At 41.8% G+C, this 288,358-nt stretch overlaps 3 protein-coding genes, 1 long non-coding RNA gene, 3 other non-coding genes and 1 pseudogene across 13 annotated transcripts; 3 read left to right on the top strand and 5 right to left on the bottom strand.

The window, feature by feature from the left end:
* Positions 1-77,544: 77,544 nt before the first annotated feature.
* LOC136749052 (dynein axonemal heavy chain 3-like) lies at positions 77,545-169,637 on the top strand (annotated as a pseudogene).
* LOC136750458 (dynein axonemal heavy chain 3-like) lies at positions 169,615-172,588 on the top strand. Its single transcript, XM_066705573.1, has 6 exons — positions 169,615-169,696; positions 169,988-170,170; positions 170,436-170,528; positions 170,818-171,233; positions 171,541-171,651; positions 172,243-172,588. The coding sequence occupies exons 2-4, from the start codon at positions 170,018-170,020 to the stop codon at positions 171,094-171,096; spliced, it is 525 nt and encodes a 174-aa protein (XP_066561670.1). The 5' UTR covers positions 169,615-169,696; positions 169,988-170,017; the 3' UTR covers positions 171,097-171,233; positions 171,541-171,651; positions 172,243-172,588.
* A 17,632-nt stretch (positions 172,589-190,220) lies between these two features.
* Positions 190,221-197,553, top strand: LOC136750611 (uncharacterized). Of its 2 annotated transcripts, XR_010816915.1 has the most exons (5): positions 190,236-190,327; positions 193,007-193,058; positions 194,753-194,808; positions 196,903-196,995; positions 197,101-197,553. It is a non-coding gene; the product is annotated as an uncharacterized LOC136750611 (long non-coding RNA). The 2 variants fall into 2 exon arrangements; XR_010816914.1 differs by lacking the exon at positions 193,007-193,058 and having other exon boundaries at positions 190,221-190,327.
* A 17,334-nt stretch (positions 197,554-214,887) lies between these two features.
* On the bottom strand, positions 214,888-224,724 carry slc25a3b (solute carrier family 25 member 3b). Of its 3 annotated transcripts, none has more exons than XM_066705570.1 (8): positions 224,590-224,724; positions 224,097-224,257; positions 222,827-222,957; positions 220,412-220,591; positions 219,853-220,034; positions 218,904-219,076; positions 217,083-217,193; positions 214,888-215,921 (listed from the first exon to the last, which is right to left on the bottom strand). In XM_066705570.1, the coding sequence occupies exons 2-8, from the start codon at positions 224,239-224,241 to the stop codon at positions 215,761-215,763; spliced, it is 1,083 nt and encodes a 360-aa protein (XP_066561667.1). In that variant the 5' UTR covers positions 224,242-224,257; positions 224,590-224,724; the 3' UTR covers positions 214,888-215,760. The 3 variants fall into 3 exon arrangements, with proteins under 3 accessions (XP_066561667.1, XP_066561668.1, XP_066561669.1); XM_066705571.1 differs by having other exon boundaries at positions 222,827-222,954; XM_066705572.1 differs by lacking the exon at positions 222,827-222,957 and adding an exon at positions 221,313-221,437 and having other exon boundaries at positions 224,590-224,723.
* Positions 216,110-216,389, bottom strand: LOC136750633 (small nucleolar RNA SNORA53). Its single transcript, XR_010816925.1, has one exon. It is a non-coding gene; the product is annotated as a small nucleolar RNA SNORA53 (small nucleolar RNA).
* LOC136750632 (small nucleolar RNA SNORA53) lies at positions 219,154-219,414 on the bottom strand. The gene has a single exon (XR_010816924.1). It is a non-coding gene; the product is annotated as a small nucleolar RNA SNORA53 (small nucleolar RNA).
* Positions 224,725-227,127: 2,403 nt separating the features above from the next.
* On the bottom strand, positions 227,128-260,231 carry LOC136750456 (lamina-associated polypeptide 2). Of its 4 annotated transcripts, XM_066705566.1 has the most exons (8): positions 259,614-260,231; positions 242,646-242,763; positions 240,221-240,403; positions 239,708-239,805; positions 233,398-233,499; positions 232,413-232,502; positions 230,955-231,061; positions 227,128-230,386 (listed from the first exon to the last, which is right to left on the bottom strand). In XM_066705566.1, the coding sequence occupies exons 1-8, from the start codon at positions 259,851-259,853 to the stop codon at positions 229,963-229,965; spliced, it is 1,362 nt and encodes a 453-aa protein (XP_066561663.1). In that variant the 5' UTR covers positions 259,854-260,231; the 3' UTR covers positions 227,128-229,962. The 4 variants fall into 4 exon arrangements, with proteins under 4 accessions (XP_066561663.1, XP_066561664.1, XP_066561665.1 ...); XM_066705567.1 differs by lacking the exon at positions 232,413-232,502 and having other exon boundaries at positions 230,955-231,058; positions 259,614-260,230; XM_066705568.1 differs by lacking the exons at positions 232,413-232,502; positions 233,398-233,499 and having other exon boundaries at positions 259,614-260,230.
* A 1,564-nt stretch (positions 260,232-261,795) lies between these two features.
* On the bottom strand, positions 261,796-261,867 carry trnaw-cca (transfer RNA tryptophan (anticodon CCA)). The gene has a single exon. It is a non-coding gene; the product is annotated as a tRNA-Trp (tRNA).
* Positions 261,868-288,358: the final 26,491 nt, after the last annotated feature.

The raw sequence follows: 288,358 nt of genomic DNA, 5'->3' as shown, positions 1-288,358 counted from the left end.
TAAGCAGGAGCTGTACCATACAGCTAAATGGGGAGTCCATTTTCTACATTCGGATCGTTCTCTCTGTTTGGGTCTGTTTACTTGTTTGCTTGTTTCTTTGGTTGGTTGGTTGGTCGGTCTGGTTGGGTGGTAGTTTGTTGCGAGCTGATTTGTCACTCTCTCACTCTGGGTGAGGAGCTTCATTAAAAAGCAACAACGGCCTCGCAGCAGCAGAGCTGTGTGCAGGCGGGAGGGGAAACCTCCCCTTCTGAGCTGTGATGTCAGACTCTGCAGCTGAGTGCCACACTCCAGCTCTTATCCGCCAAGAGAAGGTTTGTACAGTTTTGCCTTAGAGAAGGGGAGACCAGGATGCAGGTGTGTATCAGAGATGTTGTTCTTTCCTGATTAATTAATGTATTGATTTATGTATCTATTTATTGTATCATTTATGTATGCATTTGTCTATTTAACATACCACATCTTTATTGAATTTATGTTCATCCTGATGTGCAATATGTGCCGTCTTATTTTGGGTCACCCTAAGATGAATTGGAGGATATATATTTTTTGGGTTGGGTTACACACTAGTCTTATGCTTTCTTTTGAATGAGCGTTTTTTTTGCTTGGATGTCGATGTCTGTAGTGTCTCATTCCTCATAGACCACCCAGTGCCCAAGGGAACGAGTGTAACGGATCGCTCAGAGGGATCCATTGTGTCTGAGAAGACTGAAGAAAGTTTTAAGATCAATCATTAGTTCTGTGGCTTGGAGGCTTTATTGTTTTCTGTTCTTGGTGAAGAAAAGTGAGAGTTGCAGTGATTTAGTTTTTAACAAATATGCCCAAATTAATTGAAGGCATTATTTTACAGGCACGTTTAAAGTTTTTTTTTCTTTTGGGGGGTGGGCAGATATGGGAGGAAAGTCACAACAGTACAGTCCCACAAAAAGTAACAGGAAGGAGAACAAAAGCATAGAAGGAGACAAAGAATATAGACTTGAATACACTGCGCCTGCACAGAATGGGAATCGGTTTTGCAGAGACCTTTTTTAAAAGATCCTTGGGAGTTGACCAGTGTGTATCCAGTGTACTTGTGTGTGTGTGTGTGTGTGTGTGTGTGTGTGTGTGTGTGTGTGTGTGTGTGTGTGTGTGTGTGTGTGTGTTGTGTGTGTGTGTGTGTTGGTCTGAATTCCTTGGTCACCTTCCTGGGAGGGAGTTCTGTGAGTGTGATGCTCCGTGTGTCTTAGACAGACCCTGGCAGCTGCAGGCTTTGTTCTTCTTTCCTCGCTCAAGATAGAGACAGGGATTCTGGAGCAGGCAAAAGGAAAAGGCGCTTTGGTGATTTGTATAGTTGCAGAGCACACAATACATTCAACCCTGCTGCACTGAGGGGGGGATATAATTAAGGACATTATTGTTTGTTTGTTTTTAAGAAAAAGTGTACAAAGCAGTGTCAGAACTGTAAGTCTAAAGGCTTCCTTATAATCTACACACCTGATGCAACGGCACACACCACAATGCACACAGTTAAACAGGCATCCCTGAAAAGCATGTTGCAGAAATGAACTACCATCAATAAAAACAGTATACCATTTTTTTATAATCAGTGTACTAAAGCAATGCAATCCTTGCTTCTGAAAGTTTATTATTATTATTATTATTATTATTATTATTATTATTATTATTATTACTTGTTTCTGGAATAACAGCACTGCCCAAATAAAGCTGGGCTGCATTGCTGGACATTGCAACAGCTTCCCATACAGTCACTTGAAATGGAAGAACTGTAACAATATGTCACCTGCCACTGCATACACACTTTAGTGTAGTGGAGGAAAGGCCAATATCAAAGTGAACATGTCATTTTACCCTTCAGATTAAAGGGGTTAAATTGATCGCTGAGAATATTGTTTAGGAAAACAAGGGTTTGAGGACAGAAAAAAATATTTTAATTGGGAATGAAAAAATTGCTAAAACTGTGCCACAATTTTCAGTGCCTTATTTAGTCCTAAGTAGAGAAAGGAAATACATATATAATACAGAAGATCCTTTTCCTTAAGTTTTTTTATTGTTACTTTATGTGTGTATTCAGTCTTGCAGAAATTACACAGTAGCTTTTAGGAAATATGCAGCAACACAGCTAACTTTGTATTGCACTAATTACCATCTGATCTTTAAGTGCAAATGATGTTGAGTTGAGATAATAACTGCATTATTCTTCTTCATAAAATAAAATAATTTGTAAACAAGTACAGGAACAACAAAAACAACAATAATAATAAGTATACATTATGTATAATACAGCATCTACAAACATATTAAATGTAGTATTATGTTTTTAATCCTACACAATTATTAGTGTTAAGCATAGATACTGTGAGGTATGCACTTGGAATTTATCAAGAAGTATTCTGAGACCAGACAGAAATTCTTATACATGGGAGTCTTGGAAAGCTGTTAAATCACTTTAAACCACAGCTGGAAATTATAACAGTGCCCTCAAAACACAGGGCAGTAAACCCGAATATTGCCTTAATGAATTAAATAGTTTCAGTCCGGGGCTGTGATATAAATAGTGCACATAAACATTCAAAGAAAAACAGTAATGTAAATAAATAATGCATTGATACCAAATGAGAAGTGCATATTGTAATGTATTGTTGGATTAGCAGTATGAGGCTGTGTGTTTCAGGTAAACTGTGCTTAGGTCAGTGGTTTGGATTCAAGGCTTGTCTTCTTAAAGCCTTGAATCCAAAGCTGGAAGTGTTTGTGTTCTCAGACAGACTCACAGCTATCCGTGAAGAGCAAGTACCTATTTTTATTTAATCGAATAAATGAGGGAGTGAAATGTTCAGCTCATTCTAAACCATCTTAACTCTGCCAGATTTGACGTTTAGATAATCATAGTTGAATGATGATAATAATAATAATAATAATAATAATAATAATAATAATATAATGTATAATTGTGAAAGTGACATTGACCTTTTAGTTCATTAAATGTATCTGCAGTTGTCATAATTCTGTATGCATTGATCATCACATAGCATATCGTATATACAGCTCTGGAGAAAATTAAGAGACCACTTAACATTGATTTCTGAACTTGGAGTGGTTTCTTATTTTTTTAATAATAATAATAATAATATGTATTATTATTATTATTATTATTATTATTATTATTATTATAAAAAGGCTAATAACATAGTTTAGGGTACACAAAATGCTACAGAGCGGCAGTTGATTAGCTGCAGAATTACCAATGTAATTAGTTGTGGCCAGGTAATGATTTTATCCCCGCCGGTCTGTGTTTGATTGGAGTATGAGCCGGAGCCTGTCTCTACACCACAACACACCACACCATGCCTTCCATTTCCGACATAACTCCTGGCAGCTTTTATAATTGTGTCATGGTTTACTCGATGGTCCCAACACAGTCCCGTCTTCATACAGGTGCTCCTCTCTGTCTTTGGAGACTCCCTTTTGTGGCTCTGGAGGAAGCAGTGTGTGGTTCAGATCCAGTGTGTGAAAGGGCCAAATATGGGGCTGTCCCCCAGGACCCAGCAGCCCATGTTGAACAATTATTTATTTTTTTAACACATAGGGTGCACAGTGACATAAATCCCACAATCCATCTAGGCTATGAAAAAGGTTGGTTTTAATCAAATGGACTTGAATGATTAGGTGCTATTTAAATCTATACTACAAGTGCCTCAGAGAGCACTGGGAATATAGCCTGAGGAGGGACAGCTCTTGTGGGGTTGACCTCAGTGCAGTAGCAGCTTCCATGGGTTTGTGTTTCTGTGAAGCATTTCTTGAGAGAATTAATCTCTAAGAGGTTTTAGTTTAATTTACGGAATAATTCAAACAAAGAACTGTTTTAGTATCTATGTTCTAGACATCGATACTAGGACATCTGGTGTCTGCCACAGTTGCATGAATGTCTTTTGTGTTTGTTTTTTTAAGTTGTAGTGTATTGTTATTATGTGTATGTTTAGGCACTTCAGGATTTGCTAAGGCTGTCTGGCAGATCACTGTTAAGGGAAAAGGGAACACAATTGTGTGAGTCATTAGACATCATCATATTGTCAAACAATATGCATTTTTATGATATCATGATATTATTCTCACATTATTAAGAATTGTTTTTGGACTCCAAATAAACGCCTACTAATTATTATTATTATTATTATTATTATTATTATTATTATTATTATTATTATTATTATTATTATTAGTAGTAGTAGTAGTAGAAGTAGTAGTATTTTTTTATTATTATTATTATTTTTTATTTTTTATTTTATTTTATTTTTTCTTGGCAGACGCCCTTATCCAGGCCGACTTACAACATAAGTGCAATACAAAATATAGTACAATACAAAATAATAGGAATCTATATTCCAGAAAGAAATCAACCCCATTTTCTTTATTGGGTTTGACTCCTGCTGAATGTTCATGTTATTAGCAGGTTATCTCCAGAAAGTGGCTGATCCATTGTGATTTTGTGGAGAAAGATGGAGAAAGATAAAGAAGGAATTATATTTGGTGTAAACATATGTATTCTGGTGTATTAGAACAAAAAAAAATGTCCTGTTAGTGTAGATTTGAGGGTGGAGTATACAGACAATTTTATGAGCCACTAATGAAGATTAACACTTGAATTCAGGGATCCAGTGCAAGTTATTATACATGTGTTATAACAATGTTATGAATTATGCAAGGACCGTTAGAACATAGTTTAAGTAATAGCAGTTTTATAAACCCATTATAAACCCAAGTATTTACTGTAATATATAATACATAATTGTTATCTGTTACAATTGATAGTTGAATTCTATTAGGAATTACATGTGTGATGTAAATATAAATTAGACCATTTTGAAATTACTATCCATTATAGGTAATTATAATCCTGTTATTAATTGTATTTTTATAATTTGTTATACATAATATTATATTGTTAAAGATTTATTACATTTAGCAAAACATGTTTTGTGCATTGTAATGCTGTAATCTAGTTTCTAATATCAGACATTGTTATGTTGTCAATTGTTTAATAACATACATTTGGACTATTTTAAAAGCCTTTCATCAGGTGATTGAAGAAAGCTGTTAGCTGTGTGGGCCACAGTGTTAGCAGATGCGGGATTTTCAGACTGACAGTTTAGCCCCTCTTTTCAATCTGAGACTTTGTGATGGAGCTGACCAACAATATCAATAAACACACTTAGTTCAGTGGACTCACTTAACAAAAACTAAAGTGTAAACGGCAGGAGTGGCAGGATAATGACTGTACTCTGCCTGGACTAACCAGCTCTCTACGGTACTTCCCTCATCAGAATTTGATACATAAAATATGACAGTCATTAGAATTAGATGTTATTGTTATGATAATAATACATTATTATTATTATTATTATTATTATTATTATTATTATTATTATTATTGTTTCAGTTGCATTCTGCACATTCCATTTTCAGTACTTATTGAATATAAAATATCCTTCTAGTACAACTGGGCATTGTTAATGATCCTACATGTACATCTAATTTGAATGTGTTGTGTTTATGTGTCTGTGTGCTCCTTTGTACTTGTGCCAGATCAATAAGATCAGCTGTTTATGGCTGATCCTCTGTGTTTTCTTGCTGTCTCTGAAATATGTGCCGCTGATGGGTTTTTCACTGCAGATGAGACCCAACCTATCTTTCTGTGGTACAGTGTCAGACAGATCAGTCTCAGGGTCAGTGTTAAAGCTGGAATCAAGCTGCTGTCTGTGATTGCAGATTCCTGCTGGAGTTTATTTATTTATTTATTTATTTATTTATTTATTTATTTATTTATTTATTTATATATGTATGTATGTATGTATTTCATTGCATTTCACTATTTGTTTTTCTATAATTCCAAACACTGTAATTTCAAAGCTGTGAATGAAGGCTTGTTGAACCCAAAGATAACAATGGTAAAACCACAGTAAAACCAATTAAAAAATGCCAAAATCCTATTGCAAATTTTCTAATCAATAAACTTTTGGAAACCAAAGAAGCAGTGCAGCATTGGCTATAGACATTATAACTTTCCTTCTTTTCCTTATGTGACAAGTGCAACTGAACCAAATGATCCCATCTACATTACAGTACTGGAAAGTATTGCCTGTCCATCATTAACCACTGTTCATCACACTGGTGACAGCTACTGCATCCAGCAACTAACTGGGCTTGCTGAGGGCTGTCACAGGCTTAGTAGTAGTATAATAAATTTAGATTTATTAAATGCAGTTGTTGTAAAAGATCTTATTATCATCCTGGCAGTTTGTCAACCAGGGAATGGTGGATGAACCACAGAATTCGTTATAGAAATTATAGGAGGGTATATTGCAAAATCTTCCAAAGTTATGTGGTCATACTCAAAGTTCCCTTCAAATGAATTTGCCTAAATAATTATGACCTGGACTCCACCGCAGGTCCCAACAATGTTTTAGTCTGTTGTTCCTTCTGTTTTAAAAGTATTCAAGAGTGAACTTTGGCTAAGTTTCAACTTCCTTGCACACAGCAGCAGCAACATCCCCATAACATGATGCTGCCACCACCATTGCACTAGGGATGGTGTTCTTCTAAAAGTTCAATTTTAGTTTAATCAGGACACAAAACATTTTGCCACATGGCTACAGAATCTCCTGAGTGTTTCCTTGCATACATCAAACGGGATTCAAGATGGACTTTCTTGATTACCACAAAGGCTAGATTTGTGGAGTGCTTGGGAAATGCACACTTTAACCAGCTTTGGCCATACAAGTATTTTCCAAAGTTGCCATTGGCCTCTTGGTAGGCTCTCTGCTCAGTCTCCTTCTTTCTATGTCATCCGGTTTACAAAGCTATATCTGCATGGTGAGAGACAGGCTGGCACTCCCCGGAAGGAGGTGATTTACTGATAGCAGCAGCTGACACACTGCTGCTCGATTACTGGATCCCCCCTTGATAAAACAGGGAAGCAATCTGCTTCCTGTTGTGGAGAGGCAGGGAGGAGAGCCTGGGAGTTGGAGAGTGTATTGTGAGAGAGAGAACAGTGAATGAAAGTAGAATGGTAACAGGACTTTGTTTATGGATTTGGCTATTCTTTGGGATTTTTGACTTGTACTGGTTGCTGTTCATTGTGTCCATGTTTGCAGTAGTCAGGTGTTTAGGGTAGGGACCTATTGATATGTGTCTAGTTCAATCTTGAAATGAGCTAGGGTTTTGTTTACATTTTCTACATATATTATTATAAATTCATATAAGCATCCGGAGCCTAAAAAATAAATGAAAACATAAACTTTGTGTTCTGCACTCTACAAAACAAACTATGGACAAGAAAAATATAGACATTTTTTTCACATTGACTTTGATACCAGTTTCTGTCTGCCTCTAAGATCGCCGTGTCAAATAATTCTTCCCATTGCTAGCCTTCAGCTGAGTGTGTGATAGCAAGCCTGTTATAAATCACAGAGCAGTTGTGCTAATCTCAGTGATAACTGTCTGCCACGGCCGCCTAAAAGAGACAGCTGAGCTCCAATGAAAACCCATTTCCACACATTATTAGGTCAATCAGACAATCATGATTTATTATAGAAATATATCCCTCATAAAAAGGCTTGCACGTCCTTTGGAAATAACTTAGAAAATTTTATAATTTAGCAAATGATATTCTGAATTGAGTTAAATAGCACTGGAGAGACTGCAATAAAATGAACCATACACACATACATACACACACTCATATGCTAAAGGCATAGATTAGAAACTAGCAAATTCACAACATAGAATTGTTTTGCCCAAGGCAACTGGTGCCTATATTGCTTTATGGGAAACTAAAGCACAGGCTATAAAGGCACCTCGGTGGCTAGATGTGCTAAGCTTATAGAGACGTACCCCAAGAGACTTGCAGCTGTAATTGCTGCAAAAGGTGTCTCTACAATGTGTTGACTTTGGTGGGGTGAATAGTTATGCACGCTCAAGTTTTCAGTTTTTTTGTCATATTTCTTGCTTGTTTCAGAATAAAAAATATTTTGCTTCTTCAAAGTGGTAGGCATGTTGTGTAAATCAAATGATACAAACCCCAAAACAATCAATTTTAATTCCAGGCTGTAAGGCAACAAAATAGGAAAAATGCCAAGGGGGGTGAATACTTTCACAAGGCACTGTACCAGACTTTTGTTTTATTAAAGCAGGGAGAATGGTGATGCATCTTCTGAAAGAGAAAACAGTCCAGACACATGTATTTGTGTGTGTGTGTATATATATATATATATATATATATATATATATACATATATATACAGTGAGGGAAAAAAGTATTTGATCCCCTGCTGATTTTGTACGTTTGCCCACTGACAAAGAAATGATCAGTCTATAATTTTAATGGTAGGTGTATTTTAACAGTGAGAGACAGAATAACAACAACAAAATCCAGAAAAACACATTTCAAAAAAGTTAAAAATTGATTTGCATGTTAATGAGGGAAATTAGTATTTGACCCTTTCGACTTAGTACTTGGTGGCAAAACCCTTGCTGGCAATCAAAGAGGTCAGATGTTTCTTGTAGTTGGCCACCAGGTTTTCACACATCTCAGGAGGGATTTTGTCCCACTCCTCTTTGCAGATCCTCTCCAAGTCATTAAGGTTTCGAGGCTGACGTTTGGCAACTCGAACCTTCAGCTCCCTCCACAGATTTTCTATGGGATTAAGGTCTGGAGACTGGCTAGGCCACTCCAGGACCTTAATGTGCTTCTTCTTGAGCCACTCTTTTGTTGCCTTGGCTGTGTGTTTTGGCTCATTGTCATGCTGGAATACCCATCCATGACCCATTTTTAATGCCCTGGCTGAGGGAAGGAGGTTCTCACCCAAGATTTGACGGTACATGGCCCCGTCCATCGTCCCTTTGATGCGGTGCAGTTGTCCTGTCCCCTTAGCAGAAAAATACCCTCAAAGCATAATGTTTCCACCTCCATGTTTGACGGTGGGGATGGTGTTCTTGGCGTCATTCCTCCTCCTCCAAACACGGCGAATTGAGATTTTGCCAAAGAGCTCGATTCTGGTCTCATCTGACCACAACACTTTCACCCAGTTCTCCTCTGAATCATTCAGATGTTGGCAAACTTCAGACGGGCCTGTACATGTGCTTTCTTGAGCAGGGGACCTTGCGGGCGCTGCAGGATTTCAGTCCTTCACGGCGTAGTGTGTTACCAATTGTTTTCTTGGTGACTATGGTCCCAGCTGCCTTGAGATCATTAACAAGATCCTCCTGTGTAGTTCTGGGCTGATTCCTCACCGTTCTCATGATCATTGAAACTCCACGAGGTGAGATCTTGCATGGAGCCCCAGACCAAGGGAGACTGACAGTTATTTTGTGTTTCTTCCATTTGCGAATAATCGCACCAACTGTTGTCACCTTCTCACCAAGCTGCTTGGCGATGGTCTTGTAGCCCATTCCAGCCTTGTGTAGGTCTACAATCTTGTCCCTGACATCCTTGGACAGCTCTTTGGTCTTGGCCGTGTTGGAGAGTTTGGAATCTGATTGATTGATTGCTTCTGTGGACAGGTGTCTTTTATACAGGTAACGAGCTGAGATTAGGAGCACTCCCTTTAAGAGAGTGCTCCTAATCTCAGCTCGTTACCTGTATAAAAGACACCTGGGAGCCAGAAATCTTGCTGATTGATAGGGGATCAAATACTTATTTCCCTCATTAACATGCAAATCAATTTATAACTTTTTTGAAATGCGTTTTTCTGGATTTTTTTGCTGTTATTCTGTCTCTCACTGTTAAGCCACAAATATCCTACACTATCTAAGTTTTCAAGAATAATATGGTGTGCATGTGTGTGGGGAGGGGGGCACAGGGTGGGGGCAGTATGTGCCCATCTTCCCACGCCTAATATTTCTGTAAAGGAAACGATAGCGCTTCAGGCAATTGTACGCGTGTGTCTCCTTGTGTGCGCGTGGGTGACTGTGTGTCTGGGATCAACGGGAAACAGCTGCTCATTTTCTTTTTCATATTTGATGTTGCATTACTAAGTCTTCTGTGCAATCTGCATGCTCTGTAAATGGATCCCAGAAGAATGAAGTAACCTGTGGTGGTACTTCAGTGCAATTCATTATATATAGTCTTTCTAGAAAGAAAATTTGAATGAAATACATTATTGGTTGTTTGTTTATTTTGCAGAGGTTTTTTATGTACCGTATGAATGTATGTATTTATTTTTTTACACAATTTCATTATAAGCAATAGCATTTCTAATTACAGGTGTACGGTCCTTGTTTCTTTTCTTTTTTCTTTTTTTTTCTGTTGTTGCTTGGTACTGGGCTGCAGTCTCCCTCTGTGTTATCCCTAGTAACAGGCTGTGAAACAAGTAACAAGTGTGCAGATGGGGAGCCTACTTCTCAGTGGATTGTGTGTTACAGGTTGATACAGATCCTAAATACAAAGCTTAGGGGGTTTTCATCTCATAACTGACAATATGGGATGAGCAGCTACTTTCATATCAAAGGACAAAATGAAAACACCATGCCAACCAAATTTTTTGCATCAGACATTTTACCAATTCATTTGCATGTATGTGGTTGTGTGTGTGTTCAAGGAAGGATGGACAGCAGCTCCCATCTAAAAACAGTCCACATTCACCAATGTCACAAAAAATATACTTCATTTATTGGCGTAAACGTGAACATCATGATGCTACCACATTTGACTTATTTATTTATTTATTTATTTATTTATTTATTTCAATACTTGACTGGTACTATATATAAAATAATACAAAAAGACTTAGGAGAAGGAGAAATATATCATAGATATATTTGTGTAAATAGGATCAATCCATATACCAGTGACAGCTGGAATTTCTCATGCAGTGCATCCAGAATGTGTCTAACGAAACAGCAGCTGCCACACAGTCAAAATTCAGTCATGTTAAAAAGCAGATCCTCTGTGGTGCAAAGCTGAATGAAACAATACTTTAGGGGTAACAGAGTAATATCTGTAGAGGCTGCACATTGTCAGTTATCTGACTGAGCCTCTTTTGGATGCATCCTATTTCTGAAGCATATGCAGAGCAGAGGGAGAGAGTGGGTGCTGTTTGTTGACTGCAGTAAACACTTGGCACTCATTTTCATAAATCATCTTAAACAATCTGAGACTATTAATAACCCCAGCAGATCTTTAAGTGCCTTCTCTCTCTCTCTCTCTCTCTCTCTCTGTGTCTGTGTCTCTGGGTCTTCTCCAGAATCTTCCCCAGTCTACCATTATTCAGGGTAACTCTCCTGTGTCTGTCTGCCCTATCTGTCTGTCAACAGCCAAAACCTGAGGTTGAATGGGTTCACATCAGGGAAGCAGTCTTTTGCCATAGCATGATGTAATTTGTGTGAATTAGTCCAATATGGTGTATTTTAGTGCTATAGGATAGTTTATTGTAGTGTACTGTAGTGCTTGCTAGTGTGGTGAAGTGCAGTGTAATTCAGTGTAGAGTAGTGCAGTCTAGCAGGGTTGGTATTCATTTGTGAGGCTGAGTAGGATCAGGAACTCTGATGTGTACCTGAGAAAGTGAATCAAACTTGAGGGTGGTCTGAGCATACACACCATGTGTATGCTCAGACCACCCTCAAGTTTGATTCACTTTCTCAGGTACACATCAGAGTTCCTGATCCTACTCAGCCTCACAAATGAATACCAACCCTGCTAGACTTATAACCCTTATAATCCTTTAGGTGAGTGTATGTATATATATATATATATATATATATACACTCACCTAAAGGATTATAAGGAACACCATACTAATACTGTGTTTGACCCCCTTTCACCTTCAGAACTGCCTTAATTCTACGTGGCATTGATTCAACAAGGTGCTGAAAGCATTCTTTAGAAATGTTGGCCTATATTGATAGGATAGCATCTTGCAGTTGATGGAGATTTGTGGGATGCACATCCAGGGCAGGAAGCTCCCGTTCCACCACATCCCAAAGATGTTCTATTGGGTTGAGATCTGGTGACTGTGGGGGCCAGTTTAGTACAGTGAACTCATTGTCATGTTCAAGAAACCAATTTGAAATGATACGACCTTTGTGACATGGTGCATTATCCTGCTGGAAGTAGCCATCAGAGGATGGGTACATGGTGGTCATAAAGGGATGGACATGGTCAGAAACAATGCTCAGGTAGGCCGTGGCATTTAAACGATGCCCAATTGGCACTAAGGGGCCTAAAGTGTGCCAAGAAAACATCCCCCACATCATTACACCACCACCACCAGCCTGCACAGTGGTAACAAGGCATGATGGATCCATGTTCTCATTCTGTTTACGCCAAATTCTGACTCTACCATCTGAATGTCTCAACTGAAATCGAGACTCATCAGACCAGGCAACATTTTTCCAGTCTTCAACTGTCCAATTTTGGTGAGCTTGTGCAAATTGTAGCCTCTTTTTCCTATTTGTAGTGGAGATGAGTGGTACCCGGTGGGGTCTTCTGCTGTTGTAGCCCATCCGCCTCAAGGTTGTACATGTTGTGGCTTCACAAATGCTTTGCTGCATGACTCGGTTGTAACAAGTGGTTATTTCAGTCAAAGTTGCTCTTCTATCAGCTTGAATCAGTCGGCCCATTCTCCTCTGACCTCTAGCATCAACAAGGCATTTTCGCCCACAGGACTGCCGCATACTGGATGTTTTTCCCTTTTCACACCATTCTTTGTAAACCCTAGAAATGGTTGTGCATGAAAATCCCAGTAACTGAGCAGATTGTGAAATACTCAGACCGGCCCGTCTGGCACCAACAACCATGCCACGCTCAAAATTGCTTAAATCACCTTTCTTTCCCATTCAGACATTCAGTTTGGAGTTCAGGAGATTGTCTTGACCAGGACCACACCCCTAAATGCATTGAAGCAACTGCCATGTGATTGGTTGGTTAGATAATTGCATTAATGAGAAATTGAACAGGTGTTCCTCATAATCCTTTAGGTGAGTGTATATATATATATATATATATATATATATATATATATATATATATACACACATATATATCACATGCATGTTGAGCATCTAAGATCAACCCTTTTGCCTTCCTCAGTGTCTTCAAAATTGAAATAATGATAGAAATCCTGTGTGGAATGTAGTCTTGATGGCCACACACACACGATAACACTTTTTTTTCACAATTTTATAACAGTTATAATAACTTACACACTGTGTTGTACTATACTGTGAACATCTATTAAAAATGCTGCTAGGACAGTACATCACAGCCCTCTTGTAAATCATATTTTTATTTTCAATGCACAGAAAATTGGAAGAGATTGCCAGTCTAGGGATTACATTGCCCACATTTGTTTGGAAAGAGTTTTTAAAGTCCCTGGAATAGTGGGAAAGCTTGTGGTAGCCTGTTTTGATGTATATTGTATGCAGAATTATAAATAAGTTAATCTATTTATAGCCAAAAGTGCTTGTCTTTCGATAATGTCTAACACCTGTCCTCCAGGCCGTTCTCTTGCAGATGATAATACCTTGAAAATGCAACGCATGGCAAAAAACAGCAGTTATCAGAATGAGAGACATCTCAGCCATGCAGAACAAGGCCCAGATCCCAAAGACTGATGTGCCTCTAATTAACATCTCACCACTCTCATTAGTGCCACACTATCATTTACACCTTTTTACCTGTTCTTCTTTTTTATTTGTATTCATTTGTTTGCTGCTGAGTGCTTACAGCTGCATTTGGTCTCCAGACTTAGCTCTTTGTATGAAAATCTTTTACCTAATAGTGTGGGCAGGGAGCGGTGTGGTTCTGGTGGTGATGAGGGGTATTTTCAAATAAAAGTTTGCAACAGGCACACATTTAGGTAAAACAACAACAATATGATGCTCTTTATTATTATCATTATATTTTTATAATTGTTATTATTGTATTTTGTGTCACTCTTGGTTGCACTTGGGCATTGTTATTCTATACTGGCATTCAAATGACAGTAATGTGCTTTTCATGCTCATCTCCAGTGAAGAAAAAAAAACACCTGCAATAACTTAGCAGCTAATTAACTGATGAACTGACTGACTGATTGACTGTGAAAACGGCAGGGCTGAGTGTGTTGGGATATCAGTAGGGCAGTGATGGGAAGCCCCCTGGCTGTGCGTGAGTCACAGAGCAGAGCCACGGACAGACTGAGGTGTCTGTATTCTATAGCTTTTATCAGTGCAGAACCTTAGACAACAGACAATTGCAAATGCATTCTTGGCAGCCCACTGTCTGATGTACTGAGCTCCGCATTCCCAGAATGGAATTGAGTCTGACAGTGTTCATAACAGAAAAAGAAAAATCAGATCTTGACTAAAGGAAAAAATATCAGAACAAAGGGGGATACTGCAGCTACAATGAAAATCTATACACAAAAAATACAGACAGACTTTCTCTCCCTCCCACTATACATCTCTCTCTCCCTCTCTCCTTCTCCCTCTCCTTTTCCTTTTCTCACATTCTCTTGATCCCTCTCTCTCACTTTTTGTACAAGGTGTGCACAGAGACACAATTACAATGGGCACATTTGACTCTGTAATAAACTGTATACAATACAAATGGCACAAACATCAAAGTCTATCACTAGTATGCTAGTTCTGTCTGGTGCATCGTGCAAGGTCAAAGACCCTTATATTCTTATAACACAAAGGAATAGGGGTTTTACCCAGTTTTTACACTGTTACACAGTCTGAGAGTGGTAATTGAGAGTACTCTTTGAGTGTATTGGGTAATGCCAGTTTTTCTATCATAATGGACTTGCCACATAAGAACATAAGAACATAAGAAAGTTTACAAACGAGAGGAGGCCGTTTGACACATCGTGCTCATTTGGTGTCCATTAATAACTGAGTGATTCAAGGATCCCATCCAGTCTGACTTTAAATGTTCCCAAATTTTCAGCTTCTACCACATTGCTGGGGAGTTTGTTCCAGAGTTTGTTTTCTGTTTTGATTGCCTTGAAGACCAATTTCCATTTGTGTCCCCGGGTCCGTGTGTCCTGCAGATCTGAAAAAGATCCTCTGGTTTGTTGTGGTCGATGCCTTTCATGATTTTGAAGACTTGAATCAAGTCCCCACGTAGTCTCCTCTGTTCCATGGTGAAAAGGTTCAGTTCCCTCAGTATGTCCAAGTAGGGTATTATTAGGCTTATTAGGCTTAAAGTATTATTAGGCTTCCAGGTCCAGGATGCCTGGAAGTAGAGGTCTTCACGGGTCCACCTGAACCCGAGGACCAGGGATCCGACCCGGGTCCATATTTTAAACGGTCAGCCGTGTCCAGGTCGGGTCCCATTCTTGTACTTCGGGTCCCGGGTCTGGTTAACATTGTGTGTAATACCCGAGTGACGCGAGGACTTTACCAATTGACGATTGGCTCTTTTATTTAGAAGGCGGGACTTATTCCGCCATATCGGTGTTTGACAGATGACGTAAACCGAAGTGCATTATTGGCGTCGGCGCGATTTTTGAGATATCGTGGTTGGAGTTTGTTCGCTTTGTATCTAAAATCTATGGCAGACACGTCTCAGCACAGATGACAGCAGATTAGTAATGCTAATGTCAGCGACCGTGGCACTGAACGAGCAGTCGTTATTATAGTTCAAAAGGGCAAACAGTGGAAGTTATCATATTATGCGAGATACAAAAAAAACTGCAAAGCTGCAAAGTCGCGTTTGTCCTCCGCCACCGTGGAGCTGAAATAATGAGTGGATTATACATGCGCTTTCAATCAGCAAGAGAGGAGCAACATGGATGTTATTATACCAACTTTCTTGGCAAGGAGGATGCATTGTATGCGTCACGGTCAGGTACAGGAGAGAAGCTACTAACGTTACATTAGGTAAGACACAAAGTTTTATTTTCACAACTTGTAAATTAACTTGTTATTAGCGATTAGCTGTGGGACCTGTGCCCATCGGGTTCAATCGGGTCTGTGTGTCCCGGCCGGGTCCGGGTCCAAACTTTCAAATAATAGACGGGTAGCACATTTACGGGTCTCTTCGGGTTCGGGAACAGATTTTTGGACCTGTGAAGATCTCTCCTCTGAACTGCCTCTAGAGCAGCGATATCTTTCTTGAAGTGTGGAGCCCAGAACTGTCCACAGTATCCAGATGAGCTCTAACTAGTGCATTGTACAGTCTTACCATCACTGCCCTTGTTCTCAATTCGACACTTTTGACAATATACCCTAACATCCTGTTTGCCTTTTTTATTGCTTCCCCACATTGTTTGGATGGAGAAAGTGAGGAGTCCACATAGACTCCTAGATCTTTCTCATGCGTTACTTCATCAAGATCTGTACCTCCCATATTGTAATTATAGTGGACATTGCTACCTGCATGTAATACCTTGCACTTGTCCACATTGAATTTCATCTGCTAGCTGTCGGTCCACAACTGAATATTATCCAAGTCCCTTTGAATAAACTGTGCTGCCAAGATTGTATCTGCTGAGCCACCTATTTTAGTATCATCTGCAAATTTGACAAGTTTGCTAACTATCCTACTGTCCAGATCATTAATATAGATTAGAAAAAAGCAAAGGCCCTAGTACTGATCCATGTGGAACTCTACTAACAACCACACTCCAGTTAGAAGTGACTCCTCTAATCAACACCCTCTGTTTCCTATACATCAACCAGTTCACAATCCATCTACTTAAATTACCCTGAATGCCTACAGCTTCCAATTTGAGGATCAGTCTGTAGGCATTCAGGGTAATGTAAGTAGATGGATTATTGTATAAGCAAAAAACACAAGGGCTTTACTCTCTCCAGTTCTCCATCACTCCATTTTAAAGGCTTTTTTCTTGGTATCTGAAGCCATTTAAATGTACACAGCAACAGTTAGTGTGTATTTATTTGTGCAAAATTTACAGCGGCAGAGTGGGGTATAAGAGAGATCACGTTATTATATATTTTTTCCTTCTTTTTACAATTTTATTTCCATTTCAGTTGAGGCAGAGCTGAAGCAGCAGACAGATAAGATCGATCTACTCATCATTAATGATCCTTAATCATGACTTTATGTCTGAGCCAAATGCACACACATATGTACACACTCATAGACACTTGCACACACACCTGAAATTACATATGCATACAAGCACATGCTCAAACACACACATGCACACGCACACATACACACACAGAAGCTCACGCACACTCTGTCCTGCTTCATTCTTCCCCTGAAACAATGATGTAAACAGAGGTATTGCAGCAGCCACTGCTGTAAAGAGAGCTAATGAATTAAACATCCCAAACAGTCATTTTAAACCATTTTCACTGACAAAAGCAAATCACAGCAAATAGAGATGGCTGGCAGGCATATTTGCAACTCATGTATGTGTGTGCGTGTGTGTGTGTGTGTATGTGTGTGTTACAGGGCATTGCTTGTGATGTGGTATTATGCAATATGTAGAAATATTCATATCAAGAGAGTTCACTAAGTTATCTCGTAATAAAGTATTAGAAATATATTAAGATATTTATACATGTATATATTTGAACGATATATTGAGGAAGAGAGATTTGCAATAGGACTGTGGTTTAGTACAATGATGGATGAATCTGACCTTTGCTGGATAAGGTGTCTCTCCCCTAATGAATCACAAGTGTTCTGTGTTTGGTAGAATGTAGTAAAAAATGTTTTTTTTTTTTTTTTTTTTTGGGGGGTTCTTACTTACAGATGTCACATGCTTACTTGTCTTGCAGAGAGGTGCTTGGTGGGGGGGGTGGGGGGTGTTGTGAAACTAACAATATAGAAGCCAGCAGCACTCACAGTGAAGGCATTCACACCTAAGGTTTGATCTAGGGGGCATCAGATGTAGCTACTACACCACAACTATTTATCAGATATTAAAGATTGCACAGGACAGCTGGACTGGGTTGCATACTTACAAATTCACAGCAACGACAACCACATCCAAGGGAAAAACTAAAGGGCATTAAAGGATTGTAGGGCATTTTTCACTTCAAAATAACGACAATATTTTGTACACAAACATAGAATATCAATAAGCTGTATTTTGTTGTTGTCTCTGCAGGCCTAGTGTTTGACCGCACAGCCCACAACGATGCTACAAGAGCTGCCCTGTCTGTCTGCTTCCCCCCTGCCTGCACCTCCACTCATGGACTATCCCGCCCTACCTCCCCCTCCCCGGAGCACGTGCCCAGGTACAATAATAAACACACCTTGGATAAACCAAGCATAGCAAAGGTACATTGAACCCTGAGAAAACCACTGCAAACCTATAAAAAAACACAGTAAAACTAATGGTACATGTATCATGTTAGATTTGCATGAGGGTTTTTTTATATTAAAAAGTGAAGGTTTACTTGTAATTGACAGCAATAATTTGACAGTTATCTCTGCCTTTAAAGCAAATAAGATACATCCATCTTCAATAACTGTTATATCTAGTGCAGAGTCACAGTGAGCTGGAGTCTAACCCAGCATGTACATGTTGCAAGACAGGATATACCCTGCACACACACACATACCACACACAATTACAGGGGAATTTGGAGTAGCCAATCAACCTAAATAACATGTCTTGTGTGTGAAGAAACTAGAGCACCCTGTGAAAACTCACATGGCCAGGGGAAGAACATTAAAACTGTATACAGGCAGACATTCAAGGCCAGATCCAAACCTGGGTCCTTTACAAATATACCAATAAATAAATAGATTATTGTAAGAGTCTGGTCAATGGCATTGATCTTCCTTTTCTCTACTGCCACATAGGCATATGTCCAGACTCAGCATTCAGTCTGACACAGAGGTCTCACCAGAATATTGACAGAAAAGTGCACTGTCATTTCATGTTCTTTGATTTTTGCTCAGCATGCATCATCTCTTAATTGTAGCTAAAAGCATTAATTAAATCCGTTCCAGAATTAAAATGGTTTGCCTAATTAACATCATCATGTTTTATTTTTAATGTATGTATATTTTAAGTATAAAAACATTTGTTAGAATTCCAACAGAAACTCTTAAAGCAAACCCTGTTCTCTTTTTTGGCGGGGGGGTGTGGTGGGAGGGGTTGTTGACTGTGGAGCTGTGTGTGTTGATTTGCTGTGAGGGCTGTGTCTGAATGGGTCTTTATGTGAAAATGCAGAGATGTGTAGGCATGCAACATGTTTTTTTGTTTGTTTTTGTTTTAGTTTTTTTTCACTTGCCAGAATGTCAATCAATCATTCAATTTATGTATAATGTATAATTTATTCCATCAATGTATCCGCCAGTCGGTCAATCAGTTGTTTTCTTAATGTGTGGGGGAGTCCCATTTCAAAACTATTTCCACCCAGGCTAAAATTACACATGCTACGTATGCTATAAAATACAAGAGAAAAGCAAAACTGACAGATAAGGATCTAGGATGAATCGAATTGAAGTATTTGTAAATTTATATATATTCATATGAGTTCAATTAATACTGAAAGCAACAAGTCAGAGATTTTATTTGGGGGTTTCAATGTTACAGCTGAAATCAGGGATACAGTAAGGGTTAGAGTTGATATGAAGGTTACACTAAGGATTAGTGTCAGGACTAAGATTTAGGATTAGGGTAAGGGTTAGTGTTATGGCATATTTTTTTGGCTTGGGAAGCTACAGTAGGAGATGCTGGACAGTTGTCCTAGAATCAGGAGGTTCTGTGCAGAAGCAGCTCCGTGGATATTCTTATGTGCTGTTCAGTCACTGTCTGGGGGGGTGGCAATGTGTTGGCAGCAACAGGATTGGTAGGCTCTGAAGTAGACAGTGAGCTGTCATATTATGATTGGTTGGCTGCCTTACTGACTGAGAAAACAATAGTCACCTGTATGCAACTCTGAGGAGCTGGCACAGTCAGACAGTGTGAACAAGATCAGAGAGAGAGAGTTTGTGTGTAAGATATAGATAGAGAGAGATGGAGTGGGTAAAAAAAAGGGTAGGAGATGTATCGATAAAGAAAGCAAGAGACAAAGAGACATAGTACATAGGAGAGAGAGATAGGGTGGGAGAGATGGAAATGGGTCTGGGAAGTGTTTATGTATCAAAGAATGATGGCGGATTGTTTAATTCTCCTGTCTGTCCCTCCCTCCCACCTCCCTCTCTCACACATTTGGTTGGATTACTACAACTACTGCTATTCCCACACTTCTCTGGAATCATTTGGCCACAGTCCAGGGAGTCTCAATGGAGATCTCACCTTGTTACCTGCCTCCTCCCCTTTCCTCTCTCCTCTCTCTCCCTCTCTCCCTGTCCTCTGTCCCTGCTTATGCGGATAATACTGTAACTCTGTATCGAGGTGGTTTGTGTTTAGTCCGTGTGATAGAATTATGCAGCTGTTTACTGAGCAGTTCACTTCTCAATGGCTTCACTGCAGTGAATGAGAGAAAGAGAGAGAGGGAGAGAGACTTAGAGGGGGTGATAGAGAAAGGAAATAGAGAGAGAGAAATATGAGAGAGAGAACAAAGGGGGGATATATAGTGAAAAAGCATGAGAAAGTGAATTATAGAGGGGAGGGAGACAGAAAGAGAGAGGGAGTGAGATAGCTAAATACAGAAGACCACAAAGGGAAACAACAGAAGAAGACAGTTGAAGATGAAGATGTGCACACTGTCTCATTTAGGGGTAAGGAACTGCTTTTCCTAGTAGATATAAAATAAAGCAGTATGCTGTGTCCATAGGCAGGGCGAGTAAGGTTTCACTGCTTGTAGGGTGGACAAGGGCCAGAGATTAAGTATTTACAAGTTGCCACAGACAGACACAGGAGAGTACAGGTGAGAGGCAGCCACCTTGTTGTTTGACCAGTTTCAGACCAGTCTTAGCATTCCTCATTTTGTTTTAAGTTTGCCTTAATTGAAGTTAGCATTATCTGTAGTTTGCCTTAATTGAAGTCAATTCAGTTCAGCTGCTGAGTTGGTGAAAGTAAATAGGTTGTTGAACGGTGATTTAGTCAAGGACTAGCAGGAATTCTGTTCCAGGAGGAGCCAGGTGGGGCCAGTTAGGTGTGAATTGGGGGCAGGTAGACAAAAGCTACTTAAAGCAGCTGTTGAGAAAGAGCTGCACTGTTTCTCGGTCACAAAAGTTAAGCAGTTTACTAGTGATCGGGAACAAAGAGACCAAAAAAACAAAAACAAAAAAAAGCTGTAAGATTTAGAAGGATGTGGCCACCACAGTGTCAGGTTTGCAGAATGATTGCCTTCCTGGATGAACTCATCCAATAAGATTACATTTGTGAACGTTGTCAGCATGTTGAAATCCTAGAGATCAAGGTGCGTGATCTTGAGGCTCAGCTTGTTGATCTGCGCTGTGATATAGAAGAATTGGTCAATCAGCCCATGAGAGAGATGGTGTGCATGCCAAAACCTAGGAGAGTTGAGACCTTAGAGCAGGACAGCGTAGAGAACTGCTGGGTTACAGTAGGTCGTAAGCCCAGAAAAGGGCGTGCACAACCCCTAGAGACATCCCAAGAGCTAGAAATACCCAACAGGTTCCAACTGCTGGACACCGAATTGGACAGTGACAGCTCAGAGGGTGATGGGAGGGCAGTTGAGCACCAGAGCTCCATGGTGCCCACTCCCCCCCAGAAGAGGGAGGTAGTTATAGGAGGAGATTCAGTCCTTAGAGGCGTAGATCACACAGTGTGCTCTAGTGATAAGGCAGGGCTCACAAAATCGCTAGCCCGACGGCTATAGTGTTTTCCAGTCGGACTACCAAAATGCATCACTGGCCTGCCCGACGGGCTGTCTGAAATAGTGTAATCAAATTCCTCCCTTGATTCACGTTATTCTCTCTTGACTTGTCTTGTTATTTTAAGGAACAATACGATCGCGGAAGTTTTTGCAGATTTGTCCGCAGTGAAGTTGAGCTTCAAACCGTGTATCGACTGCGCAGCGGTGCGCAATGAAGTCTGGCATCGGGCCAATTTCCGTCTTTGCTAAAAGTCGGCGGCCAGAGCGAAGAGGAAGTGCAGTGCAGGGGTGGACGGGGTTTTCTCCGGTACGAGCGGGGGGTGCTGACGGTGTTTTTTCTGGTAAGAGCGCGGGGGGAGGGGATGGGACGGGGTTTTCTCCGGTAACAGCGGAGGGGGGGGGGGGGGGGCAGACCGAGTCGGCTCGCGGGCCGCATATTGGGTGGCCCAGGAATACGCAGTGCAATTTGTCCTGAATCTCCATGCTGGAGCTCTTGTTTTAAGAGAAATACATGAATAAAAAACGAAGCCCCACTTTCACGTGGATGCCTCACTTTGCGTGTCAGAATGTCTGAATCCATGTGCAACACACACACTACCATATATTCTGCTATATGAACAGCATAACATAATTAGAGCACCATTTACTTGCCTCACAAAACTCTGGTATTATTATTATTATATTGAATTTATTGCCACACTTTAATATGTGAATTATTCCATCAGAAAATGAACACATTTAGCGTTGTCAGGCTTTTATTTGTGCTTAATGGATAAAACAACAGCTGCGCACTCGGGATTATGTCGCAAGGATCTCAATGTGAGACCAAAACCGAGTGCAGCGTTAATATCACTGTCTCTTACGATTATAACTCACTATTAAATCAATCGTACATGACCAAACATCAATATCCCCAATATATGTAAAAATACTTCTAGTTAAGACCTCATGTAAAACATTATCTTGTTCTCCCTTGTTTTTATGCCCCTTCTACTGGTAACGTAAACACGCCGTGCTGACGCTCATGTGTCTGGCGTTGCGCTGCAGGAGACATTTGTTCCGCCAGGCGGCACTGAAAATTTTGGTCGTTCCACTTCTTTAAGGCAAAAGTCTCCGTGAACCACTGTGATTGGACCCATACACTGCCACTTCATTTAACCCTGCACTGGTACCATGAAGAAAGTTACATTGACATTGGGGTGGGGTCACAGAGACCCCATGGTACCACAGCAGGAAAGTAGAGGGTTTCACCAAAATGGGTGTGTTGGTGCTAGATAAATGGTTCAGTAGAAATACAAATTAATCACATTCATTCCCTTTACCTCATGTTTTCAAAAGGTAAATCACTCAGCACCAAGCAGACACTCACATGATAGATTAATAGAAATTTCAGTTCAGTTAGAACCAGATGCACATTTGTATTGATGATTCTAATTTGATTATTTTAAATCTGATTGTCGATATTTGTGTTTTGAAAAAGTTTTTGATTGATGTTTGGACTCCTAACCAATTTTCTACATTAAAAAAAAAAATATTTTTTTTTTATTTGGGCTATTAAAATTCCTTTTGGGCTACCAAAATCTGAAGAGTGACTGCCCGAAGGGCTACCAGAGATTTTGAAATTTTGCGATCCCTGTAAGGAGACCCGCATGGTATTTTGTCTGGCTGGTGCTCAAGTTGTAGATCTCCCTAAACTAGTAGACGGGCTACCGGCCAAAGCCGGGCGGAATCCACTGGTCATGGTCCACATTGGAACCAATGACATAGGAAAAGGTAGGGCAGAGGTTCTGCAAGACAAATTTAAAGAGTTAGGAACAAAACTAAGAGCAGAACCTCCACAGTTGTTTTCTCTGAAATACTTCCGGTACCACGTGCATGGCCAGGGAGACAAGCTGAGATTAGAAAGTTTAACATGTGGTTGAAATCTTGGTGTAGGGACGAGGGTTTTAAGTTTATGGAGCATAAACTTTTTTATTTTTTATTTCTTCTGGGATAGATGGGATCTGTACAAACCAGACAGTCTACATCTAAACAGAAGGGGGGCTAATGCATTGGGAGAGTGTATGTGCAGAGTAATTGAGTAATTGAAACTAGGGACCAGGGGGGCAGGGAGCTCTGACAATGGGAGATGTTCCACTAAGGAAAGAGAACCTAGGGAAAACTGCTAGTAGGAAAATCCTGAAATGTTTGTACCTCAATGCCAGGAGTATAAGGAACAAGATGTTAGACCTAGAAGCCACAGTACTGGCGTGTGACTATGATGTTGTAGGAGTGACAGAAACATGGCTTACAGAAAACGATGGGGATGACTACAAGTTGAAAGGATACACACAGTTTAGGAGGGACAGGCAAAATCAAAGGGGGGGTGGGGTAGCATTATATGTCAAAAATGACATTGAGGCAGAAGAACTCAAATTAGATCCCAGTAACGAAACAGAATCTATGTGGGTTAAACTTTTGAATAAAAGATCCAGAGGATTAGTGGTAGGAGTGTGTTACAGACCACCCAACTCAGATATTTAGCAAGATGTTGCATTGTACAGTGTAATCAGGACTGCGTGTAGCAAGGATGTGGCTGTTATAATGGGGGATTTCAATTTCCCAAACATAGACAGGGAAAGCCCAGTTGGGCCTGCAGAAGCAGAAATAGAAATGGTTGAGATGGTAAATGACTGCTTTCTAACTCAATTAGTCAGGGAACCAACCAGGGAGAGAGCATGCATTGACTTTGATATTTTCAAATGACCAAGATAGAATCAGAGGGACACTAGTTAGAGATCAAAATATGGTTAGCTTTGAGGCATTCTTTCAAAAAACAAGGACCAAGTCTAAAACAATGGTCTACAATTTTTTGAAAAGCAAATCTTGAAGGTATTAGGCGGCACTTAGAAGAGTTAAACTGGAGCACACTGGATACAGATTCAGTTGAAAATGGATGGTTATATTTTAAGAATATACTAATTGAAGCTCAGGAGAAATTTGTACAAGATCTTGAGGACCAAAAAGCATTGGCCAAAATGGTTTAATAGAAGTATGCAAAAAAATATCAAGCGAAAGAAAATGTTGTATAGCACATACAAAAGGGATGGAGACGAAACACAATACAAAGAATATGTTGAGCTGCAAAGAGATCTTAAGAAAGGGATCAGGAAAGCAAAGAGGGAAATAGAAATAAATATAGCTCTTGGAGCTAAAACTAATGCCAAGAGCTTTTTTCAATACTACAACAGAAAGAGGTCAATAAAGGATGAAGTGAAACAGCCAAAGGGCAAAAATGGAAGTATCTTGGAAAATGAACAAGATGTGGCAAATGTTCTAAATGAGTATTTCACAGAGGTTTTTACACAAGAAAAAACAGATAACATGCCACAGGTTAACAATCAGTCCAATCAAATTCTAAGAGAGATCAGGATAAATGAGGAGGAGGTACTAAAGGGACTAGCAGAATTGAAAACAAACAAATCACCTGGGCCAGATGGTATATTTCCAACTGTACTTAAAGAAATTAGGGAAATTATTTATAGGCCACTAACTCAAATATTCCAAAAGACACTTAGAACAGGGGATGTGCCCACTGACTGGAAGACAGCAAATGTCATACCAATCCACAAGAAAGGGAACAAAACTGACCCAGGAAATTACAGACCTATCAGTCTCACCTGCATCACCTATACAATGTTGGAAAAAATTATTAGACAGAAAATAGAGGAGCATCTTAATGAAAGCCATATTCTTGGAGATAGTCAGCAATGGGTTTAGATGAGGCAGATCATGTCTTACTAATTTATTAGAATTTTTGAACATGCAACTGCAGCTGTAGATCATGTGAAAGCATATGATATGATATACTTAGATTTTCAAAAAGCTTTTGATAGGGTTCCACACCAAAGACTGATCCTCAAATTGGAAGCTGTAGGCATTCAGGGTAATGTAAGTAGATGGATTGTGAACTGGTTGATGTATAGGAAACAGAGGGTGTTGATTAGAGGAGTTGCTTCTAACTGGAGTGAGGTTGTTAGTGGAGTTCCACATGGATCAGTACTAGAGCCTTTGCTTTTTCTAATCTATATTAATGATCTGGACTCTGGGATAGTTAGCAAACTTGTCAAATTTGCAGATGATACTAAAATAGGTGGCTCAGCAGATACAATCTCGGCAGCACAGGCTATTCAAAGGGACTTAGATAATATTCAGTTGTGGGCCGACAAAAGTGTAGAATTTAAAACAAGGGAAGTAATGTTAAGACTGTACAATGCGCTAGTTAGACCTCATCTGGATACTGTGTACAGTTCTGAGCAACACACTTCAAGAAGGATATCGCTGCTCTAGAAGCAGTTCAGAGGAGAGCAACCAGACTTATTCCAGGTCTGAAGGGAATGTCCTACTTGGACAGACTGAGGGAACTGAACCTTTTCACCCTGGAACAGAGGAGACTACGTGGGGACTTGATTCAAGTCTTCAAAATCATGAAAGGCATTGACCACAACAAACCAGAGGAGCTTTTTCAGATCTGCAGGACACACGGACCCGGGGACACAAATGGAAATTGGGCTTCAAGGCAATCAAAACTGAAAACAAACTCTGGAACAAACTCCATCATTTAAAATCAGACTGGATAGGATCCTTGGATCACTCAGTTATTAATGGACACCAAATGAGCACGATGGGTTGAATGTCCTCCTCTCATTTGTAAACTTTCTTATGTTCTTATGCTGGTATCTGTTTGGTTGCATTACCAGATTACTACAAAAGCTGTTATAGCTGGCAATGTAATGACTAGTGTTGAAATTTGACTCGTGTTTAACTTATTTTATTCTGTTTCTCTGTTATTATTGTAATTGTTGTTAAAGGGGTCATGAACTGCCTTTTTTAATTTTGTACTGTTCTCTGAGGTCCACTTATAATGTTATCAAGATTTTTACATCAAAAAACATCATAATTTAGAAGTAATAGGCTATTTTCTGTCCTGTTTTGACCCCCCTCATCAGAATAGGTGTGGTGGATTGTAAACTCGGAAGTAAACGCCCGCTGGTATGATTGGCTAACAGTTTTGCATATTTAAAAATGTTCAACTCCCCCGTCAGTACACGTGTGGAATTGTTTTGAAAACTGCGTGTATGTTTGACAGCCTACATCCTTCAGAGATGGACGCTGCTGTGATTTAGGTTAAAAATGCATAAATACTCAGTACATATCAAAAGATCTGTAATAACAGACAAAGCAATAGTGACCACATAATAAAAACAGTTACTCACACTTGTGTAGTGCGACATTACTGTCGGATCCAATATAGTTGGCACAGCATCCTCTTTTAGTTTCAATCTTTCTGAAAATCCTGCGTCGAATTGTTTGTAAACGAATCTGCGGTAAAATGAAGTGAACAAAGGACCAAGTTCTTTCTGGAACTTCATTGAAAATAAAGTTCATCCACTCTTCCCTAATGTTGGGATCAGAATGAAGGCAATGCAAAGACTGTGTTTCCACAACTTGTTCCACACCAACATTCCACACTATTATGTAATAAAGTGGCACATTCCACATCCTGTCGTTTTTGCAGATTGGCTTCAATATAAGCTGTTTTTAGACTAACGAGAAAGTTTTGAGTTCTGAAGCTTACAGGATGTTTTTATAGTACAATGACCTCTTATATGTCAAAACATCAAGGGAATTTTGATTTCTCAGTTCATGACCCCTTTAATATCAATTATAATGACACAGTAATCTTAAACACATAGTGAAACAAGTGTGCACATTCGAACAAAACCACACAATCTCTGAATCTCAGACACACCTCTACACACACACTCAAGTTTGCACACACCACAGCCCTTCCCTAACAATGCAATGAATTATATGAGTCTCCCTGACTGGGCAAGGTTACACAGTAATTAGAGGGATCGCAAGTGCTGGAAGCAGCAACACAATTGTCTGGCAGAGATTCAGCTCCCCCGTCCCCATTGCGCCCCATCTCTACCCTGATACTAACATGATTTAGGGCTCTTAAACTAATAGTCCCGTCTTGTTTACTCATAATACGCTTCATATATATTTAAACTAGTTATAACCTAGTTGTAGCAATAAATGGAATGGCCACAAAGTTGACCAGGTAGCTAAAACGTGTCCCTCTTCACTACTGCTTTGACACATTCCTAATAATTTATTTTTAATTTTTAATTGTGAATGTTTTATAAGAGGGACACTTTTTAGCTACCTGCTCAACTTTGTGGCCATTCCATTTATTACTACAACTAGGTTATAACTAGTTTATAATGCATTACATGGTATATATTGGTTCTCATTTAAACATGTATAATTCATGTATAAAAAGCGCTGATTGGCTGAGCAGGATATTCTGAGAGCCATGGCCAAGCGCTCAGTGCTGGAGGACCGGTGTGCGATGTGTGTCTGTGTGTTACTCCTTTTGTCTCTCTCTCCCTCTCCCACGCATCTTCGCTTGCTCCACCTCGTTGTCCCCCTTTTCCTCATTCACTGATTCTGCCTCCTTTTCTCACACTCTCCGTCTCCCTCTATCTTTCTCTCTATTTTACTGTTTCTCATACATTCTTTTCTCTCCCTGCATCTGTCCCTTCAAGCCAAGCCTAACTTATTATCAATTCTCTCTTTCCCTCCATCTCTTATGATCCCCTCTCTCCTTTTGGCTTGTTAATGCTTTCTTTTCACTCCAGCCTTGTCTCTCTGTATCTCTGTCAGCTTCATTAGTACATAGCATTGTGATCCCTGGTTCTGCGCTCCCCTACTAAGGCTGTGTCCCCCGATCAGTGTACTGTGCAAGGGTATGTGGCTTAGCTATGCTACAGCCAAGTTTAGTTTATCTGAGCTGGGATTTAGTGGCTGCCCTCCTCGTGTTAGTGGCCTGACTTGGCTGGCATCTCAGTGCCTTTCAGGGGGGATCTGCATAATTGTAATTAGCTGCAGTGCCTGGGGGCCATGATGCACCATGGTTAAGAAGAGGAAAGTTGAGACCCGAGCTGCAGTTTTTTTTTGGCATGTTAATGGTTAGAGTCCAGGGCCTTTGTTAAGTAGTGTGGTGTTTAGAGTGCTGAGCTACAATGTGTTTAGTAGCTCTGTTAGAATCAAACCCTCTGCTTTTCAAATAGTCAGTCTCTAGACTCTCATAGGCCAGCTGTGCTGTTACCATTAGAGAAAGGCTTTGAGTACAGAACAGCTGAGCTGTGTGAAGCCAGATTTACTTATTGTTTTCGATTGTTTCTAAAAGCTTATTCTGTAACTCTGCCCGCCTTCAATGCGCAAACAACAGAAAGCAAATAACAACATGGTTGTGACTCTCGGGTGGCTGCAGTAAACCTGATTGAAGCAGCTTTGATGGTTTGACGCATTAAATTCCCATCACATCGTACAATTTAAGTTTGATTCTGCAGGAGTGTGCATCTGTTATGTGTGTGTTGGTGGGGTAACCCCCCACAACATTTTTTTTGGTCAGTGTTAGTAATGCATGTATCTGAATGTATGCATATATTTTGTACACTGTATGAGTTGCATGTTAATTCATATGCACAAACCTTAACTACCTCTCTCTTTATAACACTCTTTCTCTCTCTATACATCTCTTTTGTTGTTGTTCTCAGCACTGGGAAACTGTTACATCACCCAGCCTCATAGACGGCCATTTCCCTAGTGTCTTGGGGAGAGATTAGTGTTTTTTTATATATTAATAATTAATATTAATAATTTTACCATCCTCCCAGTGTAATAGTGGTGACCATGACAGAGCTGAGGCTCTATCATTCCTGCTGTGTGTGTTGTCTGTGTGAATGCACCAGCACAGTGAATACGTATAATCACACACACTATTATAAGGAGGCATTACATTTGATTGCATCTGCTTCTGATATGTTAGGCTCTAACATCAGTCATCTTTCATTCTCTACTCAAACTGAGAACCTGTAGTTTTTTCCCCCATCTCTATAATGGTTTCATTTTCTTTGGATCTGATGACACAGCATTACTCTGTGAAGGAGAAGTGTCCGCTGCTACAATTTCAGTCTGCCTTAGTTTCATAATACCACAGGCATGTTACAGCTTCCATCTTGCAAGACCCAAAGTGCAAACTGATATTAGTTTATTGTTTTGCTTTGCTAGTGTCATTAGGCACAAAGTCAGTAATTTATTACATTAATCACCCATGTAGTCAGTTCAAATTAAATATAGATTTGTGCATTTTGATTTGAACAGACTGATTTAGATTTACAGACTGAACAGACTGACGTTTTTTCCTGTGCATTGTCATTCTGAGCTGGGAGAGTAATCCTTCTGTATTCTGCTGTTATATGTGTGTGTCAGGAGGTGGAGGAGGTCTACACCTTGGCCATGAGGAAATCCATCCTGGACTATACTTTTGGACCAAGAGGAACAGGAGCTTTTTGGTGTCCCTCTGAATCACAGGGTTAGCAAAGTATACTCCCAGAGCACAGCAGTGTAATCCATTAACACATTTAATGAGCTGCAGGATCTTGTCTATAAGCCAACAACATGGAGAGAGATAGTATAGAATGCCAAGATACTGAACGTGAACTGCGAGTCACTTTCCATACAGCAATTGGCCAAAACACAACATACGAAATGTAAAAGGTCCCCCACCATTTTCTTCTGCATTTGATATCTCCACTTTTAAAAGAATGGACATTTTTAATATCATGGAGATTGTTTGTTCTGGGAACAATCATAGTTTTTATTGATTGTTTTTTTATTTTCAATTACATTACTTTTTTGTATTCCTGGTTTATAAATACATGATTTAAGCTATACCAGGGATACCTTATAGGCAAAAAAATGCATGCGAAAATGTATCATCTCTCTCTCTCCTCTCCCTTGCCCTCCTTCTCCCACACTCTCAGTCCTCTAGCAGTGTGTCTTGGGGGGTGTTTCCCTGGCATGAGCGAGTGCAAAGAGCCTGTATGCACCTACAGCGGACACTGTTCATCACCCACCCTGTCATGGCCCGGCTGCTTCACTGCTTCCACACCCAGTAAGGCCCTTGATAACAGCCATTGACTCACAGACACGACCTCACCCACACTGACACCCAGAGACTCTTCTTCCTTGCTTCTCCAAATTTGTCACCGTGAAATTGTACCACAATAAATTGGTACAGTAATGTAACAATGTTTCCATAGTTACCCTGTAAATGTTGTGTCTGCTGATTTCATTACGGCCCTGTTTGTCATCTGCTTACCTGAATGATCTGTTTAATAGCTGAAAACAACTGACAAGTTTGAAATAAAACAATCATTAATTCAATTAAATGTTCAATTCAGAGTTCAGTTGAAATGAAAAGCATTAGACACAGAGCTCGCCCAGGACCAAGGCAGACTGTGCTATATTGTAGACTTCTGCAAGGATCCCATTTCACAGTACATGTAATTTTTCAGGCTTTTCAAGCAATTTTGAGAAAAACGGCTTAATATAGATAAAGTACTGCCTTGCTTTAGCTATAATATATTTGTATCCATTAACATGAAGAAAACTTTATAAAACACTCAACTTTGAAAAGAACAATATTCAAATCAAAATAAATGTACAAAATATATTTATGCATTTCCTTTCTGAACCTTATTAATCTCCCAGATGTGTTGTCAGTGTACTGCAAGGAAAATAAATAAATGTACATTACTGTGCAAAGGTTTTAGGCAGGTGTGAAACAATGGTGTACAGTAAGAATGCTTTCAAAAATAGACATGTTAATAGATTATATTTATCAATTAACAAAATGCAAAGTGAATGAACAGAAGAAAAATCTACTTCAAATCAATATTTGGTGTGACCACCCTTTGCCTTCAAAATAGCACTATAGTAAATAATACATAACAGATACTGTATGTATTCAATTCAGTAGCTACATAAATAAAACCTGATCACTTACTGTCTCGTTTGACTTAGATCGAATACTTCTTAATGTTTTACACAGTTCCAAAACAGCCTTTAATTAAATCATACAGTTAGCCAAGGCAGTTGTAGTCTTTTCAACTCTTTAATCTCAGACCTTTTTTTCGATAAGTTTGGCTACATGGTTGTGATTAAGCAGGCTTCCTATAGAAACTATAGAACTACCAGCATCGGCTTGTTGACATGGGGTGCATTCACGTTGTGCAGAGTTTTTTCATTCTGCAGGAATCTGACCATTGACTCAATGAATGCTCAGACATTCGTCTGATTTGTGTGACTTCAGAGCTATAAATACAAACACACTTCTTAGCATAACAATACTAAATACTGAAACAAAAATAGCCCACAAAGTTACAAAATAAATGAAAAAATGCCAAATGTATTTTCTGGTATAATAGACTATGATGATTCTAACTTAAAATGAAACTCATTGAACGGCCACAATGAGATTCGAACATAATGCAGAGGCTATACGGCAGCACCACACAGACAGGCTTCAGAATTGCTACATTAAAATAAAAGGCGATATTAACAATACATTATTTTTAGTAATTTGTTGCAAGTTACAATTGCGTGGTTTGCGTGTTGGGAAACCACGCCACTGCCGAATGGGAAGACTGTACCAGCGCTGTCACGAAGCCAATTTCCATCCATGGCAAGCAAGCCGCCTGCAGTACCTGAGTGCCCAGCGTAGGGCGCACCTGGACTGCAACATGCAGGAGGTAGAACCTTGTGAAGTTTGACTACTGGAGCAGCGTTACACAGGTCCTCCAGTGAGGCACCATGAAAAAGAGCCCACGACATGGCCTGTCCCCCTTGTGGAGTGTGCTCTGGCACGAAAACCATTGCATTTTCAAAAATGGGAGATGGATCACATCCATCACGTAGTGAGGCAGTCGTTGTTTTGTCACTGCCCACCATCTGGTGGTAGACCAATAGCAGGGGATGGGTTGTTGGTGGAATTACTCCAGGATGTTAGGTAGATTGATGTGGAAAGCCGACACAACCTTGAGTAGGAAGACCGGGTTTGTCCTCAGTGTGACCCTATCGTTGCTTCAAGAGAAGATCAGACAGGCTTTATCCACAGACAAGGCATGAATCACTGAGTCTCCTTGGTGAAGTTATTGCTAAAAGGAAGGAAATCTTAGCAAGAGAAAGCAGAGCTCCATTGTGGAAACGGGCTCAAAGGGAGTTCTGCTAAGCCCCTGAAGGATCAGATCAGGTTTGGATGTCACAGGAGTCCGTCCACTTGTCAGGGTTCCATACTGAGCATCTGCGCTAATGTAGCGAACCATAATTGTCTCGGCCACTGGGGGGCAATCAGGAGGAAGTGGCAGTGGAGGGAAGACGTATAGCAATTCCCGAGGCCACGGGTGAGCAAGGCGTCCACACCAGGGGACCCCTCCTGCTTTCAGCACAGGGGCACCGAGTCATTGCCTCAGTAACAAGAGGTCGACTCAAGCTCATCCCAGCGTCTCCCAGATCTACTCAATCTCCATTCCAAGCTCCCAGAGAGAGGAGAACCAAAGCTCTGTTGGACACACATTAGTGATGGGCAGTCCGATTCTTTTTAGAGACTCGATTCATTTGATTCAGTTCAGTTTGGTGAATCGATTCATTTTTACTCATACATATTTCTTTTTTGTGCACTAAGCAAGAGGGAATTTGGAACCAGCATGGCACATACGGTCTTCAGTTTCATAGCACTCAAGGACTCATCAGGACGAACGAATCCGCCAGACTGAAAGTCAGAGAGTCATTGAACGAGATTCGATAGGCGGGTCTCCGGCTCCAGAGAGAGACGCTGCTGCTCACAGTGAATCAAAAGGGCCGATTCAATGCGGACACTGATCCGATTCCCATCGTTCACCAAAATGATTCATTCAGAAAGAATTAATCGTTCGCGAACTGCACATCATTAACACACATCTCTGATTGTGTGCATTTTAGCATCTCTAAGTGTCTTTGAGTGTCTCTGCATCACTCTGTGTGCATCAAATGTCTCTGATTGTCTCTGTGTATCTCCGTGTGTCTATGTTTATCCTTCTTTGCCTAAATGCGTCTCTGAGATCCTACTGTTTCTCTGTGTATGTGACTCAGACCCAAAGGAGGAGGAAGATGTCTCACTTCTTCCGGTCTGTGTCCACTCTGATGTCCAGGCTGCTACAAGGGCTACTGGTGCGCTCTCTGGAGGAGCTGGCCACCTGGATGGAGCGGTATGGCAAGGGCAATAGGTTTGAGGGCAGATATCAGCTCTCCCATCTGACACTGCCCACCCAACTACAGCCCATTGTCATCTTTTTGGTGAGTGTGTTCTCTTGTTTGACTGGCCATTCTGCATTGTTGACTGGTCCTCAGGGGGTACTGCTGCCCTACATACACATAAACATACACATAAAGTCAAAACAACAACAATTAAATTATTATTGAAAAAATATATATATCAAAGAAAATAAATAAATTGAGCAAGACAAACCTGAACAAGATACAACCTGAGAAAATTATAAAACAAAACTACAATTAGCCTAGCTACACTGTAACATTGAATTTGTCAGTGGAGTGGAATCTTTACCTTTTCGCAGGTCTCCCTTTCTTATTTCATGAGGTTTCACGTATATAATATTAGCCATGTATGTGTTGGTTTAGTTTGATCGACCTGCATTGGTACAGTAGTTAGCGAGCGTGTCGGTCCTTGTAATATATGTCTAAAATTGTTGAGATTTTATTCGGTCATAACAATAATAAGAATAAGAATAAAAACTCAATAATGTTATCAGTTATCAGTATTTTACAGATAAGGCTGGTTTATATGGGATTGCTGCAACATCTTGACAGACAGAACTCTTACCCTATAAAATTGCAAGCTCTCAAAATGTATCAGACCCTCGATTGGCCGCGGCAGTGGCAGCAAATCAAAGGAAAATCTGCGGGGCAACCAAGCAACAAATAATCTATGGCCACTACTTCTGCCCTTTTAAAATGGTTTAGTGTATCTCAGCAACCATAATGCAACCTTGAATGCTGAAACGTAGAAACAGGTTCAAAGATGCAGATTATGTTTTACAATAAATTAAATGTATATACAATAAGTTACTAAATTATAGAATAATGTGATTTTCATTGGCAAAACTCTCTCTCTCAGACCCAGCACTGTTATTTACAATGTACATGCCAAAGGGTTAATTGTTTGTTTGTTTGATTGCTTGTTATTGACTGGAAACAGAATCTTTGTCATTTGCCAACACCAACGTGTTACTGTTTGCCTTTGATGAGATGCATCAAAGTTAATAGTTTAATGGAATAATACAGAAGACTGTGTTTTCTTTGAGAGTGAAACAGCCCCATTATAGAACACAAAATCCAGCTCCTTGCCAGAGCATTCAACAAAGGACCAGGATCACATCAGACACTGACAACCCAAAGCCTTGTCCCCAGATTGTAATCACTTAATTGAACTATTTATTTGGATAATAAGTAAAAATTAATCACCAGGTATTTCTCAAGTGCTAACTGAAAGATGCATCTTAAAATTACAGGAATCTGGTCTTAGAGGAGTGGAGTTTCCCAACCCTGTTTCAGATTCCCTGCGTGGTTCCCAGTATTCTTATTTCTTTTCATTTTAATTATTGATTTGTGCTGTTATAGATTACTGACTAATCTGTTCTGAGAACTAACAGGGAGTTGGTCAGGTTGGAACATTTCAGGGAAATGAGAGAAATCAAAATATTTTTGATTGTCTTGCCTCATTTCCCCTTTGTCTCTGTGAGAAGAGTCAGAGGCAGACCGAAGCGAAGTGTGGGGGCTTTCTCCTTCTCCACCAAGTCTCAAGAGAGGACGGGGAACCAGGCAGAGCTAAAAGCTTTTGATTGACAAGCCCCAGCTTCCCATTCTTCAGAATAGATTAATATTTGAGCGGTGTCAGACACTATCTCTTTGACGGCGGCTTGAATGCGTGTTGGATTAAATAACACATTGGCAGCAGTTATAGCCTAGGTGCCTGGGAGATTGATGTGGAAGCATTTGTAGAAGGAAAAAATAAAAAGAAGAAGAAAGAAAAAGAAAGATAGAAACATTCCAGAACATGCAGAAGCGCCTCACAATTACAGTCCAGTTTAGTCTGCAGCCACAGATAGCGAGATGGGTGGGGCTGGGGGTTAGTCATTCACTCTGAAATTAGTGTTCAGGACCTGTGCCATTGTTAACAAGCAGAGTTAAAATATTATATTCACATACATATAATACCCGATAAGCCACAGCAACAGGACCTGTGTATATCAAGCCTAAGGTGCAAAAAAGCAGTCCATTCTTCATTATTACATTGCCTGTCTCAGTCTGTTTTTATTTTTCCGGCTTCTTGATCTGTGTTCTATAGTTTGGGCAGGCTTGGCACAGTGTGAGGCAGGATGAGATTTGGAAATGGATGACTGCACCAAGATGATGAGACCAGCCCCCACCCCACCAGCCCTAACTAAACCAGCCCCCCCACACACACACCCCAGCCGTTGACAGCATGCGCTTTTCCCCATTAGGTGGAAAGCAATCTGCTGGCAAGGTGCATTTGGGCGAGAGACATCAATTTGCCACGTTTAATGCGCTCGCGCCCCCAGAAGACATATTGATTATTTCTTCCCCGCAAAGTGACAAATACCATTTTCTGTGCCGTAATGGAGATGGATTACGATTTTATGAGAGGCTGAGAAAAAAGATGCTTTACGATTTTCGAGGGGAGAGAGAAGGGGGCGCAAGAAGGGGGTTGATAAGAAGTGCAGGGCTCCCCCACTACTCTCCCATTGTCTCCCTGGCCCCCTCCGATGAGGTCCGGAGAGAATGAAAACATAGCTAATAGAGAGATGAAGGGATCCATCTGCAGCCCCTGACAGGCTGCGGGATGCTGGTCTCGTGGCTGACAGCAGTAATGAAAACGAGATGTCTGCTCATTAAGCACAATACTTGGGAGACTTTTCCACTTAATGTGTCTGCCGCAGTTTACAGCAGCAACAGCAGCAGCAACAGCATTCACAGTGGAATTAGTAATACATCTCCTTTAAGTATTAGACTGATGTTTTTTTTGTTTGTTTCAATGCTTCTGGCTCTGGATGGACAGCAGTGCAAACTGAAGACCACTAGTCAGTCTGCCAAACTATACACCATGCTCTGATCATGCCTTATGCAAGATTACCTTGGTACATTTAATGCTGGATTTTTGGGTGTGTTTTTTATATATATTTTTTAACTGTGGTTTAATAAACTGAATTAGGAATAAAACCATTGTGTACTATAGTTAGTATTACTTAGAAATATGAATTATGGTATAGCATGGTATTCCCATGCTCCAATATGTTAAAAAACAGAGAAGGCATGGTGAATCCATATGAAACAACTGTAAAACTATGATACAACCACAATAAATTCATGTTAAAAATGGAAAAATTGAAAAATTGTACTTTCCCCTAGTAAGGGGAATTTCACATGGTACTAACGGAATCACTCACTGAATCAGCAGGAGATTCTGTCCTGGTCCCTCACTTGGACACCATGCAGAATTAGAAAGTGCCAGTGAGAACCTTCAAAGGGAAGGAGACCTCCAAATTACTTCACCCTTATGACCTGCTCTTCAGGCACCATCATGTACCACCATCATCATCTTCCACAGTGCAGACAGGACCTTAGATTTATGTATGATCTGAGAGTTAGCACCTTTGACAGGCTTTGTGCCAAAATAGTTTTGAAATCTAACTTAAAAAGTATTACAATGAGGCCAACAACACTGAAGTAAATGCCCCTGTTGAGCGAGTGCTTCTCAGACCAGGATAACTGACACAAGGCAAGATAGGTATTCAGTGTGAAAAGAGCCTGCGGCTGGAGCTGCGGTTGTAGGGGGATTGCTTATGAGAGCAGTGGGAGTGGGAGGTGGCAGGGGACACAGCTTGAGACAACAGGACAAGGCGATCTGTCAGCATTTGTTGTAGAAACACAGCCCTCAATCAGAAGAAGGCTCCTTCATCAGCGTGCTCCCTGGAGAGACTCATTAGCCTTGGCTCTGCAAGAGGTCCCTAAATTGGCTCCTCTGGAGGAGAACAGATTGACTGCATTTCTCCAACATTGATCAAGGAGTCCGTCTGCCGGGACCTTGTGTGGCTTCCAGCTGTATTTCTGAGTGTTACAAAGTGGGTTTCTTTGCACAATCCCTGCACTGGCAAAAATCCTGCACTCTCTAATGATTTCTCCATCTCTTGTTCTATCTTGCTTGTTACTAGGCCCTTTGGACACTGTTGGAATTAACTGGCCCCTTATGATCTCCCACAGGAAGAGTTGCAGCCTGTCAATCTCAGGGCTCCTGAATCCTCTTGACTGATTGACATTGTTAATGCACTCTTGTTAGTACAAGAGTGCTGTACCAATCAAGCCTGGCCAACCATTCTTGGTCAAAATCCTAGAACAGTTGTTGTAATGGCAGGGGTGTGTTTAACTCGAAAAGTTGCTCAGTCAAAACTTAATCTATATTAATGATCTAGACTCTGGGATAGTTAGCAAACTTGTCAAATTTGCAGCTGATGCTAAAATAGGTTGCTCAGCAGATACAATCTCAGCAGCAAAGTTTATTCAAACGGACTTGGATAATATTCAGTTGTGGGCTAACACCTGGCAGATGAAATTCAATGTGGACAAGTGCAAGGTATTACATGCAGGTGATAAAAATTTCCACTATAGTTACACTATGGGAGGAATAAACCTGGAAGAAGTAATGCATGAGAAAGACCTTGGAGTCTATGTGGACTACTTATTTTCCCCATCTGAACAATGTGGAGAAGCAATTAAAAAGGCAAACAAAATGCTAGGGTATGTTGTCAAAAGTGTAGAATTTAAAACAAGGGAAGTAATGTTAAGACTGTAGAAAGCACTAGTTAGACCTTATCTGGATACTGTGTACTGTTCTGGGCACCACACTTCAAGAATGAAATCGCTTCTGTAGAGGCAGTTCAGAGGTGAACAACCAGACTTCCAGGTTTGAAAGTAATGTCATACTCAGAAACTGAAACTTTTCACCCTGTAACAGAGAAGACTATGAGGGAACCTGATTCAAGTCTTCAAAATTATGAAAGTCATTGACCACATCAAACCAGAGGAGCTTTTCCAGATCTGCAGGGACACACAGATCAGGGGACACAAATAGAAATTGGGCTTCAAGGCATTCAAGCCAGAAAACAGGAGACACTTCTTGTGAACATTTTGGAACATTATATCCATGGATCACTTAGTTATTAATGGACACCAAATGAGCACGATGGGTCAAATGACCTCCTCTCGTTAGTAAACTTTATGTTCTTATGTTCTTAAAACCAGAATCTACCAATAAACTTTAAATAACTTAGCAGAGCAGGATATAACTGTAAAAAATGAAGTGAGTCTTGTCACACTACGGCTGGCTGAGCAAGCAGGAACAGGACGACAAAGACGAATGTGAACCCAAGTGCAGTTTTAATGGAGAATATAAACAAAACAAGAAAATTTAAACAAAGACTGGACCAACTGACCAACTGACCAACTGACCAACTGACCAACTGACCAACTGACCAACATAAAGAATCAACAATCAATACCTCACAAAGAACTGGAGAACAAGAGGGCTATAAATACACAGACTAGGAGAACAAGGAAGCAAGACAATAAAACATGAACCAATAACAAGACTCAACTAATAACAAGATAACCAAGTGAACCAATGAGAAAACAGAACTAATAACAAGACTAAGGAACACAAACCAATGAGAACTGAACACATGGAAACATGGCAGGGACAGGACATCACAAGATAGGAACAAGGAACTTAGACTAGAAATACAAAACATAAACAAAAGCATATGATATATGACTTTTATCATTTCCATTACATTTAGAATACACATTTCGATGAAGATTGTATGTGCAAGTAAAATAACCAGATACAAGATTTTTTTTTAATAATACCAAGCAGATATTTATATAAACCAATAAGTGTATGACCACAAATAAAAAGTGTCTATAAAGTGAAATATATTAGAAGTACATTATGTACTTGAAATAAATTAAGTATTCAAAATAAAATACTAAATGTAAATACTATAGATACTAGTACAAAGGCATTTCTTATTATTATATACTGTGCATACAGAATATTATGTTATTGTTTATGTACTCCAGATTGGGATTGTTCTTCTGTTTGTAGACAAGAATAATGTAACGGTAATCTGATTTTGAACCCCTTGGTATGTTTTTATTTTATTTCAATAACCCCATTTTGCTTGTCCTTTAAGGTGCACTTTAATTTAAGTTGGATAACTATTTTTTCTCTGTAACCAAAGTGGTGATTGTACTGTACGTACTGTGGTGAATTTATGGAAGTCCATGGCAACATTAATTTAAGAATGGAACTTGGCTATTGGTGAGTGTCAACTGAGACACTGCAGATAATCCATACAATGCAAAAACTGTTTTATAGCCAGTATGTTTTTTTATTATGATCCAGCCTGTACTAACTGTTCTAGTTCCAAGATTAAATGCTATTGTCTCTCTCTCTTTCTGTAATCTTTCTGTAAACTCCCAGCACAGTTGCAAAGTTGACTTTTGTAAACATTTTTTTAATTATTATTATTATTATTCTTAACACAACACTTTCTTTTCAAATCCAGTCCTCTTCCAAGTCATCCTCTGTCCCAAACTCACAACCCCCCCCCCCCCCCCCCCAAACATATCCTTATTCTGAGCCCCTGTTATTGGATTCCTGGGCCCTTAATTCCATGGTTATGATTGTAATGTGTTCAGTTATTGAACTGCTCCTTTCCCTGGAGTCTTGTTGATAGGTTTGCCTGGCTTTTTTAAGACCACTTAATTGAACACAAAGAAATATGTTAGCCGTGAGATCCCAGAGCTGTGCTCCTTGGTAATTAATAGCAAAAAGGGTTGGAGAGTCCAGAGTACACATTTTGCACATCCACATTTTGTATTTATTTTATCTGCATGCCTTGTAAACAGAAGATGCATTTTTGCAATTAAACTTGAAAGACTTGCCATTAGTTCTAGTCAAGTTCAATCATTGTTTTTGAACCTGTAGCTTTTAATGAGCCTTCTTACTGAGAATCATGTGCAAAGAAAGTCAAGCAGTTCAAGGCCACTGTGCTGGGGTTTACAAAACAGTGACTGTGTACTTGCTGTACCTGCAGAGGAACTTTACACTTTAGTCAATTAAATAAAGAAAAATGTATTTACTTTACTTTAGTTTCTTAGATGAAAGACTTCAGATTCAAGTAGGGCATCAAGAAGAGTGTAAAGATGCCCACATTTAAGAGACTTGGAACCTTAGAGCCTCACGATCTTTCCTTCCCTGTCCTGTTCTTGTGATTCCCACTACCATTGCCACTGTAGCGTTTAACAGAATCATCTATAATTATCCATCTTCAAACACAAGCCTCTCTGGTGATTTGGAAAATGAAATAGAAATTCCTGCCTGTTTCCTTGGGGAGAAGCCGGCTGTCCCTGCTGAACCATGCCTCATTATCGGCATTGTCCCTATCACGTCCACTGGTTGCTGCCAGGCCCCCAGACCGCAGGAGAAGGATGCCAAGCTGATTGGAACAGGCTTATTAGTAGTGATTTCATATTCTTTACTGTGGTTTATTTGCGATCTGCGGGTGAGATAACGCCATGGTTTTCTCATGCTATAGTAATGACAGGGAAGGCATATTGAAACTATCTAAAGCATTGTAAAAATATGATAGAACCACAATAAACCGTGGTACAATTTCAAGAATCCTATTTAAACTTTAGAGTTACTGGGTACACTGTAGTTTTGTGAAGTTGGCAATCCCTGGTGCTGCATTATTGCAATTGTGCAGCTCTCCTTAGTTGGTCTTCGTTCCTTTTGTTAAGGCTGTTCTCCAGCTGGGCTAGAGTGTGCCTTGGTCCTCTCTGCTGTCAGTTTTAGCAGTTTTATTAGCAGGAATGCCGAGGCAGCTTGGTAAATGGTAGCCTTATACAGGATATTTCACTATGTTTCACTGTTGCAGTGATGGAGATGAACTCTGTCTCATTGACTTGTCTCTCCCTCTTGCATCTCCTTCAACCATTATTGCTCTGAACCCATGCAATAGGAGAGCAAAGGGAGAAAGAAAAGGTGAGGGAGGAGGATAGTATCAACATCTTTGTGATCACCATTATAAAAATATTTGTTATTACTTTGCACTTTTGTCATTGCTTTTTACTGCTAACTGTGAACTGCAGTCTGTTTATACTGCCATGTCTGTCCCCACCCTGAGTGATGCTGTCAGTGTCCATGACTTTTCAGGAGGTGTGCGGGCAGCATGAAGCACTATCCATCTCTCCCTCAGAGGAGGAGCTGAGCAGGACTCTGTGCCGAGTGGTGGATAGCCTGGTCTCCAGTGTTCAGCTCTTCCCTCGCCTGGAGAATCAGCTATTTCAGGTAAATACTTTTGAAGTGCATGAGGTATGTGTTATTCCTGAATAATTAATAAACAAAACCATTAATAATTAGCAGATATGATTTTAAATTGTGACACCTTTACTTGCTATGTTTTTTAATGTAAGCAATAGTCTTTATTTTAAAATATTAATTGGTTGGTTAATATTGAGTAGTATGCACACAAACTATACAAATGCACGATGTTCCACTCAAGAGAAAGGCATCATGATTTTAATCCTCTTCAACTGCTGATGTACAGTCATTTGTTTGTGTTTTTTTGTCATGTTTTAGTTTTTCTGTCAATAAAGTACTTGGGCACCTTATCAGAACTGTGCACAATTCGTTTAAGTCTATAATTCGGTCTTATCTGTGGAGCATGGAAGGAGGGAACTAACACCTTCCTCTGTGCTCGTTAATTATGCTCATCACTAAATGAGATTAAATCGAAATAGAAAAGAAAAAAACAAAAGAATGACTGAAGTCAATTTCTGCTGCCACACTTCAGTAAGCACAGAGCATGGTAAAACTTGTATTGTTGACACATATACACACAGAAAACGGAAGTGGGTGGATATAGGGGGGGTGTGGTGTAAAGATCCCAAGATTGTTTGCTTGTCTGTTATGAGACGGTATTGATTAAGTCCGGCAGAGCTGCATAGCTTGCTAAAGAACTGTAATATGACCGTGGGAGCAGATGCCCCAATGAGCTCTGGCTGGAGGAAGAGGAGGATAGTGTGTGTGTTTGGAAATGTGGGGGAGTTAGACAGGTTGCTGGGTGGGGGAACTAGGTGTTTCCTGAGAGGTCAGAGGTAGAAAGTGAATGCATCTCTCTCTGCATTTCTGAAGAAGCTGGGCAGCACACAACCTCTATCAGAGTATAGTTTCCTTAGACATGACAGCAAGATACATTGCAGGTGCCCTGGCAACACTGTTTAAATCCAAGGGGGTTTTGTTTAGTGGTTATGACTGGACGAAAAGCTATTCTAATTCACATCAGATAGAAAATAAATGAAAAATGACATACTAGATATGTGAAAAAAGCTTGCTTTCCCTTGTAAGAGTATTATAAACAAAACTAAATAAACCAAAAGCATAATCTATCTCCAGTTTCCCAATCAGTCAAAGTCTGTTTTTAATTAAATTGTGTATTTGATGCTCTGAGTTTGTCTCGATTCCTGTTGTTTCTTTTTATAGCTTTGTATATTCAAAGCCGAGATCTGAGACAGCCTGTAGGAATTTGCTGATGTTGGTCTGAGACACTTAGCTGAAAGAACATAATTGCACATAGAATACTGAAGCATGTCATCCTCTGCTTCCTGCAGTACAATACACCTGTACTGCAGAGGGAATGCAGGAGCAACAGTGTTTATTAAGCCAGGCTATGGATAACATGTGGATTCCAGCTACAGAACTGGCAGTTTTTATTTTTTCTCTTTTTATTGTTTAGGGATCATATCACCTCTTAATTTGGCAGCACTAACCTAAAAATGTCAAATTACCACCAGAGGTGCCACAAGCTGCCTTCTGAATTGTCTTTTATTTATTTAGGTTTTGTTTTTTCCTCAACTGTCATCCCACGATTGAAGACGATGCTACTTTAAAGAGATTAATGTGTAAATCTCTTGATTATTTACTTTCCTAATGCTACTTTCTTATGACCAAATTAATTATTACTAACAATTACTTGGGAAATCTTGCTGTTAAGTGGATAAAGAAAACAAAAATAGACATTACATTAAATTGGCCAAAGAAATTGTTTTGTAATCCTTGGAATCAATTAATAAAGCAAGAAAAACAGCCCTAATATCCTTCTAGTGAGATTATCAGTTTACACCTTCCCATGGTGTAGAAAGGAAAAAATGACTTTGGACTTCTTGATATTGTTTAGGCACAGCAGAACTGGGGCTGTGAAAGTGTCTTGTTTCATGTTGTGTACATTGCAAACCCAGGACCTAGGAGACAGGAGGTGTTGAACTAGCAAACTCCAGCAGTAAAGAATAGAAAGAAAGAAAGAGATAAAATAAGAGCAACATAAAGAAGTAGAAAGAGAGAAAGATAGGGCGAGCAGAAGACAGTGAGAGAAAGCTCCTTCTGTATGCCGTGGAGAGAATCCTTGACTGGAGGTGGGGGGGGGGGTGGCAGAGGTTGGAGGTATAAATTAAATTCCTGTAAAAGACACAAATCAGAGACTCTTTTTTTATCGCATTTCCCTTTGTAGCGGGAGAGAAAGCCTGACAAGCGAGTGTATTTTGTTGCCGAGACAGCGGAGTTCAGAGGGCTGGCAAGGAGCTAAAGGCTTTGGCAAGCAGTGATTGAAGTGCTGGGGCGGGTTTGTGTCGGGGGCCTTTTCCTTCTCGGGGACAAACGGGCATTGGAATCCTCTAAATCAACCTGTCCAAGCAGCAGAGGCTGTGTAACAGGAGCTGATAAGCTCCCTCTTGGTTAAACAATTGTTTTTTTTTTTTTCCTCTCTCCACTCTGCAGGCTGTAGATAAGGTGGAGGCCAAGTTTATCAGTGCAATGGAGACAGGGGATGAAGTGGTGGTGTCCGTGAAGACCAGGCTAGTGGCTGTGGTGAAAAAGAACAGTTGGGGGCCACAAAGGTGAGATTGGGAAGACGGGGGAGGTGTGGGTTCATTTATGGTTTTAACTTTTTCATTTAAGTCTCTTAAATGCAATTTTAACTTGGCATATTTATCCTTTGTTTTTTGCACTTCACGCAATGTTTTGTTTTACTGTTTTTTTCTAATAGTTTTTTACTATTTTTCTGCACAGAATAAAATCACAGTGAAACCAAAGTAAACAAGAATTATATTGTTGAAGCTATGAAAAACACAAAACAAACATAAGAGTCAGCGGTCCTCAGTATGACTCTTTCAATTAGATGCCAGTTGATGCCATGAACAGGATTTAGAGCCATTTATCTAAATTTGAAAAAATATATAATACAAAATACAGGACTCAAATACTCAAATACTTTTCTTCAAATGAAACCTTGGCTCGTGTAGATATAAGGTTTATATTTGTATTATAAGTAATTGTGAAAAATATAAGAAATTAAAACAAATTATTTTAAAAATGCAAAACTTACCATTTTAACAGCTGTCATTACAAACTCACGCTAGTGGCGCTCTCAAAAGAGGTGCATTTGTTTACTGCATCCAGAAAAATGGCTGCACCCATAGAATTTTTCAGTTGCTTTTCAATTATGTATTATTGGTAATGGGTTGTAATAATTGCCACAAGGCGATTGTATATTTTATTTTATATGCCGTTCCTTTATCTAGTAACATGTGGTGACCCACAGTTCACCATTTTATGTCCTGAATTATTTTAATGAAGATTAGGTGGGATAAAAAAGCAATATTGGGGTTTGTCATCCCCACTTTTTGAAATCAGTTTGGAGCTGAAATTTAAAGCACACTTATTTTTTTATTTTTGTTTTTAGGTCATCTATAAAAACTGAAGCAATGAGCCAGGCTGCTACAATTTGCATTACAATCCCTAACCTGCACTTATTCCTGACTGACAGACAATAGGCATTAGCTTACCAACCTTATTAAAGCATTGTCCCAACCCTAGTGAACTATGACCCCTTTCACACTTGAGCTTTAGACCGGCCCATGGAAAGCGTCAGCGTGTGACGCAATGTAAACCCCGCCCTCAAAGATACGTGTCTGGGTCAGAGAGACGCGGAATAAACACAGAATAAACACGGACACCAAGACAGCTCACACACTGCAGGACACACGGTTTTGTCTCTGTATTGTTTGAATGTCATATCGATCTATAGCCTTAAATGTACTGTTACATTTCGCCACCTCATATATTTATATATATATATATTTTAAAAGTAATGAGTTATAATGTAAACAGTTCAAACTACTCGGTCGATTAAAATAAAAGTGTGTAGCTGGTAAACTTGCTATTGTTTATTCTTGTACTAAGTATGTTTGAAGTCTGAAATTTAACAGTATGCATTTTACACATGGAAATTGCATTGTGAAATTTGAACGGGACCATAACTTTATAATTATCCGAATTTTGCATTAAAACTATATAAGTTTAACCGAAGCAGGTTTCAAATCAGTGCATTTTAATACGAGACCAGCTATTTACTATGCAATCCGCAATGCGATTATATTGAGCTGAGCAGTACAATCACAAATGCCAGCGTTAGAGGTGACAACTGGGACGATGCAGAAATGAAAGCGCTGTTTACAATGTGGATGAAGATGCAGTTAAAACAGAAACCGCAGAAGTGCGCAGCGCTGCTGTGTGATATCACTAGACGCATCACAGAGGCTGCTTTCCATGCAGACGATTGCATACTAATGCACACGATTTCTTGTGATTTAATGTGGATGTCCTAATAAAGGTGCTTCGCTTTCGGGTGAATTGTATAACAGCACTTTTAGACTTGCAGAACCGAAGATAGACATTTGAAAAGGGAAATATATGAATTAGATTTCCCATTGAACCAGCACATTTTTAATTATTTTAGAAAGCTTCGGCTGCAAAGGGTTCAGATTACTTTCAAATAAAATATAGAACCGAACAATAGCCAATCGATATTAATAAGTGATTATAAATACATCGCATACACCTGTAAGCAGAGCTAATGTCCTGCGTCACTGGTTTGTTTGAGCAGATTTGTTTATTCCCGGCATGCATTTCGTTTAGGCCGGCTTTTCGCCCGCTTATGTGACGCACTTAGGCTCCTAAACCTGCAAGTGTGAACAGGGTGTCTGAAAAAAGCCGGACTAAATTTGAGGCGCCCAGGGCCGGCCTAATAAGTGTGAACGGGGTCCAAGTGGGTTTATTTTCAGATTTCACTTAAATACAGGTGACAGGTTGAAGATGAATAAATGCATAGGACAAGGTGTGTGTGCTGCAAATACATGCAAATGAATACACAAACAAAATCCCAGAGCAGAATATTAAGAAGCATCAATTATTTACTGATTTTAAATGAGAGGGCTTCTTGGCTCCCTGGTGGTTCCTGCATCTCATGAATCATGGTTTAGAATCCTGCACATAGCTCTCAGTGTCTGGTTTTGTTGTGGAATTTTCCCAGGCCCTACAGGCATGGGGTGGCTGGACTGATCCAACCCTCATAAAAGTTTACAGCAGTGCACCACAGTAAAACTGCAGTACATTGTAGGAAAAGAAAGTAAAATCATGAATGTATGGTGAGGTATAGAAAATGCACAACAACAAAAAACCTGGAAAAAACACAGCAAAGACAAGTACATGCATGGTAAAACAATACTGACCAAATCACTATGCAAATAAACAGGTAAAACATTATTCTTGGTTCAAGGCACACAGACCCCTGCAACCAACCATCATACAAAGCCTTACATCTGTAACTGAACTGTATTGATTTATTTTTTAGATTAGAGGTTCCACTGCCTGCCTGACAGCACACATCTCAGAGCAGACTTAATGTCTGGCTCTCTGTGTTCTGACAAAGAGTGCAGGAATCCAAGAACATTTGTCTGTTATAGGACATTATATAAAATAAGAAAAACATTGAGATTTAACTTATTTATATATATATATATATATATATATATATATATATATATATATATATATACATACACACTCACCTAAAGGATTATTAGGAACACCAATCCAATCCAAACACTAATACTGTGTTTGACCCCCTTTCGCCTTCAGAACTGCCTTAATTCTACGTGGCATTGATTCAACAAGGTGCTGAAAGCATTCTTTAGAAATGTTGGCCCATATTGATAGGATAGCATCTTGCAGTTGATGGAGATTTGTGGGATGCACATCCAGGGCACGAAGCTCCCGTTCCACCACATCCCAAAGATGTTCTATTGGGTTGAGATCTGGTGACTGTGGGGGCCAGTTTAGTACAGTGAACTCATTGTCATGTTCAAGAAACCAATTTGAAATGATACGACCTTTGTGACATGGTGCATTATCCTGCTGGAAGTAGCCATCAGAGGATGGGTACATGGTGGTCATAAAGGGATGGACATGGTCAGAAACAATGCTCAGGTAGGCCGTGGCATTTAAACGATGCCCAATTGGCACTAAGGGGCCTAAAGTGTGCCAAGAAAACATCCCCCACACCATTACATCACCACCACCAGCCTGCACAGTGGTAACAAGGCATGATGGATCCATGTTCTCATTCTGTTTACGCCAAATTCTGACTGAATGTCTCAACAGAAATCGAGACTCATCAGACCAGGCAACATTTTTCCAGTCTTCAACGGTCCAATTTTGGTGAGCTTGTGCAAATTGTAGCCTCTTTTTCCTATTTGTAGTGGAGATGAGTGGTACCCGGTGAGGTCTTCTGCTGTTGTAGCCCATCCGCCTCAAGGTTGTACGTGTTGTGGCTTCACAAATGCTTTGCTGCATACCTCGGTTGTAACGAGTGGTTATTTCAGTCAAAGTTGCTCTTCTATCAGCTTGAATCAGTCGGCCCATTCTCCTCTGACCTCTAGCATCAACAAGGCATTTTCGCCCACAGGACTGCCACATACTGGATGTTTTTCCCTTTTCACACCATTCTTTGTAAACCCTAGAAATGGTTGTGCGTGAAAATCCCAGTAACTGAGCAGATTGTGAAATACTCAGACCGGCCTGTCTGGCACCAACAACCATGCCACGCTCAAAATTGCTTAAATCACCTTTCTTTCCCATTCAGACATTCAGTTTGGAGTTCAGGAGATTGTCTTGACCAGGACCACACCCCTAAATGCATTGAAGCAACTGCCATGTGATTGGTTGGTTAGATAATTGCATTAATGAGAAATTGAACAGGTGTTCCTAATAATCCTTTAGGTGAGTGTATATATATATATATATATATGTACTGCACAAACTATAATAATTCCCATTAATAATCATATCCCCAAACGTTCTGTCCCACCCCCCAACACAACTGAAAAATACACATCTCTTCATTCAACATAACAGTTCCAGGTCGCTATAAATATACACTCACCTAAAGGATTATTAGGAACACCATACTAATACTGTGTTTGACCCCCTTTCGCCTTCAGAACTGCCTTAATTCTACGTGGCATTGATTCAACAAGGTGCTGAAAGCATTCTTTAGAAATGTTGGCCCATATTGATAGGAGAGCATCTTGCAGTTGATGGAGATTTGTGGGATGCACATCCAGGGCACGAAGCTCCCGTTCCACCACATCCCAAAGATGCTCTATTGGGTTGAGATCTGGTGACTGCGGGGGCCAGTTTAGTACAGTGAATTCATTGTCATGTTCAAGAAACCAATTTGAAATGATTCGACCTTTGTGACATGGTGCATTATCCTGCTGGAAGTAGCCATCAGAGGATGGGTACATGGTGGTCATAAAGGGATGGACATGGTCAGAAACAATGCTCAGGTAGGCCGTGGCATTTAAACGATGCCCAATTGGCACTAAGGGGCCTAAAGTGTGCCAAGAAAACATCCCCCACACCATTACACCACCACCACCAGCCTGCACAGTGGTAACAAGGCATGATGGATCCATGTTCTCATTCTGTTTACGCCAAATTCTGACTCTACCATCTGAATGTCTCAACAGAAATCGAGACTCATCAGACCAGGCAACATTTTTCCAGTCTTCAACTGTCCAATTTTGGTGAGCTTGTGCAAATTGTAGCCTCTTTTTCCTATTTGTAGTGGAGATGAGTGGTACCCGGTGGGGTCTTCTGCTGTTGTAGCCCATCCGCCTCAAGGTTGTACGTGTTGTGGCTTCACAAATGCTTTGGTGCATACCTCGGTTGTAACGAGTGGTTATTTCAGTCAAAGTTGCTCTTCTATCAGCTTGAATCAGTCGGCCCATTCTCCTCTGACCTCTAGCATCAACAAGGCATTTTCACCCACAGGACTGCCGCATACTGGATGTTTTTCCCTTTTCACACCATTCTTTGTAAACCCTAGAAATGGTTGTGTGTGAAAATCCCAGTAACTGAGCAGATTGTGAAATACTCAGACCGGCCCGTCTGGCACCAACAACCATGCCACGCTCAAAATTGCTTAAATCACCTTTCTTTCCCATTCAGACATTCAGTTTGGAGTTCAGGAGATTGTCTTGACCAGGACCACACCCCTAAATGCATTGAAGCAACTGCCATGTGATTGGTTGGTTAGATAATTGCATTAATGAGAAATTGAACAGGTGTTCCTAATAATCCTTTAGGTGAGTGTATAAATATTAAAAATGTATATAAAATAAACCAACAAACCAATAAATGAAGCTAAAAATATTCTTACAGTATTTTGGAAAAACCTAGCGCTATTCTTTAAAGGAATCTCTTAATCTGGGAAGTTTATTATACAATAATATTACAAATATTATACAATATTTTATGACATTGGACTATTTTAATATTTTTTTTTAGGAAGGCTGAACTCTCCACTTCATGACATGCAGGTATGTTATGAAATATGGCAAGCCAAATTATCATTTAGAGATATCTTTAATTAATTTAAAGATATCTTCAAATAATTCCAGATATGATTTCCTCTGTATTTGGAGATATCTCTAAATCATTCAGAGATATCTTCAAATAATTCCAGATATGACTTCCTGTTTATGTGGAGATATCTCTAAATCATTCCAAGATATCTGCAAATTACTTCCTGTTCATTTAGAGATATCTCTAAATCATTCTGAGATATCTTCAAATCACTTCCTGTATGTAGCCCAAGATTATCACTTCCTGTTAACTTGTTTATTAAGTTCTATCTAACTGAATGTGATAATCACTTCCCGTAAAATACAGTGGCTCTCAAAAGTATTCAACCCCTTTGGACTTTTCCATATTTCATTGTGTTACAACATGAAATCAGAATGGATTTAATCAGTAGTTTTTGCCACTGATCAACACAGAACATGTCCATAATATCAAAGTGAAAAATGTAACCTGGAAATTGTTGTAAATTAATTACAAATACAAAACAAAAAATACTTGAATGCATAAGTTATCACCCCCTTTGCTATGATACACCTGATTGAGCTGTGGTGAATTAAGCTCTAAGATTGAGCTCTGTGCAATTAAGGTGTATCACATGATTTCATGTTAAATACACCTGTCTCTGTCCCACAGTTGGTTAGTACAATTCCTAACAAAAACTACATCATGAAGATGAAGGAACCAAGAAGCACCAACCAGGGTTAAGATATATAAGAACAATTCCTGTTTCTGTGCGCAGTCATGTATGTGCACATCAGCGTCATGTGTGCGCATGCGCACTGAGTTCCCCCTGCGCTGTCCAGAGCGAGTTTTGAATTTTTCTTAATTTGCTTAACTTTTCTTTGTGTATTATTTAGACTTAAAAAAAATAGTGTATAGGTTTTCTACAAATATATATTTTTTTGTAATTATGTAAATTAGACAAAATAAACATAGAAGTACTAGAATACGACAGAATAAGTCTTTATTTTTCAGACATGCACAGCAATAAGCACAAACGCAACCGAGACGGAATAATAAGAATAACTGTTGCATATGTGTATTCAATTGATCATTGTACACGAAATACAGTCAATAAACATTGATTTAATTAGAATTAAATTACTAGAAAGATAGATGGATAGAATATGCTTTTTCAGACTAGCAAAGCAGAACAACCGCAACAAAACGAGAAAGAGACACTGCTACTTTCGCAGCTATAAATACTTTGCATTAATATCTGCTGGTCTCTGCTTTTATAAATAAATATAAATAAATAAACAAATAAATACATAAATAAAGGACATGTTGATGGTTTAGTATTCGTATTCAATTATTATAATGTGTAATTCCATTTAAAAGAATAAAAAGCAGAGACCAGCAGATATTAATGCAAAGTATTTATAGCTGAGGGAGATTCCATAACATAAAGACCGTCACCGTTTACTAGGTTAAGGATATAGGAACTTATACTTGGTTGTTTTGAAGAGAATAAACATGATGATGTTTTAACAGTAAGTGAGCATACTGAAGATACATGGATTGACTCATATAACTTTGTTTTGCTCTATTTTACATTTGCTTGTTGAATGTACATGGAAGTTCAATAAAGAAAAGTATTGATGTCGTTTTTTATGTTTTGTATATTTAAAACAATTGTCACTAAAGCTTTAATTCAAACTGAAGTTACTGTGTATTGGTGTTCACTAATTTTGACAGATTGCAAGATTGATTTATATTGATTTAATATCAACCTGATTTAAGCCAGGTAACAACACAATGCCAAGTGTACATGAAGGCTCTCATGAAACATTTTTGGTGTTACAGCATAATAACATCTATTAGTGTGGTGAAATTATAATTTCATGTGCTTAGTTCAGTGCAGAAAATTGTGCATTTTAGATGAGAAGGTTTAGTTTACCAAGGCTGCGAGGTGCTGGGAAATCTTTGTACTTGAAAAGTGCTTGAATTTGACTTTTGAAAAGCTGTACGAACCCTGCCAGAAGGCATGTGGGAGACTTTGAGACCAAGTGGAGGAAGATTCTATGGTCTGATGAGACCAAAATAGAGCTTATTGGCCTCAATGCTAAGTGCTTCGTTTGGTGCAAGCGCACATCATCCTGAGAACACCATCCCTACTGTGAAGCATGGTGGTGGCAGCATCTTGCTATGGGGATGCTTCTCTGCATAAAGATACTTGAGAGAAGATTAATCTTCCAGCAGGACAATGACTCCAAACATACAGCCAACGCCACACTGGAGTGGCTTAAAAACAAAAAGGTCAGTGTCCTGTAGTGGCCCAGTCAAAGCCCGGACCTCAATCGAATTGAGAAAATATGGAAGGAGTTGAAAATTGCTGTTCACCAAAGATCCCCAACCAACTTAATGGAGCTTGAGCAATTTTGCGAAGAAGAATGGGCATAAATTGCTGTGTCCAGATATGCAAAGCTGTTAGAGACTTATCCAGATAGACTCATGGCTGTAATTGCTGCCAAAGGTGCCTCTACCAAATATTGACTGAAGGGGGTGATTACTTATGCATTCCAGTATTTTTTGTTTTGTATTTGTAATTAATTTAGAACAATTTACAGATTATATTTTTCATTTTGACATTATGGACATTTTCTGTGTTGGTCAGTGGCAAAAACTCCTGAATAAATGCATTCTGCTTTCATGTTGTAACACAATGAAATGTGGAAAAGTCCAAGGAGGGTGAATACTTTTGAGAGCCACTGTACATGAGTGTTGTTTAAATAATTAATTTAATCCATTTTGGAATAAGGCTGTAACATAACAAAATGTGGAAAATTTGAATACTTTCCGGATGCACTGTATAAGAACTGTATGAAATGGTTCAGTAACTTGAATGTAGATGTATCCTGGAAGCTGATCTGCTTCAGAGAAACATATGCTTTGCAAAGGCCATTCTGCCCTTTTGTTTTCTGTGTCAGAGTGTGTGTGTGTGTGTGTGTCTGCATTTGACAGTACATGTGCGAGTATATGGCACCCATGCTCTACAGATTCTCTGCACCTGTAGTATAAGACTCTCTGTTTGGATGCCACTTGCTTTGCTATAATGTGGCCCACATCTCTGAGAAAAAATAAACTCCTCTCTCTCTCTCTCTTTTTTTCAGATCAGCAGTTTTATTGGCATGACAGTGAATTGTTTTGCCAAAGCATTTACACACAGCATATGCATCAGACATGTCTGTCTGGTATCTGAGTGAAGATAATAACCTTGTAAAAGTGTGTGTACAAAATAGGAAAACAAAACCTAACCCACATAAGGTCACTGACTACTATACTGGCTTTTAGTTCCCTGACTAGGCTTGAGCCAGTTTTTGATTTCCTGAGTAAATCCAGCAAAGATAAAAAAATGAGGTGGTGGTACCAGAAAAAAAGGTCGGATATCATTGGGTGTTCAGTGTCCAGTCCGGGACATAATCACAATGTGGGTTATCTTGTCGAGAACAGTGCCCAAAGGGGGAGAGGTTAAACCTGTTTCCATGGTACCTCATACAATTATTATTATTGTAATTATTTGCATCGTGACTTTTACTGACCATGTCCTTGAGTTCCAGCTACACCTCAGTCTCAAGCTTCACCATGTGATAAATATTACTATATCCAGGAGATAGAGATGGTGGCACACCTGTTAGTTTCTGAAATGTGCCACGGATTGCGTGCCAATGGTCGTTCACTGGCAGTCAAGGTGCTAGCTCGCCACCAACTGTGGCTCTCGCAGTCGAGGCGTGTGCCCATCTCCCCGGGCTTCACCTTTGGCCTGGCAGTCGGGGCAATGCTGGACCACTCCATCCAGGCAAGAGAGCACTCCAGGCAGCTGTCACAGGTTTACCCTGATGCCATGCCTATGGTCCAGCCCTGAAGGCAGGAATCCTGGGGTAGGCAGCGCATTCCCAAACAGCTGACCCGCCCCTGCAGTAATCTCCGCCACCAGATTGCCGAACGCCATGGTACATGCCAGGCAGAAGACTGGCAACCTGCCAGAGAACACTGTCCAAAGGTGCTTGGGAGATCAGACTCTCGGCAAAAAGGAATTAGTAGTCCACGCAGGGCTTTATATACGAAACAGGAAACAGGAAGGGCTGTTTGTATGTCTATCCTTTAGATAGCTTTGATAGTCAAGTGTTTTGTATGAGGTACCATGGAAACTGGCTTAATCCCCCCTCTTTGGACATTCGCAACCCATAATTCTCATACGAATGTGATCGGATTCCAGATATTCTTGTTGTGGTCTCTCTCTCTCTCTCTCTCTCTCTTTCTCACTCTCACTCTTTATATACACTGATCAGCCATAACATTATGACCACCTGCCTAATATTGTGTAGGTCCCCCTTTTGCTGCCAAAACAGCCCTGACCTGTCGAGGCATGGACTCCACTAGACCTCTGAAGGTGTGCTGTGGTATCTGGCACCAAGACGTTAGCAGCAGATCCTATAAGTCCTGTAAGTTGCGATGTGGGGCCTCCATGGATCGGACTTGTTTGTCCAGCACATCCCACAGATGCTCGATTGGATTGAGATCTGGGGAATTTGGAATTTGAAGTCAACACCTTGAACTCGTGATTCATCAGACCAGGCCACCTTCTTCCATTGCTCCGTGGTCCAGTTCTGATGCTCACGTGCCCATTGTAGGCGCTTTCGGCAGTGGACAGGGGTCAGCATGGGCACCCTGACTTTTCTGCGGCTACGCAGCCCCATACGCAACAAACTGCAATGCACTGTGTGTTCTGACACCTTTCTATCAGAACCAGCATTAACTTTTTCAGCAATTTAAGCTACAGTAGCTTGTCTGTTGGATCGGACCACACAGGCCAGCCTTTGCTCCCCACGTGCATCAATGAGCCTTGGCCGCCCATGACCCTGTCGCTGGTTCACCGCTTTTCCTTCCTTGGACCACTTTTGATAGGTACTGACCACTGCAGACCGGGAACACCCCACAAGAGCTGCAGTTTTGGAGATGCTCTGACCCAGTCATCTAGCCATCACAATTTGGCCCTTGTCAAAGTCACTCAGATCCTTACGCTTGGTCATTTTTCCTGCTTCTAACACATCAATTTTGAGTACAAAATGTTCACTTGCTGCCGAATATATCCCACCCACTGGTCATAATGTTATGGCTGATCAGTGTATATTGGCTTTGATGACCAACAGATGCATGTACTTATTCTGGTTGCCATGGCTGCCAGTGGTGTGCGTTCTCGTCAGTGGGGCTGTAGGCAGGTAAATGGGGAAAGTGTATCTGACGAACATACCATCTTCATGTACACCCTGCAGAGTGTCACCTAAACCCCTCCTTTCTTCTATAATTATAGCCCACTTTTCTCTATATATAAGTAATGAACAGAATCCCAGTATTTTGTTTAACTATATCCTTCCCTTCCACTGTTAAACACCCCTGTATCCTCCCTTTGGTGTGCACAAATATCTACCCTCTCTCTTTCTCCTTCTCTCTTGCTCTCTCTCAGCATGGTAGGAATAATATCAGCCTGTGTCGATGTTGGGGATCTGCTTTGTAAAACTCTGTGCTGCAACTCATTAGGCAGGAGAGAGGAGTGATGTCGTAGCGATGCTGACCTTGAGTCTCGACCAAGGGAGGAGGGAAGGGGGGGTGAAGTGACCATGCATGGCCTGCTCCTCCAAAATGCGCTGCAGGCCAAAAATAGCAGCCAAAGCAATTATGGGCAAATATGAGTAATCCGCACCTTCGTAATTGGCCTGATAATTCTTCCCTGATAATTCTCCTGGCTTCCCGATGCCCCCCTCCCTCCCATCCCTCTGTCCCTCAATCCCTTCATCCCTTCCATCCCTCCATTTTTAATTGCTTTTTTTTTGCTTTTGCTTTTTTCTTTCTCCACTATCACTGCCTCTAGCCAGAGTGCTGAGAGTTCTAAGAGTGAGGTAGATGAGGTCACAGCCCGCTCATCATTAAGCAAAGGAAGTTTATTTTTATTTAAAGGAGTTTATTTTTATTTTTTAATGAGCAGCAGTAAAAATAAATCATTTCGAAAATATCTTGTGCCTAGACAGCTGAGAGGATACTGTTTTCTGGGTTTGCAACATTAATCCAGAGTGAAAAGGGACTGTAAAGGCATATTTGTAGACACAGACATCATAAGGTGCCCTGAATCAGATTGGATAACATATCGTCTGGAGATAAAAGTAAACCCTAATGACCTGTACCTGAAGAAAATATACTATGGTAAATGTAGATGGCCTGGTGTTGCACTATCTACAACCATATCTGTCACATTCCCTTGGTTTCATTGCTCTGTCCTCTATATTTTTTTTTATTTTTTTGTGAGTTGTTATGGTACACAGAGGAAAACAATGATTTACAAATGTTTATAAAGGGTTGTGTGGTTTTTCTCTCTTGAAAATGTTCACCACTGCAGATCATGGTTTTGTCACAGAGACACTGCAGCAGGAACAGAATAACTAACACAGGCTAGCATAGCAATAAGCAGAAGACAAAATGAAAAAAGAAAAAGAAAAGACATGGTGCGAAATAACCCCAAAACATCTACCATATTGCACCTTTCCGGTGAGGAGAAACAACTGGTGAAAATCAAAGGTTTGTGCTTCAACAAGAAAATAAATAAAAAATAAACTTCTTAAAGTGTTCAACAACTGTACCAAATACGTGGCATTAATTCAGTTCAGACTAGAAAAGGAGGCATCTGCTTCTCACCTTCTGTCATTGTAATGGATGCATTTCATCTCTGTTTAAGGAATAATTAATTTCTGTCTGTTTAGTCCCACATATGGTCGGCTTGCTGGATCCCCAAGGGAGGAGAGACATACACAGTTGAGCTGCAGAGCACATTATTCAACAGTCCTGTGGGGAGTCATGATTGGATATTGAAACCCACTCTAAATGCAAGCCCAGGGGCACCTTTTGCACATAGTATTGAAATAGGATTCTGGGTGGAACAAGAATGTGAAGCAAAAGAAAAAACTTTAAACATTGTTATCCTTGATATACAATTTCAGCTGTCTATCAAATGTCAAGATTGGTGGTCCCTGCATAGTTAATTGAGGGTCAATGGATGAAATGTCACTGGCAGGCCGTAATAAAATGATGCCCCCCCCCAATTAAAAATGATTAAATAAATATGATGTTGTGAAACATCAGCCTTCTGCTTGATTGCACAAAAACATGAGATGACTGCAGTGTTAGTGCCTGTTCTGTTTAGTCCTCAGCGTTGTGCAGCACATGCACTCACTCAAACTCACTTCACTTATTAAAAAGTTATTTAGTTAGTTATCTATCTCTGTCGGTGTCCATTGTGTCGATGTAATTCCATTTCTCCATGGCTGAGCTGCCTTTGGCTCCTTCAGCTCTGCTCCAGGGAGGCCTGTGGGCGTCGGGCTGTGACTGGCAGCCCCCTACTCCCTGCCTCATTTGAAAGATAGTGTGTATCAGTGTATGAAGGAATTCACATCTTATCCCTCTTATATCAAAGAGATTTTCACTCTCTCACTTCACATCACAATCTTTTCTCAAAAAAATGTTTTTAATCTTCTTATTTATTTTTTATATCACCACTGGCTCCAGGGAGAACATTTTTAGAAATATGGAGTTGCTGCAGCATCCTTTTGTATGCCTCACAGCCAAGCAATACTGAGCTTTGTTAGAAGTTATTTTTGAAGTTATGTCAAACCCTTTCATGAATTAGAATATCTGACTGATACAAAAATATTATTGAATTGCCTAGTATGCCATCTGGTTATCTAATGGCAGCCTAATCTAAAACTGCATTTTGAATACATTGGACAGCAATGCTATATGTCCTCGAATACCTTAAGTTTAATGTTATAAATCTGTACAATTGTTGCCTTTGGGTCTTGAAATCCTTGTAGGTGTATTCCATGTTTTTGTCTGCTGCAAAAAAATCCTAATACTATTATATATACACTACATATATATGTTCAAATGTGTTTAGAATAGTGTATTTTTTTTTTCTTTCATCAGTTTTCAATAACTCACTCACAAAGGGGTTAATAACCTGTCTGCCTGTATGTGTGTTTCTCTGTCTGTATGTATGCAGGTACCAGGAGGTGTACCATCCCTTCCTGAGCCTTCTGTCTGCACACACTGAGAGCCAACTGTATCAGTTCATGGCACAGGAGCCCAGCCTGCACAGATGTACTGAGCAGATCCAGAAACTTTGGAATGGGCACAGACCTGGTAGGCTTGCCTATCCACCTGCCCATGGAGCTGTTGCTGCTGGACTGCACATACGTCAACCAGGTGAGTCACACAGACACTGTCCAGCTCTCACCTGCAACACCATTTATTTAATATGTAATTTTTCTAATTTTTATCTTTTCCCAAAATCCATGTCAGAAAACCAAATACTGATGTAATAAAGTGGTGTAGGTGATAAGGACTGCTCTGTCAACACTGCAATATCACAGTTCATAATAAAGATTCTGAATGTTATTTAGGTGTTAGGCTAATTAATTTGATATAACGGAATAAATACTATTTTGTTTAAGACTTTTAAAATTAATGAAAATATGGACAATCCAAATTTAGAAAATGTCTTATGGTTACATATAGATTTTTAGAGTATTGTTTTGATTATTATTAGTCATAATTTTCTCTAATTTAGCTAAATTGTGTAATTAAATTAAGTGTTAAAATTGAATTTACATTTTGGTCTGGCTAGGTCACTTTAAAAACAATGGAAGAGTATTACAGATAAAGATTGGAATGGTCTTAAGTTTATATTATGTAACATTAGGGTACCACAATTTGCAATAAAGTTAAAGATTATTATTTGTCCCTGTATGAAGTGACGTTTTCCATTTTTAATGTAGGTAGGTAATCTATTGATGTAATACGATTTGGCACACTTACTTAATAAACTATTTTGTGGCACCACAATCTTTGTTTGATTCTATCTTGAAGTTACTTAATTGAAACAAATGGGAGGTTGATTCTTATGCATTTTGTCATAATTTTTCAAAGATTCGGTGGTATACCATTTCATGACTGAAGTCACATCAATGTGCCATGACACACATTGCCATTGAGAGCACTTGTGGGGAGAAAAGGGAAACCCCAGCTGCTGTACTATTTATACAGCTCAGTGTTTTTTTTAGTACCCAGCAAGAGAACCAGCTCTTTATGTGTCTACAAGGCCTCCGATATTGGAAGTTGTCTTGTGTGGGATAAACACACACATATATATATATAATTCTGAAAATGTTTCTGTATAAAAATAACATCAAAACCAAGTTGACAGGACTTAACTCTTTGCAAATTTTCACTTACACCACCGCATTAGTGTTTCTATTATTTACTTAATGGTTCCTTTGGGGTGCAATAGGAGTGCATCTGTTTTAAAGTCACAAATTTGTAACCCCCCGCAAACGCCCATGCCTGTGTGGTTAATGCCAGACTGATGATCCATATTGCTCAAAGGAGCGTGCCAGGCAGATACCAGACAGCTCATCTGTGTCTATTCCCCCAGGTTTGACCTTCCGACACCCCTGAGCCAGTGAACAACACAGGGGAGGGAGTTTTATTCTGCACACACTTGTACATATGGTGTGATGTTCCAAAGGAGAAAAAAGTAATTGGATGGTTGCAAAACATTTTCTAAAACCTAATCCAGGGTAATACGTGTAAAAAAAAAAACTTTCAAACTATTTATTTGAAAATGTTTCATGTGTCCATTCCGCATGGCTTTAAAAAAGAAAAATGTTGTAATCAAATTATGTATTTATTGTTCCAGAATAATACTCCTGAATGCCAGCAATGCCACACTGTTAGTTGTATTTTATTTTGTTCTTTTTTCTCCTTATATTTGATCCATCCATCCATTTTAAAAACCACTTATCCATGTGGGTCACAGGGGACACCAGAGCTAATCCCAGCAGGCATAGGGCGCAAGGCAGGAACACACCTAGGATGGGACACCAGTCCATTGCTGGGCACACAGGGCAATTTAGTGTGGCCAATTAACCTAACCTGCATGTCTTTGGACGGTGGGAGGAAACCGGAGTACCCAGGGGAAACCCACGCGGACACAGGGAGAACATGCAAACTCCACGCAGACAGGCACCCTGAGCTGACACTTGAACCCAGGACCCCTAGAGCTATGGGGCAGCAGCGCTAACCACTGCGCCACCATGCTGCCCCCTTATTGTTTATATAAAAGCAAATAAACAACCTTGTTTTTACATGGCAGAATACATGGTTGAATTGATCACTTCAGGTGTTTTATGAGAATCTCTCTGATCAAACCTAACTTCTTTGCATTGCTCGAAAAAGTGGGAGAAAAATGGGTGTACAATTATCCATCATGCCACTGTCTTGCTGTTTGTCTTTCCACTGTTGTTTCCTGGTTTCTATGCTGTGAAAGATTAGAGTGTCTTTTCGAGTCTGCTGTGATTTGTTATACTGTTTAACTATCCCTCTCCCCACATACCGGACCGACTGCATTAATCCATGAGGAACAGTGATGGATGGTTAACCTTTATTCTAGAACTTTATAATGATTTTCTACAGCCCGCAAATCAGCTTCTTGAAAATCCTCACAAAAAGAAAGAGAGAGAAAAAGGAACAAATTGTGCTAACGGCTTTGAGGAACCTTGACTTTTCACAGAGTTCATTTTTTAATCAAACTCTCCAGCTGTACATTGGATCCAAAGAGCACCCGCAGGCTTTGCAAGAGCTGGAGTCCTTTTGTCTCTTTCTCTCTCTCTCTCTGTCTCCTCCCTCCTCTCTCTCTTTCTCTCCTCCCACTTGATTGTGCACACTTTCTTGCTTTCTCTCCCTTCCCCCCTTTCTCCAACCCTCTCCTTCCACTCCTCTTTTTATTTATCTTCCTTGTCCCCCTCTCCCCTCCTTTCTCTTAATCTGTCTCTCCCTTTCAGCTAGACTGGCAGTAATGATATGGTTATGCAGGTGTATCAGTCTTGTCAGGCAGCAGGTGAGAGATGAGCGGTGTAGCTCCTCTGATGACCTATTTGCTCCCAGAAAGACACTCACACTCGTCTCCTAGATTACAAATCAGACAGGCCCCTTATCCTCCACCACAAGACTTCTTGCTCTGCTCTTTATCTATCTATTAGCCTGCTTCCTTCACTGCTTCCCCTGTGACACTGCTCTCTTATTGTGTATCTCTGAAGAGTACTGTGTCTCTCCTTCTGAGTCATCTTGAATACCTTCTTGTTCTAAATGTTGACCAAATATATATTTTAACCATTATCCTATATATGCTCAGAACACTGTGACAGTGAACTTTCCTCTCCTGAGAGGAATCCTTAATTTGCGAATGTCAGACTCCATGCAAATCAGAATTGTGTTTCATGTTTCTCCTTCATTTGTATTAAAGTTGATATAGCTGTTTATCTAAATAACCATACTAGTCTTTTCTCTTTCACTATTTATTAATTTATTCACCTTGTTGGCAGATGGTGCAAGGGGCCACAGCGATTACAAAGAAAACAATCTCTCTTCCTCTCCTCTTACCCTCTCTCCTGGCCTCTCTCTCCTTCGAGCACCTGCTCTCCCTCTTTCATCATCTAGAGGGAGGTAGGGAGAAAGCGAGATCTCCTTACCTCACCCTCTCTCCTTCCCTCTCTCCCTCTCTCAGTGCCTGCTGCAGCGTACACGGGTGTTGTCTGGTCTAATTGTGAAAGCTGTGTTCACCTCCTCGGAGCACTTCTGCCAAGCTGTGTGCAAACGATATGAGGACATTGTCGCCAGGGTGACAGAGGTCACTACCACGACTGCATCCCTTGTGGAGCTACAAGTATATGTGGAGGGGCTATGGAGCGGGGAGCTGCTAGATCTGCAAGTAAGACCCTCCTCTCCCACATTCACACACACACACATACCCCTGTGAATTAAATATTTCCAACAAGTCTTTATTAGGCTAAGCCTGGACATCCTGGCTTAGATTATACCAAAACATCACTAAGGCACTATTTAGGCAGTAGCATGAGGAAACTAATAACCAGAATGTTTCCAAAGTATGCCTCTGTCTTGAGGAACAAATCCAATTAAATACAAATCTTACAGCTACCTTATAAACCAAGTTTTAAATACCCTATCTTACTTACACCACAGTTTCCTTGTTTGTTGCCATTTATTAAAATATGCGCTGTGGGTAAAAACTGGTTCTTACATATGCTCTCTCCAATCCATTATTGTTTCCATTTTACATGTTTTTTCTTCATGAAATTGTACAGGGCCTGTTATAGATCATGGAAAAATGCTTTGCTCTCTGGCTCTCTCAATTAGCTCACATTAGTGGGGAGATGAACATGTTTAGGGGAATGTTCTCTTACCCTCTGTCATTTTGGATGGATCACCTGTCCTGTTTTTAATGAACATTGGTTTCTCTTTTTCTCTCTCTCTTTTGCTTTCTCCTCTGTTTTGAATAGAATACCTCAATAGAACATTCTCCTGTGGCAGCCTGCTCCGCATTTATGCAGACAGCTGGGCCACCAGTGTAATACAGGTCAAGGCTCAATCCAATTTAAAAGAGAAAAGAAAAATTAAAAATTGATCAAGGTTTTTTTCCTCATCATTGGACAGATGATTTTGCTCTAGCGCTGCATTTCAATGAGGGCTGGAGTGGAGGGAGAGAGTTGTGCAATGTGAATGTCAATCAGGGCAGAGCCTGCATTCAGGAGAGTGGGGACTGGAGTGGACTGCCAATTCAGCTGGGCACCTTGTCAAGAATTGGGTAAACTTTCTATAGGCATTTTTAACATAGTTTTACAATGATTTTATCATAGCTTTGCAGTGTGCCTATGGATTCAACATGTATTCCCTGTGTTTTACAACACTGGACCATGGGAATACCATGACATACTATGATAAATAGTATGATAAAAATACACTATTATTTATCCATGGGTTAGTGTAGTAGACGTATTAAAGGCATGTTGAGTCCATAGGAAACCTTTATAAAAGTATTGTACAAACCACAGTAAAACCATGTTATAAGTGGTACATTTACCAAGGTATATTGAGCTAGGCTATAAAGGTCAGAATAGTTTTGTAGTTTGGAAGTTCAGGAGGAAGAGACTTGTAATAGACCCCACTTGTAATCTCACCTGACTATTTTTGATCCAGATAGTATGTAAGATCACCCACTAGCCTCCAATGTTCACTGCTTGCATTCCTGCAGCACTACATCAGCCAGCCTTCTGTATTACCCCTTTGGATTTCTATCCAGGGGTTTTACACAGCCATGATGTCAGTAATCTGCTATGCTGTTTTAGGGTGTACATGCTGCTAACTTGTGCTATGTTGTAAATATTGTCTACCTCTAACCCTGTAACCCTAGTAATTGGTATTTGAATCTGGCAGGATGTCTCTCCATACCACCAGAGGAATAATCTCAGCTGTGCAAGACTACCTGCTATAGCTGGTGTGAACTAGTGTTTTGTGAAACATTTCGATGTAGCACACTAGCAGCTTAGTAGTATGGGTCTTCGTGCTAACATATTGAGGAGGGCATCAAAGCACATATATATTGTCTGCACTTACCGATCAGTTTCCTGACTGAACACGTTTTTAGAAGTCTAAGCTTTGATGCTTAAGTGGCTGTTACAGATGTGCGCCCAGATTTGTAATAGTGTAACTAAATACCGCAATCATTCCACTTTCATAACCCAAACCCACAGGCCCGTGTTCTGCTATGTTATGTAATGTTAGGTTGTCTATGCAATCCTGGTAATCCAAAAAAATAAAATAGACAATGGGACACTGCTGCATGCAACTGGAAGTGCTGAAAACTCATAACAAACCTCCAGATAGACTTCTGTGTGTTTTTGCTCAGATGAGCCTTGCCCCTTATCACTGCTCATCTAGACAGTACAGTTTACACTTCCTTCTTTGCCATAGCCACATAGGCCTTCAAGTAACCTCGCAAGTTTGGGAGCTATTTTCTTTTTCCATATACCCATGATTGCATGCACAACCTAATGTTGTCTTTCAAGTTTTAATAGCTTGCTAAGGGACTATGGTAAAATGTGTACCCAAGCTGTCATAAGTGTAGCGTAAGGTACACTTATAATTTTCAGTTAAAGAAGTGAATTTAAGTATCACCTTATCAAGAATCCTAGAATCTTATAGAACTAAATTTCTGCAATAATTGGACACAGACACCAATTCCAAAGATATAAATTCTCAAATTTATTAAAAACAAAGATAAAATGTAGCACCACACCAGTTATACAAAAAGGGAAAAACTAATTAAAATTCACTCATGATCAACAAATCAAAGACAAATCACTTCCATGACCAAATCAAAGACCATGGAATCGCATATGATAACACACAAAACATTACACAAAATAACAAACACATTGACTACAATACCGGTTAGTAAGACGAAGGTGAGTCTCTCATTAGTATTGTTAGTCGGACATTAAATAACTAATGCAGGTTAGTATTTAAATCAAATAACTTCTCGTTACATATACCAGTCTCATTTACATTTGGGTGCCAAGAAGTAGGGCTGAACAATTAATCCAAATTGAATCGCAATCGCGATTTGAAACATTGCGATTAGCTAATCACAAGGGCTGCGATGTGGATGCGATATGAAAAATATGCAGCGAGTGTCCCAGAGCAAAAGCATGACTGCGCTATTTGTGTGGCATCTTACTAACCAATAGAGTGAGCGCACCTCTGTTCTGCCCAATCAGCGCTGCCCAGCCACCTTTAAAAAACACACAGCAAAGCGCGGTGCAGTGGGATTATGGCGTCTGCAGAGTCAGAGCGATTATTAGGCGAATTAATACCAAAGAAAAACAGCACTTCATTAATATGGGATTATTTCGGTTTCGAAGTGACCGACACCGAACAGAAGAAGGTCATTTGCAAGAGCTGTCATGGAATTGTTGCCACAACACGTGGGAATACAACAAACCTCCACCAGCACTTGAAAAAGCAACACAGGCCGCTATTTGAGGAGCGCGTTGCTAAAAGTCGACAAAGTCGAGAGGAATTGACACATGTGCGACATGACCCCACAACAGCAGACTTGTGGTCGAGCAGGACGAGCGACCGTGTCTGAGTCTCACTGTGCACTTTATCAATGAAGACCCGCTGTCTGCAAACGGCAACTTCCCAGTAGACCCCACGGGACACAATATTGCCCATGGACTAAGGGAGTGTTTATGCTTATTTATTATCTTTAAGTGTTGCTTTTGTCTTTTAGATGTTATTGATTGAATATAATCACTTTGAGACGAATTGTTTGTATAACTTAATTACCTACTTTATGATTTATATTTCACTTATTGTTGATTGCATTGCTTTCTGTGAAGCACTCTGCTCTTGTTAAAAAAATGTATACAAGTTTTTAATTATTATTGTTGTTAATTACATTAAGTCTGGCAAATGCAAAACTGTGCCATCCCCCCCAACCCCCCCCTTACCGGCGAAAACACCGTCAGCTCGCGACTATTAGCTCAGATCAAAATTGCCCCGAGGCCACACCCAGTTGCCGACCCCTGTACTAGACTATAAGGCAGTGGAGGGTCTACAGTTAAAGGCATGTTGTTCTCTAATTTAGAGTGTGTGCTGCACACTATTGAGAATATCTGAGCTGAAGCTTGACTTTACAAAATTAAATTGCAAATCAAATCGCAATCGCAATATCTCTCAGAAAAATCTCAATTAGATATTTTCCCCAAATCGTCCAGCCCTACCGAGAAAGATTATATAATTTCTTGCTACCACAATTCTCCCTAATTGATTGCTGTTCAATGATTAAGGATAGGCAGGGCCACCTATAATCTAGTGTCTATTAACGTGTGTCAATTTCAGACTAATCGGTTAAACAGGAATGAGAAGATATTTCTCGGCGTTGACATATTTTATTTCTAAAATTGTCAAACAAAACAGTTTAATGCAGCACTCATTTCTATTTAAGAAAATACTAAATGATATTACACATTCTAAAGTTTATGACTCACAGAATAACATTTCTAATTGATTTCTCAAATGTCATGAATAATAAACTCCAAACTGTTAAACTTATCTGAACTTCGTCGCAGACAGGCCTCTCTGGCTTCGGGCTCAAATAAAACACACGGAACGAGGTCCGTCTGGTTTGGAACAAAGGCAGTCCGGTTCGGCTTTGTCCAATAACTTCCACTTCAGTCGATGCACCTGGAAGTTGGGGGTTTCGCGAAAGTAGAGTCTTTTCCAAACAGATTTTCCACTGGTTTGAAGGCTCCAAGGTTGTGCACAGGATGTCTTTGTAAGCAGGGTTTCCACCGTAGTTACTTGAAGACAAAGTCTTTGAGGAAAGCAGGGCCCTGTTCGTTTCCAAGGGTCAAGTTTCTTAAGACGCAATAGCTATTTAAATGACTGAACACTTCTGTATCACAGTCGACTTAGTCAATTGTCCAGCTCTATTCACTCCACTGATCAGGTGGGCACAGGCAGGCATGCACAAGTTCTAAAGTTCTTTACTTAATAAAGTTATTTAAAGAATTCTTCGTACGGCTCAATCTACTTCTCCCAGTTCAACTCTTCTGTTGCTGGCAAAGACTGGTTTCCGGTTCCGTTTCTGGCGACAGAGCTACAGGTTGAGCTGTGGAAGCGAGTTACTGGTTCAGGTGACAGAGAGGGAAAGAGATGCCGTGCGCTAGCTTTTATGCCCTCAGATCATAGGTGATTGGTTCTTGAGTGTGCAAGGTTGGATTTGTGCCAACCCCCCAGTCTCCTACTGGAGGAGGCTCGATTCATGCCTGATGCCAATCCATGCCATCTTTTGGAAATGCCAGTTGGCCTGGGTTCGTAGCTCTGCTTCGGGATTTTGGCTCTCGCCTGCTTCAAAGGGTTTTTATTACCTCCAGGCCCTATTCCCTAGACATTTCACAGCAGGGATTCCAAGCCATTTGGCCCATTCTCGGTGCCATCCTCCCAAGACTTTGATGTAGAACAGTTCATGTGCCGATGAGCTCAGGAAATCTGATAACTTTGAGGTCTTCTTTAGATCAACGCTTCAGCTAAGGGCTCTGAATGCTCTTATCAAAATACAACCCCCCTTAACGCTACATAAGGAAGGACAATCAACAAAGTCCCTGGGAATTCCAACAGGATACAGGGTTAAGTTCTTTGTTCAGACATGTGGAAACATAACTGAAGACTCTGTATTGGAATGATGAAGAAAGTGTTTTATATGAACTATATAATATTTTATATTGATATTAGAAATAATGACATTTGTGCAGACTTGGCAAATTGGATTTATTAGTAAAAAGCCCAACAAAGCAGTTAACGATACACCCTTTCTTAAATTCTCTCACCGCTTCTGTTTTTGTATGATAAGAGAAATGGCCCACGAATGTATCGCCCATGGGTTTGTCCGAATGTATTGCCCATGGGTTTGTCCGTTTGTAGATTTCCTGTTTCTCCTCTCAAAGCTAAAGATGTTACCTCATTGTTAAGAAAACCACAAGATTGTACAGTTTGTATGCTGTAACAGGACCAGACATCTGCCTCCATGATGGCCTCCTCCCTCGGGAAGGGCAGCTTACAAACTTTGCAGTGCTTGCATCTTTTGAAGCTTTTGATTGGCTGAATGGCAACCACATTCTACGTCATCTTCCTATAAAGCTTCACTCATGTTTGTAAACATTAAGTTCTCACTGAAGGAATCCCTGACGTGGTGCTTCCAAGCTGGCTTGATTAAAGTTCTATTTTCTTTATCTCAACGATTTTTCAAGTTATTTCCGAGACGGGTTCTACAACAACCATTGGTACGAGTATTACAAACTCATAGAGGAAGCCCTCACATTCAAAATAGTAGCCACTACAGCAGTCCTCCCTCTCAGCTGCAAAACCCCTAGCTGCAATTACGCTGGGACAGGATTCCATAGCTAACAGTGGCTTGCGACAAGAGATCCACAAGGGAGCCTGCCATGGATCCCCGCAAAGCAGCAGGACGAGGGTTGGGAACCACAGCCTCCAAGGTCACCAAGGCCACCGAGGAGTGACCAGAAGCACTCCTCTCCATCCTGACTTTCTCCAGCTGGAAGAAGAGGCACTGGGGGAAAGGCATACAGTAGACCTCATGGGCCAATGCTTTAACCCACAATGGTCCATCTGGTTCTTGGATAGAGAACCATAGTGGGCAATGAGTGGACTCTCTTGATGAGAAGAAAGACCTTCTGCAAAGAATGTCCTCCACCTTGATGGTTAGCCCCAGGAAGTAAACCGCTTCGATCAAGGACAGATGAGGCTGGGCCTGATGGCATATCAGGGCAAGGGTCATCCCAAGGGTCAGACTGGAAGGACTCCACTATTCAACTACCTTCCAGCAGGTCAGAGTGACAAGCACCTGGAGAACATGACAATATTGTGAGTGCAATGCTAGTGTGGTAAACCAGGCCTGAAGAGATCTCATCCAGAGGGGTTGCTAATATGCCCAGCAGTCTCTGACACGTTCTCAGACTTACCCTGTCTCTCAACCTGAAGAAGGAGAGACGGGACTGGATCACTGCAACTCTTTCTGGGGAAAGGGACAATTTCATGGGCACTCACTACAGACCCAAAAATTAAGCCGGCTTTTCTCCCAAATGGCACTGAGTACTAACTTGTGGAGATGGTCGAGGACCAGCACCATATGAATCACTAAGCGCAAATGAGCCAATCGTCCAGATAGACATGGATCCCTTGCAGCTGAGAAAGTGCAAGGAGCAAGTGACAGGCTGAACAGAAGGACACAGAACTCAAACGTTTGTACTCAAAGGGCAAATACTTTCAATGCATTGGAACTATTGGAATTTAGAAATATGCATGCTTTTAGATCCAACGATTTGAAAAAAATATCTGGTCTGACAGATTGAACTATGGAGTGATGTGTGAGCATCTTGAAACACAACACCCTTATGTTGTATGTTGGAGTACAAGCCCTCACACATTGAGGAAAGGATTGGCTCGTGGAGAGTATGCATGGTAAGTGGTCCCAAAACGTCTATACGGAATGATGAGCGCTGACAGTTGTCCTTCACAGATGTCAGGTGTGTGTGTGTGGGAGGGGACGTTAGGACTATCATTGCAAGGAATAATCGTTTTTATATCATTTAGAGCACCCAGCTGTCATTAGTGCAAGTTGAACAATTCGCATGGGGGAGAACATGTGGGTAGACTGCTGTGAAACATCAGGGACCATGCGCTGTTTTTGAAGGAAGCATGGGAAAGAGGTAGGGCAGAGGCTATAAGTAACCAGGGGGTGCAGACAGTCCTTGCTGGGGAAAATGTGCAGATGATCACATGCAACAGGTGGCAAAGACTGGCATAGGTACACTTGTGCTGAGACTGCTCCCTGGCTCTCAGGGAGTACTTCAGCTTTTCCTCAACCACAGTGTCGAAAGTAAAACCCAGTGTGATAGGGGTGTAGAGAAATTGAACCAAAGTGAGCAAAAGCTGTCGTGAGTTGACCACAGACCAGAGTGGGAAAAAATAAAATAAAATAGAAAAAACACTCAAATAGTAAAAATAGTAAAATAAACCGTGAAAGGGACAGTTGACAGCTTTCTGGTCCCCTAAAGACAGTGCCAAGTGATTTTAGCAAAAGAGTTTTGGATGGAGGTAAAATAGCAATGCAATGCAAAGCAGTACTCACAAGCGTCTTCCCAGGGAGTGAATGATGGTCTGTGCACTATGTAGTTGAGCAGTGACAAGGGGGGGGGCTCATATGAGTGTTAAGAGTTTTCAGTATTTTCCAGTGCCTGCAGCAGTGACCCATAACCCCTTTGGGAGCTATTTTTGACTTGAAAGACATCAGCATATACCCTTTTTTTTGGCTTGTGAAAGAAAACTATTTTAATATACTGAGCATCAGCAAGGTCTGTATTCCCCCTTCTTGTTCTCTCAAGTTAAACTGTCTATGTACATGTGTTGGTAGTTTATGCTCCCTGCTGCCTACAGATTTGAAAGTGAGTATCCCCCCACTTCTCGCTTTTAAATATCTCATGGCAAGGTGAAACAAGGCAAGACAGGGAGGCTGTTGTACTAGACCAGAATCTCTCCAGCAGAGTCAGCCAAGACTGGATCGACGCATTGTAATAACCCCGCAGCCAGCAGCTGTGTTCACTGTGAGGATCTGGAGACTGGGAACGGTCAGCCAGCCAACAGGGCACTGCCACTGCCAGGAGATTCAATGGGGGTTCATGTTGGGAGCAGGATGAGGGAGACTCTTCTCTCTGCTAGTTTATTTAATGTTTAAAACATATTTAGTCTATTTATGTATTTATTTTGTACTGTTGAAACTGCCAGACTGATATAATTTGGGTACTGAGGTTTCCTCCCTAGAGAGGCAACAAGATCAATGTGTGTGTGCAGGTGTGTATGCATGTGTGCTTGTGTGTTTGTCTGTGTGCTTGTTTCCATTTGTGGATTTTGTGTGCATGTGAATGTCTGTGTGTGTATTCTTTAATTGACACATGTAGCACAGATTGAAGTGTCAAACTCATAGGCAGGCTGCAATCCCTTCTGGTTGTCATTCCCACCAGAGATACTACATTACTAAATAGATTTCCTTATCTTCACAGTTTGTCTTACTTAAGGATCTCTATACTTCTACTATGGGAGCAGTGTTAAAATAACCAAATTAACATCAATTATGTAATTTGATTAATTCTTAGAGAGCCAAGTAAGTTGGAATAAAATCTAGACACACCGTGACCCCTGGAATGGAGTTCTGATCTCTCTGTAGTAAGACAGTACTTTACTACACTGTATTGTGCGTATCAAATGGAATTACACTGTAATTGCATGTAGTGTTGATAACTATATATCAATGGTGCCACAGCCATCCGTACAACAACTCATCTGCAGTTCTAATTGAAACACAACCTTCTACAGAAAGTCCAAAGGGAAGTCCAGTCTGGGACATGACTGGAGTTTTGTGCAGAACGCAGAAAGGGGGTGGAGGGAGGGGGGGAGTCGTTGCTTGTTCTCCGCTGTAAATCACAAAATGCCTTAAAATCAGGGGGCTCCAATCCTTGTGCTAGAGGTGTCTATGTCCACCAGGTTTTTCCAATTCTCTGTAATTCACTCACACTCTCTAAATTGGTTTTGTCCAACTAGTCCAACGATTGTTAGTGTAGAACTGTAAATAATGGCTGTGTATGTTTGTGCTTCTCTGCATACATTGATACATAAATACATTAATTTATTAAATGTGTGTGCAGGGAAAGCTGGACCTTGCTGCTGCTGAGAACCTGCTGTTCCTATTGGAGTGGGGCTGCCTGAGCAGAGAGCAGCTGATCCTATATGGGAACACCTTCTCCTGGCCACACAGGGTCACTCCCAGACAGCACAATAGGTATGATTGGGCCTCTCTGGGCCTGTTCGTGTGCATTGCAGTATCTATCTGTTTGGTCCTCTGTGTCTGTCTGTCTCTGTCTCTCTCTCTATCTGTTTGACTTGGTCTTGTTTGGCTCTCCTTGAGTCTCTGTCTGTCTGTATCACTCAGAGTCTCTCTGTGATCTGCACTCATGCCCACTGTTCTACAGCCCTCCTTACGTAGGGGGGGTGGGGGGGTGGAGAGAAAAAAGAAAAAACTCAGGCTTTGTCCTTTTAATTGAACCTTTGTGTGGAAGAGGAAGCCAGTAGGAATGAAGCAAGAGGATAAAACTTGCCCATTAATGCAATGCCTGAATGACAAGTGTGCTCTCATTCAGAGGGATTAGCAATAACCTGTGGGGGGGGACTTCTTGGGCAGTGGGGGGGAGCAAGGACAATGAACTCCAGCCCTCATTTTCCATTCACTCTAGTTTTGACAGACCCCTTCCTTGATTGGATTTAGTTTGATTTTATTGTAATGAACAGGAATGTAGCTGTGCTTCTAAACAGGGGGTCAAGGAGATAACCTAGCCATGCAGAGACCCCTTAACAGCTTTCCCCTTTTGTCTTGCATGAGAAACAGGCAGAAAAGTGCTTTCCTTCGCGCTCTCTCTCTCTTGCGCTATTACAGACACGCTGGCTGTTTTTACAGCAGGGGGATTAAGAGGTGATTGGGCCTTTGTTGGCATGATTAACCTCACAGGAGTTAACAGACTGTGCGGAGATGATTCCTACCAATTTTGAGTGGTGTTTGGAGAAGGAGATCAGTCTCCATAGGGCTGTGTATGATTAACCCTTTGTAAGCTTCACTGAATTTCACAACTGATGTTTTTCTTGGTTTTGTTTAGTTGGTGGATCACATAGGGTATTTCAGATAAAATGCAATGCTGGCATAAAACAACAAACAGTAAATAAATAAAACAAACTAAACAACCCCAAAATGATCAGTCACAGATCCTTCATATGGAATTACTGAAAATGTAGATACACACCTGTTTTTTACCTACTATATTTAATCATAATTGTGTGTGCTCTGGGAGTCACCTGTCTATCTGAATGGTTGCCAGTGCACACTTCACAACCTATCTTCTATCTTCTACCTTTTCCTCACTTCCCATCCCTCTTGTTCCCTCACTCATGCTTTCTCTACCTTTTCTCACTGTCTGTTCCTCTTTACCATCCCTTACTCTCTTTCTCCCTCATTCACCATCCCTCTCTTTCTTCCTATCTCCATCCCTTTCCTTCCCTCCTTCCTCTCTCCAGTGAGCTGCGGTTACAGCGGCTGTGCAGAAGCTGCGTGAGCGGCAGGGGGTACTGGTGAGGAGGCTGGCAGAGACAGAGGTGCAGGTCTAAGGGTTCTAACACAGGGATAGGATGGCAGAGGCACAGCACTATGTGACATCATGAAGACCATCAACAGCTTTGTACAAGAGGTACAAAAACAGCCAACCAACCAATGTGTCAGTTTGTCAGTGTGTTAGCCTGATTTTGTGACTAGCCAGTCAGCCAGGCTGTATACCAGTCAATCCATTTGCTGCTCAGCCCAAATTGCATTTTTGGGTCAATGTTTAAAGGCAAAGGAAATGAGTCACATTTTGCAGCTAAGATCTGGTCAGATTTCTTTCTGGTTCAGATTTTGTCCTTAACATCAAACACAAAGCCATGTTGACACTCTCCCTATGTTTCAGATTTCTTGCATGAAACCTTTATTTCTGCTCTTGATTGAAGTTTTGAGAAGAGAGCACCCCCTCTCAGAGGTTACATGCTTTCAGAGTAACACTGTCAGGGAGAGAGGAAGGAGAGTGTAAAGAGACGCCTCACAGGAAATCTTTAAAGCACTATGTGACTCAGGTATCGATCTGTCTGGCTTGACCGCAATCTCCTCATCAGAACAGCTGAGGAGGAGACTGACTGACCGCCCCCTTCCAGTCAGCCTTGCACTGAAGTCAGGAGATAAGGGGCTCCTGATATTGGGTGTACCTGAGGGTGGATTTGACACAGAGACAAGCATAGTACGCAGAGCACACACACACATTAGCAATAATAACCAAACCTTTTGCATTACATTATGTTCTGTGCCTTTCAAAGAAAGAAATACAGGAAATGCTCTCTTCTGTTTCCTTCCCAGTTTGCTTTAATTTCTCTGCACCCCTTTTCCAATCCATTTTTAAGCCAGGAGGGTTTAACATTAAAGACCAACCTTTAGCTTGAAAACAAAACAGAAAGTAATAATTTTCCTTTACTGACGTGTCCTTCTGCTGCTTTTGAAAGACAGTTAAATGCACAGCAAAAAGTGTTTAACCTCACTTTCTGATTTTCTCACCTCTCTGATTACTGATTACTGATTAATGCTAATCTCGCTTTCTGTTTTTCTCTCCCTGCCTAATTAATCTCTCTATCCCTGTCTGCCTACCTCTGTGTATCTCTCCACATCTATCTCCTATCTGCTGCTTTTGTCTGATCTTAACCTCTACCTCTGTGCTCTTCATCTTTTCCTAATTCTCTCCCCCCTATCTACACCCCCTTACCTAGAAGCAAATTCACCAGGAAGAGGATCTACTAGAGATGGGCTTGCTCAGTCCCTACTCTGAGATCACCGAGCTGCAGCGTGCCATGGAGCCCTATGACCACCTGTGGAGGGCAGCACTGAATTTCACCTCACAGAACCAACGTTGGCTCACCGAGCCCCTCACACTCATAAACGCACAGGAAGTGCAGGAGCAGGTGAGGGATCACGTCCTTCCACTGCCTCCTTTACTTATCAAATGTGATATTCCTAATGTTTCGATTTTCTTAAAAATATTTATGTCATATTAATTCATTGGTGAAACATTTTTTTTTTTTTTATGAGACAATAAATATTTCCCAGTTTGTCCAAAAGTATACAAGCCTAATGAAGTAGCAAATCACTACATTTATTGAATTTGTTTTATTTATTTTGAAGAGAAGAATCTTGCACATCCTGGTTCATTGCTGCATCAACCAGCAATGCAATGCATGCTGAACCTTGTTATATTAAGCTAAAGAGCCATAACACAGGGATAACATGGAAGCAAACCTCTGAGCATAAAAGGGAACAGACAAACACACAGCAGTATAATGCAGGGCCTTAGGCAGATGATGAGGCATAATTAATTATACCACAGCTGCAGTGCAGATAAACAAGGCATGTATGACAGCCGTTGGGGCTCTTTAAGAAACCAGCTGTTTGCCAGAACTTCCCCTGAGCATCTCCCCAGGTTTGCATCTTTCTCACTCTCTCTTTCTCTCATAGTGCAGGGACGAAAGAGGCTTTTTGTTTCTTTGCTGCTTCTCTCTGCTTCTCTAAGTCTGGGGGAAAGTCGCCAATTTCTGAAAAACTGCATGTGGAGCTGGGTTTGCTAATACATGTATTAATGAGATACACCTCTGGAAAAAAAAAAAATACAACAGAGATGGAGAGAAACAGAAAAAAAACAGCAGGGTTCTTTCGCTACGCAGCAGAGGCTCAGCATCCATAAAAATCAGCCAAGAGGCCAAAAAATTAACACGGGAATGTGGGTTTAATATTTGTTTGAATAGGAAAATTGCTAATGAACTGGTGCGCCTCGGTGTCCTTAGTGTGACATTGATCATGGTGCAGAGAGCGTGCATATTTATTAGACCCAGCTTGTCTCCCCTCCAGACAGACAACACACAGTGGTGGAATCAGGGGCGATGGAATTTGGAGTTAACAGTGCAGTGACAATGCCTCCCCCTGCTGCCTATCTCTCCTCAGCTGAGAAAAATCAGTTTGGACAGAGAGCTTAAGTTTCTTATAGGTGTTGGAACTGTTTAGATTCGATCGTCCTACAGTGGTTCTCAACCCTGGACCTGGAGGATCCTCTACCCTGCTGGTTTTTGTTCCACCCAAGCTCTCAATTACTTAATTGAACCGGAAACTGATAAAAAGTTGGTTCCTTAATAATATAATACATTCCTTATACATTTGTATAGTTATACAACCTCTACTGTTTAAAATTATTATTTTAGAACAACCAGCAGGGTAGAGGGTCCTCCAGGATCAGGGTTGAGAACCATTGACGTATACCTACAGATGTGCTAAAAATTGTTGGTACCCCTCCACAAGAAACGAAGAATGCACAATTTCCTCTGAAATAAATTGAAACTGACAAAAGTAATTGGCATCCACCTTTGCTTTTGATTTTATTTTTCAACATAATATTGTAAATAATAAAACAAATGAAAATGGCATGGACAAAAATGATGGGACCCTCAACCTAATATTTTGTTGCATATTTTGTTTGAGGCAATCACTGCAATCAAACGTTTTCTGTAGCTCTCAATGAGACTTCTGCACCTGTTAACAGGTAGTTTGGCCCACTCTTCCTGAGCATACTGCTCCAGCTGTCTCAGGTTTGCTGGGTGCCTTCTCCAGACTGCAAGTTTTAGCTTTTTCCATAGATATTCAATAGGATTCATATCAGGACTCATAGAAGGCCACTTCAGAACAGTCCAATATTTTGTTTTTATCCATTCTTGGGTGCTTTTAGCTGTGTGTTTTGGGTCATTATCCTGTTGGAGGACCCATGACCTGTGACTGAGACAGAGCTTTCTGACACTGGGCAGTACGTTTCGCTTCAGAATGCCTTGATAGTCTTGAGATTTCATTGTGCCCTGCACAGATTCAAGGCACCCTGTGCCAGATGCAGCAAAGCAGCCCCAAAACATAACCAAGCCTCCTCCATGTTTCACTGTAGGTATGGTGTTCTTTTCTTTGAAAGCTTCATTTTTTTGTCTGCGAACATAGAGCTGATGTGACTTGCCAAAAATCTCCAGTTTTGACTCATCTGTCCAGAGTACATTCTCCCAGAAGGATTGTGGCTTGTCAATATCCAGTCTGGCTTTTTTATGTTTTTCTTTCAAAAGTGGAGTACTCCTGGGTCTTCTTCCATGGAGGCCACTTTCGTTCAAAAAGGGATGGATGGTCAGAAACTGTTCTGAAAGGTTCAGCTTGTATCTCTTTGGCAGTTGTCCTTGGTTCTTTTTCTGCAATTCGCACAATCCTTCTGTTCAATCTGGGGTCCATTTTCCTCTTGCCCAAGGAGGTTGGCTACACTTTCATGGACCTTGAACTTCTTAATAATATTTGCAACTGTTGTCACAGGAACATCAAGCTGCTTGGAGATGGTCTTGTAGCCTTTACCTTTACCAAACTAGTCTATTATTTTCTTTCTGATCTCCTCAGACAACTCTCTCCTTTACTTTCTCTGGTCCATGTTCAGTGTGGCGCACACAATGATACCAAATGGCACAGTGACTACTGTCCTCCATTTAAATAGACTGAATGACTGATTACAAGATTGGAGACGTGTGATACAGCTTCTTTGCTTTATTCTATGACATACCAAAGGCATGCAAGTATACATGATGCAATAGCTTTTAATTTCATCACTTGAATGAATGAAGCATTATTTCAATGAGCTGTAAGGGTACAAACAAATTTGAGCACGTCTGTACATAACCTTTAAGAACCCAGTGTAACTTACATCTCACAGTCATGGGTTAATATATGACTCTGACTCTATATGAATTGACTCTGCTGTGTTCTTTCCCTCTGCAAAGGGAAGAAAAGGATTAAAACAAAATCAGAGCTGTTTGGATAAAATTGGTCCAATATGGATCTGTTTGCTATGCAGGTGCACCACTCCCTACCCCCCCCCCCCCTCCCCCACTACCCTTCAATTTTCAGTGAAGGACATAATGCCTCTAACCAGAGCAACGGAAGTTGGGACTGCAAACCTGCAAACAGGATAGTTTGATATTATTGTTGTTGAATTGTATCGTGTGGAGCAGACTGACTGATTGATCAACACCGTCTGCCTATCCTAACATAGTTACGTTCCTGGAAATCACCATGTTAAGTGAAATTGAGTTATTGGAAACACATATTCCCATTGAAACCCATGTAAATGTCCAGGTTATGTTCATGGAATATCAAACAAGTAAATAATACCAACACAATTTCATATAAAACACCAAAATATATTGCTCACTTTTTACAAATAAAATTATTTTTCGCAGACCTCTGAATATCTCAGCACTAAAGTTGAAAAATAAAATAAAAACTCAATACATGCAGACACCGGTCATAATGTCTTTTAAACTAGAGATCCAAACCTTTCAAAAGTCGTATTCGCTATTGTACGTCCTTCCTAGCCTGAGCTACAGCATTGCATTGCGACACTTCTCAGTTTAAAGGGCTCCTGTGCATGTTTTTTTGTATTTATTACTCAATAAGCTGAGGGGGAGTTACAACCAATAAAATAAAATTGTTTAGTCCAATGATTGATGAGTGTGCTTCCCTGACTGAAGCTGACGGTCAACAAATCCCAGCCAATCGGATTCGATAGGATGTGTGGGATTAGATGCTGCAAATAATGCTGAGACAGGAAGCTGTCTGGATATTCAGATTTCTCTTGCTACAATCAAATTGAGCTATCATGTCTAATTTAACACACAAAATAATTGATGTCCTGCTTTTCTGGTATTTAGAATCACTGTTAGCATGCTTAGGAGCCATGATAATTATATTTCACTTTATGATTAAGGCAACATAAAGAGATCAATATATGCCCTGAAGATACTTCTGGCAAAAGCCAAAACAAACTAGATGAAGATAACAGTCTCTGCGCTACTGGGAGTTGTGTATGAATCGTGTTATCATGAAATGGGTGCACATTATTGGGATAATGGGTAGTAAAGTATAAACCACGTTATGGCAAAAATGCATTGTTTGAAACTGAATTATTCAAGGACTACCTGTACATGGTACCCTTCTCTAAAAATGCCCTGTTTGACATGTTACTTCAATTCATTAGTACCAGGAGGACCTTTGACACATTTGGAATTGGAATTAGGATTATAAAGTATTTTAGTTTTTTTAATAATCAAATGATTGATTGATTGATTGGCTGGTTGACTGGTAAGTGTCTACGTGTGCTCTTCACTTGCTTAGCCAATAACTGTACCTCTGGTGTAATCCCCAGGTGCAGGAGCTGTGGAGAACCAGCTACAAGCTAACCAAGGAGCTACTTTCCCCTGAGCTGCATGGGCTGCATAAGGTCGCCACCTCCATCAAGACTCAACTAGACAAGTTCCGCATCCACTTGCCCCTGATCAGTGCTCCGGGCATCAAGCAGCGACACCGGGATCTCATGAGCCAGACGGTGAGAAGGGGTTGTTGGAGGGAGAAACAAGATTCTACAGTAAGAGTTTAGGTACTGTAGGTAGTTTAAAGCACAATGAGCGTTTAGGGACTGTAGTGTAGGTCATGCACAATGATAGTTTAGTAACTTTCAGGGAATAGGGAAAAAATAGGGAAAGCATAGAAAGAGTGAAAATACTGTAGAGTAGGAAAAGCAGTGTGAGTTGAGTACAGTCGTAATACAACAGCAATAATAAATAATAATAGCAATCAACCATAAAAAAACCTTCTTCTGGAAGATCTAGAACTCAGCCATTCATTAGCTTCTCTGTATGCAATGTCCTTGCTTCTGCAACTGAACTGCATGACACAGGCTTAAAAGGGCAGTTCGGCTCTTTTCAAACAAGTAGACATTTTTGTTGTTGGTGTTATATATATATTTTTGGCACAGTTTAATGACCTTGTGCTGGAGATTGTTTTTAACATATGAGAGAGGCTGGCCACTGATCCCAATGTCCTTCCCTCCTGCTCTGAAAGGACATGCATGGGGAGCAATTTGTAGTCTTGTTTGCTGTGAACCGTGCAGGGACTCTTCGTCAGTTTATTCACCTTGACCTTCAGCTGCTGTGCAGTGCCGTTGGAGCAGCACTAAACTGCAATTAGGGCCTGATTACACAGTCTGGTTGCACGGGAGCATCATGGACACACACTCTGCCACTGTCACCCAGAACCTGAAGACAAGCTGAGAGAGAGGAGGCAGGAAGGAAAGAAAAAGAATCATAAAATGCCATGTTAAAATGACCAACCATTTCTCATAAAAAAAATAAAACACACATCCTGCATGCAAAAACATGCAACATTTTTTAGCACTCTAAAATAAATAAACAAATAAGTTGGATATTGCACATATAGAAATTTTTTACTGACTAGGCTATTCATAATGATGTATTATTCCAGATATATGCACAATCTGGTCTTGTTTACTGACCATTAATTAATCAGAAATAGTACATGTTTTTTTTTCTTTCAGTTCACTAAAAGGTGTTAATGGTATAGTTGCAACAGCTGTGCCCACTCTGTGGATTGCATTATTTTAAGATTACCAGATGGCTAACATTTATTAGTCATTCAAGCTGTTTCTTTTGCAAGTTTTTTTTTCCACCTTCTTCTTCTTCTTTTGATTTATGTTTTTCCACTTTTCCATGTTTATCTCTAAGTTTCAAACTGCTTCATAGAAATCCATGGCAAATGTTTACACCGCACTTTGATATTCCGAACCGTACAGTAAGACTCTGCCGGCTGTAGGATAATGTGAAGGTGTGACTCTCACTTTGCTGCAGTGTAACTAGCCATTTCAGTTCTGTACAGACCTTCACATTCGCAGTGTTTCATACAATTGCTATGGAATCTTTAATATTTTAGAAACACTAGTAATCATTAATAAATGTTGGTAAATATTTTTAAAAAGCAGTTAGGAATCATAATTCCATTTATAAATTATCAATAAACCTTTATAATATATGATTTATAAAACACTATTTTGTTTCAAATCTTTATTGATAATTTATAAATTGAATTATTAATGTTTCCTAACTCTTTTAAAAACTATTTTGCCATAATTTATTAATGACACCAGAATATAAAATGACCAATAATTTTGGTGATTTTGATTTTCCTTGCCCTGCTTATACCTTCTATAATAACTATAGCAAAAGAGAAGCGCCAAGGACCAAACCAAGAAAAGAAAAACGTTAATGTGAAATGATGGTTACAATTACTTAGTATTAACTGTGTATTATGCTGCACTTGTTAATTAGGAGTTATTGTAGTTTTTTAAAGGTGTTTTATTAGTCTGTACATACTGTATAATAGTGACCGTATGTGACCACACAAGACAAGAGTTTTGAATTGCCTAACCGCATGACCAGTTTGATCGATCGCAAAAAAATATATTTATTTGAGTGTCTTAGTATGCAGTTTTTCACTGTGCCACTGAGCAAACTATATGACCTAATAACTGCAAAGCCTGGTCTTAAATGTAAAATTTGCATTTTAATATCCAAGATACAGCATACATATACATGTCTTTGAAACTCAAAGTTGTGCATTACACGGGACCAGATAAGTAGATATTTATACCACAAAACTAGGACAACTGGACAAATAAATGTTATATTTAACCCTTAAGAACCCAGTGTATTATCCCAATTTACCAATGTTCTGTATGTAACACAAATGTCATGCTGCTTACCTTTTTACATACAGAAGTGACCTGAGCTGCAACTGAAATGTCCATCACAGATCTCAATACCCAGAGTATGTTATGCAGCACTGGTTTGTTGTTATTGGTGAATTTAAGTGTAACTGGTTCATAGCAAATATCTTATTCTGTGATCCAGATGGCATTTGAAAAGAGAACAAGTGGTTGCAGCTACTCTCTGTTCTGTGTATGAACCCTTAGGTGTTTGTAACTAGATACGTGTATGTGTTGTGGACACTGATTCACTAAGATGTTTCAAACAAGAGCTAACTTAAGTGTTAGGATCAATAAGCTACTGACAACACAGCCAATAAGATGGGCAAGTTACCTCTTCTCCCTCTGTGTGTCTCTTTCTATCTCTCTCCCTCTCTCAAGTTTCAAGTTTAAAGATTAAATGTTTAATTGGCATCACAAACATAACAAGTATTGCCAAGGTGACAATAGAATACAAATGAATACATTCAGAAGACAGATTCTCTCTCATTTGTAAATCCGGGACTTGTTTGGTGATGATCCTATTAAATTGCAGTAAACTTTCATTAGGTGTAGTTTCAGGGCTGTGCAGTATACTGCAGCCCTTCCCTAGCCCTTCTGCACTTTAACTATGGAGTGAAATAGCTATCAAAATTTCACTCCAAATGTAACAGAGCCAGGAGAAGGCCAGGCCAACTTATTTCTGCCACCCTTTAACATGGGCTGGGCATCAAAAACATCAAACCAAATAATCTTTCAATTAACTTAAGCAGGCATAGGGAATTTATATAAAATTCAAATCTTTTCACAGCTTAATTTTTTTCCAACTTTCTCTCTCTCTTTCTCTTGCTCTCTTTCTTCTCTCCTTTTAATGTAATAAAATGCCCATTAGCATGGGGAGAACTGTCTGCTGCAAATCCCTTTTATTTTTTTTATATGATGGGTTTTTAATGAACAGCACAGGAGCGTGAGCAAAGGCAGCTGCGGGTGAACGAACTGCCAAATTCAATCAGATCTTCCCTGGCTGTGATCTGAAATCAATGCCTTTATTAGCGGCTTTGAAATGTTACCTCAATATGATCAGATCAGGACTGAGCAGTTAGGGCCCAGACAGAGGGATGGGAAGCGGTAGGGAAGAGAGTGGGGAAGGTTGCTTTTTGGGGTTGGATGGTGGGTGGTGGGATGCCAACAATAAACTTAACTCTTCATGGGATATAGTGATCAATGCAGCAGCCTTTTCTGTTCTAATTACTCTGCTTAACCACACTTTCATTAGGAGAAGAAAAAAAATCGATTTCAGAAGACTTAAGGACTAAATTAACAAAGCATTTAGTACATTGCTAAAGGTTTTTCTAATTTGTTTTACATATTTTGTTTTACTTTCTTACTTACTAAGAAAGTAAAAATCTGCCAATTGATGATGATCATAATCATGATCATGTCTGTACATGATGTGAAACCCTAACTGATGTAGGACACTTGACTACTCCTTCTGTTAGCCCATTTGGTGGGGCTCTCAGCACATTTTCCACCATCTCTAGAATGTTCTTCTCAATCCGGCTCATCAAAAGGTCTGGGTAACTGCAATCTTTCTCCATTGTCTCTTTCAGTCTTTCAGATGACTGGTTTTAATTGAAATTCCATTTTATTTTTGCAGTCTTAACTAAGGCTAGGGAGTTCCTACAGTCAGTCAACCCTCCATTCTTAATGTACACTCCTTTTCTTTTTCCAGTGCAGCAGACCATAGAACGTGACATTGCTGTACAGTATACACCACTGGAATATTTCAAACTGCCTTCCATAGAAGCTGGGAGTGGTTTTTGCACCGTGATGAGAAGTTCTCTGCTGCAGCCCACAGCAATGACAGATTCAGCAGGAAGTGAGGATCGTTTTCCCTTTCTGACACATCAGACCACATTTGCTAGCTTCTGTTTTACCTTCCTACAGTGCCTAGCCAACATTGTCACTTAATGTTGAATCATACTAGAGTTCCTACAGGTATATATTTTACTGTTTTTTATTGGCACAGTTTGCATTGCACAAGACCATATACACATCTGGTAGACAGCAGAATGTACACTTAGTGCCCTAAACCACAAAGACCTACTGGGATCTTGTTCCTTTTGACTGGCACAACGGTGGTGCATGCCGTCAGTACTGTACAGCAGTCCAGCAGTTTATTTTAATGATTGTTGAACAGCCAGGACTGAAACCAGGGCACCATGGACAGTAGTGGTAGTGGTTAGGGCTCTGGACTCTGGAGCAAGGGGTTGTGGGTTCAATTCTTAGGTGGGGATACTGCTATTGTACCCTTCAGCAAGGTACTTTACCTATATTGCTCCAGTAAAATGCCCAGCTGTATAAATGGGTCAATGTAAAAACATAGTGTGATAGCTTGTAACAATTCTAATGGAAAATGGTGTCTGCTAAGAAATGTAATAATAAGGGCAGGTTCTCTCTATGGCTGCTAAAGATTAGGTTTGGGTTTGTGGTCAGTTCATCTAGACACAGATTGCAGCTGTATAGTGAGAGTCACTCCTTCCACTGTACTGAACTGCAGATAAGTGTGCAAAGCCAAAGAGGACCATAGTACCGATGGTTTATTTTTCTTTATGTGAACTCTTACTCTAAAGCAGGATTGATTTGCTCCCTGACTGAGCAGACCCACTGTCACAGCTGCCATGCATTCCTGGATCACAAAAACATGAAGGGCAGTAAAAGAAAGAGAGGACACTGGTACACTGGTCAAAGCAGGGCTTTATGTTGGGCTGTAGCCCTTACTGTATTCCCTGTTCATGTACAGTATTTTGACAAGTAAGGCTATACTCATAAGTAGTTAGTACTCATAATATACTACTCATAAAAGCATATTTATAGAGTTTAAATGCAATTTTCATTTCCAAGGTTTTCACGCCCTCTATGTTACTTTTCATACTGAGTTATTAAAATCAGATTGCTTGCGGAAGAGATGCACAAAAGGCAGGACGATTCAGTGATTCAGATTATTCGCAACACACTGAACAGCACTCAGCTTGCTGACAGCTCCTGATGCTCTATTAGAAACACATCGTTAGGATTGCAATGCACTGGTGAAAATTAAAAAGGTGCTCTAGAACTCCAGGGTTGACATTCACGATTGCAACAGAATGGCCATTCGGACTCGAACAAATAATCCTGGTATTTCAGACAAGACTGACAGTGTACCAAGAGGTGCTAATGAGGGGGCTTGTTGGACATGGGCATTGCAATGCCTGTGTGTCTGTCTCTCTCTTCAGGAAAGGGATTTTGATGATGGAGAGGGAAGGAGATACTTCATGAAACACTTGTTCAGAGGAAAAAGCCCCCTTCTTTCATTAAAGTCTAATTATTTTGCCTCAAATTTATCATTTGGAGGTTCTCCTTGGAATGCCTTGGCCATGATCACACACAGTCACCTCAACACACCTCTACCTCTCTCTACCCAAATGACACCTAAATCAAATTTGCATTGCTAATGCTATCCTGTGCTTTGTGTCTCAGGGCAGTTGGGGGTAACCTTGCCCCCCCGGGAGGCTGTGACACTGGGCGAGCTGCTAGGACAGGGGCTGGAGCACAATTTGGAGGCCCTGAGCGAAATGGGTGCAAGAGCAGGGCGGAAGCTGGCACTGGAAGAGGATCTGGTTGCCATAGAAAGGAAGTGGCAACCCCTCCACCTCACATTGGTACCATACCGAAACAGGGGCGGTGAGACCAGTGGGATCAGCCTACTTGCAGCTGTCAATGACATACAGGTGATATGCTCATGCCAACACACATACAGTTTTAAACACACTCACTCAACACACTCACTTGAATACACTCACTATTCACTCCAGCACACACAACCTTTTTATAAACACACATTCAATCACTCACTCCAACTATTTGTTTGTTTGTCTGTCTGTACCCATCGATTGACCTCTGTGTCTGGGTGTCTGTCTGTATCTGTCTAACTCCCCAGGTGCTACTGGAGGACCAGCTAGTGAAGACCAACGCGATGAAGATCTCTCCATTAATCAAACCCTTCCTCAGTCAGGTCCTAAAATGGGAGAGCCAGCTGGTATGTACAACACAGCACCCTCTCTCCATCATCTGACCTTCTGTCTATTTCTGTCTCTCTCTGTTTGATCTCTCTCTTTGACTTCTTCTTCCCAAATGCAGCTGTCTGACCTCACCTCAACTCTCCTTTCTCCCCCAACTTCACAGCACCCCTATTCTGTGTTTTTCTCTCGCCAAGTTGTCTGCATTTTGACTACCCTCTCTCTCTCTCTCACCCTTAGAGGTTGATACAAGAGGTTCTGGACTGCTGGTGCAGGTGCAAGCTGGCTGGCTATATCTGGAACCCATTTTCAGCTCCCCTGACATCCTTGAGCAGATGCCCAGCCAAGGACAGCTCTTCATGGCCATGGACAGCACCTGGTAACTCCCCGGCTCCTACCTTCTTGCCCAGCTCTCCAACTTTGCGAGGAGCATGGGGTCCTGAGGCCAGCTGCATAAAAGTAGCAAATAACCTAAGATTTCCCAGTTACAACAGGACATTTAAAACTTCAGCTGTGACAGCTGGCCACTGCTTGTGGAAAACTAATAAGTAGATTTTATAGTAATACTTAGCTAACTTATAGAAATTAGTGAGTCCAGTTATGTTCATTCAAAATAATAATAATAATAAATATATAGTAGACATTCATGCATAATGGTCAATACAATAATAATAATTGAACAAAATTATTATCCACATGAACTCTCTGTCTCTGTACCTCTGTTTGTCTCTGTCTCTTTATCGTTCTCTTTACCAATGAAGGGGGGTTGAATTAAATGTCACCCTTGTGTGCCATACTGAAATTGTTTTCTCAGCTGCTGGCAGGCTCGGTGGTTGAGATTTGATTTTATTTGTTTTGTGTTTTTTTCTTTTAAATTGAGCTCACCGCCTGCTGAAAGCATATTATTACACTTGTTAAAAAAGCTTATTTTCATACACTGCTAGGTGAATTGTTTCTTTCATGCATATAAGTCAAAGCTGTTGTATACCTCAGAGGTGCTGTGTATGCGTGCATGTGCGTGTGCGTGTGCGTGTTTCAGGATTTGAAGGTGAGCTATGGGGGAGTGGTCATGTACACCAACATGGTCTCAAAGCTTTGCAATTATGCATAAGGCTGGGGGTAATGGAAGATGTTTTTCATGTCTGTACGTATGTGTGTACTTTGGTCTGTTTTTTAAGGCAGGGTACTGGATGTCCAGAGAGAAGGTTATACTCGTGATGCCAAGAGTCTCACAGTTGTGAATGAGTTACCCATGCTAACCCCCCCCCAGGAGGCAGTTTACGCAGGAGCCTGAGCAAACAGGCAGTGTGCTGGTGCTGCTCTCCCAGTGCCCCCTGTTGGACACGCTGTGCCAGGCCCAGGCCACACTGGAGCACATTCACAGGGTTCACAGGGGGCTGAATGATTACCTGGAGAAGGTGAGACATATTAACAATGACAGTACTGATCATAATTGCTCATGTTTATGAACCACCAACATATTTCGATATCTGATCATTCTTCTGGTATTTAAATTGAAACCATGAATTTTTAAGTTGTCTGGAAACTGTTTCAACATGAGAAACTGGTAGAGAGTACAACAATCCGAAGTTAAAAATACCTGGAGTCTGGAGTTTGTCTGCCATTTATTTCCAGTTCCATTACTTTACAAGCTTTAAGACACATAACATTACAACATATAAGGATAAGGGCCCTGGATAAGGGTGTCTGCCAAGAAGTAAATAATAATAATAATAATAATAATATCAATACACTTCCCTCCCTCTCTCCTCTTAGGTTTTTCTTTCTGTCCAATGAGGAGCTGCTGGAGATCCTGTCCGAGACCCGGGACCCACATCGTGTAGAGCCCCACCTTCACAAGATCTTTCAGGGCATTGCACAGCTGGGCTTCTCACTGCCTGGCTCATCCCTAATCACTCACCTCGAGTCCCCTGAGGGAGAATGGGTGGAGCTGGCATCCCACATCGTGCCTGCTGAGTCCCGCGGGCTAGTGGAGAGGTGGCTGCAACAGGTATGATGGGCTGTATTCCCATTTCAGTTCCCAGTTATCTTCTGGCTCTTAGAAATGTGAAGAGTACCTGCAGATCCCATAGTGCTACTATTAGCTGACTCCTGACCTTGTCTCTGTCACTGTCACTGTCACTACTGACTTTTCCTTGTTGAAACTCACCCCCTGGCCCTCAGACTATTTATTTTCATTAAAAAGCTCCCTGGCTGGTGTGCTTGATTTCACTTCGCTAACAGTAATTAATGTCTAAACCCCTTTTTCAACAGGGTTTTTCTTCCACAGCAATATAATAATTGACCTTGACGTTGCAAGGTGTGCTTCGCTGCCTTTGGGACCCAGCGCTTCTGTGTCTAGGTGCGCCCCGGTGCATTGAACCTGGTACTATCTCTATGTGTATGTGGGTTCAGCACATCTGGTGTCATCAGAGACTGCAGTGCCTGCACTCTGGCCAACCTGAATCGCCCCTGAGTTGCTGGTTACAGGCTTTACAGTGCTGGTAGACACCTTGCACCACAGGCAATGCAATGGTAGCTGCGCAACACCAGCTGTGGCTATCCCAGGCCAGACGCCCCCCAGAGACAGATAGGGTGCATTGTTTTGACATTCGAGGTGTGGCCGCATCGTGGGCCCTGTTCCATGGTGCCCTACTTTTGTACAGTGGGGAGCTGGACTTTGCCGCACACCTTCGATTGATTCTACACTGCCTCTGCCCCCATGCCAATTTTTAAACAAGGTTATGTTGTGTGTTTTTTTTCCCCCAGTCGAGCTGGTCTTCCCCCCTGTACTTCAATCCAATGTCAGTGGTTGAGTCTTGCTCAAGCCCTGGTCATTTAATCTGTCTCTGAGCTGTTGGTAAAGCACATCCTTGTAGTCTGTGGCCTCAGATCTGACATTGAACCGAGACTGATTGAGTCAAATCAAGTACCAACAAATGTACAATGCTTTAGTCTTCAGAATATATTGGTCTTGGTTCTTCACAGTAGTGTTCGGCCCCTGGCCTCTCCCATACCTTGGCTGTTATACTGATAAAGTTGCCCTATCTGGTTGTGGCCTTGCAGCAGTCTCCTTATCTCAATCTGGGCTTTCTGTTTGGTGTAGCAACACTGTTCCCTGTGTAAACATGTGGAAATGTACAGACCATGATGACGGTCTCCCACTAACTTACACTGATTATCTATTTTTCATCCACTTCCCTGTCTCTGTCTCTGTCTATCTCTGTCTTGCTCTTCAACTCTTCTTTTCTGTGTGTTCCTGTTCTTGCTACCACCCACTTCCTCCTCTCCATCTCCCTGGCTGTAACAGGTAAGTGATTGGAGAGGACAGGATAGGGCAAGGCAGGGCAGGGGGCCAGTCTGAGGGGACTGAACTATTTGGGAAGGTTGAGGCTTCCCTCAGCTTCTCACCCACACCAAACACACCAGCACCATCAATTCTCCTGCTGTGTCCTATGGCTTTTTATTCCTACGTGATGGTAGTCTGGACTCATGTAGGGGTAGAAGCCACGAAACACACGGAGAGAGGTCTACTGGGGGTGGGGCAGCCATACATTTGATTGGATGGTTCTGTTGATGTACCACTGAGCCTTGAATGGAGTGCATCTCTCTGGCTTTGTTTTTGTTCTTCTTTCAGAAAGACTTATTTCTTATTTACTGGAGATGTATGCTCATTATTTTGTGTGATCAATGTAATGATTTAGGGAGATAATTAAAGCCTGTGCAGTTTAGTAGCTATGAATCATCTGCCTCTTTTTCCTCTCTCTTTCTCTCCTCTCTCTATCTCTCTCTCCTCTTTGACACAATTTTCTTCTTTTCATCTGAACAAACTTTATAATTTTACATTAAAAATATATATAATTTGAGTTTGACATTATTAGTGAAACCTTTTTTACACAAGATGAAAAAATGCTTTGACAGTTGTCCAGTCAGTCTGCTATATTTCTAAAACTACTGTTGTTTCCCTGGTTGCATCTGCTCTGGTCTTTAATGCTCAGTAACAACAATAAAGCTTGCTTTGCTCTCCCAGCTCTCTGTCTCTTTACTCTGCTGTCTCTGTGACTGACCCACAGGTATATATATATATATATATATATATATATATATATATATATATATATATATATACCAGGCATACATACAACAAACAGCAAATACAGCAAACGGGTGTTGTGCTCACAAGTGATACAGCAAACTACTCACACTGCCCTTTGCTTGTATTGCTTGTAAATGAAACCGAAAACCTTTCTTTTGTCTTCAATGTATCCTTCCGAATCCACTTTGAATCTAGCTAGACTGGAGTTTTCCCTTTAGCGGCTTGTAAACCTCAAAATATTTATTTCATGGGCTTAAAAACCACACACAGTTGTACAGCATTATAAGTGTCTTTAACAACTAGTGAGATTGAGTGGACACCGAGCGATTACGCCGCAAATAAAAATCTGCACCATTAAATGGAGAAAATATTGATCATCGATCAAATCATTAGTTGATTAATAGACCTGATTAATCGAGGCATCCCTAATAATAATTGATAGGCAAGATATATTATCTTCAGTAGGCCTAGTTCTTTTCCAGGGCCATACAGCGTATACATGTGCGTTTTTAGATATAATAATAATAATGTAAATCTCCTGCTCTTACAATTATTACTATTTATTTCTTGACAGACGTCCTTATCCAGGCGACAAAATACTTATGCATGTAGGAATTATTTGTGTGCATGTTTCTTTATGAGACGAAGTCAACAGCTGTAAAATAATGACATTGTTTATTTTCTTTTGAAGTGCCCAAGTAAGCAGCCATTAACGAGAGTGAAACATTGTAACGAACACAATGGGAAATTAATACGAACACCAAGAGAACTCATTCACCACACCTTTACTGTTTATTCCAACCAGTTAAGTCTGGTCGTTAGGATTGTTTATAAAGTAACATTAATAAATCATACTATTATATCGTCATCGTGCTCGTCTGGTGTCCAGTAACTGGTGTCCTATCCAGTCTGATTTTAAATGTTCCCGAATTGCCACATCGCTGGGGAGTTTGTACAGATTGTGAAAACTCTCTGTGTGAAGAAGTGTCTCCTGTTTTCTGTCTTGAAGCCCAATTTCCATTTTTGTCCCCGGGTGCATGTGTCCCTGCTGATCTGGAAAAGCTCCTCTGGTTTGATGTGGTCAATGCCCTTCATGATTTTGAAGACTTGGATCAAGTCCCCACGTAGTCTCTGTTCCAGTGTGAAAAGGTTAATTTCATATATAATTATATATTTTAATCAAATTGATTGTTCAATTATGTAATTTAGCTAATATGGAAGAACAAAATTGAAGACTGAGGGGATCCCCAATTTCAACTGTGCTTAAAACGACTAAACTGGACTAGTTTCTTTGTATTTCGGGATACATACAAAATTAGGTTTTATCATGGACAGATGTCTAGGAGTTGCTGCTCCATCAAATACCAGAATGTCCCGATTATTAAACTGAAATTGTGAAATATATTATAAACCAATTGTAGCCTGTAGACATATTGTATGTTTCTAGGTCATTCGCGCAGTGTGATTCCAGAAGTTGAAGGAGGGAGCCTAAAGTGCGACATCACTAAACTTGGCCATTAAACTACATGTCTGTTTTTAGATTATTATCGTACATTGTGTACAACAATATGCATATTTTACAATTATAATTGTCAGTCGGAGGGAGTTTGGGGGTGCAACCGTCAAGCGGAAGGTGGTTAAACTGGCAATGACATCTCAAACTGTGGGGTGATGTCCCACTCCGATTTCATTCATTAAACTATTAAACTATCTAACTTGTGGATTTATTCTCTTCTATATGTAACGGGGCTCATTCGGTATATAATGAGCAAGTTACAAAGTGACGTAACCCCTCAGTAAAAGTAGTACAGTGTTAAGCCCCCCGCATTGGGGGGACCCTGTGTTTCGTTGTAGAGGCCTGAACACCGCACTGCGCTGGGGCCGCGGCGGGGCGGAGCTCGGACAGGCGCCGGCAGTGTGCGGCTCGAATCCCAGCCGCGGAGCTGCGACCTCAGCCGGCTATAAAGACAAGCAGGACGCAGATTGATTATTAGCTTCAGATATTTTAAAATACAAAATAATAATAATAAGCCACACACAGTTACTAGTGTCTTCCCTTTTTTAAAGATTTTTAAACAATTACTCAAACTACCTTTTGAGTGTGGAGGAGATTAACGTTTTTATAAAATGATAATAATAATATAAAAAATATATACTTCCTTAACAGAATAGCAGAAGGACACAGAACCGTTGTGTTAAATACTGTTCACATAGGACTTCCGTATGCGTGTGTGTGTCTCTAAACCCGAAGCTGATATGGCTGCCCGGCTCCTGAGCGAAATGCGGCCTGAGAGCAGTGAGGACCCGCATCAAAGCAGATTCGCTACACGCTGCATTAGTGGATGCTTTAAAGGGTCAAATAGTAAATGTTTTTTAGTACATGTTTAAAAGCCATACAGTAATATTAGAAGAGTTAAATCGTAGTATGGTGTCTGGTGCAGTGCCTGTCTGAAAATCACAACCGATATATATATTTTTGAACCGATATATTTTTAAGAAAAAAAAAAAACATAATTCTAGGAATATGTACATTGATTTGCGTAAATATGTGTCCATATTGGTTCAGAAACATATTGACTTAGTTAAATTGATTGGATTGTATCTATTAACATAGTTTTAAATATATATATATATACATTGGTTCAGAAATATACATTGGTTCAGAAATATACATCGGTTCAGATATATATACATCGGTTCAGGAATATATAGATCGGTTCAGAAATATATACATTGGTTCAGAAATATATATTGGTTCATGTTGGTTCAGATATATATAGATCGGTTCAGAAATATATACATTGGTTAAGAAAAATATATTGGTTCAGACATTGGTTCAGATATATATAAATCTGTTCATAAATTTATGTATCGGTTTATAAATATATGGGTCATTCTACGGGAATGGGACAAATTGCAGTCCCCACCTCAAATTTGTATTTAAAAACATAATGTATTTAATATTTTGTCATATGCAATATACACCTATTTCATAGCTGCTATCATTAAAAATGATAAAATATCCATTGTATTTTTGATGCAATTTTGGCCATTGGACAATGTCCACTGTCCCCACGTCCAACTCCTGTACTACTTTATCCAAAAAAAAAAAAAAATTGGGGTAACTCTGAAATATGTAAATATAATTTTAATAAATAATGTTTTATTATTTACAATGTTAAAGTTTTTTTTAAAACATATTAATACATATATTTTAAAAAGTGTGCCAATTCCTGTCCCTAGTTTTATATGTCACTATCGTAACAAACAGTGTTTTGCCCCCTAGTTCAAACATATATTAGGTCATACCCCTTGATCATGTGATCATAAGAAGAGGTTGCATCATTTTCCAACTTGAGCACATGGTGAGTAGATCTCTTTCAAACACTTGTTTTAAAAATTACTTCAAATGTCTGAAAATCATGAGTTAGGTTTATTATCCGTCATTACCGTACATGCTTTAACATAATAAGTACATGTATTTTAAAATAAATTAATGTAAATGTAAATTAGTTTATAATTTCTGTCTTCAAAATAAAGAGATCAGGATGTGTATGCCTACATTTTTTATACAATCCTAAAAATGCTTAAAATTGTCATTACCGTAACAGTCATTACCGTAACAACTTGTTTTGTTTCGATAATGACCAAACTGTTACGGAAGTGACACCAGAAGTTATTTATAGTAAACGATTTAAAATATTTACCAGTTAAACACATACTACCCAGATGGATTCTGTGCCTCAGTGTAAAGCACTTTTATTTTAGATTTTCATTTAATAAAAACAGAAAAAATATTATTTTTTTAGTTTATCATGATTATGAATAATGCTAATGCTTTTAAATGTGTTTATATTTTAGAGTAACAAAGAAAGAGAGAAAGAAAGGCCACAAAGTAGTGCTGACAGAGTTAGACATTTCAGGGAAAAACTAACACACGAATCACAAAAATACCAAGAATCCGGCAGGAAAGGGAAAGAAATGCTAGAAGAAAAAGAGAGGGCAAACTGAAAAGTGTAAATTAAATGTCAAACAGTGAACAGCGAAGCCAACGCAAAAGGTGGAAGGTTAATCAAAAGAGACACAGACAGGCAGTAAAAAATAGGCAAGAAATTGAGAAGTTTTGTTCAGCAACAACACCCCCAAGCACACCAAGTGATAGTGACAGAAACTCCTTCTTGATCCACACTATTACACTTCTTGTCAGGTTTAAAGAAAAAAAAGCAACTCTTGTAAAAAGTATTGAGAACAACAAGAAATAATAATAATAAAAATATGAAATGTTTTACTGACTGCATTTGGCACAGAAATGATGCTACATGTTATAAGTTAAGAACATGAATTTGTAAGTTAGAGTATGACGCATTAATTTAGCCTGACACTATTTTGTTTGGTGGTTCAATTACTTTAAAGATAGAAAGCAGTAATTGTTATGATTGCATGTTCTGAAGTACAAATATTCAGAAGCTTTGCAGTGTTATTTGTCTTTTAAATAATGTTTTAAATCACATTTTAAATCTTTAAGTGTCATTACCGTAACAAGCTGTCCTTACCTTTACTATAGTGTCATCACCGTAACAAAGGCTATCTTAACAAATACAACTGCAGCTGCAGTATCAGGGGTGAGGGTTATACTGTCAAGGGGTTCAGAGATTCATGTCTGAAATAATAAAGACGTTTGGTATGTTTTTTTCACTGCTAACTGATTTTACAATAAAACTTGCAAATACATTTATATTTTAAAAGTCAATAAAAACTAAAAATCTTTTTATTTTTCTAAATATGAATTATTATTTTGTATTAATATGTAATATTATAATATTTAATCAATATGGTGTGTATTTTTCTTTATACATACATTTAATTAGTGTTTAAATGTCAAATGCATAAGTTTAACAAAATAAAAATCCCCAAATATATAAAAATACTAAAATTTCAGCTCGGCCAAGTACATTTCCATACAGATGAGATCTTGAAATACTTCATTCAGATTGTTTCAATGAAAAAAAATAACATCAATTTAAAAAATATTTGGAACTCCAATGTGTCCCATTCCCGTAAAATGACCCATATATATTGGTAGGAATAGATTGGTTCAGAAATATATTATGTGGAATCCATTTTACCCATATATATAACTGAACCAATGTATATTTCTGCAAACCAATAATTATTTCCTGAACGGCACCCCATAACTTCCAAGTACTATAGTCAAATGCACCATGAAAGACAGCTGGAAATATAATAAATTCCTAGCATGTCTGTCAACAAGCTTTTTACTACATTAAAATAATTTAGTTTTGACACTACCTACTAGCTATATAGACATGGAAAATAATTTACTTTTCTGTATTAAAAAATATATATGTTAACACTGCTGCTAAATACTCGCTTTCTATATGGAAAATGGGTGTCCTAGAAATCCGAGCAATTTATAGTAATGTACCATTAAAACTTCATGCAGTATTTTACTGTGAAGAATACAGTAATCTGTGGGTGAATTTACAGCAATTCTTAGTGTCTGTGTGTGTGTACATATGGTATATTACAGAAAAGGCAAATCTTGTTTGAAGGCAAAACTGCTCCAAAAACATGAACATGTTATATACACATTACGTGACAACTGCTAAGAATGACATCAACATGAAAGCAAATATACATGCTTAAAATCGGTGGGAGTCATCATCAGCTTTGAAGAAAAGATTTCCTGAGTTAGCATTGTTAGTACCAACCTCCCTCGACTCAGTATTTCAATCCAGTTTCCCTTAAGTTTGAGCAACAGCCATAGCTTGACTATTAAGAAGAGCTTGTCCCCAGTCAGTCAGATTAGATCAAGCAGCAGTTTATTCCCCGTCTCTCTGACTCAGACACGCATCTCTGAGGGCGGGGCTTAAGTTGCGTCACACGCCCAGGGCCCGGCGCGTCACATATACATTTAGGCCGGCATTAGGCCGGGTCGAAAGATTTAGGCTGGGTCGAAAAGCGGTACTAGTTTTGACCCGGCCCAGGAGAGTGGAGAGGAGGCAGAGTTAGTCTTCTGGCACTGGAGGATGCCAGATGCCAAAGATGTGGGAGAATGTGTGCATGGGAGAGTGCATGTGTGTGAAAGCCTCTATGTGGGTGTGTCTAAATTTCACATACACATCCCACAATTAAGTGACCTCCTGTATAATTCACAGCCTGACTGAAATGGGATTACAGTCATTTTCTTTTTATTTATTTTTTATTCAAATAAAATGCAATTAAAAAAGCAGAAAAACAGTCTTTACACTGTTTGTTATGCAAATCTTGAGACTTAAAATGTGTTGCACAGAGTTGAGTTTTCACCCATTATCAGGGGCTAATATATGGGAACTATTTGGGAGATTGTGTGTGTGTGTGTGTGTGTGCGCGTGTGTGTACGATAGTAAATATCAGTTTGTGGTCCGTAAGCTTTATCTGAAAGCTTTAGTTGGAGAATGGCCATAACTGTCCTTCATTATTAGTGGGATGTATTTAAATTAGCCATTAGTCACTGCACTTTTTCCACCTTAATTATACTTTCCACTGCCACGGCTGGATTGACATTCTTGAGGTTGCTGGCTGAAGTCCAAGTTAATCGGATTCTAATTCACCTGGGAGGTTTGCAGGACCTTAATTTTGCATAAACAGTGCTGTCCAGGGCTGCACTTACAGAGTCATTAACAGCACTGTGTAAAGTGAAGTTTTATGTGGAAATCAATGTACTGGAGGAGTGAAAGGTTAATGCCCTTGTTAAATGAAGTGTTGACCACTCCCACATGCAGGAGGGGGGTTACTGATGGAGTGTAATGTTCCTATTCAGTCCCCTTTATTACCGTCTGCATATTTAAATCTAATTTGTCTACAGTGGGACTAATGCCTGTCAGTGACCTTCTTGCTCAACATGCTGCTTCAGTTCAACACAAGCTTATTTTTCTTTTTTTTAATGACATCTGATACCTGATATTTTATTAAACTTTCTCCCTGAGGTGGTAGATTGTAATTTGAGCTTCACAAGCACACAGCCACACATACACAAACACACACAGACAATATCAAGTCACTGAATTGAACTCTCTCTGTAGGCACGTAATCTTCTGAAGGTCTGAAATCAATTCAAGTGCCTATCTTTAATGGACAAGCTGCTCCTGCCAGATCACAGCAAAGCCTATGTAGATGACGGGTTTGACCAGGGAGAAATGGATGGAAATCAAAAGTTGGATGGGTTCTGCTGGTGTACAGCAATCTTTGAGTGAAACCACAGATTCTTAATTGGATTGAGGTCTGGGCTTTGACTAGGCCATTCCAAGACATTTAAATGTTTCCCCTTAAACCACTCGAGTGTTGCTTTAGTGGTATGCTTAAGGTCATTGTCCTGCTGGAAGGTGAACCTCCGTCCCAGTCTCAAATCTCTGGAAGACTGAAACAGGTTTCCCTCAAGAATTTCCCTGTATTTAGCGCCATTCATCATTCCTTCAATTCTGACCAGTTTCCCAGTCCCTGCTGATGAAAAACATCCCCACAGCATGATGCTGCCACCACCATGCTTCACTGTGGGGATGGTGTTCTCGGGGTGATGAGAGGTGTTGGGTTTGCGCCAGACATAGCATTTTCCTTGATGGCCAAAAAGCTAAATTTTAATCTCATCTGACCAGAGTACCTTCTTTAGGTTTGGGGAGTCTCCCACATGGCTTTTGGTGCACAGAAAATGTGTTTGTTTATTTTTTCTGGCCACTCTTCCCTAAAGCCCAGCTCTGTGGAGTGTACGGCTTAAAGCGGTCCTATGGACACATACTCCAATCTCCGCTGTGGAGCTTTGCAGCTCCATCAGGGTTATATTTGGTCTCTTTGTTGCCTCTCTGATTAATGCCCTGATTGTTGTGGTGCCATATTCTTTCAATTTTTTAATAATGGATTTAATGGTGCTCTGTGGGATGTTCAAAGTTTCGGATAATTTTTTTTTAACCTAACACTGATCTGTACCTCTCTACAACTTTGTCCCTGATCTGTTTGGAGAGCTCCTTGGTCTTCATGGTGCCACTTGCTTTGTGGTGCTCAGTGGTGTTTCAGACTCTGGGACCTTTCAGAACAGGTGTATATATACTGAGATCATGTGACAGATCATGTGACACTTAGATTGCACACAGGTGGACTTTATTTAACTAATTATGTGACTTCTGAAGGTGATTGGTTGCACCAGATCTTATTTAAGGGCTTCATAGCAAAGGGGGTGAATAAATATGCACACACTACTTTTCCATTTTTAATTTTTTAATTTTAAGTTTTTTTTTTTTCATTTCACTTCACCAATTTGGACTATTTTGTGTATGTCCATTACATGAAATCCAAATAATAATCAATTTCAATTACAGGTTGTAATGCAACAAAATTGGAAAAAAACTCCAAGGGGGATGAATACTTTTGCAAGGCAAGTGTAAGTATATCTTAAGCTGGGGAAATTCCACCCTGGTAATATTCCACAGTTTAAAGTCTTCTCCTCAAATGTTCTTGGGTATTGTCCTAATTCACAGGAGGTAAACGAAGATGGCTGAGGGAGGGGAGTCTCTAGTATCAATAGGATAACAAAAGATTGGTGAGGAGACAGTTTGCTTACCACTGTTGTTTCAATAGCATATCAAAAGCTATTGATACAGATAAGTAAGGAGACAGCCTATTTAGCACGCTGTTGGCTATTCTGGTGAGTGGGGTGGTCAGTCTGGAAGGTGGAGTTGGACAGGGGTTCAACTAATAAAGCTGACTTGTCCATCAAGGCTTTGTATCAGTTTTGCCTTGCTGTATCCAGTATACCTGTATACTGTACTCTATATTCTGGACTCACACTTAACCAGTTACTTCTACAGGAGGTTCCATTTTATTTACACAGATAATCTAACCCAAACTCCGGTCACAATTAGTTTTTAAGGGTTAGACTAGGGTTAGGTTCTGTTTTGGGCTAGGGTTTTTTCTTGTTCATATGTGCAGATCTGTTCTCTGTATTTGTCCACCTTCTACCAGCTGTTGAACAGCGAGGTTGAATATTTTTGGAATTTATTCTTTCTTTTTCTTCACTCTCTGTATTTCTTTCTCTAATGGTATTCCAAAAATCTGTTGCGTCTCTTTGAACCACTCTTACTCAATCCTGAATTATACCTTTGAATCTAGGATCCGTGTCATTCTCCGATTCCCCGCTAGCCCCCCAGACCCCTAGCCCCCCTGACTCTCTCACCCTCTTTCAGCATCTCCCCAGCGTTCCTGCACCTAGCCCGGTGCCTCTAGTCTTGGCCTGTCGGCAATGATGAGCACCAAGACACTGATGAAAGGCAGTGGTGGCGCCAGCAGTGTCACCGCAAGTGTCTTCTCTCTCTCCGATGTGCAACAGCTGTCTGATTCATTTACTCTCTTGCCTGCTTACTCACCAGCTTGCAGGCATTTATTATCAAAGTGACTCAACCAGTTTCGGTCAAAACCCATCAAATCTGTTGCAAAAAAGAAAAGGAATAAACTACACTGGATTTCAAAAGCAAAAGTCCATCAGACAGAGAGAGCGAGAGGGATAAAGAGAGAGACTGACAGTCTTTCTCCTTTGATTGTAATCATTATTTAACATGATACCATTTGTTATTGCATGTAACAGAGCACAGAGCATATATATACACCGATCAGCCATAACATTATGACCACCTGCCTAATATTGTGTCAATCCCCCTTTTGCCACCAAAACAGCACTGACCCGTCGAGGCATGGACTCCACTACACCTCTGAAGGTGTGCTGTGGTATCTGGCACCAAGGCGTTAGCAGCAGATCCTTTAAGTCCTGTAAGTTGCGAGGTGGGGCCTCCATGGATTGGACTTGTTTGTCCAGCACATCCCACAGATGCTCGATTGGATTGAGATCTCGGGAATTTGGAGGCCAAGTCAAAACCTTGAACTCGTGATTCATCAGACCAGGCCACCTTCTTCCATTACTCTGTGGTCCAGTTCTGATGCTCACGAGCCCATTGTAGGCGCTTTCGGCAGTGGACAGGGGTCAGCATGGGCACCCTGACTGGTCTGCGGCTACGCAGCCCCATACGCAACAAACTGCGATGCACTGTGTGTTCTGACACCTTTCTATCAGAACCAGCATTCACTTTTTCAGCAATTTGAGCTACAGTAGCTCGTCTGTTGGATCGGACCACACAGGCCAGCCTTCACTCCCCACGTGCATCAATGAGCCTTAGCCACCCATGACCCTGTCGCCGGTTCACCGCTTTTCCTTCCTTGGACCACTTTTGATAGGTACTGACCACTGCAGACCGGGAACACCCCACAAGAGCTGCAGTTTTGGAGATGCTCTGACCCAGTCGTCAAGCCATCACAATTTGGCCCTTGTCAAAGTCGCTCAGATCCTTACGCTTGCCCATTTTTCCTGCTTCTGACACATCAACTTTGAGGACAAAAAGTTCACTTGCTGCCTAATATATCCCACCCACTGACAGGTGCCATGATAACGAGATTATCAGTGTTATTCACTTCACCTGTCAGTGGTTATAATGTTATGGCTGATCGGATATATATATGGTATAATCAGGTTTCGCCTGCAGTTCGTATAAATAATTCTGCTGCTGTCCTGTTGTGTGTTTAGTGTGCTGAAGATCTGTGGTGGCCTGAATGAGCCCATCCCCATCCACAGGGGCATCAGACATGGCTATATGCTATATGCCCTGTATTGAGCACCTGCTGCACAGGCTGAGGCAGCGGCTGGCCAGGCTGGCCATCCCTTGTCATCCTGAGCAGGCATTCAGGGTGTTGGCTTACACTGATGACCTGACTTTCTGTGTGTCCAGCCAGCGAGACATCTGGTGGGGGTGTGGGAGTGCCACTCTTGCTCTCTAGCAGTTTCATGTTGGTCCTGCTTAGGGCCGGCGTGATCCAGCTGAGAGATTTTGGGGATTTTAACAGGGGTCTGTGGGTTGAGGAAGACAGCCTGGCTGCCAGGCTGGGTGTGTGGTCACTGAGGGTCATAGCCAGTCTTCTCTAGGCTGTGCAGAACGTCCTTTCTAATGTCCCAGGCCCTCACACAGCACTGCTGGCCCCAGGACCCCGACTCTCTCAGTCCCCCCAGATCCTCGGTTTGCTTTCTGTCGCCTCACAGCTGGTGTAATGTATGTGTCTCCACAACCCAGTGCCAGGAGCTCTGTCAGCTCAGTGTGAGGGAGCAGCACCATCAGCAGCTGCAGCCCCTCCCCAACACCGCCTACACCCACTATGGTCAGAGAGAGCTGCTGTTTCACTGCTACTGCCATTGACCTAGACTACAGCCGCTGTTCACAGTGTTGGAGGGGCTGTTCACACAGCTTGGTCTCCACTTCTCTAGCACTGTATTTATTTTAGGAGTGCAGTACAGGCAGTGCCACAGACATGTTTTTCAATGAGCAAACTTTCTAACGGGAAGAGTCAGGCTAGCCATCTTGAACAGTAGGAGAAGCCAGACTGAGTGTGTGCAGTAGCAGTGTGCGCTCCCTGATCAGGTCTGTCGTGCACTCCAGGGTGTGACTGGAGTCCTGACACTACAGCTTGACATGAGACCTGGACTCGTTTCTGCAGATATGGGGAGTCGGGAGACCCTCTGTGCCACTGACCACTGACCACACCAACAAACTGCTTTCATTCATTTGAATTTTGAATGGTAGCGCAAGTGTAATGTGTTTTTCAGTGATGTTTTTAAGGTTGGAAATGGCTTTGATACAGCTTGTGTTTTGGTGTTTTTAGTGTAGTTTGAAGGGGGTAATGTTTTGTTGTGTTTTAATGTGCAGAAAAATTGTATAGTTATTTTTTGTGTATACATTTGTAATATATCTCTCTTTCTTTCTCTCACTGCATGAATTTTAATTAAATCAAATTCAGACTCTGTCTCTCTTTAAATTAAATTAAAACTCTCTCCCTTCACCTCTCTCTTTCTCTCTCTCTCTCTGTCAGGTTGAGAGGGGGATGCAGCAGTCCCAGCGTGTCTCAGCGTGCCCCTCTGGCCCAAGGGCCCAGTGGGTGCTGCATTGGCCCAGCCAGGTTGTTCTGACAGCCAGCCTGTCCACTGGAATTCAGAGGTGAACCAGGTTTGTAACTCCCACATCCATCTCTCTTTCTGTTTGTCTTTCTTTCAGTTTATTTGTCTGTTTGTCTGTCTGTTTGATTCATTCAGTGTTTTGTAAAATAAAAAAAGAACAGTTGGAAAATCCAGATAATAATAATAATAATAATAATAATAATAACAACCTGGTTTTGTAATATCACAGCCTGTATCGTAATATACATAATCCAACATTGTAATAAAGCCATAGGAAACACCTACATTCATGAAATGTTACTAGTGAGTAATCACATCTGTTCCTCTGTGTCTCAGGCTCTGTGCCAATACTCTAGGCTGCAGAATTGTCTGGACAGGAGTGGCCAGCAGCTTGAGGAGCTGGTGGGGATGGTCAGGGGCCAGTGCAGCGAGCTGGACAGGACCACACTGGGCACACTCATCACTGGAGGTGCATGGTGAGATTTACCCACTCACCCACACAGACACTCTCACCTTCACCAACAGACAGACACACAGAAAGTCACTCAGAAAGAGACACACTCACCTAGCAGGACAGACAGACACCCACAAAGACATGAACACTCACAGACAAAAGATACAACCACATGAAGACAGAGACAGACTGTACTGAGTTGATTGGCTCACTGATTGATTGATTGATTGATTGATCACCAGATCAATTGGTTTGGTTGGTTGACACTATGTGTCATTGTCCTTGTTTATCTCTAATGTTTACAGTTCGGGACGTGGTGGCCCAGCTCCTGGTCAGAGGGGTGTGCAATACCAGTGATTTCCAGTGGGTAGCACAGCTGCGGTACTATTGGGAGGAAGAGCTGGTGGTGGTGAAGATGATCATGGCATAGGTTGCCTACGGTTATGAGTATCTAGGCAACACTAGCCGCCTGGTGATCACTCCACTGACAGAGCGCTGCTACAGGTCAGAGGGCATTTCCATTTCTTGAGCTGTCCAGTATTGTGTAATAGAGTTGTAATAGCATTATCAGGCTTTGTAATAGTCAAGCTCTATATTGTAATAGCACAGTCCAACATTATGATAGCTTAATACAGTATTATAATAGTAGAGTGCAACACTATAATAATGTAGACTTGAGATGCAATGAACACTCTTCCCCCTCTTTTCCCTCCCTTTCCCTTCCCTCCCTCCTCCCCCTCACTCTCAGGACTTTCATGGGGGCTCTGCAGCTCAGTGTCGGGGGTGCTTCAGAGGGCCCAGCCGGTACAGGCAAGACAGAGACCTGCAAGGATCTGGCCAAGGCTGTGGCCAAGGAGGTACAATAACCTGGACTCCCAGCTGACTCACTACTGACACCTCACTAGTAGAGCTACTGGTCAGACTATTTAAAGGGGGAGGAGATAGAGAAAAAGGAAGAGGGATTGGGGAAGAGAGGTGGAGAGAGGGATGAATTAGTTTGTTGTTATGAAATATGTGAGGCTAGAGAACAGAACTCCATTCTATAATGAGAGGGAGAGAAAAGAAAAGGAAGTGAAGGGAAGGGAAAAAGCAGAGACATAGAAAAGAAAGATGATGTGTCTTATATATGTCGTGTGTGATATGCGTTGTTCTTTGTGCCCTGCAGTGTGTGGTGTTTACTGCTCAAATGGGCTGGACAGTCAGGCCATAGGCCAATTCCTCAGGGGTCTGGCACGGTCCGGGGTGTGGGCCTGCTTCGACAACTTCAACCGCATTGATCTTGAGGTACCTCTCTCTCCCTCCATGTTTCTCCCCTTCTTTCTGTCTCACCCACTATGCCACTAAGCCACTATGTCTTCCTTTCTCTCTCCCTTCCTTTCGCCACCCTCCTCTTGGTCTGAAGTAGATCTCGAAAATCAAAATTCCCAACTGCCCCAGAGGCCCCAATATAAATCACATATCTGGTTTTGAGACCCAGTCTGACTGTCATGTTCCCACCTACCAGTGTTAATTTTGGCAGCTATTTTAGATTTAGTTTTAGTCTTACTCTTTTGACTAAAATGCTTATCAGTTTTAGTCACATTTTAGTCATTCCATCTTTCATTAGTTTTACTTAATATTAGTCAACAAAACTCCTGACATTTTAGTCAATGTAATTTTAGTCACATTTTAGTCCATGTATTTAATTTTTACTTCATCACCATTATGCGTTATGTTTGATGCAAGATGTTTACATCAATTAGTGGATGGATGCAAAACATAAACATATTGATTGACTTAATTTTAAATTTATTTGAAATTAATTCACAAACCGCTATTGTAAACTTCATGGTCACATATTACTGTAATTCTTTTTTTTTTTTTAGTTTGGAGTCTCTCTTGAAACTTGTTGTATGAAGAATAGAGTACCAGAACAGTATGGATGTAATGATGCAGAGGACAGCTGAGGTGGACCCAAATGCATGCTCTCCTATAGAGGAAGCACAGCTAACAATACAAAGGGGATATCCAAGAGACGAGGTTTAAAGACAGTCTGAAACAGGCAATCCAAAGAGGTGGTCAAAAAGCAAAGGCAGGAGGTCAGGAACACAGGAAAGTCACTAGCCAGCAGTAATGCTTAGATATGCAACAATTAATAAGACAAGACTTAGCAGAGATTGAAGGACAAACAGGGGTTTAAGTGCAGGGTAGAGTGGAGACAGTGGAGCTGGTTGGGAGAGGTAGAACCAATGAGTGTAGAGGGTATTTGGGTCAAGTGCACATGGTATGTAGGAATGTTAATTGGATGATTGCAGGGTTAGTATTCAGGGGATGATGACCTCTGGTGGTGAACAGGGGAATTGTGGCTGACAGGTGTGACAATGGAAGCATATAGTGGACTTTATTCAAATGCAAATGTATCCCACAGCTGCATTTTCATTTTCCATGTATGCACACATTATTTAGGTAAAAATGCAAATATAATCATGCCATTTGAATTAAAATATTCTAGTACACAGACATGCTGACAATATTAACATTTCAAATGGCTTTTGCTTTAACATTTCATTTTCAAAGTCTTCCCCCGCTGATACACAAAAGATTGGATATTTAAAGTGATATTAAAAGCATAAGCATATTGATAAACTCTGTAGCCAAGCATGAATTGTGCTTCATGCTGTAAGCGCATAACGTGGCTTACTGTACTTATAAGTTAACCATTTAGATCCTAACTTATAAGACCCACACTTACCAATCCTATATATGAAAGAACAGGTGTATAACTTCACACAATCTGTATCAACTTCACGTTATACCTAATACAGTAAACCACACCAAGCGTGTTCAATGTTTAGCGAAACACACGATTGTGTGCAATCTGGTCACATTCTGTTGCCAAGATTTCCGCGGTTCTACGCAGATCAGCAGAATCCAACCAATCCCATTGGTGGAACAGCGCAGATCTGCGCAGAACTACGATTGACGTAGGGTCATGGGCGACAGGGTCTTGAGCAACAGGGTCATAGGCGGCCAAGGTTCATTGATGCACGAGTTGAGCGAAGGCTGACCCGCGTGGTCCAATCCAACAGACGAGCTACTGTAGCTCAAATTGCTGAAAAAGTTAATGCTGGTTCTGATAGAAAGGTGTCAGAACACACAGTGCATCGCAGTTTGTTGCGTATGGGGCTGCGTAGCCGCAGAAAAGTCAGGGTGCCCATGCTGACCACTGTCCACTGCCGAAAGCGCCTACAATGGGCACGTGAGCATCAGAACTGGACCACGGAGCAATGGAGGAAGGTGGCCTGGTCTGATGAATCACAAGTTCAAGGTGTTGACTTGGCCTCCAAATTCCCCAGATCTCAATCCAATCGAGCATCTGTGGGATGTGCTGGACAAACAAGTCCGATCCATGGAGGCCCCACCTCGCAACTTACAGGACTTAAAGGATCTGCTGCTAACGTCTTGGTGCCAGATACCACAGCACACCTTCAGAGGTCTAGTGGAGTCCATGTCACGATGGGTCAGGGCTGTTTTGGTGGCAAAAGGGGGACCTACCCAATATTAGGCAGGTGGTCGTAGCAGCCAAATGTATTAATATTTTATTTACAGCTGGACAGTGTTTCAGGCTATGGTTTTGTGTGAAGGACAATCTTCAGAGACAATCAGTAGGTAGGCAATCACAATTAAGTTAATGTGTGCCCATTAATGAATAAATAATAAATTAATGAATAAATAAATAAATCTGGGTTTCCCTCTAAAACATTAAGGACTGGTTTAATAAATGCGTCCATAAACACCATGACTGAGACGTGCACACTTCAGTTAAATTATAACCTGCTATATTGTATACTATATATTGTATACTATACTGGATGAATAATCATGAAACGTGTGTATTTTGTTTAAACTGTAACTTGCCCTGGTTAAGGACGTCTGATAAGTAAATTATAAATAATACGGCAAGAAGTATTGTTTGCAGTTACAAATCTGTAGTAAGAGTAATAAATTAAGGGAGTCACGCTGTGCCATTTAAAATATATACTAGCAGAAATTATGACGATAATAATAACAATACATATTTGCTATTTAGTATTATTGTTGCACATGGAAACTTATTCTTATGGGAACATGCTTGTCTGAATATAATGTTGTCTATACACGTTTAGCTCTTCCTAATATCTCTTAACAGAACCGTGTATTTATCACGCTGTTTACAATCATGTAAAGCACAAAGAATAAAATAGACACAAAGTTCTCTCCATGTCAGGCTGTATCGCTCATAGTGTTGTTCTCTGTCTCTGTTTTTAACACAAACACAAACCAAACCCACAGCCGCTGCTCCTCCCATAAGAGGGACGGACTTCACAACGGCCTGGTTTTGCAAGAAAAGCACGGCATGGCACGGCATGGCACTGCGCGGACGATTAAGCTAGTGGAACCGAGGCATTAATGAACAATGTACTACAGCGGGGCACTGAAGAACTCAAGCGCCCTCCGCTGGAGGACAACAGCAGCTGTCCCCTTGTATGCTCCATGGCATACACAACCAGAGTGGGCCACAGACCTGCTGACCAAGGAACTATATACACAGCAAGGCAGCAAAACTCAAGCACCATCAGCTGGAAACGGCAGCAGTGAGCTCTGTGCTGCACAGGTCAGACGGAGCCACAGTCCTGCTGTTTAACACATTTATATATACAGAGCGGGGTACAGGCCAGACACATGCACCACAGCGACACAATGCATAATGAACGAACTATGTACAGGGTGGCCTCGTAAGGCAACGTGCCTGTAGGCCACATGACAGACCCTGGGAACACATCGACAGGGCTGTCAGTAAATCCCGGAGCAGCTCGTTCACGGGTGCTCGACTGGAAGGCATAGTCTGGTGGAAGGGAAGACACGGTTCACTAGCTCCCCCAGGATGCACTTAACAGGGGCAGACTGGGAGAGGAAAAATGCAGGAGCCAGAGCCCATAGTGCGTTTCAAATAGCACCTGAGGGCCCGCACAGGGCAGAGCAGGTGAAGCTGACTCTCTTGCTCTGAATCGAAGGCAGGAGGATGAAAAGCCATCAACTCAATAGGTCTGTTGATATGGAATAGAGACAGCACTTTCGGGAGGAACGTAGGGTTAGGCCGTAGCGTGACCCTGGAGCCATCTCCCGCAAAATGGACACACGATGGTTGTACAGACAGGGCGTGTAACTCGCTTACGATTTTTGCAGATGTAATTGCCAGCAAAAACGCAGTCTTAAGTGACACCAGCTTCAGCTCAGCTGAGTTCAGTGACTCAAGTGGGGCTTGGAAAAGTGCGTCCAGCACTACATCAAGACGCCATGCGGGCAGTGAAGGGGTGCGAGGAGGCCGCAGCCGTCGAGCTCCCTTTAAAAACTACACAGCCAGGAAATGAGACCCAGGGGGCTCGCCATCAATCCAGACATGACATGTGGAGATGGCTGCCAGATACACTTTGAGCGTGGAAGGGGACTTGCCCTGGTCCAACAGCTCTTGTAAAATCTGTAATATGATTCAAATGGGACAGTGAATTGGGACGTGACCAATGGCTTGGCACCAGGTGCTAAACGTCTGCCAGTGGTAGGAATACTGCGACCTCTTAGAGGGAGCTCTCACCGACTGAATAGTGGCTACTACCGCGTTTGACAGACCGCTGTATTAGTTATTTTGATAGCTGTGTAAGGGAGTGCTCCTAATCTCAGCTCGTTACCTGTATAAAAGATACCTGTCCACAGAAGCAATCAATCAATCAAATTCCAAACTCTCCACTATGGCCAAGAACAAAGAGCTGTCCAAGGATGTCAGGGACAAGATTGTAGACCTACACAAGGCTGGAATGGGCTACAAGACCATCGCCAAGCAGCTTGGTGAGAAGGTGACAACAGTTGGTGCGATTATTCGCAAATGGAAGAAACACAAAATAACTGTCAGTCTCCCTCGGTCTGGGGCTCCATGCAAGATCTCACCTCGTGGAGTTTCAATGATCATGAGAACGGCTCAAGAAAGCACATGTACAGGCCCGTCTGAAGTTTGCCAATGAATATCTGAATGATTCAGAGGAGAACTGGGTGAAATTGTTGTGGTCAGATGAGACCAAAATCAAGCTCTTTGGCATCAACTCAACTTGCCATGTTTGGAGGAGGAGGAATGCACACCATCCCCACCGTCAAACATGGAGGTGGAAACATTATGCTTTGGGGGTGTTTTTCTGCTAAGGGGACAGGACAACTGCACCGCATCAAAGGGATGATGGACGGGGCCATGTACGTCAGCCTCGAAACCTTAATGACTTGGAGAGGATCTGCAAAGAGGAGTGGACAAAATCCCTCCTGAGATGTGTGCAAATCTGGTGGCCAACTACAAGAAACGTCTGACCTCTGTGATTGCCAACAAGGGTTTTGCCACCAAGTACTAAGTCGAAGGGGTCAAATACTTATTTCCCTCATTAACATGCAAATCAATTTATAACTTTTTTGAAATGCGTTTTTCTGGATTTTTTTGTTGTTATTCTGTCTCTCACTGTTAAAATACACCCACCATTAAAATTATAGACTGATCATTTCTTTGTCAGTGGGCTACCGTACTAAATCAGCAGGGGATCAAATACTTTTTTCCCCCCACTGTATAATCAGATGTATTTAAGATATTTGCCCATCCTTTTTTCATTATGATGCTCTGATTCTCTATTCTCTAATAAATTAAGAATGTTTTTACTACATCGATGATTGTAGACTGTTTATAGATGGGAGCTGCTGTCCATATTTTCCTTGAATGTTCTTCCACTTGAGTATAATCCATTTCCTATATTCTCCCTGAGACAAGGCACCCCACATGTAAAGTTTATTAATACTGTTGTAGCGCCAGCAACTTTATAACTTAAATATACCTACAGTATGTGTATGCTCTATGGCTCTATGATAAGTGAAAGCACTCATGGTTACATATACTCATGTGGAGATGAGGGTGGCGAATTGTGTCTGTGTGTACAGTGCAGCATTAATGTCCAAATGTCCATGGACACTCTGCATGCTACTAACTACATTTCCTGTGTATGTATGTATTGCCATTCAGTCCAAAAAAGACTGTTAGGAACCTGTTCTGGTGCAGCACACATAAAATCATATATAAAGTTATGCGCGGAGTTAATGCCATGCTTTTCAACGCATTATTTTGCACATCGCAAACCTGTTTTTTGCGTGGTGCACAGCTACGAATATAGCAGGAATCACGCATAATTTCAGCCACTCCCCCCATTTTGCGCCTTGCATACACAGTGGCGGTTCTAGAGTGTGTGGGGGCCCTAAGCAAAATAATTCTTGACGGTGTTTTCTACTGTGAGAGCGGGAGGGGGTGCGGTGGGTGCTGACGGTGATTTCCCTTAGGGGGCCCCCCCCAGCTCGGGGCGATAGGCAATTGCCTGGGATGCCTCCCCCCTTGCGACGGGGGTGAACGGCACAGAATGGATTTCGCCAAAGAAAAACGGGGTTTTAAATATGGCACATAATGTACATTTATGCCCGATAGCCATTTGCGCTGTACAAACCCCACGAATATCAATCCCGTGGATTTTTAAATTTGGGGTTAGGGTTGAGTTTTTACCGGGTGTAGATATTTGTGGGCATAACTTGAAGTTTTGGCTTGGGATTCTGTGTGTTATTATAGCCTAAAATGGTGTAGGTAACCTATTTGTGTTTTAGTACATTGTATGGCGTTTCTGTCAGCGCTGTGTTCTCTCTCCCTGTGTCTTCAGGTGTTGTCGGTGGTAGCCCAGCAGATCCAGATGATTCAGCATGCAGTGAGCCAGGCCATGGCCTCCTTCCTTTTCAACGATACGATTCTGGAGCTGGACCACAGCTGCTGTGTCTTCATCACAATGAACACAGGCTATGCTGGCTGCTGCCAACTGCCGGACAACCTCAAGGTGAGTCATAGTGGAGAAGGAAATGTTTTGTAATCCAGCAGAAGTGTCCACAAAATATATTAAAATATGCTTTGAATATATAAACAAAAATAATTCTAAATATATGAGTGTTTATATTCAAATATATTTCAGTAACAAGTCCATGTACTTATATAGGTAAAATGTATCCATAAAATACGTTTGCTGAAATATGTTTGGGCAAGCATGTTGGCTGCCACTGTAGATTGCACATGTTTTTCATAACTTTGGAGTAGCAAGCTACTTTTATTTTAGTATAGCTTTTAATGTTGGGGAGCTACTTTTTTTTCATTAAAAAAAGCTGAAGATCTTACTCCTTCTAACACCCCTTTTTTGTGCAACAGATAAAATAAAGCTTTTATGGGGGAAGGGGTTAAAATAACTGAGCTGACCTGACATTGCTGGGCTGTGTAGTACAGCTCAGAAGCTAAATGCTAGTAATTGGCCATTGAAAATCAAAGCGGTTATTTTGATAAGCACACAAGTTTATTTTAGCTATGAAAATAAACATTGCAGAGAAAGGTCTTCTCAACTGATTTAACTCTACACTAAATGATTAAGTTAGGCCAATATATTATCCAGACTTAAGCTATTAAAATGCAGAAAACATATTGCATAAACCATATAAGCACATTACTGTATTAGATTTTGCAGGTTTTGTGCGAAATTAGAAGTGCACAAAATGCATTACACTCACCCAAAGGATTATTAGGAACACCTGTTCAATTTCTCATTAATGCAATTTTCTAATCAACCAATCACATGGCAGTTGCTTCAATGCATTTAGGGGTGTGGTCCTGGTCAAGACAATCTCCTGAACTCCAAACTGAATGTCTGAATGGGAAAGAAAGGTGATTTAAGCAATTTTGAGCGTGGCATGGTTGTTGGTGCCAGACGGGCCGGTCTGAGTATTTCACAATCTGCTCAGTTACTGGGATTTTCACGCACAACCATTTCTAGGGTTTACAAAGAATGGTGTGAAAAGGGAAAAACATCCAGTATGCGGCAGTCCTGTGGGCGAAAATACCTTGTTGATGCTAGAGGTCAGAGGAGAATGGGCCGACTGATTCAAGCTGATAGAAGAGCAACTTTGACTGAAATAACCACTCGTTACAACCGAGGTATGCAGCAAAGCATTTGTGAAGCCACAACACGTACACCCTTGAGGCGGATGGGCTACAACAGCAGAAGACCCCACCGGGTGCCACTCATCTCCACTACAAATAGGAAAAAGAGGCTACAATTTGCACAAGCTCACCAAAATTGGACCGTTGAAGACTGGAAAAATGTTGCCTGGTCTGATGAGTCTCGATTTCTGTTGAGACATTCAGATGGTAGAGTCAGAATTTGGCGTAAACAGAATGAGAACATGGATCCATCATGCCTTGTTACCACTGTGCAGGCTGCTGGTGGTGGTGTAATGGTGTGGGGGATGTTTTCTTGGCACACTTTAGGCCCCTTAGTGCCAATTGGGCATCGTTTAAATGCCACGGCCTACCTGAGCATTGTTTCTGACCATGTCCATCCCTTTATGACCACCATGTACCCATCCTCTGATGGCTACTTCCAGCAGGATAATGCACCATGTCACAAAGGTCGAATCATTTCAAATTGGTTTCTTGAACATGACAATGAGTTCACTGTACTAAACTGGCCCCCACAGTCACCAGATCTCAACCCAATAGAGCATCTTTGGGATGTGGTGGAACGGGAGCTTCGTGCCCTGGATGTGCATCCCACAAATCTCCATCAACTGCAAGATGCTATCCTATCAATATGGGCCAACATTTCTAAAGAATGCTTTCAGCACCTTGTTGAATCAATGCCACGTAGAATTAAGGCAGTTCTGAAGGCGAAAGGGGGTCAAACACAGTATTAGTATGGTGAGTGTATATTGGGATTGAGTTGCTGTCTGGAAAGCGTGTCAAAATCCACTATTTTGGTACCTGTTTTATTAATACAGGTGCTGCAAGTAGCCTACATTAATCTTTTTACCCTCATTATCTTTTCATTATACTCCTCCCTGCCATCCTATACCAACTTAGTAATAATAAAATACTGGTTCATTTAACATTAATCAAAAAAGGTACTAGGATAATTTGAAAACAATAGTAGACTACAGTAAGTGACAGTCTAATGGGCTGAATGGGCCAATAAAGACCTGGGAATGACATCAGGACTTGTAGTCAAATCTTGTCCATAATAAAGTGCAAATATACGTTTGTATAACTATGAACACTTATTACTGTCAGTTAAGTATGAATTTAAAACATAAAAATCACATTTTATTCAAAGGCTCAATAATAATGCATTTATGGTAATCTTTTCAGTTTGGATCAATTTAACTCTAACTTTAAACAATAGTACTGCATACTATTATTTACATAATTATATCCAAATTAATTTGATTGACAGGTGTGCTAGAACAAATACTTGATATTTGAACAAAAGTACCAGGGGCTGCCCTTTCCTATCCTACGTCAGACAAACAGTGTCTTCAGGGATAGAATATTAGTCAGATACCCTGCAATGCATGCAATTCTTTGTGTGAAGGATTACCTGTAATTGAATGTTACACTGTTTTCTGTTTGATTTTTTCTTTTTAATTCATATGTATATATTCAAAAATTAAAAGTAGCTTTAGTTTTAGCTAACTACTTGTTTTCCAAAGTAGCTTATAGTGTAGCTAGCTACTTTTTCAGGAGTATATTGAAGCTTTAGCTATCTACTTTTTTAATGTAGGTTTCCCAACACTGTATCTTGTGTGTGTGTTCAGGTGTCTGAACATTGCATGTATGTATGTGTATGTGTGACCAGGCATGTGGCATGTGTGCTGTTCCGCACAGTGGCGATGACAGTACCAGACTACGTCCTGATTGCCGAGATATCTCTCTACGCCATGGGCTTTGTGCACACCCGTTACCTGGCCAACAAGATTGTGGCCACTTACAGACTGGGCTCCGAACAGGTATAGCCAACCCACCCATATGTAGCGTACTGGATGTCCGTTGGAAGGTCAGACGATAGCATGGCGGCCTCTGTCTCTGCCTCCCTCCCTTTCTCTGTCTCTCTCTCATGCCTTTATCTATATCCATCTCTATCCCCCTTCCCTCTTTCTCTCTCTCTCTCTCTCTCTCGCTCTCTCTCCCTCTCTCTCTCTCTCTCTCTCTCTCTCTCTGTCTTTCTGTGGATACAGTTTGGCCTCTAACTCCATCTACCTCTCTCTCTGTGTTTCTCTAATGGGATCTTCTCTAAGAGTGAACAAACAACAGCTCCCCCCTCCTCTCTATGTCTTTCTTACTCTCTTACTATTTCTCTAAAACTTTCCTTTTTTCCTTCCCACCCACCACATCCCTTATAAATGAATGTCCTTGATTTTGTTTTAAATGTATTACTATTATATTATTATCACTGTCAAAACAAAAGTGGCAAAATCCTTCGCACAGTGCATTGCAAGTCCTGTGTCAATAAATTAAGCAAGTTTACAAAGAGTTGGCATGGACGTTTCTGACTCAGCACACATCTCCTACACACCACCACATTACTGCTGAGGATTAAAAATTAAATTATTGTTGAATTCCCCTATCACAAAAAAACAAACAAGGGTTACATCCGCAGAGTGAAAGAAAATCACAGGTAAAAAATACTGTGATGCAAACTGACAGCACACGCCAATGCAATTTCTCAGGTATCTGTGCAGAGATTTTTCTACTTTTGCCAGAGTTGCCTGTGGGTTGTTTGATTTTAGTCACTGTTTCCCAGCCTCCTACTGATTAACACATCACCCTGCTCGATGCTATCGAATACGATCTAATTAAGAAAGAAAGTCGTTAACCTTTACTGGATAGCTCCCCTCAGGTGTCCAGCTATGATAATAAGTGCAGGCGAGGAGCAGAAAGTAAACTAATGTTCTCAGCCGTGGTGATCTCAACAGCTTTCTTCCTCTTCACAATCATCACGCCAAGTTGATTAAAACCAATTAATTTGAGCTTCTGAAGTCAACCAACCAACCAACCAAGCAAACTGTGTGCCCGGTCTCTGATTAGATTCTGGTCTTCAGACTCCATAGGGCCCACTTGGTCAGAGATTGGCTGTGATTAAAAAAATAAAAAAATAAAAATACTGTTAATACATAGCTCTAATTAGGAGAATATAATAAGAAAATATTAGTTGCATTCACCTTAATTGCATTCACATGCAAGCATAATTTAATTGTGTCCTGCTACCCAATCGGTGACTGTTTGAAACCTATTTTTCCCATAAGACAAAACTCTTAGACAGTGTTATACTAGTTTTTTAAAGCAGAGTTCAGTATGTATGAGGTGCCTTAGCTGTCAGCCTTAGCTCTTGTCATGATAAATCTGATGTCTGTGGGAATATAAAGTGTGTTCCACGGTTGGGGTCAATTCAATTTAAATTGAAATGCATGGACTAATTCCAACTGAAATCTTATGATTTTTCGAATTGATCAATTCCAAATTGAATGCTTAATGATTCTTGTGATTTTCCAATGATTTAGACAATACAGATAATGCAAATGCCTCTCAGGTCACTTCCTTCCTTTCCTGTTCTGCTAGCACGTGAGGAATTTATATGACTTGAATCTCAGACAATGCGTTCCTCATCCACCTAATAGACCTCATACAAGACAGTGTCCTAGCCTTGTACTTTCGTTGGAAAGGACCTATCACAAGGACCGTCTCAATTACGCAATTACCCACTGTCCTACAACTAAATATATAAGGACCTACCTCAGTCTCTGTGTTTGTTCACCCGATCCTCACAATCCTACATGCATTGAATCTCCTAGTAGAAGAAAATGTTATGCAATTGAGGCGAGTGGGGGCCGCCCCTGTATCTCCCAGAAACAAAGGCATATTATTAGGCTTCCATGCACGAAGTGAAAACTTAGAGGCGAAACTGTGAAATGCTACAAAAATCTTCTTCTCCAAAACCAACGGACACATGCATATGCCACTTCATACACATGCATACCTTATGCCCCACTATTACGCTTGTTCATCAGAAGTTCCCCGGGCACACGCTTTGTCCGCCATGTAGCATTCTCTGATTCCAGATTTGGTGCCTTGTAATCCATGCCACTTATACCCACTGTGCCACAAATTGGTATGCATGACACTAGTACACAGTACTACCAAGGTTGTCAAAGGCGAGTTGCCCCAGTGAAAAACATGGGTGCTGTGGGCCAATGAAAAAAACGTATGCGTCGCTTCAGACAAGTATCACATTACCTCTACACTGGAATGCAGTACACACATGAAACTCAGCACCTATGTCTATGTCTGTGCATTGAACATAAAACCTGATAATTAAGATTGTGAGGTACACGGTTAAACCGCAATGTTGGATTTAACATGTGTCCGCGTGCAAAAATGACAACAGCTAGTACTCCGGAACCCTAAAGCCCAATGTCCTGAAACATTGCATGTATTACATAGACACTGCATTCTATCACATCTGCAAGAGACAAGTGACTGTGTTCAACAACATGGCAGCCACAAGAAAATGACTGTGCACAAATGCAAAATACACATATTAACAAAAGCATGATATTGACCCCAGAATAACCTATCAGCAAAATTCAAAAACTCGCCAAATTCTGTTACATTATGTCACTTATGACAGCAAATATCTTCAGAACTATAGCCTAATGAACTTAAATTGTCAGTGATTAAACTAGAAGAAAGATCTGTCAAAGTTGATGAAGCCAAGTTGATAGGACACAAATTCTTGCTGCTGTACACCAACCAAGATTCCTTTCGTAGACCTCTACCTCCATCATCATCATGTGGCCAAACTTGAATGACACAAGATTGAAAATTTCACATATATGATAGAATAAAGTGAAAAATACAATGGTACCTTACATCATTGTTCCAAGCAATGAGGAAATTGAAATTAAAGTCCACTGACTTAGAATACATACTTCAAATGAAAAAAATGAAATCCGCAAATCTATACTACCTTGGATTGAAATTGAAAATTACACATTTAATAACACATGCATTTAAACTACAAATGCCTACTCTTTCTGGCGTTTTTTTCAAAAGCCTATAAAACCCAAACTGCTTGACGAAAACTCATGAAACTTCATACAGTGATAGATGGCTATGTAGTTCTATGCCAAATGCAATATGGAGGCCATATGTCACATGGTCTGGTGGCCATAGTGGCTTAAGTGACACATTTTGGAAAATCTACAAAAATCTTCTTCTCCAAAACCGCAGACGGGACAGATGTGAAACTTGGTGTGTGAAGTTATGTTATGGCCTATATTTAGATTTGTTCAAGACAAGTCGATAAGTCACATGGTTTGGCAGCCATATTGGATTGGCCAAGAATCTTCAAAGATCTTCTTCTCCGAAACGGTTGGTCCGATTAATACAAAATTTTCTACACGTGACCTTGGCTAGCTCCTCTATCAGATTTGTTCAAAGCAAGTTGATTGAAGAAACAAGATGGCCGCCATGAGCCAATCAAATTTCAGAGATGGTCAAGTTGGAAATAAATGCATATGGTGCAGTATGGAAGTATGTTAGAATGTATTGGACTGTTTAATACTTGACAGGATTGATCCCATGTGCAATATGGTGGTCACTGGTCATTATTATTATTATTATTATTATACTTATTTTTTCTTTTCCTCCACCAGAATATGTTCAAATGCCTATAACTTTTGAACTGATGTCTAAAAAGTCACCAAACTTGGCATGGATGTGGGAGTCTATAGCATGGTCACTCGACCACAAAATGTCGGCATCATGTAACATGGTTTGGCAGCCATCTTGATTGTAGTCCAAACAAGAAATGTCAATTTTCAAACATTGTTTTCTCTGGAACGGTAAAGAGTTGAGATATGAGACTTACAGAACATACTGCGCTTATGTTAGTACTTGATTTGGCTATTTCCGAAAATGTATAAGTCACACCATTTTCAATTATGCTGAAAACACTTCAGCCTCGATTTCTCATAAACCCTTAAACTGGCTGATGTGTGCTTTGGTATGCAGTATCTTTGGACTGTGTTCTATACATATTCTTAATGAAAAGTTCCTACATAAAAAAACATGGCAGTAATGATCAAAAGATTTTGTAATGCAAGGTATTCAAATAAATACATGAACATGAACAGTGGTACAACAGCAATGACGTTGCTGAATCTGTAGTGGTGGGTTATTGCTTTCAAATGAAAGTAATTTCAAACTGAGATCACAACGAGTGCGTGACTTGTTTATATCATGTTACCGATGCAACACGGGGGGCACGACTTCGTCCTCTTCTCTCTCAGTGAAATCGTAACTTATGGTGACATATTATATACTGATATGTGCAGAATCGCTTGGACTTTGCTGTAGGATTGAAAGGGTGAATATGAGACGTGTACTGTGCGAGCTACACCCGAAAAAACTGACCTACTCGGTCTTTGGCATGTATATCGTAACAAGAGACTCAGTCACAGTCACTTGCATCAGGATTATAATGTAAAGTATTAGTTTAAACACAGACATTTCTACATGCAGATACAAATACTGTCACCTGAGATTTGTTTATAGTGAGGGATTGTTTAAGCTGTAGAGAAACCGGGAAGACAAGCGAGAGAGAAATCGAAAGTGAAACTAAAAATATAACGTGATTAACAACACACGAATACATGTTATTACAATAATATATTAAGATGAACAGTGGTCAAACGGCAATGAAACTGCTCAATCTGTAGCGTTGGGTTGTTGCTTTCAATTGAAAGTCATTTCAAACTGAGATCGAGTGCCACCACGAGTGAATGACTTTCTGTTTAATGTTAACGATGCAACACGGGGGGCACGACCTTGTCCTCTTCTCTCTCTGTGAAATCCTAACTAATGGTGACATCTTATATACTGAACCGTGCAGAAACGCTGGCTCTATGCAGTGGATTTGAAAGGGTGAACATAAGACGTTTACTGTGCGATCTACACTCGAAAAAACGGACCTACTGATTGAGGCGCGTAATATTAATAATTGGAGATATGTGCCCCTTAATGAAAAACATTGCATTTACAAACTGTATTTATGTATAACGTGCACATCGGTAATCAATGTGACAACCAAATGAAACAGAAAGTTAGCAGCTAAATGAGGTTAAATGATATCTGTGAATTGAAAAGCTGCAGCAGTTCTAAGCTATACAAGTTTTTAAATTGATGTACACAAACGAGACTTAAACAAGAATAAAGTGTTTACTAATTTATTATGATACCAGAGCTATTTATATTATAACTCATTTAATTAAAAATGATACAGAAATCAAATCAGGGTAGTTGATTTTTTTAGATTAATACTGGCTTGAACTTTAACATATTTGACCACATGAGGGGGAACTTGACCATGAAAAACGATTTTGTCAAAATGTGCCTTCATCTGATTTATATGATTAGGAGTCTGAAACCATACATTTCTTGACTGGAATCACCTGGAAGCCTCATTATTATAATTTCTCTGCCGTTATTTTCAAAAGCTTATACAAACAATACACTTCATACAGTGATACACAGCTGTGTAGAGTGATGCCATATGTAATATGGACTCCATATGTCACATGGGCTGGTGGCCAGATTGGTTAAGTGACACATTTTGGACAATTTTCAAACGTCTTCTTCTCTGAAACCACAGGTACGATTGATGTGGTATTTTGTACACATGCCCTTGGTTAGATCCTCCATCAGATGTGTTAAAGCCAATATGATTGATGAAACTAGATGGTTGACATGAGCCAATCAAATTTCAGCAATGTTTAAATTGCATAAGGTGTCATAAAGAGCAGGTTTGAAGTACTTTATAAGGTGTTAGAAGGAATGGTACTGTGTAGATGTGTACTTGGCCCCCTGCATTGCTGCTTGCAGCTATATTTATTATTATTTATTTATTTATTTATTTATTTATTTATTTTTATTATTTATTATTATTATTATTATTTTTATTTATTGATTGATTTATTGATTGGCAGACGCCCTTATCCAAGGCGACATACAAAATATAAGTGCAATACAGAGTTCAAAAATACAGTTCACTACAAGTCAAAACATTACAAATTCAAATTTACATAATACAGTGAAATTCAAAGCATAATACACGTTCCAGTTTACACAAGTGAATACAATATGAGGTCTTACATCCTGGATTGTAAAAGCTGAGTGCAGACAAGATGTTAGGTCATAGATGAAGGCAACGGGAAAGGGAGTATAGGGGAAATCAAAATAATACAAGTACTAGTAACGCAAGGCAAGAAGTATGATAAAACATTGTAATGTGCTATCTTACAGGAGAGTAAATTAAAGTACTGTCTGAAAAGATGTGTTTTGAGTAAGGAGGAAGGAGGTCAAGGACTCTACTGTTTTGACTTGGGAAGTGGGAAGTGGGAAGGTCGTTCCACCACTTAGGGACCAGGGATGAGAAGGAGCGGGCTCTGGAGGAAGGGGAGTGAAGAGGAGGCAGACTTAGTCTTCTAAGGGGAGACAAGGGTCTGAAGGTAGCTTGGTGCAATGTGGTAAGTGAGGGTCAATGTCTTGAACTGAATGCGTGCCGGTATTGGGAGCCAGTGGAGGGATCGGAGCAGTGGAGTAGCCTGTGCGAATCGGGGCAGAGAGAATACCAGACGAGCTGCAGAGTTCTGGATGAGCTTGAGCGGCGTGTAGTAGTTGCAGGCAGGCTGGCCAGGAGGGGGGTGCAGTTGTCCAGGCGGGAGAGGACCAGTGACTGGACGAGCAGCTGAGTCGAGTAGTTGGTAAGGAAGGGTCTGATTCAGTGTATGTTGCTTAGGAAGAATCTGCAGGTGCGTGTCAGCGTGGCTTCTTAGCAGAAGCAGAAGGAGAGAGTGTTGTCGATTCCAAGGGGATTGAGATGGAGAGATCACCAGAAGGTGAGGAAGAGTGGGGGGAAAAACAGGAGATCTGATTTGGAGATGTTGAGCTTGAGGTGATGCGAGTGCATCCAGGTGGAGATAGCAGACAAGCAGGAAGAGATACGAAGGGGGATGAGAGGGTCAGAAGACGGAAAAAACAGGAAGATCTGGGCATCATCTGCATAGATGTGGTAGGAGAAATCCAGGTAGTGAGTGTAGAGAGAGAACAGGAGGGGGCCCAGGACGGAGCCTTGGGGTACGCCTGTAAGGAGAGGTTGGGGGGTGGATGAGGAACCTCGCTAGGTCACTTGATAGGTCTGGTCATTGAGGTAGGAGGAAAACCAGGTGAGAGCAGTTCCAGAGATACCAAGGTCAGCGAGGCAGGAGAGGAGGATGGAGTGTCAAATGCTGCAGAGAGATCAAGGAGGATGAGAATTGAGGAGAGGGAGGCTGCCCGAGCACAGCTGAGGGAGTCATTGACTGCCAGGAGAGCAGTCTCAGTGGAATGAGCTGTGCGGAAGCTGGATTGCAGAGGATCCAGGAGTGAGTGAAGGGAAAGAAATGCAGAGAGCTGACAGTGGACAGCACACTCGAGGGTCTTTGAGAAGAAGGGGAGTAGGGAAACAGGGCGGTAGTTCTGATGAGAGGTGGGGTCCAGGGTAGGTTCTTGAGGGGTGGGATGACAGCAGCTTGTTTAAATGCAGAGGGGACAGATGGGAAAACAGTCAATGGAAGGTAAGAGTGAGAGCAGTGGAGGCAAGAGTGGAGGGGGAGATGGAGCAGAGATTACGGCGGAAGATGACAGAGGGAGTGGGTGGGGTGGGGAGTGAGGGGAGAGAAAGGGAGAAGGAGATGAAGTGGTGGTCCAAGATGTCCATGGGTGTCACGGAGAGTGTCGAAGGGGAGCAGCCTCTAGAGAAGATGAGGTCTAGCTGGCGGCCTGCCCTGTGAGTGGTGGGAGATGGGGAGAGAGAGAAGTTAAAGGAGTGAAGGAGAGGAAGAAATCTGGCACAGTGGGAGGGATTGGAGATGTGGATGTTGAAGTCTCCCAGGAGGATGGTAGGTGAGGACCGTGAGGGGAGGGAGGAGAGAAGGAAGTCGAGTTCATCCAGGAAGGAGGTGAGTGGGCCGGGGGAACGGTAGAGAACTAGAAGAAAGAGGTGAGAGGGAGAGGTGAGTTCCACTGTGTGGAATTCAAAGCTGTTAGTCATAATAGAGGAGAGAATGGGGGACAGAGAAGAAGAGAGAAGGGGAGAGCAGGAGCCCTGTTCCTCCACACCACCCCGGTAAGATGGGGGGAGTGGGACAGGACAAACAGAGAGGATAGGGCGGCTGGGGTGGTTGAGTTTTCAGGGGAGATCCATGTCTCGGTGAGAGCGAGGAAATCCATAGAGTGGTGGGAGGCGAAGGCGGAGATGAAGTTGGCCTTGTTGGAAGCTGAGTGGCAGTTCCACAGGCCTCCAGAGAGTGGAGTAGAGGGGAGGGAGGAGGAGGGGAGAGGCAGGGAGATGAGGTTAGAGGGATTAGGGAAGCAATGACGTGCAGGTGCATGCCGAGAGGAAGGAGAGAGCAGGACTGGAATCGTAAAGATCGTCATGGCTTCTTGCTGTTGCTGTGTGGTGTCTACTCGCAGTCTTCTCCTCACCGGAGTCCCACAGCTAAAGTCCCTGCCCTTTGTAAGCGTGGCCCTTCAGAAGGGGGGCACTGAGGCTGCTGGCGCAGAGGTCCAGGGGGCTGTTAAATACTCCACCTGTAGCTAAGTAAGACCATACACACCTGCGTTGCGTTGAATGACACAAGGCTATCGTGATGGCACCATCCCTTCCAGGCAAGACTGCTAATAGTAAAGCACAGCACACAGCTCGGCAAAACCTATAGAGGAGAGACAGAAAGGCATTGTGGGGGCTGTAGTCTTTCAGCTTCAGTCTTCAAAGAATATATGTATGAATTATATGTGTGTGTGTGTGTGTGTGTGTATAAAACCAACTGTTCTGCAAAAACCAAGACAGCAATTGAAATTCTAAAATCATACAATATTACCTGTAATTGGATTTACCTATAGAATAAACTCACAACCTGTAGGCAGAAAGTATAATAATAATAATAATAATAATAATAATAATAATAATAATAATAATAATAATATTATTATTATTATTATTATGTAGTTAATGATCCTACTTTGCATATTTTACATATCATTGTCCCACAGTGTTTGTTTGTGTAACTGAGTTGTCACCTGAGGATGTGGGGGGGTGGGAGGACATATCACAGAGTGGGGGGGCGAATTCTCCATGACAGGGGTTTGAGGGGGCATGTGTAGACGAATCAGCGGCAGCTTTACAATGGACTCTGGAAGGGGCCCATTTGCAACCATCCAACTCAACTGAATAGTACAGAGTGGAAGAGCTCCATTGTGCTGATAATCTAGATTTCGTACAAATGAACTATATACACCACGGTGGCGCAGGAATTAATTAATGCGCCACCCATGGAACACAGGAACAGTTGACACGTGCTGGTTAGACCAGCTAACATTAGCTCTACTGTGTTGACAAATTAACTATATACACAGCGGACATGAGAGCCTGCTCACGTGCTTACCACCTGAGGGCAGTAGCAGCGGACACTTGCTCTATGGCACATGGGCCACAGACCTGCTGACCAAGGAACTATGTACACAGCGAGGCAGCAAAACTCGAGCACTGGGAACAGCGGCAGTGAGCTCCATTCCACACATTTTCAGAACGGAGCCACAGTCCTGCTGTTTAACACATATATATACAGAGCGGGGGACAGGCCAGACGCACGCACCACTGCAACACAATGCATAATGAACTAACTATATACAGGGCAGCCTCGTAAGGTAACGTACTTGTAGGCCACATGACAGACACTGGGAACACATCTACAGGGCTGTCAGCAAGTCCAGGAGCAGCTTACGTGGGTGTTCGACTGGAAGGCATAGCCTGGTGGAAGGGAAGACACGGTTCAAATAGCTCCATCAGGATGCACTTAACAGGGGCAGACTGGGAGAGGAAAGGCAGGAGCCAGAGCCCATAGGCTACTGGGGCTCAACTGCAGCCAACACCGGGTTCCCAATGGAAGGGATAAGTCCCGTCACGTCCAACATGTATAACCGGGCAAATGTAAGTGACGAGGCCCAAGCTGCAGCCGCACAAATGTCTGCCAAGGGGGCGCCTTGAAAAAGGGCCCATGATGTGGCAACGCCTCGAGTCGAGTGGGCCACCAGGTGTTCAGGCACTGGGGTTCCAGTGGACTCATAGGCCATGGTATCAGTGTCCACAATCCAATGCGAGAGGCGCTGCTTTGAAAGCGCCTGGCCCTGTGTCCGCACTCCATAAGACACAAACAATTGGTCTGTGCGCCGAATGTCCTCTGTGCATTCCAAATAGTACCTGAGGGCCCGCACAGGGCAGAGCAGGTGAAGCCCACTCTCTTGTTTTGAGGGACTTGAAAATGTAATTGATAGAACTAAAACTTGACAATATAGAGAGTTAGAAACTCTAGGTAACATTTGAAACATTTTCACATTCCTCAAAGCCATCACACCCCAATACAAATTATGTAGGAAACAAGGCAGAGGAATGGCAAAGATTGCTTTGATTCGAATTTCAATTTTATTACCCCAAACCAGACCAATCAGAAGTCTGGAAGGAAAGAGATTAGAATCTCTGTCTCAAATTTATAAAAAACGAAAGTTAAAACTAGCAATTTGGAGTGGCACAATTGGGAGTGGTACAATTTGGAGTGGAGTAGGACAACCTGGGACAAGAAACCGGAAATGAAATCCAGGAAGACTGAACAGAACCAGAACCAGAACTTCTCCACCATGAACATGAAAGCTCAAGTCGAAGCAATCTGCCAGCCCTCCCTGCTTTCGACCGTCTGCATAACTGAATCTCAGTAAAAGGGACACCCTGACATGAGCTCTCAGTCTGAAGAGGGCGAGACATGTGCATATTGAGATAACTCTCTCTGGCGCCAGTGTGGCGAGCATGGCAACGGAATTGAAGCGCAGTCCGAGGAACTGTGCCTGCTGAGTTGGCATTATGCAGCGCTTCTCTCGATTGACCTGGCCCAATTCGGAGAGGCAGCCTAGAATCAGGTTCGTGTGGCTCTGAACCTGCTTCCTCAAGTGAGAACAAACCAGCCAGTCATCTAGATAGTTGAGGACCCCCTGGCAACGCCCCTGGCAACACCACGACGTCCATGCACTTGGAAAAAGTGACAGGCCGAAGGGGAGAACAGCAAACTTTAACGCTTGGCCCTCAAAGGTGAAGTGGAGAAACTTCCTGTGCGCCTGCGTAATGGGGATATGAAAGTACGCATGAGAGCGGCAGCCATCTTGTTGTTTGACTAGTTTCAGACCAGTCTTATGTAATTAGGGTAATGTAAGTAGATGGATTATGAACTGGTTGATGTATAGGAAACAGAGGGTGTCGATTAGAGGAGTTGCTTCTAACAGGAGTGAGGTTGTTAGTGGAGTTCCACAGGGATCAGTACTAGGGCCTTTGCTTTTTCTAATCTATATTAATGATCTGGACTCTGGGATAGTTAGCAAACTTGTCAAATTTGCAGATGATACTAAAATAGGTGGCTCAGCAGATACAATCGCGGCAGCACAGGTTATTCAAAGGGACTTAGATAACATTCAGTTGTGGGCCGACACCTGGCAGATGAAATTCAATGTGGACAAGTGCAAGGTAATACACGCAGGTAACACAAATGTCCACTATAATTACACTGTGGGAGGAATAGAACTAGATGAAGTATCGCATGAGAAAGACCTAGGAGTCTACGTGGACTCCCCACTTTCTCCATCCAAACAGTGTGGTGAAGCAATAAAAAAGGCAAACAGAATGCTAGGGTATATTGTCAAAAGTGTAGAATTTAAAACAAGGGAAGTAATGTTAAGACTGTACAATGCGCTAGTTAGACCTCATCTGGAATATTGTGTACAGTTCTTGGCACCACACTTCAAGAAGGATATTGCTGCTTTAGAGGCAGTTCAGAGGAGAGCAACCAGACTTATTCCAGGTCTGAAGGGAATGTCCTACTCGGAGAGACTGAGGGAACTGAACCTTTTCACCCTGGAACAGAGGAGACTACGTGGGGACTTGATCCAAGTCTTCAAAATCATGAAGGGCATCGACCACATCAAACCAGAGGAGCTTTTCCAGATCAGCAGGGACACACGCACCCGGGGACACAAATGGAAATTGGGCTACAAGGCATTCAAAATGGAAAACAAGAGACTAGAGAAAACAAGAGAGTAGTCACAATCTGGAACAAACTCCCCAGCGATGTGGTAGAAGCTGAAAGTTTGGGAACATTTAAAAATAGGCTGGATAGGATCCTTGGATCACTTAGATATTAATGGACACCAAACGAGCACGATGGGTCGAATGGCCTCCTCTCGTTTGTAAACTTTCTTATGTTCTGGGGGCTCTGCCAGGTGGGCCAAATACAGGTTCAGCAGGCTCTCAGTGTTTGTGAGGCGGGTCACTTGGGCTCCAGCCTCATACGCCCACCGGAGCAGCCTCTCCGTCACATGACACTGCCTATTGGGACAGGCCAGGTCGTGTGGCTCAACGGGCAGCAGAGGTAGGGAAACCATCCCGGCTGTGGTGGAGTTTACCCGGGGGAAACTTACCAAGCCTGCTTCCGCCGCACCCTGGGTCCTGGCATAAGCCTCCCCTGTCCTAACTAGGGCGGGAGCTGTTGCTGGATGGGATGTTGGCCACCCCTGATCTAATGCCTCTTTGTGGAGAGAACAGCCTTTCGTAAAATCCTTAAAAATACAGAACCACGATTTGCCATGCCCAACAGAAAACGTCTTAGCCAGACATTAATCCCACAACTTGCCACAACTGTTAGAGATCAATTAACTGTTGAGATCCAGATTCCCCTAAATATATATCTAACAACTGATCAATGGTATGTGAAGTCCTTCATTGACATTACAGGTCATTACATCAAGGACTAAACTTTAAACAGTTGCATGTTGTACTTTGCAATCAAGGGCAAGGCAAAGACATGGTCGTGGTCACAGGCAAACAAAGTCAAAGAGGAAGGTCCAAAGTCGTGGTTGTGAGGTCAGGCAAGGAATCGAGGAAACAAGGCAATGCTCAAGGTACAGGGAGTAATGCTCAGAGATGTAGTTGAAAACTGACAAAACTTCACAATGAGAGACAGTGAGGGGTTTATATGTGGAACAGAAAACCAGGTTGGGATGTGCAGGGTGAATGGGAGCAGAGGGTGATTGCGGAAGTGCACATGGGTGTCAGGAATGTTGATTGAATGAAGGGAGCTGGGAGAGGTGACTGGGAAGGAAGGGTAATGGCCACATCTAGTGGAGAACTGGGGATGTGTTTTGAACTGTGACAGCCACCAACATGGTGAAAGCCTTCACCATATTCCCACTCCCACAAAGGGCTAACTATGAAGATGAAGACCAGGATGATAATTTGGAGGTTGTGCCTTTGAATGATAAACTGGATTACTTTCCACCTGAGTGCAGTTCATGCTTTGCTCATACTCTTCAGCTGTTTGTGTGTGGAGCTCTGGAGCAGGCTGGGTCATTTAGGCAAGTTCTTTCAAAGGTGTCCAGAATACTGTCCAGATGATGCATGCAAACTTACAGGTACTGATTTGAAAAACATTGGAGAGCCATGTGAAACTCTGGAACTTTTTGAGGATGACACTGAAATGGTCCAGGATTATTGGGTGGTAACTTCAAGTTATGTTATTTAATGTGTTTAAGGTCTTCAGCATGTCATTGAAAACAACAAAATGGTAGAAACCATGAAGCTTGCCCTAGAGAAATGGTTTTCAAAGTATGAAGCAATTGAATGCTTACAGTTGGCCGCATGCCTGGACCCATGCTTTAAAATGGATGGATGTTCCAGTAAGTGTAGAGCATGAGGGAACCCCTCTCCACATGGCCACCTGTCTTCTAAGTAGATCTCCAGACATTCCCACAACCCTTCCACCTAAGTCGCAGTCCAAGCTTTTCACCTACATGACTGACCATTCAAGTGGAAGATGCATGAGTATTGCCAATTCTTATGCTCAGCCTATCTCAACCTATCTGAGAGAGCTGTGCATCCCAGAAGACTCTTATCCCTTAGCTTACTGGAATGAAAAAGACAAGGGACCCAATTCAATCAAATTAGGGATGTAATATATGTAATTACATGTAATTGCTAATATAATTGATTGAATTTAAAGGGAAAAAGTATTTCATTGGCATTGAATGTGTGAAATTGACCCCAAAGCTGGTGTGTACTGAGCAATAATGTTGCACATAGTATTATGCACACTATACTGCACCACAGTGGATATATATATATACATATACATACACTCACCTAAAGGATTATTAGGAACACCATACTAATACTGTGTTTGACCCCCTTTCGCCTTCAGAACTGCCTTAATTCTACGTGGCATTGATTCAACAAGGTGCTGAAAGCATTCTTTAGAAATGTTGGCCCATATTGATAGGATAGCATCTTGCAGTTGATGGAGATTTGTGGGATGCACATCCAGGGCACGAAGCTCCCGTTCCACCACATCCCAAAGATGCTCTATTGGGTTGAGATCTGGTGACTGTGGGGGCCAGTTTAGTACAGTGAACTCATTGTCATGTTCAAGAAACCAATTTGAAATGATTCGACCTTTGTGACATGGTGCATTATCCTGCTGGAAGTAGCCATCAGAGGATGGGTACATGGTGGTCATAAAGGGATGGACATGGTCAGAAACAATGCTCAGGTAGGCCGTGGCATTTAAACGATGCCCAATTGGCACTAAGGGGCCTAAAGTGTGCCAAGAAAACATCCCCCACACCATTACACCACCACCAGCAGCCTGCACAGTGGTAACAAGGCATGATGGATCCATGTTCTCATTCTGTTTACGCCAAATTCTGACTCTACCATCTGAATGTCTCAACAGAAATCGAGACTCATCAGACCAGGCAACATTTTTCCAGTCTTCAACGGTCCAATTTTGGTGAGCTTGTGCAAATTGTAGCCTCTTTTTCCTATTTGTAATGGAGATGAGTGGCACCCGGTGGGGTCTTCTGCTGTTGTAGCCCATCCGCCTCAAGGTTGTACGTGTTGTGGCTTCACAAATGCTTTGCTGCATACCTCGGTTGTAACGAGTGGTTATTTCAGTCAAAGTTGCTCTTCTATCAGCTTGAATCAGTCGGCCCATTCTCCTCTGACCTCTAGCATCAACAAGGCATTTTTGCCCACAGGACTGCCGCATACTGGATGTTTTTCCCTTTTCACACCATTCTTTGTAAACCCTAGAAATGGTTGTGCGTGAAAATCCCAGTAACTGAGCAGATTGTGAAATACTCAGACCGGCCCGTCTGGCACCAACAACCATGCCACGCTCAAAATTGCTTAAATCACCTTTCTTTCCCATTCAGACATTCAGTTTGGAGTTCAGGAGATTGTCTTGACCAGGACCACACCCCTAAATGCATTGAAGCAACTGCCATGTGATTGGTTGGTTAGATAATTGCATTAATGAGAAATTGAACAGGTGTTCCTAATAATCCTTTAGGTGAGTGTATATTGCACACACTTAGAAATTAAATTTGCATTAAATATTATGTTTTTTGTGTGATTAATCTATGTATGTGACTGATTATAAATAAATAAATGAGCAAGAAAAAAGGAGTAATAATTGATGTGTGGGTGCTTCTACAGACTGACCTATAGAAGATGAAAAACTTAAAAGCAATTCCATAACATTCCTGCAACTGCAAATTAGCAGCTGGCTGTTAAAAAAAAAAATCTCATAATGATGATTCTTTTTTTTTTTTTTTTTTTGGAGTCACTAATGATTAATTAAGCCCTGAAAGATAATTGCCTGCTGTGTTTAACTGCATCTCCGAGATTTCTAATGGACAGTAATGGGCATCCTTCCTGCCTTCTGACGTTTTTCTGAGTGTGTTTCTCAGAAGCTGCTGCAGTTCTTGGGAGAGGCTCTGTGTTGGTCACTGTTTTGGACAGCCACATGACAATCTTCCTCAACTCTCCCTCTTTCTCTACCTGTCTTTCTCCCTCACTACCACCACCATGCTTTTCTAAATGTCCCCTTTCCCTCCTCCCCTTTCTCTGTTCATCTCTTTTTTTCCACCTCAGCTCTCTTCTCAGCACCACTATGACTATGGGATGCATGCAGTGAAATCTGTCCTGACAGCTGCTGGGAACCTGAAAGTCAGAAAGCCAAGTGAGCGCGAGGACATTTTACTATTGCGCTCCATCACTGACGTCAACCTACCAAAGGTAAATGACAACATTTACTTCCCAACCTGCTACAGTATTGTATTGGTTAGTAGATTGAGGCATTGCTTAATAATTGATTAATTAGTTTAATTGAGTAATCCAGTCTCTTTCTTTCCACCTCCACCCTCCAGTTTGTGTCACAGGACATCACTCTGTTCCGCAATTTTATTCGGGACCTGTTCCCTGACGTGCCATGCCCCCCACCTGACCCTGACCATGTCCTGCTAGAGAGTGCAGTCCAGGAGGTGGCTGGATGCCTCGGCCTAAAGGTCACCCCTGCATTCACCCACAATGTCATCCAGGTCAGCCCTGCCCCCCTCTACCTCACCTCAACTCCTGAGGGTATAAAAGCAATATGAATTGCATGCTTTTACACTAACAATACACACAGACATTTGCAAGTTAAGACATCTCTTCTACAGTCAGAAATACACCCTTCCCACAACCTATTCACTAGCATCACATCTAGGAAACATATGTGACAATATACTGACTTTACATGCATACAACTGCACTCTCTCCCTCCATCTCTCTCCCTCTCTGTCAGATCTATGAGCTGATGAAGGTGCATTACGGGTTCATGCTAGTGGGAGGCCCTGGGTGGGGGAGTCCTCTGCCCTACGTGTGCTGGCAGGGGTGCTAGGATGGCTGGCAGAGCGGGAGCTTCTGGGAGAGAGAGCTGGCGTCAATGTCTTAATCCTCAACCCCAAGTCTGTCTCCATGACAACACTGTACGGCCGCTTTGAGCCATCATCACGGGAGTGGAGCAATGGTCAGTGCTGGAAAGCAGACAATACACGTACACACAGTGCACCCACACTGCATGCACATACACATAAACTGCATACTCACAACCTACAATGTAAATATACACTACACACACACACACACTGAACACACATACTCTGTGCATTCCCACTGCTATGTCTCATCTCTATCTACCTCTCCATCCATGTACCCTCTCTCTCTCTCTCTTCTGCTTCACCCTCCCTCCCTGATTGTTCTGCTGCACTGTAATTCCTCCAGCAGATCCAGTGCTTACATCTCATCTTCTTTGTTAATCTGCTGTTTTGTTGTATGAAAGAAGAGAAGGGAGACAGGTGTGGGTTTCGAGTCTACAGATTAATAGAGATAGGAGGAGTGGGGGGGTGTACAGGTCTGAGCTATGCTGCAGGGCCACAGACGCCAGCTATGTGATTGAGTCTGTGCCAGCACCTGCGCCTATGGATAGGTCGGTGTGTCCAGACTCCATTATGAAGCCCTTGTATTTCATCAGACACCTGAAAATATATAAATAAACTACAGACTCAAGGGGGAATCTAACAGGGTTAAACTTTGAATGATGTGAGATGGGTATTGATTTTTTTCTCTCTGGCAGCTTGACATTTCAACAGATGGCTGGTGACCTATCCTCGGGCCTTGCTGCAATTCAATGGGATTTTATTAGGAGGAGAGAATGGGGGAGGCAAGAACCTGACTTAGTCAGATCTGCCCTCCCAAGAGAAATAGAGGGATAGAGAGAAGGAATGAGAGAGAGAGAGGGAGTGGCACAGAGAGGCAGAGAGAGACTCAGAGAGATGGCACAGTGATAAAAAGGATTGCCCTTACGCCTCCCAGTAATAAGATGTCTGTAAGTCAATCTTCTTTTTATCACTTCTTTTATGATACCACATTTCTTTTTTCATATTTTTTCTTCTTTCTAACCCCCATTTCTCTCTCTCTCTCTCTCTATATATATATATATATATATATATAATTCTTTAATAATGCAGTACATTCCCACGAAAAAAAGTCAATCAAGTCATGTCAGACAAAGACACACACAGAGACCACACTCTTCCAGTCTCCTAGAAGAGAAATGATTGGGGAGGGAGTTGGGGGGGTGAGTTGTAATCCAGCAGTCAATTTGCCACGATGGAGAGGAGGAGGGGAGAGAGAGACAGCAGCCGCACCATTGCTGTGATATATACGTGTCAGTGTGGGATCGATGTCCAGGGCTGTGTTGCTGATGCTGTTATTGGAGTCGCAGCTTGGTCACAGAGCCATTCTCTTGCAACTGATTGCATTTTGAGATCCGCAAAGGCTTTAAATCCCCCCTCCTCCCTCTGTTACTGCCGTTATTTATGATTTTCTTTACCTATGTCTCTGTCAGCCTGTTGTTTTATCGTTTTATTTATATTAATGGGTAGAACAGTGGTGGTTCTTCTGGGACTCTTGTGATAAGGACAGGGTACTTTTTACAGATGATGTTCATTATTATTCTAACGCTTTCGAGCATTTGTGGGTACAGAGTAGGTGCAGACTCCAGTTAAAAGGCAAAAACAGCTCTTTCTTTAAATTCTTGGCTCATGTGTTCTTCAAAGAACAGCAGTGAACTAACACTAAGAGAGACACAGACGGGGAGGTAACATGTAATCATCACAGTATAACACCAAGTTAATTAAACTTCAGGGATATCAATCTGTCCAGTTAGGAAGCCTAAGCAATTGTGAATCAATGTCACCTGTTTTGGTGCAAATGAAAGTGACAACAGGTGCACTGGAGAGGCAACAGCAAGACAACCCCCTAAAAGGGAATGGTTTTGCAGGTGGTGGCCACAGACAATTGCTCTCTCCTTATCCTTCCTGACTGATTCTTCTCTAGGTTTGTGTTTTGCTAGTGTCCTTGTCACTACTGGTAGCATGAGGCGGTACCTGCAGCCCATTTAGGTTGCACAGGTAGTCCAGCTCCTCCAGGATGGCACATCCATACGTGCCGTCGCAAGAAGGTTTGCTGTGTCTCCCATTACAGTCTCAAGAGCATGGAGGAGATACCAAGAGACAGGCCGTTACATGAGGAGAGCTGAACAGGGCCGTAGAAGGGCATCAAGCCAGCAGCAGGACCGGTATCTGCTCCTTTGTGCAAGGAGGAACAGGAGGAGCACTGCCAGAGTCCTACAAAATGACGTCCAGCGGGCTACTGGTGTACATGTTTCTGACCAAACTGTCAGAAACAGACTCCATGAGGGTGGCATGAGGGCCTGACGTCCTCTAGTGGGACCTGTGCTCACAGCCCAGCACCATGCAGCTCGATTGGCATTCGCCAGAGAACACCAGAATTGGCAGGTCTGCCATTGGCGCCCCATGAGCAGGTTCACACTGAGCACATGTCTGGAGATGCCGTTGTGAACATAATGCTGCCTGCAACATCATCTAGCATGACCGGTTTGGCAGTGGGTCAGTGATGGTCTGGGGAGGCATATCCTTGGAGGGTCGCACAGACCTCCACGTGCTAGCCAACGGTACCCTGACTGCTGTTAGGTACCGGGATGAAATCCTCAGACCCATCGTCAGACCTTACGCTTGTGCAGTGGGCCCTGCGTTCCTCCTGGTACAGGACAATGCCCAGCCTCATGTGGCCAGAGTGTATAGGTAGTTCCTGGATGACAAAGCAATGATGCCATTGACTGGCCCTCACGTTCCCCAGACCTGAATCCAATTGAGAACCTTTGGGGTGTTATGTATTGGTGCATCTGATGCCGCCAAGTAGCACCACAGACTGTCCTGGAGCTCACTGATGCCGTGTTCCAGGTCTGGGAGGAAATCCCCCAGGACACTATCCACTGTCTCATCAGGAGCATGCCCAGATGTTGTCGGGAGTGCATACAGGCACGTGGGGGCCATACACACTACTGAGTCACATTATGAGTTGCCGTGATAAAATTCACGCAAGTTAGAACAGCCTGTGATTCAATTGTTTACTTTGGTGCGAGTTTGAATCCAACCCTCAATCAGTTGGTGATTTTGGTTTCCATTGAACATTGTTACGTCATTTTGTTCTCAACGAATTACACAATATACAGTAAAGATTTTGATCTTTAATATATTTCGTTCATCGAGATCCAATGTGTGATTTAAGTGTTCCCTTAATTTTTTTGAGCAGTGTACATTTAACCAAAGCAGGTTTCCATGCAAATCAATGCATTTTAAAAGGAGACCAGCCATTTACTGTCCAATCCAAAATGCTATTTTATTGAGTTGAGCAGTACAATTACAAATGCCGGCTTTGGAGGTAATAACTGTGACGATGCAGAAATTAAAGCACTGTTTACAATGTGGATGGAAGATAAAGTTAAAAAACAAACCGAAGGAAGTGTACAAGCGCTGCTGTCTAAGATGATATAACTGCAAAAGTGATCACAGAAGGCTTCTTTCGATTGGTATTAATCAGTTGCCCGACCAAGTTAAAAGGAAAATAAAAATGCAAAGATCAGACTTTAAAAATGACAACAAACGCAGTGGAGTCCAGAGAAACGGTTGCACGTTTTTCAGAGGAACTCGGAAGAAATACAGAGCAGCAGCTTGGATTGAATGGGACACATCAACCTGCAAGCAGACAGCACCGAAGAGACAGACACTTTTGAAGTACTACTACTGTAATATATTATATGTACTGTGTGTGTGTGTGTATGTATGTATGTAATAGACATTTTCAGATTATAAATCTCAATAGGCTATTGATAACTAATGCATACGATTTGTAATTTAATGTAGATGCCCTACTAAATGTGCTTCACTTTCAGGTGAATTGTATAACAGCACTTTTAGACTTGCAGAACCAAAGATAGACATTTGAAAACAGAAATATATCAATTTGATTCCCCATTGAACCAGCACATTTTTAATTATATTAGAAATCTTCGGCTGCAAAGGTTAAGATTATCCCATGGTTTCTCCTACCACTTTTACGCTGATGATGCCCAGATCTTCCTGTCTTTTCCATCTTCTGACCCTCTCATCCCCTCACGCATCTCTTCCTGCTTGTCTGCCATTTCTGCCTGGATGCACTCGCACCACCTCAAGCTCAACCTCTCCAAATCAGATCTCCTCTTTTTCCCCCACTCTTCCTCACCTTCTGCTGACCTCCCCATCTCGATCCCCTTGGAATCCACCACACTCTCTCCTTCTTCTTCCGCTAAAAATCTAGGAGTCACCCTCGATCCTGCGCTCTCCTACTCCCAGCACATCACCACGCTGACGCACACCTGCAGATTCTTCCTGAGCAACATACGCCGGATCCGTCCCTTCCTCACCAAATACTCAACTCAGCTACTCGTCCAGTCACTGGTCCTCTCCCGCCTGGACTACTGCAACTCCCTCCTGGCCGGCCTGCCTGCATCTACTACCCGCCCACTCTGTGACTCGTCTGGTATTCTCTCTGCCACGATTCGCACACGCTACTCCACTGCTCCGCTCCCTCCACTGGCTCCTGATAGCGGCACGCATTCAGTTCAAGACTTTGACCCTCACCTACCGCTGTCTCGACCACACTGCACCAAGCTACCTTCAGTCACTCGTCTCTCCATACATCCCCTCCAGACCACTGCGCTCCTCCAGTGCCAGAAGGCTAACTCTGCCTCCTCTCCACTCTCCTTCCTCCAGAGCTGCTCCTTCTCATCCCTGGCCCCTAAGTGGTGGAACGACCTGCCCACCGAAGTCAAAACAGCAGAGTCCTTGACCTCATTCCGGCGCTTACTCAAGACGCATCTCTTCCGACAGCACTTGTAATATTAGTCCTCTATCCCTGCTAGATAGCACTTCAGCTTATTATGCTCCTCACGTTCTTGATTGTTGTCCTCCTTGCTCCCTTTCCCATAGCCCTCGTCTGTAACCCTACATCTTGACAGCACTTAGCTTTCACCGTCCAGGATGTAGGAAGTCTCTTACTGTACTTGTGTAAATTGTAAATTGGAATTTGTAAAATGTATTATTTTGAATTGCTATGTTTTAGCTAAGTTGAATTTGTAATGATTGATGCCTTGTAATTCTCTGTATTTTTGCACTTATGTTGTAAGTCGCCCTGGATAAGGGCGTCTGCCAAGAAATAAAAATAATAAGATTAATAATAATAATAATATAGAACCGATCAATAGCACATTTTATTTATATATATATATATGTATATATATATATATATAAATACATTATTTATAAATTATAGATTATAAATACAATTGGTTTGATTGGTGGAGTGCTGCAGAGATGGTTGTTCTTCTGGAAGGTTCTCCTCTCTCCACAGAGACACGCTGGAGCTCTGTCAGAGTGACCATCGGGTTCTTGGTCACCTTCCTGACTAAGGCCCTTCTCCCCCGATCGCTCAGTTTGGCCGGGCGGCCAGCTCTAGGAAGAGTCTTGGTGGTTCCAAGCTTCTTCCATTTACGGATGATGGAGGCCACTGTGCTCATTGGGACCTTCAATGCTGCAGAATTTTTTCTGTACCCTTCCCCAGATCTGTGCCTCGATACAATCCTGTCTCGGAGGTCTACAGACAATTCCTTGGACTTCATGGCTTGGTTTGTGCTCTGACACGCACTGTTAACTGTGGGACCTTATACAGACAGGTGTGTGCCTTTCCAAATCATGTCCAATCAACTGAATTTACCACAGGTGGACTCCAATCAAGTTGTGGAAACATCTCAAGGATGATCAGTGGAAACAGGATGCACCTGAGCTCAATTTTGAGTGTCATGGCAAAGGCTGTGAATAAGTACATGTGCTTTTTTATTTTTATTTTTTTAAATAAATTTGCAAAGATTTCAAACAAACTTTTTTCACGTTGTCATTATGGGGTATTGTTTGTCGAATTTTGGGGAAAATAATTAATTTAATCCATTTTGGAATAAGGCTGTAACATAACAAAATGTGGAAAAAGTGAAGCGCTGTGAATACTTTCCGGATGCACTGTATCTCTTTGTCATGACTTTGTGTCTCTGTGCATACATGTCCAGGGGTCCTTTCAGCTGTGTTTCGGGAGCAAGTGCTGTGGCAGGGCGCTGGGACACAGAGTGGGTGGAGAACTTGAACACTGTGCTGGATGACAACAAGAAGGTCAAACACACAGGGACATGGGAGAGAGAAGGAGGGGGGAAAGGAGAGAAGAAGTGAGGGAGTGGGTAGAAGAGAGGAAGGGAGGGTGAAATGGAGGAAGGGGGAGGGAGAAAGAGTGTCTTTGTCAGTGTTATTGTTTCATAGCAACAGTTTGTCAATGTCAGTGTCAAAGTTGATGTCAATGTTAGTTTAAGTGTCGGAGTGTCAGGTATCAGGTGAGTGATGCCATGTCTGTCATTGTGCCCTGCAGCTATGCCTGAGGAGTGGAGAAACCATCACCATGAGCCCCCGGCAGAGCGTCATCTTCGAGGTGCAGGACCTAGAGCACACCTCTCCTGCTACCTTCAGCAGGTCAGGGCTAGGGCTGTACAGGCACACTCAGGGGTCAGGGGTCAGAGGCTGGACTGGCAAACCTAGGGGTAAGGGATTAGCAACTCCAGGTCTCAAGGGCTGCAGGGTCCTCTAAATTCTAGTTCCAGTATTATTAACTGGCTGCACAGCTGATACAGACTACCTGAAATACTGACTGATCTATACATTTCCTTAGTGACTGCCTGATACACAAACTGATTGACTTCCTGCCTTCCTGACTGCTTGACTAACTGACTTCCTGACTGACTGACTGACAAGTGCTGTCTGTCTGTGTTCTGCTTCTCCCTCCCAGGTGTGGGATGATCTACATGGATCCCAGAGCAATGGGCTGGCAGCCCCTGGTGCAGTCCTGGCTGGAAAGTCATCTGCCACCTTCCTTCTCCAGAGAGCAGACACACCTGGTACAGGTAACGTGTCTCATGTTTTACCATGATTTAACCATGACTATACAACAGTCAGGTTTTATAAGGATTTGTCTGACTTTGGAGGAATTAAGTGAACTAAAAGCGCTGAACCATTCTGGCTCTCCTTGCTTGACTGATTCTGTGGTCTTTGTAAACTTGGATACGCACCCATTAATGACATTAGAAGAAAGCTGTATTGATTAGTTTATCAGGTTAATTGATTGTTGTTCCTGCCTCTTTGTGCTTCTGTGAATGGCTGCATGTGTCTGTCAGATGCTGCTGCAGTGGCTGTATTTTGGCTGCCTGCCTGGATTTTGTGGAGAGGACCTGCAAGGCTGTGATTCAGACATCCCCCCTGCATCTCACCAGTGCCCTGCTCACCCTTTACCACTGTCTACTCACTGATGCCAGGTAACACACTCAGATAATCCCTCACCCTCACTCGCACTAACATTTACGTACAAAATCACTCACAGTGGATATGGTCCTCCTGCCCTGACTCTGACCTTGGCCCTGGTCTTGGCTCTGCTGACCTTCATGCCAACACTTCCCACCACACTGATGTCACCTACAGCACATACTGCAGCCCTGCCAGCCTGCTGTCACACAGAAGCCCAATCAATGAGACTCTTCTGTAGATGAGCCTTGCCTACACTGTGTGTAATCTCTCCTCTTTTTTATTTCTGTTGCTATCTTCCCCTCTCTCAGTCTTTGTATTCTCTTCTCTCTTTCTCCCACTCTTTCTCTCTCTCTCATCACTCTCTCTGCATGTCTCCTAGAGACAACCAAAGTAAATTGCCTGCTCTGTTTAGAGTTTTCATACTGCATTACAATAGCAATGTAATGGGAGCCATAGTGTGTTCCTCCTGGGCTGTGGGGGAACCATGGTGGGCTGACTGGCTGGCTGTGTAGGCATTTTGCTTGTCATTTCTTAATTATTTCAGATGTTTCTAGATACATCTCAGCTTCCAGCTGGCAGGTTAGACAGGAGTGAATGAGTCTGAGCTTTTAAGAGAGCAGCCAATGTCACATTGTTTAAAGTACTTGATGAGCTGCCTCAGATTTTTTTTTCTTCTCACCCCTCCCAATCTCTTTTTCTCTTATCAGTCTTTACCTCACTTCTACAAACCACAAAGACACACACCTTCACCCTGATACACATGAACACACTCTCAAACTCACACCGACACAGAAATACTCATACTGTTACATACACCCACGCACGCTCGCTCACTCACTCACTCACACACTTCTGATATCACTGTCTTTTTAGCCCAGTGATCCTATTTAACAGATGGAAGTGTCTGTGGGACAGCAGTGTGTTTCCAAGGGGAGGGGAAGGAGCCTCAGCCCAGTGAGTCAGGGGGAGCGAGGCAGAGGCAGGGGGAGGACTAGACCCCCCTCATCATTACCGGCGCCCTGTTCTCTACAGTGTGGGGCCTGGGGGGGGCCCTGGACACCCCCTCCAAACAGAGGAACCCTTTATTAGAACACTGTACTTCTGTTAGGATAAGTTGCCCTTTGTAAAGGTTTACTGTAGTGTACTATGTTAACACCTCAGTAAAAGGGGAGCTATAGACACTATAGAGACTCGTCAGAGCATCTTCCCCGAGAGGAGGACAGATCAGTTGAAATGTATTTAATAATAATAATTATGATAATAATAATAATAATAATAATAATAATAATAATAATAATAATATAAAAAAACTATCATAATTATCTTTATATTAAGATGTGCCTTTTATGTCCCAACAAACACTTTACAGTAAAACACAAATAAATATAAATAAGGTAAAATAATATTTAACAGTTAAAAAGTGTGCAAAGCTGAGTTTTCATACAATATTTAAAAAGTGCTAACAGTGATTCTATGTTCTCCAAATATAAAGGTGTATTTTCCCTGCAGGTTCGGTCAGTTTTTCCATATGCTGTGTGAGGGGGATCCTGCCCATCCTGCACCTAGCCAGCCCAGGAAGCTGAGTGTGTTTGACTGTGTCTTCCTGCAGCAGCCACATACAGGCTGGCGCTTCTGGAGGGACCTGGTCTCTCCCACCACTCTCCTCAACTGCTCCACGGTGAGACAGCCGGAACTGAGTCACACCTAAATAGACACAATCACACATTCAACTACACGAACACCCATCCACCCATCAGGCAGTCAGGCAGTTAACTAGTCAGCCTGCCTCTCACTGCGTATTTAGTTTTCAGATAAAGCTTCCTCTAAAGCATAATGTGTGCCCAGTTCATGTCATTATCCTATTATTATTATTATTATTATTATTATTATTATTATTATTATTATTATTATTATTTATTTATTAGCAAAACGCCCTTATCCAGGGCAACTTATAAAATATAAGCGCATAATACAAATTCCATACAAATTCAAAGCATAACACATTTTATAAATTCCAATTTGCACAAGTGTATACAATATATGAGGTTTTACATCCTGGATTGTAAAAGCTGATGAGTGCAGACAAGATGTTAGGTTACAGTCAAGGGCCAAGTACTATGATAAAACGTCGTATAAGTGTTATCTTACAGGAGAGTAAATGACAAAATTACAAGTACTTTCTGAAAAGATGTGTTTTGAATAAGGAGGAAGGAGATCAAGGACTCTGCTGTTTTGACTTCAGTGGGCAGGTCGTTCCACCACTTAGGGGCCAGGGATGAGAAGGAGCGGCTCTGGAGGAAGGAGAGTGCAGAGGAGGCAAAGTTAGTCTTTTGGCACTGGAAGACCGCAGTGGTCTGGAGGGGATGTATGGGGAGACGAGAGACTGAAGGTAGCTTGGTGCAGTATGATCGAGACAGCAGTAGGTGAGGGTCAGTGTCTTGAACTGAATGCATGCCGGTATCGGGAGCCAGTGGAGGGAGCAGAGCAGTGGAGTAGTGTGTGCGAATCGTGGCAGAGAGAATACCAGACGAGCCGCAGAGTTCTGGATGAGCTGGAGCGGGTGGGTAGTAGTTGCAGGCAGGCCAGCCAGGAGGGAGTTGCAGTATAATTTGATATAATTATTTTTGTTTACAGTTCTATACATTTTGCTTTTGATTGTTTTATTTTTGATTTCAACATAATTTTTTTCTCAACTTAATTTTTCTCGTTTACGATACATTTTATTTTGAATTTGTTACTTGTGGTGTTAATTTGAGCCCATACACTGTCTTCAACAGACTGTTTTGTGTATTTGAATGGCTGGTTGAGAGACTCTGTGTTGCAATGTAGGCTCTTAGTAGATTAGTACAGTATTTGCATACTCCTCTCCATTCTGTCTAAAATTCCCACCTGGCAGCAGAGATCCCATAGTACTTTGTCATTTACTGTGTTTGTGTATTTGTGCCTATGTGTGGTTTCCTTTGGCCCAGCTCTGGGGGAAGACGGACGACAGGATGTTTCATGTACAGGTGAGGAATGTCTTTAATATCTCACTTTATATTTATTACTTCTGGACAGTGCTGATTCACCACCTACACTTAATTAGCATGTTGTATTAATATAAAATCTGTGTTATAAGCTCTAAGCTTTCAGTTCTGACTCACCATCAGCTGAGTGATACAGTGGTGGTCACCAAGGAGACAGTGGTCCAGAGCTTCTTCATGGAACAGCTGGTCCTGGGGGGCACTCCCCTGCTGCTGGTGGGTCCCCCTGGCATGGGCAAGACCACCCGGGACTTCCTCCGCCAACTGCCCCCTCACTCGTTCCACCCCTGGCAGCTCTCCCTCTGTGCCCAGACCACTGCCCAAGGAGCACAGGACACCCTGCTACTGGGGCTCGACAGGTAGTGACACATACACTGACAAACACACACAGTGCCAACTGTCCACTCACAGACTGCAAACGCTCCACTTACCCACTGTAAACTCTCTAATCACCCACTGACCAAAAATTCTAATGACCCACTGAAAATTCTCCAGTCACATAATCTGACCTCCTTCTCCCTCTCTCCTTTTCTCTTTCTTCTCTCTATGTATCCCTCTCTCAGGCTGAGGAAGGGTGTGTATGGTGCCCCCCCCCGGGAAGCGAGTGGTAGTGTTTGTGGATGACCTGAGCTTGCCAACTCCAGATAGAGGGGGAGCCCAGCCTCCACTGGAGCTCCTGAGACAGTGTGTGGAGCAACACTACTGCTTCCATAGGTGAATGTATAGCACCAGTACTGATTCCTGAGATCAGTCTCTGAGCAGAACAGCTTCCTGTGGTCACTTCAAGTTGGGTTTCCCTAGGTCAATATATTTCACCAATACTGCTTCCTGACGTAAGCCTGTTGGTAGATAAACACAATGTCATGCAAGGTTAATCATATACCTGAGATACAACTGTCTGTCGCTGTATTAATACCTGTGCTGCCATTATCTGTACTATGCCTGTAGTAAGTCTGTCTTGTGATTGCGTGCCCCTGCAGTAAGGAAGCCAGCAAACTGCAGATCCAGGATGTGACGTTTATGTCAGCAATGGTTCCCCCCAGTGGAGGGAGACCAACCGTATCTTCCAGGCTGCTCAGGCACTTCTCTGTGCTCTTGCTCGATGTCCTTATAGATGACTCCCTCAGAACCATCTTCCTGCCTCTGATGGAGCGCCACTTCAGACATGGGTTCGAGACATCCTTCCACCGATATGCCAGGGTGAGATCTGCTTCCCATCATGCTCCTCAGCCTTCTCTTCTCCCTCTCCTCTCTCCTCTCCTTTTGTCATGACTAATGCGTTAGAAATGGTGATGTTTCAGTTTATGTTGCTACCTTCGTGATTAGCCCTGTCAACCCAGGTTATTGTGATTTTAGTGATTGAATGTCCGTGGTTGTCTTTATGGTGTTTCTGTTAGTGTTTGTGTCTCTGTCTCTGTGGATGTGCGTGGATCAGTTTCTTTATGTGTATTGTGTATTGTTGGCTATGTCTAAAATACGCCTAGACGCACGGAAACCTGCTGAATCTCAGATGACCAGAGGCAATCAAGGTTTGTGTGTGTGTGTGTGTGTGTGTGTGTGTGTGTGTGTGTGTGTGTATCAAATGTGCATAGCAGTTCATGCTAATCAAAAATAATTTTGCTTAGCAACACAAGTTGCTTGATTAGCAATTAAAATTGGTCTACCAAAAGTGGTGTTTTTTTGTTTTGTTCTCATGACATATGATATGTGTGTTCTTTTCTACATTACTTTGCATGCATTTTAGACTGTGAAATGTATTTTACAGATATTTGCATTAATTGTTATTTAATGCTTGCATGTTGCAGGTGTGTGACTGTAGATAGTAGCCCATGCTCATCCCTGTACCCAAGTTATACCATGAAGTCTTCCATGCTTCTCCTGAGGTACTAGTGCAGTCAAGCCTTTCCAGAATCCTGCACAGTACTATCCATCTCTGCTCACAGACCCTGACTGCATTGTTTATTAAGTAATGCTTTCATTCACAATTGCATAGGAGAGGAACTGGTGTGCTAATACAAGTTTGAAACTCTATAGATGCATAACATTCAGCATCAGACTCAGTGCAGATCATGATATCTGTCTTGACTAATACAGTTATGCACTTGAAGTGACTTTCAATACAACTTCTTTATTTTAACCCTCTGAGGCCCCCCCTTTTTTGCTTGATTTTACTGTTGTCATATTTTTACTTATAACTCTGTAACTACAAGGTCTAGAGGCAAGTTTCTTATATGGAAACACTCAGCACAAAATGGAGATTCAGAAAATAACAAATACTTGTGTTTGTCCCACCAACTTTAATACAGAAATCAAAAAAGTGAAGAAAAACTAAAATAACTGATGGTCAGTATAACACCTTTTTATTGCTCCAGGCAGGCTTTTCACTGAACATGAAACTTCAAAGTCTTATGAACTTGTGTAAAAAATAAAACTCAAATCTGACCTCCAGAACAGAAATTACAGCCATTTATATTAGACTACCAACAACCGGAATAACTATATACAAGTAAAGAAGAATACTAAACAGGGAAACAGAATTCCAAACATCTGGGTTTTGAATATTGTCACTTTAGGCCTTACATAGACACAGGCTATTCTTTACAAGAGCTCCTGTCAATGTTGATGCAGTAACTCATCCCAGCCAGCACACTGCCGTGGCGTTTTATTCTAGCACTGTCAGTGGCTATCATAGTGCTGTGAACAGACTCTGCATCTATGCGTTTTATTTTTGTGTCAGATTAAATGTTTCTACTTTGTATTTGTTTTTCTTGCTGTATCGCGTCTATTCTATTCTGTAAGCACCCATGTGCGCTCTGAGACTCTCACACTAACACACTAACACACAGCGCAGCGCAGCTGCTCGGATATGGGCATGTCTGGTATAATTGGAAACCTACAGCCCTGCGCTGTAAGAGAATGACAGACCTGCTGGCCAATGAGGGACAGGATTCGGGTAACAGGAATAGAGTGCACCCCCCCTATCTCCTCACATACGCGTTTCTTAAAGGGGAGGTCGCTCAGCACTGCTTATACGGAAATGGCGTAAGTAGGCTCATTGGAAAGTGGTAGCGTTGATCACCTATGGGAGACCGGATTAGAGTAATATGATGTAGAACGCTCGTCCCGCCCCCGGGACGATTTGCAAAGGGCGGACTCCAGAGACTGCCATAGAGGATGCGATCGCCAAAGCAAGTCTCAAGTTGTGACAACCTGCCATGCTTTCTGACACGACAATGGTGGCAATACATGTATGTAGGTGGGTTGTACACGTATTTTAGATGCTTGTTTTGGGTCGGAAAAACGTATTTTAATGCCTCGCACAATCTGCGAATCTCCCAAGAAAATGCATCGCAAATGGATGCAAACCCTGACAAAATGTTCGCTGATATATTGTGATAGATCAGTTTCCCGGTATGGTCAAAAATCCAAAATCTCACAGTACCAGTGACCTAAACCTAACCCGTCTTTGGGCTCACAAATAAACATCAAATGAAAAAGAACTGGCCAGGGACAGCTATGTCCGTTTACCCTTGTTTCCTCCACCAAGCTGCAATGTGTTTCTCTTTTCCTTTCAGACTCTTTTATTTTTTCACTCCCTTCTTGTCTCTCTTTGTTGTCGCCCCCCCTTTACTTTTTAAATACTTCTTCCCAAGTGGTTTCAATTATCCAATTACCCCAATCAGACCACACTAATCATAGCCTAAAGAGGCCCTACCATGATGGCCACCCTGTATTTAGCCTCCTTCCCCAAGATGGAGTACAGCTCCATCTCCAGCTCCACTCCAGCTCTGGGAATGTACACTCCATCACAATATATATATAATTAGAAAGCTCGGAGGTGCTTTTGTGTAGGGTCTATTATAAAAAAAATAGACTCAAAAGTGTCGGTATTTTAGTGATATTGTCAATATTTTTTCAGAACTTTTTTATTTTATGCAAACTTTCAAGTCGGCGTCCAACTCTGGGGTCCAGATTCCTCTGTGTACCACTCAGAATCTTGGCTTTATAATGTTTTCCACTACGCCAAAGTGCTTAAACTATTAAAACATATAAGATAGTGTAACATAATATTATCCTTGATCACCTCTCCTGCTTCTTCAGATTTTCATATGGCGTTCTTCAGACTAACTTAAGCCTGAATGACTGCGATGCATTTTATAGTAGGCATATATAAATGTTTTGCATTTCATTTGATTTAAATTGGCCTTACATCATTTAAGGTTCTTGTAGACTTCTAATCTAAGTTCCATCCTTATACTATTCATGTTCTGTGATATAGGCTATTCTCCTAACACTGATTAGCTAATTCATATTCTCTAACTGTAATCATGCTATTAATCTATACTCACTTGCCCGTTTTTATAAAAGAGTCCAGGAATGATATTTGGGCATGATATGCCCACTTTATTTTTGGCCCATCAGATCCAGAGCTGCTCGTTTTAGAAATATTGTTTTTATTTCTGGCATAAATATCCCTCAAACTTTTGAAACGTTTTTTCACTTAATTTGCTAGAATAACAAGACATTAAACATTTGTAACAAATACCACAACATTGCTCTTAATTATCTAGAAATATTGTGTGAATAGATATACCTAATGTAATTAAACATGCAAATTAATTAAACATGATTATATTGCGTGTACATTTATATCAATTTGAAAACAAATGCGCCTATTTTAATGAAGAAAATAAAGTTGTGCATCAGTCTTGTGAAAAAGTAAAAAAAATGACCACTACTGTTTCGCAACAAATGTATCTACGCATGATGATTTAACTAAGATAGTAATACAAATTGTAATACAATGTAGTTCTTATTATGTTACACTAACAAAACACTGAGTTATACATAAAATCAGACACAGTGGCCCTTATTCAATGGGCAGGCATTATTTATTCATGATGGTAAGTATTTGTTTAGGCTAAACACAAACGTATGTGTATGGACATCATAAGGTGGGACATTAAACCACCATTTAAATTTGTGTTTTTTATTGTTGGGTTGGGGGGAGGGGGGTTAGCCACCAGTGATGAAAATGATCAAAATAATCAAAACAAATTTTAAAATATTTGATGAAATGCATGTATAGCCACTGTTATTTTCCCTCACTTGTTTACTAATATTGCGTATTGCTATTCTGTTTATAAAATGCATATGGGCTAATGACATAACTTACATGGGCTGTCCTTATTTCTACACTATCTTTATTAAATTTTAATGATTTACACATACCTATGCTACATATAGCTGTCAAATGACAATACGATCCATTGTTAAAAATGTCACTTGTGGTGGGGAAAATACTCACATGTGGACTTTACTTGAGAAGCAATCGATGCCCAAGCATTCTCCTTTTTTTTGCTCATCTTTATTATCAGCTCTGTCAACATGGTATATACAGGGATACAAGGTTATTGCGCTGAGAAGCTTTTCAACAAACAGTCTGTCTTCCATTTTAGCACTGGTCACGAATACTCTATAAATGAATCGCCTGGCAACGGGGTCAGTGACGAGGTCAATGTTCAGTTGATTTGAACTCTCAGCGACGTGACCAGTGACTGTCGTTATCGACCAGGGCGACTGTCGCCAGAAAGTATAAACTGCACAGCGACACGACAATGATGATCGCCAGTAGCTTTGCTCTTCAGCAACAGTTGGGCGATGGAGTGTAACCGGCCTTAAGACTTCTCACACCTTTACTTTTTTTGTGACGTTATGTTTGTTGTGTCATAGAAGGGGGAGGTAGGTTCAAACCATAGTTGTGAACTCTCCCATTTCTTAAAATATGAAAACATCTTCCAATAAGCTCCTGTAATATACACCGATTGTCATGGTCCCCTAGCACTCCCCCTCTATCCCCACTAGGGGCCGCCATTTCCCTGCCTTCTCCCTGCTCTCATCACTCACTCAGTCTGTTTACATTCCGTACACCCTTGTGCACTCGTGCTTCCAACCTCTGCTTCCATTGGCCTTGCACCTGTTCCCCTTCTTAAACCCCTCACTGCCCTCAGCCGTGGCGAAGTTTTGCCATTGTTAGTTCTACTGCAACTCTGAGCCTTCTCCTCGTGTCCTGTCCTAGAGCCTTGTTTCCGCGTGTCTGGTACCTTCTTTGTTTCCTTGACCTTGCCTGATTTCCCGACCATGACTCCGTCTCGCCTTTGCCTGTCTGTACGCCTGATCCCACGACCCACGCCTTCTTCTTCCATTGCTCCATGGTCCAGTTCTGATGCTCACGTGCCCATTGTAGGCGACCCTGTTACCAGTTCACTGCTTTTCCTTCCTTGGACCACTTTTGATAGGTACTGACCACTGCAGACCGGGAACACCCCACAAGAGCTGTAGTTTTGGAGATGCTCTGACCCAGTTGTCTAGCCATCACAATTTGGCCCTTGTCAAAGTTGCTCAGATCCTTACGCTTGCCCATTTTTCCTGCTTCTAACACATCAACTTTGAGGACAAAATGTTCACTTGCTGCCTAATATATCCCACCCACTGCCAGGTGCCATGATAACAACATTATCAGTGTTATTCACTTCACCTGTCAGTGGTCATAATGTTATGGCTGATTGGTGTAACTTCTCCATTATACAAATCAATCTTATATATTTAAAAAATAAATATAAATGTATTTAAAAATGTAAATAGACAAATAATGTATTTATTTTAACACCATTTGTACACATTGTCACACTTTGTTCATAATTGACTAGTAAATATAGTTGTTTTTGTTTTTAATATTCCAACAAAGTGCCTGTATTCAAAGCCAACACATTATGAGTTGTTTCTTATATATTTGTTCAAACGCATATTTGTGATTAAACACTGGTTGCACTGAACATGATAAACCTGTTGTTTAGCACATTAATATAGGCTGTAATTGATTATCCAGTAGTCTAAGGCTAAGTAGTCTAATATATGGCTTAGTGAAAGGAAATTAGGATAATTCATTACTCAGTCTAAAATATTAAACAAAGTTTGATGTGAAGGACATGCTTTGAATTAATATATTGTTTTTAACATATTGTTTGATGTATGTGATATTTTGTGTCCTTTCTTGGTACAATCCATGTTGATTATTACACAGATGTTTTTTTCCCCATTTATCAACACAGTGCACACAGCGTTTGAATTGACTCACAAAATGTGTTATTGAAAAAACACACTTTTACCTTTTCCCCAGAAACAATACTGAATGCTTTAGGTATACAGCCAGACGTGTTTTATTTTTGAGTGCTTTATCATATAGTGATTTGGTCAATAATAGTAATAACATCATTAATGACATTATTATTACTATGTTCTTCTTCATGGCAGCATGATTTATTAGGAATATATTTAGGAATAACCTTAATTTGTGTAACATCAGCCCCTTTATTAACTCTGTGCAGCATAACATCCCATGTAAACCCCTGTTTATTATTTTAACAATATGCTTTATAGTGCAAGATCTCTATTCAGCATGTTGGTAATATTTACATAAGCCCTCCCATTTTATTTTTAATGTTATGATGAACTCATTAGGTAATTTGCATTTGGAAGACTAAATTAATTAACTAAAATAAACTCATATATAAACAGAGAACCGGAACTGTCGCAACCATTAACAATTACGCAAGAAATGTGCAAATTTATTTTTTACCGCAGGAAAAATACAAACCTCTGTCAAGGATGGGAGAATGTCATATTTTAGGACCTTGAGGGGGAAAGATAAACAAAGAGGCTATCTAAAGTGAAAGTGCTTAACTTTCCCTTAGCAATTTTTACTCCACCACCCTGCTTCTCTTGCCTACTCTCTCCTCCTCTCCCGTGTCTCCACACTCTCTCCTCCCACTCTCCACTCTCTCCTCTTTTCCTCCCCAGGTGTCTGCTGAGGGCGGAGGCCATGGGAGGTGCTGCAGAAAGGTCCGGCAAGCTGACTCATCTGTGGATTCATGAAGTATGGCGCGTATTTGCAGACAGACTGCAGGACAGCAAAGACAGACAGCAACTCTACTCCATCGTCCAGGTCTGCACTGCATTGTACAGACTCATGTGTCTCATGCATTTGTGTGTCTCAGTGTCTCAGATGTGTGTGTATCACAGTTTCTTAGAGGTTTGTGTGTGTGAATCTCTCAGGCATATGTCATATGTCTTAGTCTCTTACCTGTGTGTGTGTTTCAGGGTGTGGTGCGAAGCCAGTTCAAGGAGAAAATGGGCTCTCTGCTGGGTAACCTGGGGGAGGGCTGCGAACTGCGAGAGGAGGACCTTGGTGGACTGCTCTTCGGGCCCCCGCTTGGGAAGGTGGCAGGGCCACAATGCTATGATGAAATCACAGACATACCAAGACTGCTGCAGGTAAGGCTTGGGGGCCTGAGACTATAACTGTTTCACAGGGATCAAATACTAAGTGTATACTGCCATCTGCTGTTGGCTTTTTTTTTTTTTTTATAATTTATTTAATACCCAGACTGGAGTAGCACAAGAGAGAAAGAGGAAACAGAGGATGGAAGAGGAGAGAAGTGTGGGAAGAGAATAACTGGGCAGTGTGGTTAAACTGAGTGTTCCTCTCCGCGTAGGTGGTGCAGAGCTGTCTGCAGGAGTATAACACTGTCTCCAAGACCCCCCTGGACCTGGTGCTCTTCCAGCTGGCTGTCCAGCATGTCTGCAGACTGGCCCGAGTCTTCACACTGCCAGGGGGACACGCACTGCTCATCGGAGAGAAGGATGGAGAGAAAGGGAGAGAGGGAGGACCTGGAGAGGGGGGCAGGATTGGGAGAAGGAGAGGGAGAAAGAAGGGTGGTGGTAGAGTAAGAGAAAAGGGAGAGTGTGAGAGATGGGAGCAAGCAGGATAAGAGAGAAAGAGGGACAGCTGGAGTGAAAAGGAGGCAGAAATTAGACAAAGAGAGACCAAAGATGAGAGAAGTAGAGAAAAGGGAATCAGAGAAGAAATTAATGAGAGAGGAAAAGCAATAAAACTAGCATGCATTATTTAGGGATTTTAATTATTATTATAGTCAGATGGATTATAGTCATGCCGTCCTTCTGCTTTTTTACCAGTCTGTTTCTGTCTACTGTTTAAGAGACCATGGTTGAACATCTCACCTTCTGCCACTCTCTCTCTCTCTCGCTCTCTCATTCTCTGCCTCTTCCTTGTCCCTCTCCCTTTCCTGTCTCCCCTTCTTGACTTCTTCCTGCCTGTCCTCCCATCCCCCTTTATCTCCCCCTACCTCTCTTTCACTTTGCTCAGGGATGGGAGGTAGTGGGCGACAGTCGGCCACACGATTGGCTGCCTTCATGTCGGGTGTGGAGTTATTCCAGGTGAAAGTTCAGAGGTCATACTCAGTGGGTGATTGGCATGACGATCTGAGGTGCCTGTTGAAGGTTGCAGGGCTACGGGACACGCCCACCGCCTTCTTGTTCACTGACCACCAAATCAAGGTCAGTCTGAGTGGAAGAGAGAGGGATGGAAGGTGGGATAAGTAGAGGACAGAGGGTGAGGAGGAGGGATGGGACCAAGGGAAGAGAGAGAAATAAATGGCAGTACTGTGTGCTTTGCTGTGCTGTGTCGTGTCTCTGTGTGTCTCCATATCTGTATTTCTCTCTATCTCACCATGTCTGTTACAGGTTGTCTGTCTGTGTATCTGTATATCACTGTGTTTCTTTGTCTGTGTCTCTGACAGGTTGTCTGTCTTTGTCTCTGTATCTCAGGAAGAGGAGGACATCAGTCTGTTACTGAGCAGTGGGGAGATCCCAGGACTGTTTGACAGTGAGGACATGCTGGACATCAGCAACAGGGTAAGGACTCTCTCTCTGTGTATTTTTTTTTATCTCTCTATTCCTCTTTCTTTTCTCTCTCTTACACACACTCTTTTTGAGCTTCTGTCTTAGCTCCTATTCTTTTCTCCTAACTCTCTCTCCCTCTTCCTCAAATATAGCAGCTGTCTCAGTGAGAGTGTGTATGCCCTAGCTGGGCTGTATAGCCTGTTTCTTCTGTCTCTTCTTCACTTGCTCTTCGATCTTCCTCTCCCTTTCTTCCTCTTAATTCAGTTCAATGTGCTTTATTGGTTAGACCAGTTTAATGGCCAAAAGCAGTACTAACAATTCCAATTCCAATCAACAGGTGAAAAATTAACACAAAGACCTACAGCTAATGGTCAGAAATACATTTCCTACTTCCTTTTCTTTGCCCCTCCCTCTTTCTCTCACTCTCCATCTCTTTCAGATGCAGCAGCTGTTTTACAGTGAGAATGAGAGTGCCACAACTAGTCATACAGCTCGTTTGTCCAGCGTGTACGCTCCCTCCTGCACGTTGTGCTAGCATTCAGCCCCAGCGGCAATGCCCTGCATGACCGCTTGCGCCGAGTCCCTGCCCTGCTCAGCTGCTGTACCGTTGACTACTTCCAGGTCAAAATTCTGTAGCGACTTTTCTGTCTCTCTCTCTGTCATTTTATGTCTTTCTCTTTCTCTCTCCCTGTCCCTCTATGTCTCTACAATAATCCAAATCTATCTGCCTATATGCTTCTATCAGTACATATCTTAGAATATCTCTCATTCCCTGGACCTTAGCTCTTGTGTGTCTGTCTATGTTTTCCCTCAGGCCTGGCCAGACGATGCCCTCCAAATGGTAGCTTGTCACCTTTTGGATGATGTGGAGCTGTCACAAGAAGTGAGGTCAGGGGCAGTGCTCCTGTGCAAACACATCCACCAGAGCATGGTAACACTGTCTGAGAGGTGACCAGTTTGTGTTTTTGTGTCAGTGTGTGTCCCTTTGCATGCATTTTTGTCTATATTTTGAGCATTACACTCTCAGCATCCCCTGTATGTTTGTTCCTCAAGCTGTCCACAGTACCCTGTAACCAGTGACTCAGCTCCCTGTTCGTTCCAGGTTCTTCGCCTCCCTACACAGGAGAACCTATGTAACGCCCACCTCCTACCTAGAGCTCCTGCGCACCTTTCGCAGCCTGCTAGAGAGAGGCTGGAGCTGTTGACCAGTCGAAAGAGATACCTGGCTGGGCTGGAGAGGCTGGACCTGACCACTGACATCCTGTCTTACTGTCACAGAGGCCATTAGCATTAAAGCAATTTAAGCTCAAGGGGACGCTGTGTTTTATGCAGATTGCCAAGATGCAACAGGAGCTGAAAGAGCTGGAGCCACTTCTTGTGCAGCGCAGTGCCGAGACAGAGGAGCTGCTGGGGGTCATCACCACAGAGACGCAGGAGGTAGAGGCAGTGAAGAGGGAGGTGGAGGCAGACGAAGCTATGGCCAACAATGCAGCACTGGAGGCTCAGAGCATCAAGGTGCTGTAAGAGTGTGAGTGAGTGAATGTCTGACCATGTGAGAGTGTGTTCATGTGCAAGGGTGTGTGAGTGTGTGTTTGGTGGGTGAAAGAATTGGTGGGTTTACCGTTTAAACATTAAAATGTTAACAAATTGATAAAAAAAAATCGAAAACCTTTTTTTTCTGTTTTTTCATTAAGAACAAATATTATTATTGGACATTATTATTATTATTATTATTATTATTATTATTATTATTAATAATAATAATTGTTGTTGCACCCTTTCTTTTGCACTGTTTCCTGTGAGATTTGTAATAAATAAATTAAAAATAAGAAATTAGGGCATGAGAGAGTGTTGAATGTCCTTCACATGGATATTCACTTCCTAATATCCTACATACTTTCATTCACAATTTGCCATATACATTTTGGCAGCAGGAAATATGTGATGTGCTCTTTGTGTGTTATGACAAATGTAGAGCTTACAGTGGGCAGCACTGGAACAGTGCTGAATCATATGAAACTAAATAATCTTTTACATCAATGTCTGACTACGACTAGGGCAGGATCTAACAGAGAATGTGGGGCTCAAATAAACTATGTTAGGATATGCTGATAGTAAATATGGTAAAATCCAATTCAAAAATGAAAGCATTACCTGTTTTATTGTAAAGATTTCAATTGTCCATGATACTTCATTTCATGAGCCAGATTTCAAAATGCCCTGTCGACAAAAAATACTCAGTGAATTGAAAAGCTCTACACTGACTGTGCTACGTCAATTGAGTGATGTCTGCCACACTTTAAAGAGAAGATTGCTTCTTTCTTTTGAAAAGTACAAATATTTTTTGTTTTTACATAAATAGTGAAAACAACGGTAGTTATTTCAGTTAACAAGGCAAGAAATGTGATACTTGTTACTCAGAATACCTTGTTTTACTGGGAATGTAAATCTTTTTGTTTATTGGAGAGGTTAGCAGTAAAGATTTTAGCAATATTTATAATTGACAGCAACAGGATTACAATTTTGTAATTCATCAATGGATCCATCTGTTAATTTCCCTATGATCCTCCTTCACTTTCTGCCCTTTATATCCCTCCCTCCTTTGCTCCCTTTCCCAATCCATCTCCATATCCCCCCACCCCTCCCAATATACACACTGCCTCACCACTTTCTCTCCCTCCCCTTGTCACATATCTCCCTCCCTTCTCATTTAATCCCTCTTTTTGACCGCCCTCCCTCCTTTGTCGGCCTTGCAGGAGGAGTGTGAGCAGAGGTTGAGTGTGGCCCTGCCTGCTCTGGAGGCAGCTGTATCAGCGCTGGACACGCTGAAGGCCAGTGACATCACACTGGTCAAGACTATGCAGAGTCCACCCGCTGGTGTCCGTAGCACACTGGCTGCCATCTGCATCCAGAAGGTCAGTCGGGGTGGACTGGATTGTGGGAGAGGGAATCGACTGGACTACGCTAGACTGGGCTGAATTTAGGATGAGGAACTCCCTGTCTCTATCTCTTCTCCAGTGCATCAACTCTAACCACTGACACAAACTGCCTCTCTCCAGATACAGTCCAGCTCAGTGCAATATTGGACTGGACTGGACTGGTGTTGATTAGTGGATAGAGCTGATACATTGGAAAAGAGAGAAGGAGTGAAAAAGATGGAGGGAGAGAGGCAGACAGGCATGCCGGGAGTGTGGGTTAGTGGTTAGCGCAAAGTGAGACTGTGAGATTGACAGATAGAGAGGGAGAGAGAGAGTGTACTGCTTAAGAGATGTAACTGATTGAGAGAGAGATAGGGAGGTAGGGAGGATGAGAAGGAGTGTGGGATAGGGGGAGGAGGGAGAGGGAGAGGGAGAGGGAGACAGTGTGGGATAATACCAGTGAAAACTGAGCCAGTGCACCTGTGTGTTACAGGGGATCCGTCCAGAGCGGAGGGTGGACCTGACCCCGGGTGATGGCTCAGGTGCGGCGGGACTTCGTGTCCAGTGAGGAGTTCCAGCCTGCGACTATCCGAGCTGTGTCCTCTGCCTGTGAGGGGCTGTGCAGCTGGGTCAGAGCCATCGAGGTCTATGACAGGGTGGCCAAAGTGTGAGTCTGTCCCTATCTTCCTCTCTTCTTCTTTTTTTTTTCAATTCAAGATGTTTTCTCTTCAAAAACAAAGTTGTGTGTTGAAGGTCCAGTACAAATGGATATAATGGTAAATACCTGCCATCCTCTCCCTACCCCCGCTTTCTCTCTCCTTTTCCTTCCCCACCCCCTCCTCATCTCTTCTACTTCTCTGCCTGCAGGAACATACCTGCAGGACAGCATCGCTTGCACAAGGTCAGCAAGAGGAGTGGAGGAAAGAAGGAGAGGAGGGAATTGGAGTGGAAAAGGACAGGAAGGAGTTAGAGAGGATTGGGGATAAGGGATAGAGAGGGAGGGAAAGGAAAGGATGAGAGAGGGAGAAGGAAGAAAAATATGGGAGGGTAGGAGAAAGAGAGAGGCAGAGGAAGTAGGAAAAGGGGAAAAGTAAGAGTGTTGAGGTGGGGTTGAGAAGCAGAGGGTTGTAGAAAGGGGAGGTTCTGGGAGAATCATATCTGAACATCACCGGAGACGTGCTGCTCAGTGCTGCCACCATTGCCTACTTGGGGCCCTACACCCCCACTTTCAGACAGGTGAGCAACACACACATCCATCGCTGCATGTAGAGATATGCCAAAGTCAGTGGGACAGTGTATCAATGTGTCAGGGAATTAATCACTCTGTCATCTATATGTTGTTTCTCTTTCTTAATCACTCAATTCTCTTTCTGTATCCTTGTCATTCCCTAGCCTCTGTGTCCCTCTTTCATATGTCTTTGTTTCATAATTCAATTCAATTCAATTCAGTTCACTTCAATACAAAGGTTCTCTATTGTCATGACTATGGAATATGACACGTGTTGCTATGGACACATTGACATATAATGACTCCTTCTCCACCACAGGAAGTATTGTCAGACTGGCACAGGCACGGTTTGTGCTGGCAGGTTCCCGTGTCCCCCCACTTCTCTCTCACTACCATTTTGGGGGATCCCCACACCATTCTGGAGTGGCAGCAGGCCGGCCTGCCCAGAGACACGTGAGTCTGTCTAAATTTGTTGGGCATCAGTCTGTGCCCTACCTTCCTGTTTATTTGTATGTTTGTTTTTGTTTTGTAGCAGTGTCTATCTGACAATTTTATCCAAAACAGCATATAGTAAATTACATTTCCTCAATGGCACGACAGCACTGTCTCTCCTGGGGTTTGACCCTTTGACCCCTTTCCCTCCCTACTCTCCCCTACCCTATTTTTCCACCCCCTCTTTCACTCTGTAACACTGCTTTCTCTCTCACTTCCACAAGCTCCCTCCACCCTTTATCTCTCTCCATCTTTCCCTCTCCCTCTGTCTGCAGGTTCTCATTGGAGTTCAGTTCAGTTCGGAACACCCATGCTGCTGGAGGATGGGGGTGAGGAGTTGGATCCAGTGCTGGAGTCACTAATGCTGAAGCCAACTCTGCGGCGAGGGGGCACGCAGACCTTCTGCCTGGGGGAGAGTACGTTGCCATACAGTCCCCACTTCCGACTGTACCTCAGTACGCGCCTGCCTAACCCACACTACCTGCCTGAGACTGCAGCCAAGGTAATGTAGACACATGGTCATGAACGTGAATGAAGTCAAATGGACTGGCACTCAGAGAGGCATAGAAAGACAGAGAGATAGAGAAAAAGACACCCCCACATTGATCCATCCATCCATCCATCCATTTTCTACATCGCTTTTCCTGGTGAGGGTTGCGGTGGCAGCATACTAAGCAGGGCAGACCAGACCTCCCTTTCCCTAGCAACAGATTTCAGCTCCTGGGATTTCCAGGCGTTCCCAGGCCAGCTGGAAGATATAATCCCTCCAGCATGTCTTGGGTCGGCCTCGGCGTCTCTGCCCAGTGGGGCATGCCCAGTAAAGCTGCACAGGCAGCCTCCCGGGGGACATCCTTACCAGATGCCCGAACTACCTCAACTGGCTCCTCTCGATCCGGAGAAGTAGCAACTCTACTCCAAGGCTCTCCCAGATTACTGAGCTCCTCACCCTATCCCGAAGGGTGAGTCCAGCAACCCTGCGGAGAAACCTAATTTCCACCGATTGTAAACGCGATCTTGTACTTTCGGTCATTACCCAACGTTCATGACCATAGGTGAGGATGGGGAGATAGATTGACGTGTAAACCGCGAGCCTTGTCCGAGGACTCAGCTTCCACTTCACCACCACGGACCGATACAGCGCCCGCAATACTGCAGATGCTGCAGCAATCCGCCTGCCAATCTCACGCTTCCCCTTTACACCACTAGTGAACAAAACCCTGAGGTACTTAAACTCCTCCACTAAGGGTAGGTGCTCCCCCCTAACCTGGAGCGAGCAATCTTGGAGGTGCTGATTCTCATCCCAACCTTTTCACACTCGGCAGCAAAGCACTCGAGTGTGTGTCAGAGATCACAGTTAGATGGGGCAAGAAGCAGAACATCATCTGCAAACAGCAGCGATGCCACCTCCCCCAAACAGCCCCCAAACTGGATACAACCCGTACCTTAGCTGCACCTTGATATCCTGTCCATGAAAATCACAAACAGGAGTGGAGACAAGACGTACCCTTGGACACCCACCTTGAACGTTTTCGACTAAACACTGAGAATACGGACACAACTCTGAGAATAAAAGGATCGGATGTCACGCATATGTGGCCCCAGCACCCCATACTCCCACAACACCTCCCACAAGACATCCTGGGGAACATGGTCACCCCCCAACCTCTCCTCACAGGCGTACCCCAAGACTCCGTCCTGTGCCCGCTCCTGTTCTCTCTCTATACTCGCCCCCTCGGCCCCATCATCGCATCCCATGGTTTCTCCTACCACTTCTACGCTGATGATGCCCAGATCTTCCTGTCTTTTCCCTCTTCCGACCCTCTCATACCCTCTCGCATCTCTTCCTGCTTGTCTGCTATTTCCGCCTGGATGCACTTGCACCACCTCAAGCTCAACCTCTTCAAATCGGATCTCCTGTTTTTCCCACACTCTTCCTCACCTTCTGCTGACCTCCCCATCTCGATCCCCTTGGAATCCACCACACTCTCTCCTTCTTCTTCCTCAAAAAATCTAGGAGTCACCCTCAATCCTGCGCTCTCTTACACCCAGCACATCACCACACTGACACACACCTGCAGATTCTTCCTGAGCAACATATGCCGGATCCATCCCTTCCTCACCGACTACTCGACTCAGCTGTTCGTCCAGTCACTGGTCCTCTCTTACCTGGACTACTGCAACTCCCTCCTGGCCGGCCTGCCTGCATCTACTACCCGCCCGCTCCAGCTCATCCAGAATTCTGCAGCTCGTCTGGTATTCTCTGGTATCCACTACCTCCACTGGCTCCTGATATTCAGTTCAAGACACTGACCCTCACCTACCACTGTCTCGACCACACAGCCCCAAGCAACCTTCAGACACTCGTCTCTCCATACATCCCCTCCAGACCACTGCGCTCCTCCAGTGCCAGAAGACTAACTCTACCTCCTCTCCACTCTCCTTCCTCCAGAGCCGCTCCTTCTCATCCCTGGCCCCTAAATGGTGGAACGACCTGCCCACCGAAGTCAAAACAGCAGAGTCCTTGACCTCATTCCTGCGCTTACTCAAGACGCATCTTTTCCGACAGTACTTGTAATATTATCCCTGCTAGATAGCACTTCACAGTTTTATTATGCTCCTTGCACTTTTGATTGTTTTCCTCCTTGCTCCCTTTCCCATAGCCCTTGACTGTGACCCTACATCTTGACAGCACTTAGCTGTGCCTGTCCCACAGTGCTGTCAAGCTAGTAATGTAAACTAAAAGAAGCAAGAAGGGCACACAAGAAACAGTCTGACACTGCTCCATGACCTTTGACTTACGACCTCTGACTCTCTTTGTGATATTTGGACTCTGCACTCAGGTGACTGGTGAACTTCATGGTGACCCCACGAGGACTGCAGGAGCAGTTGCTGAGCATTCTTGCTGCCGAGGAGCGCCCCCTGCTGGAGGAGACACGCACACGGGTGTACCAAGAGAGCATTGCCTGCAGGTCAGTGAGGAGGACTGCAGCCCTGCAACCATTGTGTGTGTTGAGTGTATCTGTCTGTCTCTTTTTTTCCTAATTCAAATCAATTACATTAAAAAAAGCTTAATTGGCACGGTTCGACATCAATGTTGCCAAAGCATTGACAGACGTGTCCAGTGCTCAAGAACAGGACAATGGGATACATCAATAATAAATTTTAGCATCTATTTATAGACATTTTGCATAAAATTGCTGTAAACATAGTGTCATTGTCTTTCCCTGTTGCTGTGCCTTTCTCCCTATCTCTCTCTTCCTCCATCTTTCCCTCTGTCTGTCACAGTTCAGAGCAGGTCTTAGAGAAGTCCTGTGTGCGTCGATCCCTCTCTCACTCTCTCCCCATCTCTCCCCTCTACCTCTTAGGAGGCAACTGCAGCAGATTGAGGAGGAGATGCTGCATGTGCTGTCAGGCTTTGAGGGAAGTGTGCTGGAGGACGAAAGTGCTCTGTCCATCCTCTCCTCCAGCCGTTCCCTCTCCCAGGACATCCAGCACTGCCAGGCTGTCATTACGGTGACAGAAAATGAGATTGAGGCCACCAGAGATGAGTACCGGCCCGTAAGGAGACACCCACCCCGTCCCAGAAACTGTCCCTCTTTCATTAGGCACTGTTGCACTGTCACTACCCACTTAGACACTGCTTCACTCTAACTGACCCCCACAGACACTGTTTCACTCTCAATGGGTCTGTCCCTTCCTCCCCTGTACACTGTCAAACTCTTGCTGTCCCGCCTTCAGACACTATCTCACTCTCAATGTCTCTCATTGGGCCTTTTTGATTCAGATCTTCCTAAAAGTAATTTATAGGAGTGCAAATCTAACACAGAAATGCAGAAGTGTAAGGAAAGGAAGTGAATTTCGTTGTGTATCTCTGTGTTGGTGTGGAAGTTAGAAATTTTTTCTCTCATACCTGTTTTTCTCTCTGAAAGATAAGGTCGAGCTAGAAGGTCAGGCCAGAAGGTAGTTTGATTTCTGTTTGTTATTTACAATGAGAATCTTGGAGACAATGTCAAACAGTATGATTGAAGTGCCTGTTCCCTAAATCCATGTGTTGATCTATGAACTCTGTCCTATAATGATATATATTCTGCTTAGCTAACTCTCTAAGATAATATAGTAATGACTTTCTGATTATAACCAGATCTTTGATTTTTGTGTATAAAAGCCTCGGACTTTTAAACTGAAGGCAGAGCAACTTTCGGATCTTCTTGATTCACTGTTCCTCTCCACGCTGCGTGTATTAAAGGCATTGCAAGATTGTTCTTCTTCCACATTGGTATGTCCTACTTGATGTCTTGCTATGTCTGTGTCTGTCTGTCCCTCTGTGTATCCAGGTGTCCAGTCAGTGCAGTGCAGTGTTCTTTGTGCTGTGTGTGTTGGCCCAGGTGGAGCCCGTATAACAGTTTTCTCTGCGGTGGTTCCTTGGCCTCTATAGCAATTGCATCCGCCACAGCGAAAGTTCTCCCTGTTTGCATGAGAGAATCGAGCACCTCAACTCACATTTCACTTCCAGGTTAGGACAGTGTTATTACTTTGCATAAATATCACTTCCAGGTTACAGAGTCACACCCTCACCTCAATGCTCACATCAGTACATGAGCCCAACAATTACTGCATAGTGACATTCTGTCTTTCTCATTCTCCCTCCCTCTCTCACTGTCCAAGTACTCCTCTGTCTCTCTCAGTCCAATCTTTCTCACTCTTGGGGTTCTTAAAAATTTAAATAAAAACTTGATTAGCTTTCATGGGTCATAAAGCTACTAGGAGAGAATTAAAACAATCCAAGTAGCCTTCTCTCCTTTGTAAACTTTATTTCTCTCCCTCTCTTGTGGAGCAGTGTGTATGAGATGTGCCGCTCCCTCTTCGAGAAGCACAAGTTGTTGTTCTCCTTCCTGCTGTGTGTGGGGATGCTGCGGACCCAGGGAGGCATGGACCAAGCCGAGTGGGGATTCCTGCTAATGGGGGGGTGTTGCTGCAGACCCCTGCCTCAAACCCGGCTTCAGACTGGCTGGGAGGGGCAACCTGGAGTCAGCTGGTGTGTCTCAGCACAATGCCCTCCTTCTTGGGCCTGAGGAAGCACTTCACTAACAATGTGAGTACAGTTGTTGGTCCTAGAGAGAATGAGAGGTGGAAAGGTGGGAGGGAGGGAGAGAAAACAAATTAAGTGGCTTTGAAAGAGGGGTCATTATTAGGGCAAGAATGGCAGGAGCTTCAGTCACAAAGACTGCTTAACTGGGTAGTGTTTCAATAGGAACAGTGACTAAAGTTACACCTGCATTTAGATCTATGGGAAAGACATCAGTAAAGTACACTTTCAATGACCATGATGCTCATGCTTTACTGCATGTAAGGAAAAACAGAAGAGCAACTCTTTCCCAGGTGACTGAGAATGTCAATGCAGGACGTGATCAGACTGTGTCAGCAAGAACAGTCCATCGAGAACTACACAGAGAGGGATATTATAGTAGGGTTACAGTGCATAAACCCCTCATTATAAAGACAAATGCACATTTGAGAGTTCATTGGTGCAAAAACCATAGGCACTAGTCTACTGGCACTGGAAAAAGTGATATGGTCAGATGAGTCATCCTTCACCATATTCTCGACAAGTGGGCGAGTGCATGTGTGGCGACACCAAGAGAACGGTACAGGCCTGACTGCTTGACCCCTACAGTGAGGGGGTCCGGAGTCTCTGTTATGCTGTGGGAGGCATTTCCCTGGCATGGTTTGGGTCCACTTGTCCCCTTAGAGGGAAGGGTCACTACAAATGTATTCCATGTGATAACCTTTATACTATGGTGAAACATTTCTATCCTGATGGCAGTGGTCTCTTCCAGGATGACAATGCCCCCATCCACAGGGCACGAGGGGTCACTGAATGGTTTGATGAGTATGAACATGATGTGAATCATATGCTATGGCTTTCACAGTCACTAGATCTCAACCTATTTGAACAACTGTGGGAGATTCTGGACAAATGTGTTTAGACAGCACTCTCCACCACCATCAAAACACCAAATGAGGGAATATCTTTTGGAAGAATGGTGTTCCATCCCTCCAGTAGAGTTCCAGAGACTCGTAGACTCTATGCCAAGGCACATTGACCCTGTTCTGGCTGCTCGTGGTGGCCCAACACCTTACTGAGACACTTTATGTTGGTTTTTCCTTTAATTTGTCACCCGTCTGTCTGTCTGTATGTATGTATGTCACGTTTCTCTGTGTGTCTGTATGTCTCTACATGACTGTGTGCATCTGGGTGCTACTGTGTGTGTCTGTTGGCATGTGTGTGTTTTTAGACGTTGGAGTGGAAGAGGCTTTACGAGGCACCCTGTCCCAGCCAGCTGCCCCTGCCCCCATCTTGGCATAACACACTGACCCCCTTCCAGAGACTGCTGGTCCTGCGCTGCCTGAGGCCTGACAAGGTGAGTGTGGGGGTGGGTAGGGAATGGTGATGAGGTCACCATAGTGCTTTTCCACCGACTGGTGCCTAATCTGGAACCATTCCGCGCTTTTCCAGCACAAAACAAACTGGTTCTCGGACAGTAAAAGCAGCTCTGTGCCAACACCATAAACCTGCTGGTCTGTAACCAAGGAACGCGTTAATCTAGCATTTTAATTCCATGTAGCGCTTTAACGTCCTTGTAATGAAAGAATAAGGGGGAAACACTTATAACTGTGTGTCTAAATGTAAACACATGAAAGGCTGAGCTTAGCATATTCGTATATTTGTATTTTCGCTTCTGCTTGACCTAAAATAGGTTATCAAAGCCAGTTGTAAAGCTTGCACATAAAGGACGTAATCCGCCATGGTGGTGGATCTTTTTTACTTCCCTTTCACTCTTCTATCTCCCCACTCTCCCTCCCACCTCCCTCTCTCTCTCTCTCTCCCCCCCCTATCAGATGATCACTGCTATCAGTCAGTTCATCTCAGACCACATGGGCCCATCATACATCGACCCTCCAGCCTTTGACTTGGCACACAGTTTTGTAGAGTCCTCCCCCGGCACCCCCTTGGTGATTTTTCTGTCCCCTGGGGCCGACCCCCTTTCTCACAATAGCATGGTAACCCTTCTGACACCCACCCCATATGTTAGTCACACCCAACATGTTCTGTCCTTTTCATACTTATGAGGATTTATTACTACTTGTACCTTTATTATTATTATTATTATTATTATTATTATTATTATTATTATTATTATTATTATTATTGCTGTGAATGTGACAGTTTTGGATATATTTTAATAGATGATGATATATCCTTATTGATTGTGATTGAGACTGTGGCTGCTGTCTGTGCTGCAGGGCCAGGGGAAGGTGGGCTGTGCAGTATGTCTCTGGGTCAGGGACAGGGGCCTATTGCTCACAACAAGATTAAGAAGGTCAGAGATTTTTTCTCTCTCTCTCTCTCTCTCTCTCTCTCTCTCTCTCTCTCTCTCTCTCTCTCTTGTGTCTCGCTGTATCAATTTAAATTTGCTTTAATGGTATGACAATAGAGTACTTAGATTTATACTTTTTTTAAAACAGAGATTATAAAACAAACAATAGTCCAGTAAAGAGACAATAGAACACACGATCAGGAACAAATGGAGACAAAGCATTTGGAGAGAATGCCTGGAATTGTATCACAAGGGAAAACAATACTTTGCAAGGATTAAAAGCAACAGAGGGGTATATATGCTCAGAGCAGAGGGAAGCAGACAACAGTGGATTGGTGTGCTGACCGAATGGGAGAAGAGGATCAGTTAACTAATTGCACATGGTGCTTGGGAATGGAATGTCACATATAGGATAATTTGGGAGATGATGTCCTCTGGTGGCGAACTGGGGAATGTGGGGCGAAGACATGACACCCCCCTCACACATCTAAAGCCTGATTTATTCGTCTGCGACACAGAAAAGGAGTCTCTGGGTAAGCATAGCTCGCAGAGGCTCACAGAGGAGTGCTTATCTGCGGTCCTGTGCGTCAAACAAACGCTGATTGGTTGAGCAGGGAGATTCTGAGAGACACAGCCAATCACTCAGCTGTGCTTATTGACGAGTGGTGGGTTGACTGGTGTACAATGTATAGCTGTAGGCACTGCAGCAGGTCAGAAAAATGCTGCGGTGACATACAAAAGTATTTAAAATGCATCTCATTCACAAAATGCATTAGTTGCACAAACCGACTACTCCTCATGTACAGAGGTCTCACAAAACAATGGGGTGCAATTTCCTGCAAATAATGAGTATTTTGTCCCTCGAAATGCACATTTCATGCACATAATTCACATTTCATGCATTTAATTAAAATGTTGTGCACATAATGAGTATTTTGTCTTACAAAATATGTATTTCGTGCTCAGCAATATTGTGGACGAAAAGTAAAATATACTTTGCCTTCTGTGGATGGAATCAACACCCGAGTATGCATTACGTAATAACGTCCATAAAATGATGTAAGGAAAAATACATTTTGTAAACAAAATGTAAAAGTTGCATTTCATTTTCGTGGTTGAAATTAAATACAGATATTGTGCATGAAATTATATATGACACAAACGGCACACCATAGAAAACAGGTTTCGGTTTCTGTGTTTCTTCTTCGTTTTCTGTAGATTCTGATTTGGTAAATGTGACACTGCCCCCTATGTACATGTTAACATTATGTGCTAGTTGGTTGGCAGATAACTATGTGAACAGAGACACAGAAGCATAATTCAGCCTGAAGAATACAACACAACTAACAACTACCCCTCCTTCTGCACAGCCCTCCTATTTGAAATTGCACATTACACAAAAAGCGTGTCAATTCTTAGATTTGCCTCAAAATTATAAATATACATTTTCTGTATTTCTGCGTTTTATCGAGCAGGATAGCAGGAAGTGTGTCCCTGTTTCAGCCTCCCCCTGTTCACCCATTGTTTGGACAGCCATTCCTCTCTGAAACCCCAAAACATTTTCTAGCAGCCATTGTAAATGTGGCACTGGCAGCGAGAGGCAACCACCAGTAACCACGACTACGCCACTCCCAGTTTACTTTAAAGTGAGAGGGGAGGTAAACCCCTCGTTCACTCTCCCCACAGAGTTGTCTGGCAGACAACCCCAGATACACAGCACAGGCACCAGTTCACAATTATCAAAGTTTATTTACAGTCTATAAATACAGAGGGATGGGGCACGAAGTCCATGCCCTCCATGTCGTTACAGGTTTTAAACCCCCCCATTAAAACTGCATTTAATGTATGGGCGAAATACTGTACACAAGTAAAAAGGGACAAAGGAAAACTACAGGTCCACCTAACCTCTAATCTAATACTACTAAAAGCTAATTAAAACCCACTAAAACATTAAACTAATCCTATCAAGTCCAAGGAAAGAACAAAGCAGGTACTGTCCGGTCTCCCACGCTTGGGCAGACAAAAGACCTCGTGTTCTGCTATCTGTGTCCCAAAAAGTCCCTCTCGGGCCAGTGGAGCGTGTCCCTGCCGCGATGTAGGTCCACAACGGGGGCACCGCGACCCTTGAGGAAAGGGAGAGAAACAAGAGAAACGGAGACTCAGAGGGACTGCTACATGGATTGAGCGGGATAAGTAGAACTATACACCACCAGCTGATGCACTTATGATGCACGTCCCTCAGCTCTCCTTTCTCCCAGCCTGTCTCCCTCCCATAGGCACAACGTACCGGGAACCGGTCTCGAGGTGAATGGTTAGAGAGTGTTTGGTGATTGCTCCGGAGGAAATCGTCCAATGAGGAGAGGTGTGCTGCCACAGTGTGGAATGTGCATAGTGAATGCAAAATGTGCTCATTGAAAGTAAAAGAATGTAAAATACAAGAAATAAAGATACAATCAGTGAAAACAACTAATAAGTGAAAGAAAAACAAAATAATAAACCAAACCAATACATTAAATAATCAATATAAAAGAAAACTCCAAACACACACCTAATATTACACACTCCCACACTGCCCCGCACCCCCTGCAACATAAATGGTTTGCCTTTCTTTTGTGTTGTTTCTTTCTTAGTCCCTTTCTCTATCATTCCCTTTCCCCCACACCCCCTCCATGTTTCCTATATTGTACTCTTTCTCTTTCCTTTCCACTCTCTCCTGATCTCTTTTGTTCCCAGGCTGGTTGTTCTTTCAGATTTTTTCTTGTTCTGTGTTTGTATATCATTCTCTAGCCCTCTCCCTCTCCTCCCCTGTCCCTCTGCTTCCCTCTCTCTCTCCACCCCCCTACTGCCTCTTTCTCCTTGTTCCCCCTTGAATCTCCCCACACCTCTCTCACTTTCCCTTCCCCTCTCTCCAGGCAGTGCAGGAGGGGAGCTGGGTGTTACTACAGAATTGTCACCTGACAGTGGGTTGGCTGGGGGAGCTGGGGGAGTTGTGTAATATTCATTCACTCCTCTTTCCATCTGTGGCTCACCACCTACTCTCCCCTGGTCTGCCCTCCTCCCTGCTCCGCGAGGCAGTCAAAATCACCAGCCAGCCCCCCCAGGGCCTGAGGGACACACTGCAGCGCTGCTACACCACACTCCTGCTCTCTGACCCCAACTTCCACGGAAAGACAGAAGTAAGTGTCACAGCAGCACACAGATACATGCAGTGACACACAGATGTCCCTTTCACATTCAAATACCAGCAAAAAGCAGGCGCGTTATATGCCAGCATTGTTATTCCTTCTCCATTCACACAGACCTATTGCTGCAAATGTGTAATAAATGTAAATAATGCACATAGTAATAAATGCAGCTGTGCTCTAATACCTTGCACATATATATACCCTGCCACAGATCTGAGCAGGTCTGCACACACTGCATACTTACACCCCTGTCTCTACTTCTCCTTCTCTCTCTCTACTTCCTTCTTCTCTTCCTCTCTCCCCCTGTCTCTGCAGCAGTGGGAGAAGTTGCTGTTCGGTATGTGTGTGTTCCATGCAGTGGTGTGTGGCCGTCGAGCATTTGGGCTGCTAGGCTGGAGTGCCCCCTATGACTTCAGCCTTTCAGACCTGCATGTCAGCATACGCCAGCTGCAGGTACCCAGCACCAAGACTGTACTCCCACTCTTCCCTGCCCTCCCATGATACTCCAATCTGTTTCAGCTCCCCCATAGCAGCTCCATGAGCCCACACCTCCACGGCCTGACTGATAGACTGACATGTTGACTGACTGGGCACTGTAGTACCATAATGTTGACTTCCTGAAGACTATGTATTACACACCTACTAGCTGCCTGACTGGACACTATAGAGCACTACTGCCTGCCCTCTCACCCTATGTATCTCTGTGCTGCAGGTGCTGCTGAGCGAGAACCCAGAGGTGCCCTGGGAGGCGTTGACCTACCTGACTGGCGAGTGTAACTACGGTGGACGTGTCACCAACCCCTTCGACCGCCACTTGCTGCTCTGCCTGCTGGACACCTGCTGTTGCCCCCTGCTGCTCATCGATCCCAATTACAGTTTCCCCCCAGCGGAGTGTACCGCCTGCCACCAGGCGGCAGTACTCAGACTAGTTTGGATTACATCAGGAACCTACCGCTCACGGCACCACCAGAGGTCAGAGTTCAAAGGGCAAGGGGCAAAGAACGTTCAATTTGGCTCATGGTGATAAAATCAACCACCTTTCTTCTCCACAAAACACAAAAACAATACATAATACTTGCAAGTTCTTCATAGATCTCTGGAAGGGATCCCTTAATACAGTGCTTTTACATGTAGAAACAAACACACACATCTGGTCTCCGAATACAGTCAATTCTCTGCTTAACAGTCAGCTCAGAGTTTAGCAACATGTTATTATTATTATTATTATTATTATTATTATTATTATTATTATTATTATTATTTATTTATTAGCAGACGCCCTTGTCCAGGGTGACTTACAAAATATAAGAGCAATACAAAGTGCAATAATACAGTACAGTTCAAGGCTTAATGCAATTTACAAATTCCAATTTACATAAGTGTATACAGTAAACAATATATAAGTCTTACATCCTAGATTGTAAAAGATAAGTGCAGGCAAGATGTAAAGTCAAAGTTAAGAGCTAAGGGTTAGGGGGCATAGGGGAAATCAAAATAACATGAGTACTAGCAATGCAAAATCAAGAAGTATGACAAAATGTTGTATAAGTGCAGTTTTACAGGAGAATAAATGACTAAATTACAAGTACAGTCTGAAAAGATGCATTTTGAGTAATCGTGTCAGGGACTCTGCTGTGTTGGGTGCTCTCTGCAGAGATATTCAAATTACTATTACAACAGCCACATTTTTATACACTTATTCCATGTAGTTTAAGCACCTTATCTCTATATCTTATTGTCTGTATCTTTGGGGCTGTTTTTGTTTTTTATTTTCTAACAACTTTAACTCCAGACCTAAATATCTCACCAGACCACTCTAAAGACAATTAAAAAAACATTCTTTTCACAGACCAAAGAGAGAAATATTCATATATTTTCTTACAAACAAGAACACAAATACATGTTATATTTACTTATTGTTTTTTCTTTATACTGCTGAAAAAACATGTTTTTTAAAGTAACAGATTACAGTGGCTCTCAAAAGTATTCACTCCCTTGGACTTTTTCACATTTTGTTGTGTTACACATTCAATCAGAATGGATTTAATTAGGGGTCTTGTACTAACGGAATCCGATCTTGATCTTGATCTTGAACTTGTACTAAACAGATCAACACTCTATTTGAGCTCAAATCCGAGCTCAAACCTGATCCTGCTTTTTAAAAGGGAGGAACTACACTTACTTCATTTAATTTGCTTGCGTCAAACACCCATCCTTTAGATGTTTTTGGTGAGGAAGGTGTATAAAAACGGTACAGATTAACACCATAAAGCATATTAATCCTCACAGACACGATTGATCCTGTAGTGGGACCAATTACAAAGCTCAGTTATGCCTTATCCACACGTTTGAAGCTCCATTTAACGTTCATATTGTTTGCAACTGGCAGCTTTCAGCAAGTAGTAGGTAACATTATTGATGTAGACAAGTCTAATTAAGCACGGATAAACAACAAAAATGTGACTTACATTATTTACAAAGATTTGCACTTTCAAATAAACAGTATGTTGAACCATGCATTCCACTTTTGTGTCTTTTTGGTGAGGTGTAGTTTGTGTGTGTGATTAGGTTTTTATTTATTTACATTATTGTAAATAATTATGTAAAAGCTCTTATTTTTCCAGCACCCCCATTGCAAACTCAAAATGACATTTGACAGAGCCTACTGTAGCAGCTCCACGGCTGTGCAACACTTTGAGAAGCGCACCTATACTCAATATTTTAAAAAATAATAATCTTAAAACTCACCACTCACCATATTCTCAATTGGATTGCGGGCCGGGCTTTGACAGGGCCACTCCAGGACATTGGCCTTTTTGTTTTTAAGCCACTCCAGTGTGGTTTGGCTGTATGTTTCGGGTCATTGTCCTGCTAGAAGATTAATTTTCTTCCAAGTCCCTCGTCTCTTGCAGACTTCAGCAGGTTTTCTTCTAGGATTTTGCACTCTATCTTTACAAAGTTTCCAGGCCCTGACACAGAGCAACATCCCCATAGCATGATTCTGCCAACACCATGCTTCACGGTAGGGATGGTGTTCTCAGGATGTTGTGCGGTATTAGGTTGCGCCAAATGTAGGGCTTAGCATTGAGGCCAAAAATATTTATTTTGGTCTCATCAGACCATAGAATCTTCTTCCACTTGGTCTCTCTAGCCGAGATTTGATGCAAGTTTTTTTCTCTCCCATTTGTGAAGAGAACTTTAGTAAAGCACCTAAGCTTTTGTTGCAGTATGCACAGTGACTCTCCGCTAAGACGTGGAAGATTGCAACTCCTTTAGAATCACCATAGGCCTCTTGGTGGCCTCCCTGACTAGTGCCCTTCTCACCTGGATACTCCGTTTTTGAGGGCGGCCTGATCTAGGCAGATTCACAGTTGTGCCATATTCTCTCCATTTCTTAATAATGGCCTTTACTGTGCTCCAGGGGATATTCAATGCTTTGGAAATGTTCTTATATCCTACCCCTGATTGGTGCTTTTGAAAAACCTTATCCCCGGATTTGCATTGAATTATCTGACACCTTAATTGCACAGGACTCCATTCAACTAATTACGTGACTTCTAAAGACAATTGGTTTCACCACAGCTCAATCAGGTGTACCATAGCAAAGGGGGTGATTACTTATGCATTCAAATTAAGTAATTTCTGTTATCTTTTAAGCAAGCTAAGCAGAAGATATTTATTCGGGGAGGACAGTTCCCATGCTATCCATAGATAAGGGAAGATGAAACTTAAATCACAGTTTCACAACTTGTCCAAGACACACATAATTCTTAGCCAAGGTGCCTCCTGGCGTGACACTACGTCTTCTTGAAGTATACCAGCTGTGAAGCCTTGCAAGAGAAATTCAAACCTTTATTCTACAGTCCCAAGAACTATAGTGGTCAGTGTGAGTTTCAGAACTAACCTTACAGATGGCAATAGACAAAGTTAGCCTTTCATCAGCCTCTCACTACCCTCTATTTCCAGGTGTTTGGTCTCCATGAGAACGCCAGCATCACCAAGAAGACGAAGGAGACCAGCCAACTGTTTGACAGCATACTGGCAACACTGCCCAGGGAGGTGAGGCTCTGGTGAGTAGTGGTGTGTTCTGTGAATGGTATGTGTGTTGTTGTTTTATTTGTGTGTGTTTACAGTATGTTGTGTGTACTAGTTGTGTCCACTCCGTCTGTGTGAATGATGTCTGAAGTAGTGTGTGTGCACTGTGTGCAATGGGTATGTGTAGAGCAATGTTTTTTGGGTTTTGGAATTTCAGAGGTTTTGGGTTTTCATTCCACCTGAACATGGTTGGTTAATTGTTTAATTTGATAAATTAACTAATCATTCACTTAATGCAAGTGGTACAATGTGTCCTGTATGTTTGTTGTTATCTGCAGGTCAGAGCAGTGGGTAGGTCCTCCTCAGAGGTGGTGGTGGAGGAGCTAGCTGGAGATATTCTGAACCAACTCCCTGGTAACTTCAACACTGACCCTCATTATCACCTCATAATCTGCTCTGGAGTGGAGGGTTGTGGGTTCAATCCCCAGGTGTTGCTGTTGTACTCTTGAGCAAGGTACTTTACTTACATTGCTCCAGTAAATGCACAGCTGTATGAATAGATACACATGTAAAAATAATGTGATATGTTGTAACAATTGTAAGTCACCCTGGATAAGGGTGTCTGCTAAGAAATTGAGTAATAATATGTGTACAGGTAATGGACCTGTAGGACAAGCCTTAACTACTTTATTTTGCATTGTTTCTCTCCATTCATTTTTCCTTCCCATTCTCTTTCTCTCCCCCCTTCCCTTCTTTCTTTCTCCTTCCCTCTACTTCCTACTCCCTTGTTCCCTCCTCACTTCAGCAATTCTATCTTCCTGAATACAGTGAGTGTATGAACACGGTACTGCTGCAGGAGCTGGGCCGCTTCAACATGCTGCTGTGTGTGGTGCGGGGCAGCCTGGCCCAGCTGGGGCAAGCTTTGAGGGGGCAGACCCTCCTCACCCCTGAGCTGGAGGACTCCTTCAACAGCCTACTGCTTGAGAAGGTACTACACGCACAGACAAATGTTCATACCCACCAACCTGCCCACTGCCTCTCCCTTAAACTTCATTCCCACCTAGATTACTTCCATTGTGCCATCACTGCTGTGTTAGAACATTCAATTCCATTGTCCACTATTATCCTGATTCCTCCTATCTCCCGGCCCCTCCCTTGACACTCATACCCTTGTGCCCCTTGTGTTATGACTGTGCATTGTGATATTCTAAACTTTCCCTCCTTCTCTGTATCCTGTCTGGCTGTGTGTACAGGTGCCTGCCCAATGGATTGCCTGTTCATACCCATCTCTGAAGCCCCTGGGCAGCTTCATCTCTGGTCTGCTGCAGCTTCTTTGCTTCTTCCAGGTACAACCTGACCTAACCACTCCCCCCCAAAGCTCCCACAACCTGGGTAAAATTAACTGAGAGCAACTACAAATTACAGTACATGATTCTATTTAGGGGAAGTACAAAAATCAGACCTGTAAAATGTAGTATTGTTGCTGGCCAGCTGTGTGGGTGTGCTCTTGGTTGGAGAAGTGGCTGTACAGCTATGTGTGTTCTATGTTGAGTTGTTGCTACACAGCTGTGTGTGTGGGGGGGGGTGTTCTGTATTATGATGTTGCTATAAAGCTGTGTGTGTTCTGTGTTGCAGAGGTGGGTGGATGACGGCCCTCCCACAGAGTTCTGGCTCTCTGGGATCTTCTTCCCCCAGAGCTTCCTGACAGGGGCACTACAGAGCCATACACACAGACATGGGCTCCCCATTGACCAACTTGCCTTCAGAGCCACCATGACCAGCCAAGAGAGTCACCCTGACACTCACCCTGAGACTCAGAGACACCCCCCACCCACACTTATGCACAGGAACACCCTGACACTGAGATGGAGACAAAGTGAGGGACTAAAAGACACCCAATCACTTGGACTATGAAAGAGAGAGAGAGTGCAATAGAGACTAACACTAAGACACAGTGTGACCGACACGCCGAGTCAGGGATACAGGCTGTGACTGAGACAGCAGCAGTTACAGACACAGAGACAGACACAACAGCTGCCCTTGCCAGTGAGGTAAGAGCTCTTGGTTATATTGATCCCATGAAAATTAATTAGCTTCTCAAGGCACATAAGTTTACCAGGCCTGAAGTTGTCTCCTGCTGTGTCTGTGGTGTGTGTGTAACTCTGTCCTCTCTATTTCCTCTCTATTTCACTCTATAAATATTATACTCTTCCTACTTCCTTCTATTCCTATGCTTTGTATAATTTCTGTCGTTCACTCTCTCTGTCTTGGATTTTTTCATTTAGTGTTTTTCTTAGATTTTGTCAATTAAGTGTAATTAAATGTCAAAAGTCACCCCCCCCTTTTCCTCTCTACCAGACAGGTGGTGTATCCATTTATGGTCTATATATGGAGGGAGCTCATTGGGACAGGGGAACAGGGGCCCTGGGGGAGTCTCTGCCAAGAGTCCTGTATGACCAGCTGCCTGTAGTATCCTCTCACGCTCTATCACTGTGCAACGGGGGAAAATGGACAGGGGGCAATGTCTCTCCAGTCCAGTTAGTAATACTGTGTGTGTGGTTGTAAAGGTGTAGATGTGTTTGGTTGGTGCTGAATGAACATTAATTGGAATTAACTAAAAAGCTATATGGAATGGGGACTGGAATATTGAAATTTAAGATTATAGAATATTGAATGTCAAATGTTAAATGTGGAATATAGACTTAGCAACATGGGAAATGTAGATTAAGTAAAATACATGGAATATAGATATGGAATATTGATAGAATAGAAACTGTTGAATGTGGAATATATAATATATAATCTGGAATCTTGATCTGAGAACTAAAGATTGCTCTTGGGATTGCACAGTAGGCACTGTCCCCAACCAGCCCATCTATGGAAAGATAGTGTAGTTTGTTTTCAAATCTTCCCTTTGTGGAAATTGTGTATTCAAAGTCCTCTTCAACTTTGATGAAGTGAAAACATTTTAAACTTTCATATTTTTTTTAATGAATCTTTGCCTGCTTCCTGTTAATCTGGCCTCTGTCAGTCCATTGCTTTTTTAACTGTGCCGTTCAGATCTGCCTACAGCCCAGTGAAACCAGCACACTGCCCGACCTGGCGCTTTACCTGTGCCCAGGTATGTCTCCTGCACACCCTCTCCCAAACATTTCACACTTTCTCTATCTCTCCCCCTACCTCAAACATATCCCTCCATCTCTCCATCCAGGTTCCCTCTTACATCTGTCTCTTTCTCTATTCCACTCCCCTATTTATTCATGCCTGGTTTCACATGGAAAAGTTCTCGTCTTACAAGTAATTTACTGATTAAAAAATGTCTGTAATACATGTTTATCTCTTGCTAATTTTGCACTATATGAACATAAATAAATACACACAAAAAACACATTACCATTCTTTTTTCATACATAGTAATATACACTCACCTAAAGGATTATTAGGAACACCATACTAATACTGTGTTTGATCCCCTTTCGCCTTCAGAACTGCCTTAAGTCTACGTGGCATTGATTCAACAAGGTGCTGAAAGCATTCTTTAGAAATGTTGGCCCATATTGATAGGATAGCATCTTGCAGTTGATGGAGATTTGTGGGATGCACATCCAGGGCACGATGCTCCCGTTCCACCACATCCCAAAGATGCTCTATTGGGTGGAGATCTGGTGACTGTGGGGGCCAGTTTAGTACAGTGAACTCATTGTCATGTTCAAGAAACCAATTTGAAATGATTCGACCTTTGTGACATGGTGCATTATCCTGCTGGAAGTAGCCATCAGAGGATGGGTACATGGTGGTCGTAAAGGGACGGACATGGTCAGAAACAATGCTCAGGTAGGCCGTGGCATTTAAACGATGCCCAATTGGCACTAAGGGGCCTAAAGTGTGCCAAGAAAACATCCCCCACACCATTACACCACCACCACCAGCCTGCACAGTGGTAACAAGGCATGATGGATCCATGTTCTCATTCTGTTTACGCCAAATTCTGACTGTCTCAACAGAAATCGAGACTCATCAGACCAGGCAACATTTTTCCAGTCTTCAACTGTCCAATTTTGGTGAGCTTGTGCAAATTGTAGCCTCTTTTTCCTATTTGTAGTGGAGATGAGTGGTACCCGGTGGGGTCTTCTGCTGTTGTAGCCCATCCGCCTCAAGGTTGTACGTGTTGTGGCTTCACAAATGCTTTGCTGCATACCTCGGTTGTAACGAGTGGTTATTTCAGTCAAAGTTGCTCTTCTATCAGCTTGAATCAGTCGGCCCATTCTCCTCTGACCTCTAGCATCAACAAGGCATTTTCGCCCATAGGACTGCCGCATACTGGATGTTTTTCCCTTTTCACACCATTCTTTGTAAACCCTAGAAATGGTTGTGCGTGAAAATCCCAGTAACTGAGCAGAATGTGAAATACTCAGACCGGCCCGTCTGGCACCAACAACCATGCCATGCTCAAAATTGCTTAAATCACCTTTCTTTCCCATTCAGACATTCAGTTTGGAGTTCAGGAGATTGTCTTGACCAGGACCACACCCCTAAATGCATTGAAGCAACTGCCATGTGATTGGTTGATTAGATAATTGCATTAATGAGAAATTGAACAGGTGTTCCTAATAATCCTTTAGGTGAGTGTACACAGATCAGCTATAACATTATGACCACCTGCCTTGGGCACCCTGACTGGTCTGCGGCTACACAGCCCCATACGCAACAAACTACGATGCATTGTGTGTTCTGACACCTTTCTATCAGAACCAACATTAACTTTTTCAGCAATTTGAGCTACAGTAGCTCGTCTGTTGGATCGGACCACACGGGCCAGCCTTCGCTCCCCACGTGCATCAATGAGCCTTGGCCGCCCATGACCCTGTCGCCGGTTCACCGCTTTTCCTTCCTTGGACCACTTTTGATAGGCACTGACCACTACAGACCAGGAACACCCCACAAGAGCTTCAGTTTTGGAGATGCTCTGACCCAGTCGTCAAGCCATCACAATTTGGCTCTTGTCAAAGTCGCTCAGATTCACTTGCTGCCTGATAACGAGATTATCAGTGTTATTCACTTAACCTGTCAGTGATCATGTTATGGCTGATCGGTGTATGTGATATGTTTGTTTATGTAAAGGTAAACATGATATGTGATGTTTTTTCTGTGTATGTACTCAAGCTAAACAACATGAAATATAAAAGAAAAAGAAAACTTCCATGTGGAAAAATATAGTAGTGATATTTGCATAATAGTTATATAAATAAATAAAATTAGGACGTTAGTCCCTTTTTAAACTCATTGCATCCTGAATCTGTCTACAAAATCAAACATGCATATTTTCTTTGTTAGCAGACATTTCTGTTAGCTGGTCCACAGTGAAAATGCAGAATTTTATCACCAGGGGCAAAAGGGAATCACCACTCGCCCCCTAAGTTTGTGCTAACGCCAATTGTGCTAATGCATCTCTACTTATTGCCATGTCCCACATCACTACATGTGGGGAGGGTGAGGCAGTACAACTGGGATCCTTCAATCCCAGCCACCCTCGAGCCACCCATCATTTTACACACTGCAGGCTATACAGCCTGTACAGGTGAGTCAGTGCCGAGGAGAGAAGTGCTTCTCCCCCGGTGGAACTGCAAACCTGCAGGCACCCAGGTGGCTGGCTGGGGATGCTCATTTGCAACGAGCAGAGAGAGACTTTATTTCTTGATGGTTACAATATATTTTTGTCGTACTTTCCCTCTTTCCCCCTCTCTCTCCCTACCTCTCCATTTTCTCTTTCCCATCAACCTCCCTGCAGTGTATCAGACCAGTAATCATGGGGGGGGTGCAAACTCGGGTCAGTGCAGAAATTTTCTCCTGACACTCCCTGCCCTTCCAGGAGCCCCCCGCACACTGGGTGAGACAAGGGGTGGCATGTCTCTGCCAACTGCACTACTGACACTGGGAGAGGCTGAGAGAAGCACACACAGACAACTGTATCTGAGAAAATGTGAAGAACCGTAGAGCACTGAAATTGAGAGGTGTCTGCAACAGGAGTCGTCAAGCGGTGCCCACGTTTCCAAGGCCGATGGCTACCCTGTTAAGTTAAGCCTTTTATTTAACTTGTTTATATCAACATACAGAAAGCAAGAAAGATATTTTTTTCTCAGAACTTTCAGGAACAATGATTGATCAGTTTGATTTTAAGGTTGCCGCTGGGCTCCAACACACACTCAAGAATAGGGCTGGGCGATTTGGGGAAAATATCTAATTGCGATATTGCGATTGCGATTCGATTTGCGATTTAATTTTGTAAAGTCAAGCTTCAGCTCAAATATTCTCAATAGTGTGCAGCACACACTCTAAATTAGAGAACAACATGGCTTTAACTGTAGACCCTCCACTGCCTTATAGTCTAGTACAGGGGTCGTCAACTAGGTGTGGCCTCGGGGCAATTTTGATCTGAGCTAATAGTCGCGAGCTGACGGTGTTTTCGCCGGTAAGGGGGGGGTTGGGGGGGATGGCACAGTTTTGCATTTGCCAGACTTAATGTAATTAACAACAATAATAATTAAAAACTTGTATATATTTTTTTAACAAGAGCAGAGTGCTTCACAGAAAGCAATGCAATTAACAATAAGTGAAATATAAATCATAAAGCAGGTAATTAAGTTATACAAACAATTCGTCTCAAAGTGATTATATTCAATCAATAACATCTAAAAGACAAAAGCAACACTTAAAGATAATAAATAAACATAAACACTCCCTTAGTCCATGGGCAATATTGTATCCCGTGGGGTCTACTGGGAAGTTGCCGTTTGCAGACAGCGGGTCTTCATTGATAAAGTGCACAGTGAGACTCAGACACGGTCGCTCGTCCTGCTCGACCACAAGTCTGCTGTTGTGGGGTCATGTCGCACATGTGTCAATTCCTCTCGACTTTAAAGCTGCATTCAATGCACAGATCTGCGGGATTGCAACTAGGCTACAATATGTGCGAGATGGATTGTATATCTCCTGTCCAGCGCTCGGATGAGGTTTTTAAACCCCTCTTTGGTCACTGCATTAAAAGGCTTTAGCGAAGTAGTGGGTTATGGCATTAGTTATCTCCTGGTGCCTTCGTGAGGTCTTTTCAGATGGTGTAACAGCCGCAAACAACTCAGAGATTGTACTTTGCTGGTGCTTGCTACTAGACTGAGTGTCACTGACAGGACTTTCAGTCGACTTTTAGCAACGCGCTCCTCAAATAGCGGCCTGTGGTGCTTTTTCAAGTGCTGGTGGAGGTTTGTTGTATTCCCACGTGTTGTGGCAACAATTCCATGACAGCTCTTGCAAATGACCTTCTTCTGTTCGGTGTCGGTCACTTCGAAGCCGAAATAATCCCATATTACCGAAGCGCTGTTTTTCTTTGGTATTAATTCGACTAATGATCGCTCTGACTCTGCAGACGCCATAATCCCACTGCACCGCGCTTTGCTGTGTGTTTTTAATGGGGGCGTGTACGCAGTGGGCTGGGCAGCGCTGATTGGGGAGAACGGAGGTTCGCTCACTCTATTGGTTAGTAAGATGCCACACAAAGAGCGCAGTCATGCTTTTGCTCTGGGACACTCGCTGCATATTTTTCATATCGTATCCACATCACAGCCCTTGTGATTAGCTAATCGCAACGTTTCAAATCGCGATTGCGATTCAATTTCGATTCATCGTTCAGCCCTACTCAAGAATATCAGAAAAATTGTACAAAGAGGTCATTTACACAGTAGATCTCTGTAGAGTAGCCAAAGCCAACTCTATGTGTGAAAAACTACTGCACAAAACTTACCTCTGAAGGAGAGGATACGCACAGCAGATCTCAATGGAGGGACCAATAAAAGTAAACCATAAAAGTAAACATGTTATCACAGCATGGGCTGTATTCTTTTTTTCCTAAAATGATTTTAACAAAAGATGATCATTGCAGAACGAATATAACTCAAGAGCAGGAATATCCAGAACCAACAGGCTATATTTGACCTTTTTTAATTTTGTCCGTAACACATGCAAAATTATGCTGTAGATAAAGGGGAATATAAATAAAATTATCCAAGCTGACAAATCAATCAAAACAAAGCAATGTCAAAACAGGAAACACAAATACAGTATACACCACAGTCAGTCCATTCATTGTCGTTGATCAAGCCAAAATCAAGCCAAAATCACACTGGATGCTTTCCCTCGCAATGTAGTGAGGAAGAAATCTCCTTGCATGGCACATCCATGCTTGCCTGCAGTGATTTCCAGAAAACTGGCAGTCATTACATCTAGGAGAGACATCTGGTCATGTGGACAGAAATCACGAACTTTCCACCTCCAAGCAGAGAAGAATTCCTCGACTGGATTGAGAAAAGGAGAGTATGGAGGGAGAAAATGCATCACCATTCCTGGGTGGGCTGTAAACTATCCAGTACCCAGATGGAAGTGGTGGAAAACAAAATTGTCCCAAATGATGAAGAAGCAGGACATGTCAGGTCTCACCAGCCCTCTCTCATCTGGTGGAACCATTCTCGGGCGCATCAAGAATTGTGAGGAGACGATCTGTATTGAATGGGCCAGTTGTAGGGATATGGTAAAGACCCCCACCCATGGAGAGAGCGGCATGTTGATGTGTACACTCCTTTGCACATTCACAGTGGCCCTCTTACCAGTGGGGTTCCTCAATCGACACATTACATTTGAAAGGTTGAAGGTGGCTTCACTCACATAAATTACAGTAATGTGTTGCCCAGCCTCTCTCATGGAAAGGCCATAAATAACAAATGCTACATAATTGTGGCACAAATGTAATCTGAAACATCAGCTCTTTGTATTCCCCTTTGAACTACTCCACCACCACACATCTGATCCCCTATTCCTTTACAGGCAGCTCTAGATCTCCTTTGGCCTTGTCCTTGTCCATGTACTTGTCCTTGCCATCAGCCTCTAAATTGGTCCATCCTTGCAAACAGCTCAAATGTGACCTCTTTTATGCATGAATAAGGACTGCTTGCTGAATGAACAATTGTGCAAAGAAGTTTTGCAAACATGCAGCAGAAGAGGTTCACATTCATGACTAATTTATAGTAGATGTGACCAAATGTTTTAATTTTGTTTGACATGATTTACTCAACTGAGTTTTGTGTCTTTTGTAGAGAGTTGAGTTTACTGTTTTGCAAAACTGTGTTTAATATTTGCATTATGTTTGAAAGCAATGAGAAATGGCTTAGTGTTTTGCAGAAACGAATACTGTTGTGCTCATTAGGTAAAGATGACCCCAGTTTCATTAAAAGTGTCTTAGCAGTGGAGAAAAACTAAGTTTTAACTAGCATTATATCCTTGGTTTAGTTCAAGACATTAAATGTAAGATTTATTTTTATGTGATTTTTTTCCCTTTAAAATATTTTTTAAGATTGTGAAGACAATTTGAGATAAAGACATGCGGGTTTTTTAGCTGCGTAGCTGAGATTCTGCTGAAAAGAGCCATGTGCGGTTTGTTTACATCGCTTACTTCCTGGTTTTAGAAATTCAATGCGCAAAGCAGCACGTGGGTCTGGAATTGACCAATGGAGAGGATGTCACTGTGTGTGTCATGTGCCATGGAAATCTGCCTTAATTAGCCAATCAAAAAAACCCTGTCTCAGCAGCTGATCAGTGTCGGGTTAAAGACCGAACTGCGCCAGAGAGGGGGGAGTAGTGATTGGCAGTTCGATTCTTTTTAGAGACTCAATTCATTTGATTCAGTTCAGTTTGGTGAATCGATTCATTTCGTTCATGTCGTTCACTGATTCAGTGACTCGCACCAATGCAGCCCGAACAGGACGGGTTAGATAGACTTGAACCAGAAAGAACGAGTCGTTCACTGCACACCACAAAAGCTAGGAAAAGTCTATATTTGACTGGGTTAAATTAAATACAGTTGTGACAAATATATATTTAAAATCCCGGAGATAACAACAGTTTGAAGCATTAACATTATTTAGCCAACACGATTAATCTAATTAAATGTAATATATTGTTTGGACAAGGGCGTCTGCTAAGAAATAATAATAATAATAATAATAATAATAATAATAATAATAATAATATCATTACATAAATGTCTTACGCATAGGTGTCTCTCAATTAATAATAATAATAATAATAATAATAATAATAATAATAATAATTGAGACACCTATGCGTAAGACATTTATGTAATGATATTATTATTATTATTATTATTATTAATATTATTATTAATATTATTATTGGTAATTTTGTTGATTTACCTCAAGATGACTTGACTATTAAGTGTATAAAACATTACAAAAACAGACCTCATAGCGATGTATTATATATTTTTTGTTTCGTTTGGCAGACGTACCCAATGAATACGGACTGTAATACACACACACACATTATGTACAGTATATAATTTTGCATAAACGTTTAATCTCATTTTCTGACAGTAGTCTATACTCGGTCTGGATTATGTAACTGACGCCATTTTGGCTCATACATATTTAGTTTTTGTGCACTAAACAAGAGGGAATTTGGAACCAGCATGGCACATACGGTCTTCAGTTTCATAGCACTCAAGGACTCGTCAGGACGAACGAATCCGCCAGACTGAGAGTCAGTGAGTCATTGAACGAGAGTCGATAGGCGGGTCTCCGGCTCCAGAGAGACGCTGCTGTTCTCAGTGAATCAAAAGAGCCGATTCAATGCGTCATTGATCCGATTCCCATCGGTCACCAAAATGATTCGTTTGAAAAGAACGAATCGTTCGCGAACTGCACATCACTAGTTTACGCTGAGATTTGACTTCCGCATACAGTTAGATCGGTCATATATATCTTGATCGCCCCCTATGTCCCCTTCCCCTGAGCTCTATGACTTCACATCTTGTCTGCAATGATTAGCTCATAAGGATGTGGGACCTGTAACTGTATTTTTTTTACTTGTAATTTGTACTATGTTTTGATCTGTAATTATACACTCACCTAAAGGATTATTAGGAACACCTGTTCAATTTCTCATTAATGCAATTATCTAACCAACCAATCACATGGCAGTTGCTTCAATGCATTTAGGGGTGTGGTCCTGGTCAAGACAATCTCCTGAACTCCAAACTGAATGTCTGAATGGGAAATAAAGGTGATTTAAGCAATTTTGAGCGTGGCATGGTTTTTGGTGCCAGACGGGCCGGTCTGAGTATTTCACAATCTGCTCAGTTACTGGGATTTTCACGCACAACCATTTCTAGGGTTTACAAAGAATGGTGTGAAAAGGGAAAAACATCCAGTATGTGGCAGTCCTGTGGGCGAAAATGCCTTGTTTATGCTAGAGGTCAGAGGAGAATGGGCCGACTGATTCAAGCTGATAGAAGAGCAACTTTGACTGAAATAACCACTCGTTACAACTGAGGTATGCAGCAAAGCATTTGTGAAGCCACAACACGTACAACCTTGAGGCGGATGGGCTACAACAGCAGAAGACCCCACCGGGTACCACTCATCTCCACTACAAATAGGAAAAAGAGGCTACAATTTGCACAAGCTCACCAAAATTGGACTGTTGAAGACTGGAAAAATGTTGCCTGGTCTGATGAGTCTCGATTTCTGTTGACACATTCAGATGGTAGAGTCAGAATTTGGCGTAAACAGAATGAGAACATGGATCCATCATGCCTTGTTACCACTGTGCAGGCTGGTGGTGGTGGTGTAATGGTGTGGGGGATGTTTTCTTGGCACACTTTAGGCCCCTTAGTGCCAATTGGGCATCGTTTAAATGCCACGGCCTACCTGAGCATTGTTTCTGACCATGTCCGTCCCTTTATGACCACCATGTACCCATCCTCTGATGGCTACTTCCAGCAGGATAATGCACCATGTCACAAAGGTCGAATCATTTCAAATTGGTTTCTTGAACATGACAATGAGTTCACTGTACTAAACTGGCCCCCACAGTCACCAGATCTCAACCCAATAGAGCATCTTTGGGATGTGGTGGAACGGGAGCTTCGTGCCCTGGATGTGCATCCCACAAATCTCCATCAACTGCAAGATGCTATCCTATCAATATGGGCCAACATTTCTAAAGAATGCTTTCAGCACCTTGTTGAATCAATGCCACGTAGAATTAAGGCAGTTCTGAAGGCGAAAGGGGGTCAAACACAGTATTAGTATGGTGTTCCTAATAATCCTTTAGGTGAGTGTATATGCGCAATGAAAAAATCCTACCCGACTAGCCACCTGGGCTGCGTCCCAAATCGCACACTTGCTCCCTACACCCTTCGACAAGTGTACACTTTGCGTGACGTTGTGCTTACGTCACAGTGTGCACTTGAGTGAGGAGGGTGTAGGGTGAAACTAAAAGCGCTCAGTGGGACACACTTCAGGCCAGCATTCAGCGCCTTTGCCTGAAAAAGTACCTACGCAGTCTTTTCTTGTATTTGTATTTAATTAAAATAGTAATACAATTATAATAATAATAATAATTTTGAAATACACTGTTCGTTAATATCACCTCCTAGTTTTAAACTACTTCAGTAATTAATTAAATGATAGTTTCCAAAACATTTTTTGGTTTAACTTTCTAATTGTATATTTAAATCATGATTATATAATCATTTTATTTTATCTATCTATGTATTATTTCCTTTATACATAATTTAACAATTTCTACAACTGTCTAGCTAACATTCCATGTATATGCACCCGCCGCTGCTATATTTTCCCAGTTGTCTTGACTTTAACACAAAGAGTTCTGGGACTTCAGCGCTGAAACACTTCCGCATAAGTGCGGTCTTTTGTACACTCCGTCGAAGGGAGCATTGAAGGGCGCAAACGGCTCGATTAGGCTCCTTCACTGCCTAAGGGATTGGGACAGCCCTTAAGATGGCCACCGGAGTACTTCCGCCCCTCAAGGGTAAGGAACGAGGGAACAAGTGTGCGAATTGGGACGCAGCCATGGTCTTGCGAGTGATCTAAACAAACAGCTCATCACTTCCTAATTAAAGCACGCCCCCTTCACAGTCTGCACTGCCTTAAAGTGCCAGTAATAGTAATGGTATTATAAAGCACATTAAACGTGTTCTACATAAAGCACGTCCCCTCTGACAATTTCCACTCTATAAGTACTGACACTACGTGTTAATACATTTAAACAGGCCTCTAATTCAATCTCTTTAACTAACTTCTACTACTACTACTACTATTAAATACTATAATACATTGTTTTATACAACATTACACTTTTGTACTATAGTATACTGTAGTAACTTGTTATATACTATAGTACACTGTTGTAAACTGTAGTATCTTGTACTTACTACAGTACTACATGTACAGTGAAACATACTGCTTACTATACTCAAACATACTTTCACATGCAGACAAAGTTTCTCCAGGAACTTTAGCATTCTAGTTGAAGGCTGTGATCATCCCAAATCATCACTGCTACATTGTTGCATTGTCCCTGTTGCCAGACACCACAACATTGCCACAGCCTGTATCTCTGACAGTGATGGAAGAAACTGCATTTCTGACTTGTTCAGTAACCAATAATATTCATTTTGTGGAATTTATAAATTAATTTCGGGAGTAAACAAATCCGATGTCATCACACTCGCTTTCAGTCAAAGAGTATAAATACCCCGTCGTCAACACACACCTCCAGCGCTTAATTCTTTTGCATCATTCAAGTGCACCGCCGCACACCTGTCAGTCCATTGCTCTGTAACATCTGCGTTGCATCTTTCACTGTTCTGCCTTTCATCTGGATGATTGCTTACGCCAATTGTTTATTCACCATTGAATTGTCACCTTTCTCCACCTGGAACCTGTGTTCCTCCATCGCCTTCTCAACTTGCCGTGCCCCCAATCCTCTGCATGTCTCTGTCTCCGTATCCTTCGGTGCCGCGAGCACTATTTCCTGGTTATTCCCTGCCGTCCGGCTCCAGTCCCAGCTTCTTTCTCCTGCCCTCGGTCCTCCGCTGACTTCTACTTCCTTGGTTCCAGGGGACTGGATCATCGCTCACCTGCCCAGGCCTGTTCCCCCTCCGCCACCTGAACGTCAACCATCCCCTCATGATGACGTCTCAGTCCTTTCTTCGGCCCTGCCCCCTGCCCAGTTTGCTTAATAATATCCAAAAAAAAAAAACACAACCTCACTTCCCTCCTCCCGCGGTAGCTCCTGCTCACTGCCCCCAACCACCAGTTTATATGCTTTCTTGCTTTCTTTGTTCCTGTCCAGCATCCTTGTTTCTGGCTTCCCTCTGCTTGCTTCCCCCCATCGCTCCTCCCCCACCTTTCCCCTCCCCTCCCCCGGGCCCAGCACTGTCCTCCATGTCTACTCTACGTCCTTTTCCTCTATCCTCCCTCCTCCCTCCTGTCTCCACACTGCCTTCTGTACCAACCGGCGTGCCGCTTGGCGTGGGCTGTATCCCACCCTAGGCCCCGCTGCCCCCGTCACTTGCCTTGCTCTGCATGACCTGGCTCATGCCCCACCCTCCCAAACCTCTCTTTCGCTGGTGCCCTTCCTGCAGCCCCGGGCAGCTGTTTCTCTGCCCCACCCCTAGCCTCATTTGGTTGCCCCAGGCCCTCCCTGCAGCCCTGTGCGGCTCTTTCCGTGCCCCACCCCTAGCCTCATTTGGTTGCCTAGGGCCCCCCTGCAACCCTTTGTGGCTTGTGTCCCCTCCCCCACCCCCATCCACCACATGGTCACATCCTTCTATCCCCGCAGCGCTCCTGCAGCCCCATGCAGCTCCTTCCATTCCCCCCTGCTGCACCATGTTATATCCCTGTTTCCCTGCAGTGCCCCCTGCAGCCCCATATGGCTCCTTCCAGTCCCCCTTGCTGCAGCGAATGGTTACATCCTTGTTTTCCCCCACAGCACTCCTTGCAGCCCCGTGCAACTCCTTCCAGTCCCCCCCACCCACTGCACTGCATGTTACATCCTTGTCTTCCCCCACAGCGCTCCCTGCAGCCCCGTGTGGCTCTTCCCAGTCCCCCCCCCACACCCCCGCTGCACCGTATGTTTTATCCCTGTTTCCCCACAGTGCTCCCTGCAGCCTGTATAGCTCCTTCCAGTCCCCCTCGCTACAGCATATGGTTACATCCTTGTCTTACCCTGCAGCACTCCCTGCAGCCCCGTGCGGCTCCTTCCTGCCCCCTTCTGCTGCACCTTATGGTTACCCCCCTGTTCCCACGTAGCCCTGTGCAGCTTCCCCCGGTCTCCCAACTGACCCCAGGCAACCACCTACTGACTCCCCCTCCGGCTCCCTTCCTCCTCTCCCCACTCCTCTTCTTCGTCCTACATGCTCTCTACTGGTTTCTCCTGCACCCTCCTCATGATGCTCTCCTAGCCCCCCTGCTGTTATCACCAGGGGCCCTCTTTGCCTGCGGCCCTCTTCGCCAGGGGCTCTCTTTGCGTGCGGCCCTCATCGCCTGCAGCCTTTGTGCGGCAATCAAAGGCTGCGGCTTCATGCGGCCCTCATCACCTGCGGCCTTCTCACCTGTGGCGCTCTTCACCCGCATCCCCACGCGGCCCTCTCTTCCCCTCTCAGCTCATTTGGCTTGCGCTGTCTCCCTACTCTCCTGCAGCCCTGCATGGTGCTCTCCCACCCACTGCCCCGCCTGCAAACACCCATGGCTCTCGTACAGCCCTCGTTGCCTGCAGCCCTATGCGGCCCCCTCCTCGAGCAACATAATGTCCGCTCTGGTCGTCTCGACCTGTGTGATCGCGCAACATGAGACTTGTTTTCATGCTGCCCTCCTATTCCCCTTTGCCCATCCTCTGAGATGCCGATCTCTACCGCTTCCCTTGCAGGACCTCTAAGCAGCCAGCACTGCGTTCCTGCAGACGCATTTAACCCTTTCCACCAACCGGTGTCCCCCCGCCGTACACCGACGCCAAGCGGTCTTCGTGCTCTCCTAGGTAACCCCGTCGCCACTTTATACTCCTCTACTGCTGTCATTCCTTCACTCCTTCATTCTTGCTAGGACCCAGGGCTGCTCTCCACCTGCTTTCTGTCACGCTGCCTTTGTCCCGTCACTTGTCGTGCCTCCAACATCTCTCCAGTGTCCTTGTCCCCGCCCCCACCCACTGTCCCATATGCTCCATTGCTCATATCTCCACGGCCTGCTGCGTGTCTCTCTGCACCACTCCCACATCCTGTGCTCTCTTCGGCCACCCAGTCGCAGCTCCACCCCCTCCTTGCTTCTGCTCTGACCCAGGGCCACCCCGCCGATCTGTCCCACTGCCATTTAATTTCAACCCTTGGCTTCAAGCCTGGCAGTTTAGTCTCTCATACCTCCTTCTGCTCTCCATCATATCCACCTTGCACTGGCTGGGTCCATGCTCACCGCCCTGACCCAGGTTCCCCAGAACCGCTCCCTCTGCTCTTCTCTCCCTCCCTCTCTGTGCTGCCCCTGCCACCCCATGTGCTCCTTCTTACCTCAACACGTTGTGCAGTCTTCTTTGACCATCTCGCTTTTTGGGGTTCCAAATCAAAAACATTAACCAGCACAATTGGCCAGTACCATAAATGATCACACCGGCCACCTCACACTTTTCCATAAACAGACATTTTAACCAGTCTGCTATGCCTCATCTCACAATTGAGATTCATTACCAATCCACTCCACAACAATTGCGCTTTACTCCATCATTAAATACCAGTCCGTTCCTTCAAGCCACTCCGTTCTCAAGCCTCTACGCTTTCAGCACTTGACTGCATTTCAACCCCTTGTTCCACCTCCATGTTCCAGGCTTCCATCCTCACACCACAGATTAACAATTTTGCCTTTAAGCAAATAAAACGGACCAATCAGGAAATTATTCAAACCAACTCGCCTCATTCCCATGTACTCTCACCCTGTCACGCAGGAGTCATGCCTATGGACACTCTGTTTAATGATAAATTGGACACATAATAACTCGACACCAGTTCATCATCTTATCAAATATCCATCTTCTTCCCTGGCACACATATCAGATCACCTGATTAAGTCGGACGTCGGTCATCCAAAGCTTACAAAATCATATCCCATCCGACATCCAGGAGATTCAACTAGCCAAGCTAGACTTGCTCTTAAAAATCTGCACAGGGAGCCGTGTCACTTTTTGGGAGTTTGACGGTCCAGACCTGGCTCCAGACCATCATTCCCATAGCCAAGAGAATAAGCCAAAATCAAATAAAATCAAATTACCCCACCCCAATGCAAATCATTGTTGTGAAACTACTGATGTGGAATTTATAAATTAATTTCGGGTGTAAACAACTCCGATGTCATCACACTTGCTTCTGGTCAAAGAGTATAAATACCCCGTCGTCAACACACAACCCCAGCGCTTCATTCTTTTGCATCCCACCACCTCCCCTGTCACCGAATGCCTCTGCAGCAGTTCCTTGGCTCAGTCCCTGTAAGGGGAGGGTTTGACGGTCCAGACCCGGCTCCAGACCATCATTCCCATAGCCAAGAGAATAAGCCAAAATCTAATAAAATCACATTCCTCCACCCCAACACAAATCGGTGTTGTGAAACTCCTGAATTGGCCAATCTATATCGTTGCAATAACTTAATCATCACACTGCTGTGACAGGTCTTTCCTTTCATGGAAGGTTAGCTCAATCATCTTCTTATTGCTGCCATTTACCTAGTCCTAACAAGTTAGCTGACCTTGTGAGGTCTCCTAAATATTGGTCGAGTTATCAGTACTTTTAATTCTAAAGAATCTTTATGAATAGCTTTTACTCCAAAACAAAATCTGGGATCCAGAAAAGTTTTCTAAGGAAAACAAGTGTACTTGATAATGAAATGTCATCCTGACAAAATATTTTTAAAAAAATTAATCGGTGTGTGCTTTTCAAAATAAGTGTATTGCCCTCTGTGATTTTAATATTTTTGCAATATGAATGAACATATTTGGAAATACACAATCTTTTAATATTTGAATTTAGTATCTTATAAATACATCTACATTAAATCAAAACCTTTACAACACCAGCAGGCAATGTAATAAACTAATAATTCTGTGGTTTTCATGAGCTAAGGAAACTGACAACGTATGTCTTTGAGAGTAAGGCCTCTGGTGTAGAAGAGAAATTCCCTGAACTCGCTTCTCAGAAAATCTGAAAAGATTTCCAACCAACAATGTCCTCAAGGGGAGTAAAGAAAGGTTAAAGCAAATCTAGACATTACTAGTGTCCAAAGGGGTGACTAAGGGATTGATTGATTAATACTAGGGCCCACAGATATATCAGAGCACCATTATTATCGTGCAATACTGGCCTTTTACAGAAATATCTGTATCGGCACATATTCCACTGATAATGCACCGATATATTTTCTCAAACTATTGCCTAAATATTTTTTTCAAATTACCAAAACATCCATCGTTAGACTTCATACAATAAATAAATACATTTGTATTTGGGTTTACAGTTGTTATTATAATTTTTTATCATTATTGTTGAACCCAGTAAAGAATTTAAGTATTTGAAGCACAGAGAATAATGTATTTATTTAACATGCCCGGACTGGTAGGCCTCAACATGTAAGCTCTCCACCTGAGCGGAGTCTCTCTGAACAACAAAATGTAACAGCCTTTATAGAAAGCATGACATGTGGTTCTGCGGGCATGTACTCTGAAAAGTCTGGTCCCACGGTCTTCATTGACAACTGTCAATCAATCACTATGATGTGACCTCTCCAGCTTCCTTTGGAAAGACACTTAAATCCACAAACACTCTAAACAAGGAGCAGCTGTATGATCCTTAAATCATAGAGAGGAGACGTTTGCTAGCCTGATAGATCCAATTTGCTCAGTCTGTATCTTTGAAACCACTTATCTTGGTAAGGGTCACAGTGAAGCCAGAGCTGATCCCAGCAGGCATAGGGTGCAGGAATGCCAGCCCATTGCTGGGCAAAACACACAGAGAGCAATTTAGAGTGACCAATCAACCTAAACTGCATCTCTTTGGATGGTGGGAGGAAAGCAGAGTGCCCAGAACAGGAAGAACATGCAAACTCCACACAGACTAGCCCCTGAGCCAGGAATCAAACACAGGATCCTGGCACTGTGAGGCAGCAGTGCTAACCACTGCACCACTCCCAGAGGAAAAGAAAATTAGAAAAGAGCTCTCAAAAATGTCTCATGTATTTCTCCTAGACAAAAATGAGGTCTGTGTGAAACCAAAACGAGATTATGGCTTATTTCTCTTGCTTCTCATTTTTTTCTCCTGAAGAAAAAGCTACACAAAATCTCAAATTACCCTCCTTTTTAGTTTCAAAATAGATCTCCTCAAGCTCTAATATAATTCTCAGATTTTCTCAAGTTTGGTGTGCTCTCTCTATGAACTCAATTTATTCTCATCCCAGTCAAAGTCATACATCTCATGCTGAGCTCAGACAGAGCAAATAAAGAGCTATCCACAAGCACTCGCTGAATTGTCACTGTTTTCTTAAAAACATTTTTTTTTTTAAAGAAACTCAAATACATGGACCTCATTGTAATGGGATTTATATGCTTGTCCATTACAAAACAAACTTCCAAGACATTTTAAACAGATGTTTTAATATTTACATGGTGATAATTGGGGTTACATAATGCAGACAAAAACAAATGAAACAATATTTTCACTGGATATTTCAACATCAATAATCTAACAATATTACTTGCTCTTAAATAGGACATTGAAAACTGATTATTAGTAATGAGGATGATAATCAGTTAGAGTATATCATTAATATCACTCAGCTCCAAGTGTCTTTCAAGTTTATAAAATTATCACTTTCATGTAATGCAGCCATTTAGACAAGCACAAGACAGCATTTTAGCTGTATCAAAGCAAAACTGCACAAATCTCAGAACAGACTCATAACTGGTGTAAGTAAGTGTAGTATATTCAGATATTTTTATCTTCTTATGCAGGGCTCAAAAGCGACCTTTTAGTGTGACAATAGATATGCCTATATGAAAAGATCACTGTGAGATCACTAGTATTTGTTTTGGTATGGCATCACAATACAAACTATCAATTTAGACTTCTAATTTTCAATAAGAAATGTTAACTAGTTCTCTTAACTAATGCTCTTCTGTTCAGAATATGACCTCTTCTTTGACTTATGTTCAGTCCCTTTCAGTCTGTTGGGGAAATGTGCAACAAACACAATACCAGACATTGAGGACAAATCAATAAACATCAACTTTCCCAAAATACTATGAAGTGCAACTACTGTCCTTTTTACAGGAACTTCTAGTAAGCTCACAATGTGAAAACATGTGCCATCTGTCCGAGAATCCTGTAGAAGATTTATGCCTGCAACTGAGAATTCATTCACAAATGCAAAGTTGGTCTCATTTTGACATTCACTGGTTTCTTTGTAAGAACACAGTAATTCAATCTGGCCATATTTGATCTGCATCCCATCACAAAATAATACTGTATAATTGTTTCTTCGTTTAGCTTTGACATACTGCTTTGAAGTGTAAACAGTTTTCGCTATTTGAGCTCTGTTATATCCCTTCACAACATTATTATGTAATCTCTGACCATTAAACTGTTCCACAAGAGACTTATCATCAGATAAGTATAAATAAGTACAAATAAGCATTTGAAAACTGAATAAAATATCAATCACATAATCAAAATCAAAATACTTCTCTCTCTTCCAGTTACATTACATTTCCAACTGCAACTAATTCATGGACCATACTATAGTAAGGCTACAAATGAAAAATAATAAAATAGAATAAAATAAAATATAAATAGAATACAAAATGTCATTATTAGTTAACTATATCAACCTTTTATTTTTAAAAAGTTTTAGCCGATATGCCTGTTCACATATACTCTTTTCACTGATTCAAACTTCCCGACAACAGATTTTTCCTACTTCTGAGTACAAATGCAGCACAACTACACCTGATTAGTATTAATGAATCATTTACTCTTTGGTAAAAGTAATATCAAGCTTTATCCACTTACCGGTTTCGGAGGCTGCGCAACAAGATGTGAACTGTGAACCAGCATTAGGACATTTCATTGGACAAGAGCTCTGCCTGCGTCGTGATTGGTTAATTTAAAAGTTGGCTGATTAACATACGAGGAACACAGGGAGCGCGAAAGCGGCCGGGAGCAACGGAGAACCACGGGGCCTCGCAAAAGAAGGTAAGTTTAATCTTTTTGAAGAATCTGGTCCACATATACTGCATATATTAAGGTTATCTAGCCTTAAACCTTGACCATATGTGGCTATGAACCTTTAAATGTTCGCTAACTTTTACGGCAGCATCGTAGGGTTAAAACCCGCGGGAAAGCCCGCGACCTCGGCCGAATTACTCTCTTTCAGAGGGTGTAGGGGGCTCGGCTTTTAAGCTACAGTTCCAAGGTAACCTCTTAAACCTCACCGAGGATGCAGGTTAGTGATGGGTCATTCGCGAATGAGTCGGTTCTAAGAGCCGGCTCTTGCTCGCATATCAGAAGAGCTGAATCTATTTATAAAAATATTAAAAAAAACAAAGATTTGAATAATCAAAATATTTAAATTAATAGAATTGACTAATTCAAAGAACGAAAAAAATAAAATACAGGCCTAAATGCTCAAGCGCACACACATTCGTTGTTACCGTCTGCTAGACTGACAGCCTCACCTGTTGTTCCTGTCAATCAGACACACAGTGTCAACCAATTAACCAAAGATGCACGAGGGAGGGCGGAGCCAACTTACTCACAGACACACACTTAGCAGCACTTTGTTTATATACATTAAAAAAGTTGTACTTTAAATGCACGTGTAATAGCGTAATAGGTAGAGTATGATTTCATTTAATAATTTGATTTAGAATTGTTTTAACACCAATCATAGTCAAAATGTCGCAAACTGTTTGACTTGAAAAAATACAAAACATATATTTTTTTTTAAAGAGCCGTTTGGGAGCCAAAACAGCCAGCTCTTTTTGGTGAGCTGAGCCGAATGAGCCGGCTCAATAAAAAGAACCGGAATGCCCATCACTAATGCGGGTGAAGATACCTATCAAATGAAACTAGACGACACAGGTTGTCGGGGGCTAAATAGTGCACCAAAGTTAGGCTACTTTGGCGATGGAAAAACTGGCATTGTCATTTTCAAATGGGTGAAAATGTGTTTTATGAGTATGACTCTTTATGTTAATAAAATGCAGTATGGGCAAAAACTGCTTTTTTCATTTACATGTGATGTACCTTGATGTATTTTACAAAATGGAATGCCAAGCGGGAAATTTAAAAAAAAGATGCCCAAAAGAGCACGCATCCCAACGAAGATGAGATTTTATGAACCAGACCCCAGCTCACCCAAAGATGACCAGGATGGTAACTGAATCATTGTCATTTTACTGCACATCTTTTTAATTTGATGTTATTTCTTTAAATAAATGTTTCTTAATTTTAACTATTGTTTTGGATATTATGATAACAAAAATCTACACAAAATGATATTTAGTTTCTAGGGTTAGGGCCGCAGTGGACTGGTGTCCATGAGTGCACTCTACCTGGTAGCCTAAATGAATTATAAATAAATGTAAAACCCTACTTCATTTGCAGCATATTAAACCATTTTAAACTAATTATTAAATACTGAAATAATAACAACAGGCCTAGAACCGACCACTGTGCACTTGCCCATACTCGTGATTTTTTGCCCATAATAAAACACAACTCCATAGTCATTTTGTCGTGACTCTATCGTGACTCCGGCTGCATTAAAACAGAAGTGATAATGAAGAGCAGGAGACTGAACAGAGGTTGAGCGCTGAGTATGTTTAATATTGTTGTGGTCACTATCACATGCGATCACTATGATGCATGGGATGATCCGGTGGCAAGATGAAATACAGAAGAACATAAAAAACATAAATAGGTTAAAATACTTTAAAACACTAAAATATCAATGTAATTCATATAACAACAACATACCATAAAATGTGATATAATGTGAAGTAAAATAACCACTCCCTCAACCCCTGGGCCGATACCATTGTTCATTACAGTGTTTCACTTTGAACACTGTGATGTCACAGTTCATTAGGCATTGCCCTACCCTATTCTGAGTAGTTGAGAGAGAGTCACGGATTCCAGTGGTGTCCAGGTTTTATTGGGGGTTGGATCTGACCAGTAGGGGAACACAAGAAGGGGAAAAACAAAGCAGAACAAGCACACAAATGTCTACACAAACAGGGGGCTCCAGGCAGTCAGGGGTTGTAGTGTCAGTCCTCCTTCTCGGCGGTTATCTGCCTCCGTCGTGGAAGGAGAGGGATTAAATAGACAAGGCACAGCTGCCGCTGACGTCACAGTCGCTTCGGTGCTCATTGCCCGCAGACGTGAGTCCGCAGCTCGTTTGCGAGGGAACGACAACACAGTTGCGGCACATGAGCACTTAATCAGTAGGCGTTAGCAGCCGTGTCGTGACAGACAGTGTCCTGTCACAATAATATATACTGTTTAATATAGATTCTCATTGAGAAATCATACAAATTTAGCTGAGATGTTATAAAGTAAAAAAATATCTGATTCCTCTAATCAGTTTGTCATGCATTTCTTCATTCCAACACCACACTGTTTTATCTCCCCCCCCCCAAAATACAAGTAAATCAAGTATTTTAAACTTGTGATTAATCACAGTCTATTATTGTGATTAACTCGATTAAATTATGTAATCGATTGACACCACTGATTATATTATATTCTTTTATTAAGCTTTACTAAATTGTGTGCCATAAATTAATTGTAGATTTGGGAGTTACTGAATGCTTAAGCTAAAAGTTAAAAGCCATAAACAAACTACTTAGTAAATCAATTTTACTCGGAAAGGTGCCTGAAGGGAAAGCAGTCCTGGACAAGTCCAAAGTAGATGGGATTCTAAGTAAGTACATTGCTCATTTTGTAGATCAGTGTTGTTTTATGTATGTGTGTTTATTCACCCAGTTGGACTTTCTCATGTTTTGTTTTACAACATTTTATTATTAATTATTTCCCCATGCATCAGAATAAATATCAATTGTACTATCTACCCAAATTTGGTCATAGCTTCTGAGGTGTTTAGACACACTGTATAATTGGGTTTGTAGCTATATCTAATATTATGATCGTTTTTGTGTCTTTACATTTCTTTATGTGTAATTTTACTGCCACTGTAAAATACATGAATAGTACATACATACACTATAAAACACATAAATATGCCTATAGTAATAAGGCCAACCCATGGTTGAAAGGTACCTTGCATTTGTTTGCAAGAGGGAATTAATTAAATCAGACAACCTAAATATCACTCAATATATAGGCATCCACATTGCCTGCAGCTGTCAACTTCATTGAAAACCTTCCTGAAACTGCACATTCTGCTAATAAACATCAGACACACATAGGGTTGCAAAGGGGTGGAAAATATTGGGTAAATTTCCAGAAACTTTCCATGGGAAGTTAAGCTGGGGAATTTTGGAAAAAACTTTGGGCACTTGGCTATATGCTCCTGCATCTTTGTGGCATTCTTAACATAGGTCTTTGCACAGTATTTGCAAATGCACACAGCCTTTTCTTCTACATTGGCTGAGGTGAAATGTATCCACACATCACATGGCGCATGTGGCATTGTTCTGTAGAATAAGATTAGAAAAAAGCTTGTAAAAAACACTAATGCAATGCCATGCACTGATATATAGATAGTTAGCTTAAACAACTGGAATATTCTGGAATGGTAAAAATATTTTACAATTGATGCTGGACAAATGAATAGAAATAGGCTAGATGAATAGATTAACACTCCTCAGTCAACATGCTAAATCAAACTATAACCTACATTCTTGTATGATAACAGAAAACTGGCTAGCATAATGCAGAAGAAACAGCATCACAGTTGAACTAGCTAGCACCATGATATCTAGCATCTTAAATTGTCAATGAAATTGTGTTAGCTAGCTTACATTTAGCATATCTGATTTACTGGCTAGCTAGCTACTGTATGAACACATTTTGATTTAGTAGTAAGTAGTGTGCTGTGTGCATATGATTGAGGAATGCGCAAGGTAGAAATTCAACTGAATTTCCATTAAATCTGGTTGTTTTAACCAAGATTATGTTGCAAGATGCATAGACCACTACATTTAAGTTCCCTGTTATAGGCTAACCTGCAATTTTGCAAATTACCAGTTTATTCCCATTAATTCCTGTTAATTCCCATGGAAAGTTTCCAACTTTGAAAATTCTCAGAATTTTGCAACCCTAGTCACACAAATGCAATAAACAAACTGCTCCAAATAGACAAACAAAAGCCTCAAAGTTATCAATGTGGCAGAATGTTTGATTCACTAGTATATGGAAAGGAGAAATGGAGGGGCTTTGTGTGTTTACAGATGTTTGTGGTTTCAGCATCAACTGATGTTCAGAAATCATTTAGTACTTACAAGATACACTAAGTTAGAAAGTTAAAATGATTACAGTACAAAAACTGGACATTGACTATTTCCCTGGTAACAGTTTAGTAATGATTTTCCACACCACTGTTACTGTATGTAAGGGGAATTAATCTATAATTTGTGCATTCTTTTATTCTTGCAGCCTACATCATGCGCTGTGGCACACTGGATGGATGGACACCACTTGAGAAAACTAAGGTAAAAAAAAGCCTTGATAAACAAATGCCGCACCAGGGCCGCAAAGCCTATAAATTCTTGAATGTGGCACACCAGAGGGATGAACATTTGTTTAGATAACCATGGTCAAAAAAGACTGTAAGTTGCAGAATATTGTGTGTTGAGCAGCTGTGCTGAATACTGTTACACTGTTCTAAATACATAGTCATGGTGAGAAGATGCACATTTATAGTTCACATTTTTAAATGATGAATAGGACACATTCTTGCTGTCTTACAAGTTTTAACCTGTTATTACACAGCTAACTAAAATACTTGTTTGTGATTTTGGGTTTGCAGTTGTGATTTTTTTTTTTTTTTTTTTTTTTTTTTTATATATATACAATTGAACAAGCTCAGGCCTCATATTTCACACTCAAAACCAATAGGGTGTAGCATACTCAAACTTATATTTGTATAATTTCTATATCTCAGTTTTTCAGATCTCAATTTACCAGTCTATTTCTGTTCCACCACTCATTGTCACAAAAAAGAGATGGACAGGGACTAGCTTGTTCAGGACAGGCAGCACCAGTTATTGTACCTTAAATGCAATCTGAAGTCACTTATTTCTGAATATCTAAAAAAATGTTGTCAAGCTTATAGCCCTGTCATTATTCTGCTTGTTCTGTTCAAAACAAATCACTAATATGCAGAGCATTGCTGTATCTTGTGTAGGGTAAACTTGGCCATTTTAATAAAGGGTTCATTTGTTTCAGCATTTGTCGAGGCTCGCGTCAGCGAATAATCCAACACTTTGAGAACAACATTCCCCAAAGACAAATCAGTAGGATTTTGGGAATTTCACCTTACACTGCACAATATAATTACAAGATTCAAGGAATCCGGTAAAATCTCTAAAAGGCAAGGACGATAACCACTTCTGAATGCAACTGATCTCCGATCACTCAGACGTCACTGTCTTAAATACGGTCAGGAGTCTGTAATGGATATCCTGACATGGGCTCGGGAATACTTTGGTAAACCTTTGTCAGTCAACAGCATTCGCCGCTGCATCCACAGATGCAAGTTAAGGCTTTACTATGCAAAGCAGAAGTCATACATCAACACTGTCCAGAAGCACCACCGACTTCTCTGGGCTCGGTCCCATCTCCGGGCCAGAGAGGAAAAGGACCATCCATGCTGTTATCAGCATCAGGTCCAAAAGCCAGCATCTGTCATGGTATGGGGGTGTATCAGTACCCATGGCATGGGTAACTTGCACATCTGTGAGGGCACCATTAATGCAGAAAGATATTTACACATTTTGGCATATGCTGCCATCCAGACGTCGTCTTTTCCAGGGACGTCCCTGCATTTTCGCCAAACCACATTCTGCCCGGATTACAAGCACGGGTGCTAGCATGGCCTGCCAGCAGTGACCTGTCTCCAACTGAGAATGTGTGGCGCATTATGAAGCGCAAAATAAGGCAACGAAGGCCCCGTACAGTTGCGCAGCTGAAGAAATGCATAATACATAATGGATAAATGGGGGAAAATTCCACTTGCTAAACTTAACCAACTGGTGTCTTCAGTGCCCAAACACTTAAGTGTTATTAAAAGAAAAGGTGATGTTACACAGTGGTAAACAGTCAACTGTTCCAGCTTTTTTGGAGTGTGTTGCAGTCATCAGATTTGAAATGAGTGTATATTTTCAAAAATAAATTAAATTCACAAAGTAAAATGTCAAATAATGTGTTAATAATGTGTTTTCAATATAGTACAGTGTGAACTGAATTTTCAAATGACTTTTTGCTTGTTTTTTTGCATTTTCCATACTGTCCCAACTTTTTGGCAATTGCGGTTGTAGTTAATTTCAAATCGGAAAATCCACTTTTTTTTCTAGTAGGTGAAGTTGGATTAGTTGATCATGATTTATACATTATCTCAGGGTGGTGCTGTGCTGGTTAAGTGTTATCGGAGAGTGAATATTGGACTTAAATTTGACAGGCGGCCAGAAATTGGTACAGTCCAGGCCTCATAAACCTCATTCTTCAGTCTTTTTTTCTCAATGATGTAATTATTAAAAACCCATTCTCATGGAGGATTAGTTTAAAAAGAAATGTCTTATTCACAGGATGACTCTGTGGAAAGAAGGAGAGAGGTTGCTATCCGTGGCTTAGTGGTGTATCTCAGAGAAAAGATGGAGGATCTCTTCAAAGAGCAGTTGGTATGTAAATCAGACACTTAAGTTCAAACACACTGTACTTTGTATTACTCTTGTTTTTAAATATGACTTAAAACACTGACATTGATTCTGACCTACTTATGCCAGGATGGTGGGGATATTGACAATGAAGTGATGAAGATTGTTGTAACCACATGTGCCACAACGTCTGATCCAGCCAGTGCAAGGATCATGATTGAGGGAACAGAAGTCCTGGAAGACCTGGATGTACCCAGAGCCTGTACATTGCTAATGGGGATGATATACGCACTCAACCTCAGCTACCCAAAACAACTGAAAAACACTTTTGAATTGTTTCAAGAGATATTCCTTGAGCTGGATGGTCTGAAAGCCAGTCTGAAGGTAATGTCTCTAAAAAATAAACTGCTGTACTAAAAAATGTGAAGAATGAGGCTGTCCTCAAATTCAACAGGAAATGTTGCACTCTTATGTTTGTAAAGTTTTGTTGTGCAACATGATTATTATTGTTGGAAGTGGGCTTGTTTATGGTTTATAAAAGTTTTTTACATAGGTTTTACATTAAACAGTTTGATCATAAAACTGGAATTGCTATGTGTAATTTATTCCGACTGAAGAGAAATACATTACTAATACTAAAAAAAAATTGAATGGAGTAGAATGGAAGTAAAAAAAAAAAGTTAGAAAAACTTTAAGTAATTTAACCACTTAATATCAACAAAACATTTTCATTAAAATTAAGTTGTTTTAACTTAATTAAGCTTTTACAGGACAAAGCAAATCATGTTGGCTGTACTTAAGTAATTGAGTTAGTCTAACTATAAATGTATCATGGGATTTACTCAATAATGGACAGGTTGGAATTACTTAAAAAGATCCATGCAAATTGTTACCTTAATTTTTTTTAAGTTGAGCCAGTATATTTTTTTTTAGAGTGTTACAGCTCGGGAAAGTGCTCACTAAGCTAAGGACAGAAGAGAACTGCCAGAACATGACTTCCCCTGACACATGATCCCTTCAACTATTGGAGCTGCTCAGGGATCATGTTACAATTACTGCACTTAATATAAAACTTAACTAAACCCAAGGTGCTACCTATCAATATTCTACATCCCACCCCCTTAGATAAAACTAGTCATGTTCTTAACCTATCATTTACTGACATGAAATTACAGACAAACTAAACTACAGTTCCAGTCTTTGTGGGGCTCTGCATACTCTGTGTGCGGCGCAACTCTGGTGCTGGAATTAATGTGGATGCTGGCTCTGTGTCCATGGGAACCCTCTCTTTGGTGCACTCCAACTGCATGGGAGTAGGGCTGTAGTCATCTTCCGAAGACACTTGGTCATCCTCTGTGCCCTCAGATAGTTGAACTTCCTCCACCTGGCACTTCCTTAGGTGGTCTGGATGACGGCGAATCAATCTCCCATCTGCGAGTTTCACTTGGAGACCAGACCCATTTTCTTCAGGATAATTCCTTGCTTCCATCTTTCATCTGCTCCAAACATTCATCCATAAACAGCATCTCCTACAGTCAATACATGAACTTTGCCTGTTTGATCATGTTGCCACTTCTGTCTAGCTTGTGCAGCTCTTACTCGTGTACCGCTCTTTCAGCCAACCCATTTGATGCTGGATGGTAGGGTGATTTAATGCCATTTTGTTTCCTGAAACTCTTCACTAGTGAAAGCCATTTCATTATCTGTCACTAGCATCTCTGGTAAACCATGTGTTGCCTCAGCTGGTTTATGGTCGCTTGAGAAGTAGCAGAAGACATGGCATGAACATTTATCCACTTGGAGTGGGCATCAATGAGAACCAGGAACATCGTCCCCATAAATGGACCAGCAAAATCCACAAAAACCGGACCCACAGTCTGTCAGGCCACTCCCATGGATGCAGTGGTGCCGATGCTGGTGCATGACGTGTACTCTGGCAAATGGTGCATTCTCTCACCTTCTTCTCCAAAGCTTGATCTAGCTAGGCTTTTCATACGGCAGATACCCGGGTGGGCTTCATGAAGTTCAGACAAAACTTTCTCCTGAAGTTGTGATGGCACAAGGACTCTGTTTCCCCAAAGCAAACAATCGTCTTGGATGCTTAATTCAGTCTTTCTTCGAAAATACAGCCTCATGGCCTCCAATTCTGCTTCTGCTGGCCAACCACTTTTCACAAATGTCAGGACACGTGACAAGATAGGGTCCCTTCTGGTTCCTGACTGTATTTGTCCAATATTGATGGGGAAAAAGGAGAGGTTTTCCAGCAACAAAACCACCTCCCTTGGTGTTGGCACATGGGTGGGTGTTTCCTGCAGTGGTAAACGACTGAGTCCATCCGCATTACTGTGCATTTCTCCACTCTTGTAGTGAATTTCATACTCATAACCAGCAAGCAACAATGCCCAGCATTGAATTCTTCCTGAAGCCATTGGTGGAATCAACTTATTTTCACTGAAAAGGCTCATCAAATGTGGTCGGAGCAAATTGTGAAGCGCTGTCCGTATAGGTATTGATGAATTTTTTTCACACCAAACGCAATGGCCAAAGCTTCTTTATCCAGCTGAGAATAGTTTTTTTCAGCTGAAGCCAAGGTGCGGGAAGCAAAACTAATTGGTCTTTCACTTCCATCACGCAGGATCTGCGATAGCACTGCTCCCACTCCATAAGGTGACGCATCACATGCCAAAAGCAATGGTTTCCTGGTGTTAAAATGCACTAACAAATGATGTTAGCAAAAGCTGCTTTGCTGACTTGAAGGCGTTTTCCTGCTGTGTTTTCCAAAACCACTGCAACTTTTTCTGTAGTAATTGATGCAATGGCACCAACAGTGTGGATACATTTGGCAGAAAGTGATGGTAGTAGTTTACCATTCCTAAAAATGACTTAAACTCGGTGGTATTCTTGGGTGCTGGAACATCTGCTACTGCCCTAACCTTCTCCTCTGCTGGGTCTCTGCCCTCTGTGTCGATCTTGTGACACGAATACTGCACTTCTGACACCAGGAAAACACACTTTTGCTTTTTTAATCTCAGTCCTGCATCAGTAAGCCGTCTCAACACTTCTTTAACACTTGTATGTGTGTTGACTGATCAGGACCTGTTATAAGGATATCGTCCAGATACACCAGAACATGTTGCAAACCTGCTAGCAGGCTTTCCAAGGTACGTTGGAAAACACCTGGAGCTGACGACACCCCAAAAGCCAACCTAGTGCAGCGAAACAAGCCTTTGTGTGTGTTTATGCTCAACACTTCCTTAGAACTGTCCTCAAGGAGCAGCTGTTGGTAGGCATGACTCAAATCCAGCTTCGTAAAAGCTTGTCCATCTGCAAGATTAGCAAATAAATCTTCCACTTGTGGAATGGGGTACACATCCAGCTTGGAGGCCTGGTTCACCGTCAATTTATCATCTCCACAAATCCGTATTGACCCATCTGACTTCACAATGGGTACAATAGGTGCAGCCCACTTGGAGAACTGAACAGGTTCAATGATACCAGCATTTTCCAGTCTCTCCAGTTCAGCACTGAATTTCTCTTTCAGGGCATATGGTACTGTATGGGCTTTAAAAAATCTGTGTTTAATACTTCCATCTACTTCAATCACAGCCTTAGTTCCTCTCAAGGTTCTCAGTTCACCTTGAAATACAACAGCATATCTGTCCAAAATGCCCTGTAGACTTGTAGTCCTGTGTGATTTAAATTATACCAATCCAGCTTGAGCAGCTTCAACCAGTTCTGTCCTAGCAGACTGGGTCCATTACCACGAACTATCAGTATAGATAGCTTGCATAACTGTTGATCATACTGCTCAACCACTGAAATGGTGCCCATGACTTTAATTTATTCTCCTGTATACGTGCACAGCTTGACTGACTGAGTGGGGGGAAATGCTTGCCATTCCACGGGCTTATGTACGTTTCCTCACTGATTACTGTGAATGAAGCCCCTGTGTCAACTTCCATTTGCAATTCTTCCCCATTTGCTTTGACACTCACATAAATAGGCTCTACTTTCTCTGTTTTTGCTTGATGCATGCTGTATACAACCTCAGATTCATCTTCATCCACCTCCCCAGCTAAACTATATGTAGTTTTTGACATCTTGGATTGCCCCTCCCCTCTGTGTTGGCGTGGTTGATTTTTACTGCGACAAACTTTGGCAATGTGCCCCTTCTATTTGCAATTATGACAAAAAACGTCATTGAACCGACAGTCTTTTGCAGCATGTGTTTGACCACAACGGTAACATGTGTTTTTCCACTCGCCCTGCCTACTGTCTACAGCAGGAGGAACAACTGCGGTCGCTTTGTGAATTATGGACGGAGGTGATGCTGTCGGTTTAAGCTCATGAATCTCTTGCGTGGCAGCTTCCATGGCTTGAGCAATCTCCACAGCCTTTTTAAAATCCAAAACAGTTTCCGATAATAAAAGGCACTGCATGCGGTCATCTTGCAACCCACACACTAATCTATCCCGCAGCATTGTCTCCAGCATCTCCCCAAAAGCACAATGTTCAGACAAACGTCTCAATTTGACTACATATGTCGCTACAGATTCCATGGGCTGCCGAAACCTATTGTGAAATGTAAAAGTTTATACAATCTCTGATGGGTTGGGGGTTTTATGTTGTTGCACTATGGCACATAGCTCAGCAAAACTCTTAGCAGTAGGGTTCAATGGTGATTGACTAAAACGTTTGAAAACACTTAGAAATATGGATAGCTGTCAATCGATTAAAATATTTAATCGCGATTAATCACGATTGACACATGAGTTATGAATCACATGAGTTAACTCGTGATTAATAGCAATTTAATCGCACATTTTTTATCTGTTCTAAATGTACCTTAAATTAATACTTTTCAAGTTTTTAATACTCGAATCAACATGGGAATGGCCAAATACGGTTGCTTTATGCAAATCTATGTTATTATTAGTGAAACCATACTCAACATAGAGCATGAAGACTAGACATGTTTCAAAGGTCATAGATGTTTTTCAAAGAACATGTTCATGTCTATCAGACACATGAAAAAAATTACATAGAAATACCAGGTTCCCATTACTTCTCTTTCTTTGCACTGATCAATTTACTTACACAAGCCTGTTTACATTTAGTTATTTAGCCACCCATTTAGTTATCGCTGTGGTGAGTCTATTGCTTGTGGAGTTGCAAATTATCTAGTGTGGTCTGCCTTTGGCGAGGGGGAGGAGAGCTCTCTGCATCAGTCGTATGCTTCGCCATCATGTGATATTTTAAACTCGATGTGCTGCGGTGATGACTTAATTCACATCAGCAACTTCAGACATCGTTTTGTATATGAATTTTCCGTTCAGAAGACCTTTTTCTTTCTCCATTTATTTTTGCTGCTGCATTGTTTCCTGTCTTATGGCTCGCTATGGCTGCATCTCCATTTCTCTAACTACGGGCTATTCTACAGGTCAAAATGCGCGCTGCATTAATCGCGCGTTAATAAAATAAGTGCTATTAAAATGAATTTGCGTTAACGCCTTAATTTTGACAGCCTTAGTTTTTATACAATCGCCTTTCGTTTAGAGCTTCCACTCACTGTACATGTGCGCATCTAGAAGTCTCATATTGCAACCATCCATTCACCTTTTGCAAGTATATAAATAGTTTTGTATTATTGCTACTTTTATTGTTAGTTGTACTTATTTATTTGTAATTATGCAGTTTTTAGTAAAAGCTATACAGTGCTGTGACGAGAGATAATCATAAAACAGAATAGAAGGCAATAAAGCAGGCGTTTGCAACAGCCAGATTCATCACAATGCTGCGCAAAGCCGTGGAGCGCATTTGTAGCTCATTTGTAGCACAGCCTTCCAAGCTTCTTTTTTATTGAACATTTCAATAAATGTCACAGAGCAAGCCAACAATGGCACAGGTTTTGATAGTGACTGAGTTTTAATTAAAAATTACGTTTAAGTGTTTATTAATATACCGTTTTAGTGTATTATTGTAATTTGCATTTCAGTGTATTCTTTATTATTTTCATATGATATGAAGAATATGGAAGTGCATATACAGGGGGATGATCCCCCAGCACAGAAACAGTACCAATACCCCAATGAAGCAGAAGTCGTCATTGGAGAAGTAGTTGAGTCCTTAGTGGCACAAGGCATACTGAGAACGTGTGTATCATCAGTTAATTCACCTGTATGGCCGGTAAAGAAACCTGATGAATCCTGGAGATTAACCATTGATTACAAGCACCTTAATGCAACTACACCCCATGTGGCTGCAGTGGTGGCAAGAACTCCAGATATTATGGCAAGTTTACAAAGTTCTGTGAAAGTGTATTCAGCACTGGATGTATCTAATGGATTTTGGTCTATTCCAATACATCCGGAAAGCCAATATAAGTTAGCATTTACTTTTAAGGGTAAACAATATACACATATCAGCCATAACATTATGACCACCTGCCTAATATTGTGTAAGTCCACCTTTTGCCGCCAAAACAGCCCTGACCTGTCGAGGCATGGACTCCACTAGACCTCTGAAGGTGTGCTGTGGTATCTGGCACCAAGACCTTAGCAGCAGATCCTTTAAGTCCTTTAAGTTGCGAGGTGGGGCCTCCATGGATCGGACTTGTTTGTCCAGCACATCCCACAGATGCTCAATTGGATTGAGATCTGGGGAATTTGGAGGCCAAGTCAAAACCTTGAACTCGTGATTCATCAGACCAGGCCACCTTCTTCCATTGCTCCATTGTTCTGATGCTCACATGCCCATTGTAGGGCATTGTCAAAGTCGCTCAGATCCTTACGCTTGCCCATTTTTCCTGTTTCTAACACATCAACTTTGAGGACAAAATGTTCATTTGCTGCCTAATATATCCCACCCACCGACAGGTGCCATGATAACGAGATTATCAGTGTTATTCACTTCACCTGTCAGTGGTCATAATGTTATGACTGATCGGTGTACATGGGTAAGGTTACCACAAGACTTTCACAACTCCCCAACTCTTTTTCAAGAATGTATGGGTGATGTTTTAAAAAGCATGAGCAAACCACAATAAGTCATACAGTCAGGTGTGTTTTTAGAGTTTGAAGAGCGCAAAATACAGCTAAATGCATTACTGACAAATTGCATGTTTTGGAAGAACACTTTATTTAGTTTCAGTAACAACTCCTGTATCTACCCTGTTCTGTTAATGCACACCATACTCTTTGTCTCTCATGGTGTCTACATCATATTTTACTAATTGTTGTCTGTCTCTGTGTCTTTCCTGGTGTCTCCATCTAATTGTTGTCTGTCTCTCTCTTTCCTTGTATCTCCATCATATTGTAGTATTTGTTGTCTGTCTGTCTTTCCTGATGTCTCCCTCATATTGTACTCTTTGTTGTCTGTATGTTTATATTAACGCATTTTGTCACTAAAAGGAAACTTTAGATTTAAACAAAACTTTCTTGTTGTGTGTGTACATACACTAACCAGCAATGATATAAAGTTCTAGCTAGGTGGTTTATATAATGTTAGTAGGTTAATTGAGTTGTTTCATGTTCTCCCAAAGAAATGCTTACTTAACCGTTGTTATGCTGAGCCCTAAGGTTAGCTAGCTAGCAAACACTAACCCTGCACAAACCTGTAGCCACTAACTCTGTCTCAGCTGCTACACTTTGAGTTTCTGGCATCCTCTCAAACTCATCCACTGGTACCGATTCCTGTTCTAAATGTTTCCTTGTTTCATTGTAAAGAAGTTACGAATGTTCATTTTTTCTTATGCTGCTACTCTTGACATACATTATGCTGAGCGATAACGGGGCATCACAACTCTATCTGGACTGGCAGGTGCTTTGGCTGTGTGTGTGTGTGTGTGTGTGTGTGTGTGTGTGTGTATGAATGTGTAAGTGAGTGGGCACTGGGGGGGGTTGGTCAGGGGAGGAGTCGTCCAATGTAAGTGGTGCATTTGTATGATTGCAAGACACTCAAGTAGACATCTGTATACACTCACCTTAAGGATTATTAGGAACACCTGTTCAATTTCTCATTAATGCAATTATCTAACCAACCAATCACATGACAGTTGCTTCAATGCATTTAGGGGTGTGGTCCTGGTCAAGACAATCTCCTGAACTCCAAACTGAATGTCTGAATGGGAAATAAAGGTGATTTAAGCAATTTTGAGCGTGGCATGGTTTTTGGTGCCAGACGGGCCGGTCTGAGTATTTCACAATCTGCTCAGTTACTGGGATTTTCACGCACAACCATTTCTAGGGTTTACAAAGAATGGTGTGAAAAGGGAAAAACATCCAGTATGCGGCAGTCCTGTGGGCGAAAATGCCTTGTTGATGCTAGAGGTCAGAGGAGAATGGGCCGACTGATTCAAGCTGATAGAAGAGCAACTTTGACTGAAATAACCACTCGTTACAACCGAGGTATGCAGCATAGCATTTGTGAAGCCACAACACGTACAACCTTGAGGCGGATGGGCTACAACAGCTGAAGACCCCACCGGGTACCACTCATCTCCACTACAAATAGGAAAAAGAGGCTACAATTTGCACAAGCTCACCAAAATTGGACCGTTGAAGACTGGAAAAATGTTGCCTGGTCTGATGAGTCTCGATTTCTGTTGAGACATTCAGATGGTAGAGTCAGAATTTGGCGTAAACAGAATGAGAACATGGATCCATCATGCCTTGTTACCACTGTGCAGGCTGGTGGTGGTGGTGTAATGGTGTGGGGGATGTTTTCTTGGCACACTTTAGGCCCCTTAGTGCCAATTGGGCATCGTTTAAATGCCACGGCCTACCTGAGAATTGTTTCTGACCATGTCCGTCCCTTTATGACCACCATGTACCCATCCTCTGATGGCTACTTCCAGCAGGATAATGCACCATGTCACAAAGGTCGAATCATTTCAAATTGGTTTCTTGAACATGACAATGAGTTCACTGTACTAAACTGGCCCCCACAGTCACCAGATCTCAACCCAATAGAGCATCTTTGGGATGTGGTGGAACGGGAGCTTCGTGCCCTGGATGTGCATCCCACAAATCTCCATCAACTGCAAGATGCTATCCTATCAATATGGGCCAACATTTCTAAAGAATGCTTTCAGCACCTTGTTGAATCAATGCCACGTAGAATTAAGGCAGTTCTGAAGGAGAAAGGGGGTCAAACACAGTATTAGTATGGTGTTCCTAATAATCCTTTAGGTGAGTGTATAATCACGCAGCAATGCCGTTATGGTAAATAATCGGAGTACAAATATATTATTGGAATTGGATCAAAAGACCTGGGGCTTAAGCCCCAGAAGCCCAGGCCTAACGACGCCACTGCATACAGTATGTAGACGACCTGTTGGTAGAAACAGACACAGAGGGAGAACACCTTGAACTTTTGGATGAAGTTTTAGGCCTGATGGAAACAGCAGGGTTGAAACTAAATCCCAAGAAAGCACAGTTATTGGTACCTCAGGTGAAATTCCTTGGGGTACAAATAACTGGGGGGGTAGGACCCCAGATCCACAGAAAGTAGAGGTGATACAGAAACTGCCAAGACCACATACAGTAATAGCTCTCAGATCATTTTTGGGCATTGTAGGGTTTTGCATGGATTTAAGAAAGAAAGTTTACAAACGAGAGGAGGCCGTTTGACCCATCGTAGAAGGTTTCATAGAAGGTTTTGCAGAGTTAGCGGGATCAGTGTACGATCACTTGAAGGGCAAAACCGAGGAGCTAGATTGGACTCCAGAGGATCAGGACCCTTTTGAAAAATTGAAAAAAACATTGATGACAGCTCCAGCATTGAGAAACCCAGATAATGAAAAACCCTTTGCCCTACAAGTGACTTCTACAGATCAGGCCATATCAGCTGTACTGCTACAGGAAGTACACAATCAACACAGGCCAGTAGGGTACTTTTCTAGAGTTTTGAGACCAGTAGAAAGAGGGTTTGACAGATGTAGCAAGCATTTACTCGGAGCACACTGTGCACTGGGAATCACAGAACACATAGTGGGGTTCAATGAGCTGGAATTACAAACCCCACACACACCAATCAAATTATTGGTAGAGGGATAGATCAAAGGTGTATCACCACAAAGAGTAGGCCGATGGCTAACCGAGTGTTGGGGTAAAATTGCCCCCTATGTATTGTACATACACTTTCCAGTAAGTTACTAGTTAAAACTTGCTCTTATAAGGGTTTCTTTGTTCTTATTAGGATTTCTCTGCTCAGATGTATCTGTGTGGAGATAATTTCTACTGCCGTGGACATTCTTTAGTTAACGAACCAAAACTATATAACATGTTCTTATCAGTATAGTGTGTGCTGTGTCCTTGGTACCCGCGCTTCCATGTCTGGATGACATATTGTTTCCCTAATTAAAAAGAATACCTCATGAATTATTGCTTCCCGTGTCTCGGAACTGCCCCAGTGTCACGGTTCCCCATTACACACCCTCTCTCTCCACTAGAGGCTGCTGTCTCCCTGTCTTTCCTTTCTCCTCATTGTTTTTTTTTCACCTGTTTATCACCCTATTAATATTCTGGTCTCCCATGTGCACTTGTTCACTCTTCCTTGGTTTCCATTGGCTCTGCACCTTTCTTCCCAGTTCCTGCTGCCTGTCTTAAACCCCTCACTGCCCTCACTCGGGGTGAAGTCTCGTCAGCTTTTGCTACGATTCCAAGTCATCTCCTGGCTCCTTGTCTCCTTTATTTATTATTGCCTGTCTTTCTGTTTTCGATTCCGTCTTGCCTTTGCTAGTCTGTCTGCTTGATCCCACGACCATAGCTTGTTTCCTCGACCACGTCTTTGCCTAGCCCCTTTGTCTTGTCTGCCCACTCTACGTGAACTGCACCTGGGTCCTAACTCCCTAAGTTCTGCGGTCCTTCCCCTGAGAGACTGTGACACCCGGGACATGTCAAGAAAATATCATCCAGGTTCGGGACAGCCCTGAAACTCCTTTGAAATATTGCTTGTGTGAAACTTTCAATAAATGAAGATAAACTAACAGACTTTATGTCAGTGACTTTACTTCCCGGGCCTGTCTCCTGCTGAGAGTCTACACTGTTACTGGAAGCGCTCACTGGGGTGCCTGATTTACTGGGATCCGAGCAACAGAAAGAGTAATGAACATGATAAGGGAATCTCACTGGTGGCCAGGAATGAGACAAACAACTGAAGAAGTATGTGACTGCTGTGTGATATGTGCACAAATGAACCCCAGTCCACAAAAGCGTAAAGCATTGTTGGGACAACCCTAAGCAGCTGAAGGACCCTGGATAAGCCTACAAATCGATTATGTGGGAGTATTGCCACCGGCTAGAGGGGGGTACCACTACCTGCTGATATGTTCAGTAAATGGGTAGAAGCTTTTCCTATCAGGTAATGCATGGCTGCTGCCACAGCCTGAGAGTTGTGGGTTAGAAAGTGACTCATTTCACAGGGCAAATTATAAAAGATTTATGTGCTATTTTGGGAATCACACAAACGTGGCACATACCCTATCATCCACAATCATCAGGAGTGGTGGAAAGGGTGAATAGGACCATCAAAACTGCACTAAACAAGGCCACACTGGAGGCTGGAAAAGACTGGAGTAGACATTTGCCAGGCATCCTAATGGCTGTTAGGGGAACTGTAAGCAAAAGTACTGGGGTACTGGGATCAGTTTCTGAGAGAGGAACAGAAACAGCTGGAGGACAAGCTGCAGCTCATGGGTTGGGGATTACCCACCAAGGGAACAAATAGAGATGGGATAGAGATGTGAGACCAAATGCTCACCAATTCAGAATAGGGGAACAGGTAATGGTTAAAAACTAGCTGCAAAAAGGGCCCTGGGATGCAAACTGGACAGGACCACATGAGATTGTGGACACCTGTGGGGTGGGTAATCTGAGAATACGAGTAAGGGGCAGTAAGGAACCATTATATAAATGGTATCATGCCGACAAGTGTAAATTGTATCAAACATACAGGCAGCAACTGGAAACTGACAAAGAATAAATACTGCACTTGATTGTCTTACAGATACGGTTCCTGCACTTTGGACCATGGGCTGGAGAAGAGTGCATCAAGGGGGGAGCTTCTCAGTTCTCCTTATCACTGCCTAACCATGGCATTCGGTAATATCATCAAGAACAATACCTGTGGAACACTGCAATGGGACTGAACTGCCATAGGATAGCTACCTGCCAGAACAGAGAAGGAGTGGAATGTCGTACCATGATTGCTACACTAGTAATGGCATTAGTAAATGTGAAGACAGGGACGAATGCAAAGAAAATGGGAACATTTGTGCCAGGATCCACATTTGTGAAAATACACCAGGGAATTATAAATGCAAATATGCAAATGGTTGGGTAACTGATGACAAACTAAGATGTGTTAGGATGTGCCCTAACAAGTGGCCTATGCCATCTAATGGAATTGTTATGGCATCTGATCCTTGGACCTATATCAACAATGTGAAGTGGGAATATGTGACAGTAGTACTAAGTGTAGGACAGCTCAACACCCAGCAAACAGATGCTTGTAAAAACAATCTTGCCATAGCTAGACCTTATGATGACATAATAACAAGAGAATGGGAAGATGTAGCCCTGAGAGGTACGCCCAGTAATTGAAAAAAGATAAGTATTCTTGGAGATTTGGGAGGTCTGTTTAGTTCTTGGAATTCTTTATACAGTGGTTCTGCTTGCTGTATATATGTCTGTACATAGTATTATATTGTTTTGTTGCCTTACACTACCATCTAGTGGCGAAATCGGGTACTGCAGCGTATATCCGCTAACTTCTGGTCCAGGACACCTTCCGCTATTAACAGATCTGAAGAGAACAGCGTGAATGAGCTCCATATATTCTTATATGACAGGTCTTGGAAAAATAAGTCTGTAAGTAGATAATTGCTGTTTGTAAATCACTATAGCATGTTTTAACTGATTCAAGTGCTGTTTCATGTTAGTTTACATTTAAAAATGTTCAGTCTGTATGGTTTTCATGCCGATAAACTCATCTGTGGTTTCGACCGTAATAGGAATTACACTGTCAGCGTGATAGCCGTCTTTGTCATGCAAATTAACTGACATTTATTTGTTTTATGGCATTTTATCTTTGTAATTACTTTGTATATGCGCAGTTTCATATATTCATTTAGTTGTCTTTATCCTTTCTGCCTGTCAGCTTGTGATTGAAATCTATTTGTATACATTTGTATTTATTAATGTGTGCAGATCATTTTCTAACAGATTTCCTAATCACAAAATACGCTTTTCAGTAAAGAGTCCAAACGCTACTCCTGCCTCCTGATTTTTTATTGAGAAGCTGTTCGCTGTCTGCCAAGACTTGTACTTCAGACACATTGTGAGGGCAGAACAATGGTCATCAAATAGGTCTGCTAAAAGTATGCATTAATACAAACTACATTGGGAAACTTGTTACAGTGACAAGCACAGTTATCTAGTCAAACAGATGATATTATGATCAATTATATAGAAGCACAGATGCCATTAAACATAAACGTTATGGGAGAGCTATTTAAATTATGACAACAACAGTTCTGTATAGCTTCTTCAAGTCATATGCACACAATGGTGCAGGACTTTGTGACTGACGTAATTGCTCATCGGTTCCCTAGACATTTCATCAAAGGAAGACATGCAAAACATGGAAGAATTGCTCAAAGGGAACCAGGCAAACATGGGGAGCTAACCTTAGCTCCTGTATAGAAGGAGATCTTAACTGGTTTAATTCAGAATTAGCACGAAGCATTTTGGGTAAGTTGCCAGACTCCCAGTGTCAAGCACACACTAGCCAGAAATAAATGTTTTTTTAGTCAGTATTTGGAAAAACCTATGCATGTACAATTACAAAAACAACACACTACACTACCAGAGTGAACTGTGTACATGATAGATGAGAATGGATGTCAATAAGCAATAAAATAGTTTGTGGGAATTGCACAAACAACATTTTAAAGGAAGGTATTTGTACTTGTAAAAGATACCAGCGAGAGTGTGTTCTACCTGTGGAGTTTGCACACATAGTCAAAAATGCTCTTACAATCCCATTAAAATATAATCATACTAGCAAAAAAATTGTATTGGTTATGGCTATACCTGTGTATGAAAAATTGATGTGTATCAGAATACTTATAACATGATCAACATGGGGAAACTATAACAATTAAATAATTAGGATACATAAAGAACATGGTATGACAGTACACAATGGGACAGTTACTTGAGATTGAAAGTCTAAAGGGATGTAATGTTGGAAAAGATGTGATAATGTGTTCCAGTAATAGACTAAAGTCATACCTAGGTTGTGGATGGAAAAATGCAACCAATCAGAGTAATTTTGATTGTTTGTTTTCTACTGAGACAGTAAACAAAGGATACAATGATGTAAGGTTAATTGGAAATAACACATTGTATTAATTATATGTATAAGCATCTAATGTCTGCAGATGTGCAGTGCCAGCCACTTGGGAATACTTGTGTACAGGTCAATTATTCGATTAACATTGGGGAAAGAATGTTGTAATACACAGGGGATAGGCTTGACTTAAATTTGGAAGACCAATATGCTGAGAATATGCAAGCTGACCCCTTACCTGAACTCAAAGAAAAACAAATGGAATTGCATTAATTATGGTGAAGGAGCAAGAGAAGGTGCTAAAACAGCAAATCCACAACTATGCAAATGATCATTCAATAGTAACCACTAACAATGAGGAAACCTACTGGGATTGGCTGTTCAAGTTAGCTGTAGCAGCATCAGTAGGAGTACTGGTGCTAGTGCTGATATGGTACCACCGGGCCTTATCAAAGGTAAACCAGAAAAACATTGAATATCTGGAAAGAAGGATGTTGCTGTTACCCAGTAGAATGTAGGTTATATGATGCATGGGTAAGAACTTGATATGGAAACCAGGTCAACATAAGTTAGTCATATAACGCTACTGGTAAACCTTTCTCTGCTTGTTTCCACCAGTGGGTCAAAGTTTAAGGGGGGTTTATGTAAGGAATAATGTAATTGCTGAAGCTGGGGAAATTCCACCCTGATAATATTCCACAGTTTAAAGTAATCTCTCCAAATGTTCTTGGGTATTGTCCTAATTCACAGGAGGTAAACACAGATGGCTGAGCAAGGTGGGGTCCCTGGTATCAATAGGAACAAAAGGTTGATGAGGAGACAGTTTGCTTACCAGTCTTGTATCAATAGCAAATCAAAAGCTATTAATAAAGATGAGTAAGGAGACAGTCTGTCTCTGTTGGGAGGGATGAGTTAATCACCTCAGAGAAAAATACTGGTGAGGGGAACAGGTGAGCCATTACCCTGGAATGTGGGAGAGCGGGGTGATGGCTCCATTGTCACTTGGTATGCTAATATGCAGCTGCCATTGGATACTCTGGTGGGTGGGGTGGTCACTCTGGAAGGTGGAGTTGGACAGGGGTTCAACTCATAAATGCTGACTTGCCCATTAAGTCTTGGTATCAGTTTTGCCTTGCTGTATCCAGTGTACTTGTATACTGTGATCTATATTCTGGACTCTGTAATAAATCGCATTGAACCTGAACTGTCTTAGTTCCAGTCACTTCTACATGAGGTTCCATTTTCATACAGCGTTTTACAACACAGATAATAATAATAAGCAGACAAATAATAAAGAAACTGAGTAATAACAAGATCTGTGTTTTACAACACAGATAATAATAATAATAATAATAATAATAATAATAATAATAATAATAATAATATAATAATAGAAACTGAGACATAATGTCTGTGTTTGACAATGCAGATAATAATAAAGATGTTGTAAGAGAACAGTACTCTGCATGTTTTCACATGCAGACTAATAAGCAGAATTTACCATCAAACCTTAATGGCATTAACAGCACCTGAAATCTTTTGACAGATTATCGATACCCCCAAAACAAGCCACATTCATAATCAATGATTATGCCTATATAATCAATGCTAGCATAATCAATTCATAATCAATGCTAGCCTACATTCATCAAGTGTTTTACATTACACCAATTCTATATCCGACTATTTTTTTTTAAATAAAAATAAAAAATAAACCATAAAATGAATGAAAAGTCATCCACTCATACAAAGCATATTCATAATTAACTTTATGTGCAGTGACGAATGCATGTTAAAAACCCTTCATGAATGTAAGCCTCTGATCCTTTTATCACTTTTGCTAACCTGATAGATCCAAATTGCTAGGTCTGTATACATGCTATTATTTCTAATGCTAGTATTAATATAAAGGTGAGTCTTCCCTTGGGATGCTGCAGGTATTCAGATAATTGCTCCAATGGTTTCTAAAGGACTGAAATGTACCAAACCACCTACTTCATTGATCAGAATGAAATACTTCCAGGTGTTTATAACTTGGTGATACAAGGGTGACCTCTAAAACTTGCTGGATAGGGGTTCTCCAGAGTTGGCCACCCCTGATCTACCCAATTGAGAAGTAATCTTAAAACTCAGGATACATTTCATACCACTGTCCCAACCCTCTGCACTCTAGGATTTAGTGTTTTAAACTGGAGGCTGAAATACCTCTAACATTAAAGTGTAATAAACTTTGGGCTGAAACGTTTTTACGATATCTAACAGTCTTCTCGTATGTTATACCAGATATTCAAATTTTGAATCTGGGACACATTGAAACAATATATAAAACAAATTACATCACTTAAAAATACAATAGTTTGTTAGAAATGTTCCCATTTCATCTAGTTTATGTTGTTACTTCTCCCTGTATCATGATCTGATTAACATTGACAATATAGCTTAATTTAAGTATCCTAGATATTCTCCCTTATTAATTTATATGTGGGAGAATGAACTGAATTGCATTATTAAATACAGTGTGCTGGGTTTAAATATGTCCCGTGTAGCCACTACATATCTATATCATGAAATATACAGTATGACATATACAGTCACAGCCTTTATATGTAGTTTCTTAAGAAAAACTAATACACGTATATTTAAACACTCTGGGATCTATAACTTACTAGAACAGTTTTTCCACAAATTCAGTATTAGCATTTTTTCTCTGTATATACCTACAACTTTATCAATGTTGCACAATAAAAATCACGAATAAATATCACACGTAGCATCAACTTTTATTTTGAATGGGATTCCTTTAAAAACACCTTTGACACCGTAATTCATGGCTCAGTTGTATTAAATCGCTAGGTTTTGTAAGGTTTGTATTTCTGCAGTTGGTAAATCACCTATACTTGGATTACCATTAACATATAATTTGCGATAATGAGGGCTTACAAATATAATAAAAATATGCACTTCTTCATGCAATTGATCACATAAAAAATAGCCTCGGTCTTAAACATTTTAAGATAGTGTTAACAGAGGAGATCTAAAAACCATGCTATTTAAAATTATTTTGAGAGAATTTACAAGACATCGGACATTTAATTTAAATCCAGGACAAATATTTATTTATATATTCCGGACAATGTATTGCAGTCCTTTCTCCAGCCGGACTTTCGGGAACTTTTCAAACATTCTTAAAATGTATTTCTGCTCCACCATATATTAATAACTGCTCCAGCTGAAAATTTTTCCCAAGGTAAATCACACATTCCTTCTTTGGAAAAGTTTCTACCACATCTCTCGCATCGACAGTGGCCACCGTTACTGTAGTTACAATTTCCAAATGTAGTGGTGTGGCATCGGGGACATTACAGTACATGCCCCATACCAGTTTGGGACGATGTCCGGGCACAGGCAGAGGTGCAGCTGAGCCCTAGCGGAAACCGGACCGGAATGGCCATGCTGAGGTGCAGATAACGTGGCTAGTGGAACGGAGAATTGCGGTCAAAATGCACCACCCATGGTGTCACGGACACTTCCCTACAAAAGTTCTAAAAATAAAAAGCATTAGGATTGGTGAAAAACCTTTATTGCTAATGGATACAAATGGACAGGCATGAGTAAAGTGCCACATGTACCAATTTAGGAATAACTTGTATAGTTGAGGTGTCGGATTCCAGTCATGGGGGGCCAGTGTCTGCTGGATTTGTTCCAGTCCAGCTCTTGGCTCCTTAATTGGTCTAATTAAACAATTAACTGGATTAATTTAAGACAAATGTTCTGTGAGTTCATCAACATACTAATGCATCAGCAGTTTTAGATAATTTTACATAAATAAAATTGGGAGCTCCTGCTGGAACAAAAACCAGCAGACACTGCACCCTCCCAGGACTGGAGTCTGATGCTCCTGTTCTAGAGGTTCAGAAGGACACAACCATTCCTTGGACATGAAGAGCTCATGTTCTGTACAACTGGTCACAATAAAACATACACACCTTAATGCCGAAAAGGATAAATGCAACATCCAAACTACAGTCACAGTATATTGAAGTTTCCATTGCATTACAACTGCTTGTTTAGGGTAAATTCCAGATTAATAACTTCTATGGAAATCAAAAACATTCAACAGGTTGATAAGGAAAATGAACAGCCATTTCAAGTTCTGTGTGGTTCCAGAGTTTATTGTTGTATTGTTCTGTACCTCCCCACAAACTAAAGAGTTGATAAAACAAACTCATTCCTGGGTCCTCCTCCCCCTCAGTAAGGAACAACCCAATCTCCCAGACTACTTCCACAATAATATACATTTACATCAGATCAGGCCTGTGGGGGAAAACTGCCACATCCCATTGTCATATACTTTTGTTTTTAAATATACAAAATTTTAAAAGGGGTGTGGATGAAATGCTGTGATGTTGGGTTAACCGGGATCACAAGCTGCCCAGGTTACTCAGTCAGCCCTAACTTCTTCTTCAGGGACTCGGGCATCTCTGGGGGAGGGGGGCGGGGCAGCCTGAAGTACACCTTCACAGAGTCGTAGATGAACCACTGCAGGGCCGTAAGGGTACCAATCATGATAATACGGGCGACCAGGCCCTTCCACACACCTGGGAGAGACAGAGACAGAAAGACAGGGGGAGGGCAGAGCAGGAAGGGAAGGTTGAGTATACGAGTACATAGACCCCATTCAAAAAATATTTAAATAAATGCATCTTGACCAGTGGAGTAAAGCAAACTCTACCCAGAACAAAACCCATTATCTGCAGGAACACAGTCTACAATAAACACGGCTAAGCCTGTCCGCCCACCAGCCTGGCTGCACTGGGGGGGTTCCAGGGCACAGAGCTGGCTGGAGTCCAGTGCAGCGGGGGGGCTGGTGTGCAGGTGGACTATTCTCACACACCTATGACTCAAGCACCTCTGACCGTACAACATACAAGTTGCTGGGAGCCTCCTGGCTGGAGCTGCTGCTGCTACACTCTCCCACACAGAGAGAGAGAGAGAGAGAGAGAGAGCGAGCCAAGAGCAGTACAACACAGGGACACTCCCCAGAGGTGGATCTAAGGGAGTGTGTGCAAGTTACATAGCAGCACATTGACAATGTCATATTCCGCAAACATGTCTACCAGGGACTTAATTTGCATAAAAACAAATCCAATAGCTGGCATAATGTCTAAATGTATATCCTGATGCTGGCAAGGTTACAGATCAGAGAACACATTCCCACTGCCGTAACATTGACACCAATGTCAGTTTCCTAAGGGCATTAATTAAAATGCAGAATAGCTATGAGGGTTTATTGTAGGCATGTGAATGAAAAATATAGCAATAAGAATAAAAAAGATAGCAACAGCTTTGGCAATGGAAAATATCTGCCCTAGTAGTTTTGCACCATATCAATCCCCAAAACATGCACCTCATAATCACACTTAAGTATACATTGGAGTTGGTAAATATTTAGTTGGTGCAAAATCACTTTACAGCAAGAACTGTAGTTTGTCAAAATCTAATAAGCGGTTGAGCATTCAGCCTAAAGTTCAAACAGTTGGACAATGGTACATTTTAATTGTACAATTGTACAAACTGGTACTGTATAATTACAGTACTATAGTACACTTGGATATACTACAGTATTTTAGTTTTAGTTATTTGTTTGAAATTATAAAGCTGTAAGGTTAGAACAGCTATATTTGCAAAACATTTGCAAAACAAAAACTTAACACGGTGACTAAATGAGAAATTACTACCAACAACAGAAGACTGCTCACCTTTAACTCCTAGCTTCTTGAGGACTTGCATGGCAGTGCTTCCCTTCTCTTTATTCAGCACAGACACCACAGAGTCAGCAGGGTGAGATACAATGGCACAGAATACACCAGCTGGGGGAAGAGATGGGGTAAGCAGGGTGATTCAACAACAGTAGGACAAAACACACCAAAATTTCCTACCGATAATATACAAAATGTACAATTTTGCCTGTGCGGTTAAATGTCCTCACAAATTCAAACCAGCATCTTGGGGGGTTGGGGAAGAACCTCCGACCCAGAGATCCACACAGCACCCTCTTAAATGTGAGGGTCTTGAGACTCCGCTGCAAACATTTCTAGTATCACTTCACAGAAAATCAATAGTGAACCAAATTTAATATACACGCTAAATTTTAACTCAACTCCAAATCAGGGAGATGCTTGAACATTCTCCCTCTTTAGGCTAAACTAATCAGTTTCTCCAAAAACTACTCCCTAATCAATAAGCAGTTTAACCCCTCTACATCCTAGAACGCCCACCAAGCGCACATGCATTACTGTAGGCGTTCCTGTAATCCATATTGCAAACATTCCATTGACACTTCCTAATACACGAGAGATTCAGATTTGACCAGGAAGAGAAAATCTAGGTTTATATTTGAATGTTTGATGCTACCAGCCAAAGACCCTCCGAGTTTAGAAAGTGATACTCAATCATGTCAGCTTTAGACATTAATCTGGATAATGGGGAAGACATTCAGGTAAGTAGGTTTAGGACAAAATGTATTGTTAAACATTATGCAGGAAGAAAACTGCATTAATGCCAGACACCACAGTCGAATAAGGCTGACCCCCCCCCCCCCCCCATCACTCATTTAAACTTTACAGGTTGAAAGTATACATAAAATACAATTTATTTTTAAACTTGCAATTTAAAAATATTCTGTTTCATGTAGGTCTGTCTCATTTGCTCATCACAATTCTGCAAACGCCTCGATTGTATTCAGATTTGTTTAATTGTGATAACACACAATGTTCATACTTTTACAGAACGGTTTACCAAAATATTGTTTATTTGATTGATTTAAACATAAAACACCACTCATATGTATGAGGGACCCATTACCACCCCCCATATGTTTACATATAAAATGCCATGTAAAAATAAAAAATGACAAGATTTTAAAAAAGCCTCTGTCTGGCTAGAAGACCCAAGAACCAGTGTATGAAATTATGTGGATCTACCTGCCTTGAAGGGTGAGGAAAAGGGTGCATGGGAAACCGGTCATTTGGAGAAAATGTCTTAATTACAATGTATTTTCAGATTTCAGGAAATTAGTCAATGATTTGTGCTGAAAGTAATGTTGGATGATTTAGGACTCATTATGGAGAGTTTTAAAAATACCAGTCAAACTTCTACATGAATAATGCTAGCAAAAACTAACTTTATGCAAGCTGTAGTTGACGGAGTTGGTCTAAAAATATATATTAAGATTGAATTGTACATTTTATGAAAGTATGGAAGTTACTAAATCTGAAAAATGACAGACTGAAGCAAAATCATTTTTGACTGGGGTGTACATTATGAACAAGGCACTGTATTAAATTTAGTTTATGCTTATGTTTTCCATTGTGTTGCAGCTATACATTTGATACAGTACCCAAGAATTAAACCAATATTTCTGCAGAAAGTAGTATTTATAGGAAATTGTGGATTGGTGGATTAATTTGACACTCAGGAATCTAGAAGACAGTTCTAAAATGGTTCTGGGGTCTAGAGCGTTATACTTTAATTGAACCAATATTGTAGATTTAAACTGGAAAACACCTCCCCTTACTCACCAATGTATCCAGCCACAAAGGTGACGACCAGCTGCTCGCTCTTGGTGCACTCATTGCGGGGCTTGGGCACCACAAACTTGTACAATGCCTCCACAGTGCGCTCAAAGCAGGCAAACTTCATCATGGTGTAGGGGATCTGCCTCATCCAGAGAGGGACCACACCCTTGTAGAAGCTATAGGAGAAACAGCATTTAAGTTTGGAATGCAATGCAGTTTGAAAACCAATTCAGTTACTAGTTAACGGACAAAGCCTGTCCGCCCACCAGCCTGGCTGCACTGGGATGATTCCAGGGCAAAGAGCTGGCTGGAGTCCAGTGCAACGAAGGGGCTGGTGAGCAGGTGGACTACTCTTGCACACTTATGACTCAAGCACCTCCGACTGTACAACATTCAAGTTGCCGGGAGCGTCCTGGCTGGATCTGCTGCTGCTGCTATACTCTCCCACAGAGAGAAAGACAGAGCAGCACTCAACACAGAACACTCCCCAGAGGTGGATCTAAGGGAGTGTGCATCAACTTGCAAACTTCAGAGATGGGCTTTGCAGCAGTGATCCTGAAAGGGGGCAGAACTCAAGGCCAAACAAGATTAAATCACAGCACCTTGCAGCATCATAGAACCAGGAATTGGTTTTAAATAAGTGCGTCTGAATAGGTCAAAAGCTCAGGGTAAAGTTATTAATAGATTTTATTTATTTTAAATATTGTACTGCAGCTCTATCAGGGGAGTTGTGCAGACTACTTCAATCCCAGGTTCAAAACATGATAAAACAAACCAGGGTTAGGGGGAGAAGTACTAACAAATAAGGGCTTTGCAATCAAAACCATAGCAATGCCTCATGAGAAGCAGATTAGTGCAATCATTTAACCTAGTAACCAATGCATTGTGGAAAGCAGAACAATTCAGGACAAATGGGATTATTGGCAAATAAAAAACTCAGGCGGAAACTTACGCCCACAGCCCCTCCTCAGCATACATCTTGGGCAAAGCCTGTCGCAGGGTGTTGGCGAAGCCCGGCTGGGTCTGGATTCTCACCTTCACGGCCTCCATGGGTGCCAGGGCAATGTCTGCAAAGAACTCGGCACTGGCCGATGCAGCCAGGTACAAGGAAGTCCTCCACATGTAGGCATTTTCCTTTTCGGCAAGAGGTTGATAGACAGTGGAGTCAGAACAGGAGATATTGCTCCATACAGTGCATCAAGGCCATCTAGAAAAATCAAAACTGCCAGTGTGTGTGTATGTATGTATGAAGTGAGGACAGAATCTAATGAAAAAGTTGCAGATTTTGGAATATAGCATTTATACTTCTTACTATAACCACGTTAACGCATCAATAAAGATTTCCCCCTCATGTATTTAAGAAATATTTACCTCAGGTTCTTTGAGTATCTCTAAACCTTGTACCACATGTCCTAAACACCATGTGTGTATGTATATGTATGTGGCAGAAGGTAATGGAGCAGCAGCATACACGCAGTTAGAGACGGACTGAAAAGTACTCTCACACCTACCTCGCCCATCAGGTCGCCGTACATTATTTTAAACACCTCATAGAAGCCGAACTTGCACAGCCCCTGCATGGAGTACCCAAAGAATGTGGGTGCCCAGCCCTTGGCCAGGCCCCTGAGCCCATCCTCTCGGATAGTGATGGAGAAACCCTTGAAAATGCTCTTGTACTTGTCTGGATTCACCTACAGGACAGAAATGGGAAGGTGTAAAAGTGAACTCTAAGAGAACCAAAGATACAGCCGGTCTCCAGGTTTAGACAACTCCAGGATTCTGTAATACATCACAAAATGTGCACACTGGCTACAACATCTGCCTTGAAGACTGCTACTTTAGGTACCATTGTTTAAGTCGGAGGTAAAGTCAAGCCTTGCAGACAAATGTTGTACAAAATTCAACTTTATTCTGAAGGAGGAAGATGAAGTATTTCAATTCTGGAGTTTAATGAAATGTGTATGTACATGTGTATTTACATGTGTACATATACACATACACATAAAAGACCTTGTGCAGATTGAAAACGTTTTTAAATAAATAAACTAAATAAACACTTATTTGTATTTTGGAGTTGTGATGATTGTGTGGGTATTCTCCATTTTGATCTTACACCATGGAAGTCACCTTGGTTTACGCTAAATAGGCTAGTATATACTATAAATCCCACAGGTATAAACGTTGCTTCACCAAAGGTTCTGTGAAAAAACATGGTCATGCTTTGAACCTGCTCTAATTAGTTAAATGGACTTACTACTTTTATTTGCAGTGTTCCAGGTCCTTAAAAATTAAGCATTCCAAGTTACCTATAAAACTGGCAGTAGGCTAATAAATTGCAAAAATCAAGGATATCTAGATTAAGGGTTGCAGACACCCCAAAATTAGAACCAATAGCAAAAATCAGATACCAACCTGGAGGCGACATTTGACTAAATCCAGGGGCACAACAGCTGTGTGTGTGAGTCCGCAACTGAGGATACCTCCGAAGCCACACAGCGCATAGTATTTCATAGAGCCAAACTCACAGCTCACATTATCTGCAGCAAACAAGACAAAACACACAGGCCATGCAGTTTAAACAACATGCCACACTCACAGGCTGGGTTGTTAGGGGATTGGAGGGATGCAAAAGTGAAGAAATAGATGTAGATTTCCCATTGTCAACGATATCCCACTGGGTGCATCAATCTAATTAGCTTCATGTTGAATCCCAGATCATAAAACAGGTGAGACTTAAACTGCAGATTAAGTTTATAACATAGTCCAGGTTGATGGTCACTTTGGTTTCACAAAAATCTTAAATACAAGATTTACACCAGCAAAGATCTCAAACAGAAATAAGAGGCCCCACATGGAAAACTAGAGTTGAATGAAGGGCAATAAATGAAGGGCACCACAGCACCCTTCTTGTTCACTAATATTCATAAAATTAAATACTTTGTAGAGTTGAGAGCAAACTGCCTTGTCTAGCAGTTTAGGGAATTATCTTTGCGAGAACTCCAGCCCCCTATAACAGCGATTCTAAATGCATTCACTGCCTGCTAGAGGTCATGCACAGCTAGGCATAATTTTTTCCAAGCTAATGAGATTTTGTGGATTTAAGATCTAAATTAAATCAAAAAGAATCTGAAGAAATCTAAAAGATAGAATTCTGACCAGTACTGTAGCTCAGATCAGTCTGAATGTTTGACTACTACCGTTCCTTTCATTAGATTGGCCATTGACTGCAAGGCCTCATTTATGTTTGAAGGGGAAAGCACAGATTAGAAATTTATACATTAAAATCAGATTTCCACATCGGAATGTTACCAACTGCCCCAAGCGCCCATCCGCCCCCAACCCCTACCCCAGAGGCCGGCCAAAGGCACACTGGAGGGACTATATTTACTGGCTGGCCTGGGAACGCCTGGGAATCCCCCAGGAGGAGCTAGAATCTGTCGCTGGGGAAAGGGACGTTTCGTCTGCCCTACTTAGAATGCTGCCACTGCGACCCTCACCAGGACAAGCGGTGTAGAAAATGGATGGATGGATGGATGGATGGATGGAATACTACCAACTAGATATGCAAAATCTCACTGAATCATGTAGAATGAGAGACTGGTCTTTTGAGAATTGCCAGGCAAGAGTGCTGCTACACTTCTCTGTAAAAGATAACTACTAAAGGTCACCCTGAGAAGACTATACATTTACAGAATGTCTCTCCCTACCCATTTACATCAACAGAGCATTGTTTCACTGTTGCCTACCTCCCTGCTTCTTAGTTCAAGAGTTCTGTGCATGCTACCAGAACCACACCTCACATTCAATGCGTGTCAGTAGCATTCAACTGAGACCATTACATTTTGTTTTCCACTACAAACAAGACTTATAGGTTGCAACTCACAAGCCTGTTAAAATTAAACCACTGACATGCACAGGTCACCAACCTGTATCCTGCATTTAATCAGGTCTAAGGGCACGACAGCTGTGTGCGTTGTGCCACAGCTAAGAATCCCACCCAAGCCACAGAGAAGAAAATATTTCTGGGAGCCGAACTCACAGCTGTCCCCCTCCTCTACTGAAAGATAGCCAGAGTCAGGAGAGTAGTGGGAAATGGAAGCTAATCACACTTGAATTGCATAGTTTTATTCCATGTAAAAAAAACTTCACCATATAAAACAAGAAACATACTATGGGGCTACTTTACAAAGGTTAACCTCGCAGCCCAGAGGATCAGTGGAAGCTACCCTTATGAATCTTACTACAGAATTAAAGATGAGGCTTCAAGATAAAAAACAAGATGGACAAGTAGACATTGAAACTAATAGCCAAACCAATTACAAAGTTCAGATTCCTAATTAATCCAAAGGGTTAAGAGGCTCGTTTGGTTGCAAGAATGTACAATAATTCATATTCCAAATCGCGTGATTTATTCTTCATATTACAGTATTAAATTGCAACTCCCATAAATAACCAATCCCACCTCGTCCATAACAGAGACAGCCAATGAGGGCCTGCTTTACTGGGACCTTTCATGGGGTTTAGGGGTCATGCGGTGTAGACAAAACAACAAAAAGGTCCTTTTACTGTCCGTCTATTTACACAAAACAGATATTTTCAAACTAAATATGGCAAGATAGTTTTTGCTTTATTTGTGTCGCCGTGTTAAGACCCAGTGTACTATGTACGCACTATGTACCGCAGTTTGCCCTTCTGTGCCCTCCACACAGAAAGCCTGAACACAGGCCAGGAGAAAATTTCCTCAACACTACACGAACACTGCGGCACACAGTACAATACATTATTTACTAACCAATTATACCAGCACACTCCACGTTACTGCATCCATGGCTTCTTAAAAGGAGCCAATAATCAAACCGGCGCGGGAGTAATTCGACGTTAGCATAACGTGTATTTCTAGGGCTTTCTGATTGAAAAGCACATTACTACAGGATCACAGCCCGCAAACGGCAGGACTACAGCTATCCAGGACACGGATATCGTTATAGATACAGGGAAACAGCGACTATGCATCGACCATCTTGGAATCTGAACCCGATTCTGCAGAAGACGTCTTACGCAATTTTGGTTCAGATCAACAATGGAGTCGTTTAATTAAACAAAAACGGTATGCGTCGTGATAACAAACCAGGACCCCATATACTTGTGATTTATTCCGTATCATTTTTAACGCACGCGTTTTCAAACCCGGCTTACCGGACACTGCGGCGGCGGCGAGGCGACGACTGTTCTGCCCCTGGACGGCGGTGCTCTGTCGGGGCTCCTCCACTTTCTGCAGAGCGAACACCGGGGCACAAAACGGGTTCACCCGTGCCAACTGTGTCAGCGTGGTGGGATACATATTCCTGGGTGGTGGGCTGCGGAGAAGAAAGAAAATTGAATACATTTTTTTTTAATAAAATCTCTTAAGTCACAGATGATCCCCTCAACTATATAGATTTGTTAAGTCTGGTTAGACTAATAATATAACTCGGAGAATGGTAATTTTCTAAAGGTTATAACGACTTTCTATTCGCTGCGCCGGGTTGTCATTGAGGTAGACTGTGCCCTTCAGCCTGACTACATTTTATAGATTTAAATTATATAAAACAAAAACTACATATTATGATTTCATAATCACAAAGAGTTTGCCATTAGTGAGTTTTTACAATAGCTAGATTACTCTTCCATGAATACAATTTGCACTCACTTTATCCGTGAGCCTCAAAATGGAGCCTCCCTCTCACTGCCGGCTGCTCACAGAGGCCGGACGTCCTCGCGCTTAATCAATTTGTCCTTTCCTGACGTCATATATGCGTCAGTTCACATTCCGTCCAATCACGAAGAAGCTTTGGCGGTTGTGGGAGTTGGCTTGTGAGTTCTACTTTCAAGAAAATGTGCTCCCTGATTGGCTGGCGAGAGGTTCGAAGCGCGCACCCGTCTTTGCTTTACTGTGAAGAAGGTTACATGAACGAGCACGTCCAAAAGTGCAAGGGATGTGACGCAAGCTCGCATAGAACCATATTGCCACTAGTGATTGGCAGTTCGATTCTTTTTAGAGACTCAATTCATTTGATTCAGTTCAGTTTGGTGAATCGATTCATTTCGTTCATGTCGTTCACTGATTCAGTGACTCGCACCAATGCAGCCCGAACAGGACGGGTTAGATAGACTTCAACCAGAAAGAACGAGTCGTTCACTGCACACCACAAAAGCTAGGAAAAGTCTATATTTGACTGGGTTAAATTAAATACAGTTGTGACAAATATATATTTAAAATCCCGGAGATAACAACAGTTTGAAGCATTAACATTATTTAGCCAACACGATTAATCTAATTAAATGTAATATATTGTTTGGACAGGGGCGTCTGCTAAGAAATAATAATAATAATAATAATAATAATAATAATAATAATAATAATAATACATAAATGTCTTACGCATAGGTGTATCTCAATTATTATATGTTTGTTTTGTTTGGCAGACGTACCAATGAATACGGACTGTAATACACACACACACACACACACATTATGTACAGTATATAATTTTGCATAAACGTCTAATCTCATTTTCTGACAGTAGTCTATACTCGGTCTGGATTATGTAACTGACGCCATTTTGGCTCATACATATTTATTTTTTGTGCACTAAACAAGAGGGAATTTGGAACCAGCATGGCACATACGGTCTTCAGTTTCATAGCACTCAAGGACTCGTCAGGACGAACGAATCCGCCAGACTGAGAGTCAGTGAGTCATTGAACGAGAGTCGATAGGCGGGTCTCCGGCTCCAGAGAGACGCTGCTGTTCTCAGTGAATCAAAAGAGCCGATTCAATGCGTCATTGATCCGATTCCCATCGGTCACCAAAATGATTCGTTTGAAAATCAAAGAATCAAAAAGAACGAATCGTTCGCGAACTGCACATCACTACTTGCCACAATACAACATGTAGAACAGGAGCACGAAACGTCATATTGTTTTACTACACTATAATATTAGGTAATATGCTTAACAAGGGCTTATTCATAATTTCCATCTATGTCTCTAATAAAGTCCTGAAATATGCACGCATTTTGAATTATTTAATTTAAGATGTACTTGGTAGTACAGCTGTTAAATTAGTAAAATAATATAAAATACATAAATACAATTGACTGATTGATTAATTTGGTTTAAAGTGTTCCAACTCCCCAAATGTGACCTCTGTAGAACCAGAAATATTACAATTGAAGTATAAAGCTGCAGTTCTCAAACTGGGGACTGCAGATATTAACCAGCAGGGAATTAACAAGATAAAACAAACATCTAAACATTTTTTTTCAAAAAACACTTGTTTTACAGCTAACAAAACTACAGTAATACACTACAGAAGCTCAGTTTTCCAGAGCAAACATAATACAGTATTGGAAGTAAATGGGGGTCTGATTAATAATCCATCTGAAAACCTCCCAACTCAAACATTTGGGAATCTGTGGTGTAAATGAATTAACAATTAAATAATTATAAAAGGGGTCAAGAGTTTTCTTCCATCACATGGCGGCCATGCGGGTCTCAACAACTATGTTTGTAGTAGTAGTAGTAGCCGTCAGGGAAGGTGACTCAGATCTCCTCTACTGCTGGATCAGTGCTCTCTCCACCTGCAGAAAGTCTTGCAAAACTCAGTGCTGATATTATACCACCCCCTACAGGCAGGAGGATTGTTCTTCAGGTCTGGTCATCCCCAAGCTGGCACTTCATACAGGGGTTTAAAATAACTAACAGGGCAACTTCAACTTCAGGTGCTCAAGTTCAGGAGAACAGGTATTGTATCACCCTTTAATACATCACGTGCTGAAGGACTGGCCCAATTTATAAGAGACCCGTTACGTAAACCATTAAATTGTGCAATCAAATGACACCAGAAGCATAGTGGTTCTCCAGTGCCATTTTTGATATCCCTGGTTATCTCACTTTGGTCATGTGAACTCTACATTTTACTGGCTCTCTGCCTTGAATGTAGTACATTCCATTCATTATCACCAAAATAACTTTTGCCATAACCTTGAAGATCTCACAGTATGATGAAAAGCAGAACAGGATTCTACGATGTAAAATGACTCAGGCACAAAAACTGATGTTTATTTTCCATGTTTGCTCAACTTTCCTTAAAAAACAAAGAAATGAACAAACTGAAGTCAGAAGACCAATCAAAAGTTTTGCTGGTCATCAATAGGTAGAGATCAAGGGGGGGGAAACAGGACAATTTGAGGTTATTGATTTTATTTAGATTTTCTACAATACCACCTTTTTAAAAGTAACATATATATATATAATATATATATATATATGAGGAAAAAAAAAACCTTGGTAAAAATCCTACCCAGTTACAAATCACCTTACCCAATCCATATAACCCCATGAGGGGAACAAAAATAAAAAAACATTCTCTTCTGTAATGTTATTTTCTTAAATACACTGGTAGTACTCTACTGCAAAGCTCAGAAAAAGCTTCTTCACATTATGTATTATTACACTACAAATTGGTGCCTTCAGCATCTATACAAGTAGACAATTGCAGTTTCAAAACATTTTTATTAAAAAGATTTTTTTTTTATCTTTTTTTTTTTTTAATAGACACATTAGAAAAATACCATAGTTTACAAAAAAAAAAAAAATCTTCACAGGCATTTTAATTGTTGCTAAAAACCAGTCTACTCCTATATGGCACGAATGTCCAGATCAGAAAACATCCAGAAAGGTTCAATAACTGGATTCCTCTGCTCATGTTTTATCATTCTTTCACTTCCATGATTTTTTTAAAGAAAGTTGTTGATTTTCAGGAAACGGGGGGCAGGTTACACAAACTTATATTACAAAAAAAAACATATTTTCAAATGTTATAAATAATAATTAAAAAAAAACAAAAAAAACACCCTTTTGCAAATCTTCAATCCGTCAGCCTCCTGTTGCCTTGTGTGACATTATTCCTCAGCACAGATGTGGGCAATCAAAGGTTTTAGACACACACAGGTGACGGAGGGGAATAAAGCGAGACTGAAAGTGGTGACAGTCAGCCAGTCCTAAGGCTGAAGTTTTCAGATTAAAAATTCTAAACTGCTCCAGATTTGTCTATTCTAATGCATGAGAATTTGTATACAGTGTTACATTCACTGGAAAAGCGTACTGCGTAGTGTCACACATGAAGCAGAAATGTTCAAATCAAATTTAGTTCCACAAAAAAAAAAAAAAAAAAATTGATTCTTTATGGAATCAAACCATTTTGAGGGGAAGAACCATATAGTGTACCATTTCAAAACAAAAGTAATGTAGAGTGCTACAGGAAAGCTCAATTTATTTATTAAACAAAAAAATACGTTTTCTATGGTGTAACAGCTGGGATAAAACTAATCACAAAGATTAAGCAACTTGGTCAGAGTTGTACAGTATTTCAACAGAAGAAACTTTACGAAAACCCACATGCTGTTAACGTGCAACGCCTGGTTGTTTTCCAAAAGGTAGGCGGGTCGGGGGGAGGGGGGGGGTAATGAGAGATTCCTTCCCACTGCAGCCTGAATTACAGTATTCTGAATAAATCAGACAGGGAGACACCAATCAGATCCCTGGCCTGCCTGCCATTAACATTAATAACCAGGGTTGGTTACAGAGACCTTTAAACAGTCGCTGTAAACCATTCGAACAAATGGGTAAACAAAATCCCCATTTTATAACTACATTAAAAAAAATATATATATTTTCTCCTGACCACAAAACACTAGGATCAGCTAATTCAACATTGATTATAAAAACCTTTAAAGGAGTTTTTATAATTAGAAAATCACCTGGACTCAGGCAATCACTGCAGTTCTATGGTCTGGTAAACTTGGGAGCAATAGTAAGTGCAGGCAGATAAGCATATTAGTACTTTCATACCAGCAATATAATGCTTTCCAGTCTCCTGTTAAATCAGCACTGTTAATGTAGTAGTTTGCCAATGATATCTGAAGTCTAAATAGTTCTGTGCTTTATTCTACTCTAACATACCCTCTATAAAATCCAACTGAAGGGTGGGTTTTAACAACAGTTTTAACAGAACTGTTAGGTCTGTTCCCTAAAAGAGTGGAGTAATCAAAGAAACAAATCTTAAAAGACAAAAGAACAATAAAACAAAATAATTCAGACAATGTGTTCTTCTGGAAGCCACCGATATTAGAAAGAGACAGAAGTAGAGATGAGCTTGGAGTTCTTCCCCTTTTCTCATCTCCTTACTTCTGCCTTGGTTGGAGAAGAAAGGGAGATAGTTGTTATAATGGGAGTCAGGTCTGTGTGGGAACAGTGAGTTGGTGTGTACTCTCTCTTAATTCTTCCCACAATGGCTGTTGTAAACAGTCAGGTAATGACAGAAAGAGGGAGTGAGACACTAAAGGTGGAGAGGATTGCAAGATCCTTTCTACAACTCCTCTTTGGGAGAAGGGGGGAGGAGCAAGGCTCAGGTAGTGAATGGAAAGGTATTTAAACAGAGGGAAGAGACTAAGAAATTGAGTCAATCAGTAATAGAGAATGCAATGTAGGGGCAGAAGGGGTGGATGCTGGGCTGGGCTAGTGGCACTAAGCCCTCATTTTCCCTCTTGAAACAGCACAGGGCTGGGGGTGGTGGCAGCTGGTTGGTCCTGGTTTTGGACCCAACCCCTCAGGTATTCCTAAATATACACTGTGTCTGAAACATACACGGTATTTTAATATTGAGAGACTAGACAGACGCAGCTATATGAAAGACCAGAACAGGAGATGCTGTTTCAGAGAAGGGAAACCAAAATGGAGCTAATAACAGAGGGGTTGGGGGGGGGGGGGGGGGGGCAGGGGAGTGGAGGAGGCACTCAAAGCAAGAGATTGACTCACTGCTGCTGAGCACAAAGAGTAAAGGAAGCAAATCTGCAGAGAAGGATGGAGGGAGGGGAAAGATAACCCTTGCCCACTTATTGGGAACACAAAGATCTGATGGAATAGGTTAAGAGAGCAAGAGATGGGAGTTTAAGACAGACGGGGGAAGGGAGTAAAGGAGGGGGAGAGTTAAAGAAAGAAAGCCTGTCCCATGGCTCTTTCACTCAGTCTTGGGGGGATCTCCAGTGGACCCTGAGCGCCCTGAAGGTTGCTTTCCGAAGGGGTTCATCTCATTGGTCTCCATGGCTTGGTACACGAAGAACAGGAAACCGGCCACAGCGCTCAACAGCAACAGCTGTACCCAGACCGGTAGAGAGCGCCGCGATCGTGTCTTGCCTGTGCTGGGTGCGGACAGCTTCAGGGTGCTGCTGGAGGAAGAGGAGGAGTAGGAGGAGGAGGAGGAATAGGGGACAGCTGCTGCCAGTTTGGCCCCTCCGCCACTCCCCCGCTGTATGACACGATGTTCGGAGTAGTGCGAGATCTCAGAGCGTTCGGTGCGCTGCAGAAGGGACTCCTCCAAGTGGAAGTCCACAGGGGGCAGGGGTCGTCCTGCTGCGCCACGGATCGGCCGCCGACATGAGGCACTGTAGAGGATAGTAGAAATGGTTAGAAGGTGGGGTGTGAAAGGGGGGAAGGAGGAGGAGGAGGAGGAGGAGGAGGGATGGTGGGAATAGGGAGAAAGATAGGTGTAGGAGGAGGGATGGGATGCAGACATAAGGATATATTTAGAATTGTGTTGGTGTACTGAGCGTTAGTTGCTTTTTTGAATGTATTCATCTTGCCGAATAGTCTGACTCACGGTAATGCTGCACCAACACAGAAAATGATAATATTCACACATTCAGAATGCAGAAAATTCATTTAAAATATATGATTTTAATGTATTAATATTAGAAATACATACTCTAAATAGGATTTTAAACCCTCTGCTTACAATGTCATAAGTACATAAGAAAGTCAATAACTTTGGAATATGTAACAAGCTTTGGCGATACGTTACAGAATCATAGAAAAATACAATATTACACTTTATACATTGACAGCAATATCAATATCACCAGGCATTTCAAAACCAACATTAATCTGCATCTGTGAAGCTAGGCTGTGATACTGTACTGCATATTATAAACAGTAATGTGTGTGTCAACTCACTTGATTCCTGTGGGGGTGTGTGGCTCATTGGGGAACATCTCCTTTAGAATATCAATTGCTTCTGTTCTTGGGGCTTGGTCACCACTGCCCAACCTCTCCTCCACCTGCTGGGACAGAGAAAGGTATGATGAGAAACATTCCCATACAGAACAGAACATGGCTGTGGATGTGCGTTTCCAAGACCGTACCTGTGTGTGTCGGTGAAAGTACTTGTGTGCACGCATTTCTGTGTCAGGATGTGTGTGCGTTGTGTTTCTTTAACAGTATGTGTGTGCATCTGCTTACACAGTATTTGTAGGTGTGTGTGTATTTGCAACAGTACTTTGTGTGGCTGAGGGTGATGACTGTAAATCCCAGAAAAAGGGAGCGACTTATTATCTGTGCATTAGTGGCTCCCTCTCCCTCACCACCTCCGCCAGACCCACACACCCAATGACACAGGGACATGGAAATGTCATGAATGTTCCTCACACAAAACATTCATGCAGCTGCACAAAAAATGGGAAGGACAGGAGAGCATCGATTCTATACAGCAATTTGGAAAGGGGGGGAGGGAGAAAAGAAGGATCTTGAATACTTTGCTCCACCCCCACCCCCCCATTCACACCATTTTCACAGCCTGCACAAAATCAGTAATTAACAAGACCTCTGCTGCAGTGCTGAGAGTCATGTAACAAACCACTTTCCAAAAGGAATGCTCACATAACAATAAAGGTGACAAAATAAAATAATGTAACAATAATAACAAAGATAAATAGGTCATTGCATAAGCTATGACATTGTGAGCAGGAGAGGCAGAGCTGCTGTGAACACAGCCATGTAGAGAAGCACAGTGCAGTGAAGAGCTGGCCACCAATGTGGTCCCTGTGGTTCAGACCCAACCCAGCCAATTACAGCAGCCAGGCATTGATGACACAGATGGGGGTGTGTTGGGGATTCAGGCATGGTTAGGAAATAGGGAGATGAAGACTAATAGTAAAGCTGGAGTCTACAGCCCTAGGGCCAGTTGCATAAAAACACCTTAAGCAAAGTTTCCACTTAAATTTTCCCCCTCAGGAAAAATTTGAAACATTGAAGTTGCTCGATTTATAATACATACCAAGTTTTCCAATATATGCAGGGGTTCAGTTTATGCAATTAGCCCCTAGAAGGCCCAATTCCTGAGCTGGGCACAGGGCAGTCTCGAGGGTGGAGACTCGGCAGAGGGTACCAGGTTGTGCCCCCACGCCCCTCCCAAAAAAGGCCCTAGGAATTAATTTGTGACCCAAAACTTCACATCCCAGCACTCTCAGCCCAGAACTGTGGATTCCCAAGGGAGGGAAGGGAAGCGAGGGTTGTACTTCTGCACCAGTCTCCACAAGAGCAAAGGAGGGAGGGAGAGAGGGATGGGAGGAACCCTAGTTTTGCCACGTGCTGCCCCATATCACCCCTCGCAGGCACAGTAATAGTACTTCCCTGGGCACCGACTGGAGAGAAGATGGCTGAGATTTTCTGCTGCCTAGGTTGTTGATGCTGGGCCTCAGCAGACTCGGTGTACTGTATCTCCTCCTGTGTGTACAGGTGGAGGAGGAGGATGGAGGGGAAGGAAGGGCAACGGTTTAGCACCCCATCTGGAAGTCAGGATTGTTTAATTTAAATTGTGTAACCTTTGCAGCTGTGTGCTCCAACCCTCAATACAGGGAATGTGGTGAGTGGAAATGGAACGCATATATATACAATTAAAATCCTTCAAATGAAACCATGTTAATCAGTTCAAAGTTGTTCATTAAACTCTTAACGATATCTTGTTCTTGTTAAAAAACGATTAGGTTTAGAGCAGTAGTTTTCAAACCGGTCCTGGAGTACCCCCTGCCCTGCTTGATTTTGTTCCAACTGAGGTTTTAATTGCTTAATTGAATCCTTAATTGACCTAACAAAGCAATACACCATTCAATTAAGTAATTAAGACCTAGGTTGAAACAAAAAACAGTAGGGCAGGGGGTACTCCAGGACCGGTTTGAAAACCCCTGGTCTAAAGAATACTGTAAAGATCCCAGTTTACTCAAGAAGAGGGTGTAAAATGTAGACTGCAAGTCCAGAGTCCATTTGGTCTACATTCAAACCCATGAAGACAGACCACCAGCCTCCAGAAGACAGCTTGTGACTCCATCTACAAACTGCAGATGTTTAAAGGTTTAAAACCAGGCTGCAATTCTTACAACACTACTCCCTGCCCTCATCAAAAACATTTATTACACTGATGTTGTGGGAGGGACAAAAATCAACAAATTCACCAACATTGATCCATACTACTCATGCATACATTCAGTATCATTCACAAATGCATGCTGTGATGAGAGGCAAAAGAGGTTAACCCCTATAGTGACTGTATCAGTGTGATGGGAGGTCTGCGTTTTGGCTGGTGCTCAGTGCTGCAGTGAGACAAAGTGTGGGGTGGGGTCACCTCCAGCAGTGCAGTGTTGTGCAGAGAGATGGGCTCCAGGGTGGACAGCTCAGGCAGCAGGGCTGGGGGCTGCATCTCAAGGTCCTCTTCCACCTCACCTGGCTGCAAACGACACCCACCACACTCAGAACCCCCTTAATCATCACTACCACCACCACCACCACCACCACTCAGTCACACTCAGCACTGCTGCATTCCAAAATGTACATAGATAATAGTAGAGATACCTAGGCAGAGTACAAAACATTCCCCAGAACACCAGCGTTCTGCCTGCTTGCTCAGCTGGAAGGGCCTGACACAAGTTGTGGGCATTTGGAATCGCAGGTGCAGTCTGGGACTGGTACTCTGCTGTTGAGTTTAAAAGGAAGGGTGCTCAGACTATATGAATGTCTTACAGATCTTTGAGTTTATAGTCTTTGTCCTTTCTTGCTCTGCTTGTATGTATATCACATGCATGCATTCTCCTGTATTTTTTAATAGTGATGTTGTTCTCTTTGTAATACTGTCTAACATTGTATTGTCGCCTTGGATTAAATTAAGAAATTCAAAGGCGGTTAGTAGGTTTCGGAGACTGTTTTCCAAGTGGTGCCGTTAATTGTATTTCTGGGAAGTGGGCCAGGGAGGGGGGGCTTGTGGGGAGGGTCTGCAGGGCCCAGGGTTTGAGTCAAACCATGTACCTGATGTACCATGGGGGAGGCGTGGAGAGGTCGGGCAGGGCGAGAGGAAGTGAAGACAGCTGTGAGGGCTGCAGCACAAAACACTAAAGCCTTGTTCACACTTGCAGTTTGAAGTGACTCAAATCCGATTTAATTTGTGCAGTCTGAACAAGCCACATGGAGACAGATATTTCAAGTTACATTTCAAAACAAATTCAGAGGTGGTTTAAATTAAAATAAGATTCCTGGCCAATACACCTTGAGTCTGAACAGTCAAATCCGATTTATGTGCCCTGAAATCACTCTGATGTGCTTTTTCCGTCACTCTGTATGTGATACATTGATGACATAATAACTTTAAGATACAAAATACAAGCATGGAGGATCATAAGATTACATTGATGCCGTTTGTGCATTAGAGTTTGGCAAATGCGTTCATGACCGAGACTAGCCATTATTCTCACAGAAATGAAGCAAGCACCTGGGAAACGTCTATGGCCGGCATTGTGACAACTAGCATAGCCTTGGCAGTTTTAAGACTACAGTCTGAAATCTGATTTAGTCACTTATACATGCTGTTTGAACAGTCAGAAAGTGAACCAGATTTCAGTCACTTCCAACTGCCAGTGTGAACAAGGCTTAACAGTCCACACTGTATGCTTCATACTGCACACAGTATGTTTTTTCTCTTTTTTTTTTTCTATAAATAGATTGTCTTACCTGGGATTAAATGTCTGAGATTTCCCACCTTTTATCCCAAAAATACATTTGTTCTGCCTCACTGCAACATCTACCTGCATTCTGTCCCTCGTTATACGAAAGTAAGAAAACAAACCTTTCTGCTGGAAACCATGTTCCTTTTTAAACATTAAAACAGACTGGAAAGACTGAGAGTTTATATTAACACTAACAGCTACCAAGAATTTAACTCCCATCTCATTTCAGTTGGTCAGAATGACACTTGAATTGCTATGACTAGAACAAAAATAAATAAAGCAAGATGCTAGATTAGGTACTGGTTATTCATTCACTACCAACAAGACCTTACTGACCACAAACTTCTACTACAAATGAAACTAATGAATCTAACAAAATCCACAACATTACCATCAAAATCCACAATGAGATATTTCGAATTCTGAAAGACCGTCCACCAAAATTAAAACCCCACTCCAATTATAGTGCTCCCCCATTATGTGCCATATAGCTCAGTATTTACTACCACTCCTGCAGCGCTGGGCAGCTGGTGGGAGTCTGGGAGCTTACCCCCCAAGACAGCCCTTGGGGTCCCTGGGTGCCTTGCACCCCTGGTCAGAGAGTCTGGGGTTGAGTGTTGAAGCAGTTCCTGGTACAGGGCAAAGTGTGAGGAGGCAGATTAGAGGCACTGAAAAGCCTGGGCTAATTGTGCACAGAAAGTAAAGGGATGTTGTTGCAGGGCTCACTTGTGGCCTCATACTTTCTAGGTGTAATAAGTGAAGACATTCTTTTTACGATTTATTTCCAATGCAATCTATACTAACATTTTCAGATAAAATGAAGATAACACTAACCAGCACATCCAATGTACTGCTTCCTATTTTAACTATACATTTTCAGTGAGAAAGTGTTGCTTTTCTATTACATTAGTACAAGGCTAATGTCACCATACAAAATTAAAATACTGCAGAGTTTAACTTAATACAATAAATGCACAAATGCTAAAAGGTCAAGGGCTTGTTCAGTGAAGTCTACATTATCAGAATGTTTTTTTAATTCACAACAGAAAGTCAAACTAAATGGAAAATAGTCATTACTGGAATATCTGAACCCCTTCTAGACCAGTTCAATGCCAGAGTCCCAACACCCCTTGATATTTACGTCTGATACAATGCCCATTTTTCTGGGGGCACTCTGGGTGGGAAGCGGGGAGATTCCCAGCCTGACCTTGGACAGGACCCCTCGTTTTGAGGTCCTGGCACCTCCACACTCCCATGATAGTGAAACAGACTCGGGGGCTGAAATTTCAGAGTGGTCCTGGGACAGAGAGAACAGGGGGTTAGAGCAGGACAGGAACAGCATACTTCCCAACCTGGCAACAAGACACCAGAAGCCTGTGATGTGACAAAGGTGCACCTGAGCCAGCTTGTGCCCAGGGTCACACAGATGTTCAATACACTGCAGGGTTTACAGGCTGCAGACTAACTAGACCGACCAAGCAAAGGGGAAGAGGAACATGCCTTTTTTTTTTTTTTTTGCTGTAGCTTAAATGCAACAGTCACAGCAGCCTGTAAAACCTGAAATAGGTTAGAAACTGCCATGGGATGAGAGTTATCTTCTACCCTTAACACCAACCCTGAACAATAAAGAAAAAAAAAATGTAGAGGGGCACCCACTGCTTGTGAGGGGGGTGACTGAAGTAGCAGAGAGCTAAAGTATCAGAGACTAAAGAGAAAAAGTAAGGGGGAGTGGGGTGGAGGCGTTTACAGTGTCGTCACTGGCTGGGACAGTCTGGTCCTGGGGGGGGGGTTGTCTCCTGGACTTTCTCTTGACATTTAGGATGCCCTGCTCATGCTCTTCCCCTCCATTTCTGTCCTCATCATCTTCCTCCTGCTGCTGTTGTTGTTGTTGCTGCTGGGGCTTGGTAGGCTGCACATGACAATACATGCATGCCTCTGAGCATGTGTGAGGTTTCTACTGAAAGCCAACATATTGCATTAATACCCCTCTCCTCATTTCAAATACATACTGCAAATTATCACTGGATCCAAAACTCAATATCAATATTATAATTAAGGCCTATTGAGTGAGAAAAGATAAATCTGTAATAATTAGAACATTGCATTCTCTACGCTAGGTAACAACCACGGCCTTAAACTGGTCTGCTGACCCGGAGTGGAGTGGAGTGCAGTGCCTAATAAAAACACCAGGGGACAGCATCCCTCAGAGCTGTAGAGTGTGCAGACCACAGGGCCGGGTTACAAAAACTTGTCCTCAGCATGACCCCCATTAAAACACTGGCAGTTTTTTTACAACACCAAATTGAACCAAAAAACAGTAATAAATGTGTATATGGTTTATACTTACAATAAGTAAGTATATAAGATATATATATATATATATATATATATATATATATAATAAGCATCTTAATATACAATTTATTAAAATCAAAGTATTCATAAAACTTTCATGTGATGTTAATGTGTTTTTTTAAGATGAAAAGCCAACAATGGTGGAAATAAAAAATAAAGCCTTCAATTTGTTTTAGTTTACTAGTTTAACCTGTTGCTCAGAGTTTGTTGCAGGGGTTGGTACCGGACGGCTCGCCATGTTTAAGGAATGCAAAGTAGTTTCATGGCTTGTCATGGTATTAGATAGATAGGCTTGTCGCAGTTTGAGTGAATTTTGTGTGAGATGGCAATCACGTCATGGTTTCAAGTGTGTAATATATAGAAAGCGATTGTTTTATCCTCCTATATAAAGAAAGGCGTGCAAGTAAAATTGTTAAAGTTTTATGCAAATGGTTCAAATCTTATTTAAAGCTTTTGAAACACTTCAGATCAGATGTGTATTGTTAAGGATGATTACATTTTCTGAATCAAACGCACTTTGCTAATCCTGTTCACAATTTTTTTTTTCTTCCCTAAACTCATACCCAGAAAACGCTAAAAAAAAAATGTTTTCTCCATTTCACTAGCAACAGCCTGCAAATTGAGAGGCTCCAGTTATGACATTTTTTACAAAATCCACCCCTTCCTAGATAAAGTCTTAAACTTTAAAAGAGTATTATACTGTGAGCTTGTGGCACTGTCAAAATTAACTATAAAGGCATGCATCAGCAGTTATTTAAAAATGAAGCCAGGAGATCAGCCTGTCCTTTTTCAGAAGAAGCCATTATTAAGTGTATGTGTAAGTACTACTTACTTGAATATATATAACCTATGAGAGACCAGATTAGTTACAGTGTGCAAATATTGTGATCGGTAGAGGACAGGACAGGAAAAGAGCTTCCTTTTGCAGGTCAGACTATATTAGAATGTTGGCTACCATCTTTCTTGGACAGGAAGGGGTAGTGTTCTAAAGCAGTTAGGCAGTGAATGAGTTAAACAAGCCCTGGAAGCCTACAGTCAAGTGAAATCCATTGGCTCTGTATGCATGAATATGGCTTCTCTCAATACATTCTCTGTTAGGGTAACTGCGTTACAGAAAACATTTCTACCCCTAATTAAAGCAAACAACTTTTTTTGTCTGTAAATGTCTGCAAGTAGCCCCTCACCTCCAGTTTCTTCTAAATCACCTGCCCATTTTGGGATAGGATGGGTCCCAACTGGAACAAGCATAGGAGCAGCAGAATCCATTAATATTGTGCATAAAGGCTGAAGCATGTTTTCAACAACAAGAAACCAACTTCCGCAAGCACAGAGAGTTAACATTTAAACCTGAAATATATGTACTAATGCACTGCTTGTCGAAATCCTTTAAGGTTTAATGGACAAAACAAAGTTTGGATACATCTTCCACAACATGAACCAAGCATGGTCACATTAAACCACCTTAAAATGACAGACAAATGGTTCAAATCAAAGTGCTCTATTTTTTCAGTTTAACAAAAACATTTTCGATCTTTAACTAATTCATGCAATACAACTTATACATAATACTCAGTTGCATGCTTATCTCCATGGCAAATAGCTTATCTGTATAGTAAACAGTTATCAGAGTTTCAGGGGTCATCTGAAAGGGTGTGAGGCAGCCAGAGAGTCAGTGGATTAGCAGGGGATTAAATAACAGTCTCTGAGAAAAGAGAATAAAAAGGAGGGGGAGGAGGTGGTGGCTGATCTCGATCATGTGAAATCTGCTGTCCTGCTTCTCTTATGCAGACTGAAAACTGAATCATGAAGACTGAGGTGTAGTGTTTAACCTCAACTTTCATGAAATCTATCCCAAAATTTTTCCCCCACCACTCCATCCTCAAAAACAACTTAACTTAATTGTCCTAAACAAGCATGGCATCTTTCCTCAGCTTTCTGCAGATTCAGGTAGAATAGATTTTGGTTGTGCAATGTAATGCAATGCAAACAGATAAAAACAATCCCTGGAACAGAGTGAGGAAGCAAGTGGAAGAAGGAGGGAGATCTAAAGTGCCGTACACTCATCGTGAGATGTTTTGTAACAGTGAAGCGATATATGGCTCCATAATCCCCTTTCAAGATCCACTCTACCTCCTTCTTCCACAACCACATGCCCCTGAAAATAGTCACACCGTGGGGTTCAACATCTGTTCACGTTTGTTATCTAAAAACATAACGCAAGTGTCAATTTTAACAATCATCTCTCCTAACACTTGCTTCCTCTGACTGTGTGTGTATATGTAATCAGGACTTTCCTGGTCCCAAGATGAAAACCAGAAGGGTCTCTGTGTGCATGTGTTTATCAGTATTTGCATGCAAGCAAAGTAAGGCGCGTCATTTGGTAAAGGAGTGTGAGAATGGGCCAGTGAGTGCACAAGGGCTGTGTGTGTGTGGCAATGTCACTGTGTGTGGGAGTGCTTCCGAGTGTTTCAGGGAGTGTGTGCTTAATGTGCGAGTGTCAGTCAGCGTGTGTGGGCACTGTGGGAGTATCACTGCATATTTAGTGTATGGAGCATGAGTGCAGTGTGCTATGGAGACACTCACTTTATTGTGCTCAAGGCGCCGGGTCCTGAGGTTTACTGGGACTTTCGCTCTAGGTTTCACTGGCTCCAGCTTCTCCACCACTGGCTCTGGCTTCTCATCTAGGGAGGAAGATGGAGAAAGTAAAGAAAAGAGGCACAGAGAAAGAGGAAAAAGAGGGCTAGAATGTGAAATAGGAGAAGAACAAGGGAGAGGGTAGTTGGGAAGAAATGGAAAGAGGAGAGTGTAGCACTAAACAATTTCACGAAGGTGGTGGTGAACAGACTCAGAGGAAATTAGGTTTCCTCTTACTCCAACCAGGCAGCCTGTTCTTGTCCATTTATATGCAGAATTGATGTGATTCTTACAGAGTGTGATGTAAGTATTTGACCAATGGCTAGGCGGTGCAATTAAGTTTAGTAATAAATTAAGGAGCAGGGCTCTCTTCTCGAACAAATTAATGCTTCTCAGTGTGTGCAGAAGCCCTAATCCAGCCAATAAGGGAGCTGCCCCTCAAGCCCATGTATGGTCTCTCACCCGCCTCGTTGTCGCTGTACTGGTCGCAGTCTGTGTTGCCATTCTGGTTGCTGTCAACCGCCTTTGGGGGGGCAGAGGCAGGGGTGGGGGCCAGGGCCGGGACGGGTTGTGGCAGTTGCATCTCAGGCGGGCCATGGTCTAGGAGTTTCTGTAGTTTCTTTTCATATAGTTTCCTGGTTGAAGCTGGGAAGAGGATAAAAATAGAAGATTGCATTCAGCACAGAAGCACATGCTTTTGTTTAGTCCACTTCAGGTTTTGTTTAAGTCAAAGTAACATTGACAACAAAACAAATAAAAATGTTACTACACGTTTTACTGTGCACTTACAAAACAATGGCATATTGACTATAAATTATGCTGTATAAGGATTGCTGTAAAACCTTGCAAGCAGGGATTTGGAGTAGCCAGTTAGTTCTGCACCAGCTCCGCTTTGTGCCATGGCTCAAATTAAATAATGAACTGTATAATAATTTGAAAGAAAGTGATATTTTCTGATTTGGGAAGAGAAAGTATGCTCATACAAATGCTCATACCATTTTATTTTTATTTGAAAGGACTCACAATGCTATAACGAATCCGTGCATAGTGGATCGAGCAAAGCAGGCAATACCTGTGCATAAATTAAACGGTGATGGTCCCTGAAGTGTGTAAAAAAAAGTTATTTATATTTCCACCACAAGCACACACCAATGTTCTGCAGCATCTACAAAAAGGAACTCATCATCAGACACTATGAATATATGGTTTGGATACTTTGGATATATGGTTACATTTTACATACAGTAAGACACGTTAAGAGTTTTCTACATTTTATACGTTTTAGACTATGCCTTAACCAGTCAGCTCTGCAATCAAAGTGGTCAAACATAAAATAAAGGTAATATTTCATTTTTAATTTTTTCATTAAAATTTTCCTTGCTCCAGCTACTTGCAAAAACCTACTTCTTCATGCTCCAAAACCCTATTTGTAAGTAGTCGTGCTGAATGCCAGCAAAATAAAACAAACATACACGTCTAGTCTGTGTAAAATAAAAAAAAATCCAGTCTGGACCATGTCCAAGAATGTGGTTTCAATCCTCTCCTTATTGAGTGAAATAGTTCTGGATTGTATTCATACTCTTGTTCCCCATTTTGCCATTTAAATGACTAGTTTAATTCTAATGTGATCCTTATTTAAAAATAAATAAATCAGGGGTGTGAAATGAAAATCACAGGAAGAAAATGTAGGGGGGGCATATTTACATATAGTAATTTCACTTTCACTCACTTCTTTAGCATCAGTTTCTTCAAATTAATGCATATTAAAATATGGTAAAAGCATAAACATAGCTGTTTAACATAATCGCATTTAACATGCATGTTTAAACAAATGTAATACTGGTTTCTAGCATTAACTGTCAGTGTGGCCACAGTACACACATTCTTTGAGAAGAATGAGAATATATTGCCTCTTAGCTAACAGTAGACTACTAATATAGCAGAGTCTTCAAAACAAATGAAAATGGCATTGAGTGATATTAAAATTATGTATATTATAATGATCACTGTTCAGTAATTGATAATAATAATAAAAAAAAAAAAAACACATTACAATAAAGGCATTTATATCACAATAATGTGTTGACGGCTGGGATTTAAATAAAAACTTCCTTCACACACAGTAGAATAGTAACTACTATAATGTATCATGTATTACTATAATGTAACCTAGGTGATCACCCTAAGTGAACAGTTAGCAAAACATGAATGGACATTTAAGAAAAATTATGTATTTTTGTTTTCATAGTAAACAATAGGAAAAACCTGTGTACTGTATTAATGCTATAACGAATCCGTGCATAGTGGAATTAACACATTTTATGTATTCATGTCTTGGGTCCAAGGCTGTTGCAATTAGTGCTACTTTTTTTTTAAAACAGTTTTTAAGCTTAACACTGCCATTCGTATTTCAAGTGATTGTGTAACTGTTGTTTTGAACTGCATCACCTTGTGGGATTCGCCGGGCACACTGTGCTTGGACAGCATTGTGGTATTAATGGGGTACACCATTAAATTGAAACATCTGATTCCCTTTGCACACGTATTTGTTTTAGCCAACAGCTGTACCTGTATTTTTTTTTTTTTAGCTCAGGACTAACAGACCTTTCCGAAATTTCTATATACCGTTAATAAATGTCAATCGCAAATTATATATTGTATCTCAAGCTTATAAAAGCTAATTTTTTATTTTTTTTTAGTTAACTCATTTTCATGTCGTCTAGTAATCGACTACACTAACTCATCCCTACTATAAATGCTGCCTCTACTAAGTTTTCAGTCACTTGTTTGTGTGCGCCACTTGCTTACTGAGTGGAACCTGGCTCTATCGTACATCAGGCCACGCCGTTACTCCTCGTTGTGTGTTCGTATTTTGTGGTTCACTCACCTACAACAGGGCCAGCGTTGACCCCGTATTTCATCAGTTGGTCCTTCAGGTCCTCATCGCTTAGCTCTGTGACATCCAGGTCCTCTGGCCGCGGCTTGTCCGTCTTCCTTGTGGCTTTCTGTAGACAGAGAAAAATCCATTGGTTCAGAGGTCAGGGTCAGGTGCTTTCTTTCCTCCCTTGCAGAATGGTGGCAGATGCAGGGGGACAGTTAGTCAGATCGGCAGTGAGACTTGTCAACATGTTTTGTTCCCCATACCTCACCTAAAGGAATAAAAAAAAAAAAAAACAACATGGAACCATGGAGACAAATCAACAGCCAGGCAAGCACAGTCCAGAGGAACATTGAGGTACCAGATTCCCCATCCCAAACTGAGAAGTAGAGCCCTGCATTTCAGACTGAGCCCGACGGGCCCCGACTTATTTACGCCCCTAGGGCCTGGCTTCGGGCCAATTTTCACGTCATAGTTCACACGCGGGCCGGGCATCGGGCCTGTTTTAGGCTCCTCCTCCTTTTTATATTTTAGACATTAATTAATTAAAAGAAACTATGAGAAGTTGATGATGGTAAAACAAACACAGAAAGATGTTATATAATCTATCACACTGACACGCATGACACAGTCTGTTCATGCACACAGGTTTCCCACGGAGTGCATGCTACCGCGCCTGCGCAGACCGGCTCGCACGGTGTTAGTGTCCTCGCCAGCGGCAGCAGCAGCAGTGTGTCTTCAGCACAGCTGGAAGAGGACAGAAGAAACAGGACTGGACTGAAACCTCCACTGTGGATGCTGGGCTTTTTCTCCACGGTGCTCTGTAAGAGACTGTTCTTCTGGCTGTAGCCATGTTAAGATTAGGAGGCTGTTTTGTTTTTTGTTTGATTGGACTTTATTGTCATTAGCTGTCAAGCTGGCCGCTTGGTTGTCACTTTAAAAAACAAAAACAAAAAATGCTCCAAACATTTTTCTAAATTAACTTAATAAATAAACAAAAAGAAATAACTACTTTGCCATTAAAAACAAAACTGAACTATTTTAATGGCTGCAACACGGGCTCCAGTCGGACTCGGGCCGAGATTGTGATAATCTGTCGGACAAGAGCCGGGCTGGGGCCTAGATTTGAGGCCCGTGCAGGGCTTTACTGCAAAGCCTCTAGGCCTACATCTCTAACCCTTTGTATCCATTTGTATTTATCCACTTTTGAGGTCATTATAAAGCTGAGCCCCAAAACCTTATCACATACAGCTGACAGCTACTGCCACATACATGAGAGATCTGATTAGTCTTTCCAATCAGACAATACCAGCAGGGTGAGAAGCAGAGCCAGTTAAAGAAACAAAATTGAAAGTGAGCACTGAAAAACAACACTGTCTGCTTTCCTCAAAGCCCTGCTATACAATATGACTGTGTGGGAGAGTTGTGGAGAGGAAAAAACAGGCTGGGAGATAAATCGATATAAATAATTATCGCAGTAATTAATTGTCTCGATAACGATATAAAGACATTTAGATCAGTTTTCGATAATGTCAATAATTCGGTACAGCAGTCCAGTTCACCTCTGTGACGCAGCAGCAACGGGGAGAACTGACAGTATGTCGGCGGAGAGGAGCATCCATTGAAACACTGGCATCTCGGACCCCTGGCTCAGCGCCGTGCCAGAGCTGTCTGTGAAACCCGGCCGTGTCAGAAGTTAATTTAACTAAGGCGTGCACGTCTCAGTCATGGCGTTTATGGACCCATTTATTAACCCAGTCCTTAATGATTTAGAGGGAAACCCAGATCTGCTGTATTCATAGGCGCCGAGTTTTGAAAATCAAGGGGGGGGGGGGCTGAGTTACTAACCCGAAACCTCTACGACCAGATAAAATACTTAGGGGTGTTTGTTTCATTTTCTTCCTTGAATGATTACGTAACTCATCACAATTCCAGTCCGTTTTTTACGTTCGGGTGAGGGCTCAGGCCCTTGAGCCCCCGCGTAGTCGGCTATGGCTGTATTTATTTATTTATTCCTTCATTCATTCATTTAACTTGTAAATGGGCACACGTTAACTGAATCGTGTTTACCTTCATACTGATTGTCTCTGCGGGGCTGTTATACAACAGACTGCACACCATCCACAGGACAACAGCCTGAAACAATGTGTAGTTGTTCATAAAATATTAATAAAATGCGCTGCTACCGATCCGATTATTATCCTTCAGTTTATTCTTAACTAGTCACGGCACTGTACCGGGTCCTGTGAAATCCGTGTTCGGCAAGTTATCAATACACTCTGATATTAACTGTAAGCAGTAATTGTTTCTGTACGTGGATTTCACTCCATGCTGCTAAAAAACTAATTAGTGGGGGGAAGCAATAAAAAAGCCAAACAGAATGTTAGGGTATATTGTCAAAAGTGTAGAATTGAGAACAAGGGCAGTAATGTTCAGACTGTACAATGCACTAGTTAGAGCTCATCTGTGTACAGTTCTGGGCTCCACACTTCAAGAAGGATATTGCTGCTCTAGAGGCAGTTCAGAGGAGAGCAACCAGACTTACTCAAGGTCTGAAGGGAAAGTCCTACTGAGAGACTGAGGAACTGAACCTTTTCACCCTGGAACAAAGGAGACTACGTGGGGACTTGATCCAAGTCTTCAATATCATGAAAGGCATCGACCACATCAAACCAGAGGAGCTTTTCCAGATCAGCAGGGACACGCGCACCCAGGGACACAAATGGAAATTGGGCTTCAAGACATTCAAGATGGAGAACAGGAGACACTTCTTCACACAGAGAGTTGTCACAATCTGGAACAAACTCCCCAGCGATGTGTCTGAAGAGACAATTTGGGAACATTCAAAAACAGACTGGATAGGATCCTTGGATCACTTAGTTATTATTGAACACCCAACAAGCACGATGGGTGGAATGGCTTCCTCTCATTTGTAAACTTTTTTATGTTCTTAATTTCTTTGTGATCCCACATGGCACTTGAGATTATACCGGCATAATTTGTGAAATGATCCACTGTTTGGCAAGTGTTTGTCATGTTCTGACCATTAAGAATAGTTTAAAACCACGAATAACTGTCTGGTTTCTTCAACTTTTACTCAGGAGCAAAAATCTACTTTTAAACTTGAAAGAAATAATGATTTGACATTTTTCGTGATAATTATCGATAGACTGATATGATAACATTTTTGGCCATATCGCCCAGCCCTACCTGGTGCAACATCCCAAAGAAATGCTGCTTTGTTTGACTGGCTGCTCTAAAATGGCATGCCTGCGTGCATGCGTGCAAAGGACTGCTATCCCAATCAAGGTTGCACCCTGCTTCTCGACCAGTGTTTGTCGGATTAGGTTCCGGCTCACCATGTACTGAATAAAAGCCCAAAACTCTACAATTAAAATAAATAAAATAAATATTTCCATAAACTACATTATAACATTCCAAAATATATACATCAGGTATTTTTTTGTGCTATAAGTAAGAATTTATTTCTAGATACACTGCCAAGAAACAGCAAATCAGGAAGTGTTCACAAGTTGAAAATCTACTAAATATCACCAGAAACATTTAGATATGGGTAAACTTTGGGTTATATTTTCAAAATAGAAGTAGCAATGACTAGCCAAAAAAAAAAGACTTTACCAGCAAAGATAAAGGGCTCAGAAGGCAGGAGTCTCTGCTGATCTCCCCCAGGTTACAGACTGATCCCACTTTTTCCAGAACATCAATAACAACATAATGAATAAATAAAGACAATACAGTGCATGTTGCTATGTAGAGGGGGCAGAGTCTGGGATTCAGGGCAGCATTGACAGCTCACACACTCTCAGTTTCAGTTTCACTCTCTTTTTCCCCCCTCTCTTCTCCCCAGTCAGAAGCAGATACCCAGTGATACTAGTCTTTTGGTTTCCCGGGCAGAGAAAGGAAGAAAAAGTTATCTAGCTCTTTTCCTGTGCATGAAATTTAAATTTCAAGCATGGATGTTCATCTTTTAGTAGCATTGTCCATGAAATCTGCATCAACACCCTGCAACTGCCTGAAGTAGAAGATAAATCATGTAGTTGAGAGAGTACAAACAGATCAGTATCGAGGAAGTACTAAAAAGAGTACCAAACCATGACTATAGGAAATTGCATTTTCCAACTGCATTTTTAAAGTTAATTTCCGTTCCACTCGTCTTAGAAGGGATTTCCTAAGAAGCCAGCAGGCTAACCCGATGTTTCCAACAGTGTAAGAATTCCACTGAGCAAAACAATCCGTATAGGATTTTTTTTTTTTTTTTCCTACAGAGACCACGAGGCATAGACCCTGCCACATTAAAACGAATGCTGCTGGGCTGAGCATAAAAAATGTGTGCCCAAAAAACACAAAATGTGAGCAGAAAAATCAACAACTTGGTCTCGTTTCATTCTATGATACCCATACCAGACTGTCTTGCTAATGGAAGAATACATGCAATACCAGATAATGTGTTTTAGACATACATAAAAATCATGTGAGTGCAAGCGTTTATGAGATCATTCCCCTATGTTTGTGGCAGCTCCTTTATACAAGGCAAGACTATAAAAAACTATATACCGGTATTCATTTATGGACTGGTTTGGACTTTTACTATATCTTCATATCGGTATTTTAAAGTTTTGAATAATTTACTATTTACCGTGTCATTCAGTCATAGCATTCAGCTACCAATAAACTGCATCATGTTCCAGTATCCCACAACTTGCTGTGCCGGCTGCTTGAGACTGCGCTGTCTGACATGAGACGCATCTGATCAAAGAACGCCAATAGTGTTCGTGTAATGCACATTTACACCGATCTGCGCAGATCTGCACAGCTCCACCAATGGGATGGGTTGGATCCTGCAGAACTGCGCAATTCTGGGCCACAAGAACACGACCATCTTTCTTCACAAACCCTGCAGAAATTGATGTAATTGGATTATTTAATTTGTTATTATTTTTTTATATTTTAGTTTTTATTTAAAAAAATAGAATTGCCAATCATTTAAGTAACAACTTAATTACTGTGCATCATAGATTTACATTCAATTATTAAAAATAATTGATGTAATTTAAAAAAGCATTGATAAGTGTCGATTTAGAATTCTAGATCTATGGTTTTGACAGTGCTGTTCACAGCTTCATTGTGTAATGGAAGTTGACATTTGCTAACAAGGGGACAGTAGATTTCATTAATCTTAACACGTCTCTCTTGATTTCTGCATAATCTTGTCTCACAGCCACAGCTCTCCTCCCGCAGCAGCTTGTCAGAGCTGTGCTGGGCTGTTCGATTCTGTGCAGATGTGGGTGGGGTGGTGTCACGCAGAAACACTCCAAGGACACGCGTCTCTGAATCTCTGTGCAGGACTGCGCTTCTTTGTTCTGGAATGAATGCTGCCTCAGCCAAATATTGAAAATAAATTCCATGTGTATTGCGTGTTGAGATAAACAAACAAACGTGATAAATGCACAATGAAAGACTATGAGATGGAGAAGAGTAGTCTGGGTGAAACTTCACAGCAAAGTGACCCCAGTGAATCTGTCCCGAAAAAAGGTGCGTCGTTGATAGTGTGGAAATGATTTGGTTTCAAGACAATTGACACAGAACAGGGAAACATAATTCAATGTCAGTTGTGTCCTATTATTTTTGCTTTACAAACATTATAAAATGGCCATTAAAAAATGCCGTCATACAGTCAAAAATGTGAAAAATACCGCGATACTGTGTTTTGCCCATATCGCCCAGCCCTAGGCAAGACTCTAATCTGTGCTAAACATAAATAATAAGAATACAGGCAATCACCCCATTCTCTATTCTTGGCAGAGTATACACCTCTCTCTCTCTCAGCTGTGTAGTTGTATGCTTGGCAACCCCATACTGAATCAACAGGAGTGGCAAACAGCCAGGGAGGCAGGTAGGCAGGCACACGCAGTGCACAGCAGTACGAAAACAAACAACTACCTACTGAAATGCATAGTAGCCTATTATACAAGACGGAGTTGCTCACAGTGATGAAATATCTTGCAAAGATTTGGAAGATTCCAAAGTGATTGAAATTACAGGGATGTAAGCAGAAGCAAGAGTTTGTAATTTCAGGACATTTGAAAGAGAAAATAAAGACAAACAAATAAAACTCCAGCCAGTACTCAAAAGAGTAAACATAACGATTAGCTATGTAATCCCTTCGCCTTTTGATGTGAAAAAGGATTAAGACAGATTACAGATCTCCTGGACACACAATAAGCAGGCAACAGTAGCATACAACAAAGCACCCAGTTGCAGTGAAAGGTTGGAAGTAAAGAACAGAAGTAAAGTGTTTTCCAAAAACACTGATCATAACAGACAAAAAACATAACTGTGGCCACAGTACACACTAAATAAATATTAACTGGACCACTGTGCTTCCAAGGTTACATTTCAGCTGTGTGGGAGATGGGTTCAGCCGTGTGGCGCAGCATCTCTTCATTGGAATCCCTGTGTAAACAGACTGACTTGGGTCAAAAATACTCAAATTGACAGACACACTGCTTATTTTCACGCTCATAACTGCCAAGTCCCAACCGATTTGCTAAAAACAACTACAGATATGTAATATAGACAAGCACTTTAATATATCATGTGTCAGCTATGCGCTGATTGATTTACCTTATTTAAACATGAGGTAAAGGGAATAAACGTGTTAATTTATTTATATTGGGCCATTTCTATAGCGCATTCAGACGTGTATTGGTGACACCCTCTTCTATAAAATGATATGCAATTTGTCAAATCATACTTCTAGTAGTGGGACTTTTCCCTTAAAGGAGGGGTGTGACAAATTTTTCACGTTTCAAATGTTATATTAAATCTGTTCAGTAGTAATTTTATTGACACAGACATCGAGTATATTGATGTATCAGTCATGTACAATTGATTTAATAGCAAGTTATGATAATCATAGAGAATAATATACAGTGCATCCGGAAAGTATTCACAGTGCTTCACTTTTTCCACATTTTGTTATGTTACAGCCTTATTCCAAAATGGATTAAATTCATTATTTTCCTCAAAATTCTACAAACAATACCCCATAATGACAACGTGAAAGAAGTTTGTTTGAAATCTTTGCAAATTTATTAAAAATAAAAAACAAAAAAAGCACATGTATTCACAGCCTTTGCTCAATACTTTGTTGAAGCACCTTTGGCACCAATTACAGCCTCAAGTCTTTTTTAGTATGATGCTACAAGTTTGCCACACCTATTTTTGGGCAGTTTCTCCTATTCTTCTTTGCAGGACCTCTCAAGCTCCATCAGGTTGGATGGGGAGCGTCGGTGCACAGCCATTTTCAGATCTCTCCAGAGATGTTCAATCGGGTTCAAGTCTGGGCTCTGGCTGGGCCACTCAAGGACATTCACAGAGTTGTCCTGTAGCCACTCCTCTGTTATCTTGGCTTTGTGCTTAGGGTCATTGTCCTGTTGGAAGATGAACCTTTGCCCCAGTCTGAGGTCCAGAGCACTCTGGAGCAGGTTTTCATCAAGGATGTCTCTGTACATTGCTGCATTCATCTTTCCCTCGATCCTGACTAGTCTCCCAGTTCCTTCCTCCCAATATCATGTCACATTCCATAGCTCAGCTAACCCCCTACCCCCCCCTCTGAAGGCATGTGACCACAACATATATGAGCTCACATAAACCCTTGCAAGAACTGACTGCCCTGTGAAAAAGGTCTAATTTAAAATATACACACTAGGTTTTTTTAGATCTCTTCATTACATCTATCACTGAATTACTAACAACATATTATCATTTTGACTAATTATACCCAGCAACTGAAATCACTGAAGAAAGTAGAAAAACTAATTAAAATTCACTCAGGATCAACAAATCAAAGACAAATCACTTCTGTGACTAAATCAAAGACCATTGAATCACATATGATAGCATACAAATCGTTAAACAAAATTACAAACACATTGACTACAATACCGGTTAGTAAGACGAAGGCGAGTCTCTCATTAGTATTGTTACTCGGACATTAAATAACTAATGCAGGTTAGTATTTAAGTCAAATAACGTCTCGTTATATATATCAGTCTCATTTACGTTTGGGTGCCGAGAAAGATCCTATCATTTCTTGTAACCACAATTCTCCCTTATTGATTACTGTTCAATGATTAAGGATAGGCAGGGCCACCTATAATCTAGTGTCTATTAACATGTGTCAATTTCAGACTAAACAGTTAAACAGGAATGAGAAGATATTTCTCGGCGTTGACAGATTTTATTTCTAAAATTGTCAACAAAACAGTTTAATGCAGCACTCATTTCCACGAGGTCCGTGTGGTTTGGAACAAAGGCAGTCCGGTTCGGCTTTGTCCAGTAACTTCCACTCAGTCGATGCACCTGGAAGTTGGTGTTTCGCGAAAGTAGAGTCTTTTCCAAACAGATTTTCCACTGGTTTGAAGTCTCCAAGGTTGTGCACAAAATCTTCTTGGCAAGCAGGGTTTCCACCGTAGTTACTTGAAGACAAAGTCTTTGAGGAAAGCAGGGCCCCGTTCATTTCCACGGGTCATGTTTCTTAAGACTCAATAGCTATTTAAATGACTGAACACTTTCGTATTGCAGTCAACTTAGTCAATTGTCCAGCTGTAAAACTCCACTGATCAGATGGGTACAGGCGGGCATGCGCAGTTTCTAAAGTTCTTTCATTAATAAAGTTCTTTAAAGAATTCTTCGTACGGCTCAATCTCCTTCTCCCAGTTTAACTCTTCTGTTGCCGGCAAAGACTTAGTTGGTTTCTGGTTCCGGTTCTGGCAACAGAGCTACAGGTTGAGCTGTGAGAGCGAGTTACTGGTTCAGGTGAGAGAGAAAGTTGCTGTGCATTGCCTTTTAATGCCTGTCAGATCAATAGACTATTGGTTCTTGAATTTGTGAGATTGGATTTCGGTTTCAGCCCCCAGTGTCCTATTGGAGGAGGCTCGATTTATGACTGATGTGAATCCATGTCATCTTTTGGAAATGCCAGTTGGCCTGGGTTCGTAGCTCTGTTTCGGGATTTCGGCTCTCACTTGCTTCAAAGGGTTTTTATTACCTATAGGCCCTATTCCCTAGATATTTCACAGCAGGGATTCCAAGCCATTTGGCCCATTCTCGGTGCCATCCTCCCAAGACTGCCACTTTGATATAGAACAGTTTATGTGCCGATGAGCTTAGGAAATCTGATAACTTTGGGGGAGACGTCTTCTTTAGATCAGAGCTTCAGCTCAGAGCTAAAATGCTCTATCAAAATACACCCCCACCCCTTAACGCTACATTTGTATGGACTGACAAAATATAATGACATAAGTTACTGACTACTATTGACACACTCCCAAAGTACAGTCATCTGCGCACTATTAATACACCTGTGGATATCAGTTTCCTCAGACCTCTAATAAAGTGAAGATAGATAAGGGGATCTTTTCTGATTTTACTGTGGTGTACAAGTCTAAATTGGGTGATTAATTACCGAAACTAAAATAAAGTGAAACCCGCATACGGTGGTGTTGCAGTGGTTAGCGCTGCTGCTTCACAGCTAATGGGACCCTGGTTCAATGCCACCCAATGTCAGCCTGTAATCATGGATGAAGCGGTTACTGATAATTAAATCTAAGCATTTCCATTTGTTTTTGGCCATCCAGTTTGAATGAAGTCCTCCTATAGAAACATGGTCTCCTTATGTATGATCATATTCTATCGGCATGCTTATTAAAGTATTTTGCACAATACAGAAAATTGTACAGATGAGAAATAAATGCTTAGTGGAGCTGTTTGATAGAACTCTAATATTGAAACATATCTCTGGAAAATATACAAACTATTCAGAGAAGGGGAAAAGAAACAAACAGTAAAGAAAGAAAAATGTTACCCATATTAATTCTACAGTTTCCTGCCAAGATTCTCTTACTGATGTTCAGGATCTCCCAACATGTGGTTTCACATAAGTAAGACTACCTTGAATGAGAGGGTAATTTTCTTAAAGGCTCATTATAGGGAAGTCATGGAGGCACATCTGGCTGCTCACAGTCTGGACACATTTCCTCCAGCTTGGAAAATATTTGCTCAATAGAGAGACCAAACCCGCTATCAAAACATCGAACCCCTCCCCCCCACACACACAAACACAAATTCAGCTCTTGTTAGAGGTCATACAGGAGAAAGCAGGGCCTCTTTTCCAACCTAATTCCATAGCAGAAATTCTCACAATCCATTTTTCTGTTCAGGCCTATATGCAGAATTTGATATTGATCTCTTTCGCAGTTGGATAAATTGAAAGGAATCCTGGGACAGAAGACATTGTAGGACAAGTGTGCATTACCCAACAATCTAAATAAACTAAATTTATTGTCTTGTTTTTAAAGGGGAACTAGTTTGGTTCTTAAAATAGTTTTGTGTGTCATCACATGTTGCTCATAATAATCCATAATTTACATGATTGTCATAGCTCAAACTTATTATTCATACAGTTTCCCCAAGATTCACCATTTCTCTCCATACAGCCCCATTTACTGGTCAGTCAAAAGCGGAGGAAAGGTGTGCTGGTGTGGGCCACAGTTCTGGCACTATACCCTCCAAAGTCACATACAGTTCCACGAACACAGAGACAGTCTGCAGAGACAGATGCAGAAGCATAATTCAGCCTTAACCATGCATATTCAAAGCACAGTGTATTTTAAAGCAATCGTCAGATAGTGTAATTTGTTGGCCAATATCATCAGAAACCAACAGCTGACTGATACATCGGTGCATCCCTACATGAAACGCTAAAACTCAATTGACTTGATTACAATAACTCAAACTGTCAGAGGGAAGACCAATCTGGTGCTTCTGCAGTTTTAACACTATGCAGGAAGTTATGACAACACCCCCCCCAAAACCCTGAAATAGCACACATGGCAGCTTTTGACATCCGACATTGGTTGAGTTTTAGATCAAACTGGGAAAATGCCATGCATCTTACACTAAGTAATTGCTACACCAAAATGCATTGAAACTCACTAGACATTGAATCGCTTATTTCAACGCTACAGACACAACAAGACCTATGGTTTGGGGTTCCATTCATTCCGACTGTTTAATATAAAGGTCAGACTTTAGACAGACAAGCTTAATGAGCTGCATCCTAATTAAAGTTACCTAATTAGTGTAGAGAATTAGTTAACAAATCATTGTGGAGATTTAACGTGCTTAAGGGGCAATGGTGTTTACTCACATGTTTCTAGAGCAGATAGCTCAGTACATTTCCTAAACTGTATTATTTTTAATAGCACTATCCTGCTGCTTGTTTTAACACAAAGCAAAATATAACCAATCCAAAAAGAGTCAAAGCAAATGACGTCATTTTTTTGTACGTTCTTATCTGAACTTGCCCCAACTTGAATACTGACACACAGAACTGTAGCAAGGCCACAGACCTTAAATTTTGTTTGGTTTGCATGAGTCGCCTGACCAATAAATGAATACCAATCAACGAAATATAACATTGATAAAAAGTACTGTCAGCTTCTTGGCTTCGACATTGTAAGAACCATCGTTAAGTTGCACTGGAGCATCATTACAGAGAAAAATAACTCCATAACACTTCTACAAAACCACAAAGCCACCTTGCACATTGCAAAATACACAGCTGGGTTTTTATTTAGCTCACCCAATAAAATGACCAGTGTGTAGCTCATTCGGTTATAGCACTGGGGGAGGCGAGACTTCTTGGTGTACAGGTGCTCCTGCTCTGTACTACATACAGACATAGGTCTATCACTCCACTGTGCTGCAAATGCTGTTAAACTACTACACTGTATCCAATCAGTGTTTCCCAACCTTTTCCAGCTATTCTATACACCACATTAACCAGAGTCATTTCATACTGGTATGAACTTATGTAATATAAATTAACAATTTGCTCCTCATAGTTTTTTTCTCAGCTGAAACTTCTTAAATTCTGAACTACACCCATTAATGCTTGATTTGATGTTGACAGACGATATGAAAAGGACAGATTTTCCCCCCATTAAATGTGAGGTGCCTATTCCATCACCTTCAAGGTGTACCCCCTACCTGTCCACTAGATGGATCAATCATACACACTGTTGTTAGTCACATCCCTCTGCACTTTATTTGTTCAATTTTGTCAAGAGCAAAATAAATAAGTGATTAAATGGTGCACCCAACAGCACTGCAGTTTATTTTAACAGCTATAACATAGTAAAACAGTTATGTTGATTTACAATAAAAAAAATGAAACTTATTTTAGAGCATATACTTCATGCCCATTGTGAATGGCATTTGATTAAGTATATATTCTATTACAATATTTCTCCCTTCAGATTTTCAAGGCATTGCTACCAGCTTGATTACCAACCACAGTATGCTTATAGTTTGTATTATGATAATACTACAGAATTAGAAAATACTAACTTCAGTCATTAATATTTGACACATTAACACATGTAACACACATTTACCCTCAGATGGACATAAAAGTTGTTTTCACAGGCATGTTGGAGCAGCTGTGATTGTTCAAGATAGGTGGGGTATACACCAATCAGCCATAACATTATGACCACCTGCCTAGCATTGTGTAGGTCCCCCTTTAGCCACCAAAACAGCCCTGACCCATTGAGGCATGGACTCCACTAGACCTCTGAAGGTGTGCTGTGGTATCTGGCAAGACGTTAGCAGGAGATCCTTTAAGTCCGAGGTGGGGCCTCCATGGATCGGACTGGTTTGTCCAGCACATCCCACAGATGCTCGATTGGATTGAGATCTGGGGAATTTGAAGGTCAACACCTTGAACTCGTGATTCATCAGACCAGGCCACCTTCCTCCATTGCTCTGTGGTCTAGTTCTGATGCTCACGTTCTGATGTAGGCGCTATCGGCAGTGGACAGGGGTCAGCATGGGCACCCTGACTGGTATGCAGCTACACAGCCCCATATGCAACAAACCGCGATGCACTGTGTGTTTTGACACCTTTCTATCAGAACCAGCATTCACTTTTTCAGCTATTTGAGCTACAGTAGCTCGTCTGTTGGATCAGACCACATGGGCCAGCCTTCGCTCCCCATGTGCATCAGTGAGCCTTGGCCACCCATGACCTGTCGCCAGTTCACCGCTTTTCCTTCCTTGGACCACTTTTGATAGGTACTGACCACTGCAGACCGGGAACACCCCACAAGAGCTGCAGTTTTGGAGATGCTCTGACCTAGTCATCTAGCCATCACAATTTGGCCTACCTGGTGTTGTAACAAACTCATTGAGGTTGAAGGAAGAATCTATCAAAATGCTAAACATGTTCAATTCAATTTCTCCCACACTGGTCATTCAACCAGTGAACAGAGCTAAATGGTGATACGTATTTACACTGCCTTTTAAAAATGGTTTGTTTTACGATTAGCCTTGATATTAAATATTTTTCATAGTGTTCAATTTACACAACCTACACAATTTATATATATGAAATCTAATTTAAAGTTTTATTCTTAAACAGCCTGGGACAAATCATAAAGCTTTCATCATTGTTCATTATCATCACATATTTGCCAATATTTATCAGTTCATGTATCCCAGTAACATATATATATATAACAAACATTTCCCAGGTCTTTTGAGGATTTATGTGCTCATGAAAGTTTTAAAAACAGCAGCAGGTGTAGGTAGTTTTTGATGAAAGGTTAACAAGTACAATGTTTAGCCTCCAAGAAACTGCTGTATGCTAACATCCCATATTTCTGAAAAGTAAATATTCCAGTATATTTCAACTATTTTACAATTATTTTAAGATATTATAATACATTTTTTTTTTTTTTTTTTTTAAACACTTATTTTCTGGGATCTGTATTCAAATATTTTCAATTACATATTACAAATGGTATTCATATAGTTACTTTCTTCTATATGCATTTTCATATAGTTACTTTTCACAAACCGTATTTCAAAATATATTTATCACAGTTCTTCTGTGCTCATTTCAAGTCTCATGGCTAAACACATTCAAACTGCATAGCGAGTTCTCAATTTTAAATTGGTACTGCTTTTTCATTTGTGCTACATTTTCAGATCTAATTAAAACATACCAATATCTTATATAAAGCTTCACAGTAAATCATTTAAATCGAACAGGTCTCGTCCAACTTGTTCAATAGCATTGATGAACTCTTCAGACCTTCACTCAAAAACAACTCGAATAGTGGTGGGCACCGCGGCCCACGACCCCACAAAAAAATAAAAATAAAATAATAATAATAATAATGTAAGTAGTAGATTTATGCTCTTTTTAGATTAAAATATAGCACTTGGGACTTGTTATTGAAGTAAAAGGGGTCTTGCGGCACAGGCAGTTATTTGAAAGCCAAACTTGTGGCCCACTGATTAATTTAGGTTGCTTACCAGTGAGCTAGTAGTGCCAGTGAAGACTCAACTGTACCCCATTCTCATAGATATGAGCTCATCGCTAACAAAGAAGTATGTTCAGTGGTGTTTATCTGACACAAAACAACAGATACAGAGCCAAAAACTGTGATTTCTAAACTAAGTTTGAAAGCCATTAAAAGGCTATAACACGTCAAATATGAATGTATCGAGATACCATATATCAACTATTATGTCTAGAATACAGCACAACAATTGTTTTTGGCAATATCACCGCACCTAATCAATACAATATATTTTTCTTTATGTACCTGCACTCAGCTATTTTCAGGTAAGTTTATTTCAGAACTGAACATTTAAATTTGTTTCACATATAAGAACAAAGTTTACAAATGAGAGGAGGCCATTCGACCTATCATGCTTGTTTGGTGTCCATTAATAACGAGGTCATCCAAGGATCATATCCAGTCTATTTTTGAATGTTCCCAAATGTTGAGCTTCAACCACATTGCTAGGGAGTTTTTTTCTAGATTGTAACATCTCTCTGTGAGAAAAAGTGTTTCCTATTTTCTGTCTTGAATGCCTTAGCCCAATTTCCATTTGTGTCCCCGGGTCTACATGTCCCTGCAGATCTGGAAAAGCTCCTCTGGTTTGATGCGGTCGATGGTAGACTCCTAGGTCTTTCTCATGGGTTACTTCTAGTTCTATTCCTCCCATAGAGTAATTATTGTGGACATTTTTATTACCTACATGTAATACCTTGCACTGGTCCACATTGAATTTCAACTGCCAGGTGTCAGCCCAAACCTGAATATTATCCAAGTCCCTTTGAATAGCCTGTGCTACTGAGATTGTATCTGCTGAGCTACCTATTTTAGTATCATCTGCAAATTGACGTGGAACACCACTAACAACCACAATCCAGTTAGAAGCAACTCCTCTTATTGACACCCTCCGTTTCCTATACATCAACCAGTTCATAATCCATCTACTTATATTACACTGAATACCTACAGCTTCCAATTTTATGATCAGTCTTTGGTGTGGAACCTTATATGATAAGGATCAAGGATACTTTTTAGCCTGTACATCTAAATGCTGGGAAGCACAGGACAGACAACTAGCACAACTAGAAAAATGCAAGCTGTGTTAGTTAAACATGCTGTTGGAAAATTAACATAACATGGCAATGTTCTGCAGGACTTCTGAAAGGATGAAATACTTTAGCATAGGTCAAATTGCTGTTGCGTTGTGTGTGCTCATATTCTATTAAGCCTATGGTTTTCTTATTTTGCAAGAAAGATATAATACAATGTAGCAGAGGGGAAAGCTTTACAATTAGTGTCCTGTAAAAATAAGATACAACCAGAAGTACAGCCTAAATCACAAATCAAATGTCTCCAGTCCCCCACTTCATGTGTGTTAAACCCCAAGCCCACAATTCAGATAGCTGTGCACAGATTTCAGGAAGTGGTTTTCAGTCTGCTCTCCACATTTTTTCAATGTGGGATGCTGGTTTTGATTTACATGTATGAATATAACCCTTTGGGAATTAAATCAGCATATACCATGATTTCACAGTGCAGAATAAATAATGAAATCTATCAAATACATCCAACAAATGTTGTATTTTTAATATAGTGACAGCTAATTAAAGCCCTACTTTCACTTTTGAATAAAACTGTTACTACGGCTATCCTGATATATAATTTGCACAGATTTCCAACAAACTGATTGTTGGTCAGGTTGGTTTTGTAAAGCGGGAATGCTTCATATTAAATGTAAACACCTCTACGTGTAATATACACATCATAGTTGTACTCTCGCACATGATTTAAAAGAATATTATAACATCAACTCTCTTGGCAGTAAGCTGTGCATTACAGGAATGTCCCTGGGCTGGTTACATTAATTTCTTATCGGGATTTCAACCGCACATTTGTTGCGCGCTGAAGATCTAGAATATGCAATTCCGAGTTCAAAGTATTTAAGCGGGAAACCCATATCTCATGCCTTCTGAGCGCGGAAGCTGGTATGACAACACCACACGGCACGCCATACATTAAGAGACATTACATTTATGATTAACTTATTTTGTGCAATATATATAAAAAAATATAAGTATATTCCTCCGAGTACTAATGTAATTTTACTACACGTCGTCACACTATATATGCCAATTCTAAATGGGATAGACACATATGACGTGTGTTAGTATAGTTAAAACGTTACAATAAATTGCATACAACTCAGTAATACAACTGATATCACCAAGGCCAGGATCGGGGAGAATAAAGTTACTTTTTAGCAGACGCAAAGACTTGGTCGAAGAAATCGCAACTACTGTAGCTGAACTACACTCGGCCTGACGCGTCTCTAGAATCTCTGGGCGACTGGACTGTAATTGTGACAGGTGGCATCGCCACTCGGATGCTAATGTACTACTACCACTACTTCACACATACACAGTGCTAAGTCGTGGTTGTTTGCAAGCACTGGAGACAATAAAAACATAACGCATTTAATCATTACTACTACAATAATAATACAAATACTAATACTACAATGCAAATGTACAAGCACGCTTACCCTTCCGGAGCGGTTTTTGTTGGCCACCACGGGGGGAGGTAGCTCGTCATCGCTGGAAAAAGTCTCCGGAGGCATTTTATTCTTCTTGGGTTTGTTTTGGACGGTGAGGTTTTGCAAGTAGAGCTGAACATAGACGTCTTTCCTCTGCTCGCCGCTCGGGAGCACCACGTTATTGGCCAGCAGCTCGCTCTTTAGTTTCTCCTTGGTGAGGACCGACGGGTCTTCGAGAAATTCCGACATGTCCGCGATGCTGCTCGTCTGCGATCGATTCTTTGATGAACCTACACAGCGCTGAACCAGCTCGCTTCGCGTCGCTAGCAAGGATAGAGGAGGAACAAGGAAGGAAGGCAGGGAATAACGTGCGACTGGCGCCTCTTGTTGGAGCAAAATAAGAAAGCGAGAAAATAATGTATAAATTTAGCACCGTTCAAATATTTTCTGCCTGCTCGACTCTCTTCTACCTACCCGAACGTACTCTGTTGGATATGCACAAATAGTTTAATTCTACCTTTTTCGGTTATGTTTTGTTTTTATTGTGTGTTAAAAAGCACACTAGTCCCGGCCCACTGGCTACAAGCTACCGCGGCGACAGACAGGGACCAGTTACAAGACAACCGTTCAATAAGATCGAGCGCCATTGGCCGTCAGGGCTGTAGAAGGGACCTCGCCATTGGCCCACTGGAATAATACAAGCCAAGGACTGGAGTGGTGTCAGTGTTGTAAAAGGAGGGAGAGTGAAATAAATAACAAGAGGAAATAAATTACTATCGAACTACTACTACAACAATTTAGATTTTTTAATATAATAAACTATGCTAATACACTTTAATATAACCAGACAAGACTATTCTAAAAGTAAACCAATATAATTAGTCACATTTTACATTCCTCAAAATACTCTGTCCTGATAAGAAATAGCCAATTATTCCCCTGGAGTTGGTAGTACATTTCCATGTAAATTGATGCCTGGTTTACATGTATACACAGATTTAACTATATCATTACTTTTAAGCAAGGCTCTCAGATTTGGAAGCAATGCTGCAGACAATGACTAAAGAGGTACCAAACCCCACCGCGATGTGCACAGAAGTATTCAGAAGTATTTTAAAAGGTTTTTATATGTAATTATGTATGTGGTTTTGGAACGTTAATCAGCTTATCAACTTAAACATTATTGTATACGTACTTACAGTACAAAGTAATTTTGACTGTAGATTGCTTAAAACAGTCAAGTTGAAATAAGCAAGCACTAGAAAATGTAACTATTAAACAGATATTGTGGTGCTACTTATTTATGTCAGATGGTGTTCGAAATGTAATGTGTAATGGTGTTTATATAGTTCACATTCAATATAGATTTGCATTATATGATGCAAATTTGTCTTGGACTCGATACAGTACAGTATGATTGATAGAGAAATGTTTAGGCTAGACAAAACTAATTGTATAATATGTGAAGTTATATGAATCAATCAACCCTGCCAACACACAACATTGCCACGACGTTATACAACGTTTTGTGTTAGCTAGGAAATTACCTATAGTATAATTTTAAATTGCATTTCTTTAAATCCACTGTTTTTTTTCTAATCATGTCATACAACAATATTACATAATTTATTATATATATATACGTTTGTTCAATGTGAGTTTGTTTGTTTTTAACTATTTCACATTTGAAGTGTTCAGTTTAATGCTATGACTGCAATCAATATGTATATCGATTTGTTACATTATGTTCTATTGTATCCTTGTGTGCTAATTTAAGTTAATTGATTCGACTGTCTCGACATAGCGGCAACCAGGAAAAATCAGGTACGTTTCACTTTTCCGAGCCGTATGGTGGTGGTGGGTAGGTGAGGGTTAAGAACCGCCATAAAAAAGTAGCACCGTTGCCCGTAGCATCATAGTCTGGTTAAATGATAGTAGTTGGCACATATGTGACAACTAGCTCACAATGGCAGCCTGTCTCCTAAACTCATTTCAGTTCTTAACAGTTCTTAGAACTATGCGAACACCACCGCTGTCTCTGGCCTTTTGGACGCACGCATACACATAGTACCACTCCTTGTTTTTGTGACTCTATAAAGGGAGCGATGTAACCAAAGCGCTCTATCGGGGTTGGAATGGAACGAGTAACAGCAAAATGATGACCCTGCCCATAGACACACAAAAGCACACGTGACCCCGACGTGATTCGAACACGCAGCCTTCTGATCTGGAGTCAGACGCGCTACCGTTGCGCCACGAGGTCTTACCTCCCCACAGTTGTGTTAATAAAGGGAATCGATTAGGTTAATGATTTATAACATCCATAATATTAATAATGATGATAATAATAAAACATTCGACTTGCGTTATAGTAGGTTACACACTACATCTACAAATGGAATATTACATTTGAATAAACACAATCACACACAAAAAGACCTTCAGCTTTGCAATGCAGCAAACCAAGCAATGGGACAGTTTAGGAAATCCAGGACCACGCCAGCTTTAGTACATATACATTTGAGACCATAGCCCCAAGTTTAGCAATTCTGAAAATGGCTTCCAAAGGCTGTGGGCAGCAATAGGGCGGCACTCTCCTGTGGTCATAAGCAGTAGTGTAACGCATGGTGTAATCCGTATTTCAGGCTATTGTTAGTTTCTTCTGAACAAGATGAAATTAGAATCTCTCTTGAGATGTGTATACATTAGTTACACTTACTATAGGATGTAAGTATATGTAGTGTTTATGGGTTTGGCCTGAATCCCCTGTTTTGTCATATACACTACAGAACTTCTAATTAGTCATGACATTACGGGGGGAATGAAAAGGGCAAAGTTTCTGTTGTGATTCCTTTTTATGTTTCATTATTTGTTCCTCTAATAAATATGTTTGATCACACAAAAAAGTTGTTAATTATTCAGGTGAGAGAGAGACACACTAGCTGAAAAGTTTGGGAACTTTTGGAGAAAGGGGAGTCACCAAATATTCCAGTGGCTGTAAGAAACTGTGCCCCTTGGAAAAAATTGTGACCCCTTCCTTAGTGACAGCAAATACACACTAGAGTCACAAAAGTGGTTGTGTATGCAGGTTGGAAGGGGACAAACTAGCTATCAAAGTTTGGGCATTTTTGGAGAACTCCTGCTTGATTTACAGGACGGTCACAAAATTTATATAAAGTTCGATAACCTATAATATAGTAAGAGTACATATACCTACATCCTATAGTTATGTAACTAATGTATACACATCTCAAGAAACAATGTATATTATAATTGCTGTTGTTGTTAAACAATCCATTCAGCATGTACAATTGCACAAAAACAACCACGCACCGTGTAGAATCGCTGGACTCGCTCTGTGTGCGGCAGTGCGCATGCTCTATTGACAATGACGCGCTTTGCGCCCCAAGCGAGTGATCACGCGGGCAGATAGCTGGGATTGCTGCTGGCGCATGCGCACATCCACCTGGTCACATGAATCCTAGCGGTCACTGAATTCCATCACCTGTTGGACAAGACATAACAGGAATCACATGCTGTCCTGTATGTATGGAGATGTATAGTCAAGTACAAGCACTCTCTATGTCAAGATATATGGGGGCTTCATATAATTCATTAGCCCAAAACTACTAGTTTAAAGTGGTTCTTATCAGCCCCTGTTGACCTCCTCATGTAGGTTGAACTATGGCAAAATACAGTAGTACAATAAGGCAGTGACTTCATTCACAGACACACAAGGAAAAACATGCAGTTTTACCATACCTCCTGTCAGTAGCGCAAAATAAGCAAGCAAGAAACCAGAGTTCTCAGAGAAAACCCACGTGGACATGGAGAGAATATGCAAACTCCACACAGACAGACCCTGGAGCTGTGAGGCAGCAGCTCTAACCACCCTGTCACCGTGCCGCCTCTAGCAGTGGGTTTAGATGGCAAAGAGTGCCATTGTGTAGGCACAGTGATGTTGGCAAAGGAGGTATTGCTGAAAGGTCAGAGTGGAAAAAAACACAATAAAATACAGATTCAGGGCAACAGTCAGTTGTTCTTGCAATAATGCCTTCTGGGACTGACAACATGCATCCAACTACGAGTGATACACAGAGCCATTATGTAGGCTTACACACCTATGGAATTGAACATGAAAGATTAGGAAAGGTTTGAGAAGGCATGGCTTCATATCATGTCATATACCATGGAGGGGAGGGGGAGGGGAAAGCCATTCACTCCATCAAATCTTGTGTTTTCTCCAAGCCCACTTGCTTTTGAGGCATCTGATGTCCACAATGGACAACCTCAGGGCGTCTTGACTCTGTTTCAACATCAAAATTCAGCTTCCTTATTTTCCAGCTTTAAACTCAATTCATACAAAATACAAACACAAATTCACCTTAAGCCGCTAGTCTTGTCTCATCTGAAAGCGGGCATTCCCTCTCTGAATTTTCCCAATAAAGATTTCAAAGGTCTCTTACCTGTATGTAGCACCCAGAAATTCAGAGAAGAGACTGTCCACAGACAGAGAGTCCAAATCAGGCATCTGGGTAACTGCAAATTTATATAGAGTAACAAAGAAAATTATAATTCAAAAGACATTTCTTATCACTGACATTTACAGATTTAAGCTGCAGGACACTTTAACTGTCACTTTGCAATTAAGCAGATACATTTCCCAAACCTGTCTCACTGCCTTCTCCATTCCTCCACTGCCTGTCTGTGCATTCTTATCTTGACTAGAAACATAGGAGGCCTATTCACTTTGCTTCAAAACTAGGAAAGCCAGAGAAGAATCATTTCATTTTTCACCATATGCAAGAGGTCTCAGGAAAGCATGCCTGGGATAGTGTAATCGGGCATCTCTCAGAACAGGGGTTGCAGGGCATTTTTAAGAATATTATTTCAAGTACATCATTGATTACAGCTTTTCATAACATATCACATTGGCAAATACTAATCATTGAAGTTTCTATTGTATTGTGATAGCCAGGAATCCACCTGCCACAGTTAGTTAGAAATTAGCACATCAGCAAAGAAATTGAAAAATGACAGACTAGTTGTGCAGCTGAAAGTCCTGAAAGAAAGTAAGGACAGGATGATATTACTATATTTTAGCAGCATGGAAAAACACAGAGCGTACCTTATCACCTAATAATATTCATCATAATTATGGGTTCCCTCCTGTTGTTCAAGCCAACCACAAGTCACAGGAGCCAAAAACAAAATCAATCAGTGACCTTAGCAGAGTTCACCATTATGCTTGCCCTCTTTACAGTTAGGTGTTACATTTCAGTATCCTTTTCCTTCTTGTGTTCAGAGTGTTCTGTACTAACTGTACCATTTGCTTCAAGGCATGCAAGTCAGTCTCAGAGAAGGACTTCTCCCATCATGAGTTATGATAGCATTTTAAATGTGAGGAAAAACCTGAAGATTCCACCCATGCTGAACTCTAGAGAAAAAGGAGTGATTAGTCTGGCAATGGATAGAGGTACTGTTAGACAGGGGATACAATACACCACTAGATACCTGACAGCTGACACATACCTTGACCCTCCCATAAAGAAACCACCTCCTAGATAGCAGGGTCGTTAAGTGATAAGGGCTTAATTGTGTGTCAGGTACAGAGGATTCATGACTCTTGACAAATCTGCAGTGAAGAGTGTGACCCCATCTTGTTAACCAGGCTTGCCCAGATATGCAACCCTGAAGTTCTGGTCTATACCTATGGAGTTGGACCCAGTTGCATTCAGGGGGTGAGGGAATATGGTTTTGAGTCTTTGCATATTGTTCTGGGAAAGATTAATATAAATGCTGCATAATAAGGGTGACATCTGTGTAGCGTGGTGAAGCACAATCTCCCAATGGCAGATCTAACAAAGTACACTGCTCAAAAAAATTAAGGGAACACGTAATCACAGTATAACTATAACACCAAGTCAATTAACCTTCAGGGATATCAATCTGTCCAGTTAGGAAGCCTAAGCGATTGTGAATCAATGTCACTTGTTTTGGTGCAAATTAAAGTGACAACAGGTGCACTGGAGAGGCAACAGCAAGACAACCCCCAAAAAGGGAATGGTTTTGCAAGTGGTGGCCACTGACAATTGCTCTCTCCTTATCCTTCCTGACTGATTCTTCTCTAGTTTTGCGTTTTGCTAGTGTCCTTGTCACTACTGGTAGCATGAGGTGGTACCTGCAGCCCATTCAGGTTGCACAGGTAGCCCAGCTCTTCCAGGATGGCACATCCAAACGTGCCGTCGCAAGAAGGTTTGCTGTGTCTCCCATTACAGTCTCAAGAGCATGGAGGAGATACCAAGAGACGGGCCGTTACACGAGGAGAGCTGGACAGGGCCGTAGAAGGGCATCAAGCCAGCAGCAGGACCGGTATCTGCTCCTTTGTGCAAGGAGGAACAGGAGTTGTGCATGTTTCTGACCAAACTGTCAGAAACAGACTCCATGAGGGTGGCATGAGGGCCCGACATCCTCTAGTGGGACCTGTGCTCACAGCCCAGCACCATGCAGCTCGATTGGCAATTGCCAGAGAACACCGGAACTGGCAAGTCTGTCTTTGCCGCCCCGTTCTCTTCACAGATGAGAGCAGGTTCACACTGAGCACATGTGACAGATGTGAAAAAGAGTCTGGAGACACCGTAGTGAACATAATGCTGCCTGCAACATCATCCAGCATGACCAGTTTGGCAGTGGGTCAGTGATGGTCTGGGGAGGCATATCCTTGGAGGGTTGCACAGACCTCCACGTGCTAGCCAACGGTACCCTGACTGCTGTTAGGTACCGGGATGAAATCCTCAGACCCATCGTCAGACCTTACGCTGGTGCAGTGGGCCCTGGGTTCCTCCTGGTGCAGGACAATGCCTGGTCTCATATGGCCAGAGTGTGTAGGCAGGTTCTGGATGACGAAGGCATTGATGCCATTGACTGGCCCTCACATTCCCCAGACCTGAATCCAATTGAGAACCTTTGGGGCGTTATGTATCGGCGCATCTGATGCCGCCAAGTAGCACCACAGACTGTCCAGGAGCTCACTGATGCCGTGTTCCAGGTCTGGGAGAAGATCCCCAAGGACACCATCCACCGTCTCATCAGGAGCATGCCCAGACGTTGTCGGGAGTGCATACAGGCACGTGGGGACCATTTCAACTGTTTACTTTGATTTTCGGTGTGTGTTTGAATCCAGCCCTCAATCAGTTGGTGATTTTGATTTCCATTGACCATTGTTACATCATTTTGTTCTCAACGAATTACACAATGTACAGTAAAGATTTTGATCTTTAATATATTTCGTTCATCGAGATCCGATTAATTTTTTTTAGCAGTGTAGATCACAAGCCAGGTCTCAACAGGCTTGTCTGTGGACACATACAGACATTATACACCATGTAAGACTCCTGCCTACACCCTGTACTGACTAGCTCCACAACATGATAATCAATTATTCAATCAAAGGATAGGTGGTTGAGAATTAATAGGTCTATACAGCATATATATATAAACTTAAATTAATATCCATAAAAGTAATGATGTAAAATTTAATAGATAAAAACATAGCACATAGAGACCTAGATAGCTATAGTGCCATTTCATAGATATAACACCAGTTGATCTTTCAGGTTTTAGGTTCCCCACACCTCCAGAGTTCTGTGTCAGTCCATATTTGTGTTCAATATCAATGAAAGAATAAAACATATTTGAAAACAATAGATAGACAAACATTTCAACCAATACAACACAACTCTCATTGAGATGACACTTTTTCTCAATGTTCACAGAATAACAGGGTAATGAAAAAAATAAAATAAAAAATAAGATAATAAATAACGTCCTTTAAAGTGTAGCAATAATGTAAGAGCAAAATAAATTTAGCAGAACTAGTGCAAAGTGCATTAACAACATCCTTTTTAAAGTGACGTGTATAATGGAGTTCTATTGTTCTAGGTACAAAAGATAGGTTGGTAAATATTGGTTTTACAATGAAAAAAAAAACAAAAAAAACAATGAGAAACATTGTCCAAAAAAATTAAAAATAACATCAACAATGAACTTAGCAAAACCTTTAAACACACAGTAACTGTAAAATAAATTATTAGTATGCAGAACTTTAAAGGCAGGCAGCCATATGTTCATATTCAATCCTAACAGTTCACAATGTGCTTGGATATAGTCTGATTTATAGGCTATATTAAAAAAAGAATGCCTTTTCCTCTTTGCAAGTCTGTTAAAAAACACATCCCTTATGCAAAAACTAAATATATATATCAAGAGAAAGAAAATGTTGTATAGCACATACAAAAGTGATGAAGACTACACAACAAGATGGCTGCCTCTCACCTGTCCTGTGTCTGTCTTTGGCAACTTGTAAATACTTCTGTTAATAATCTGGGAAAGCCCAGTTGGGACTACAGAAGCAGACATACACATGGTTGAGATGGTAAATCTTGCTTGCTAAATTAATTTGTCAGGGCATCAACCAGAGAAAGCACATGCATTGATTTGATATTTTCAAATGACCAAGATATACACCGATTAGCCATAACATTATGACCACTGACAGGTGAAGTGAATAACACTGATAATCTCGTTATCATGGCACCTGTCAGTGGGTGGGATATATTAGGCAGCAAATGAACATTTTGTCCTCAAAGTTGATGTCTTAGAAGCAGGAAAAATGGGCAAGCGTAAGGATCTGAGCGACTTTGACAAGGGACAAATTGTGATGGCTAGATGACTGGGTCAGAGCATCTCCAAAACTGCAGCTCTTGTGGGGTGTTCCTGGTCTGCAATGGTCAGTACTTATCAAAAGTGGTCCAAGGAAGGAAAAGCGGTGAACTGGCGACAGGGTCATGGGCGGCCAAGGCTCACTGATGCACGTGGGGAGCGAAGGCTGGCCCGTGTGGTCCGATCCAACAGACGAGCTACTGTAGCTCAAATAGCTGAAAAAGTGAATGCTGGTTCTGATAGAAAGGTGTCAGAACACACAGTGCATCGCAGTTTGTCGCGTATGGGGCTGAGTAGCTGCAAACCAGTCAGGGTGCCCATGCTGACCCCTGTCCACTGCCGAATGTGCCTACAATGGGCACGTGAGCATCAGAACTAGACCACAGAGCAATGGAGGAAGGTGGCCTGGTCTGATGAATCACGAGTTAAAGGTGTTGACTTTGCCTCCAAATTCCCCAGATCTCAATCCAATCGAGCATCTGTGGGATGTGCTGGACAAACAAGTCCAATCCATGGAGGCCCCACCTCGCAACTTACAGGACTTAAAGGATCTACTGCTAACGTCTTGGTGCCAGATACCACAGCACACCTTCAGAGGTCTAGTGGAGTCCATGCCTCGAAGGGGTCAGGGCTGTTTTGGCGGCAAAAGGGGGACCGACACAATATTAGGTAGGTGGTCATAATGTTATGGCTGATCGGTGTAGTCAGAAGGGCATTAGTTAGAGAACCAATGGCAAACTGTGATCACAATATGGTTAGCTTGAGGCATACTTTCAAAAAACAAGGACCACGTCTAAAACAATGGTCTATAATTTTAGAAAAGCAAACCTTGAAGGTATGAGGCGGCACTGTCACTTTTATTGACATGAAGGTATGAGGCGGAAGAGTTAGACTGGAACACACTGGATACAGATTCAGTTGAGAATTGATGGTTATATTTTAAGAATATACTACTTGAGGCTCAGGAGAAATTTGTACCAAAACTTAGCAAATTGAGTACCAAGAAACATTGGCCAAAATGGTTTAATAGAAGTATGCAAAAAAAATATTGTATAGCACATTGTGGCAGGGAGGGGGTTAATTGTCCCTCCCTGCCCGCTCATGGACCATGTGTGGTAGGGTGGCCAGTAATGGAGGCTTGGAGACAGACCACAAGTAAACAAAACCAAGACGTTTTATTAAATAAACAAAATAAACAGGCACGAGGGCCAACAAAAACGGTCCACAAAACAAGTAAACAAGAAGACATGGGCTGGTCAAAGGACTTCACCGTACCACAAAATTAGCAAAACAGCAAGCCTCAGAAAAAAAAAAAAACCAGCACACTGAACACTGGGCAGGTTTCCTCCCACAGTCAACTCTCCATTCCTTCCCCTAATGGGTGGCTGAGGCCTCCTTATATAGCAGGTGGCTGGGGTTGATTGCTCTTAATTGATCAGTCACCCCAGCCACCTGCAGTCCATGCACAGGCAGGGAGGGACAATTAACACCTTCCCTGCCACACACATACAAAATGGATAGAGATGAAACAAAATACAAAGAATATGTTGAACTGCAAAAAGATCTTAAGAAAGGGATCAGGAAAGCAAAGAGGGAAATAAAAAGAAAAACTAATGCAAAGAGGTCAATAAAGGGGAAGTGAAACATACAAAGGGCAAAAACTGAAGTATCTTGGAAAATGAAGATGAAGAAAATGAAGAAGCAAATATTTTAAATTAGTATTTCACAGGAGGTATTTACAAAAGAAAAAAACAGGTAACATGCCACAGATTAACAACCAGTCCAGTCAAACCATAAGAGAGATCAGGATAAATGAGGAGGAGGTACTAAAGGGACTAGCAGAATTAAAACCAACCAATCACCTGGGCCAGATGGTATATTTCCAACAGTACTTAAAGAAATTAGGGAATTTATTTATAGGTCGCAAACTCACATATTCCAAGTGACACTTAGAACAGGGGATGTGCCAACTGACTGGAAACAGCAAATGTCCCCTTTCTTGTGGATTGGTATGACAAAACTGAGCCAGAAAATTACAGACCAATCAGTCTCACCTGCATTACTTGTAAAATGTTGGAAAAAATGATTAGACAGAAAATAGAGGAGTATCTTAATGAAAGCCATATTCTTGGAGATAGTCAGCATGGGTTTAGACGAGGCAGATCATGTCTTACTAATTTATTAGAATTTTTTGAACATGCAAGTGCAGCTGTAGATCACGTGAAAGCATATGATATGATATACTTAGATTTACAAAAAGCTTTTGATAAGGTTCCACACCAAAGACTGATCCTCAAATTGGAAGCTGTAGGCATTCAGGGTAATGTAAGTAAATGGATTATGAACTGGTTGATGTATAGGAAGCAGAGGGTGTCGATTAGAGGAGTCGCTTCTAACTGGAGTGAGGTTGTTAGTGGAGTTCCACAGGGATCAATACTAGGACCTTTGCGGTTTCTAATCTATATTAATGATCTGGACTCTGGGATAGTTATAGCAAACTTGTCAAATTTGCAGATAATACTAAAATAGGTGGCTCAGCAGATACAATCTCAGAAGCACAGACTATTCAAAGGGACTAAGATAATATTCAGTTGTGGGCTGACACCTGACAGATGAAATTCAATGTGGACAAGTACAAGGTATTACATGCAGGTAACAAAAATGTCTATGGGAGGACTAGAACTAGATTAAGTAACTCATGAGAAAGACCTAGGAGTCTATGTGGACTCCTCACTTTCTCCATCCAAACAATGTGGGGAAGCAATAAAAAAGGCAAACAGGCAATGGAGCACTAGTTAGACCTCATCTGGAATATTGTGTACAGTTCTGGGTTCCACAATTCAAGAAAGATATCACTGCTCTAGATGCAGTTCAGAGGAGAGCAAGCAGACTTTTTCCAGGTTTGAAGGGAATGTCCTACTCGGAGAGACTGAGGGAACTTAACCTTTTCACCCTGGAACAGAGGAGACTATGTGGGGACTTCAAAATCATGAAAGGCATCGACCACATCAAACCAGAGGAGCTTTTCCAGATCAGCAGGGACACACGCACCCGGGGACTCAAATAGAAATTGGGCTTCAAGGCATTCAAGATGGAAAAAAGGAGACACTTCTTCACTCAGAATGTTGTCACAATTTGGAACAAACTCCCCAGTGATGTGGTTAAAGCTGAAAATCTGGGAACACTTAAAAATAGACTGGATAGTATCCTTGGATCACTTAGTTATTAATGGACACCAAACGAGCACGATAGGTCGAATGGCCTCCTCTCATTTGTAAACTTTATTATGTTCTACTTATGTTCTTATGGTCCAAACCCCATTCTCATCCATAACTATCACAATGTCTCCTCAACCTTACCTCTATATTGTATATTGTGCTTCATTAAAGAACTGTACAGTTATGATCTTTATTTCTCTATCAGTCAAAGCCTCAACTACAAAGTCACTCAGGGGCATGCAGTTTTTTGTCTAACAATGCTCCAGAAGCTCTCCAGCACATGAGGGTTTTTAATATTCACCTCAAAAATGTCTCTAGGTCCAGGCAGCTTCACCAAGCAGTTCAAGTCAGAAGGGGTGAAGCCCAGTCCCCTCTGACCCCCCCGACCTGCTGAATTCCAGCTGGATGAGGGCTGCGGTCTCGTCTCATCTTGCGGCCGGCTGAAGTGGACCGCATTGTGGCGCTTCACTCCGGCCGTCTGCTGGGCCATACTGTGTTCCTAGCTGAGAAAGGGTCCGGAGGCTCTCAATCTGGAGATCGGGGGAAGATCCACCTGACTGGGGAGCTGCTTCCACATACGGGGATCTTCTATCTTAGCTTTCAGGGAGCTGGCCTTTGCGGGGAGAAATCCGGGCACTGGCTGCAGGAGGTCTCCTTCAGGGACGTTTAGCCGTTTAGGTAGTTGGTAGTTTTATTTTAAAGACTTAGTTCCTTGGTTGCTTTCTTTTGTGTTGGTTTGAAGTTCTTATTAGCTGTTTACTAGATAATGTATTAATAGATATTATCACTTATTTCTATTTTTGCTTGTGTTCAGATACTGGGGTGTATTCTTTTTTTTGGTCTTGGGCTGATCTCCCCATTGCTCCTCTCATAGGCTGCTTCCCATTGAGATTTAAGTTTAATAAAATTGCTTTTAAAAACTTTTAAGATCTATTTTGTCATGGTGTTTTATGGGGATTTCTGAGCCTGGCAGAGATTTATAAGGTTTAGGACCTTATCTCTCTTAAGGTGAAATTAAGGACAGTTAAACAAAATTTTAAGGGCCAGCTGTGGCACAAGCTGCTGTCATCCCACTGCTCAAGAAACCTACCCTTGACCCCACCTCCCCTCAGAACTACTGCCTTGTCTCCCTACTCGCCTTGCTCTCTAAAACCCTCAAGCGTGCTGTCCACTGTCAGGAATGCAGAGAGCTTTCCCAACACTCACTCCTGGATCCTCTGCAATCCGGCTTCCGCACAGCTCACTCCACTGAGAGGGCTCTCCTGGCAGTCACTGACTCCCTCAGCTGTGCTCAAGTGGCCTCCCTCTCCTCAGTCCTCATTCTCCTTGACCTCTCCACAGCATTTGACGTGACCGGGGCTGGGATCTTCGGCTGGGCGGCGGCTGTGGACGGGACCTCTGGCTGGGCGGTGGCCTGGACCTCAGTGAAGGCTGAGCCACACAACCGAAGTGCCATGTCAATATACATGACCAGGGTCCAGCTACATTTGCCTACATGAAGAAGGATATGGGCTCGTTTAGCCCCCAACGAAAAAGGTCCTTGAGGGCACTTTCGTTAAAGTCCATCTCAGCAGCCAGAACGCAGAAGTCCTCTACACATTGCTCCACGGGACGTTTTCCCTGGCGTGTCTCGAAGAGGAGAGGATCGAAGTTTCCTGTCATGGGTCGGGGGACATGGGAACAGGCTCCGGGGGTCACAGGCAAGGGTCGTGGGATCGGACATACAGAGCAAGCACGGGAGAGACAGTCGTGGTGGGGAAGTAAGGCAAGGGGTCACGGAAACGCAGGCACAAGGAGAATGCACAGGATTGCAGGGTGAACTGACAAAACATCACCCCAACTGAGGGAAGTGAGGGGATTATAAAGGGCACAGGAAACGAGGTAGGGAGGTGCAGGGCGAATGGGAACAGAGGGTGGAAGCGGAAGTGCACAAGGGTCTCCAGAATGTTAATAGGATGATTGAAAGATGAGAGCAGGGAGAAGTGATAGGAAAGGCAGGGAAATGGCGGCCTCCAGCGGGGATTGAGGGTGAGTGTTAGGGAACCATGACAAACACATTATTTGTGCTAATATTCCTACACACAGCTTGTGTTAACTTTAACACAACACGTGTTGTCCTTAATCACACTCAGTAATGTGTTAAAAAAACAACACATCATGTGTTGTTTTTAACACATTTGTTCTAAGAGTGTACTTTCCGCCACGGTGGCGCTGCTCGAAAATCTGTTTCTCGAGCAAATATGTTATTTTTAAATTTTTTATATACTTTTGGATTTTTAACCTTGACTTGTTTTAAAGGTTTGAGTTACACTGTGGATTTTGTTAATCTCATTATATAGGCTAAATGTTTAACCCAATTTCCTAAACAGTGGGCGTCCCCTTAGGATCTTTTAAAATATAACTTTTTGTATTTTAAATTGACTAATTTCCTGGGACTTCTATCGATTGCATTTAATTAAAATTTTGGGGGGTAAATAACTATTTTTTAAAAAGGTCTCCAATCCCGTTGGAAGTGGCCTTAGGGCGGATTTATTCTATTGCTGAACGGAACAATTAGTGGCTCAAGGATATTTAAATATATTTAATTAGATACATTTATAAGGGCACTTTGAATAAGAAAAATGTGCACAAAGGAATCTGAACGGATAAGAGGCAAACTTCAGCTTCGTAAAGTAATTGTCCTTTCTTTCCTATTTTAATGAACGTCACATTTTTTGTTACAATGGCCTTCAAACTAAATTAAATAAAGGTACAGTGCTGCAACAGATTGCTGTTCCGTTTTCCGTTCACCAGAGGGCAGTATAATACAACGATTGTTATAGTATACTATAATTATACAGCTCCGGAAAAAAATCGGAGACCACTGTCTCTTATTTTTGTGAGATTGTGAGATTCATTGTGAGATTCATTGTGATTTAATATATATATATATTATATTAAATATGTGTGTTATATATATAACTATTAATCTCACAAATTAATCTCACAATTAATTGGTCTCTGAAAATTAATTGTCTCTGAGACAATTAATTGGTCTCTGAAAATGATATGATAATTGTTGTATCCTTAACCCAAGGACACTGACTTATGTATTTTTACAAGAATAATCTGTGTAGTCCTACCTGACATGTAAAGATCGTCTCAGCAACAAATATGTACTTAAACACTCTAAACACTGTATTTAACCGAGAGTGAGAGTCACTAAACATTTCATTTTATTTTAATTATCAGTAAATAATCAGAAGTGAGCAGTCACTTTGATGCAATACAATACCATTCCACTCAAGGCATAGGCTATTTGACAAAACAGTAGCAGTAAAACATTTTAAGATTAAAAAACATTAGCTTAATCATTTTCAGCACATTCAAATTTTTTTAGGTTATACAGGAAACATGTAAACATATGCCATTTTTTTATTTTTCACTGGCTACTACTGACCCCTCCCCCCCAACACACACACACAGCCACCAAACATGCATGAACTTGACATTTTATTATGACAGAACACAACTATTTATTTAACAACATATTGCAACTATTTACACACACTATTTACACACGCTAATGCAAATAGCTTTTTTACTTATTTTACAAACTTTCATTATGCTGTGCAGTAGCTTGTTTGGCAGATTTGAGCATTTTGCTGTAAGTCTCAACCTCGTAGCAGTCTGTGTCAATACATTTGTTAATTTTGCAAGACATGAGATTCACTCTTGTACACTCTGATCCAACTTGAAGAGGACAGGTGCCTTGTTTTGAAAAAATCAAGCTGAATTTGTCAAAGCATTGTGTGACATTATAGAGAAAGCATACATATAGTTTCATTTGGGGGTCTTTCAGCCTTTTCTGAATATGAGATGACTTCTGATTCTCACACTTTGACTCAAAATATGAAAAAAAGCTGGCCATTGGTGGAGCAGATGGTCCAAACCTTTTCCTAAAGAAAGCCAGCCTGTAGGACAATGCTTTCGTACTCTCTGCTGGGCAACATTGCAGAACTCTTGAAACTGTTTTAGGTCTTCTCTTTGGTTGGAACTTTTCTCAAAGTAGTAGTAGATGTCAAGGAGCAGTTCTTCAGGTGACATTGAGAACTCCTTAGCAGCAGTTTTGACACAAATGTTGACCAGGTGACTTGGACAGCCAAATATGAGAGGCCTGTGCTTTCACTCTTGACAATACAGAGTTGTTGTTGCCAATCATCACATTGCAGTTGTCACTGCTAAATCCTACACAATTAGACCATTCAAGGCCTTTGTCATGCATGGATGATGCAATGCAGTTGAATATGTTTTCAGCTTTAGTATCATTGCACACTGGCATGTCTACAAATCCAACTGTTACCTTATCCTGTGTTTCATTATAGTACCTGGCTAAAATGGCACATTCCTTCTCACACATGATATTTGTAACTTTTCTCAAAGGCAAGGTGTATAGATCCAAGTGCAGGCTCCTAGTAGCAAAGCAGAAAGGCAAACAATCCAAGAGGGAAAATCCAGAAGGGAAAACAGGAACAGTTCAGGGTCGCTCGATCAGGCAAACAGGTTAAACTGGGAGATCCAAAAGAGGTGGTCAGGGACAGGAAGACAGGAGTCTAAACACGGTAGGTAAACAAGGAAGAATGCTCAGAAATGTTTCAGAAGAGAAGACAAGACTTAGTGATTATACTAAGGAACAAAGGGGTTTATATACTGTGTTTAGGGAGAAAGGGATGACTGGGTAAAGGGTGAAAGACCAATGGGGAGAGGGGAAAGACAGAACAAGTGCACGTGAATAAAAGGAATGTAATGTGACTGAGTGATCTGAGTGAACTGAGAGAAAGAAGCACAGGGATTAATATTCGGGAGAGAGAGACCTCTGGTGGTGAGCTGAAGGAATAGCAGGTGAGACCTGACAATATTGTTACTTTCATCAACCAAAATACTGTATGGCCTTTTTTCTGTCCGGATGAACTTGTACATATTCTCTGAACATTCAGATTCCAATAGCTGCTGTCTTGGTTGATGAGCAGGCATAGTATTTTGCTATATCTGAATCTGGAACCATTTTACTGAATAGCTTGCCTGTGTGCTTACACACCTGGAATGGCAGGTTATGCTCAACAATGAAAGATGTAAAGTACACCTCAGCTCTAGTGACCTTCTCTGTCAGACTTTGGTTTTCTGCAGAAAAGAACTGTGAAATACTTGAGCAGCCTTCCCTGCGCTTAGCCTCCCTAATATGTAGTGGTCCCTAAAATAAATAAAAGCTTAAGGTGTATCCTTATTATATTGTCTTATGTAATAGGTTACATACATACTTTGTTTTTGTGATTTCACCTAATCTAAGTCTGGTATATGCAGAAAATGTGACATTAAAATATGTACTTACACTGTTTCGTATTATATTATACTATATTATATTACTATATTATTCAACTCATGGAGTCATTTTTTTTATTCAATAATTACTTTACACATGTCTACAGGGAGTTTGGCCTCATCATCTAGACATCAATACAGTAGCTCCTTATAGCAGCTAGTTAAAATAACATTAGCTATGCTAATGGACGAATGACACCTATTAAACTCACCAAAACATGTCTTTTACAGTCATTCTGTATTCTCCAGAGCCCGTCTACCATTAGAAATTACCATTGAACTCTCTCTCCATCGCTCTTAAAAAAAAAAGATTTCCGGGATATTGTATATAATTTGTGGGCATCAGGGAGCTGCTATTAAAATGTGGGAGACTCCCGAAACTTCCGGGAGAGTTGGGATGTCTGTGGTCGTAATTGCACTTTTGATGTACTCCAGCACTGGTAAAATACTGTTTATTAAGACTGAGTATTTGACAAATTTCAAATAAAAACATACAAAATTTTAATGCTTATGATCCTGAGCTCCCACAGATCTAGAATATGCCAGTTCTTGAAGGCTTCATCCTTGACCCTCTGGTGGATCTCCAGATTGATATGGTCTCTCACTAGCTCCTGCTTGTTGAAGAGACAGATGTTCCGTCCCTCCCACAGGGCCTGTTTCACCGCTCAGACAACACGTCACCAGCACCTCAGAGTAGATGTTGAAAGTCCCCTGGCTGGTCCATACAGGATCTGCTGGGCGGTCATCCACGCAGGAACAGCGAACCTACGGAGGAACGGAGAAAACAGGAGCCAGACCCTGTAAGCGGAGGAGCAGTCCCTAAAAATATGAGCCTTCCCAGGCAGCCCTTGTAGGGGCAGGTGTCAAACAGGGCTTTTGTAGCATTAGCCCAGATATTCTGTCAGGTTTCGGGAGGGAAATCTTGTATTCTGCTGGTTTCCTGGGTAGATCTCATCTGGCTACAGATGGTCTTGTAGTCCCAGGAGACCAGCGCGGCTTTGTGGAGGCCTACTTCGAGTGCAAAGGCTCGGAGCGCCCTTTAGAACAGCGGGGGATCCCACGAGTGCAGCCTGGTGTTGTCCATGGTGCAGAGGCAGTGGTCTCAGGCTGCTGGCAAAGTAAAAGAGGTTCATAAAACTCACTTTCTTGCCAGCAGCCTGGATGTTCTTAACCACATACGCCAGCCCCTGCACCTTAATAAGCATTAATAAACATTCGGGACCCCTGTACCTCCATCCAGGGCGTCCTTCACCATCTGCACTCTTTTCAGCCTCTCCATTTTACTCCCCTAGACAAACCGAAATATAATTCTGTTGATCAATTTTGCGGTGTGCCTGTCTGGGGGAAATATCATGCCGACATAGAGAAGTATCAGGAGGAGGATGGCCTTTACGACCAGCACCTTACCAGCCATCATCAAGGTCCTTGTGCTCCAGCTGTGGATTAAGCGTCCTCCCAACTCTGGGTGCCTGTGTTGGTCTCGTCGATCATGATCCCCAGAACCTTGATGAACGGCTTCACAGGAAACATAGTCAGTGGGCCCCGGCCGAAAGGCCATGCCTGAGAGAGGTAGACCTTGCTCTTGGCCTTATTCACAGCAGCCCCTGTCGCCCTGCAGAAGCAGTTCCTCCACCCTGGCCATGGACGGCGCATCCATACAGACCACAGCCACATCGTCCATATAGGCCAGGGCTTTCAGTTGCTCTACGCTGGCGCCCGGGAGATGGAAACTTGTCACACGGGCGTCCCGGCGGATCGCCTGCATGAACGGCTCCAAACAGAGGACGTACAGCAGGGCCAACAAGCGACAACCCTGTCGAACCCCCGACCTGACCGGGAATGGTTCGGTCAGGTGGCGGTTCACGAGGACCCTGCTGCTTAGGCCGCTGTAAATGATCTTCACCCATCTCCACAAGCCAAGAGCCAGACCATCCTCTCCATGACCAGCTGCAGGTATTCGTGACCCACTCTATCGAAGGCTTTCTCCTGGTCTAAGCTGATCAGGACCCGGGGAAGCCCTCTCCCATTCGAGTAGGCCACGACGTCCCTGAGCAGCATGGCGTTGTCGGCTGCTGATCTCCCCCGGGCACCACTGCTTTGGCCAGTATCTTGTAGTTGGTGCACAGGAAGCTGACTGGCCACCAGTTCTTCAGATCCTTGGGATCTCCCTTCTTATGGAGAAGAGAAAGAATACTCCATAGAAGGGGCCAGTCTACACTCTCTGTACACCGACCCCAAGACCTGTGCCAGATCTTCCTTAAGTACCTCCCAAAAAATCTTCTGCAGGGATCCCATCTGGACCTGGTGTCCTTCCAGGGTAAAGACTCTTTATCACCTGGGAGAGTTCAGTGGTGGTGATCACTGGATCCTCCTCCGCCTCCTCCCCCCCTCCTTGTGGGACTCCAACAGGGACAGAAAGTGATGGATCAGATTTTGATCCACCACGTTCTGATCATACAACTCCCTGTAGAAATCCCGCACCACTGTCTCGACAGCCTCTCTGCCCTCCACCTCCTGGCCTGATGAGTCTATCATGGAGGACATTGCAGGCTGCCTCTCCTTTGTTTTCTTGAAGAAGATGCAGCTGCATTTCTCATCATCCTCCATGATGCGGACCCTGGAAAGGACCTTGATCTTCTCCTGTTCCTCCCTATAGAGGGCGGAGAGACTCAGTTTCACCCGGGCCACCTCATCAGCCAGGTCGAAGCCTCTGAGCTGAAGCAGACTCAGGCGGTGGAGGTGGGCGTTCAAATGGGAATATCTCGCCCGCCTCACGCAAGCTTTCTGTTTCCCTAGCTTAATGAAGTAGCCCTTGGTTCATTTCTTCACCATCTCCCACCACTCTATGGGAGAATCAAAAAGGTCCTTCAGGGTCCTCCACTCCTTGAGGCATCTGCTAAAGGTCTTAACTACATGAGGGTCATCGAGCAGAGAGGTGTTGAGCTTCCAGACCCCAGGCCCCGACTCCTGTGTGCTCAGGATGAGCACCTCTGTCGTGTATATTTTAAATTTATAAGAGCAGGGGTTCAGCTTAATATTGTGAATGTGATGCCTCCAAATAGTTTTTCCTACTTGAATAAGATTTCAGTGAGTAAAAGTGCTGTGATAATCCGGCTGATAACATCTCCAGCGCAGAAGCGCAGTGTGTTTCTTAATGGCTCAAACCTCAAAATCAAAATTAACACTGAGATATTAATTTCTGAAATGTTTCTATGGCCTAGTTCTGCTAAGTATTTTATAATATACCAAATTATACATATTAACATGTTAATTACACATTTTACATTTTCTCATTTAAACCATGTATCTAAAATAAAATGTATAGTACACTCAAAAATATTTAAGCCAATTTTTAAGATGTACACATCAATCTCATAACAAAATTCAATCAGATTAAATTGTGTAAATTTTAACTAAATCCTAAAATATAGTAAGTTTTATTAATTTAGCTAAAATTACACACATATGATAGAATTTACTATGTATATCTTAAAAATATGCATAAAATGTTACCTAAAATATGCTTGAGTGTATATAATTTGTTGTTGTATCAAAAATACATTTACATAATCCCAATTGTCTTTTTTTTTCTGTCTCCTGTTACATCACAACATACTGTTGAGGACTCCTTTGCTAAAGCTATTAAATATGCTCCCTCTTCAAAGTAAGCGAAAAACCTAAACCATGCTGTGGCTTATTTCATATGCAAGGACATGATTCCATTTCATATAGTAGAAAATCCTAGATTTGTTCATCTGATGAAGGTGGCTGTGCATCAGTACCAGGTTCCAGGGAGAAATTTATTTTCCACAAAGGAAATTCCAAAGATATACACGGTGTTGAGAGCCAGTGTGGAGAAACAACTAACAGAGGGTGAATGGTTTGGTGTGACAACAGATCTGTGGACCAGCAGCAGTGGTGGTGGTGGGGAACCCTACATAATCTTCATGGTTCACTATGTGTCCAGTGATTGGACACTTAAGTCTCACTGCCTTGAGACACTGTTTTTCCCTGATGACCACACAGCAGAAAATATCTGTGACATGGTGAATAACATGCTTCAAGAGTGGAAGATCAAGAAAGAAAAAATATCAGGAGTTACAACAGACAAAGTATTTTAAAGACTACCCTTGTGTTTGGTTTTCTTATTTTGGCCACAATCTAAATCTGGCCATTTCCAAAGTTTTTAAAGTCCAGAGGGTGGAACAGGCAATAAGAGCATGCCGACACCTAGTTCAGGGGTTTTCTCGCAGCTGGAAAAAGAAACGTGAACTGAAGGAAAAACAGGCAGACCTGAACATCCCTGTGCACTCTTTGATTCATGATGTGGTCACCAGGCGGGGATCAACATTTTAAATGGTCTCTAGATTCTTGGAGTAGCAGCAGGCTGTCTGTGCAGTACTAGCAGCTGACAGAAGCACATGGCATCTCATGCCTAAAGAGAGTGACATCAGTATCCTGGATGATTTAAACAACCTCCTCATCCCTCTCCATGATTTCACGGATGTCATGGCCTCTGAGAAATGAATGTCTTCTTTGACACCCGTCTTGGAGCACATCAACATTGAAATTCTCAATAACCAAACAAATGAAGGAGAAAAAAGACAAGATCTGTTTCAACAGGAAAGATAAACAGAGAAAATGAAAAAGGTGCTTACAATTTCCTGTTTTGTGGATCCAATTGAACTTTGTGGAGGATTGTGATGACACCGTGAATGCATTCATGAAGGAAGCTGTTGCTCTTCCACAAGGGGAATCTTTCCCACACTCAGAACAAGCTTCATCAGGACCCACAGATGGTGATGACAGTAGGAGAGAGGGGTGCAGTACCTCTTCCATCCCCAAGAAAAAAACAAGCTGAATTATTGCAGCAAATCACCAAAGAACAGAAGAACACGTCATCATCACAAAGCCCAGCAGCATCATCAACAGCAGAAAAAATGTATTCTGAGGTGAAACTGTACTTATCATTGCCTCTGTTTTGGTGGAAAGCACATGTAGAGGAGATGCCACTCAAGAGTTGCCAAAAAGTTCCTGTCCCTCCCTGCAACAAGTGTGCCTTCTGAAGGAGTGTGGTCTTGTCCCCTCCCCGCATTGTGCTCACTTTTCTTCACATCCTAAAAAGACAACATCCTGAATGTAATTTATTTCCACAATACTGAATAAAGAAAGAAGGTTCCCCTAGCCTGACACCGTTTTATTTTAAACATATGGTTTAAGTTATAGTTGTTTGTTTATTTGTTTTTTTTTGGTTATTTATTTTTAATTTATATTTTATTTTTATTTATTGAAAGGGTATACATACTTTTTTGTTGAAAAGGTACACTACATTTTGGTGTCAGAGGGCAGACTTTACTTAAATACAAATATACAAATACTTTACTTACTTGTTTTCAACTTGTTTTCAGTTAAAAGTAGGAATATACTGTATGTTAACTGCATGTCCTAACGAATGCTGCAATAAAACTTGAGTTGTGATATGTTTGTGAAGGTTTTTATTGTTGCATAATAGGTACATTCGCAGATAATCGTAAAAATTTTGAAATCGTGATTTTTTATCAGACAATAATCATACCATCAAAAATTCACATCGTGACATCCCTACTTGGGACATGTTGGACCCGGACCAGAAGGACTCACTCAGGGTCAAACTGTCCTGGAGATCTTTGTATTCTTTTTGGAACGGGATGCCGCACTCCTGTAAACAGATGATATCTGTCTTCATACCAGCCAGAGAGTTCAAAACATCGTCCCTCTTTTTCACCTCAGCAATGCTCCTCACATTGATAGATATAATATTTAGAGCCATAATGGCATCGAGGGCAAGTACCCGCTCCATAACAATCATGTAAAGAACCCTTCCTCTTCCCCACTTCTCTCTTCTCCCTCACCTAGCTTATTGCTTGCACCCATAACTTCAATCATTTGCCTCACCGCATTATCCTCTAGGAAGCCCATGAGGGGGGCTCGGGTCCCGCCACTCAGTAAGGCTGGCGAAACTCCACTGGGCTCAGAGCCCGTGGTGCTGGAAGTTCTGCCTGGTTCCTTTGCAGCTGAGGCCCGACATGCAAGTGGCAGAGCAGAGGCCCTGTGTACGACTTAGGAGACAACCGGACAGACCCTGCTGAATGATCTTATTACTACTGGGGAGGGGGCCGGTCTCTTCCTTCCCAGCTGTCTGCCGCCACAGGCCTCCATCCCCAGCGGCAGTGACTCCGTCATTGCGGCCCGAAGGTCTTCCTGATCGAAGGCACTAGTGCTGATTCTTCTCTCATGAAGAACTGTGGCTCTCACACTACCACCGGGAGGGCAGACTTATTTTTGTCCCCTCCCCTGAGAGCGTCTGGGAGGTGGGGCAGGAAGGATATTACTATTAGAGGGTGAGTCCTCTACCGGGCTGCCCATAGCCTTTCCACTTGGGGGAAGTAGAGAAGGCCCACAACTCTCTGCTCCAGACTCGGAGAGAGGCGTGTAAAACTGAGGAGGAGGGGTCTTGGCTGCAGGGTGGGAAGTGACGGGGGGGGGGAGAGCTAGCAGAATTGACCCACTTACTCATCGCACCCCCCTCACTCACTCTCCTCCTCTCTGCCCTTCTTCTTTTCCCAACCACTATTGTCCACTTCCCCTCCCCCTCCGCCTCCATTTCTGACCTGGAGTCTCCGTTACAGGAGCCTCAACTTGCTTTTCTTCCTCTCCACTCCCCCCGAGGCCTGCACCCTATTTGCATAGGAGGAGGGACAATTCCTAAAAAGGTGCCCTCCCCCACTGTACAGGTTGCAGGTCCTCTCCTGCTTATAGGCCCTGGTCAGATGTTCCCTGCCGCAGACCTAGCACTTAATAACAGTGCAGGCTGCGGCTAAATGACCCAGGGCCCTGCAGTTCCTGCAAAGCTTGGGCATGCCATGGTAGAAGACAAGCCCCCTGTTTGCACAGGTGCTTGGCAGGTGGCGTACTCCGCCGATGGCAGCCACTTCCACCTGCAGGCGTACCTGCTACCGTCGAGCACCGGTCCAAACCCCATCCTCATCCATGACCCACAGTGTCTCCTCAGCCATACCTCTACATCATACTCTGACACTGCTTCATTAAAGAACTGGATCGTTACAATTTTAATCTCTCTATCGGTCAAAGCCTCGACTACAAAGTCACTCAGGGGCATGCAATCTTTCTTTTCTCTATGTATGCTCCAGAAACTCTCCAGCACTTCACTCCAACTCACCTCAAACACATCTCTAGGTCCAGGCAGTTTCAGCAAGCAGTTCAAGTCAGAAGGGGTGAAGCCCAAGCCCCTCTGCAGCACGGACCTGCTGAATTCCAACTGGGTGAGGGCCGCAGTCTCACCTCCAGCCTCTCAGCTGAAGCGGACTGCATTATGGCGCGTCACTCCGGCTGTCCGTTGGGCCATGCTGCTTGTTCCTACCTGCGGAAGGGATCCAGAGGTTCTCAATCTGGAGATCAGGGCAAGTCCACCTGGCTAAGGAGCTGCTTCCACCTCCGGGCCTCTTGCAGGGAGCGGGCCTTGCAGGGAGAAGTCTGGGCTCTGGCTACAGGAGGCCTCCCTCAGGGACGTTTCGCCGTTCGGCTTGGTCGGTCCCTGGGATCTGAGGCCTCTCCTGGATCCAGGCTGGTGTCGTCAGCGGGGAGCAGTCCCGGGTTGATGGTCGGCCGGGCTCCTGACTGGGACCTACTCCGTGAGGAGTCCGCCGACTCCTCTGGCTAGGTCACCTTTCGGTCCTGGTCCGTCCCGATCTCCACTTGCCTCGACCTCCGGACCACTCCAAGGACCCAAGACTCTGCAGCTCTGTCAACCGGAATCTCAACGTCTTGTCTGGTCTGGCCTGTTGGTTCAGCTCCCTGCAAACAGAAGAAAAAAGACTGTCAAAAAAGATAACAGTACATCGCCCCCTGCTGGCCAAGGGTTTCTCTCAAGCAATGAAGGGAAACCCAAGTCCAAGCTCTTTTATTTAAAGTGTTTGCTCAGGTGCTCTTAAAAGAACAGCAGTGAACTGACACTGGAAGTGACACAGACAGGGAGGAAAACAAGAGGTGCAGTAGTGGACTCCTACCTGGATTTTGGTCTATTCCAATACATCCGGAAAGCCAATATAAGTTAGCATTTACTTTTAAGGGTAAACAATATACACCGATCAGCCATAACATTATGACCACCTGCCTATTATTGTGTAGGTCCCCCTTTTGCCACCAAAACAGCAATAACCCATCGAGGCATGGACTCCACTAGACCTCTGAAAATGTGCTGTGGTATCTGACACCAAGACGTTAGCAGCAGATCCTTTAAGTCCTGTAAGTTGCGAGGTGGGGGCCTCCATGGATCGGACTTGTTTGTCCAGCACATCCCACAGATGCTTGATTGGATTGAGATCTGGGGAAGTCAACACCGTGATTGAACTCGTGATTCATCAGACCAGGCCACATTCTTCCATTTCTCTGTGGTTTAGTTCTGATGCTCTGACACCTTTCTATTAGAACCAGCATTAACTTTTTCAGCAATTTGAGCTACAGTAGCTCGTCTGTTGGATCGGACCACACGGGCCAGCCTTCGCTCCCCACGTGCATCAATGAGCCTTGGCCACCCATGACCTGTCGCCAGTTCACCGCTTTTCCTTCCTTGGACCACTTTTGATAGGTACTGACCACTGCAGACCAGGAACACCCCGCAAGAGCTGCAGTTTTGGAGATGCTCTGACCCAGTCGTCTAGCCATCACAATTTGGCCCTTGTCAAAGTCGCTCAGATCCTTACGCTTGCCCATCTGTCCTGTTTCTAACACATCAACTTTGAGGACAAAATGTTCACTTGCTGCCTAATATATCCCACCCACTGACAGGTGCCATGATAACGAGATTATCAGTGTTATTCACTTCTCAGTGGTCATAATGTTATGGCTGATCGGTGTATATACTCTTCATGGAGTTATATAAAACAAACAATTATAAGGCGATTAATAAGGCTTTTACATTTATCTTAATTAGAATTGCGTTTCAATAAGAACAACGACTCAGCCAACGTGAATAATAACGAACAGTGGCTCATTTAGGGGGGTGCCACGATGCCAATCTGGAAAACAATTGTCATGTTTCTGTAGGTCGGAGCTCTGCGGATTGGAGGATTGGGAGCTGCGCTGCTCTGAGCTGCAGCAGAGTGTTCAGCTATGGGCTCAAATTAGCGCCATAAGTATCGCATTAAAAAAAATATATTTTGAACAAAATAAAAAAAACTTGAGAAAAAATTGATGTTGAGATCAAAAATAAAAAAATCGAAAGCAAAATTTATAGAATTATAAACAAAAATAATATATCGAAAGCAAAAAAAAAAAAAAAAAACTTGAAAGCAAAAAATGTTAAATCGAGAGCAAAACTCGCCTGCAGTTCCTGTCTTTGCTTGAGATGCTGCGATCTTTGCTTTCGCCGTCAGTTTCTTTGATTTCAATTTTTTTTTTCGTTTATGAGTTTTGGCACTATTTTGCCGTGAGGGTGGGATTTACAGGGAGGCGTGGATCATGGGTCTCCATTGGTCCAGTAGATTTGGGTCTTCCTAAACCAATCATTGAGCAGGGTGGGCTGGTCTGGTGATCTCTGTGTGGGATGGGAATCGACTGTCTTGGTTTCAACAGCAGCGCCAGACTGATGGAGCTCACATCATTTAGCAAGAGGCAAATGGAGGGGCATCGTATTCATTAAGAGCATGTGATGTCCCAGTTTATGTATAGGTAAGAAACACACACACAAACATACATACATGTACACACACACACACACACACACATATATATATATATATACACTCACCTAAAGGATTATTAGGAACACCTGTTCAATTTCTCATTAATGCAATTATCTAACCAACCAATCACATGGCAGTTGCTTCAATGCATTTAGGGGTGTGGTCCTGGTCAAGACAATCTCCTGAACTCCAAACTGAATGTCTGAATGGGAAAGAAAGGTGATTTAAGCAATTTTGAGCGTGGTATGGTTGTTGGTGCCAGACGGGCCGGTCTGAGTATTTCACAATCTGCTCAGTTACTGGGATTTTCACGCACAACAATTTCTAGGGTTTACAAAGAATGGTGTGAAAAGGGAAAAACATCCAGTATGCGGCAGTCCTGTGGGCGAAAATGCCTTGTTGATGCTAGAGGTCAGAGGAGAATGGGCCGACTGATTCAAGCTGATAGAAGAGCAACTTTGACTGAAATAACCACTCGTTACAACCGAGGTATGCAGCAAAGCATTTGTGAAGCCACAACACGTACACCCTTGAGGCGGATGGGCTACAACAGCAGAAGACCCCACCGGGTACCACTCATCTCCACTACAAATAGGAAAAAGAGGCTACAATTTGCACAAGCTCACCAAAATTGGACAGTTGAAGACTGGAAAAATGTTGCCTGGTCTGATGAGTCTCGATTTCTGTTGAGACATTCAGATGGTAGAGTCAGAATTTGGCGTAAACAGAATGAGAACATGGATCCATCATGCCTTGTTACCACTGTGCAGGCTGGTGGTGGTGGTGTAATGGTGTGGGGGATGTTTTCTTGGCACACTTTAGGCCCCTTAGTGTCAATTGGGCATCGTTTAAATGCCACGGCCTACCTGAGCATTGTTTCTGACCATGTCCATCCCTTTATGACCACCATGTACCCATCCTCTGATGGCTACTTCCAGCAGGATAATGCACCATGTCACAAAGGTCGAATCATTTCAAATTGGTTTCTTGAACATGACAATGAATTCACTGTACTAAACTGGCCCCCACAGTCACCAGATCTCAACCCAATAGAGCATCTTTGGGATGTGGTGGAACGGGAGCTTCGTGCCCTGGATGTGCATCCCACAAATCTCCATCAACTGCAAGATGCTATCCTATCCATATGGGCCAACATTTCTAAAGAATGCTTTCAGCACCTTGTTAAATCAATGCCACATAGAATTAAGGCCGTTCTGAAGGCGAAAGGGGGTCAAACACAGTATTAGTATGGTGTTCCTAATAATCCTTTAGGTGAGTGTATATATATATATATATGCACGGTCACCTACAAAATTACTGGCGCCATTGATAAAGATGACAATAAAATAAACACATTTAATATGTAGAAAGCGATTGTCCACAACTTTTATTAAAAGCATGCTTTGTTTATAATTAAATTCCGAAGCCACTCAGTCTATGGGTCATTCAGTGCTGTAGTCAGTTGTGTTGCAGAGTGGTGACTGTCAGACCAGCCCACCCTGCTCACTGATTGGGTTAGGGAGAACCGTCGTTCAAGCCTGTTGGACCAATGGAGATCCAGGATCCACGCCTCCCTGTAAATCACGCCCTCACGACAAAACAGCGCCAAAACTCGTAAACGAAAAAAAAAAAATCGAAAGCAAAGAAACCTACAGCGAAAGCAAAAATTGCAGCATCGCAAGCAAAGACAGGAACTGCAGGCGAGTTGTGCTCT

The sequence above is a fragment of the Amia ocellicauda genome, chromosome 5 (assembly GCF_036373705.1).
Source record: "Amia ocellicauda isolate fAmiCal2 chromosome 5, fAmiCal2.hap1, whole genome shotgun sequence".
Lineage (NCBI taxonomy): Eukaryota > Metazoa > Chordata > Actinopteri > Amiiformes > Amiidae > Amia > Amia ocellicauda.
The sequence above is the reverse complement of the archived record's forward strand: the minus strand, read 5'-3'. Positions and strand labels throughout refer to the sequence as shown.

What these genes read in the sequence shown, in the direction of transcription:
- LOC136750458 (XM_066705573.1), top strand. Translation starts at nt 170,018, where the DNA reads ATGAACACGGTACTGCTGCAGGAGCTGGGCCGCTTCAACATGCTGCTG. An exon ending in ACAGCCTACTGCTTGAGAAG is followed by an intron (nt 170,171 to 170,435) that starts GTACTACACGCA and finishes CTGTGTGTACAG; the next exon opens with GTGCCTGCCCAATGGATTGC. An exon ending in AGCTTCTTTGCTTCTTCCAG is followed by an intron (nt 170,529 to 170,817) that starts GTACAACCTGAC and finishes TCTGTGTTGCAG; the next exon opens with AGGTGGGTGGATGACGGCCC.
- slc25a3b (XM_066705570.1), bottom strand. Translation starts at nt 224,241, where the DNA reads ATGTATCCCACCACGCTGACACAGTTGGCACGGGTGAACCCGTTTTGT. An exon ending in TGATTAAATGCAGGATACAG is followed by an intron (nt 220,592 to 222,826) that starts GTTGGTGACCTG and finishes TCTGTCCTGTAG; the next exon opens with GTGAATCCAGACAAGTACAA. An exon ending in CAAGAAGCTAGGAGTTAAAG is followed by an intron (nt 215,922 to 217,082) that starts GTGAGCAGTCTT and finishes TGTCTCTCCCAG; the next exon opens with GTGTGTGGAAGGGCCTGGTC.
- LOC136750456 (XM_066705566.1), bottom strand. Translation starts at nt 259,853, where the DNA reads ATGTCGGAATTTCTCGAAGACCCGTCGGTCCTCACCAAGGAGAAACTA. An exon ending in ACAACACTGCACTGCTGGAG is followed by an intron (nt 232,503 to 233,397) that starts GTGACCCCACCC and finishes CTGTACACACAG; the next exon opens with GAGGAGATACAGTACACCGA. An exon ending in TCTTCTCTCCAGTCGGTGCC is followed by an intron (nt 231,062 to 232,412) that starts CAGGGAAGTACT and finishes TCTCTGTCCCAG; the next exon opens with CAGGTGGAGGAGAGGTTGGG.